At 35.5% G+C, this 288,358-nt stretch overlaps 1 protein-coding gene across 50 annotated transcripts; it reads left to right on the forward strand.

Moving 5' to 3' along the window:
• Window positions 1-30,986: 30,986 nt before the first annotated feature.
• Window positions 30,987-240,149, forward strand: MBNL1 (muscleblind like splicing regulator 1). Of its 50 annotated transcripts, none has more exons than XM_021669543.2 (12): window positions 30,988-31,285; window positions 118,470-118,589; window positions 120,963-121,840; window positions 193,508-193,678; window positions 207,317-207,517; window positions 219,752-220,009; window positions 221,180-221,233; window positions 222,097-222,250; window positions 230,033-230,068; window positions 230,755-230,849; window positions 233,782-233,856; window positions 236,752-240,149. In XM_021669543.2, the coding sequence occupies exons 4-11, from the start codon at window positions 193,610-193,612 to the stop codon at window positions 233,836-233,838; spliced, it is 924 nt and encodes a 307-aa protein (XP_021525218.1). In that variant the 5' UTR covers window positions 30,988-31,285; window positions 118,470-118,589; window positions 120,963-121,840; window positions 193,508-193,609; the 3' UTR covers window positions 233,839-233,856; window positions 236,752-240,149. The 50 variants fall into 50 exon arrangements, with proteins under 50 accessions (XP_064234903.1, XP_012292444.1, XP_021525218.1 ...); XM_021669544.2 differs by having other exon boundaries at window positions 121,285-121,840; XM_064378831.1 differs by lacking the exon at window positions 30,988-31,285 and adding an exon at window positions 53,597-53,801 and having other exon boundaries at window positions 121,285-121,840.
• The last annotated feature ends 48,209 nt before the right edge of the window (window positions 240,150-288,358 follow it).

Raw genomic sequence — 288,358 nt, forward strand, 5'->3', positions numbered from 1 at the left:
GGAAAGGAGAAGAGACCAAACTGCTGTTTGGCTGTGTGAAATGTGAGGGCAACTGGCTTCTGGGTAATTAGAACTGAACTCTCAACAATGGGGCTGATTAACAATTTCATCACTGTTCTCCCCTCCCCAGAGAGGACCCCACCAGGCATCTCTATTATTAGGGCTCTTCAGACTAGTATCCTCAGCCTTAAGGCAAGGTGATATTCACATGAGCTACTTTCAAAATGCCTCGAGGTTAATATGTTGCAACTTCTGTTATTTTACTACTTACAGTTTAGGAACTCAAACTCTATAGGATCACAATTAAGAAAGAAATGGGGGCAGTGAAAGTTAAGAAAGACATTAAACTTAGAAACTACCAAAGGAAAAATTTAGTTCAGTGGCCTAAGGATGTTTTGAATTGCTAAATACTGTGGGATGAGGCAACTGTTTTTTAGCCAGAGTCAAAGGGCTTGAAGTGCGCCTGAAAGCAGGGAGACTGCCAACCAGGAGGAGAAGGCAAAAACAGGACTGGCAGATAGAACTGAGGCTAGATGGTTGTATTAGTGAAGAGGCAGTAGTTCCCTCAAGGAAACTGGCATTGTTGGCGTTGATTTAAGCTAAGAAGCAAGCCAGAATCTGAGCTGGAAATCTGAAACTCTTATAGACTCGAGGAGCATTTTGATCAATACTTCTCCTCTATTCTGCTATTATAGGAAGTCTGTCTGTCGGTTTAATTATTTAGCTTTCATCACCACCCAAATAGCAATACCAGAATTCCTCACAAATCTATATTTAACATTTTCTGTGTATTTTTTCTCTTTATTCTTATTTGACTATATTCTTTTATCAGTAGGAACGCAATTTTTCGGTTCATATCTCCAAGTATATAACATTTCTATTTTTCAGTGCTTTCCTTTTTTGCTTTCTCCTATCCTGGTAGAACCCTTCTCAGCCAGGAAGAGTGAAATTGCTCAGTAACTGTGGAAAACAGATTTCTGCCCAAGGGGTTGTTTTATTTTGGGATACCCTCAAGCAAGAATTTTGTAACAGACATGAAGAAGTTTCAAGCCGATAGATCTATTGAAAGTAACATTCAAACCTTCTTCCATGAGGAATTCATACGTATGCTACTACTGTTTCCATTCTCAGTGACAGCGTGATAAACAGGAAAAAACAAAAACTCTTCTGCCACACAGGGCCAGGATTGAATCCTGACTTTCCTATGTTTACTTTCATAAACTTGAGCAAATGATTTCACCTCTGGAGTATCAATTTTTTATTCTGTGAAAGTGAGATGCTGTCCATTTTGGAGAGCCATTACTTGCCATACCGCAAGACTGTCCCTAAAGCAACAACAGCAACAAAAAGATAGTAGATACAGGATACAAGAATCTGTGGTAATTTTGGTGATAAAACTGTTGGCATGTTGTAGACCAACTCTTTTCAAATTCTTAATAGATCAACCTCCTTTCCAAATAAAATGTTATGTAGAACTCTAATGTAAAAGATTTCAAAGTTATAATTAGTTAGAATTCAGTTACTTTGTAAGTTCAAATTTAGCACATTACTCCTACAATGTTCTGGCCTAATAACATCTGGACATTTGAACCCCAAGTTAATAATAGACAGCAGTTACAGTCTCAGCATCACTGGGTCTGTAACAAAACTTTGTAAAGCTCCTAATGAACTATATAGGTTATTAGGTTTCCAGATAATTCACTTGAAAAATCACTATGGTGGAGAATCTGAAGTCCAAACTGACAGGTTTGCCCTTAACTCAGTTAAAAATTTGAAGGTTTCTTAGTGTGGGAATGATATAGGGTAACACTGCTCTGGAAACGCTAATTTTATAAAATGAACAGGATGAACTAGACAAAATAAAGATCAGAGACAAGGAGACCGCATTAATTGCAGGCTGTTAAAATAGTGCAAAAGGGGCTGAACCACAGTGGAGTAAGAATGAGGTATTCATTAGCATTCAAGTTTAAATTAGAGCTTGATTTTAATTTCACAGTCTTAATGATACTATAACTATTATTACTTCTACATTTAACACATATAATTTTGTTGGTTTTAATCAAATTTTAGTTTTCTGAAAATTAACTGTTACATAAGAAATGGGACTTCTTGTAATTATTCTGAGGGTTGACAGAATTGTGTTTGGTTGAAAATGCTAATCTGAAAGAGTTTTGTTTTTTTTTTCTTTAGAGTTTAGTTCTTTAGCTCTTGGCTTAGGTCAGTCTTTCCAGCATGACACACATTGGATGTAAATCACATGCCAATTTAAATGTATAAAAGTATTAATAACTTGGTTTAACTAAGTTCAGACCTTTTATTTTAAATTTCTATTTTCTGTTACATGACTTAATATAAGACAGGATTGTACTTTTTCTTAAAATCTTTTCTAAAAAGTAGGCTTTCATCTGATACTGAAACCAGAGTTTAGAGAGAAAAGTTTATAATAGCTCTGTTGCAAGTCTCTAAAAATCAAAGGCAAATATTTTGAAGACATAAATAGCTATGTCTAAAGGTTCTATGATACTTTATTTATCAACCACACCAAGCAAAGTGATATTCCATATAAGTAAAAATTCCAAAATAATGAACGTTTATTGCTTTAGATGCCTTATTTTTCCATTTCAATCACTTTGAAAGAAATCTTCTAAAATGCATTCCACACTGCCTCACTGTTGGAACAACAGTATCATTATGAAATTTTCTTAATACTCTTTTTCAAAATTCACATTCCTTTCTGGGTACTAAATAGTCATTTTTGTTTCCAAAGCACCTCATTTCTTCAGATTTCTCAGTTAGCCTTCACAGAATATCAAAACAATAAACAAACAGGAAAGGTTATTCCAATTGCATATAAAGTAAAACTCAAAATAAATGGTGATTTTAAAGACCACTTTGTGGCAGCCGGGCACAGTGGTTCACGCCTGTAATCCCAGCACTTTGGGATGCTGAGGCGGATGGATCACTTGAGGTTGGGAGTTGGAGACCTGCCTGGCCAACATGGCGAAACCCTATCTGTACTAAAAATACAAAAAAAATTAGCCGAGTGTGATGGCACACACCTGTGTTCCCAGCTACTCAGGAGGCTGAGGCAAAAGAATTGTTTGAACCTGGAAGGGAGAGGTTACAGTGAGCTGAGATTGTGCTGTTGCACTCTAGCCTGGGCAACACAGTGAAACTCTATCTCAAATTTAAAAAAAAAAAAAGTCCACTTTGGTATTTTACTGGTATCCTTCATATTGACTCCAAATGGTTAGAGGTATTGGATAACGATTTCTGATTAGATGGAATGTGATTAATTTTCTGTTACAATTGATTTTAGGCGATTTATATTTTAAAAAATGATATGAAGGACATCGGGAAAGTGTTCCACATGATTAAATAAATTAACCATTGTTTTGAGAGGCATAGCTGGTGGAAACACATCCACTCAATATTGGATATTATAATAGCTGTTATAAAGAAATTTTATTTTCTGACCAAACATCTCTGTGCTCCCATATCACAGTTCTTGGCTTGTTTTCTTATAAACGTTTTGCTTAAAATCTTTCTGCCCCTTTAGACTAAACAACAAAATCCTAAGAGGAAGGATATGCCTGATTTATAGACACAAAGTAGGTACCCAATATGAACTACTTTTTTGCTCGTAATTCGAATTTTAGGGTCAGTTTAAAACTAGACAGATGCAAGAAACTGAAAATGCAGAATAACTCGTAAGTCATTGTCTCTGGTTCTAATCCTTGAGGGAATCTGCTAGATTTTACACACACACACACACACACACACACACACGCACACACACAAAACCTCCACTCCTGCCAACCCCTACATACTATCTCTACATCTCTATCCTAACTTTCTAATCTCCTTTTGGACACTTTTGGATAATGGTCCTCTACTCTAGCTAAACCAATTCTTCATGGTCTCATTTCACCGTGGAAGCTATCGTCTGTATTTTCTTCCAAATTATCCAGAGTCAATCTCCAACTCTCAAGTCCTGGAGCAGAGAGAAAAGAACATTGAATATGTTTACATTTTGATTTTGAAACCAAAAGTTTATTAAAAGTGACAAAGAGGCTGAAGGAAATCCCTGTAATGCTTTCTTTCATCATTTCCCAATGTAGGATCAGTACAAAGCTAGGCCTTCTGTATATATCCTTTATTATTCTGATAAAAAGTTACTTTTATATCCATTTTTAAGAACAAAAAACAGAAGTTTAGAGACATTAGGTAGTAGAATTGTCTCTCAGTATTCGTAAGGGGACTGATTCCAGGACCCCCATGGATACCAAAATCCACAGAAGCTGAATTACCTTACATAAAATGATGCAGTATATGGATATAACGTATACACAACTTTTCACCTATGAACATCTTCCCATATATTTAAAACAACCTTTGATTACTTATAATACCTAATACAATACCTATATGTCACTTCATTCTCATGGGTTCAACACAGTTCAGTGCATGACAAATTTAAGTTTTGCGGTTTGATACTTTGTGGAATGATTTTTCCTATGTATTTTCCACCCACAGTTGGTTGAATCTATGGATATGAAACCCACAAATACAGAGGGCTAATTGTGTGTCCAGAGACACAAAGGAGAACATTATAGATACAGGATGAAAGCCAGTTTTGCTCAATCTCGTGGTGCTGTGTTTTAGATGCAAACAAGCATCCTCATGTTTCCTGGTCTCACCTTGCATTGCAAGAAAATCTCCCTTTTCAGACACAACCTGGCATTTTCATGAAAGCTACCCTCATGAGCTCTGTCCTCCCCAATTGCCAAAACCTTTTTTTCTCCAGGTTCTGTAAGCCTGGGAGCATTGACTTGTTAAATTACAAATAGCTACATAGGGAACCAGATTAATACACAGCAGCCAGATGGATACACAGCATCATTAATAATATCTCTACAGATACACAAATGAAAATCATTTATATAAAATGGCATGGGATGTTAATAAGTTAAAGTACAAATTTTAGCCTTTTAGTAATGAACTTGGGAAAAACTAAAAATTTTCAGGAACATGCTGGAATTTCAGGCACTGTGACCAGATTCTTGGAAGGTTTTTGGGGGCAAGCCGTCAAAGGCGGAGAAAGTTGCTTTTTGAAATTTGTATAATCTAATCTTTTTGAGTGACAGAACCACAATTTACATCCAATGTTCTTGATAGTAGAAGAAATGCTTTATATAGCAGGAAAGAGGGATACAGATGGGAATGGTTGATGTCTCTGTATTTAGCAAATAGATTGAACAGGAAGGGTGAACTATTAGAAGTAGAAGGCAGACAGAAGGACATGACAATTGAATGAAATGTCAGAAAATAAATGCACTAGATTTTCTTTTCACAGAGTAACCGTTTCCTTTCCATGACAAGAGACAGAGGGACATGCTAATAGATGACAAAGCAATTTTCTTCAATTTACAATATTTCTTTGGGGCAGGCTGTCCAATAGAATATCTGTAATAATGGAACATTTTTATATCTCAGCTGTCTAATAAAGTACCCACTAGCTACATATGGCTATTGAGAACTTGAAATGTAGCAAGTGCTATTAAGAAACTAATGCTTTTACATTTTTGATTAATTTAAATTTAAATAGCCTCATGTAGCTAGTGGCCAGTATATTGGACAGTGCAGCAGGCAAAATAGGCATTGAAGCCATCTCTCCACCTTTCCTGCCAAATTTAATAAGATGAGTTTTGGTTAAGTTTTATTTTTTTCTGAGTATTATCACGAATTTGAAGCTATATTGATGGTAGTATAAGCTAGCTTACTCAAGCGAGAAGTCTAAAGTAAGTGATATAGTTCAGGCTTTCAAGCCTTGACCCATAATGTATTCTATCACAAACAGTGTTATTGAAATACAAGTAGTTTCACAAATGTGTATTAATAATATCTGTCCAAATACAGAAATAAAAATCATTTATATAAAATAGCATGGGATGTTAATAGTTAAAATAAAAATTAGTTAAGATGATGGTTCCTTTTGATGCTATAGAAGAATGTGCTATCTGGAAAAAACATCAGCTAGTGACATGAACATCCTTCTTAGTGGTTATACATTGAGAGGAAAGGAGGAACAATAAACAGAATTTATAATTCAGGCTTTTCAAACCAAATATCTACAGGGCCTAGGCAAAGTGTTAATACGTGATTTGTGAATCCATGGTAAGTGTGCCCCTCCCTCCCCCAAGCCCCCACCCCCACCACTCCAATGGATTCTAGTCTTCTGGTTACACTAGGGGACCATCTGCTTAGTCAATCTGCCATCACCACCACCACCACTGCCCTAGCCCACCTGAGGTAGATACCTGGCCTCTTTCATGTATGTTTGAACACCATTGTACTAAACTATTTCTATAGTCTTCTTTAGTTCTGGCAACTTTTAATTCTAAGATTATATATTCAATATCCTTGATGGAGGAAAAATGAAGCCTGCTTGAATCAAAACGCTAAATCTTGAAGTTGTGATGTAGAAGAATAACTTTATAACTGCTATAAACATTTATGAATAGAGGCTTTAGAGATTATTATATGCAATTTTTTTCCCATGTAAAGTACTATTCACTGTTTATTTGCACACCAAGTTAGAATCTCTAAATTTGAGGAACTAACTAGTAGTATGTTTACCTTATTTATTTTGCATAATATCTTAAAATATCTACCTACCACCAGTTTAGGAGCATAATAGGTTCTTTATGAATACTTAATAAGTGAATGGTACAGAGATTCCTATAATAAGTACAATCAAACACATTTGACTGCACAGTAAGAGTTATTACTCAACATTTCAGGCTGAAAAACTTCTAAATCATTTAACTGTGACAGTGTCTGACAGCATAGCAGTCATTTCATTTTGTACTTTTTTTTCACTTTTATTGTCAGAACCCCCAAAACATGGCAATAATTAAAGTCAATGATTAGAATTTATACCTGCTGTTTACGAATTCTCAGAGAGTGGCCATGGAACACTTCAGTTATCTTGGGCTTTATCTAACCCACAAACCTAACTCTGTCTCCTTCCCTCAATTCCCAAAACTTGGCCATTTTCAGCCATTAGTTTATGTTATATGCTGGGATGGTTTCTTTCTGTTTATTTTGCTTAGGAACTATGAGCTTTATGGATCTGTAGGTTTACAGTTTTCAACAAATATGGGAGTTATGTCTGTTATTTCTGTCCTCTATTCTCCCTTTTTTCATTCTGGGTCTCCAGTTACCTGTATTTTTCCACAGAGTATTGAAGCTTTGTTTTTGTTTTTTAGTCATTATTTTCTCTATGCTTTATTTTAGATAGCTTCTGTTGCTATAGCTTTAAATCTACTGATCTCTCCTGAAATAATTTACTTACCACTGTTCATTTTATCCAGTGAATTCCTCATTTTAGGTATTTTATTTTCATCTCTAGAAATTTCATTTGTTTCTCTTTTACAATTTCTATTTGTACTCTCATAATTTTTATGTTTTCTTTTATATCCTTGAGGATAGGGAGCATATTCATAATAGATATTTTAAAGTTCTTGTCACCAATTTTATCATCTCATTCATTTCTAGAATTGTCTTTATTGAGTGACTTTTCCCAGTGCCAAACATTGTGAATTTTAATGTGCTGAGAGCCAGATTTTGTTGAATTCTTTTAAAGATTACTAAACTTTGGCCACATTTTAGAACTTTGGTCTTTTGAGGCTTCTTTCTAAGTTATTTTAGGAAAGGTCTAGAATAAAATTTACTCTGGGCTGCTTTAGCTCCATTGCTAAGATGTGGGCCTTTCTGTGAACTTGACTGAATGTTTTTTGTATTCAATAAGGCATCTCATTTCTGGCTAATCGGAATTCAAAAAACTACCAGTTCTGTACGAGTTCTGTGAAGTGTTCATCTTACGTAATTTTTCTCTTCCTGGAAGATATTTCTAGTTTTGACTCATGGGACTTCACAGTACTCACGCATATTTGGTGTTCAGCCGAAGAATTATAAGGATCTCTAGTCAGATTTTGGAGGTCTTTCTGCACGTAGTTTCCTTATCTCAGGTACTTTTGCCCCACAAATTCTAATTGCTGTAGCCTCCCCAAATTGTAATATTTGTCCCCCCAGTTCAATGAGATTCCCAGGCTTATTCTGGTTCCTCATTCCTTTGCCGCAGCTTGAAAATGACCTTCAAACAAAATGCTCCTCATTTGTTTCTTTTTTCAAAGACCATTATCTGCACTGCCTGGGGTCCAGGGTCTTTCATTTTTTTTTTTTTTCCCAAGTTTAATTTTAGGTTCAGGGGGGACATGTGCAGGTTTGTTACATGGGAAAATTGCGTGTTGCTGGGACTTGATATATAAATGATTTCATCACCGAAGTACTGAGCATAGTCTCCAAGATGTAGTTTTTTAGTCCTGACCCTCTGCCCATCTTCGACCTTCAAGTAAGTCCGGTGTCTGTTGTTCCCTTCTTTGTGTTCACGTGTACTCAATGTTTAGCTCCCACTTATAAGTGAGAACATGCAGTATTTTGTTCCCTTTCTCTGCATTAATTTACTTAGGTTGATGGCATCCAGCTGCGTCCATGTTGCTGCATAGGACATAATTTAGTTCTGTTTTATGGTGGCATAGTATTTCATGGCGTATTGTACCACATTTCCTTTATCCAGTCCACTATTGATGGGCATCTAGCTTGATTCCATGTTTTTGCTATTGTAAAAAGCACTGCAATGGGCAGGGCACAGTGGCTCACACCTGTAATCCCAGCACTTTGGGAGGCCAAGGCGGGTGGATCACCTGAGGTCAGGAGTTCGAGACTAGTCTGACCAACACAGTGAAACCCAGTCTCTACTAAAAATACAAATAATTAGCTGGGAGTGGTGGCAGGTGCCTGTAATCCCAGCTACTCAGGAGGCTGAGGCAGGAGAATCACTTGAACCCAGGAGGCGGAGGTTGAGGTGAGCCAAGATCATGCCAGTGCATTCCAGCCTGGGCAACAAGAGTGAGACTCCATCTCAAGAAAACAAAAAAAGTGCTGCATGAACATACATGTGCATATGTCTTTATGGTAAAATAATTTATATTCCTTTAGGTACATAACCACTAATGGGATTGCTGGGTCAAAAAGGTAGATCTGTTTTAAGTTCTTTGAGGACTCTCCAAACTGCTTTCCACTGTGGCTGAACTAATCCAGTTTCTAAAAATGAATATTTTCTATATTTACTCAATTTTCTTGTTGTTTATGGATGAAAGTTAATTCTACACTCTGTCACTCCCCCAGGGCCAGAAGCAGAAGTCTCCTGTTTTCAAGCATGGCTTCCTATCGTGCTTATGGTTTCACTTCAGTTGCTTTTAACACAGAAGATCCTGTCTTACCACAGTGCTTATACGTATACAAAATTAAAACATTCCCGAATAAGTGGTTATTTTTGCTTAGGTTGTTGCTTTACCTATTCTCAAGACAATCTAAAATATTTTTTTATCTAGATTTTTGACTGAAATATCAAACCACTTTTAAGACAAGAGGCTTTCGTATTTGAGATGGAGAATCAGGTGGACACAGAATTAGAACTGTTCACTCACGGTTCTGATTACTATTGGTAGTACCTGCAGATTCAGGCTGCCATAAGAATGAATTCAAACCTCAGTGAAAATGAAACTATGGTATTATATAGATTTTTTTATTATAATTAATTAATTATAAGATAAGAGAAAATTTTCTCTTGGTTGACTTTTACTTTCTCTTCTAGGTGTTATCTATTACTCTGTTTTCAGTGAAACTCAGGATTATGTGACAGAAAGTTTTTGTATTACACCATGGAATATTATGCAGCCATTAAAAACGAGGAGTTCGCGTCCTTTGTAGGGACATGGATGAACCTGGAAACCATCATTCTCAGCAAACTGACACAAGAACACAAAATCAAACACCACATGTTCTCACTCATAGGCAGGTGTTGAACAAGGAGAACACATGGACACAGGGAGGGGAGCACTATACATGGGGGTTTGTTGTGGGGAAGTGGGGGGGGACAGCGGGGGGGGTGGGGAATTGGGGAGGGATAGCATGGGGAGAAATGCCAGATATGGGTGAAGGGGAGGAAGGCAGCAAATCACACTGCCACGTATGCACCTATGCAACAACCTTGCATGTTTTTCACATGTACCCCAAAACCTAAAATGCAATAAAAAAAAAAAAAAAAAAAAAAAAGAAAACTCTTTGAAAACCAGTTTTAAATGTAGCTACAAAGGTAAGCAGTTCCTACTCATTCCAAATCAGGAAGGAGATGTAGCTGCAGATCTAGTTAGGGAGAAATTATCGTATTTTTTCACCTTTGAAGATGAGAAATATAGAACTGTTACCAAAATTGATCTTAATAATCATCATGAAGCATTAGTGAACATATAACCTCATAACTGTTCCATTTGAATTCGAAAATTCACAGATTTTATGGAGTGCCAATGGTGCCAAGATTATATCATTGTTTTAAAATTATTATTCATATCTCTATAATACAATTCAACCTGAAAAAATGATTTTTTTTTTTAGTCAGGGTCTCGTTCTGTCACCTAAGTTGGAGTGCAGTGGCACAATCAAAGCTCACTGCAGCCTCAAGCTCCTGGCTTCAAGTGATCCTCCCACCTTAGCCTCCCAATTAGCTGAAATTACAGGTGCACATCACCAAGTCCAGATATTTTTTTTTCTTTTTGTAGAATTGGGGCTTTACTATGTTGCCCAGGCTGGAAAAAAAAATTATTTTTATGTGCAGAATTAAGATATGCTGTGTGTACTTAAACCATATTTTAAAAATACTCATCTATTCCTACAAATCGTCCTAAATAAAGTTACTGACTGAATCAGGTAAACAGCAAAGACCTTTTTGTAACCCATTTCAGACTGAAATACCCCATGATTTTTAACTTTAAACATTTAGCAGCATAAACAGTGGTAAGTTGCCTTAGACCATTCGGAAAATTGCCTGGAAAGTGTTCGGGTGCTACAAAGTATTTTGCTTCAACATGAGATCTATGAATTGGAGAGCTGTATAGCACTGTGCAGAGAGGCACCAGGACATTCCCACCCTGTTTATAGTTAGTTGTAGGACTTCCTTGTGACAATATCCCTTTTGAAAACACTATTACAATGGATGATAGTACATTGATTCAGTCACATTTCTAGTCTTTTGTAGTACAGTTAAAGATTGTATTGTTTTCTTGATCAAGCTAAAATAAAACAGATGCAAGTAAATTAGACAAAGATGTGAATTTGGCATATGAGTGGACACGGCAGAATTAATATTTATTCCTTATTGTTTAGTTAAGCAATGTTAAATGTATTCTGTTAATGTGAACAAAGGGGTAATGCTTCGGTAGTAAACTGCTGAATTTTGCAAATTTTGAAATTTAATAAACTAAACATTTGAAAAAGAGAGTAATGGGCAGAAACATGATACTAAAATCTGGAACATCTGCTAAAGAGTAGAATAGTTCATTCACTGAACCACTCATTCAACAAACACCTGTGAATAGTGTGTGTGTGCGTATGTGTGTGTGTGTATTGTAAATAAGGCTGTGCTAACTGATGTGGGAAATGCAAACTATATTAGGTCAAAGTATAGCCATTACCAGTCTAATATTCACTGTGAGGTGAAAAGAGGACACTATCAGTATACAACAAGTGGAATTTATTTATTTATTTATTTATTTATTTATTATAGATTCAGGAGGTACCTGTGCAGATTTGTTACGTGGATATATTTCGTACTTGTGGGCTTTGGGTGCAGTCTCCTGCCTTTTGGACTTGAAAGCATTCAAATACTAAACTTTTCTGGAAACACCCTCACAGATACAACCTGAAATAATGTTTTACCAGCTATCTGAGCATCCCTTAGCCCACTCAAGTTGACACATAAAATTAACCATTACAAATGTTTTTAAGGGAGAAAAACCTAAGTTTTAGCTGAAAAAAGACAAAAAGACAAAACTGGTGCTTCAGTCTATGAATTGTGATGATCTCACTTTACAAAAACATCTGGATATGTTATGAGATCATACTGGAAGATGCTCAGATTAGTTCTCAAGAATCTATGAGAGTTTAAATAGGAAGCAAATACCATTTTCATTTTAAGGAGGTATTTCTTTTTCTTTTTAAAAAATATATTCTGAATAAATTTTTAAATATTAATGCCATAGCCAAAATCTTACCAAGGTATATAATATCCTATTGTGTCAACTGTGCTTCTATTTTTAACTAGACACTAAAATGAGAGTAAACAAAATCTGAAGTTGATTTTCTTCAGTTTTTTCTATTTCAAAACAATTTTAAACAGAAAATTATGATAAATTTAGAGATATGATAATGTTAATAAAATTACTTAATACTATGCCAGGTGCAGTGGCTCACACCTGTAATCCCAGCACTTTGGGAGGCCAAAGCAGGTGGATCACTTGAGATCAGGAGTTCGAGACCAGCCTGGCCAACAAGGTGAAACTCTGTCCCTACTAAAAATACAAAAATTAGCTGGGCGTGGTGGCGCGCACCTGTAATCCCAGCTACTCAGGAGGCTGAAGCAGGAGAATTGCGTTAACCCAGGAGGCAGAGGTTGCAGTCCGATGAGCCGAGATTGTGCCATTACACTCCAGCCTGTGCGACAGAGTGAGACTGTCCAAAACACACACACACACACACACACACACACACACACATATACACATTTATATATATACACACATATATATACATATATATATATAGATGTAAACCAATAAAGGAATACAGGTTGTCAAATTATTTATTCATAAAATAATTGATTAATATTGATAATAAAGGCAGAAAATCATTTAAGAAATATATATTGATTTAAGTTTACTTTCTAACTGACAGGGAATGTTCTTTCTTATTATCTTTTCCAAACAATACTTTAAGTCAGCATGGAGAAAGAACGTGATTCACCAACAATTCAGTAAGCAGTAAGTTTTTTTCAGGTTCTCTGTGTAACAGTTTTGGAATTTTCAATTAAAACAGTTGAAATTCTTGCATGTAGTGTCTGCTTTAAAACACTTCTATTTCTCAATCTTGCTACCTAATAGCAAATGTAATTTTATAATGTTTATTTTTTAATCAGTGCTCACCAATCGGGAATTGTTGACTTTTCCAATTTGCTATATATGCTGAAGAACCAGGGAATTTAATCTTTTGAATGAAAAAGTTGCTTCCTTAAGAAGTTAGAGAAGATAAATTCTGTTTACTACTTGAATAATATATATACAAATATGATAACATAAAATAACTATGGTGACATAAATAATATGAAAATTGTGATAAAATAATATATCAAATACACAATATAAGTGTGTTAAATGACATGTACAAATTGTCTATAGTTTTGAAACGTGTTTATTATATTTGACTTTTATAAATTTATATTTTTCTCAATGCTGTGCTGTGAATTTGAAATTAATAATCTTCTTCATATATGTCAATCATGTATTTAACTATTATTTCTAAAGCGGAAATAATTTGGGTTTCTGGTTATATTTAAGGAGTTTTTACAAAATTTTGAAAGAATCCCCAACTGTTTTACTGTACTTCACTAAGAAACAGTAAACCAAAGTTAATTATGTAGAAGGCAAAGAACTATGTGCTATTTACAGAATTGCTTGTTTGTTTGAGACAGGGTCTTACTCTGATACTGGGCTAGAGGGTAGTGGTGCAATCATTCGAGCTCACTGCAACCTCAAACTCCTAAGACTATGGGCATGAGCTGCCACATCCAGCTAATTTTTAAATTTTTTATAGGGATGGAGTCTCACTATATTGCCCAGGCTGGTCTCAAATTCCTGGCCTCAAGACATCTTCCTGCCACAAACTCCCAAACTGCTGGGATTACAGGGATGAGTCACTATGCCTGGCCAAAATTGTTTTAAATTAACTGCCCATGTCATTAGCATCACATTTGTTATCCTTCTAGTCTATCTTATTAAATTCTTAACTAATTCAGCTGTTGCATTCTCTTTTGCTCCAGCTTACATGCAATCAAATAATCAATAACTTAGAGGTGATTTATTTTAAATACCCTCATTTTACAAATGTAAAGCTAACGTCAAGAAAGGTTTGGTGACTTTTTTTATATTTAAAAGTTTAAACCTATAGAAGAGTTGAAATACTAGTATAATGAAGAACCGTGTAATCTTCACCGATTGTTAACATTTTGACAAATTTCTTTGTTCTCTTTTCCTCACACACACACACATATGTATTTATGTTGAATTTTTTGTTTAATTACTTGCTGTTAAACATCATGATACTTCACCTCTAAATGTTTTAGAACACATCTCCTAAATACAACATTCTCCTACAAAAGCACATTACTGTTATTACCTCCGAAATTACTTAGTGTAATTCAGTTATAACATCTAATGTATCATTCATGTTCAGATTTTTGTCTCCAACAAGTCTTTTATAATGTTTTTTTTCTTTATGCTAAGATCCAGTCGAAGTTCATTCATTACATTTGGTTAAAATCACTGGAATCTTTTAATTTAAAACAACCCTGACTGGGTGGGGTGGCTCACACCTGTAATCCCAGCACTTAGAGAGGCCGAGGCGAGTGGATAACAAGGTCAAGAGATAGAGACGATCCTGGCCAACATGGTGAAACCCCTTCTCTACTAAAAATACAAAACAAATTAGCCAGGTGTGATGGCATGTGCCTGTAGTCCCAGCTATTTGGTAGGCTGAGGCAGGAGAATCACTTGAACCTGAGGTGGAGTTTGCAGTGAGCCGAGATTGTGCCACTGCACTCCAGCCTGGCAACAGAACGAGACTCCATCTCAAAAATAAAATAAAATAAAATAATAAAATAATCCCTATGCCTTTTAGTTTTTGTTTTTATTTATACTGAATTTTGTGAGAGTCCAAGCCAGTTGTCTTATAAAATGCCTCCATTTGCATTTGCTTGCTTCTTTATGATCAGATTAAAGTTAAACATTTTTGACACAAATATTAGGCAGTTAGGTGATACTAGATAGTTCTTATTCTATCAATGAGGAATCACATGAAGTTATATTTTCTTACTATTGGTGACCCTAAATTATGTCACTCAATTAATGGAGTGATTTCAAGATCTCTTCATTATAAAGGTCTACTTTTTAAAAATTGTCTGTGATATGATACATTTAAATTGCATGAATATTCTGTTCTCTAACAAACTTTCACCAATTGGTTTGCAAATCTCTGATATTCTTGTCTAAGTTACATACTTGGGGTTGTATAAAGATGGTTTTTAACTATATTTATTGTTGACATTCCCCTCTATGAAAAATAGCTCCTCTTTTTCAGGCATCTTTATTTCCTTGACCCTCCGATCACTGTCAAGGATCACTTCAGCACAACTGTCTCCTTGCCCAGAGAGCTTTGCCTCACCCCTCACCTTTAACACGGCAAATGTTCTAGTCTTCACCCATGCACCAACATCTACCATCCTGGCCATTTCAGACATGCCTTGAAAGCCACTCAGTCCCAATGGCTCTAAAGGGCTCTCATGGCTTCATGGCTCCCAGATCCTCAAGGCTCTGAAGGGCTGAGGAATGACTGGACACAAGAGGTTCAGAAGAAAGGATTTAGACTCAACAACAACACAGTTTAATGAAAGCAAAGTTTGGGTCATAGGATTAAGGCTGAAGGACAGATTATTTATTTATACTTTTAGTGGACAATTTCAAAAATAAGAAAAGCAGTAAAATAGTAAAATAAACCCTCAAATACTCATCATTCAATTTCAACAACTTTTAATATTTGCCAATTTTATTGGCTCTATTTTCACTCTATTTTTGTTGTCCAATGGGAATCCTATGCATGATGTCATTCTATTCTTATATATGTCAGTATTTATTAAACTGATAGGGTTTGTGGTATGCAGAAGTCCAAGATGGTCCTCTTAGATTCCTGGACCCTAGAGTACACACATCTTATCCCATTTATTGAGTCAAACACTAATCTAGGCACTGTTCTAAAGAATTTTGCAAAAGTAATTAAGAACCTCAATCAATTGACCTTAATGTAGGAAGATAATCTGGGTGGGCCTGGCTTAATCATATGAACCCTTTAAATCTCAGTCTAGAGGTCAGAGACGGAGGAAGTCAGAGATTTAATACATGAGGGAGATTCAACATGCAAGGCATTCTCAATTACTATTAGTAGCTTGAAGATAGAAGGGGCCAAGTGGCAAAGAATGAGTCTTCTAGTTGCTTACAGGTGCTCTGGTCAACAGCAAGTAAGAAAATGAGAACTTTAGTCCTAAAAGCATAGAGAACTGAATTTTGTCCACAGCCTATATGAAACTGGACCCTAATCCTCAGATGGGAGTAGCAACCCGTAATGATGCCTTGTTTTCAGCAGTTTTTAAGACCCTGTAAGAGAACTCAGCCAAGACTCCCGATCCATGCAAAGTAGAGATAATAAATCTGAATTTTTTCAAGTTGCTAAATTTATAGTAATTTGAAAACTATAGAAAACTAACAGAATTATAATAAAACTATATATTTGTGTATATAATAAAATAAACTGAAGCAAAGTAATTTTTTTTTTAGAAATCTCACCACCATACCATTATCACACCTAACAAAATCAACAATTATTACTGGGGAAAAGACAGACTTTTCAATAAATGGTACTGGGAAAACTGGATATCCACATGCAGAGAATGAAACTAGACCCCTATCTCTTGCCATATACAAAAATCAAATCAAGGTGGATTACAGACTTAAATCTAGGAACTTAAACTATGAAACTACAGGAAAATATTGGGGAAACACTACAGGACATTGGCCTGGGCAAAGATTTCTTGAGCAATGCTCCACAAGCACAGGCCACCAAGCAAAAATGGACAAATGAGATCACATCAAATGAAAAACCTTCTCCACAGCAAAGGATACAATCAACAAAGTGAAGAGACAACCCACAGAATGGGAGCAAATATTTGCAAACTACCCATCTGACTCAAACAACTCTATAGGAAAAAATCTAATTACCTGATCAATAAATAGTCAAAGATTTGAATAGACATTTCTCAAAATAAGACATACATTATTGGGCATTCGGGTTAGTTCCAAGTCTATGTAGCACATATACACCATGAAATACTATGCAGCCATAAAAAGGATGAGTCATGTCCTTTGCAGGGACATGGATGAAGCTGGAAACCATCATTCTCAGCAAACTAACACAGGAACAGAAAACCAAACACTGCATGTTCTCACTCATAAGTGGGAGTTGAACAATGAGAACACGTGGACACAGGGAGGGGAACATCACACGCCATGGCCTATCAGGGGGTGAGGAAATAGGGGAGGGATAGCATTAGGAGAAATACCTAATGTAGATGACAGGTTGATGGGTGCAGCAAACCACCATGGCATGTGTATACCTATGTAACAAACCTGGATGTTCTGCACATGTAATCCAGACTTAAAGCATATATAAACACACACACACACACACACACACACACATACATATATATATGTAAAGCTGAGATCCAACCATGGGGAAAAAAATACCTACAAATGGCAAACAGTCATATGAAAAGGTGTTCAACATCATTGATCAACAGGGAAATGCAAATCAAAACTACAATAAAATATCATCTCAGTCCAGTTAAAAATGGCTTAGATTCAAAATTCAGGCAATAACAAATACTAGAGAGGATGCAAAGAAAAGGGAACTCTCACGTACTGTTGTTGGAAATGCAAATGAACACAATCACTATGGGGAACAGTGTGGAAGTTGTGCAAAAATCTAAAAATTGAGCTACAATATGATCCAGCAAACCCACTGCTGGGCATATACCCCAAAGAAAGGAAATTAGTATATCAAAGAGATCTCTGCACTCCTATGCTTGTTGCAGCACTGTTTACAATACCTAAAACTTGGAAGCAATCTAAGTGTCTATCAACAGATGAATGGATAAAGAAAATGTGGTACATATTCACAATGGAGTACTATTCAGCCATAAAAAAGAATGAGATCACTCAATTAATGGAATGATCTCTTCATTATAAAGGTCTGTTTTCCCTTTGTAATTTAAAAAAGTTCTCTCTGATATTATATTTAAAACTCTAGAATATTCTATTCTCTAATAAACTTTCACCAATTGGTTTGCAAACCTCAGATATTCTTGTCTAAGTTACATATTACTTTGGGGGGTTGTATAATGATGATGTTTTAACTCTGTAATTCTGTATTTATTGTTAACATTCCTCTCTATGAAAGACAGCTCTTCTTTTTCAGGTATCTTTATTTCCTTGTCCCTTCTCATCATTATGTCCCTTCCCATCATAACATTATGTTAACATTATGTTAAGTGAAATAAGCCCGGCATGGAAAGGCAAGCATCGCATGTTCTCACTTATCTGTGGATCTAAAAACCAAAACAATTTAACTTACAGAAATAAAGAACAGGATTGTTCCAGAGGGAGGGAATGGTAGTAAGGGGCTGGAGGGGAGGTAGGAATGTTTAATGGGTACAAAAAAAAAAAAATAGAAAGAATGAATCAGATCTGCTATTTGATACCACAATAGGGTTACTATAGTCAATAATAACTTAATTGTACATTTCAAAATAACTTAAAGAGTGTAATTGGATTGTAATTCAAAGGATAAATGCTTTAGAAGATAGATACCTCATTCTCCATGATGTGCTTATTTTACATTGTATGTTTGTATCAAAACATCTCATATAACCTATACATATATACCTACTGTGTACCCACAAAATTTTTTAAATAATTTAACAAAAAAGAGAAAATAATCATTGTGTACTATGTCTAATCTTTGAGAAATTTTAAAAGACATAATAATCTTGGCTGCTGTGTTATTTGTTAAGTAGGCTTTCATGAACCCATCAGGAAAGTTAACAACATCATATAACCATATAATTATGAGAGAGAATTATATAATTCAAACAACTAACATACAAATACACTTTTGGATCACATCCCAAACAACTTGGAGTCTGTCTGTAGTTCTCAGATTAATTAGTTGAAGAGTTCTAATCAAATGATTGTGGAGGCCAAATTACTTAGAACATGTTAAATCATGTCACAGTTAACTTCTCCTCTTTGATGAGTCTCTGCTGTTTTAAATAATTCCAATGAGTCACTTATTCTGAAAGTTGAGTGTGTATCATTTGCATTGCATATTACTTATTCTCATAAAGGGGCTTTTCCCTTTCCAGTTTCTTTTATAATATTCCCAATGCAACCAACCTCTCTCCTTGTACTTCAAGGTTTGGTTTTGTAAATAAACTATATAAGAAATAAAATACAGAATGATGATGTACACAAAGGTTAATAACTTTTCATTCTTAACTGCTAGTCATATTATTTTCTGAACTTTGTTTAGAATTTTATTTCCAAATTAAAAACAAACTGGTCATTTTCTAAATATTAATTCTGCAGCTTCTGACATAAATTCCTTACTGAGTTTTGATTTCTTGATGATTCTCAATATAATGTTCACTAGATATTTGCCTGAGATTTTGATTATATATCTCCCTGAAATCTTCATTTTCCCAACTAACTTCCTTAAGTACTATAGCTCCTTCCTTAATGACCTCCTCCAGTTCTTATCTCTGTTTAGACACTTTCCCAGGTGAAATTACTGATGCATTTCGCTCACTTTTAGTATAAGAACCACTAATACATATCTCCTGAAGTCACATAATTACTGATTTCCAAGCTTGTTTCTTTTAAGTTGTGGCCTATTCTGATTTGGAACAAATATTTTGCGTGTTTTTGTTGATAATTACAAAAGCTACAGAAGTTGATATTGCTTTGAACATAGAGCAATCAGCATAGCCACAAAAGTTTGGCTTGTTGCTAAAAGATTTAAATCAGTAGTTTAGTTTACATTTGCAGGTCACAGGTTTTACAAAAGGTCTTCAAATCATACATCCAAATCATTCAGTAGCCTATGTCCTGAAAGGATATGTGTAACTATTGTTCAAACATATGCAAGTGATGCTGTGAATAAGAATTTTATATGTTACTAAAGTATAGTAGCTTTGTCATTAGCAAATTTCCTGTCTGTAAGTAATAGAAATAGAAAGGCAGTTATACAGGATTTTGTTATATTTTTATATAATCCTGTTTTTGAAAAATAATCTATATATAGAGAAAGATATCTGTATCTACAGATAGATAGATGATAGATACAGTCATGCATCTTTTAATGGTGGAGATATCATCTGAGAAATGTATTGTTAGATGTTTTGTCTTGTGCAAACATCAGAGAATGTACTTACACAAACCTAGATGGTATAGCCTTCTACACACTTAGGCTATATGGTATAACCTATTATTCCTAGGCTACAAACTTGTGCAGCATGTTACTGTACTGAATACTGTAGGCAATTGTAACATAAGTTAAGCATTTGTGTATCAAAACATATCTAAACATGGAAAAGGTACAGTGAGAATACAGTATTTTTTAATCTTACAGGACCACCATTGTAGATGTGGTCCATTATTGACTGAAATATTGTTATGCAATGCATTTACATACATGTATACATGAATCTGGAAGGATGTACATCAAAATTGAGTAGCAATAATCCCCAGCTGATTGTAATAAATAATGATCTTTATTTTCCTTCTTATATTTTTTCATTTTCCAAACTTTTATGATGATTATATATTGCTTCTACAACTCCCACTCACCAAAAAACTATATATGTAGTGTACATATATACATATATAATACTTATGTATTTTTGTGTATGTATATCTCCAGAAAAAGTATTTCCAGAAAGCAAAATTTTGTCATGTCTTGACCCTCAAGAAACCTTTAACACTGCTGATTTAGTTAAGGACACAAAATAAGGACTTAGTTTCCTTAGTGTGTGCCAAGTATTTGCACTTTGATATTTTTGTGAGTTTTTAGTCACTGTGAAACATGTGACCCATTTGAAGCTTCCTAAAAACTGTGTAACTTCGGGTAGTTGGCTTTTGGGAAGAAAAGATACATTAAGGCCCAATTTCTAAATGTTTTATTATAAAATCATACATTGAAAAGCTGTTCAATATGATAATAAAGGGCTCAGACTGTAGTGACCAAATGGATATCTACACTTGCCATCAACTGTCGTAACTAGTTTTCAATGTCAAAGAGTTCTTTCTATTGATACAGACCATTACCTCCAAAAACCAGAGATTAAATTCTTCCTAAGAAATACCACTTCTCTTATTGATGCTTAACAGTTCCACAAACAGTGGATTCCACATTTCCAAATATGTATCTCATCATAACTACAAACAAAAAGCAAATATATGAAACCAATGTATCATTTTATGAGAACTCCCAAAACGAATTGCATCATTGTTCCCTGGCCCCCTTGTTATAAAAGTGGCTGCAGCTAACTCAAGGGCTATCATTTGCTGAGGCTACCACCAATGGCTGTTGCATTACCTTCTCTAAGGCTCGATACAGCAAGTACCCAGCAACTTCCCTCTAGGGACTTTTTTCTGACCTGACCCCCATGTGGAAGCATGTTCTTCTCTTGTACTGGTTTTATGCTGTTGAAAGAAAACATAATCTTGTTTTGTCTTACTATAGAAATAATAAACGTAGCCCTCATCCAGTTGGCAGAAACAACAACAACAAAATGTTTACCTAACTATATAAAATGTCTCTGCTCAGGAATTTGAAATGCTCTTACAGAAAAGGGTGTTTCTCACACAAAAAAATTTCTGTTAATGTAATCAATTTGCTAGGATATAAAGACTCTTAGAACTTGTAACATTATTTCATTAAAATTGTAATTAATGTTCCAGGTAAAAAGTATTATATCTTTAAATAATTTCACATTTATAAAAAATAGAAAATGGAGTGTTGATCAGAAAAATTTAATAGAAAAGTTATTCAAAGATGTTAAATAGATTAAAATGGAAGACTATTTTTAAAGAATTCTGTTTTATTTTATATTATTTATCCAAAAAGATTAAAAAGACTATTATTTGTATTAATTCACTAGTTTCATTAAACAAATTTTTTTTCAGAACTTAATATGCCAAAGAACTGGGATGGGGTAAGAACAAAGTAAAGCATACTTTCCCCCTTTGGGGAGACAGTAGATAGTATATTTGCTTGACTCTAAGACTCTGTTTTCCTGTTTGAACAGATCTCAAACCAGGATTAATCTTTTAGTTAATGAATACATTTGAAAAAGTATCATTAATCATTCATGCATCTTACATTTGATTCCAGCCTTCCACTGTCCCTGCTGGTCTAGAAGCAGAAATTAGAAAGCCAATGCCACTTAATGCCATGGGGATGCTCCAAGTCCTATCAGGGACAAAGAATGGGTGGGCTAGGTCTTGAGAGAATCCTGCTCCACATGAATTATTTCTATGACTGCTGTATTCTAAATGAGTAAGCATTTCTGTCCGTGAAGAACCTGGCATGTGTCCTTATGACTCCACGTGAGAGGATTTTAGAGAAAGGCATTAATTTGACTGGGATATCAGGAAAGCATTAAAGATGGTGGAGCCGTCAGATTATTTTTATAGAAGCATTGTTTTGCTTCCATTATTTCTTTGTTCAAAAATAACATGTGCAGCCTGAGCAACATAGTGAGACCCCCATCTCTATAAATAAATAAATAAAAATAAATTAGCATGATGATGCACACTTGTAGTCCCAGCTACTTGGGAGACTGAGGTGGGAGGACTGCTTGAGCTGAGAGGTTGAGGCTAGAGTGAGCTATGAGCATGCCACTGCACTCCAGCTTGAGTGACAGAGTGAGACCCTGTCTTAAAAAGAATACTTCCTCATTCTAAGGCCCTGAAATTTGACCACAGGCTTAATTTCAACTAGGCTACTGTCTACTCAGCTTGTACTCTGGGCTCTACAGTCTAGAACTGTGTTGTTCAATGTTGCTGAGCACTTAACAACTGCATATTGGAAAGGTAACATTTTTTATATGTTGGGTTAAATAAAATATTTTATTAAAATTCATTTCAACTCTTTCTCTTTAAGGTAGAGACTATAATTTTTAATGATATATATAGTTTGCATTATGTTTTACTTAGACAATGCTAATCTAAGGACAATTTTTAAAAAGCCTGCTTTTCTTGATATTCTACAATTCAAATAAAGCATGCGCTTTCCTCCAGATTTTCTCCGTTATCAAAGACTTCTGGCTGCAAGTGACACAAGTTTAATTCAAACTGGGTTTAGGGGAAAAAAAAAAGGAATTTATTGGCTTTGTTAACGAAAACAAGAGGAACAGGGATTCCGGCATAGTTGGAGTCACAGACTCTGATGATGTCATCAGAACTTTCTTCCTCTTCTCACTTTCCCTCAGGTCTGCTTTTTTCTCTGTTGGCATCATTATTTTGCTGGTTTTCTCCTCACAGTAGTTCCTAGCAGTTTTAGGTTTACGTAATTCTTGTAGCTAGCCAATCCCAGCAAAAACAGAGCTTAATATTTCCATAAGTAAGTCTTACTGGCTGGCTTGAATCACACACTCCTCTTTGAACCAATCACTGTGACAAAGGAAAAAAACTTATTTCCCAGACATTGATGCCACTCACCTCACATGCAGTGATACCAAAGAAGCGCCTGTTCCTCAGAGAAAATCGACACTTGTCATCAAAAGAAAGAGAATCATTAGCGGGTAGGGAAAAGCACAGATACCCAAAAACCCTGATTGCTCACAATAGAAGTTATTTCTCCTCCCCTCCTCCTCATCCTCCTCCCCCTTCTCCTCCTCCTTCTCCTCCTCCTTCTCCTCCTCCTCCTCCTTCTCCTCCTCCTCCTCTTTCTCCTCCTCCTCCTCCTTCTCCTCCTCCTCCTCCTTCTCCTCCTCCTCCTTCTCCTCCCCTCCTCCTCATCCTCCTTCCCCTTCTCCTCCTCCTTCTCCTCCTCCTCCTCCTTCTCCTCCTCCTCCTCCTCCTCCTTCTCCTCCTCCTCCTCCTTCTCCTCCTCCTCCTTCTCCTCCTCCTCCTTCCTCTTCTTCTTTCTCTTCTTCTTCCCATTCTTCTCTTCCTTCTCTTCCTCTTCCTCCTCCTTCTCTTCTTCTTCTTCTTCTTCCTCTTCTTCTTCCTTTTCCTCTGAATACATACAAGATGCCAGGTCAACGTGGCGAAAACCCATCTCTACTAAAAATACAACAATTATTGGTGATGGGCACCTGTAATCCCAGCTACTAGGGAGGCTGAGGCAGGAGAATCGCTTGAACTCGGGAGGTGGAGGTTGCAGTGAGCTCCATTGCACTCCAGCCTGGGCAACAAGAGCAAAATGCCATCTCAAAAAAAAAAAAAAAAAAAAAGACACTGTTTCTTACAACACCCTTAATTTTCTGATGCCCCTTTCTCTCCGGCTTCATCTGTTGTGCTCCTTCACCACCTCTTCCCAATCCTTCTAGTTTATGCCTCCCAAATAGGTTACTACATGTAGCTCTATGAATACGATTCTGTTTCTCTGACTTCCAGGCCTCTTCCAATTTGTCCCCTCCCCTTTCAAACACCCATGAAGTCCTACTCATCCTCAAGTCTCAATTCAGTCATTACACTTTCTGAGCCAATTCTTAATTTGACTGTCCTAGGACATGTTCTGTAGTTCTCCTTTATGCTTCCTCTGAAACTGTACACCTTCTAACAGATCAGCTTCAAATTAAAGTCTATAATTTAATTTTATGGCAGGACTAATGCAGAGGTTTTTTTTTTTTTTTTTTTTTGAGACGGAGTCTTGCTCTGTCGCCCAGGCTGAAGTGCAGTGGCATAATCTCAGCTCACTGCAACCTCTGCCTCCCAGGCTTAAGTGATTCTTCTGCCTCAGCCTCCCTAGTACTTGGGATTACAGGTGCCTACTACCAAGCCCATCTAATTCTTGTAGTTTTTGTAGAGACAGGGTTTCACTGTGTTGGCCAGGCTGGTCTCAAACACCTGACCTCGTGATCCCTCCGCCTCGGCTTCCCCAAGTGCTGGGATAAAAATCACGAGCCTGGCCAGATTTTTTTTTCCCCCCTTAGAACCTTGTTTTCTTGCTCGGGCTGGACTTGAACTCCTGGGCTCAAGTGATCCTCCTGCTTCAGCTTCCTGAGTAGCTAGGACTACAGGTGCACACCACTGTGCCCTACTAGGACTAATGGAAATCTTGAGTAAGTTCTGCTTATAGTGGTATATTTTAAATGATTGATTTCATGTAGTTTAATGAAGGGAGTATTTAGAAGTGTTGCCATGATTAGGAATAAATGAGGTATAGTAGATCATCCAGAGATTAGCAATGGTGGGAACTGCTAATTGGGTTACCACCTCTAGACCTGAAAGGCAGGGAAGAAACATGATATTGGAACCTAGTCATAGCTAATAGCTGGGACTGAGAAAGATGGAGAGTAGCTGTGGCTATAGGTGGAGGGCTTCCAAAATCATGCCTTGACAGCATAAAGGAGATACAAATAAGTATTCTAAATTCTCTCTTCTCTGTATCATGCTGATCCATCTATTAGCTGAAGTTAGTCAGAATTCATTTGTATTCCCAGCCCCTATCATAACTCCTTACATACAGCAGATAAAAAATACTGACTGAATGACTCTCCATAAATCTCCTATATTCCTAGTTTTTTAAAGTTCATTTTTCTTAATGAACACAATTGATGTAATATAAATGTACAACTAGATCTGATTTAATTTCTTAACCTTTGCAATGTTTTCAAATAAATATATTCAAAAATTAGAAGTATATTTTTGTCCAACTATTTGTTCACAAATTAGATTTGAAAATGCTCATCGTAGTTTTCAGGAAACATGATCTTGTTGGCCCTGTACCTATGATATTCAATTAATCCTCACAGTACCCCAGTGGAGTTAGTATTATCATCCCCTTTTATATATAAGGCAACTAAGGGTCACAGATACTTGAAAATGATCAGACTATGCTTTCCCCTTCAATTCTTTAACTGCACATACACAAAAAAAGAATGTTAAAATATTTTAGCCATTCTCTTAATAAGTAAAAAACAAAATCAATAAACCAGAAATATTTCTGTCACCACTGAGCTATGAAAAGAGCAGTTGAAATATTGCTACTTCAGTAGTTTTAAAGTGGCCATGAAAACATACCTTGGGAAAGAAATAAAACCATAAATATATTTATTTTGTTTTACTTGAAATCTGTTTCCAGGGACATATGCATAGATGCTTATTTTCTTCTATGTGATAGGTGCATAATAGCAAAATTTTAAAAACTAGAAGGAGAAAAAGAAGAAAGATGATTGAGGATTAAAATGGTAAATGTTAATTAAAATAATGGGAAATATGAGAACTTTAATATTTTTCTAATCTGCATGATTCTTGAAATATCTTTGAAAGGGTATTTTGAAAGTTCTGATGCAAAATATGATAATTACTATATTGTTGCATTTTTCAATATATCCTTTTGTAAGAAAATAGTGCCCAATATGTATTTAAAAAGAAGGCATTTTGTGTACTAGATATATTAATCGTAAATTATTTTTAATGCAATATATGATGCAACATGTCCATATCCTTGATAAATGTTTAAATAATTTTTCTTGCAAGTATATACTGCTTGGCACATAGAAGTAACTAACAATATACTGACTGAGTTTATTCCAAATGATAATAATAACCTAATAGCAATAAGCACTACTAAGGTTTAGATTGTGATCTCAAAAATCCCTGTCTACCAAAAGTAACCAAGGTTCTTTAGAGAAATGGCTGATTTCAGTTCTGGGGCAAGAAATACACAAAATGAACCTGGCTATCTTGTGCCAGAAATCAAAGACATTATCAGAATATTAGGGTCATCTCAAGAGGTTACCATAGCCAGTATGACAAGCTCTAAAAGGGAGGATGGGGAGAATAGACCATCACCAAAAAAGAAAAAAATATTGCGATGCATTGAAACAGAACATGCTTACAATCCTACATATCAATAAAAAGCTGACACTTATGCAATAAAGAAATGTTTGGTCCTGGTAGTAGGTGATCAGGTAAAAATAATAATAATAAAATAAAAAGAAATGTTTGGAATGAATTAAGAGGCAGTTTACAAAACTAGAATTGTAAAGGATGATGCAACATTAAAATTTGTTCAATCTCCACAATAATCGGGGAAAAGCAAAATAAAAATATTAAGACTCAATTTTCTTGCCCATCAGATTGGCAAATCTTTAAAAGTTTAATTAAAGCAAATACTGGCAATAGCATAGAAAAACAGGAAATGTTGGAGATTTAAAGTGGTTAAACCTTTTTTGACTGGGCAATGTGGCAGTGACATAAGTGTACATGCCTTCTGGCCTAACAATTCTACTTTCCTGTATCTACCCTAGACAAAGATTTGTACATACTTTTAAAGAGACACTTACAATGCTCAACTGATCACATTGTTTTTAACTGAGAAGAGTAACACAAATTCAACCAGTGAAGGAATTAGATATATATGAATTCATTCAAAAGAATGCCTTGGGATAGCTTCGAGCTATATTAAATTTTATAAAAGTCACAGTGAAGAACATGCAGTGTGATGTTATTTACATTAAAACCCCACAAAATTATTTAATTCTGTATGTGTCTTAAAGGCAATTATATAGGAAATAGTTAAGCAAAGATATACATCAAACTGATAGGATTACTTATTTCTGGGGAGAAAAAACATGTTAGAAGGAATTAGAATGGACTATTGCTTTAACTGCATTTTTAATACTGTAAACACTAGAAAGTGCTAAGTATTCTTTGTTTTATATTTCCAGTAACCTTCTTAGGTGGTCATTTGAAGCCCCATTTACAGGTGAGGAAATAGGGCTCAAAAATAATGCCTGACCTCCTGAAGTTTAAAAAATAGTAGAGTTGAAAAATTAATTCAGTCTTATCTTGGTGCCTCTATACAGACTCTTTTCTGTACATTGCAAGTAAAAATGATCTTATATTTTGCATTGGTGAAATGTTTTTAGGGAGATACCTGGGTTGGAAACAGAGATTTGGGAGCAATCAGTATTTACCAATTAAAACCATTTAAGGATAGTGAGATTGTGGGGTAAGGAGAGCAAGCCCAGGACAGAATTCTGAGAAGTGGCAGCATTTACTAAAGGAGCAGAGTTAAAGACTCATAAAGAAATCAGAGAAGTTGCTACATAATCAGAAGGTGAGAGTGAAGTCAAGAACCGAAAGACAGAACATTTCCTGGAGGAGGAAGTGGTGAACAGTGGCATGTGCTAAAAGCAGGTCAAGTAAGAGGGCTTTTGGCCTTTGGATTTGGAAACAAGGAGATCGCTGGTGATTTTGGCAAGAGTCTTGGTAAATAGGAGGAAGTGGAAACCTATGCAGAAGGAAGAAATATGAGAAAGATAGGTGGACTTAGTATGGTAGTTTCTAAAAAATAAATATAAAATTACTGTATGATCCAATTCCACTTCTGGGTGTATATATAAAAAAAATGAAAGCAAAGATTCAAACAAACAGATATTTTCACTCCCATGGTCATAGCAGCATTATCTCAATGGCCAAAGATAGAAGTGTCCATCGTCTGATAAATAGGAAACAAATGTGGTATATGCCCACAATGGAACATTATTCAGCTTTAAAAAGGAAGGAAATTCTGACACATGCTACAACTTGGATGAACCTAAGTGAAATAAGCCAGACACAAATGGACAAATGTCATGTGATTCCATTCATATAAAATACCTAGTGTAATCAAATTCATAGAGATAGAAAGTAGATGGTGGTTGCCAGGGTTGAGGGCAGGAAGGAACATTCAGTTATTGTTTAATAGGTACAGAGTTTCAGTATAGAAGAATGAAAAAGAAAGTTCTAGAGATGAATGGTGGTGATGGTTGCATAACAACGTGAATGTACTTAATGCCTCTGAATTGTATATTTAAAAATGGTTCAAATAGTAAATTTTGTTATGTGTGTATTCTACCATACACACATATAAAAAAAGATGTAACAGCTCAGGTTAATGTTGGCAACTTTCTCAAAAAGTTCTGATGAAGGAAAAGAAAGTAATAGTGCAAGTCAGTCAGAGGAGGAATTTTTAATATGGAAGAAACTTGAGCGTATTTATCAGCCTGGAAGGAATCATTAGAGAAGCAGAAAAGTAGAGATATATATCCACTATTCAGGTAAAAGGTATATAGATACTGAAGAAATACATTAAAATTACAGCAGTATCAAGGACTGTGCTTCCAGAAGTGTGACTGGGTCTTTGGGGACTGATAAGACTTGTGTTTTATATAATGATACCCAAATACAATAATATTTAAAATTTGTCTAAACACATAAAAGCTAAGCAATTTTAATCACATCGACAACTTTTCTCCAAAGATTTCTATGTAAGTGGTTCACAAAAGAATTCAAATAAAATATGATATTGATGAAAAACTGGAGTTTTGTTTATTTGTGTTATTTTGTTGTTTGTTTTTTGTGATTTTTTGGAGGGGACAGTCCTTTTCATTTGGTTTATTTGTTTTACTTCCTGCAAACACATTAAGTATGAGTTTAGGTGAAATGGAAAATACTTCAGTTTCTAAATACTCTTTTTCTTTCTCTTTCTTTTTTTTTTTTGAGACGTACTCTTATCCTGTTGCCTAACTCCACTTCCCAGGTTCAAGCGATTCTCCTGCCTCAGCCTCCCGAGTAGCTGGGATTACAGGGGCTCGCCAACACACTCGGCTAATTTTTATCTTTTTTAGTAGAGATGAGTTTCGCCATGTTGGCCAGGCTGATCTCGAACTCCTGACCTCAAGTGATCCACCTGCCTGGGCCTCCCAATGTGCTGGGATTATAGGCGTGAGCCACCATGCCCAGTCTAATTACTCTTTAATGCCTCTCTGGATATAAGGTTAAATAAAAAGCAAAGAGTGTGATACAGTGACAGCATGATAACTTCTAAAGTCCAGAAAGTGGTTCTTGCAACATGTGGAGGTTTGCATAATTACTGCATTGATCTTGCAATCCATCTCCATCTCCTTCCCCAATGAGCAAGGGGGTTGGTAGCAACTGCCACACATAAATATGAAGCTACCCATTGGCTTCTATTATCTGGCAACCTGAAGCCATGAGAAATATATTTGTATATATCGTTTTGTTTGAAGTTGGCAGTTTTTGCTTTGATCAACTGTTTTATGTCTTTTTAAAACCATTATCCCTACTGTCCTTTTAGTATTCTCATTTACTACTCCAACCTGTAAAAAACAGCCAGCTAAATGTTCGGTTTTGAAGGTTCTGCACCTCTGCACCTGTTTTTAACTCTTGTGGCTGAAGTAGCGAAAGACGGTAGTTCATGTGTAAGTAACAGTTTCAGTTTTGCAGTGCTTTATCTATATGTAACAGGCAACTATTCATGAGAAAGGAAGTTTGAGACTTGTACATAAAAAACCACTACCCAAATTCCAGGAAAATGCCTGTTTACTGGAGGTTTTTTTTTCTTCTTCTCTTAACAAGTTGCCTGTAGTCAGATTAGCATTTGGGTCATACTCCAAAGACTTTAAATCAATTAGACTTATAAAAGCAAGTTTATTCCCATATATCAGTTGGACAGTTTTCTTCTGCATAGAGCAGTATTTTCTGTTTTTCTGTGATCATCGAGCCACACAGGAGATGTTTTCTTATATAAACGGCACTACTTCATCAAGTTTAGGGGTTTTCTTTGTGTTTTGTTTTGTTTGAGACAGTCTCACTGTGTCTCCTAGCCTGTAATGCAGTGGCCGTGATCTCAGCTCACTGCAAACTGCATCTCTTAGGTTCAAGCGATTCTTCTGCCTCAGTCTCCTGAGTAGGTGGGATTCAGGAACCAGCCACTATGCTCGGCTAATTTTTGTATTTTTAGTAGACACGGAGTTTGACCATGTTGGCCATACTGGTCTCGAACTCCTGACCTCAGGTGGTCTGCCTGCCTCGACCTCCCAAAGTGCTGGGATTACAGGCATGAGCTGCCAGGCCAGGCCAGGCCAAGTATAGGTTTCAATATCTTAACTTTTCTAAAATTTGCTTACACATATAAACGTGTGTGAATTTTAATTATACATGTGTACAGGCAACAATTATAGCCTGTTGCTGTGATTTCAAGTGTAAGCTTTATGAATAATTTTCCATGCCCCATAAAATGGATAAAGCATAATGACTGTTATTTCATAACTTCCTCTTTTGGTGGACTATCCTTTTGCAGAGGAAAAAAAATAATGTAACTAGAGAAGAGAGTTGAGCAGAGAACAGAGCTCTTTGAAGTGCTGGTAGTTTGTCTCAACCAGTGAAGCAGCTTAATAAGCAACTATAACCAATGCATAGAGGTAAGAACAATTATTTGCTATTTTTTCATTTTATTATTTGGATTGCTATTTATATAGCAACAATTTAAATGCTGGCCAGATTACCGTGTAGATTAGATAAACCTATACTTCTTTCAAGTGAGTAACCGGCATTTTAAATAAGAGGTCTAATAAATTTACAAAGTTTCAACTTCACATACAAGCTTTTAAAAACCTGGAAAAATTTAAAGTTTTCATTGAGCTCAAAATTATTTTACCTGCAAAATAAAACATTATCTTTCTCGTGTATGTGTGATTTTGCACACAATTTAGTGCTGAAGAAGCTTTTGGATTATTAACAAATTTGACAACTTGTCTTCTTCCCCAGCTCTAGATTATTTCTAATATTCTCTCATGGATATCCTTTTGTTCAATTACATAGTTAGCTGAGTACTTTCCAGAAAAAAACCATCTTACATTTGTTTTTACCCACTGTGAAAATATACCATTTGAAATATGACATTTGAGTATTATTGTTATATCATCACTTTATGATATTTGTTTAGAAAAATTAATTTGTAATGTAGACAGCATGACTTAAAAATTTAAATGAACTATGCAAATCTAATTTTTAAAATTTATTGTTTTCTAAAGATTAATTTGTATTTATAATGCTTAAAATATAGTAAGAATGAAAACAAAATAAGACATTTGGATTGATAATTGGAAATCAAACTACACTGAAACTGATCTTATTAGTGAAATTCTAAAATAATGTAGATTCTAGAAATTTTTATTCTCATTTGCACTAGTCTAGAATACTACCTACACATATTAACTGTATTTGATACAATTTTGTTCATAATATAGCAATTTTAAAATCTTCCTTTTAAAAGCTATTGGTTTCTTTATACTTTGGTAAAAACATTAAGGAGTGTTTAATACGGCTTTGAAAAGAAAAATCATTTTAAGTGAACTATTCTGGTTATACATATGGAAGTTTGAAGAGTTTGCCTCTGAGCATTTCCATAACTGAACCATTTTGAGAAACTTTCATACATCACACATTTACCGTGTGAGATTTGGTAAGTATAAATATTCCAAGATGTATTTGAATGCTTTCTTAATTTGGTTTGAAAAAAATTAGACCAATCTCATGACTTCCAAAAAAGAAAGTCCACATTATCCTATCAATTAATAGATTTAATTTTCAATAAATTTTGGTAAATGGTAGTGTTATACTGGCTCTAGCACATTACCTAGTACCTAGTTGGGTTTTTTAAAAACTTATTTTCATGCACTATGCCAATAGTTGCTGTCTTCTGATTACAGAGAGAAGGAAAGCAGATTGTTAGTGTTAGAAACTCAGGTGTGAACTGTTAACTCAAGTTTGACAAACTTAACTTGATGAAAATTTTAAAATTAAGTTGACAGTTGTGAGCAATTCATTACAAGTGTGCGTCTTCATCTTTACCACACACTAATGAAACACAACTGCTTGCCAGGTCTGGTGGCTCAAGCCTGTAGTCTCAGCTACTTTGGAGGCCGAGGCAGAAGGATGGCTTAAGTCCGAAGATCAAGGCTATAGTGAGCTGTGATTGCACCACTGCACTCCAGCCTAAGTGACAGAGCCAGACTGTGTCTCTAAAAATAAAGAAAATTTAAAAATAAACACAACTACTTCCATCAGAAGTCCAAATGACCAAAATTTTAACTATGAGACATTTTGATATCCTGAGCTATTAAGTGCTATATGTAGTATGGTAATATACTCAATAATGGCTAACAATCACAAGGAAACATAGCCCAAGGAAATTGCAATATAAGTTGGTCATAACTGTAATTCAGAACAGCAAATGAAGACTAAAGCAGCAGAGAAGATACTATCTTTCTGGCAAGACAGATTTGTTGTTGTTGTTATTATTTTTTTGTCAAGAATTAATAAAGTCTGAATGACCATCCTGGTTCTAGATTACGAAAAATAAGTTTATAAGTTGTTCTCTCTTTGAGAAAATTATTTTTACAGAAGAAAAAAATGAGTGCTTATCTGAGTTTCCATGATAATATTTATTAATAGTAAATAAATATTAACAAATAATTATGTAATATTAATTATTTAATAATACTGTTTATTCATCATAAATAAATATGATATATAACTTATTACTGGAAAACACAATTTTGACTTCTGAACTGTACATATATATTCTATTATGTTTTAATAGATTATGTTTATGTGACATAACTATATAAGAAGTTTTCATTGAATTTAATAAAAGCTGAGACTGGCTGACTGCTGTATATAGTATGGTGAAATTTGGCCTCTGTCTTAATAAGGCATAGTTTGATTTTGGGAAGTGGGTGATCTTCTTGGGGATCTGTTAGCCTATTGGTTCCAGAGTTGATCCTGCTAACCTCATAGTTAAATGGATGTTCTCCTCTTCCTTCACAAGATGACCTTCCCGAAGTTGCTCATCTATAGAAATAGAAAAGAATGATCTGCTTATAGAGGGCTCTATCCCACTCCAACGAATAAGAATAATTTCATTTAGGAATACCAGTGCTATTTGTTTTTGACATAAATTACTAAACTTCCGAAAGAACATTGAAACATTTAGTTTTTGTTTAGTTGTTTTGTTTCCTCTTCTTTTGGTCATTTTCTCATTTGCAAGAATAAAAGAAAGATTACAGTTTGGGTGCAGACTAGGAGAGATGACATGTTTTGAACTGAAAAACAAAAGTCTTCGTACTCTAGATGTTGTGGGTCTTTCAACCATTTAAAAGCAAAGTTGTGCCCTCTTGTACTTGTTGACTTTCTATTTATTTTTAATAACTGTAAATTCCAAATGAGTGCTACATTTGCACATTCACATTTATTATGATAATTAAAATATGCTAAATAAATGAGAAAATTATTATGATTGTAAAAATGTAAGCTATGGCAGCATATGAACTCTGTATGATAGAATATGTAACATTTTCATACAGGAAATAATTTGTGCAGCTATAAAGGATATGTAATTTGTGCAAATACAAAGAATATAAGCCATTTTATATTTCTGAATATTTACATTTAAATAATAAGTGAAATGGAATCTAATTTACACATCTGCATTGTAGAAAATAAAAATACTGTTCGTTAATTTTTAATCTTTAAAATGTAACTTGTTATTTGAGAATAGTATAGTTCTATTATTTACCTGATTATCATTGATTTTTTTTATTATTTCATACTAACTAAAAATAGGCACTTAGATTTAATGTTTGTAAAATTCCTTCCGCTTTTACTTTTTATCTTTATATACAAGTTCTAAAAATAGGTTTTAACATTTTATTTAATTTTTTTACTTTTAATATCATTGAGGAAAATACCAGATTGCATTTTTGAATCCAAATTTAAATAAAAATGTCACTAGAATCATTAATTAATTTTGGAACCCTGGAAAGCAGATGAAGAATGAAGTTAGTCTATTGGTGTTGCTCCATGAGTATAAAATTTCATACCTCATCATGTCTACTTTACAGATATTTCATTGTAAGCCCTTTTTTAAAAAAATACGTAGCGGTTATCACATTCTCAAACTTTTTCTCACCTTGGGAAAAAAATAAATTGCAATATGATTTTGAGAAAAATCATCACGGTTATGATTTTGAAAAAAAAGTAGAATTTTTAAAAGTATACCATAATTCAACTTATTTTCTCTTTGCACAAGAGAAAAATTTTAAGTATGTTGTTTTTATTTTCATTCTATATGGTTGAGTAGATCTGAATTAGAGGAGCAGCAAAAACATTTTCTATGCAATTAGATGGACTTCTGAATAAAATACAATAATATATTGATGGCAGTGAGTTTTCTTTAATGCTCACCAGAAACTCTTGTTACACTTCGCCTACTTTAAAACATTTTATTTAGAAATAATTGGAAGCTCAAAAAAGTTGTAAAAATAAAAATAGTATAATGAACATCCTTATATCCTTATCTAGATTTGCTTGAATATTTTATCCCATTTACCTTATAACTTGCTCTTGTTTCTTTATATTTTTCTATGTTCATATTTTTTTTCTGAACAATTTAAGAGTAAGTCACATATAACAAGGCCCTTCAGTGTGTAATCTTCCAGAATAGAGATAATCTCTTACATAACAGTTACATCCAATTATCTGCTTCATAAATTTACATAGCTACACTACTTTTATCTAATATTTGTCCATGTTCCAATTTTGCTGTTTATCAAATAATAACTTTTAAAATATTTTCCCTCCAGTAAATGACCCAGTCTGGAGTCAATTATTACACATAGTTGTCTTTTGCCTTTTTAAAATGTATTGTTTTTAAGTGATATGTTAAAATTGTATATTTCTCTTGTGTAAAGCATGTTTTAAAATATTTATACATGGTGGCTAAATATACAATGGATAAATTGAGCTAATTAACATATGCACTACTCAAATATTTTTTTTGTTGGGAAAACATTTCAAATCTAATCTCTTAGCAATATTTAAGAATATAATACATTGCTATTAATTATAGTCACTATGCTGTACAATAGATCTCTTGAATGCCATGTCTCCCTAGTGTCCTTTTGTTTGGAACATTTCCATATCATTTCTTTGTCTTTTATGAAAATGAAGATTTCAATGAATATATTGTATTCAACAACTCTTTTTTTTCATATTAATAAAGTACTCCTCATTGTTTATTTTTCTGATATTTCCCCATGATTAGATTATGGTTATGCACTTTCTACTGGAATTCCTCATAGGTGATTTTTTCCTCTCACACTATCATATCTAGGGGCATATAAGTCTCTTCTGTCCCACATTATTAAAGCTCATTTTTGTTGCCTAGTCAAGGTGTTGTCTGATTTCTCTATTGCATAATGATAGCTCCTCATCAAAAATTTCCCCTCAGATTTATCATTCACTGATGTTCTTGTCAAATGCAATCTTTACTATAATGGTTGCAGAATGATGGCTTTACAACTTCAGCATTCACTCCACATTTACATTAGTCTTTCCCATTTTACTGTAAGCAAACAAACTCTCACCTTCAAAATCTATTTAATTATTAATTTATGTATCTATTTGTTACTGGTATGGATACATGAATTTCTTTTTTCTATGACTTAACTATTTTGATGCTTAAATTGTTCACATTTGACCAATGGAGCCCTTCCCTTCTAGAACCAAACTTCCTTCCTTCCTTCCTTCCTTCCTTCCTTCCTTCCCTCCTTCCCTCCCTTCCTCCCTCCCTTTCTTCCTTCCTCCCCTCCCTTCCTTCCTCCCTTCTCTCTGTTTGTTCCTCCCTCTCTCTTTCTGGCTTTCCATTCAGGGTGATCACAGTATTCCCTTTACATACAATTAAATTCATTGTTCCCAATTTTAGGTTTTATCCTTTTACATTTTTATTGATTTAATTTTATTTTCTGAGTCAATTAATTTGCTTTAAATCTTTTTTTAAACTGTAGAGATGAAGTGCTGATTGCTTTAGACATTTCTGCTAAACAAACCTGATACATCCTAACTCAAATGTTATTGATACAGTTCAAAAATACCCGCTTGAGTTTTGGGTTGAACTTTTATCTTTGTATTTCAAATGTCTTCAATCTACATTTAGTCTGAAGTCAAATTATCCTCCTTTGCATTTCAAAACGTGACAATTTCAGAAAAGAAAGTAGATATCTATAGTCACACTGGTAATTCACTTACCTTATGGGTTTATTATTCCAGAGTTTTTTAAAGTTAAATGTGCATGTTATCATTACACTTAAGGAAAAAAAATTATGTAAAGAAAATAAAGAGCAATCATAAAAGTGTGGAGTTTGTAAGCACTAAAAAATATTTCACTCTTTCATATGTGACCCTAGAATATATCTGCTCCCAATACTTCCCCATATTCTACTCCAGCATTCGTAACTGAAAATAAGCCCTAAAATTCGTAATAGGAAGAGAAATTTGTGGTCAGTGTCAAACGATTGATTTTCAAGTTCCATTTGATCACTTACCAACTGCGGATCTTGCATAAGTTATATCTCCTGTCTTTCCAGACATCTACCCTTATAACCCTAAATAAAAAGCAAATTCAACTTTCTACCAATGTGTGGGCTAATACCCCAAATTGATTATTACAGCTAAACACTCAGATGTTAAGAGGCATCTCAAATTCAACATGCCCCAAATAAAACCCTTCATTTCCTACTCCTCTCTCTGCTCCATAACCAATCTCCTTTATTTACTACATAGCACCATCTTATCGCCATTATCCAGGCCAAAAGTATCCTTAATTTCATTCTTCCTTTTCCTCACCTACACTCCATCTATCAGCATGCCTGTCTGTTCTGTTCCCAAAAGATATTCCAATGCTGACCAGAATCACCTGCTTCTCATTGTGAGCAAAGTGTAAGACACTGTCATCTCTGTTCTGGATGTCTCTGTTTTTTGTAGTAGCCTATTAAGAAATGCTCTTTTTCTATTCTGGCATCCCTACCAAGATGACCATTTGAAATATACATCAAATCATGTGACTTCCTCCTCAAAATTTCTTCAATTGCTTCTTATTTTAGTTAGGATAAAAATCCAGATTCCTAACTATGGTTTTTATGTCTTTGTATTTTTTCTCATATCCTATCTCTCATCTCTTCATTCATGATATTCTGGCTCTACTCTTCATTTTCTCCCCAGAGTATTCTGAGCTCATTCTTGACTCAGGGACTTTCCACATGCCCTTCTCTTTTCCTGGCATGGCCACATACCTAATTGTGATACAATCTCTTCTTTATTCAGGTCTCTTCTCAAACATTTCTCCTAATAGATGTTTCCCATGATCCACTACATATTAAATTGCAGTATTCCCAACCCAGTCACTCTGTCAGTTCATCCCATTTTAATTTTACTGTTAGCACATAAAATGTTACATAACATGTTAATTTTTTATTTCTTTATCCAATTATTTATTATCTGTTCCTCTCACTAGAATATAAGTTCCATGAGGGCAGAGACTTGGCCTTTGTTGTTGATGCTACCTTTACATTTTCTAGTAAAATATTTGGAGCATAGTAGGTGCTCAATAAATAAACAATGATTAAGTGAAAGGCCTCAACATTTCTGAGCCTTATATTAAAAATAAGCATAATAGAAATAACTATCTCCCAACACTGTCTTGAAGGGGCCATGTTTACAGTAGTACTCTAAACTGCCATGCAAATGTCAGGTGTAGTTTCTTTCGTCTGTATTGAGTCAAACAAACTGAAACCAAAAAGTCGTCCTTGGAGACAACAAATAGACGGAGAAGTTCTCTTTTTTTTCTGTGCTGGCTATTTTCCACTGAACTAAAAAAAAAAAGACAAGTTCACAGTGACTGCCACTAACTTTTTAGAATCCTGAGGTGCAAGACCTCTGCATTTCTTGCCCCATTGCCTCTGCCTTTATTCTGCCTTGCTCTCACCCCCAAGAAAAGCATGTACCCACTCTTCCTTGACAGTTACGGTTCATTGCTTTCCTCAACCAGATGGAAGAGAAATCTCCTTCCAGAATCATTTCCTGATTAGCCATCTGCCTATGCTGGCCTCACATCTATGGGTATTTTCAATATTGTTTTGTAATTACTTCCTTGTTCTATTTTTTATCTTGAAGTGGATTATAAAACTATTCTAGAAAAATTCTTTTTCTTATATATCCAAAATATCAAGCTTAGTTATATGTATTAGCATATAACTAAGTTTTTGAGATTATAAGGCCCTAAACGATAATAAAGCTAATGATAATGATAATTGTAATGTTAGTAATAATATCAGCTCTGCTATTTCATGTTAACATTTTTTTGTATCATCATATGTCAGATGCTTCACATGATTAACGAATTTAATGCCCTCATCAGTCCTATGCAATAAGTACTATTACTTCCACTTAACAGATTTAAGGAAAAATATGGAAGTTCAGAGAGGTAGGTAGCTTAATAAAGATCACAAAATTGATCCTGGTATGTCTCTCTCTAAACTGGATTTGCGTCATGTTTGTATATGGCCTCTACCACTTATTTTTTGAAAAGTCAAGTAGATAAATCTGTGGTTTAGATACAGTTAAGAATTTATGGATTATTATGATGCAGTCCTGAGCCAGAAATCTTACAATTTAGTGGAGTAAATATTAAAAGAAATAGATATTAAGCCACAGCATAAAAAAACAGAAGATGTCACGTGAATGATCAAAATAGTTTAGAACTGTACCTCCAGGTGCAGTGATGGTTACAAGGCTCCCTGGAGGTGGTGGGTTTAAAGTTGAACTATTGGGGCAAAACTGGAAGCATTCCCTTTGAAATCTGGCACTAGATAAAAAAAAAAAAAAAAAAAAAAAAAAAAAAAGTTGAACTATTGAAATTATTTCATTAGGTGGAGAAGAGTTGGGATAATAAATTTTCAGAAGAGTCCAGAAAGTTTCAAAGAAATAAAAATATTCTAATATTACAATTAATTTAATATTGAGCCTTTTTAAATACTGAGCCTTTTTAATATTGAGCACTATCTCCTTTAGTGCTACCATAGAAGATTTTTGGTGGCTCTGACTTTATGGTTCTTCTCAGGAAGTGGGTTATGTGATGAGAGGATTTTAACTCTTATGAGAAGCTCTGTTTTCGTTTTAAAGTGAGTTTATTCATGAAATCATATGTCAAGCACTATACTTTGGGCACTATTTCAGGTGCTGGAGAAATAATGATGGACAAGATCAAGTTTCTACCCTCAAGGAGCCTTTAGACTAGTGGGGAAAGAATTGAATAAACTAGTAAATAAACCAAATTTTAAAGGGACTTTTGGATAGTGATAGTGACCAGAAGAAAATCCAGCAGGCCATGAGGATAGAAAGAAGAAGGGGGGAAATCATCTTTACATAAATAGTCTCCTGAGATGGCCTGTTTGAAAAGGTGATATTTAAGCTAAGACCTGAACAATGAGAGGATTGAGAGCACTATGCAGAGGACTCTGGGAAGAGTAGTTCAGGAAGATGCAAAGGAAATATAAGTAGAAAAGAGCTTGGCCTATTTGAGAAGTGGAAAAGAGCCTGGGTCTCAAAGGATGATGGGAGATGAAGCTCAAGAGCTGGAGTTGTGAAAGAGCCAAGTCAAATAGACTGTAGACCAAGAAATGGAGTTGTACATATAAACAAACATTCACAAGGACATGCACATGTGTGAATTGGAGAAGGGAATGCAATGAATGAACCATTATCTCTGCTAGCACAGGCCCCATGGAAAAACTGTTGTTAGAAGAGAAAAAGGAATTACTATATAGGTAAAAGTTTCATAGGAGATAAATTATTACATTTAGGTGAATTTCAGATAAGCCAAGTTTACCTTGATAAAAGTGAAAGAGGCTCAAATATTATTTAAATTTGTAAACTTAATGTTTTCAGCAAAATTGCCACGGAATAATTGACTCTAATCATGGCCATTTGAAAATGTGTACACTGATTTCTGATAATGGTGTCATCATGAAACTTAGTTTCTGCAGGGACATGAAGCAGAAAAGACTACAGAAAGTTGTATTTTAGCCTCCAGAGACCACAGATGTTCCCTTGTTTATTCTCCCCAAATCCCAGTAACAATAGCTATTGGGCCCCCAGCAACATCAACCTGATCCTCTTAAAAATAGACATATATTACTCTGCTATTTTCCATAGTAATTATAAATTCCCTGTGATTTATTTTTATTATCCTAAGAAATCTAAATGAACCATATTATTATGTTTTAAATCTCTGTTAGTTGGACACTACCTCCTTTAAGGGGTTGGAGGTTAAGAGCTGAGATTTGGAGAAAGAATATAGAATAGCTTATTGAAAAGACTGTTTAAAAATTAAGTAAACAGACTCAATATTTATTAATTAGGGATGATGAGAAAAAGTGGTCTTCCCTCATACTTAAGAAGTTAATAACAACAAGTATAGATTTTTCTATTTCTGGCTTGAGTTAAAAGCCACCCATAAAAACAAACAAACAAAAAAACATTAGTACCTGGCCTTGGACTGAGTGTGTATTAGAAGGATGACAGTCATGTCACCAAGGCAGTCAGATGCGTTGTTGTAGGATCCAGAAGCTTACTTCTGAGTGCTCCTGACAACCTCCAAATAGAAAAACATTGTGCTACTGGTATTACAGGGTGTGGAGAAATATAGATGACTTATGTGCTATTTAAGCAATGCATTCTATCTATGTATGTAGGTATGATGACCACCATATTATCGGATTATTGCAGAGTATGAGGTAGTGTGTGGTTTTTAAGTGTGTGTGTGTTTGAAAGAACAAAGGTATGAATATTCGTAATGAGTGTTAGAGAGCAATCCTGAAATATAAGCCACTTCCTGACCTGGGCAGATTAACCAAGAAGCAAATCTGTTAAAAGTATGAAAGCGTTAGATTTTCTACAATACTACTACATATTTGTTGACATGAACTAGATTCAGGAAGGGAATACAGAAAGAGCAGATGGATGTTGGGCCTGATTATTTAATTAACTTGGGGCTGATGATCACCCTTCAGAAAAGGATGCTAGGCATGCCTTCTCCAGAGCCAGGAGGCTTCTCCTTGTGCCTTTATTTGGCTTTGCTGCTCTCATTGGTCACCCATAATGTTTGGAAAAAAATATCTTTCAAAAGTGTAAATGTTATTCTTTTTGTGGTTGATGTCATCATTTTAGTGGTCCAAGCATTTGTTACTAAAATAGTACTTAGCAACACATAATCATTATTTTCTCCTCTTAAAATTCTGAGTGCATTTGTTCTGATGAAGTCAGGAGATACATTTTTCAGGGAAGTAGGAGTAAGAGCTTAAAAAAATGAAGTAATGCCTGGAATAATCTCTTGACTTGTGTTACTTAAGAAAGAAGACAACTAAATTTTTCTTCCTGCGGCGACAGCTCTGACTGGGAAAAAAATAATAATAATTTTGAAATCTAGTGCTAAAGGAAGTGGTTTTCATGCAACTGTGCATTATATACACTCCGTTAATGTGGTACATACCATTTGCTTGGCTTCATTTGACTTGTCTTTCTCATGTTTTTGCTTGTAAAGTGGGTGAGAAAAGTTCGACCAGAGAAACCTGTGCACTGACCAATCAATAGTGATATTTCTAAGAGTTGCTGTTAATCATTTCAGGAAACATCTTGGGTTCCCTTTTGATTGCATCCTCCCTGATATAAAAACTGTAAAGGTATCTCTGTATAGCTATACCATCTTTTAGAAAATAACTGTAACTTCTTAAAATTTATATTTTGATTTGAATCCTCATGTTTTGAAGAGACTTGAAGCTTAACAAGAGCTTATTATTTTAAAAATATCCTGTATTTTAAAAATTTGTAATTACTATCTATTTTAAATTTTGAAAAACAGCTCTAATTTATCAAAGGCCTGATCAATGTTAGGATAATTCTCATGAAGTCATTCATTATCATAATTTCACAAGGTAGACATTTTAAGTTTGCAGGAACCTGAGACTTGGAAAAACTTGTCCAAAATCTTATGCCTAATAACAGATTCTAAATCCCGTCTTTATGTCTAATAGCCAAGGCCATGGGCAGAAAGGCAGCCTGCGAAATGACACTTACTCTTTTCCTGCTCTGATTCTTCAAAAATGTGCATGGGTCATACACAGGCCATTGCACCAAGCTGGTTGGTGGGGGGAGGTGGGTATACCCGGTTGCCAAGAGCAGCCAACAACAAAGGCAGCAGGGCAAGGTTGCAGCAGAAGACCAAGGTTGCAGCAGAAGACCAAGGTTGCAAAACAGCAGTAACGATTGCCAGTGGAAACTACCCCTTGTGTCACAATTGGTGACAATTAACCCCAATTGCCAATAACCCCAAAGTAGATAGTATTTTCCTTTTAGTCACCCAGTAATCTAGTCATAAACAAAATAGATTTACTTCACTGGCTTTATAAGGAAAATGCCCAAAGTTATGCTACATATCATCTAAGCATACCTTCTTCCTAACAATTAATTTTGGCTGCCTTTTATGAATCTGATATTAGTGCCAAACATTCCCTTTCCCACAAATTCAAGAGTAATCAAGCAAAGTTGACACCTTCTAGTGCCCACGTGGACTTCTTGGTATTTAGGGACATTGGCAAATTAGTTACAGCTTCTTTCAGATGAGCCTTCCAGAGCTTTGTAAGAGTAAACAAACTTCAAAGGTCTTCCAAGGGGAAAAACTGTCCTGGCTAAGCCTATAATTTAGTCTATTTTTAGAGAAGTGCAACTCCATATAAAAGAGAGGCTCAAGGTAACCAGCTCCTTTTATACAATTAACTTTTCTTTACTTAATTTTAAAGACTAAATGACAAGTAGGAAAGTGCTTTTTCAGGAGCGTGGGAGTCTTGAAGCTGTAGAAGGAAGACACACTGTGCATGGGTGTAAGTATGTGGGTGGGAGTTACAGATTACTGCTCTTTTGCTAGTCTAGAATAACTGTGCATAAACATCTTTATAGTAGTAACTTGAACAGAATCAATAAATAAACCTTTATTAAAGACACTTGATACATCACTTAAAATAAGCATAGATTACCTTACATCCAGAAACAGAAAAAATCATTTTACATCCACCAAAAAAGATTTTAACAGAGCCTTTGATTTTTGACAAAGCAAAAGATTATACAATTGTTTTTATTTTATTTTCAAATATTAATTTAAAAGCTGGCTTGCTATACTTCTTGAAAGTATCAAAGATAAGCTGGTTAGCTTTGTTTGTAGATATCATACCCTTAAAAGATTAAGCCCAGGAAGTGAATGACAGTAACACCAAAGAACACATCAAGGGCTTAGTATTAGTGATCGGTCACAGATTTCCTCCGACCTTGCCCTTAGGGGCTATGTGATGGACACTTTGCCAGTTAACAGAAATAGTCACTATTTCATGCAACTAGTAATAGGATTCTGTCCTTACAAATGAAGAGGAACCCAGATAATGTACACATGTAGTACAAGTACTTTGAAGACCTTCAACCATAATGTGAAATGTTTGAATTCCATAAAAAAGGGAGAAAGCATTAAAATAATTATAATTGTTTATCTGTTGAGTTTAGATTCACCAGGTACACATTCGCATTTTTCTCATTCACTAAATTTTGCACATTTACATTACTTACTTAATTGATCATAATTACTTACCATTTCATATTCATTGTCCTTGCTAGACTATATATTTCAAGAGGCTTCAGGTCTAGTTTTGCTTACGAAGTAACCGCAGACTCTAGGAAAGACTGGAATTATGCCAGGTGCTCAGTGACTGTTTGGAGACTGGATAGGAAAGTTGATAGCAATAAGGTTTAGAATGAAAAATGCAGCAGTAACTGGTGAGCTGGTGACCTATGGCCAGAAAAGTCTGAAAATGGAAAAGAATGCTCCACATTGTCTAAAAACACATTCATTACTTGGAAGGATAGATGGAATCAGGCCCTGTCAGCAGTTACTCATTGCTAAGCCCATTGCAGAAACATGGGCATTCAGATCCATCCAGGTGGGGCCAGGAAGGTCATTTGGACTGACGGCACATTCACAAAGGCCATAAACTAAGATGTCTAACATTGTCTTCAAATGAGTTTCAAGTGAGATATGTCCTGGTAATTTGTTTGTTTTTATAATTTAACTATGTGAATTTATTGAACCAATTTATAAAATATATTTATTGAACCAATTTATAAAATGTAGAGAATAGTTTTTTGTTGAATATACATGATTATATGTATGAGTATGTAATGGGTGAAGATATATATATATCTTCAAAAGGAAGTGGTCAAGGACATACTTTATCTCTCAGAGGCTCTGATGTCACTCTCAAGGGGGGTGCTTATGATCACAATTTTTTTTTTTTTTTTGAGACGGAGTCTTGCTCTGTCACCAGGCTGGAGTGCAGTGGCTCAATCTTGGCTCACTGCAACCTCCGCCTCCTAGGTTCAAGCGATTCTCCTGCCTTGGCCTCCTGAGTAACTGGGACTATAGGCATGTGCTGCCACGCCCAGCTAATGTTTGTATTTTTTAGTAGAGATGGGGTTGCACCATGTTGGCCAGGCTGGTCTCCAACTACTGACCTTGTGATATGATCAAATTTCTTAGCAAGAGACAGGGCATAACATTTTAAACAAACCTCAACCTAAGCATTTTAGAATATGTAGGGTTCTCCTTTGAGTGATCTTAACTGTTTGTCGTGTCTGTTTTTAACCCTGTGGACCACTGATGCTTACCTGGTATAAAGTGAAACATATTTTGATTGCCTAAGAAGCACCACTTCCAACCATGTGCATGACAAAATGCACCACCAGTCTAGCTACCCACAACTAGTCCTAACTCCCTCATTTCTAGATGCATATGGGCACCAGCCTACCCAAATCTAATTCTATTTGGTATAGAGTTTCCTGCAGATAATTCCATTTCTGTTGAGCCAAAAAAAACTTTATTTGTCAAAGGAAAAAAATGGAACAGGTCAATGGATTGCTACCTATTCCGAGTAATTTCCATTTCCTCAACTCTAGCTTCTTGCAGAGTTTAGGCAAGAAACTGGCAACCTTGGCTGTGCTTTGGAATCACCTAAGGGGCTTTAAAAAAAAGCTACAGATGCTTGGATGCTGCTCCCAGAAATTCTGATTTAATTTGTCTGGGTTGCAGCCCACCTATCCAAAATGTAGGTGGAGTTAAGAACCACAGCCACAGTTTCAGTCTCCTCATTATGAGCATGGGGTCATAATTACCTTACATACCTCTTGTGATAGTTCAAGGAGATAATGTGTGACCTTGCAGTCCCTAACACTCCCATTCCTCCTTTGCTTCAAGGAAGACAAATGAAAAGGAGAGACGGTGGGGTTGGCAAATCTGGGAAGGTGCGGAGGACGGATCCTTCTGCAGAGTTCTTCCAATGAGTAGTTGATTAGGGTTAACAAGCTATCCTTTGTTAAAGCAAAAGCTCTTGAAGGATTAAGCCTCATTCTCGCCTTAGTGTGAATGACTTTAATCAGATAATCTCCTATCACCTAGTTGAAGATTTGTTACTGAAAGTCTAGGAGAGGCAAGAAGAGAGAGTTGCAAGACCAGTTTGGAATTCACTGGGGCAAGCCAAAGAAGCCTCAAACTCTAGGAAATAAACCTGATACTAGTAAGCTTTCCATAATAACAGCAAGAAAAATCTGAAAAACAAACTTTCTCCTCATGTTACTCAGACGATACTTGTTAAAAGTGTTTTTTCTGATCAAGTCTTTTATCTGTCTGATAGCCTTTCATGACTTTTTTTCTGACTTTCTTTCTGCCACGAAGCCCTTAACAAGTGTCGGGTAATTTTACCATTTGCCAGCTGCTTGGGAGTCCGTGAGGAGCAAGGCCTTGCCCAGTCCTATCCTCCTTGCCATCTGCTTGGCACATGGTAAGCATGCAGGGTTTGTTGAATTAACTGAATGGTTTCATTTGCTACACTCTTTTCCAACTGTGTTTTTTCCCCTACGTCTGTCCCCAACCGCTAGACTATGAACACCTTGCAAAAGACTTAATAATTTCTTTATCCCCAGTGCCAAGCACAGCCCTTGGCACATAGTCAGTAGTCAATGAATATGTGTTAAACGTATTAAGAAGCAATAGTCAGGGCACTGATGCCTAAGTTATTAAAATTAATTTATGACTGTACTGCTCTGTTCCCACTCTGTTGGACAAAGCACAGAGGAAAGAAGAGAAAAACAGATATATGAAACTCTTACCATTTATTAATGGGACAAATGTTGTTCTTATTAAAATACCTCTTTAGAACATCTTTTGAGACATGATTGAAGGTAATTTCAGGAAACTCAGGCAAGAAGGAATAAGAGGAGCTAACAAAAGATCCACAGAGAGAACTCACACAATGGAATGGAAAGAGAGGGATGTGGAATATCATAGAAACCAAAAAAAGAAACGTCAAAAATACAATGAGTAGGTAGATAGACACAGCAGACATTTAGGAACATCGGCCCTGTTATCGGCATTGTCAAAGATTGGAATTTTATCTTTAGGAGTAAATAAGACAAAAGGCCATATTTTTTTCATATTTGTTTTCGATATGAAACAGGGTTACTATGCAGAAATGTTTGGGTTACAGTACATAAAACAGTTTCACTACAACATTTATATTAAAAGGCCTATTAGATACTATTTTTAAAAGACTGCAAGGGAATTCTGGGCTAAATGACAACATAAAATTTTATGAAATGGTAAAAAGTGTTTTACAATATTGCATGTAATCATATATTATAAGCATAAATAGGTAACGTCAATTTTGACTTTCTGGCTATATTTTATATTTATTTTTATATCTGTTTAATTTATTGAAAGACCATGATTGCATATTTCCTTTAATGACAGACCATAGTAGAAGGTGTGTGTACATCCCAGGTAGAGCATTTATAAATATATTATATGTTAGACAGATGAATTCAGGAGCTTGGCGTACTGGCTGTGAAACACTGTGGGGCAGGAGGCTTGACCTCTTGTTGGCTGCAAGGCTTTGGTCAAGGGCCAACTCTCCAGCTTCCATTACCTCATGAAAAATGAAGATTATATATAAATGATATGGGGATGTCCTTTGTTTTATAAGACTGTCTTAAAAGATTACATTTAGAAAAGAAATTGCATATATAGTACAGGATTAACTATGCTTTAAAAAATGCATTGGAAAAGCCTAGAAGGAAATAAACCGTAATACAAACAGTGACTATCTCTGGGAACTGGAAACACGGGTGATTGTTATAAAAATATTCTACCTTCACTAATTTTGAATTTTCTATATTGTGTTGACTCCAAATAAGAAATAAGTCACACACACACCACATCTCACTTCCCTGAAGGTATGTATCTTGAGGATCACGAGTCTTATGGCCTGTCTTCAACTCTGAGATGCAAAATTCTAACATTTGTTGTACCCCATTGCTGAGAGTCTTCAACCAAATCACTTTCTGCTGCCGGGCCCCCAGCGGTTTGCTGCCCATTGCTCTCCTTGACAGAGCCTACTCTTGCTCTCATTCTCAGCAGTGGTGCACTTCACGCGTTCTGTTCTGAGATTAGACTATCAGCCTCCACACAGCAGTCAAGAGTTACTTTACAAACATTTAGTTATCTTTGTGAAAACCAAATTTAGATAATGTTCCATCACCCCACTCCCACCCCTGCCTCTAATATAATCAAACACTTCAATGGTTCCCAGAGATGAAAAGTATCATGGTTGTAGTTTTGCATTTTGAGTGTGATTAATTTCATGAAGATACATTTTATTTCCTCTTTCTTGACTGTAAGCTCCTTGAGGTTAAGTAGTTTTTATTCGCCATTGGCTCTCTAGCCCTACCGTGAAGTCAGGCCTGAGGGCTCTTGCCATGCAATCCTCATTGCTTTGAAAGCTCTTTCCCCAGCTATTCCTCACCTCACCAAGAACCTTGCTGGCATATGACCATCTCAGTCCTCCGGTGCGTTTTACATATCCTCCCCTCCCAATTCCCCAACCTGCTTTATTTTATTTCATGGCACTTACCTCCATCTGAAATTACCTCCTATGTTTATCTTTTTTTTTTCTCCACTCATTTTTTGTTGCTTGTTTCCCCTTAGTAAAATGCAACCCCTTTGAGGGAAGTGATTTATCTGTGCTGTTCATTTCTGTAACCACAGTACCTAGAATAGGAGTTAGCCATGGCTGATGCTCAATAAATGTTCATGAAATGAATACAGTCATTGTATGAAAAGTGTTTTTTGCATGGAAAGAAGAAAGGAAGGATTAAACAATGGAAAGAATAAAAGAAAGAAAAAAAGGAAAGAAAGAAGAAACTGAGGAAGGAAGAACTATACTCTTGGAGATCTAATGTAGCACCTCCTCACATTAAACTTGGCGAACCGTTAGGGTTATTTTAGAGCTTCTTCTTGTCCGCATTGTCTTTAAGAAAAAAAAAAGACAATGAAAATGAATGGCCTGAGAGAGTGAGAAGACACTAATGTCAGTTCTGCTCTGCCATGGTGCCAAGTTCCTTATATAATGCACTCCTCTGGTTTAACAAGGGAACAAGGCCAGATGCTCTCTAACGTTCCATTCAATGCTAAAATTCTATTATTCTGAACTTGTAATTTCAAAATGTATTTGCTTACTGTCTCTCTATTGCCAGATTTTGAAATAATAATATTGAACACATAAACTCAACTTTTAGGTAAAATAGCTTAATTGAGAAATGCATAATAAAGTTAATATTTAACTGTTTTGAATTTTATAAACATTTAGTAGCAAATATTGACATTATATATTTTCACATTCATGTGCTATACACGTTATACGTACAATATATTGTATTATGTATCAAATATATACTTAATATCTATTAGAATACATATTTTTATTTTTAAATCATGAGCATAAAGAACTTATGTTGTGTGTGAAATATATAAAGGTCTTTGAAATTAAACTAAATTCGCATAATCCTATCAAGTATATTTATCCAAATATAGAAACAAGTTTGAATTCTACAAAATAAGGTCTCAGCTCTCTCCTCAACTCTGTTGTGAAGTTTAATGTGTTACATTTAATGCATCTACTTAAACTTGATTCTCCATACAAGAATGTTTGCAATTGTTGATTGCCTTTTAAGAGTCATCTTCTCTTGATCATCTCTATTTAAACATTGATTAGGAAGCAGAGTACATGAGACTAGGTTCTGGATTTGACACTATCTTTCAATCAATTATTTTTATACTGGTATAATAAAAATAGTATTTTTAAAGAGTATACCTCTTGAGATATTTTTACTCAGGTGATGTGTGTGTATGTGTGTGTGTGTGTGTGTGTGTGTGTCAGGAAAGACAAGTTATACTGGAGGGGCAGTGAGAGCTTATTGAGCTATGAATGTGGTATGCAGAAGAAGTAAGTCACAATTCACACATGCACTCACATACTTATATAGGTGCCTTAAATGTTCCCTTTGGAATGAAAAAGATAAATGCTGCCATTATCTTTATCTTTATTATTTGTAAACAGGGAGCTGATATTATCTATATCCCTTAACTGTATTTCTATTGAGATTCATTGGTATAATTAAAACTTAAATGGACTAAAGTATTTCAGGAACCTGAAATCAACACTCTTTTCTTTTTCTGAAATGTAGTTTTATTTTCCCTGAAATTGTTTTCTATAATTTCCCTCTCCACCCACAAATGACCTTCTTTTTATATTCATGGATATACTCACTTATGAACCTGTGGACTATAACGACACTTCACAGAAGTAGGAGAAACCATAATGTTCTCCTGGCACTGAGGGAATAGCAATGGTATTCTAAATGAGGAACTATTAACTTTTATTACTATAATGATTTTTTTAGTAATTTTCATAGTTTGAAATGTGGTTAGGATGCTGCTGGCAGTTGAAAGCTGACAACATGATTTAATAGTTTCAACATATGATCTGGTGTTTGTTACAGTGCTTTAAAATTTTAAATGCCATTATTAATGTTCTAATGTTATCAATGGTAAATTAGGCCAAATCAGTGGTAATGTAGTTTTATATCACAATTTATTTGGACTCATTTTGAATTATAGATTGACCATTGTTTTATGAGTTTTCTTAGCCATCCTTTTTCTCTGCATCTAATGTAAACTAATATCTTTTTTCCTCTTCTTTGTCATTTACCAGGATGGTTATTCCACTGTTTCTAACATTAAAGGATCACCCTTGTATTTCTTTGTATTCTGTCATGGAGCAAAAAACATGTCTCAGTTTCAATTTCTTTTTTGCTCCCAGAAGTTACCCCCTCCTCCAGTGTTGAAGTAGAAACATAGTTTTCATTCTTGCACCATAAACAGGTTCAAAAGTCCTGTTTCACCATGTTGCCCCAAACAGCAAATTTTCTAACGCACATGAGAAAAAAGAACACATTTCTAACTTGGAATTCTACACGGTTTTGTGTTGAAAACAAATTTCTACCACCAGGATTAGTCCTTAGTGGTTTGCAGGCATTCTGAGCAGAGGGGCATGGAAGCCAGCTAGGGCACCAACCTGGTAGCAGGTGCAAAGGTTGCTCTGCTAAGAAGTTAGGCCTTTAATATCATAGAGAACGGGAGGCAAAATGAAGAAATTAAAAGGCAAGTAGCAAGCAATTCAGTAGGCTAAGCCAGGGATTTGGGAGTCTCCCAAGGCTCCTCCCTTCCTCATTCCCTGCATGAGTCATTTTTCCAGTCTGTCCACACCCATTCACCCCTCCAGCCCACACTCTCATTCACCCTCCAAGCTGCCACCACAGGAACTTTCTGCAATACAAGTCCAGACTCCATCTCTGGCCCTTGCTGCCTAAACTTTTCCAGTTCATTAGCTTTGACAGTAAAGTTGAAACTCAGATTAACACAGACATACTTTTAGCGTCATCTTCTGCCACTCTCCTCTACTACCCTCCCCTCACTTCTCACAGAAAGGCTGAGAAGGCTGTATATGCCTTGTATATGCTCTGCTCTTTTCGTTTCTTTTGAGACAGGCCCTTTCAATGTTACCCAGGCTGGTCTCAAACTCCTGACCTCAAGTGATCCTTCCTCCTCAGCCTCCTAAAGTGCTGGGATTACAGGTGTGAGCCACGCCACCCAGCCTGCCCTGGTCTTTTCTCTTCTCCACCTGGACTCTACTCCCTTTTGATCTTTTGATCTTGCTAACTTGTACACATCTTTCAAAGCACCAGTTAAACGTAAATCCTCCAGGAACTCTTTGTTTGCCATCCTCAGAGCCCTCACGGGATTGCCTCCAACATCACAGTACTTATCCCTTAGGCAAAATTAATTGGTTTGTCTCTCACCTAGTAGAGGTGTTATCCTTGAATATAGAGACTGTCTTACCCATTCTTGCATCACTGGCATGGTAGGCACTAAATGTAGTTGCTGAATGCTTAGTAAGAGGAACAGAAGTCTTCATAGCTTGGGGTAGTTACTAATGGGCAGATAGGAAGTTCCCATCCCTGTTCTCTGAGAAAGTGTCAGTGTCCTTTTAGTTTGCCTACACTGTGTGGGTACTTGAGTTCTTTTAAACGATTAACGCTGGGAAGAGGCACCATTTAATTAATTAATTTGTTCTGGAAGTAATCAGTGTACAATTTTAACTCAGTGCTTTCTAGATCTAGCTAAAGGTCAAGAACTCAAGTCAGCTATTAGTGCCTCTGGGAGGTATTTCTGCACTTCAGCACGTTTCTGATGGTTTTCCTTCACCTCGAGCTGGCCTCACTCTCTTCAACACAACCTAACCTGCAAGAAGAACGTTGTAGCATATCCAGCATTTTTGTCCCAAATAGTGTCCCAAACGTGGGACAAACGTTTTTCATCAAAATCATCCTTGAACAAGTTATCAGAATTTCTTACAAAGGAAATCCTGCCCCCAATCTCCAAAACTTTATCACACCACAGACGTTCAGGATTCTTTCCATTCAAAGTGAAGCCAAGTTACACCTTATAACACCCAGTGAATTATGATATGACGCTGTGGTTTATTTGCTCTGGCGACAATATGGCTTACTTGCCGTGAAATATCCCAGTATTTAATATGTTATAAATATAAATATATATATTATATAAAATATAAATATATTTATAATATATTAAAAATAATGTATTATTTTCAAAGAGGGAGCTTTGCTTTCTATAAATCACAAAGTGCAAAGTTGAGAATACATTGTAAAGTTCAAATTATTTACAAACTAGAAGGAAAGCTGGCATGTGAGTGTTTGTGCTTGTGTGACAGTTTCACTAAGGAATTCCAAAACTGTGGGCAGCCTGTTACTTGAGAAAAATACACAGTGGCAGTCTTGCAGATGTTTTTCCCGCCTGTTCTTCCTCCAGGTTCAGAAACTGTTTGGTGCATTTTAAGGCGGCAGTCCCAACAGATCCCAGGATTCTAGTCTAATAGGTTTCTAACCTTCAGTCTAACCTTCTCGGCTTCCTTGCAAAGCCCGGTGCAAGGGCCTCTTTCAAAACGAACCCACTGATGTGCCCGGCTAGTCGGTAGAGCAGAAGTAGCGGGAGGGCGTCCCGTCTGCACGCCCGCCGCGAGGTTACAATGTTGAACGCAAAAGATGGAAGATACCAACGGGAGGCCGAGGGGATCCACGGCGCCCACGCGGGCTCCCGCTTCCTCCTGCTCTCGGCGCCGCGGGGCGAGCGCCCATGACCCGTCCTTGCGGACTCTGTCCGGTTGAGACGAGACCCTGGGGCTCGGGGAAGCGCGGGAGGGCGCCGGCGGAAAGTTGAAGAGCGTTTTCCTCGCCGCCGCGTGCGTTCAGAAGCTCCACGAGTCCGCCCTGGGCTTCCTGGTGGGGCTGGGCGGGCGGGGGAGGGGCCGCGCAGCAGCAGCGGAAGCCAGACCTCGGCGATAAGAGGCTGCACAGCGACATGCAACAGTCTTTTCACTGCAGCTGAATGAGTTGTGGCGCCCACAATGCTCCCGTGACAAGGAGCTGACAAGTTCTATTTTCCGTCGCGGGCATCTTGGAATCATGACTCCCACAATGCCTTGGGCACTCGGTCGACAGTCGGGCCGCCTCTGAAAAAAAATGTGAGAGGTAAGTTTCCATTTTCACAGTTTCCCCGCGCCGCTCCGCCGCGCTGCATTGTTCGGACTCCGGCGGGGCTGCCCGTGGCTGAAGGAGGAAGTGCGAGGAGGTGCTTGCCGGCCGCGGCTCTCCCGAGCCGGGGCGGGCCGCGCGCGGTGGTTGGTTTCGCGTCGCTCAGCACCTCCTGCCCGGGGGAAGGCGGGAGGCTGAGCTGCAGCCGCTCCTGCGCCCTTCCCCGCTGCGGGCTCTGCGGACGCTGTCACGGCGCAGCCGGCGCACGGCTTGGCAGCCCAGCGGGACCGAGGGAGAAACAGGGGGGCGAGAAGAGAAACAGGTGCGTGCAAGTGTACTCACAACTTAATGACCTTTGTCGGGGGAAGGTGCGAATCCCTCCGAGGCGAGCGGCCCGCGGGTTCTCCAGGCGGCTCCCGCATCCCTGGCCCCGGGGCTGCCATCCCGCCCGGTTTTCATCTGGGCCAAATATGTGCACGCAAAGGTTAATTCTCTGCCTGCTACCCATAAATTACGCATGACATGTTTAGCTGGGCTGCCTTATATGGAGAGTGCTGTATTTCAGGCCAGTTTGCCTTTTGCCAAGTTTACAGGGCGGAAGACGCCCTGTAGGAGAGGGCTGCCTCCTCTTCTTCTTCTTTTTTTTTTCCTCATCGTTTTGTAGTGCGTCACTCAAAAACTGTAAGAAAAGTAAGTATAGAAGCTTTTTGGGTGGAGCCGCAGTTGATTGATTGAATTGCTTTCATGAAAGGTTGAAAAGAATGATAAGTAGTTAGTACTTGGGTTCTGGTTTTTAGACAAAAGCAGGACAAATATGTAGCCCCCCCTACTTTTTTTTTTTTTTTTTAAACGGAGCCGGAATCTGTTATTGGTAGTAATGTGTCATGTGAGAATACTTTGATTCCAGAGCCTGTAACACGAGCAGGTATATGGTGACGCTTATGCCTTCCCCTCGCACAGCACTTTACAACTACAAGGGTGCTGCTGCCAGACGGATACTGTGTTCTTAAGGCTCTCTGGGGCCGGGAGGGAGAGTATGCGGCTGTTGGGATTCTGGGCTGTGTTTCTGTGGAGTATGCCTCCCCAGGATGAAAATTGAGTAAGAAGCTGCCAGAAAGGTTGTTGCCGCTGACTTTACCTTGTGTGCCCACCAGCACAGGCACAAGCCGTAGCAGATGGATGGCAAACTCTACCATATACTCTGAGGAATTTCTTAACTTAATACAATAGGAGAGAAGTCATAATTAATGCTTTTAGACTTTCGGGCCCTCTGCAACGTGCTTTGAAATACTACACCAGTGGACAATGTGTCCCTCCCTCCTGGGTTTGAACATTGTTTATATACAGAGGATGTTTAGTACGTAACTATTCTATATCAGCATAAGAGAGCCACTCCATAGTTATCTCTGTGTGGGTTCCTAAGTGTGTTGGTGTTTCTCCTTGCTGTTGAGATAAAACATTATCACCCAGACAGAAAATGAAAGTTCAACGGCTGTAAAATTCATCTCTAGAATGTGCAGTTCAATACTTAGAATGTCTTACATGTAGTTATAGATAGAGGCACTGAATAAGTTATTTTGCAGTCTGAGAAGCAGACCACTGTCACTTATATCTTTCTTTCTTAAAGTTGGTGACAACTACGGCTCAAAACTTTTTTAAGTTTCCTAATGTTCCAATTTTCATCTGTTTTGTGTATTTGCATGGGAGTTACTTTATTACTATTACTATATTGTTAGGTCTTTAAAAATGTAGGCATTTTTTTAGTTTTCTTTGTTTAGTGGAGGGTTTCCTTGCTGAAGACTACAAAAGGTGCCTTTTGTGTTTTAAAGAACAGGTTGGGTCAGCAACAGAAAACCTTTTCATCTATAATTATAGTGTCACTTAAGACATAATAATCAGATTTCATTATTAGTAAGGCTCAGAAAAACCTCACATATGCCTAGTTTAATTTTTTTCCTCATGTAACGATGAACAAATTTGTGTGTAGATACACATCAAGTGTGGTACTCTGTGTAGTCATGCCAAAGAGAAACTGAAGTGTTATATGGTTTGAGATATTATTGCTTGTGTTTACAGTTCCACATTTGAGGCAAAGTTAGACTCCAAGTTGAATTCATTAAATTTTGATTCCAACATTCTGTTCTTCCTTTAGGCACAGAATTCCTATGAAATGAAACACTGGGTTTTGTTCCAGAACAAGAACAGACTATCCCAAAATTTCTCCTGGGGGAAAGAAAGAGTAAAATTATATTTCTCATTGAGGAAGAGTGTGTTACTTTATTATATAAAATGCCCTATCTTCATTATAAGCAAAAAAAAAAAAAAAAAAAAAAGCCCTTACATTTGTCACTGTTGCCATACATTAGGCTTTTGATAGATCTATTTATGGAAACAGAGAATAAATAGTTTTGCTGCACCTTCTGGTTTTCTGCATGGTGATAGATGTGCAGATTAGAGAACATCTCAGGTCTTGCTTAGAAGAAGCTGAAAAGAATAGGTGATTGGGTTTTTAAAATTCTGTAACCAAAGGCATTAGGGTGGGTGGTAGATACGAGAGTCAAGGGAGTGGAAGAAAGAAGTGAAATAGGTTCACGAAGTGATTGGCTCAAAATAAAATCCCAACAATATGGATCATAGAGAATGTGACATAGGAAGATTCTTAAAGTGTATGGTCTTTTAGACCAAAAAGCTTCATATTTTTAGAAATCTAGAATGTACTGTCCAGTACAGTAGCCACATGCGACTATTGAGCACTTGAAATGTGTCTAGTCCAGATCGAGAAGTGTAAAATACTACAGGGTTTTCAAAACTTCGTATGAGGGAAAGAATGTAAAACATCTGATTAATTTTTTTATATTGATATGTTTTAATGATAATTTTTTGATACATTGGTTCTAATAAAAGATCTTACTAGATTAATTTCACCTGTTTCATTTCTTTTCTTTTTTTTTTTTTTTTTCCCCACTGTGGAGTCTAGAAAACTTAATATAACAAATGTGGCTAACATCGTATTTATTTTGGACAGTGTTGTTCTAGGATAAAGTGGGAAAACAATATTCTGGGAGAAAGCTTAAAGAGTTTGCTGGTCAAAAAAACAATAAAATTGACTTATTATACATAGAAATACCTTGTCTTTCTTATCCATTGTAATCAAAATTTGAGAAAACACACCACCTAACATCTATTTTTACTTCCTCAAAGCTGCTATTTAGTTTAGAGATTTCATGGTGAGATAGTAATAATAGAGAAAAACTTATAATTAGATAATGAATCCTAACACCTCTCAAAGGCCAAAATAGAGTATGATTGTTACTTAGGAACGTTTTAGAGACACTGTACTTATCATTGTCCTGAAGTTACCAAACATAAACAGTCACTAAAATTATTTTAAAATAGAGTTTTTAGTAAATAGCAATTATCTTCAAATGCTTAATATGTGTTTTCTTTTGCTAGGACTTTCTTTAGAAAATTAAAAAAAAAAAAACCCACGAATCCAGGGTCCTGAGCAAAGGCTGAATTCATAAGAATGAAAGATTTTTACCTGCAGATAAGAGAGCATTGTTTTGAATATTAGGAAAAGTAAAAATGTGTTTCTACCATAACATTATGGGCTTTGAAGAATTTCTATACATGGAGACACTGTCTTTATAATTTGAACACATTCTTGAGAAAGCATCTGACTGGTAAACAAAGCACAATGGCATAGGTCCTGGAAACATTCCTTTCAGATGTTTTCATAACTGAAGTACATTTTGCCATTCACAGTGAGTGTTAAGTTGAAAAAATGTGGTTCTTTTCTAGCCATATAAAGTATGCTTACTATTATTTTCTTGAAGGATGCCAAAAAATGTAAGATGGATGTTGTGGATTCTTTGTGGGGAGAGAGCTAGATTGTATATAGAGCCTGAAGAAGAGTTGCCTCTCGGCTTGGTGCCATCTTGAATCTGTCTTCCACTATATAAGGCATAGCTTCCATTAGTGTCAGTGCGTGTGTGGAGGGTGAGGGGAAGAATGATCCCCATTAATTTTGTATATTGTTTCTGATGAGTCATAGCGTATATTCACTAATGGTTGGAGAATTATTGATTGCAAAGCAGAGGATTCAAGAAGAGCTATTGTCATATGGCATTAACCATCTCTAGACCTATTTTATATTTTTAAATTGAGGTAGGGAAATTGGTTTTTATGTAGTGTTTTTCATATTATAAAATATATACATTATGTAAGCATTACAGATACATTCTTGAGGAAAAAATAGCAAATACGTACGTGGTTATAGTTTTCTACATATTACTAGTTTTTTTTTTTTAAATAACAGATCCAGAACATCTCTTTCAGATAATCGTTCATGTTTTTAGAAAGGTATCTCATCATATGTGCTTATGACATCTGTAAAAATATATATAACACACATCTTGAAATATTCGTGTTAGGAGTATTAGGTCTTACACATTTGGTTCTTTTTCTATCATTTTTGATGATGATTAAAATTTTACTTACTATGAGTATCCTTTGTTAAAACTATGTTTGTTACTATGATTATCCTTCGTTAAAACAGTTCAGGAAATATTAATCTCAAAATGAAATGTAGCCATATTGGACAGAGTAGAGAATTGCTTTTCCACAGAGATCAATTATTCCAAAAAGGTGAAGAAGTTTTGAAATATTATCATGCTTATATGCTCCAAAAGAAAAACGATTATTGCTTTTGACATTCTTTTAAGAAACTGAGAGATGTATACCTAAAGAGATGAATAATAGTTGATAAAGGTATGTAAAATACATACTCCTGTGAGGTGTGAACACACAATTTGTATGTAAGGCATGCATGAGCATATAACTTTCCCCCAGACAATGCCAATTTATTCAAATCACCTGAATGTTAAATAATATCATACTATTAAAAAGAATTGTGGTAAATATGAAATCCAAATACCACTGCTGATGTCCACTCTGATATTAATTCCATTCCAGTCCCTCTTTAGCTGAATTCACAAAATGAAGAGATATCTTTCTCCAAAGTAGTTTTCCAAAAATTTATATTTGACACTGGATTTTTCATACATTTTCACTTTTAAAAGTTTAGAAGCTATTAACTAAAAATAAACTTGTTTTAGAGAGCTAAGAAGATTCTAGACTTATGGGGACATAATTTAGTTCTATAAAATAAGCATTACATTGCTGACTTGAAATATTATTTTATCATAAAAGTTGATTTATAAGTGAATACATATTGTAGAAAAATACCACACTAGGCTTAGTGAAATCTACCAAACTTAAATCAAGATAGATATACCTCGTCCTTAAAAAAATAAGAATCTGGTAGGCAAAATAAAAGCTTCGAAAATAACTGTAAAGTAGAAAGTGATATTTCGTTAACAATGGCTGGGTAGCATATTATGAAAGTTCAGATAAGGGAAAGTCTTAAGGTAGCTCTGAGACTGACCCACATAGAGGTGATAAAGGGAACAGTCCTAAAATGCATAAATAATGGGAATAAAAAGTATTCAGTATGTTTCAGCCTTACAAAAATATTGTTCTCTTAAAGCAGTATTAATTACATCTATTCAGCAGTGGTTCTGTATTTTCCATATGTTTATAGATAACATTCAGATACTGAATATTCATACATGTTTTAGTTAATTTATTTTATCCAGGAGAAACATAATAGTTTCCAAATGTCCTATACTAGGTTATTGATAGATTCTGTCATTAGTTTTACTGTTGAGTACCATGAAATATCAGCTGTTGGAGCCACTAAATAGTTACAAACTGTAGATACTACAGTTTAATAGTCAATGCATGTCATATGCTTTAATATGCTAAATAGGAACGATGCAAGATGAGGCCTTAAGCAGTTCCTATTCATATTTAGAATATTATCAGACACTTTCTTAACATGGCTCAGTATTAGAATTTATAGACCACTTCAGCTTTTGTATCCAAAAATTTCACTCTTATATTCAATAATTTATTTATCAGCATTTGTTGATGACAGTAAAAGTGGTATGTTAGCATTTTATTTGTTTCTATGTTGTGTGATTACAACAGTTACATTTTAGCCATGATGGGTAACTCTTATCCTAGCAGAAAGAAAGCAGCGGGGTGGTCAAGCTAAGTGACAGATTCAAAGAATTGGAGGATATAGGGCTTGCTGTGGGGAAGAAATAGATGAGAAAAGCTTTATGCCACTGACTAGGCTTGCAATTCAGTATTCCCCTACCAAAGGCCCTCTTACTGATAATACTATTTACCAAATTTTGGTTTCAAGATGCCAGGTTCTGAAGAGATATACCACCAGTTCCTATAAACATTATATCTAAATTTGGTTTGAAAGTCTAATATTTATTCCAGTGCAGGCAGAACAACAACAGACCTCACTGTTTCTAAAAGTGGAACTCCTTTGTAAATATAAGAAGTGATATCAATGTTATTATTACTTAAATACACTTATTTTGAAGTAATTAAGTTTTTTTATTTGTCTTGAAAGAAACAGTAAATTTGGGAAAAAATCATTTACTCTTTTCATGCCCTAGTTTCTAAATCTGTGACATTATAAAGGTGTAAATAATTGTGAAAATAGTAGAAGTTGCCACTTGCTGTATACTTTTAAATAAGGTACCTCATTTAATCTTTTCTACAGCTGTAAAGTAGGCCTTATGACTTTTGTCTTAAAGCTCATGACTAGAACAATTTTTTCATTTGCAGAGATATGAGGCTTGTTATTTTGTTTATTCCAGTGTTCATGTTTTTAACCAATTTTTCTTGTCTTGCCTCCACTGATTATATATAAAGGATAGTGATGAGAATATAGCTGTAATAATGACTACTAACATTTTTAAATACTTTCTGTGTGCCAAGCTGAGGTTTATAAATTAATTCATGTATTCCTCAGAACAACCCTACAAGATAGGTACTATTAATATCCTGATTTTGCAGGTGGGGGAACTGAGGCACAGACAAGTCCAGTTAATTGTGCAAAGGTGCTTAATTAGTAAGTAGCACAATAAGGAGTTGAACCAAGGTAGTCCAGTTTTAGAATCCATGCTCCTATGTAAAAGAACAAAAACAGATTTTAAAAATACTTATTTTGGTTACTGATAGGAGCTTGACAACGTAAACGTTTGGAATACTTTAAAAGACTTGTACTTTCTATAGCATTTGAAGAGACTCCAGGATAATGGGCAGAAAATAAGAAGATAGAGAGAAAAGACCTGTGGTAGGGGGAGGGGGGAGGCATTAATAGGATAGGAAGAAATGAGGAATCAGGTGTGCAAGGGAGATTGGTGCTACACTTTCCAGGTGGTTGATGAGCAGGTAGTAAGTTTAATAATACATAGTGTGGAACATAGACAGATATTTGGTGTTTAGGGCAGTAACCTTATAGGAGTTGTGTTTTGGTGACATTTTATAGGGGAAGAATAGGACACATATAGGATGAAGTAGAGATTGCGGTTGTACAGAACAGAGATGCAGGACTAAATGAGGGGAATGGCCCTAGAATGAAAAGGACATGCATGCTGGGAGAAATGTGATAAGTTTAGGCTGCATAGGATGTAGCAGCTGACTGGATATGGATATTAAAGGCAGTGGAGGTATTAACAGTTATTTTCAAAATACAGTAAGAATTTTAATTTTTATTGATAAAAAATATTTAAGAATTATGTATTAAAATATCAGTAAGTGAAAAACCTTTGAAATTATATTTTATCAGGGATTATACCTTGATTAAATAGAAGATACGTGTTAATTTCTTAAAACATTTCATTTCTATGCCAAGCTCTTTTAAAGCACTAAATGGTGACCTATAGGTCACCAAATTCTTTGTCCGAAATTGGTAATTTTAAAGTAAACATAATTTCAACTTTAGGCACATTTTGTTATTTGCTGAGAAATGTCTCAATGTCAACCAGGCAGTTCTCCTCTCTTATTAAATTCCATGCTCAGAATGCCTGTGTAACCTATCCTTAGTGATAAACAAGGTGGCAGATAGATACATGATAAAACAAGTTTGCAATGTGCTCAATGTGGCTGACATTTATACTTCTCAGACCTTGCTATTTTAGGCAAGGTATCAGTATAACCAGGGCATTCTTTTTCTTGGAACTAAAAATCCTTAATAATCAGTCACTATTATAAACAGAATTATTTACATACAGGAATCAATAAACAGTTGCATTTGGTTAATGGTTATCTAGAATTAGAAGGACAGTTATATTTCAAATAAAATAGAAAGCTTTATTGGAATACTTACAGGTCTTTTTAGTTTGAGGACCTTACAAGCTTTTTACAAATAAATGGTTTGAAATAGTTTAAACAGAAAATGTCCGAACAATGATAGATTGTTTTATTTCATATATAGCAAAAAATTTCCATAAAATCAAGACAGTTTTCAAGAAAAAGATTCTATTTATAAATAACAACTTATGAGTTATTTAGATTGCCTGTGTCCACAAATGTACAGAAATTGCGCCATTTATGTCTTTAAATACAGTATGTTTCTATCAAGCTAGAGAATAATGTTAACAGTATTTTATTTTGCCTTCGTTAGTATTATGTGAAAGTCACACTTATTACCTGCCTTTTTCTATTATTAGACTTTTTTTTCCTATCTAGTTTTTGCCTTGTGCTATAAAGATACAGTATGGTGAAAATCTGTTTAGCTATATCATTAAAATAATGCTTAGAAAATACTAATTTTTAAGTAACTAAGATTAAGCAGTATCTGACATTCTTTGCCTTCTCTATTATTCTGTCATTGGGCTAATTTTAATGAGACAAATTTATTCTAAATTATTTTGAGCCATTATTTAAACTTCACTGCTATAACATTCAGGGAAAAACTGCATTGTCTACCTAGTGGCATTCAGATGAGGTATTGGGTCTTAGGTACCGCATCCAAAAGACTTTTAAGAGATTTGATAAACAGCAAAAGTGAGAAACAGAGGATAGAAGAAAATCTTTGATTCAGTAGGAGACGCTCTCTGAGGCATTGCATGAACTTTCCAAAAAATAATTTGAGAAGTGCCTAACAATAGAAAAATACATACTTCAATAGGAAAGACCATAGAAAACTATACTCAAGTAGAATTATGCTTTCTGGGGGACCATATTTGCTGAAAATTGCCTGTGGCAAATGACTATCTCAGAGTGATATAGTTTTGAGGACTGAGATTTTAAAAGCAAATATTTTATTGGGAGCAATTAATTTAGGAAGAATAGTATTATGCCTATTCCTCGTAATTGGTTAAAGTTTACTAAGTGCTGAGGTCTTTTTCTTATTACTTTACCATGTTAGATCATAGAGGAATCAGTTCATCCTTTGTGTTTTGCTCAATAATCAATTAACATATTTTGAGCACACTTAAAGTCAAAGGATTGTAGTAGGTCACAAGAGGGGGATCGAAAGTATAATTACATAGTGTCTTTCCTTCTTTGACTTATAATTGAGTTGGGGAGAAATACTTGAAAAGTTAACAATGCAAGGCACTATACAAGTTAGTACCAAAGGAGGAAAGTCAAAGAGGGAAGGAAATTCAAAGAAGGAAGTTTTTATGGAACTGAATGGCCAGGGAATGCTGTGTGGAAGAGGGGGCATCTGTGATAGGCCCAGAGATAAAGCACTCTTTTCAGAATATGCAGTGGCATAGTAAGAACAAGGTGGAAGTAATGATGAAACCTACCATATTTGAGTGTCTTTTCTATGTGAGGTCTTGCCAATTTATATTCATTTCGGAAAAACACTGAGTGAAGACAAACAACTTGGTAATAATAGTAGACAATGAATGAATTGGGCCTGTGAGGCAGGAATCATCATCCTTTTAGAGGACACAGATTTAGAGAAGTTAGCTTATTTGCCTAAATCCACGTAGCTGGTGATCGGCCAAACTGAACCGAAGGCAGATGTTTTCATACTTCAAAACCAGCATTCCCCACCCCCCCAGTCCCATCCCATGATTCTCTTGGGAATGAGTGTGGCATGTTTATGATAGTTTTAAAACTTCCCCCATACAACAACTGACATAAGTCAAGAAGATAGAAATTTTGTTTAAAAGGCTGTCAAACCTATTTTCATCTTTTTGCTTTGATGTTGGATTACAAATGGCATATAGTTCAACAAATGCTTATACTCTGTTTCTTGGACTTGTAAAAACAAAAATAAAACAAAATAGGCCCCCCATCTTCAGCAGATATGATATGGGGTTGCAGTATCATGCTGTGTTGTAACAATGCATTTGGCAGTAGGTACCCATTTGGGATTCCGTCAGGGGAAGCTCTGTGAAGTTCGAAGACAATGTACTTTCTCACCAATAATATAATGCTATAAAATTTACACCAAGAAATGATAGGGGCAAAAGTTTATAGATCATGGTTGTTTGATTATTTTATGCTCTCATGCTATATCATCTTTATACATCAGTCTGTGCTGTCTGTAACTTTACTTGTGACATAGCCTGTGACTTTAAAAGATAAGCTATTAATTGTGGACTTGCGCTGTTGGAGAAATGTCACTTTGCTAACAAATTCCTCTCTTCACAGAGCTATTTAGAACATACAGCAAATAAAAGTATGTGTTTTTAGAGAAAAGTTTATATAAAATGAAAGAGTCTTTGCTTTGCTTTTGGCTGCAAAAGAAAGCATCCTTATTTAGTAAATATTGAGTGCAGTGCCAATGTTCTACCTGTCATGCTATACCCTTTGGAGAATAAAGAGGTAAGATGTGCCTGTTCTCAAAGTAATTTCCAGTATAGTGATAGAAATATTCACAAATAATAGATGGGCAAAACAGAGTGGGCACAAAGAAGTCAAGAATAGGCTGTTTGTGGGCAGTGTGTGGAATTTGCCTAAAACCATTTGGTAGACATATTAACTCTTTAGATACTTTGTGTATCTTGGAGAAAAGACAAAATCAACTCATAATTATTAAAATGATTTGACTCAATATGTAAACCATTTAGTTTTTCTATTCAAGTATTTGATAAATAAGCATGATGCCACCATAGTATCATCCTGGACTAGACAGAATAAATTATTTCTGATGTTGGCACTTTTGGAGAAAGGTGGAGACTTACAGTTCATCTGAATCTTCCTCATGCTAAATTCCTGATTGGGAGCAGGTTAAAACACTCAGGGTTGGTAACCAAGTTTCAGTGCCTACAACTTTTATGTTATCAGAAAAAAAAAAAATCAATAGGAGAGAGGTGAGTTGTATTTAACTTTAATGACAAAGGGTTTTAAATATGCACACGATGCTCTTTTTCCTGCAGCTTTTCTTTGTGCACAGGAAATAAAGCTGTATTTTGTAGGCTAGCTTCCAAACTTTCAAATGTGAAAGTGCAACTGTGCATATTCTTCTATAAGACCCCATTCAGCTGTGAAGTATTGGTTCCTTGTTTCCAGGATTTAGTCTGCATTCTAGGTTAGAAAATTCAGAATTGTATTGCTTATTACTGTTCATTTTTAAATCATAAATATTTGTTTAAACCCCATTTCATATTAAGTTTTACTATAAGATTTTGATTGAAATTTTTAAGATAAATTAAGAATATGGTTTCTGATTTTCTGAAGTGTATGGATTGTAGAAAAAGGCCTATTCATAAGTGAAATAATGAAATGAAAACAACAAAAGACCCAAGCATTAGCCATTGTCATAATTATTAAAATAGCTACCTACTGTGTAGGAGCTTACTATTTTATGTGTGTGATCATACATAGCTCTTACACAATTTTGTGGGATTTATGCATTGGTAGCTCTCTGGCTTACAAGTGAGAAGATTGAGGCTTGGGAAGATTAAGGTTAGGGGATTTGCTCAAGGGTCATACTCTAAGGTACTGTGAGAACTGAGATCTCACCCCAGGAGTTTTGCTGTTTTTCTGCTTGTTTATTTCCATCAGTATGGTATGAATTAGGTACACAAATACTCATTGCATGTAGATTTGAGACCTACTCCAAGTTAATTCTAGAAATATTTAATGAAGGAGATAAGATGTGGAAGAGTTTTTTTTTTTTTTTTTTTTTTTTTTTTTTTTTGTTAAGTGTTGTGGTCATAAAAAAGCAGACTATGGAATGGACTTTGAAGTTTCCCTGGCTTTGAAAGGAGGGATATATCAAATGGCCTAATCTGCCTATGTGGTTTGCTCAGTATTTGTTCTACTCATCTAATACCTCTGCCCTAGCACTTGCCAAGATCAGCAAAATCTACTTTTAGACTCAAAATCATTACCACCTGTGAAGTTTCTGATGTCGCTTCTGAGTGACATAGCACTCTGTCAATTGGTTTGTTGGATGGCTTGCTGAATGGCACATTTTAAGATGTGTCTTGAGCCAAAAAAGAGAGTTTCAAATGCTCTTGTAATTTATTCAGCTGCATTATATAATTCAATTCATTTTTTCATAATTAAAACATAGAAATCTGTTGCCAATATCAAAATATACAAACATATCACTGAAAATTTAATAGCTCTACATTCACTCGGAAATCTCTGATAAACTTTTCTCACTTCCCCCCAAATCCCTAGTGATTAGAGCATGTCCATGTGTGTATGTGTGCATGTTTTTTTGTTATATCCATATGTGTCTATATATTCCATAAATGATTGTGAAGTAATGCATAAGTTGTAGCTAAAAATGAAATAGAATAAATGTATGAAGCTAAGGGATCCATTCTCCAACTAATGAATTAGTTGATAAATTTGCTCTGAAAATATCATTTTTTGGTTCTCTGTATTGAATACAAGTATGGGCTTGTGAAAATACAGTATCCACAGACCCTAAGTGGAAACAAAATAAAGTAATATACCTATGCAAATTTAAATTTAAAGTTTTAACCCATTCATATGATAAAAGTTTTGTCAGTGACCTGATATCAATGGATTTGAAAATGATTTTACCTTTATGTACCAAGAATTCTCAGGAATGTGTGTGTGTGTGTGTGTGTGTGTGTGTGTGTATTCAGATTAAAGATTCCATGCTAATATACTAATTTTTTGGCAAGAAAATTAAGCATCTATATTTCAGTTTAATAGTACTATGGTAAATGAAATATATTGAACATGCAGATTCTGTTACATTCACCTAATATTAATTTGAATTTTTAATATTCTAGGCACTGTGCTAGATATTGAATACATAATGTTAAACATAAACTGATAGTAAATACAGTTATAAAATTTAGACATCTCTCAATTTTCATATTGACTATTGCAGAAATAATGACATTTTATTATATATTGTTACCACAACATTTTTAATAATTAAAACAATTATTTATAGAGGCCAGTAAATATTTATTTTACAGCATCTACCAATGTTAGATTTACTATGCATAAAGGAAGTATTTTATTTTCGTGTAAAGAAAAATACCATTTTATGCTTAGAATCAATGCTTTACAATTGAGCAAGAGAAATAGCATCACAAAATAATATGGAAAGAGAAAACTCATTTTGAGCAGCAGCAAAATATTGTGAGTTTAAAAGGTCAGGCTAGTACAGGAGGCTCCAGTTTTGCCACTCACTATGCAGAATGCTGTGACAGCCAGGGCTGATACAGCTGAAAATATCTGCAGCTTTGGAAGCCTTGTAAGTTTCAGAAGGTCATTTTGGCATCACGATAGGAGCACAGATTCACATGGAAGGTCAAACTGGACAGCCAGGCAAGAAGATAGGTTGCTGAACCCAGTGCTTGCAGATTTTAAAGCAATCACCATCTGCAGTAACTATTTTAATTCAATGTGGCCGTCTTTCATTGAAATATTTATAGAAAAATGAGCTTTACTTGGTGGGGAAATTCTAAATTATTTTTTCTCTTCTGAAACTTTTAAGTGTTGCATCTACAATGTTCCATTTCCCTGGTATCAAGACACATGTTACTTTAATTTTATTTATGTATGATGTATTCTCCATCAAGCTTACAAAAGTAAAGTGCACATCAAATAATTGCAGATAAATCAATTTACAAGGCAGAGAAATGAAACAAATACTTAAGACAAAATTGAGCACTAAATTTATCTCTCAGCTTCCTGGCAACTGAAGCAGGAGCTTTAGGAAGTAAAATAAATCCCGAGTTTATTTAATAAGATTTCTTCAGATCCCATATACTGTCTTATTCTTAGCCCTTCAGATGCTTAAATATTCTGACTCTGTCCTTGGGTGAAGTCTTGAATGGGTGAATTCCAATTACTTAAGAAGTGAAGCCTGAATTCTTTAGCCTGCCTTTAAGGCCCTTACTGATTTTGGCTTCAGCCCAAAGTTCCAGGTTCATCTCCTGCCAGCCCCATTACATACGGGTGTTCCATACAGACCAGTTCTCCCAGTGTACATATGCAGTTCTTTCCCACATCCTTGCCATTACTGTCTGTGTTTCTACAGTCTGGATTGCTACTCCTTTTTGTCTCTGTCTAACCAAATGAAACTTGTCCTTCCAGACCAACCTTACATTTCTTATCCCTCTTGATGAAACTACCCCAGACCTCTCTCTTTAACTTACTAAACTTTATTGTTACCTCTACTGTGTACTTCTCACTTACTTTTTTTATATATAGTTATTTGTATGTTGGTTTTATACCTTTAATTAAGCATCAGATTCTTCAAAGGCTGGATCCAAGTAGTCTCGCTATGTCTAGGCTACATATACAAGGTGGTCAATACACAGTTAATATAATCAATACACATATTTTATGTGTATAATTTATTGTTAATGAATATATTTATTCATTTAATAAAGTTACCATTGAATGTATTTGAATTTCTTTAAGTAAAACATTTCTAGGATGGTAGGGAACAAAGAAAGAAAACCTTAAAAAGAAGCACAATTAGAGAAACACACTCCTGCAATTTTTCTAAAAGAAAATATTTTGAGGCAGCAGAACCACGATTATAATTTTTTTATTGGTTTTGACTTTGGGTTTTCTTTTGACTTTGGGTCAACTTAATATTTGTGATTTCTCTGGGCTAAAAAGTAACCAATATTAGTAGAGAACAGGTTTGGTACATGTGAAAGAAAAAAATCATATATGCCGTTTCAAACCCTCAGTGCTTTCTTTCTGACAGATTTATAATGGTTTTATCAGCTGTTAATTAGGTTGGTGCAAAAGTAATTGTGGTTTTAAAAACTATGGCAAAAACTGAAATTACTTCTGCACCAACCTAATAAAAAATTGGTCTGACTCTACATGGCTTTGAAGTGTTTCAGACAGTATTCCGTCTTCTTCATTGCTTTTTAAATACTGTTTTAGTAGTTTTCCTAGATCAGCCTTACTGTATGCAAATTCAGCATATATCAGTTTTATACTTTTAAAGCAGCATTGCCTTTTACCTATGTGGAGTTTTTCTGCTGACATATTTTAAACTTCTATAAGGAAAGCTCTGAAGAAAATGTAGGCTCCTGTTGTTCGCTGATAAAAAAAATCATGCTCAAAGACCACTTCCTCAACAATTAATCTTTCAAAATCAGCTACTGAGTATTTAGAACTTCATAATCTATTCGAAACTGATTAACGATCTTGAGAAGAAATTTGTTGCTGAAGTGTAGAATTTTTATGTCTCCGGGTATACATTATTAATGTTTAGGGTCTACCCTATGGACATAAAAGAGCAATAGCATCCATTCTCAGCTCTGTAAGAGGGACCATCTTATCTTCTCTAGAATCAATATCAATATTCAAGGGTTTCACCTTCACTTACACACACCTCACTCTGAGCTAACCACAAGCAATGCAGTAGTGGTACCTCCAATATCTCCCACTCACCCACTATCTCCCCCCCTTTTTTTTTTTTGACTTCTGTTGTATATATTAGTAGCCATTGTCACTTCTACCAGGCTCTATTAAGTTGCTAGCATGTATCGTGAATGAAATTTTACATTTGAAGCCAGAAGAACTGCTTTTGGGTCTTGTTCTTCCATTTATTTAGCTTAGAGGATTTTGATGGGTCAGCCCTTTAACCATGCAAGCCTCAATTTATTTGTTCACAAATGAACAAAGTAATATAACCAACCATCTCTTAGAGTTGTAAGGAACAAAGAAGTTAGGATGAAAATAAATTGTATGTCAATATATAAAATATTACTTGCTATTTTTGAATAATAGAATGTATAAGTTGTGAGGGGGTAGTAAATTTCTCTATTTGGCTTCTTCAGTGGAAACTTTTAAAAAAATTTATTCTTTTTGAGACAGGGTCTCCCTCTGTTGTCCAAGCTGGAGTGCAGTGGCATGATCTTCTCTTACTGCAGCCTCCCAGGCTCAAACAGTCCTCCTGCCTCAGCCTCCCAAGTAGCTGGTACTGCAGGCATGCACCACCATGCCTGGCTAATTTTTGTATTTTCTGTAGAGACAGAGTTCTCAATGTGTTGTTCAGGCTAGTCTTGAACTCTTGGCCTCAAGCAGTACTCCGACCTTGGTCTCTCAAAGTGCTGGGATTACAGGCATGAGCCACTGTGCCCAGCTTGAAACATTTTTTTAAAATTAAATAACCAAATGAACACTTTGAAGATTTTATGCATAAGCCAGAAAGGAAGCTCAGTACATGTATAGAATGTAGCACAAGCCAACTTTTCAAAATTTCATCTTTTTAAGGGGCATTACTTATTGAAAGAGCATACATTTTTAGTTTTATCCAAGATAAAAGTGTTTCTTTTTCCTCCCTGTTAACTTTCATACAGAGGTTTTACTTTAAATAAAGGACTAGGTTTTTGTTATATATGAAGAAAATAATTCGACTAAATCTAATGTAAATGTTTTTCCTTATTATTTGAGTATATACACACACACTTATACACATACACATATTAATCCTTATTTTATATTTTATTCATAATGTAAATATTTAATCATATTTTATAGGTTCAATAGGTTATTTGTTTATCTTTTTTTGCAAAATAATTTTATTGCTATAAATTGTTCCTATAAACAACAAATAAGGAACCTAAATATTACAATCTGTAAAGCATTTTATTTGTTTGTATATATCGTATATATATGATAGTGCATTAGACAATTGATAGAAAAATGTGGAAAGTTTTGAAAGTGCTACATGATTGCTGTTTGAATTTGTCCAATGTATTCCTCTAAATATTGTCAGGGAATTTTTTTACCAATGAAGTAGATTTTGCATGCTAAGTTGTAGTGAACTGCTGGTCAGAACTAAAACATAAATGGTTTGAGGCATGATTAGTAGTTGTATATGATGTAGTATCTTAGAGTGATATGGAGTGGCATGCATGATTTAAAATATTAGTAATAATCATAACAGAGCTTTTTGCAATATTTTATAAGCATACTAGTTTTCTGAAGTAGTTGATAGAATATAATTGAAAAGCCTGACACCAAATCTTTAAACAAGCCATCTTATCAGAGAAGATATTCTGGTTTCCTAGGAAATTATAGGGTAGAAAGGCAGTAAACAATCTCTGGTAAGAGTAATATTTTAGCCTTGATTGATCATGGTTGCCAAAAGTTAATGGAATTAAAAATAACCTGGGAAAACATCGATTCCTGGTTCCTATCCTCAGTAGGTCTAGGAGAGGTCCCAGGAACAGTATATATTTTTAATAGTCACCCCCAAGTGACTGACTCAAATAATCCAAGAATCTTTCTGGACCATCAGTATCCCAGAGAAACAAATGTTGCTGTTAATAAATGATTTGCAGTTATTTCAGTTTATTAGCTAGCTACGATTGCGTTCTGATTTGTTGTGGAAAGCTGGTCATTACTTTTTAAGAGCATATGATGCGGATGGAAACATATAGAGGTTTAATCCCTGTCTCATTAAAAAGATGTAGTTTATTCTTTGTGTTTCCTTATTTGTTACAGCTTTTCCAGAATGCACAGAACCTTATGTGCAATTAAAATAATTAAGAAAAGAATGTTGTTTTCTATTTAGCAAAGGAACCAAATCTCATGCTTCTTTATAGTTTTTGTTCAATATGTATACTCTTTTGAAAGTACAAATTTGTAATAACAAAATCTTTAATCTCATCTCCTGAGAAGCCTGACTTTATTTATGCTCTGACAACATGGTGAAATCACATTGTCAAAGTGAGAATAAAAGCATTGGAAATGCTCACATTCTGCCATCCAGCCATTTTTAAAGTCTTAAAATTCGCTTTCAGGTACTTTATTTTGTGGACCGTTATTTAATAACTAAGAAAAAGAGTTTGAAGAGGACAAAGTGAGAGCAGAATGTTGTTATTTCCAATAGGACATACATGCAAAGGCGTAATCATACAAGAGTATATAGCTATGTTGGTTATTTTAATTAGAAATGCATGCTGCTTCAGGAAGACTTCCTACTCCAGACTCATGAATGACTTCAAGTGGAACCCTAGCCACAGGGAAAATTACTACATGGGAAATATGCTTGGGCCTACATGAGTTTTCCAGAGTTCTGTTGTGCCTCAGCTAGTTTGATAATGCTTTGCGTTATGTATAGCAATTGTCAGAAACCATTTCCTTTAGTCAATTAGCATCTAAAAAAGGGAGGAGATAGCAGATATTTTCTGACATTTGTAGAAATAATGTATATAAAAAAGCATTCCCTTAATCTTATGACATAGTGTTGTGAGAGATTCCCCAAATATAACATGCCCTGCAGATGCTTAAAACTACACATTTTCTTTTTGTTAATAAGAAAATAACAGTAAGCTATTTATTGTCCATTTTGATACTCTGTCAAACCCTAACATTTATTCCAACTCCCAACCTCTGTTTCTTGGTAAATAATTACAAAATGCAAATACTATGATTGTTTTAGGAATGAAATCTGTGTTTTGATACAACAGGAGTTGAAAAACTGATTTCACAAATGTTTCTATTGATTAGCTGCTATATAAGGGCTAACAGTTGAAAATATTTTGCAAAAATACAAAAACAAGCTTTCAGTTCTATTTATAGAAAAAAAAGATGCACTTTTTTTGTATGTTCGCACAAGAGAAATTTACAGTGTAGATTTAGGGTTAGTATATTTTCAAAGTATAGCATAGGCTTAAGAAATGTAAAAAAACATGTTATTCACTCTTAGTGGAAAGTACACATCAGTCAAGGTTTTCTTGAAAGGAGTTTTTTATTCTAGTTCAAAGTCAATACATATATAAATACACTTCATGTTCTAAGGATTTATATTACTAAAATTGCTCAAATCTAATCATAGCTTTTTATATGCAATTGCAGTATTGATTAAAAGAGTGAAAAAGTCTCATTAACCTAGTTGACTACTGATAGCAAAATGGACCTATAGTGGAGTAATATGTAATTGTTCAATAGTAATTATATTGATCTGTTTCTGTTGACATAGATCATTAACATACTTTTTTATTGTAGAATATTAACATAATTTGTTGTTTAATCTCTGGACCTAGTTAGGTATGTGAATTATGTGAAACCTTACTCAAAGGATATGTCAGTTACATTGAAGTGAAAATGTGAGTTGTCAATGCATGTCTTTGCTTTGTGGCATATTTTAGTCTTTTAAACCAGGAAAAAACAACTGAGTCTTAAGTCACTGTTAGTGAAAAAATTAATCTTACTTGTTTGTGAGCATATGTGAATTTGCTTTTTTTTGAAAAAAAGTCAAGTTAAACTGATGATCTAATATTGTTATGAGGAATACATTCAATTAACATTGATATATTTTTAAAAGTACATTTGAGATTATTTGCTAAAAAGTAATCCTTAAGATCAATTGTATAAATCAATAGAAATATCCATAGGATTGTAATGTTAAACTGTGTAGCTCCTATGTGGCTTGAGTATTTGTAAGTTTGGAATAAGAAATATATTAGTGAAATAATAGGGACTTTTACTGATGATGTGGAAGGGAGGAAATATTTGTGTATTATGTTGTGTCATGAGAGGTTCACTAACTTATTTTTTAGGATACAGTCAAGCAATTACATATTATATTCATTTGTAATTGCTTTTGGTCATTGTATTCTGAAGAATAATTATTTTAGATCTTTTAATTTAATTATAGGTATAGATTTTTTTCTATACTTTTTTTCTATACTTTTTTTCCATGATTAATTATTAAATCACATATTTTAGGCCATATTCAATATAAATAAGCTAGTAAAATTTTCCTGATTGACATTATCATGCAAGGTTTAAAATCAGATATTTGGAAATTCAACATCTATTTATTAAGATTAAGCTAGTGTGGTCAGATATAGTGGATAGTATTGAGGGCAATTGTCACATTTAATTTTTAGAAATTTTGAACGATGTGACAACTATTAAGTTTGATTGTAATGAGATATGCTTTATATTTTGGGCAGGTTTTTTTAAAATTATATCTGTTTTTTTTTCACATAATTTATCCTACTTGAATCTGCTAAAATAGAAAACAAGTATAGGTTAATTATGGAGACGATCTTATAGGACCATTGATTGTGAGAATGATTTCTGTGTGAGAGGGAAAGTTGGAATAGAGGGGCAAAGAGGTACAAATGCAGCAAATTTCACCAATGTATGAGGTGCTGTGGAAATAGCATTTTCTTAGTTCTCTTATCGATTAACTTCATATTTTGTGTTGTGCAATAATATCATTAAGGATGCATAGATGAATTTGCTACCGTTCTTTAAGCAGTGAGCAACATATTTTAAATTGTTTTAGGCAGAGGTGCCACCAACCTCAACAAGAAGCTCAGTGATCCTGTTCAGAAGGTACAGAGGTTGAATATTAAAACTATGATTTTGGCCCTTAGTTATGGTGTCAAATAAAATAATACTCATTTAAGTAAGATTTAGAATTAAAGTCTATAATCAGGCATTGTAATGGGAATAACAATACTACTGTGTATTGCATTCTATTTAGCATTCACAGTTTCGTTGTGCTAGTTTTATATTGGCAGATTCGGGTTGGGTCACTGTACTTTCTGAAAATTGCCAAGATGGTGAGATTTAATTTTTTGCCATTTAGCTCTTGAGCACATAACAGCATTTTAAATTTTGCTGTAGTCGCTTCTGATTTCCTGTTTACTATTTTGAAATATTAATAATGATATGGACAGATCAGAAATGTCTGTCTGAGGCTAACAAGATAATGTCTTTGTGTAATATATAGGTAAATATAACCCTAATTAGCAGTAGTGCTTTTTCTTGTAGAACAATTAAGTAGCATTCACAGTTTTATCTCATTATACCTTCTTATAGAAGGTAATGTTTAAATACTCCCTCTCTGAATAGAATCAGAAAAAGTGCAGTGTTCCTTTCTTTTGCTGGAATTGAAGACTGGTTCTGTCAGAAATTCACAGATAATTATTTAAATATTTTAAATTTGCAAAGCCACATAAATCTGTTTCAGATATTCTGTGGCTCAAAATATCTTTCTTCAACTTCATAATCAAGGAAGTATTTAAATATGTTGCTATTTTAACTTCATTGCCTCATGTTCTCTTTCCAATGAGTGATGTTTGATGCTGGTTATAAAGGTAATATCTCCAGTATACTAAATTGTGTAGCTTAAGCATTGTATCTTGTCAAAAATATAAACTAGTCTGATATACTAAGAAAAATATTCAGTCATGCCACAAATATTAATTATTTGCTTCCTCTGGGCCAGGGACTGTTTTGGTGCTGACTTAATGAAGAACTAGTGTAACAACTGCCTTCTCTCATGGAGCTTATATTTTTGTGGCAAAGGCAAATAAATGATCAGCAGATAACAAGATAAGTGTGTAATATTACTCTGCTTTCTTCACAGTACTACATAGTATTAGGTGGGTTTTTTTTTCCTTCCCTTTAGGTGGGAAGGCCACTATCCACAGTGTCATATTGTTTTTTGAGACAGGGTCTCACTCTGTCACCTAGGCTGGAGTGCATTGACTCAGTCATAGCTTACCACAGTCTTGAACTCTTGGGCTCAAGCTGTACTCCCACTTCAGCCTCCCAAGTAGCTGGGACCACAAGTTTATGCCACCATGTGTGGCTAGTTTTTAAAAATTTATTTTCTGTAGAGATGGAGGTCTCACTATGTTGCTTAGGCTGGAAGTGTAATGTTACATATGTCTCTTAAAACGAGTCTGCACTGCTGTTGGGAGGAACAGAAGGTTGGGTGCTGTGGATGGTGGGCTGAAAATCTTCCTAAGAAGATAACTTTGCAGTAGGGACTTGGACGAAGGCCTATTGGGGTATAAAGCTAGTATGCAGAGTGCAATGATTCATTGTGGTAATTATCTTCTAGTGAGCTTAAATGTTTTTCATTTTTTTAAATTTTGCCTGATACAGAAATCAATTGAAAATTCACCTTTAAATCGTTGTCTCTACAGAAGCTTTATGTTCTGTTTTGTCCCAAATATAAATACTTAAGGAACAACAATCATTTTCTCATTTCAATGCAGTTTAGTTGCTTCTGGAATTCTAATCTTTGGGAGTAGTGTATCACCTAACCAATGCTCCTTCATTATCCTTCCTGCAATAGACCTCTAGGTGATTTAGGGAACCAAACTGTTGAATGGATCAGAATTCTAAAAGACTGCTTCGACAGACCCTAGATTACTTATTTGAGTTAGTAAACACAATCTTCCTTCCTTGGCAGCAGCTAGTCTGAAATGTGTCAGACCAGCAGGCCACATTGGCAGTCTCTGTGCTATTCCAGAGGGTGTGTGATTGAAAGTTATCTTTTTCTTTGCAGTGTTGCTAAAATTTCAGTCATTTACATATCTCTGTCATGATTTTTACTTATATATAGTCTGTTATGTGTATGTGTGTATATGTATATATTCTTTAAAAATTTATTTAGTTATTATTATTATGAGACAGTGTCTCACTCTGTTGCCCAGGTTGGAATGTAGTGGTGTGATCATGGCTTACTTCAGCCTTGACCTCCTGTGCTCAAGCACTCAGTCTCCCAAGTGGCTGGAACTACAGGCATTTGTTACCACGCCTGGCTAATTTTTGTATTTTTTTTGTAGAGATAGGATCTTCTATGTTGTTCAGGCTGGTCTTGAACATGTGGCCTCAAGTAATCCTCCCACCTCAGCCTCCCAAAGTGCTAGATTACAGGCGTGAGCCACGGTGCCTGACCCTTATAATTTGTAAATTAAACTTTATTTCTTCCGAAATTACAATAATGATGTAACCACAGACTGGACACACTAGTTCTAGCATTCTCATCCATCTGTTAAAATTATGTTGCTTGTGCATTACCTAAAATTGCTGTGAGTACTGCAGGTATTGTGCTTACCCCTCATTGAGAAATACTGGTCTCTGCCTTTTGCTATATGTAGTTGAATACTGCTGAAGGCTGCATTAACTCATTCAGATGACAGTTCTTCCCATAGAGTATATAACATCTTTGTTACTCTACTTAGCACCTTAGTGAATACAGTGATGGCTGTATGCACTACAGAAATGCCAAGTTGGTTGTTCGTATATGGAGATCTCTGTTAATGTTTGGGACAAGCCCTGGGAATAATTGTGTGAGCAAACTTAGTTTACTAAAGAACGACATTACTAATTATGGATTTGTTGACACCAGTGAGCCAGGGGAAGAAGTTGTGGTTTTGGGCAAGGGGTTCCTTCTTATCTCCTCCAACCTTACAGGGTGAATTTGGCCATCTCTTTCAGTTAGACTGAAACTATCTTAATAAACAAAATCATAATAAAGGACCTCAAATAATTGATTTCCTTAATATATAACTTATATCAACATTAAAAGCATATTTTAAAAAGTCTTTAAAATTACCAGCTAACTACTCTGGTTTGGAAGAACTGAAATGATGAGTAAACTTATGTGAGCAAGAAATTTAACCTTGGTCATAGAGGGCATCCAGTACTCCAAAAGAGAATTTCATTTCATACCTTATAAGCATCTCTTTATCTTCTATAGCAGTAGATATGTGACTCTTAAATAGGCATTCATATGAAGCCATATATATATATATATATAAAATCTTTAAGAATAATTGTTGAAAGAGTAAGAATAATTTCATTCTGCTTTATCCTTTTCTTGGTTTTTATTATCTGTCATTTCACATTTTCATTTCTTTCCTTTTTATTTTCCCCCTTATATCTATCTTAAAGTAGAATATATACGTGATTCCTGATATCATTCAAGAAGAAATTGGTTCTTATGGCAGAATGTTCCTGTTGTAGAAGATGTCATATAAAGCAAGAAACTCTGTAGCGTTTGGAATTTGATCAGTAGGTTAAAGAGGGCCTACTATTAGCTGTTACTCAGATTTTTAAAAGTTTGATTCTTACAATATTTTTGTTGTTCAGAGAAGTTTATTATAATGTATTGAAATATAGGTCAGAGATTTACCTCAGAAGCAATTTACCCGTTCGTACTTATCTTTGAAATAGAAATCTTTCCTTTAGTAATTATTTACAAACAAAATTTATTTTAGGCCAAATATATTTGCAAGGATTCTCACTATCTGTACATTACCCACACACTTTAAATACTGTATCTATCTATAGAACAAAAACCCACTACTAGTTAATGTTTTGTGAATTCAATATTGATCCAAATTCTATAAAATCTTAATTTACCAAGAGATTTCTGTTTTTTGAAATAGTTTTTTTTAATAAAGAGAAGAAATATAAGATGATCTGATATCAGAAGTTTAGTGAAATTGATCTGTAGGAAATAATTTGAGTTTGTTGCCCACAGTGCCCTATATCAAGGGCAGGCACATATATTATCAGGTCCAGCTAAACTAATGCATAAAAGCCAGTATCTATTTTAATTGCTCAGAGTCTATGCCTGAACTAATTATTAATATTTTGATTATCGTCCTTGCCTATGTCCTTTACAATTAAATAGCACAAATATGTTTATAATTTTTTCAATAGCACTTTTGAAGTAAATAGAATTTCTCTGCTACAGAAAATAATGCTAATTTGCAAGCATTTTAGTAATCAAAGTATATTTTGTACTTGAGTGGGACTATCTGTAACCTGGAAAAAAGGAAAAATAATCAAATCTAGAAATTAATTTGTGGTTGTATTTAGACATGACCACCAAGCAATGCAGATATTTCTTATAGTACCAATCTTTTTACATATATTGTCTGGATGCCATAGATCATGATTAAATATTTATTTTGTCCAGGGGATCACATCCTCATATACATGTTTATTTCTGTAAGTATGAATGAAGTTCATTTATAAAACATTTTTAAAAAATGGTCTGTTATGTTCCAAGAACCTTGTGATGGGGGACACTTGACCTACACCCTGTTGTCAGGGCGTTTATAACATTGAGGGGGAAAGGTACAAAGATTTACAAAATACCAAAAACATTCTGAGAGGGAATAATGTTTAGCATAGCTGGCCCAGCCCTATAGAGAAGGTGATTTTTGAAGAGTGATTTAAACAAGGAGAAGGAATTTGCCAAATTCCAGGGGTGAGGAAATGTGTGTTAAACCAAACAGGGAGTTAGCATGTAACAAGTTCCAGGAGCTCACAGATGTCTTGGCACCTGCCAAGAACCCTCAGCAACTCCCCTCCAGGGGAATACAAGAGGTACAGCACTGGAAGAAGCAACAGGATAAAATGTGTCAGTTTGGTCAAAGGGAAAGGTTCAAGAAAGAAGGAGTAGTAAATCATGTTACAGATCAAGTAAAGGCAAGGACAAAACATGGTCTTTAGACTTGGCTTTCCTGACAGTATTGATCACCTTTTCTGAGAGGTAAAATAGTGGGTGTGGAAGTCAGACTGATAAGGATTCAGAAGTGAATGGGAAAGGAAGAAGCAGAAAAAATGCACGGTAGATGACTTTTTGGGTATTGGCCTGGGAAGGATGGATTAAGTGCATTAGGGAGAGGAGGATACATAGCCAGGGCTGGGTCCTTTTCCTCCTGCCATGTCACCCTCTGCATTTTGGAGTTACTTCAGCATATTTGGAAGCTAAGAGAAGGAACTGCTGAAAGACAGGGTGTGCATGCATAGAGGAGGCAGAAAAAGAAAGAGGTCTTGAGAATGAATGAGTCAAGGTGGAGGTTTGTGGAAGCTTAACTGTGGGCAGGAGGAGTGAGAACTGGTAGGCCAAGCAAGATACAGAACGATAGGTAAAAGACAGATGAGTAGGAAGGTAAGAAAAAGTTCATGCTTAAGGGCTACTGTTAATGGCTATGAAATATTTTTGGCATATAATATTACCCACTCTTGCTAGTGAACGTGGAGAAAGAGTAATGAAGTTTTAGAAAAGCTGCTGTGTGGAATGAGGTAGGGAGCTGTCCAAGAACAGGACTAGGTTGTGAGGCAGTAGAAGGACCTATGTGACCCTGGAACATATAGAGGCAATGATGTGTGTGTGTGTGTGTGTGTGTGTGTGTGTGTGTGTGTGTGTGTTTCAGTATGTTCATGTGTTGTATTCATATATGTGTTCATGTGCATGTTTGTATATTTTGTGCTCTAGAGGTAATCCAAATCCTGATGCAGTAATTGATTATTTACCAATATTTATGGAACTCCATCTGTTTTGCATCACTTCACTTATATTTTTTCTGTGCTTAAAAACATATGGTCTAGAGGGTCAGATATGTAAGGAAATAAAACACTGTATAGGGCATAGGTGCAGAGATAATTCAGAGAAGGCAGTGTTAATATACGGTTGGATGGAGATGGGGGTAATGAGATCTTGGTAGCTTTTTGGAGGAAGTGACATCTTAGCTGGCTTTAGAGGAAGAAAATAGTTGCAGGTGAGGCACTTGAAGATTCTGAAGAGAAGGACTAAAGAGATTGTTGACCATGCAGGTGGTCCATTCTCAAGGCATGAAGTCATTGAGTAATTCTTAATGCAGAGCAAAGATTCAGAAAGATGGACACAGCTTACAGTTTATGACTGACTGGACCTTTGTTTTTTAATAGAAACTAGCATTAGGACCTGGAAACTTTTTTGAAAACAAAAATATTTCTTGAACACTGGGATGAGTTGGTTCTTTTTTTTTTTTTTTGAGATGGACTCACACTGTAGCCTGGGCTGGAGTGCAGCGATGCAATCTCGGCTCACTGTAACGTCCACTTTCTGGGTCCAGGAGATTCTCCTGCCTCAGCATCCCAAGGAGCTGGGGTTACTGGTGCCTGCCACCATGCCTGGCTAATTTTTTGTATTTTTAGTAGAGACAGGGTTTCGCCATGTTGACCAGGCTGGGCTTGAACTCCTGACCTCATTATGTGCCCAACTTGGGCTCCCAAAGTATTGGGATTACAGGCGTGAGCCATGTTTTTTTTTTTTTTTTTTTTTTTTTTTTTGAGACAGGGTTTTGCTCTGTTGCCCAGGCTGGAGTGCAGTGGCATGATCTTGGCTTACTGCAGCTTCTGGCTCCCGAATTCAAGCTATTCTTCTGCCTCATCCTCCTAAGTAGCTGGAATTATAGGCTCCATCACCACGCCTGGCTAATTTTTGTATTTTTAGTAGAGATGGTGTTTTACCATGTTGGCCAGGCTGGTTTTGAACTCCTGACCTCGTGATCCACCCACCTCAGCCTCCCAAAGTGCTGGGATTACAGGCGTGAGCCACTGCACCCGGCCGATTCTTTTAATCTCTATCAAAAGTTGTAGTCTTACTGTTGTATTTTACAAATAGTTTTGGAAAGTAGTTTTTAAAAGAAAATCAGTGTTAAAATAGCTATTAATCTTAAACAATTTAAGTTCTAGATATTTGTGTTTTTTAACATACATGTATTTATATTCTATACTCTAATTTCCAAAAATTATGAATATACCATATGCCAATAGAGCAATTTTGGCTCATGAAGTATAATCAAACATTATTTATCGTACTGTGACATTGCCTCTTTAAAATGTGAAAATTTTACTTTTTAAAGCCTTTTTTTCCTCATTGGGGACATTCAATGGAAAAAAGAAAAAAAAATCCTGACAGAGAAAGTAAGTTGTTAAAAGTAAAAATGCCATGCTCTAAGGAGTAGTCTTGTAGTGCCGAGTTAACTGATCATCAGGCAGTAGGGGATCCCTCATCCCCGACCCTCCAGCTTCGTTTGGAATTGTACTTCTGAAGTGCATCACTCTGCCCAAATCAAATTGCTCACTTAATATTTAATGTTTCTGCGATGGAATCACATTCTCCCTTGAGGTTGAGTTCAGATTTACCAGATACACTGACAACACTGCACTCCTTATTTTCCCCACATGACCTCAGCTTCTGCTTTAAAAATGTACGAATAAAGGATGCTTTTGTTCATATCTTGCCTGCCTGTGATATATTGACAAAGTGTCTGCGGGCTCAATGGAATAGTTTTACAGTATGAGTGCTGCTTTCAGTGGAGGGGCAGGACTTGGGCTTTAGAAGGAAGTGAATTGGATAGGTCAGGAGAATGTACCATTTGTAAACACCCCTTTCCTTTTTTATTCACGTGTCAGGACAGCAGGAGCAGGCTGTTCAGTGCCCGTCCCTGCGCAGAGCCGGAGGGAAAGCAGCTTGGAAGTCAGCTGCAATTTTTAAACCTTGCTTTTTATTCTCTGGTAATGATCTTCAAGTGCTTAGACTTGTCTGAGAAGCTGTTTTAAAACTAACATGGTTTAGTCCACTAACTGCATGTTGGGTAAATTCAAAACCCACATGCTCGTCCTCTTGCAGTGGAATAAGTCACATCTGATGGACATTTTCTGTGCTTATAGCATAGTAATGAACGTCTGACAGGCGCGACCTTTCATAAGACAACCCACACTATTGGCTTTCTGCCCAGAATATTGCTGCAACACTATCTGTGATTGGTTATCTCTCTATCATGCATTGCTTCACAAGGGGAAACGGCCCCTTTTTTTAATAAATCTACGATGGCTGGCTGCAATATGCCTCACTGTAAGTATTTTGTGTGTGTATGTGTGGGAGAGAGAGGGAGAGAGAGAGGCTGACTTGAATATTACTTAGTCTGGTATCACATGGCAAGGTTGTGATACTGTAGGACATCAGTGAAGTGCTACTTAGTAAATCTTAACCTATCTCTTTTTTCTACAGGTTGGTACTAAGAAGTGCCTTTCCTGACGTCTCTGCTGCTTGGAACCGCTTCTAGAGCAGTCTCTGCTTTTGCCTTGCTTGCTGCCAGCTAGACTGTGACGACAGCACATCCACCCTCCACCTCTAGCCCAGACACCCCCATTTCTACTTATAATCAAGAGAAAAGCTCTAAGTATCTGGCATTGCCCTAGGCTGCTTTAGTGTTAAAAGAAAAGTTTGCTGAAAAAGTAAGATATCTTCTGCCAGGAAATCAAGGAGGAAAAAAAAATCATTTTCTCGATTTTGCTCTAAACTGCTGCATCTGTCTATGCCAAACTAATCAATACCGATTGCACCACCAAACTCCATTGCAAATTCAGCTGTGAGGAGATTCCCTTTCAGACAACTTTGCTGAAAGCAGCTTGGAAATTCGGTGTCAAAGGGTCTGCCACGTTTTCATGCTTGCATTTTGGGCTCCAAATTGGCACTGGGAAGGGGTTACTGAGAGCACAAGGCTGATACCAGGCCCTACTTTTAAACGTTCATCTACTTACAATCCTAGTATTTCTCTAAAAACCAAAACCTCTTTGAATTAACAGTTTCATGCTGTGAATTTCTAGTGGGAGATCTTTTCCTTGATATTGACGACACAATTTTCCATGTACTTTTAAAGCAGGGAGTGGGGAAAAGTATTTTGAGGGGACATTTTCATCATCAGTTCAGCTTTTTTTTTTTTTGGTTGTTGCTCTTTTTTTGGGGGGTTGGGTTTGTTGGTTTCACTGAAAAATTTAACTACCTGTAAAATCTAAACATGGCTGTTAGTGTCACACCAATTCGGGACACAAAATGGCTAACACTGGAAGTATGTAGAGAGTTCCAGAGGGGGACTTGCTCACGGCCAGACACGGAATGTAAATTTGCACATCCTTCGAAAAGCTGCCAAGTTGAAAATGGACGCGTAATCGCCTGCTTTGATTCATTGAAAGTGAGTAACTATTATATTCTTTTAAGGATATTCAGTGGTTGAATAAAGGGTATATGGACATACAGTCCTCTGCGTTTGGAATTATGGATTGCTTTGTTCATAGTTTAGTTATACAGTGTGTTGATGATGTTGGGCTGGGGAACATTACGAGAAGCAATAGAACCAAGTCTGGCCAAACTTTGTTATGAATAACTTTATCAGTCCTTTCACTCCATGATTGTTTTGCTAGGGCAGAAAGTGTTGATATATTTTTCACTTAGTAATAGCAAAGCGAGTGTCTGTCCCTGGAAATGGCAAATGTAGCTACATGTGAGTGTTTAGCATATGCATATATTATGTATAAGGCCATGGCGATAACTGAATGGAGATGATTTTTATTTGTTGGTAAAGGCATTGTATAGTTGCAAAAGAGAAGCAGATTTAAAATCAGCTAAACTTGGATGGACTTTTTGCTCTTTTAATATATTGACATTTTGGATTTTCTTTTTATTTTATGGGTATTTTATTGTAAGGCCAGAGTCTTGCATTTTGTGGAAAATATAACTAGAAGTAAGGTGCTGAACTGCTGCTATAGCACCTTACCTGAGGCACAAACTTTGTTGAATGTGAGTTTTATAAATAAGTAGAAACTCATAAGTTCTATTGTTTATTGGATTTCTCCAGCTTAACTTAGCAGTTTATTTTCTGTTAGATTGTGATTATTTTTTATTTGTAATAGTCTTAGCCAGAAATGTTAAAAGTTAGCTTTTGTGGGCACTATAATACTAAAATATTTACTTTAGTATTTCTTGACATTGAAAAATGTCATTGGATTTGTAATTCAGGTATCATATTTGAAAATGAGTCTTTTAAAAGATAACATACATGTCTTTATTTTGTCACACAAGGTCAAGACTAGAAATGTGTTCCTAGGTACTTTCACCCTACTTGGTTTAATTAAATTGCTTTTGAATATTAACGTCCCAGTTTAATTCTTTGGACCTTTGAGGAGAGGACACTATCACTTCTACATATGTAGAAAAGTAAAAGTCTCATAGGTCCATCTTGTCTTTAAAAATATATAGTGCTATAATAGTTTTCTTTAATAACATCAGGTTGAGTTATGAGTTAACTGTTTCAGTTCATTGTTTCCTGGTCCAGTGTAGGCTGTTCATTTTGCTAAAGTTTTTACTGAAGATTCCAAGAATATGATCTTTAGAGTTGAACAGATAAGGAAGTATTAACAACAGCAAAAATATTTTAAAATGTTAGATTTTTCTTAATGTCATAGTCCTAAAGATCAATAAACAAAAGTTATGAACTACTGTTGAGACTTTCTTCACCCTTTCCTTTGAGAGGCATCAGTGAAGGGCACAGTGGTTGTACCTCTGTGAATGTGTGTCCCTAAATTCACGTTGGTTGAATTTAGGTGTAATTAGAGACTAAGACCCATAAAATGAGGGGCAAAGAGCTAATTACGCTTGTCGGTAACCAGCTGTGGCCATAAGTAACCCTGTTTTGACCCAATTAGTAGTAAATCCAATTTTTAATCCTACAGACAGTTGATGGTGCACTCGTAGCTGCAAAATGAAGGACATTAAATTTGGCTGTGACATTGCGTGGTTTCACAGAAGACCTGCCTCTACAATATTTGGAAACATTGTGAAACATTAATATTCAGTTGCTATTTTTCCATCTCAAAAAAATTTTTTTTTTTTTGGTTGCTGCTCACTTGTGGCCACAGAACAGTACCTTTTTGAGTAAAGCAGCAAGGTTGCTTAATGACATGCTGTGTGGTTAACAAGATTCAACTGTCACATCAAAGACTTTATATAATTTCAAGATTTTAAATTTATTTATGACATGAACTCATTACAGCAGCTAATCAATGCAAACTTTGTCCTTATTCTTTGTCTTTCTAAGAGAAACTGAATTTAATTTAAATTTAAATTACAGTGTCTAAAACTTGATAAAATATTTTAGATGTGAATAAGAGGAAAAAAATAAACACAAGTTTATTTATGATGGAGCTTTATACCCAGGAGAACAGCTTCTTAACTGTTAGCAAAATAACTGTGTTAAGAATTAAAACAATTTTGAATATGCAATTAAGTATTTATGTTAAAAAACATGTTTCTTACGTATGTGTGTATACATATTTTTATAACTGACACATGTGATTCTTTGTACAGTATTTAGAATCCTTCCTTTTAGATAGCAGTCCTCTTGTATTCAGTCTTGTGGCTAAAATAGATCAAAAACGTATTTTAAAACTGTTAAAGTAACTGTATGACTCATGCTTGAAGTTCTGAAATTTGGGAGCGTTATGAGGTTTCCATGCCAGTAACCGCTAGATCATTTGCATTTTCTCACAGAGTAAATGGAAAAAAAATTTAGAAAACTTGTAATATCCTGACTTCTTTAATAAAATGTGTCCTGTGTATTGCTTAAATCCATAGTCCAGCCTTTTCTGAGTTCTTGAGCTATGAGATGGAGGTAGCCTGTGTAATCTACTATTTTTAGAAAGTTAGGAAAGCAAACCAAATACTCTGAGAGGACCCTATGAAATGGCTGTACCCTTCAGCTGTGCTGTTTCAGACTTTGGCCAGGCTCCCAGGTGACTTACGTTAATAGCTGACTTCTAGTTAGAAGAGGAGAATTTATTTCATTAAAAAAAACAGAAGTCAAACAGTTCAAGAAAGTATTCATTTATGTAAAAGAAGTCAATTGGTATGTTACTGAAGATGTTAGGAAGAAAATTAGCTGACAGTATTTTAGTTGCATACTGATGATTTTGAGGTTTAAATAATTAGATTAAATATGCCATATGAAAATGTAGACTTCTGTATCGTAATAAATCTATTGCTAAGTGAAATGGGAATATATGATAATGAGGAATATAGATATATATTAAGAATATAGAATTATAATGAAAACAATAAAAGAGCAAAAGCTGTAATGTGTGCTAGTGTATAAACAATATTGTAAATACTTAATTTCTCTAATTTTCCTTTTACAATTGCAGTTTTAATTTATAATAGTCTAAGAGTATGTTCAATCTGAGACCTAAATTGCTTAGAAGCTATAGATTTAGGTGTATTAGCCATTTCAGAAATCCAGAACATTTGCAAGAGTGCATTATTTTATGCCAAAGAGGATTATGTTCCCCTAAGGCTTGTAAAAGAGATAGCAAAAAAGAAAAATATTAACACTGCAGGCCACCATTAGAATGATATATTTCAAAAATGATGTTTCAAATCTCAAGTAAAATTTAGGGAGTCAATGTAAAGAAAGCCTACAGAATGTATTTTAATGTTTGCCAAGTTATACTCTCAAAAAAGCTTTTACAATATGATCAACAGAAATAGACTTTTTTTTTTTTACTGAATTCTATTTCAAATACTCATTAATTTTTCAAGTACTAGGGATGGGAGGAAGGGAATATAACCTCTATATTTATTATCTGTTATCAAAACATCTAGCAAAATTCTTTTGTCTTTGAAAACTTTGGTCACTTGTTCCTTTATCAAATTGAGCAATTTTATTTAAGATAATTAAACTTTCTTTTTGCCATATACAGTGATATATATAAATAGCACCCTTGATCAGATTTATCATAGACACATTTGAGATCAGATTCCACTGCAAAGTGGCATAGAATCAAGGGCACTGAGAACAGTTTTAAAGAGCCTCTGCAGACATAGCAGAATATATGAAGTATGGAAATTAGGTATTAAAAGGCACACAAATATATGTACATACAGGTAAATGAACAACGAAAGCATTCAAAATCAGTAAGGCAAATCAAGTATCTAGATGGTCACATATGGATTGGATGGCATAACTACATATGATGAAGTAGTCCCAAAGGTGTTTACAGTTAAATTTTAAAAGATCCTTCGTTGCTAGCATGATTTATCCTCAATCGAGAAAGTGCCTATGTTGCTGCTGTTCTTTCTAAGCCCCAAGCACAGACTTTTCATTATATTTTAAAAACCAGTTTAACTGATGATCCTGATAAAATATCTGCAAGTTTTAGACTAAATATGCAATTTTCAATTAAAGTTTTGATCTAGTAGGGTCCTAACTGGAATAACTGTTACCAAGAATTTATTATTATTATGATAATTTGGTTTTACCACTGGTATCTCCCATGTATTAAAACTTTGACAGATTATTGCGTATACTGTGCTGGCACAAATATTCAGTGTGTCTTTCAGTGACAGATTGACATATCATTTCCTTGTTTTCTCCTAATGATTTAGGAGATGAAGTAACTGTAAGGTATAAGCCATGTAGTAGTAGTGTGTTCCATGTTAAAGGTCCCTAAGCAGACTTCGCAACTTTGTAAAGAAAGTCCTGTGAATATGCTGCAGTGCCATCAACTCTGACATAAACCTTTCTTTAATGAAATTTTCAGTAGCTGCAGTTACTTTGGTAAAACTACTAATTGTATTCATTTGCCTGTTTATATTCTTATAGTTAGGACTTTTTTTAGAAACCTTTTTTTTTCTAATTAGTAAAGGTTTTTTTAGACTATCATATGAATTTTAAACCATGTTTTGAATCAAGCTACCTGCTGCATTAATTCTAGAACTAGTTATTTTGCTTCATGTAAGATTTTGGTACACCGCTTCTACTTTTTTTCTCATGAAATCTTGCTTCAGTGTGTGAGCGTGACAAACTAAAAACAATTTAGACCTCAAGCAGTGTGGCACTTACAGTTGAATAAAGTTTAGTTGTAATCCACATGTCTGAAACTACTCAAAATTCCACTGAGTAGCCTTGAATCAGTTTTATGTATAAGGCTGTTTCTGACTTAAAAGAAACAATGCAGTGTGGGGTGAATTTTCTTTTGAAGAACTGTATGACATATCTCCAGTTCATGCAAAAGGTGAGAAATGGAATGTTTCCTCAAACCTAGCATAGACACCTAGGGACCTAGTTTGGGAAGCTTATCTTGTCATTTTTCTTGCCAAGGGTAAGTAGAGGATTTCAGCTATCAACATTGCTAATCCGTTACCTTTCATGCTGAGCAATGTCTCTGCCTTCTCATAGACTTAGACAAAGCTTCTTATTTTCTTACAAAGAGATCCTGTTTAGGAAATATGATTTTTCTTTAACTTTAACAGAAATACACGCTATGCTTTTAGAAAGGTGAGCCATTTTCCATGTTAACAGCTAGGCCAGAAACCATGTCTGCCAGTAAAAGTGGGTAACTAGATAGATGGCCTTTGATTTAGCACTAATGGTAGTTATTTGCATGTGGAAACTTAAGTGAAAGCAATTGGAAAGGCTTGATAGAAATTCTTAGTTGTTTGAAGTATAATTGATTATTAGAATAGTAATTTCTTTGTGAATTTTACTGTAAACAAGTTTGATTCCAGTGAGGACATCTTATGCTAATGCTTATTTATAATTTATTAACAACAACTACAGAGTTTTAATTTAACACTGCTTCTCATATAAATATCATCACATGCACATGTACCTACAGCATAATTCCTGCATTTTTGGCGCATTTGAAATATTTTCACTTTGAGATAAAGTTTGATTTTTTTGCTAGCAATAAAACTTTCTATGCTATGAGCTTGTGTTTTGAAAATTGCTGATAATTACCAAATAGTATAACCCCTTACATATTCTAATTTGGTTGACAGGCTGTTGGTCCTCTGGATTCCTGTGGGCGTTGTGCATCTCTAACCATTATTTTTCTTCTTTTATTATCTCTGAGTTCCTTCCAGCTTTCTAATTGTCCATTTTCAGAACGATTGGTTCAGATCTTGTATATGTCTCTCCTTAGTCATACAGAAGTGATTTAGACATTTAGTCTGTGAAGAATTAGATTCAGCATTGCATAACAGAGACACTTCCCCATCTCCCCAGCATTTGGCGTAAACAAATTAGGGGTTTATATTTCAGTCAGTTGTCTAGGCCTATTTGGTGACTCTACAGTCATTGGAATTCAGGTTCCTTCTCTCTTAGTTCCTGAGGACCACATGGCTTCCAACTTTAGGATTATTTCAAAATTGCAATGTGGCCACTGCAGTGCCAGCCATCATATCCTTAGTCTAGGACACGGGATGCAGAAAAGGCAAAAGACCATAACTTGGCCCAGTCAGGCTCCTTTTAGCAAAGGTTCTCTGAGCTTCACCCGGTAATTTTTCAGTCTCTTATTGGCTGATTTTGGCAGCAGGGTTTTCTAGGAAGTGTTTCTTTAAAAAACAAAACAAAACAAAATAACAAACCTGTTGCCTTGATTAAAATTGGGCTTCTGGTAGGTAAGACAGAAGGGGAGAATGGAAATGGGTATTCAGGAGGGCCATTTCCATTCTCCCCTTCTGTCTTACCTGCCAGAAGCCTGATTTTACTTACTGTTTTAGGCCTTGTACTGTTAATTTTCTTGGATATTCAAGGCAAATTAACAGTACAGGGCCTAAAACAGTAAAATTTTAAATGCATTAGGTAAGTAGTCACTGTGTATGCCTCCCCAGTGCATAAAAAGCTGTACTCAAAAGATCATTTTTCCCCTCATAAAACTTTCAGGATTAAGTAAATCTCTCTGAAAAGCATCTGGGTAAGGGAGGTGGTTGAGGATAGACCACTTTAGAAGGGAAATTAAAGTCTTCTCATCTTGACAAACTTGTCATCACTTCTCCTGTCTTGATTATTTAGTAAATAAAACCTGGCATATCACAAATGGATTTATTTTTCCTTATAGAGAAAACTAAAACATTTTATTTTTTTATCTTCCTATAACTGTACTTATTTATTTATTTATTTAGAGACAGAATATCGTTCTTCACCCAGGCTTGAGTGCAGTGACGTGATCTCGGCTCACTGCAACCTTCAGTTCAAGCAGTTCTCCTGCCTTAGTCTCCAGAGTAGCTGGAACCACAGGTGTGTGCCACCATGCCTAGCTAATTTTTGTATTTTTAGTAGAGACTAGGTTTCACCATGTTGGCCAGGCTAGGCTCAAACTCTTGACCTCAGGTGATCTGCCTGCCACGGCCTCCCAAAGTGCTAGGATTACAGGTGTGAACCACTGTGCCCAGCCTACTCTTCATATTTATATACACAGTCATGTATTTATAACCGGAATATAGCAGAAATGCGTGTCATAAAAACAAGTCCCAAATGATTTTAAATGACAAGAGTCTGTACTCTGGTTTGTATATCTGCTTCTTCCACAAATAATACTTATTTTTTCTGTATGGAGTAAAATAACAAAATGAATTAATATTTATTGAAACAATATATGTCAATCAGTGTTTTCAGTGCTTTTCATTTTTTCATAATATTTTGTCCTTATAAAATCTCACTGAGATAGTTACTGGTGTTACTTACATTTCACAGCTGGGCACACTGAAATACAGAGAAGTTAGGTAATACATGCAAGGTCAGTCAGCCAGTAAAATGTGGAGTTGAAGCCTTGTAATCTGATTTCACAGCCTGCACTCTTACCCGTTTTGCTATGTATGCTGGAAAACATTGCTTCTTAATTTACGTATGCATATTCTAAGGATTGGACAAAGAAAACATAACTAACAGCAGTACTTAAGAATAAAAATGAATATCCAAGGCAAATTAACAATACAGGGCCTAAAACAGTAAGTACTCAGAAGTAATTACTATATTTTAAGTCAACAAATGAGTCAAGGAGTGAAACCAAAATAGCAGCAAGAATGCTGCCACCAACTTTCAAAGATGTTGTATCTGTTGTAAAATATATGGCCATATAGGAAAAATGTTAAATGAATTAGATAAGTAGTCACTGTGTAAACTATATAGCTGCCTCCCCAGTGCATAAAAAGCTGTATTCTAAAGTTTTAGTTGTTTAGAAAGTGTTTTTCCACAGAAGCAAGGTTATTTAAGTCATTAGATTAACCCCAAGAAGCCAAAGTAACCCATACGATGCTTAAAGTATAGTTCAGTAGAAATAGTACCTTGGAAACCTGGTTATTAATTAAACCCAAGACGTGCAGTAGAAATATTATCTTATCATAAATCTTTAAAACTACTAGAGTCACAGACCCCAACTGCTTTTGTCAAATTATTTCTATTGCAAAGATGTGTTTTAAATTTCAATTTAGGGTTCCAGAAATTCACTTTGCCTAGTGCAGGGGAGGTGGCCTTTCCCAGACTCATTCTGTGAGCCAGTGCAGGTTTCCCAGCTTTCACTTTGGGCTCCTTCTGTTTCCTGAAGCTAGTCTTCAATAGGGCATTTGCTTAGAATCTGTAGGGTCCAAAGACCGGGTATAGAGTGAGGGGCTGGAGACCAAAGCTTCTCATGTGTGTAACCCTTAGGGTGGGAAGGTGTCCTAAATATGTCTCCCAAGTGACCCCCTTTCTTTTTTCTAAGGATTCAACCTGCCTTTTTTTTTTAATGTAGTGCCCTGTCTACTGCAGAGCTTAATGAACAGCTTCTCCCCATTCTTCCTTCTCTCTGAAATTTTCAAATGTCTGATTGTTGCTATTGTTTCCTAAATACTAGTAGCCATGGGGAAATAGGTAGATTGTAGTATTGAACTCAGTTTTTTTTGTTGTTTTGTTTTTCGGCATTTTATCATAGGATATGGTCAAGAGATCAGTAGTAAGAACTCAGAGGTGAGGAAGAAAAACAGGAGGTGATAGAGGATGAGGATTCCACAATTTAAGTAATATAACTTATGTACTTCCTATGTCAAACTTCAGGGAGTAGATGATAACAACTCAGTCATCAAGGAGCTGATTGCCAACAGGGAGACTAGTATATTAGGCGGTGGTGGCAATGATTAGGAGGGGAAATTTCTCAAGAGCAGTTGCAGGGTCAGTTAAAGAGATACTTAAGGAAGAGAGAAAGAAATATCTTTCCTTTATCTACTTCCCTCTCTCTCACACTATTAATTATGACACCACAAGTGAGAAAAGAAGAACTAAAGGGAATCCCCAGTAAGAGACTTCACATAGCCACAGGCCACCAGACTATGGCAGCTGTCCCTGGATCATCATGGGTCAGTTGGTAACTACCTGTATTTTAACCCTAGATCACAATTTTAGGCCCAGCAAAATTCTGCTGAAGCGATCTGGGTTTATTAAGCAATATTTGTATTTTAGTTTATGTTAATGTCAGGTTGAGATCCAAGACCTTGTTTTCTCCAGACCCCATATGAGTCCAGTATCTTAAGTTAGAATCTATCTCTCTGCATAAAATTCAGAGCTAGCATGTAGGCTTCTGGATTTCAGAATCACTTATACTTACGTCCAGGCTGTTCTCAAATAAGGCAAGAAGCATCTGCTGTTAATAGTTGACAGTAAATCACACAAAGTAAAACATGGAAAATGAAAGTCAGAAAAGCAGGGAAGCTTTTCTATCATTTTCAATTTTCTGCAAAACTATGGACACAATCAGTGTTTAGGATCTGCTTGTGATGGATAAATTACATCTGTAATTCCTTCTTTTCCATATTACTGCATTCAGACGATAATTTGCTTTCACATATCTTTGCTCATCTAATCGTTCATAGACTGGGAATAAGGAGTAACATTTCCCAATCCTTGGAAGCATTTATAACTAAGTAGTGTTAGCTCACCAAATGGGCCAAATTAAAAATAAAAGGTTTCAGAGAAAAACAGAGCCAAATTTGTCATGTTTGAATTAAGATTCCTCTTGGGTAGATGACATTGCCTTTTATAAAACAATTCTCCTTAAAGGGAGGCAACGGAGAAATGAACCATGAAGAAAGAAATAACTGAAGAATTCATTGTTTATATAAAGAGTCCTGTTAAGAAAGATCTGTACTCTGAATGAACTGTCCTTCTTCACATTATCTTGTATTTCTTCCTGGCTAAGTTGAGACTAATGAAATCTAAATCTAGCCATGAGAAAAGATTATCATCATGATTTTGTTTATTGATTTTTTTTTACCATTATGAACTTTTACTGCCAGATATTACCATCCGTGAATCATAGCAGAGTAATAAGAAGAAAACAAATGTCTATGTAAGAAAACCCAATATGTTAAAAAACAACCCCCCTCCAACTCTGATGAACTAAAGTCATTATCCACATTAAGGAAGAGTCATCTACACTGCATGTGTTTTTATGGTAGAGTCTGTTTAATAGCTCCTCCAAATCCTTTAAACTATGATTAACATATAGTAGCTTAATATGTACCATACAGTAAAGTGGGTTAAGTATGCAAAGTGAGATACAAGATGCAAAATGGGGTTTTGGCTTCTGTATTTCCTGCTGAGGATGAATAATGTTAGAGGAGAGATTCTCACCAGAAATACACATTTTTCTGCTGAAGATTTAATTAAGAATTTTTTAAAAATGCAGATCAATATATATGCCACTTCTTCATCTCAATTATAGAAAAATCATCCATTCTTTCTCACCTTTTCACCATTCATTACCTGCTACTAGACATTGTGATAGGCAATTCTGATTTAAGGGTGAATGACACACAGAGTCTTTGCCTTTTTGGATGTCAATAGACTAGTGGTGATTATAAGCTTTCAAGCTTCTGAGAAGCACAACTAAGATTAAAATAATCATGGGATAATAAAATACTTTTAAACCCTTCTAGTCTTTAATTGTAAAATGTTCTGGTAGAACACAGATTTGCTCAGGTATCACACAAGTAGGCATTAAATGCCCTCCTGTACGTCTGAGAAATTTGTTATGATCTGTATTGGAAACCATTGCATAGTCAGTGTAGGAAGAACAGATGAATTTCAGCTATGGTCATGTGTGCTGTAAAAGACTATACATGCTTGTATTAGTCAAAGTGAGTATACCACTGATTTTTGTGGTAAGAGATTTATATCAAGCGCATCATCAATTTCTATAATTCAGTGAGATAAAACTGAGTCAGATTGATTTTTAGGTAACACATGTAGAAATGGCTAATATTATTCCCCTGATTTAATCCTCATCTATTGATTATAGAAACTAATGAAGCTAAGAACAATTAACCCTTACAGGGTTACACAGTCAGGGAGTTGCTGAACTGAGATTCAGTGTGGCAGTCTGTCTTCATAGCATGTGCTTTCAATCTTTGTGTTAAGTTTAACTTGTTTAAATTAGCAAGATTATGAAGCACTATGCAGTGATCTTGTATATACAAAAATATAGTATATTGATTGTTAGAGAATCTACATATTAGACTATTGTACATATGTGAGCAAGTACTTGTTGACTCATTACAGTTGCCTAAATTTAAGCAACTGTACTTTTAAAAACATGCTCAGTCACATTTTTTCTTAATCTAGAAAGTCACTTCTGAATAATTGCTTGTTTAGATTTTCTCATTTAAGGTGGGAAATTTATATTAAAATTTTAACTAGTAGTCTGACAACATAGAGTCTGAACCTAAAGTCAAGAATAATGCTGCTGACAGGGGATGAACAATATAGCAATCAGAATAGACTGTTCTTGGGGGGGAAAAACATGAAAATTTCTGGATTCCAAGATAAAGCTTGGAATTGAGGTAAAGGGCATCAGATAAGGAAGTTTTTTTATTTCATAACTTTTTTTTTGCTTAAAATATAATTTAAATCATAGAATTAGTATAACTGATATTTTTCTCATACATAGAAACATAAGACGTTATTTTGTAAGAGGCTGAGATTTTATTCACCTCACTGGGCAAGTCTTACTAGTAAGACTGAGAAATATGCTTAAAAACCTTTGTAAGTCTTTGGAAGTTAAAATCTAGATGAAACCATTCACCACCTCTTTGACAATGATTCATATATATTCTTACTGTACGTCATACTTATTTATGATTTTTAGTATTACATTTCAGAAATTTCCTAGGAATAAAATTTCAGTAATTTCAATTTTCTGTTTATCTGTAATACTGTATCAATAATACTGAAATATTTAGATCCAGTAGGTAGAATTGTTTTTCATGTGAATACATTAATTTTAATGATGTATTTAAAAACAGCTGACACTGTTCTTTTTAAGGCTTTTGTTATATGTAATCGGTATTTTGTTCATGGTATGGCATAAAGAGCATGTTTGCTCTCAGAAAACATGCGTTTGAGAAGATGAAATTTCTGGGTATACTGCCTATTGAGTAGCTATCAAGTTGTAATCCTGAACTCTTAAGAGATTTATCTCAAATATTAGAATTGATTATGTTATTTAAAATACTCCATGAGAAATACAATTATTTTTATGGAAAAATTCTTGAGATGAATGGTAGTTTAGACAGAAACTTTATACCAGTAGCTAGTGTTATAAGTATCCTTTCCTGAAACTCTTGCCACACATTACATTTTGGCCATTTTCATGATTGTATGAATTTAGTCAGACAGCCAATTAGAAATACATTTTTAGAAAATTAAAAATGAATTTGTGAGGATTCAATAAGATCAGTTATGTAAATCACTTAATTCAGCATCATGCTCCATGTAAATACTCCTTAGATGGTAGCCATTAGTATTGTTCTTATCTGAATTCCAGACTTCAGTCTAAGTTATCTTTCTTCTTATGGGAGGAACTTTGCCTTAGGTCTGAATATAAGATTGTTATATAGATTCAAACTTGGCATACAAGTCAAACTTATTTTATGTCCGGGACTAAATTGATCATAGGGAAAAGTAAGCGGTGTTCCTTGTCCATTTCATTTCTCTGGAGCTTTCTTCATTGGTTTGCTTTAGCTTTAGTGTAACTTTTTATTGTGTTTTGGGTGTTTTCTGAGTGTCTAGATCGGCCTGTATGCTCTTTCCTTTGGGATGAAATTTGTAATAAAAATTACTTTGTAGCAAAAAATACTGTTGTCAGGAATAATAAGAATGTGACTACCAGTGGTTTGCACTTCATTCCCAGTGTCACCTTTACGATTTTCATCAAACTAGGATCTCCAGAATAATTTGCAAAAAGTCACATGAAAAAATATGCAAGTAAAATCATTTTTTTAATGGCAAAGAATCAAGACTTTGTTAAGAGCCCAAACCATGGATTTAGCTGGATCTGAGTTTGATTCCATCATTGTGCCAGTCATTTTATTGTCCCAAGCTGGTTTCTTCATCTGTAAAACAAGTCCAGTATCATCTGCTTTCAAGGTTTGTGAGAATTCAATTAGATCAATTAGATAGAAATCATTTAATGCAGTATCTTATTCCATGTAAATGCTCCATAAATGGTAGCTGTTAGTTTTGTTCTTATCTAATGCCAGAGTTCAGTCCAAGTTACCTTTCTTCTTATGGGAGAAACTCTGCCTTAGGTCAAAGTGAATGTTGTTAGTTATTATGCATATTGCACTACAGGTCTCTGTGTTGTAGGAAAAAATTAAAAAGGACTTACCTTGAATGTGTATAAGTGTGCACATACTAGCTTATTTACTTACCTGTTATCAAGAGAAAATAACACCTTAACCTCTTTAACATATGTATCGCTTGACTACTAGCTAAACAAGGAGGTATTAATAAAATACTTCAGTATTTATCTTGTCCGTGCTTGAAAGTTTCTTTGTAAATGCAGTTATCTGTGAATGGAAAAATGGTTGTAACCATCTGTTCACAAATCTAATTTCATTTAAAACTAATCCTCTTTAGCTTTATGCTGGTCTACAATAAATAATTCATATTTGATATTTCAAATGCTGTATTATGTAAATTTCCTCCTAAAAGACACACCTTTTTAGAAATAAATTGTTTATTCAATAAAGTACCTGCACAGATTAGAAGGTGAAACATTAAAGTTCATTTTTTCGTGATTTGCACTATTCTTTTGTGTATTTTTTATACCTATATAAACTTAATTGGTCAAATATCCACCACTCACTTTCTCAAATGTGTAAAGAAGCATCTAAATCCATAACACTCTATCACAGCTTTATTTTTTTCCCCTTTCACTGTCGCTCAGTATTGATAGAGATCCAATTCTAGCCCATTGAAATGGTCCTTTTTGCTCCAAGATTTTTTAAAGCATTTGCCTCATTTACAAGTTTGAGACTTTTGTAACATGATTAGAAATAGGAAACTTTTCCAGTAAGTGAAAGGGGGGAAACAAACACCAAAAGCCCATCTCCCTGATTTTTTTTTTCCAGAAATAATGCAGCCTAATTGTTTCCTATGGCCAGTTCTGGGTTTTCCTTCACAGCATTCATAAATGTTCTTGTTTATCCAGTCTAATTCTGGATATGAGTTGTGCATTTACAGTTTGATTTACTGAGCCATTCCACTGCCTTCTTGTTAAGGCTATTGATTATTGCCCATTCTTTTCTGCTGTGCATTGATTTAGTGTGAGACAGTTAATTGTATCACTTGATGTTGAAGAAGGATTAAATATGTGTTCAAAGGGGATGCTTGTAGCCTGTTTAATTGAGTTGGCTGTTTCAGGCTTTTAACATGTTGTGAAACAATTAGGAGAAAGTACAGGAGGACCTCTGAGGGCAGGGAACATAAAATTTGTTTTCAGCTTTTTGGCAGTTGCCAAAAATGGTGCGGTAAGGCTTTCCTGGAATTGAGTAGTCAGTTGGTATTTGGTTAGCAGATGCTTTGTAAAACAAAACATATTCTCTCTACATTTCCTTTAAAAATTGGGGTATTTAACACCTTTAGATAGTCATGTTTTATTGAGAAAAATACATTCTCTTTAAGAAGAGTTTTATATGGAAACTCCCTATTACTGTATATAAGAAAAAATAAGCAAGGTGTTTTGTGTATGTTGGTAGGAAATTACAGAGAGAAAATTAAGCTAAATTATTAAGAATCTGATAAGTTCTTTTTGTTTACTACAGTTTTGTTTTATGTTTCATAGTTTTATAAAAGAAATTTCCATGTAATAACATTTAAGATAAGGCCAGTATTATTTTCTTTCACGTTATTATGTAGTTTGGATTTTCTAAGCTTTAGACAATTCACACTTAATGTAGAAGAAAATTAACCTTCAGAATGAGATCATGGTGTCATGTTTCTCTAATGAATGTTACCTTTTGTTTTAGCAGCTCAGTTGGCTCTAATCCATGGAAAAGTTATTTCCCATCAGCTCCAAAGCAGGAGCCAAACCAAAGTTAAAGAAACATTTTCCAGCAGACAAGTTTCTACAGATAATATCAATAGGCAAAGCGTGTGTGCACGCGTGTGCAGACACACACACACGTCTTATGGAAATATTAAATCAGGAAAAATTACTGAAATTCTCATAACAAAAATAACTGTAATATTAATGAAGTACTCCTTATCAATTCTTCCTGGTCACCTTGTGGCCCCAAGGGTTTGCTTGACTTTTCAAGATGTATTTGCTTCGGGATAAATTGAAGAAGTACCACTCTCTCCCTGTATTAATACCTTTCAGGGCTTTTTGATCTGTAACCTCTTGCTACCTCTGATTTATCTGGCTTAGCATATGAATTTTGAAGAATGAGGGAGCATAAACAATTATGGCTGCCTTTTAAAAAATGCACGTTTAAACCTGTGGCCTCAGACTTGTCAGTTCTGAACTTTAACAGTAGAGATGTGAAAACTCAGCATTGAAAGTAGAGAGTATAAGAGATTTTGCCAGTGGAACCACTTTGCTGCAAATACCTACTAGACCTAAATCTTTCTTTTGCCTAGTGATCAGCTGTACTAATAGCAGGATCCACTTAATTCCATGTGAGTCAGCAGCTTGCATGGCATGCCCACTGTGTGCAAACAGCTTCTCAGGTACTTTTCCAGGCTTCTTGCCTGCACAAAGCAGAAGAGGCTTAGAATATATTTATTTATATTTATTTATCCTCTCACCCCACCGCTTGCTCCATCACCTGGTTGGAATTTCTAAAGCAACAGACATGGGCAGATATATATTTTAAAAGCTGTGTGCCTCTGATCAACAACCATTACTGTAATACTGCTGAAAGGTTCAGGGAACATAGTATTTTTGCCATGACTTCTCGATCTATAGAGAAGATGTATTTATCTTCTAAGGATAAAACCATCTGGAAATTTTCACATGCTCCAGACTTTCAGATAGAGCTGGCTTTGCCTTCTCCTCCTCCTCTTCTTCCTTTTTGTTTTTTTTTGTTGTTGTTGTTGTTGTTTTTGGCTTTGCTTTCTTATTTAACACTGTGGATGAATTTTTAAAAGATTAAGGCCGGGCGTGGTGGCTCACGCCTGTAATCCCAGCACTTTGGGAGGCTGAGGCAGGTGGATCATGAGGTCAAGAGATCGAGACCATCCTGGTCAACATGGTGAAACCCCGTCTCTACTAAAAATACAAAAAATTAGCTGGGCATGGTGGCGCATGCCTGTAATCCCAGCTACTCAGGAGGCTGAGGCAGGAGAATTGCCTGAACCCAGGAGGCGGAGGTTGCGGTGAGCCAAGATCGCGCCATTGCACTCCATCCTGGGTAACAAGAGCAAAACTCCGTCTCAAAAAAAAAAGATTAAGAGGATGAAATAACCTTCTCACCTACTTAGTAATTTCTTATTCATATTTAGAAGGTAGAGTAACTCTGTTTCATAAATTTCCCCATTAAGTTTCTGATTAAAAAAATAAAAATTTTTCTTTATAAATACCATTTCCTATGATTTCTGGTCCCTAAAAAACAAACAAACAAAAGCTACTTGATGGCACATTGGTTGTAATTAGCAAGTCTCCATTCACTACAAATCTTCCATTTTGCTTTATTAATTTCCTTTATTAATGATAACAAATCAGCCAGTTGATAAAATAATGGTTAACTTTTAAAGATTTTTATAAATTTATGTAGAGTTCTGTGACTTCCTGGTATGACTTCATGACTATTTTAGTTGTATAAAGAATTTTGTAATTTTTATTCCTTTAAAAAACTTTTTTTAGAGACAATCTCACTGTTACTCAGGCTGGAATACAGTGGTGCAATCTTGGCTCACTGCAGCTTCCACTTCCCGGGTTTAAGTGATTCTCCTACCTCAGCCTCCAAAGTATCTGGAATTATAGGCATACACCACCATGCTGGACTGATTTTTATATTTTTTTGTATAGATGGGGTTTCTCTATGTTACCCAGGCTGGTCTTGAACTACTGAACTCAAGCGATCCACCCAGCTTGGCCTCCCAAAGTGTTGGGATTACAGGCATGAGCCATCATGCCTGGCTTATTTTATTTTATTTTATTTTTATCTCAAAATAACTCCATAGAGTTTTCTCCAAATAAGTCTGATGTCTTCTCTTTGTGTTTCTAATTGATCCTTACTTGTAACCTGTAGAATCTGTAAACCCACAAACAAATGATTCTTCATTGATCAAGTTCCGTTTTCAAATAGATGTTCAAAAAGATGATAAAGGATGTATTATAACCTAAGGGCTTTATTTCTTTCATTTAATTTTTTTACCCTGTAATTGTAGTGGAATTAAATGTATACAGCTTTCTTGTACAACAAATGGTATTCTTTAGATACAACAAATGAACAGATTAGCCTGTGTGAATATAGTTTTACAAAATATTAACGTATGAAAGTAGTCCTAAGACGCCAAGTGCTGTTACTTTAGAACTTCATGCATAAATTGGGTGTGTTGTTATAGGGTACAGAGAAAATTGATGGTCAGTCTTAGCCTGTAGTATATTTTGACAGTGTGAATGAGTCAAGCAAGCAATTTTCCAGACTGTTTAATGGTACAAAGGAAAGGGCTGCTAAGGAAGTCATTCTTATGACTAGCTGAAAAATATTTTTCTTAGAAACTGTTCTAGAGAAAAACAGTTCAACATTGGAAGAAAAAAAGCAGTCTCAAGTTACAAACATTCAGAAAGTGGTTTGATCATTAAAATGTATTTATCTTATGACAAAACTTTTTAAAAAGGATACTGCTTACTCTATTTGCAATGTTGTCTTGAAACTCAACAAGAAACTATGCCTCACCATTACAAGTTTCAATTCATGGTAGAATTTTGGAGATTATATTTATTGAGCTGTGTTTTTTATTTCATCAGCACAAGTAAAACTGCATTATCATAAAATAAAGATAAAATGTTTTAAGTTTATAAAATTTCTGCAAATTTATTCCACTGTGTGGTTCTAAACTGCATTTGAATTAAAATAGGACTTGATCGATGGAGAATCATTTGTTCGTGGTTTACAGATTCTATTCTAGGTAGTTTGAAAAGATTCATTGTCCAGCAGCAACTATTCACCCAGAGACATAGTGCTTAGCATGAGCTTGATGGATTCAGACCACTGGGTTTATCATTACTGCATAGATCTTTGAAAGGACAGGCTGCAAATCTTGTTTCTAAGCTGTGACTAGCTATTATTGTGTCAATTTGAAGAACAGAAGTAAAATCAATCCAGATTCAAAAAAAGACACTCTACGGTCATTCACAGACTGCAGCCAGTTCAAATGATAATATTCTGCCTATTTAAACTCCCCTGATGATTGAGATTATTCAATATCATGTTAATATTTAAAACTTGGAATACAACCTACTAATCTTATTTTTATTTGTACTACTGGATGTGCCTCTAGCATTTTTGAAGTAGCTTGAAAAAAATTGAGATTCAGCTGTGGTTCTGCTTTTTACTAGAGTAACTTGGAGAGACAATTCAATGAGTAGTCAAGTCTTCATATAATCAAAGCTTTTAAAATATGTTAAGAATGAAAACTTCAGGTGCTAGATTTAGTTTCATGGAAAACCTTTTTTGTGGGCCTAAGTTTAAAATTAGTTTTTTCTTTGCATTTTAAAAGGTTGCTCGTGCAATGTTTAATGGTTTTGTTTAGTATTTAGAGATGATTTTTTTCATTTGTCACTTTCAGCATTGAACTCTAGTGATTTAGTGTGTTGGAATTGCTGTCAGAAGAGTCCTTAGAAATGATGTCATGCAGTTCATTAGTTTTACAGATAGGGAACCAAGGAGTGGTGAGGTTAGGGTTTAATCATATCATAAAGATCTTGAGGTCATTAAGACCCTTTAAATGTGACTAGTGATAAATTACAGCAAAAACTAGAATATGCTGTCTTCATTTCATGAAAATGGCATCACTGACAAACCTGACAGATGAAAACTGCTATTAAGGTCAAGTCCAAGTGACAAAACTTTCTTCACTGTTCTGAGGCCTTGGTTACTGGTGGCATTAAATTTTTATATTGTTTTTTGTTTGTTTATTTGTTTTGCTGTTTTCATACATCCAAAAAAAATACATGAATATACATTTTGCTTTATTATAAAATTTACTGATATAAAGGATATGGAAGACAATTTAAAATTATAATAAAATATGCAATGCTCAACATTTAAATTCTGTATGGCCAATTGATTCTTACAGATGCCTTTTTGATTTTTGTCCAACTCTTCAATCTGTAGCCAACCTGTGGTTGCAGTTGACAGAAGAGTTTAATTCTGTGTTTGTGCTCTCACTCCTGAGACCCTTGTTGTACAGTGATCATCAAATGAAACATCCTTCATGGAAATGAATAGCTTCACTTTTTGGCATTTCCTTACCTTTTATGTGTCACAAAATAAAATACATTATTCCTGATTTTGCAGTTAATTTGTAACTTGTTTCTAACCCCCACAAGTTTATAAGCTTCTTAAGAACAGGAAGCTTGCATTAATCACTTCTATGTATATGGTGTTTTGAATATCCTTGGCATTCATTAAGTGTTTAGTGAATTGAATGCAACGTTTCTTCCAGACTATGACCAATAATTGTGAGCAGATTTTATGTGCTTTTAAATTCAAGTTTAGAGAATTTCTTTTTATGTAATAGGACATTTGCTGGACAGTAACATATAACTACTCATAAAATGTTTCTCTGAGGAGTCAGCATCCTTCATTTATTGGTGGGACTCATCCAGTTAAATTGCTCTGGCACTATAATGGACTATTTATATTCTGTTTATGTAAATTTCTAGAACAGGCCTTTCTTTGGACTCATGCCATGTTTTGTATGTTATCTTGTGCAAGCAGCACATAGGGACCTAGTCAGTCTTCCTGATATGATAGCTGTATATACAGTCCATGTCTCAGAGGGGAATGATAAATTGGCCTGTGCAGTGGCACAATACAGTTGTTTTGGTGACAGTATGAACTCTGTTTTCATTAGGGTGCTTTGTTGGAAAACTATTCAGATTAACACAGAATAATATTTAGCTTTCAAAGGTTGCATTGGGAGAAATGATACTGCCAGGATAGAAACATTATCAGTGTTGATTTTTTTTAAATCTTTTCTGACTCTACTGAGAATATTGAGAAGAGTTTTGGTTAGTATTGGTACTTATTATGAGAGGAACATTCTGGAAACCAGACTACTAGTATAATTATTATTGTTTTTATTATCAAACTAATAGCACTAATAAAGACATGGTATTTGTTGAGAGATTCCTGTATCTCTGTTACACTTAAATTTCTCCATACTCTAATTTTAGAAAAAAATTTGTTTGTCTTCCAACTGTGAATACTTTATAGTGTTGCAACTTCTACTTTTATCCAGTCTTTAATCTGGAGTAGAAAAGAGAATCCAAGCCTCCAAAAAGTTTAAGTCTCTAGACTCTGACACTTACTAACTTGCTCCTTATTTTTTCTCTCCAATAATTATTTTAAGAACTGTATGATATAAGCTATTTTTAAAAGAGCTGAAAAGTTCTAGAGTAAAAAGTGTTCTAGATTGTGTGTTGGTGCCAGTAGTACTGACAATTAAGTATTTGAGGAGAAACCTACATTTATCCACTTTGAAGAGGATCATCAGGGAGAATTAAAAATTTAGTGCTTCAGGCTCATTAAGACTTGGAATAGAGTAATTATGTAGCTGGTAACAAATGCTACAATCACCACTTGAGCATTATAATATGTTACTCATTGAGACTTACTGGCCTTCTTCAGTGAACTTCAGATTTTATAAAAGTCATTTACTTTACTTAGAGAGTAAAGTTCTGCTAATCCATTATTTTAGTTCTATCCTTTTCTGCAAATAGGGTGAGTTTTCAGAGGAGATGAGTTCCTGGTAATAATCTTGAAATGATACAACTTTATAGAATATCTTGGCATCAAGCAATACTTAATGTCTTGAACAGTAAGCCTCTTGTTCATGCAGTATTTAAAAGAGATGAGTGTAGAGGTCTTCCTTCTGCATTTATTTTATTTGTTAGTGATTGAGAAGCTGGTCTAATTCTAATCTTGCAAGTTGGGAAATAATTAAAATGCTCAAGAGACATTAGATCAAGCCTGGCGTGCCTCTCTCTATCAAATTTTAAGGGATTTTTTCTCTCAGTAATTCTTAATTCTGCCTTTGTGTATTTCCAGTCTTGTTTTCTATTTGTATTGCACACAGTGACATGTCAATTTCAAAAGAAAATGTATTCAGATCTACTTTCAAACTAACTGAAAGAGATAGTGGTATTTATTTTATCCTGAGGTTTTGTTGTTGTTGTTGTTGTTATGGTGGTTCTTTGTTTTTTAAATCTGGACATATCAGTAATCTCCTAAGAGAATCTCTTTATCCCGAACCCAGAGTCTGTTTATTCTTGTATTAGATACTGTTTTAAAAGCCAGGTAATATTACTATAGTATAGAAATTTTTAAAATAATGAAAACAGACTTTTTTTAAACTGTATTTTTCTACTGCATAAAAATGCCATGACAAGAGAAAAACATTAGTACTCTGTCATACTGTTAATATAGACCATTGTTGTTGGGTTTTTAACTCCATGTCCCTGTCTGGAAGCTTTATAGGGCTGTGTCTTAGTCATCTTAAGCCTAACACATTGCAGGCTTCCAATAAATATTGCTTTATTTGTATTAAATTTAAAATGAAATGGAATGTAGTACATCACCAGAGTTCAAGCTCCTGACTCGTGCCATAACTTTACTTGCCCCATCCCCAAGATTTAAAAAAACATAAACTATTAGACTAATTATAGTCATTAACAGTTGTAAGTTAGGTCATGCATTTCATTAAAAATTGATGCAGTTCCCTTTTTGAAAGGCTATGTCACAGAAATGCAAACTAGCCTTTTATATAGAACACTAAAATCATTTAACTTGAATTCTTCTAATTATGATATCACAAAGATTAAAAAAATACATCTATATTGTCATCTCAGTTTGATAACTGGCTGGGGAAAAAAATGTCAATTTTGATATGTAGTGACTTATCAGTTATTTTATGTAACAGTTGTATTGATTGATTTTTTTTCCATTTATAATCACTGATTCTGTGAGGTTTTTCTCCCCTGCAGCAGTAGACTGAAAAAGTTACATTTTTCTGCCATTTATAAGCATTAGGAGTAGAAATCAATAGTTAAATTGACCTAATAAAAGATTTCTGCATCCTACCACTGTGACAAGAACATCAGAAAGCAACATATATAGACTCTAACGCGGCTCACAAGCACCTTTTGCATTTGTTTTGCATATGAATTTGATAAGCATGAGACAGTGTTAGTGAATTGCATTTGTTTTATCGAGTCTCTTTAAGCCAGGGTACTGTTAAGTAATAGGCTGTTGGTTCCTGGGAGCCAGATTCAGCTAACAGGTCAGCAGCAGACTTGCCACATGCCAAAAATGGGGATATTCTGGTTTCAGTTTGCTAGATGCTTAAGTAAACTTATGGAGAATTTTTCTTTTTTCTTTTTTTTTTTGAATTTTTCTTTTTTGCTTTGCAATTACTGGTTACTTCTCTTTAACATTGCATTTGCATTCTATGTAAAAAATTGATTTTATATTTAATCTGAAATTTATCCAGGTATACTTATTCATTGGATATTATTTTTAAATGATAAAGGAACTTAAACAAGTGATAGGATCAATATAGTAATCATTCAAACTCCCTTTTATACTCATATAAAATTCACTTAACTAGACTTATTCATTCAACAATATTGTTAAATAATAAAGGAATTTTTTAAAGAAATAGTATAAACATACAAATATGAATAATTTGAACTCCGTTTTATAAAAATATATATTTACTAACTATAAATAATTTCAAAAAATATATGTACACACACACATCATGTCTTAACAATGGTGATACATTCTGAGTGTCATTAGGGTATTTCATTGTTTTGTGTACATCAGTGAGTATACTTACACAAACCTAAATGGCATAGCCTACCACACATCTAGGCTATATGGTACAGCCTGTTGCTCTTAGGTTACGAATCTATATAGCCTATTACATATCGAATACTGTAGGCAGTTATAATATAATGTTATGTATTTGTGTATCAAAACATACTCAGACATAGAAAAGATAATTGTGTTGTGCCATGAGTTTATGATGGCTATAAATGTCACTAGGTGGTGAGAATTTTTTAGCTCCATTGTAATCTTATGGGACCACCATCATATATCTGGTCCTTTGTTGACTGAAGTGTTGTTATACAGCTAATGACTATAGTTAGTCAAAAAAATCTAGTTCTGTGATTGGTTTTGTTCCCTCTTTTCTTCTGATCACTGTTAATTCAATACTTTTTATATGACATGTACTTTGAGAGCACAAGGTATGCAAAAATTATACCCCTGTTTTCAGTGGCAGTATCTGTTGCTGACCCAGATAACTTCATTTCTTTCAGCTGTGCTTTCATTTTCAACTTCTCTAGTTAGAAATAAATCCTCTTGTGTTGCCCCTTGAGGGAGGAATCTTTTAGCAGGAAATCACTTACTAATAACAGTTCATTAATCACATATGAAGAATACTTTTTAAATGTCAACTGTCGTTCATAGAAAATATATGTTACTTTGAGGAATCTCTATGAATTATTCATTTTCATTGCCTTTCACACATCATATTGCTTAGGAGTTTATTTCAAATATAAATTGACTTATATACAGTCTTGCAAAAAAGAGAGATAGCAGTCGCACCTTTTGTTTGATTTACTTGTTACCTTACTGGTCATGTAATTAGTTTTTTAAAGTCACTCTGCCTGTATAGCTTGTTGAAGGTTGCAGGCAGTGGAGTGCTGGAACTGGCTCACGTTGAGACCTCTTCCCAATTCCATGTTCAGTGATGTCTTTGTTGGTAGGTTAAAATTGGCTATGGTGAGAGTGTTTATACTTTGTAAATTGGCAGATGCTACAAACACGGTTCTGCCCTCTCCTAGACAGTCACTTATTAACCCTTTAGTAGGACTTACTGTTTACAGTATTATCTTTCCTTTTGTTTGTTTTTTAAACACTTTTATTATGAGGAATAGCCATGTAGAATTTTATTTCCAGATATATTGTTGTTTGAAACACTAAGGACATCACTCACTATACCAATTCAACTGAGTAACTAAGCAAATTACTTAGCCTTTATGTGCCCAAGTGTCCTTATCTGTAAGACAGGGATAATAATTGCAGGTACCTTGGGATTGATGCGAGGTTGAATAAGAAATGCTTATTTTAATGCATATATAATGACCTGGACTGAGCACTCAAGTAATGCTACCTCTGATCTCTCGGTACTTTAATTAATATATATTTATTGATCCCACTACCTAGTATTTTGATGTGTACAATGGGTCATCTGTTGAGACTCAATGCCTCTCACATTGAGTATTAGCCACATTGACCTGCGGCAGATGACTTCTTTTGATGTTCCCATGTAATGCGCTTTTTTTTTTTCATTGGTTTGTTTTTGTTTTTTGATCTTTCTGCCTGGGACTCTTTTTCTTCCTACGTGAGTTTTGCAGACCTTGTTCATATTTATATTTGATTCATACAGTGTCTCCTCTAGAAAGCTTCTCCTCACTCTAGACCTAGCGACATAATGGTTTTGTCTCTTTGCTTATGTAGTTTGGAGTACAAATCATAATTGTACTATGTATAATTAATTGTACTATGTACTAAGTAATATGCATCTTACTCCATCTCTACATTTGATTTCACAGCCTATGACTTACTGCCTTTGTGTTCTTACCCTCTTAGTAAGAAATGCTTGACACATAGTAGAACTACTGGAAGTGTACATTGAATGGTTGTTGGTTAAAGGAATAAAACATGGACTTCGCTCATAGAGACCTTACTATTTGGTTGAAAAGATAATACATACACTTGTGACATGAAGGTAAACACAAAATATATTGAAGATATCTTTATTTTAATTTTTTTAGTTTATAATTAATTTTTACATACCTATATTTTTTGTTGTAAGTCAGTCAGTTATTTTCATGCTACACATATGGACATTTATGTACATACGTACAAATACATTGATTTAGGTCACCTAGGCAAGGTTGTAAGTAGCAAAGCCAAGTTTGTAAACCAGGTTTTGGGACTTCAGGTCAGAAATATAAAAAAAAAATCCTTGTTTACTCTTCTACACACGAACTCTTTTTTTTTTTTTTTTTTTTTTTGCTGTGATTTCTGTCTTTTTTTGTAAGTTTAAAAAATTCTTATGGCAATTTTTAAATGTACATAATATTAGAGAAAACAATCTAGCAACCTCCTCTGTATATCTGTCAGTCAGCATTTTGTATGCATGTATTCATGTGTGTATCAACCAACATTTTGGCCTTCTTGTTTTATTAACTTTCACACTCCTTTTATCCCTGTTGTATGTTAAAACAAGTCTCAGACATCCTATCGTGTTACCTATACTTCTTCAGTAGCATCTCTAACAGTTAAGAACTTACTTAAATATAATGTCATTTCCAAATCTATGAAAATTGACAATAATTTTTTTTTTTTTTTTGAGACAGAGTCTTGCTCTTTTGCCAGGATGGAGTGCAGTGATGCCATCTTGGCTCACTGTAACCTCTGCCTCCCAGTTCAAGAGAGTCCCCTGCATCAGCCTCCTGAGTAGCTGGGACTATAGGTGCTGACCACCATGCCTGGTTAATTTTTTGTATTTTTTAATAACGACAGGATTTCACCGTGTTGGTTAGGATGGTCTGGATCTCCTGACCTTGTGATCCTCCCTCTCAGCCTCCCAAAGTGCTGTGATTACAGGTGTGAGCCACTATGCCTGCCAATTGACAATAATTTTATTGTATCATTTGATAGCCGTTTTATGTTTAACTTTTTCTGATTGCCACAGCAATGTCTTTTTTTTTTTAATAGGTACATTTTTCCAGTCAGCATCTACAGTTCATTTGGGTTTTCTGTCTTTTAAGATTCTTTTGATCTGTAACAATTGTTCTTCCCTTTTCCCCTCATGCCTTTAAAAAAAAGAAAAATTCAAGTCATTGTCCTGGAGAATGTCTGAAATTCTGAATTATCTGATTTCTTCACTATGGTGTCATTTAGCTTGTTACTCCATCATCCTTATATTCTGTAAACTAAAAGTTAGAGTCGAGTTTAACTTTAATGTTATTTATCATTATTTGGGAAGAACATTTCCTAGAAGGTTCTATATACTTTCTATTTCATCATATTGAGAGAACATAATTTTAGTTATCCCTACTTTTAATGACGTTGCAGTCTATCAGTGATCAGGTTGGCCTGGGCCAATCCTTATAAAGTTCTTCATCAGACTTGGATCCAGTGATTTTACCTCATTGTTGATTATTTTGTAGCCATGATATTTTTTAGGGATTGCAAAATGGTGACTTTTAATTATGTAATTACTGGTACATTTATTATCAAGAATTTTTTTCATAAAGAACTTTTCTTAGTAACTAATGGCAACTTCAAATTAGTTTATATCAGGAAAAGGGAGAAAATGCATGATTTTTATTTATCAATTTTCAGAATCAGATATTCACTTCAAATGTAAGATTTAAATAAAGTTACACATGTATTCAAGGATGCTAATAAATTTTTCTAAAAAAAACTTTTCCCTTGGAGAAATTCTTTTTTGAGATAGAATTTTGCTCTTGTCGCCCAGGCTGGAGTGCAGTGGTGCAATCTTGGCTCACTGCAACCTCTGCCTCCTGGGTTCAAGTGATTCTCCTGCCTCAGCCTCTCAAGTAGCTGGGATTACAGGCATGCACCATTATGCCCAACTATTTTTTTAATTTTTTTTATTTTTAGTAGAGACAGGGTTTTACCATGTTGACCAAGCTGGTCTTGAACTCCTGACCTCAAGTGATCCTCTCGCCTTGGCCTCCCAAAGTGCTGGGATTGCAGGCATGAACCACCGCTCCTGGCTGAGAAATTCTTTGATTTGCTTTTCCTGATTTTCTTTTATTAATATGTTTTAATCACGTTGCTTCCTATGGAGGTATTCTCAGAAAAGTGTTCTTCCTTTTTGTTTATCATTAATGTGTCTCTGCACGATTGAATTTATTTACTCAGAAGATATATATTGGGCATCTGTCTTTTTATCAAGCTCTGTGCTGATCCCTGAGGATATAGATATGAGCTCTGCTTTTTTCTTTTCTTCTTTTCTTTTTTTTTTAAATTTGAGAGAAGAGTCTTACTCTGTCATCCAGGCTGGACTGCAGTGGCACGATCTTGGCTCACTGCAACCTCCACCTCCTGGGTTCAAGCGATTCTCTTGCCTCAGCCTCCTAAGTAAGTGGGATAACAGGCGTGTGCCTCCATGCCCAGCTAATTTTTGTATTTTTAGTAGAGATGGGGTTTCACCATGTTGGCCAGGCTGGTCTCAAACTCCTGACCTCAAGTGATCTGTGTGTCTTGGCCTCCCAAAGCGCTGGGATTACAGGCTTGAGCCACCTTGCCCAGCTGCTTTTTTCCTAGAATATATAGTTTGGCTTTCTTTTCTACTCATGATGTGATTTGAAAAATTGAACCTGATGTATATTAATGTGATTTGGTGAACTATAATATTTGGTGTCATATACTACACATTTTAACTAGCAATTTTTTTTAGCTCTCTTTGGAATTTTTGGCCTTAGTGTCTAAAATAGTGGCAGTAAAGGGATTTGAAAGTCAAATTGTTCTTGCTGACCAAAGGAAAACTCAGATATTTCTGTTTAGGACACAATATGTGACAAACAAGGAAGGTTTTATTAATTTTTTTGAAGAAGTGAGAATTGAAGAGAGAATAATGAGAATTCCTCCAAGATTAAAAGTAAATAAGATACTGTGCTGTTTTAATGTAAGCAAACATTTGAACTTAATTTGACTTCTATATTCAGTAAATTAGAGTGAAATTTCAGGGATGTCTTTATCTCCTATAGGGTGTGTTTTGCCAAGATTTATTAAGGGTTATGTTGGATTTTAGAAAATGTACAGTTTCTAAAGGCTTGTGAACTTTTTATATTGATAGAAAATGTAAGTAAGACTAAGTAACACACTATTGTCTTCAAGGGATCCTGTGACTGTGACACAAAAAATATAATATAATGCTGAATTCACCAAAAGATGCACTGTTAATCTGGGGTTATGCCATGCTGTTATTTTATTAGGCATGTGATACTGTGCTGTGAATTTTATAATAATTATTTAATTATTGTAATTCTAAAAATCTTGTGAGGCATTTTCTCTAAAGCTTTTTACTCAGCTTTTACTCATGTTCAGATAATGTGATATAGCTGTTATAGTTATTTAAGATTAGTGTGGGGGCAAATTATTGACATATAATTAAAATGTATTTTATAATTAAAAATTAGAATGGAGAAAGTTTACATTGTATGTATAAGGTTTTGCTAACATGCTTTATGATATTACAGAGAAGTACTAGAAAAAGGAGATCTTTAAAAGGAGTGAAATTTTGTTTGCTTTGCTGGAGCACCTTATCAGGAAATTTGAAAGCTAAGGCCTTTAATTGTGGTATCTGATGATTCTAAAACTTATATTGAATTTAACTTTGAAGATCAACACATGGATTTTTTAAAAATAATATTTACTCTATCAAAAGAGTAGTTATATTTTTATTTGAGGAAATAGCTTAATCTAAACAGCACAAAAGTTGACAAAAAAGTTTGTTAATACATAAATATTGGCTATTTTAATCTGTTGAAAACGGAAGGCTAGTACCAAGGGAGACAGTAGTAAAATTATTAAAGGAGCTATTGAAAAGTAAACATTATGCAACATAAAAAGAAGGGAAAAACTGACAGAGTAGAATAACAGGAAGATTAGTCATTTCTGGAAGGAAAAAGTAGGTGGGGGGCAGGGGACGAAGTTTTTTAAACAGGAATGTGGAACTGGAAGTGCTAGTGCTAAAAGACAGATATGAGCTCATTTGGGAGCTAAACTGGGCTTTGAAAAAGGGAAAAGGTAGCATTTAATATCAAAATTTAAAGATTATATTAACAATAAGCAAAAACAAAAATGGAGAAAATGTTCTGTTAGGGATTAAAAAATGCCTGTTAAAATAAAAATTATGTTTACTCCTTTGTGGAACTGACTTGGCTTCTCTCAGACAGCAATGTCAAATGCGAATCAAGAAAAAATATTTCTGAGGCCAAGACAGGGTAGTTACTTAATCCCAGGAGTTTGAGATCACTCTGAGCAACATAATAAGGCTCTGTCTCTACCAAAAAGAAAAGAAAAAAAAGTTAGCCAGGCAGGGTGATGAGCACCTGAAGTCACAGCTACTTAGGAGGCTGAGGTAGGAAGACTGCTTGAGCTTGGGAAGTCGAGGTTGCAGTGAGCCATGATCAGCTACTGCACTCCAGCCTGTGCAATGAAGCAAGACCCTATCTCAAAAAATATAAATATACATATATTTTTGTGAAATACACATATTATATATATGTATATTTCAAAACAAGCCAAAGTTCTTTTACTTTCAAGTAATGGATAAAATAAAAGCATTGTGGATATCGTGGGATATATGTGCTATTTGGTTTGAAATAATTTTCACTTTTACATTTATCTGACAACTAAAGGAGAACCAATCCCTGAATATTTTAAGGATTATTTCTATGAATTTTCTAAAAAGTATAAATTATAACTGTTTATGTCATACAAAAATATTTAGCAATCCTTATAACAAAACAAGAAAGTAAATATTGTGTGTGTGTTTGTGTGTGAGTGCATGTGTGTTTATTGGTAGTCTCATTAATCCCTAGTCTCTACTGACAGTATTAGGGACATTAGTGAAACAGATTTTGCTGAACCCATTTTTAACCACTCTGACTGTTCTAATATATTTTATTTATATAGAGACTGTGTCTGTGTTGGCCAGGCTAGTCTCAAACTTCTGGGTTCAAGCAATCCTACTTTAGTCTCCCAAGGATCTGAGGCTATAGGTCCACACCACTATGTCCAGTTAAAATGTACTTTAAACAAAGTAGATAATTCTGGGGTTATCTCAAACTCCTGGCTTTAAGTGATCCTCCTGCCTCAGCCTCCCAAAGTGCTGGGGTTATAGGCTTGAGTCAACATGCTTGCCAGCTCTGAAGTTATATTAGCATGACACCAGGACAAAATCTGCCCATTTTTATATCAGGAAAAAAAATGCTACTTTCATTTAGATGCAGAAAATAGCATATGCCTATTGAAATTTTAAAAAATCTAATTTAGACACCTAAGATTAGTATTTGATATAACAACATGGAATACATCATTTTGTATCACTGAATTCATGGAAATGCAGTACAGAATGCAGTACAGTAATCCCCCCTTACCTGCAGTTTCACTTTATGTGGGTTCAGTTACCCATGCTACAACACGATAAGATATTTTGGGACAGAGAAAGTAATAGACCATAGTCACATAACTTTTATTACAGTATAATTATTGTTTTATTATAGTTATTGTTGTTAATCACTTACTGAGCCTAATTTATAAATTAAACTTTGTCATAGGTATGCATGTATAGGAAAAAACAGTATATTTAGGGGTTGTTACTGTCCATGGTTTCAGGCATCCTCTGGGGGTCCTGGAATGTATTCCCCATAGATAAGGAGTAACTACTGCATGCAGTCAGGTAAGCTGTTTGCACTGATTTTATTACAAATTGCAATCCTTCTATGGCTCACTTACACATAATTTGCTGAGGTAACTTCTAACTCTTGCAGAAAATAAACAGTTTACATAAACACCAAATACTGCTAAAAATCTTTTTTCCTTTTCTCTCTCTTTCCATTCCTTCTCTCTCTCTCCTTCCCTGTCTTATTCCCTCATTCCCTCTCTTCTCTTCTCACCCTCACAAAGACACTCCTTTCCCTACACACACACACACACACACACACATACCCACCCACCCCTGGGCATAACTGAATAGGAAATGTTTATTTTCCAAACTATAGAAACAAACCTTATCTCAAACACTGAAAGTCCTTCCTTTTCCTGATTTGGAAATACTAAGTCATACTGAGTCACTTGTAGATTTTCTTTAGCCAGTTTTATTTAAAGCATAAAGTTGTGAGGACAAAATGACTCAGGAATTTGTGGTGCACCATTAGAGCTTTTCACTTTTAGGATGCTAGTTCATATTCCAGTGACTTAGTATTAGTTAAAGATTGATGGGTTGTTTGCTTTCTAGAAGAACCTGAGGAGCTCACTATAACTTCACCTATTTTAACCTACATATGGCCTAGAGTTTATGCTTTTTAATTTATTTGTTTCTAGGTAAGAGCATATTCAAGGAATTCAATAAAAGGAAATAGACCCAGTAAGAGTTTTTGAATAAGAAACTGTTACCTTACTCATTTACATCTATTACTTCTACTGTTAATTGATTGACTGAGGGAGAGTTTTTACTCTATTGTCCAGGCTGGAGTGCAGTGGCACGATCTCAGCTAACTGCAACCTTCACCTTTTGAGTTCAAGTGATTCTCCTATCTCAGTCTCCCAAGAAGCTGGGCTTACAGGTGCCCACTACCATACCCAGATAATTTTTGCATTTTTAGTAGAGACAGGGTTTCATCGTATTGGCCAGGCTGGTCTTGAACTCCTGACCTCAAGTAATCCACCCGTTTCAGCCTCCCAAAGTGCTGGGATTCCTGGCCTTGATAGATCTTTAAAAGCGAAGTTTGTTAAAATGATCAGAAACTTAAACTGATATGCGGTTGATTACATTGCCATTGATATCAACGAGAAATGAGAACTGTAGCTATAGTGGTTAAGTTGAGCAGTCAGAATCTATATGTCTATATCTATCTGTATTGATTTAGATGACTGGATAAATGAGTCATGATTCCTCCTATCATGTGGTAATACCAAGGTCAGAAAAATCATTTGTTATGAACTATCTTATGTAAAAGCCTGTGGAGTTACTTTGTTTCTCTCTCATAAGATGTCAAAATGTGCTTTCTAGAATTTTTGAATAATTTTTGCTTAAATTCAGTGTTAAAGTTGGAGACTGAAACAAATTTAAATCTTTTGTTAGCCAAAGAGTAAATCAAGCTTATGTGGGTGCAATATATAACATGACTACCCAAGAAATCTGCAGAAAAGATAGTTGTCTAGAAATTAGGTACAGAGATCTCCTTCTCTGATAACTTTTTATTATAAAAATAATTGAAGGTAAATAAACTGTAAAGGACACATCACCTCAAGCTATGCCACATGAGCACCTAAATAAGTCGTTTTTCAATAAATGCCACCAAATGGATGTATTTCTGTAGCTTATGTCTAAATTCTGACAGGGGGAGGTACCTTCACTGAGTATTTTCTCTCTGAAGTTTTCATGGTTTTTCTGTGTGTGTGTGTGTATGTGTGCGCGTGCGTGCGTGCGTGTGTGCGTGTGCATGTGCGTGCATGTGTGTGCACGCTATTTTATATTAGGTTAGAGTTTTTAAAAAGCCAAAGATAGCCAAAATTAGTCCAGAGAGTTAGACTTGCTGCCAAACTAAAGAAATAGGTTGGTTTCAGTATTCATTGGCTTCTCAGTCTTAAAATTTGGAGATCTAAGTATTTGATTTGAGCTGCCTGAAATTACCCAGATGGCTTTGGGTCCTCAAGAGCTGATTCAAGGAAGTCATTTCAGCTGCTGAATAATTAAGGCAGTACCTTCCTCCAATGTTGGTTTCAGCCCACATCTTACAATCATTGGATTTCTGAATCTTTCTCTGAACTCACAATTATTGTCTGGACCCTGCATGCAATTAAATTAATTTTGCAAGGATGGGAATCAAATATAGGTATTATTGGCAGCAGTGGTAATCCCCCAAAACAGAATGACAGATGCTGTGATGGTAATAATGTTACTGCCCTGTTAATACCTCTGAAGATAAGATACACTTGAAAAATAATGTGAAAACTGAATTTGTCCTTGACTTGAAAATCTGAGAATCACAGAAAATGTTTATTTCTTAAGCTAGTAAATATCATTAAGAGAAATGGACACATATAATAAGATAAGCTTGTGTACGTATTTATACATAATTAAGTTTTTGAAAAAAGACAGGGATATCAGATGCTCCTGTCACCAGGGTTCTGGCCAGACATGACATTTCTTACTCTCTTTGAAGAGTTCTCACACTTCATCAGTTTTCAAGAGGCAGTAGAGGGTGGGTATAAAACCACAATTTCAGGAACTGCATTCTCTGAGTCTAGATTTTATCTTTGCTCCTCATTAGTTGTATAACTTCTGGCAACTTAATATTAGATGCCTCAGATTTATCAGATGTGCCCTATTATATGGGAGCATATCTACCTCGTTAAGTTATTGTGACTCTTACATAAGTTAATACATGTAAAGAACTTGGGGAATTTCAGGGCACACAAGTTTACATTATTGTTAATGTTATTAGCTGTTATTAAATTCTAATTTTATATAAACATTAAAAAATGTCTTGTTAATAGTAAATGTGCAATACACAAATAAATGAAAATCAAAATCAGTGATGTAGTTTTAATGAAATAATTTAGAGCTCCATCTCTGGAACTATATGATATTGATTTAAATCACTGTGACCTTGAAGAAGTTATGTAACCTAACTAAGCCTCAGTTTCCTTGTTTCTAAAATGGAAGCAGTACTAATATCTAATCGTTGGAGGAGTTATGAAAGTTAAATGGGATAACACATACAAAGCACAGAGAACAGTGCTTGGCACTTAATGAGTCTACAGTATTTTTTAGCTATTGTTTTAATTCTGTAATGTTGAAGTGAACACTATGAAGTGATACTTACATATGAGAAACATTATACTTAGACTCTACCTATACAGAGTTTTCCAGTTTTGCTAATGTTTTTTGCTAGTGTTATGCTCTGCTGTGTAGAGAACACATGCTTTGGTATTTATAATTCTTCTGTAATAGGTAAATGATTAGGAAAAGAATAACCTTTTTTTAAATTTATCCTTTGTTGAGATATTTAAATTATACAAAAAAACTGTAAATGCTTTTTATATCTATAGGATTTTAGCTCTGGATAAATCAGTTAGGTAAATGCATTGTTAATGTTGGAACCTGCTTAACTCTGTTGTCCAGCCACATTGTAGCCAACTAGTTAAACCAAACAACACTGGCAAAAAAAGCAAATAATAAAAAACATCAAAATGGAAATGAAATATGAAGCAAGGAAGTCATTGCTTTTTCTGTAAAATAAAGGTCTGAGACCTAATATTTCCCTGTTGGTTTAGAGTATTGTAGATTATGAAAATATTAGGATTTTCAGTAAAGCTGTTTCTATGCCAAGATGGCAGAGAGAGAATGTTATGAAAGAAATGGCCAAAATTGAATATGACATTTATTTTATATGGTAACATTCTTTCATTAACAGGAAGTTTTACATAATTATTTGCTTATTGGGAATGAGGAGGATGAATGAAAATTTAAAAAGGATTCATCAAGATTTACTTATAATAAAGAAAACTTTTAAGAGCATCTTTTGCCATAGGAGTAGAAACTTAGAATTTCATAGTAACAGTGTATTCATCGCCTTGTTTGGGGAGCAGATTTTCAGTATGATCACAGGAAAACACCTGTTTTGACACTCTGAAAAAGGTGCAGACATACAGGCAAACTCTGTGTTAGGTGTAAACAAGAATGCTTTGGCTAGCATCCTGCAAGGAGGTGGGTCTAAATGGTCTGCTCCAGCTTCTGCTGCTGCTGCTGCTGCTAATATTGCTGGGAAGGAAAAATGGCTGACCTGGCCTATCCATTACTCTTGGTGCTGCAGCAGTCACTCAGGAAATGTTGTTTAAGGGAAACCTTCTGGATCCTTTTCATGGCACCATGGCAAGAAGAAGCCGTATCTTATCTATGGAAGATAAAGCATGGAGTTGGCTAATGGATGCTGGTGAGTGAATAAGGCAATTGGGGAGCCAGTTTACTAAGATACCATTTGGGTAGGCCTGCTCTCTCAAGGCCTGAGATGACATCCATGGGAAATGGCCTCTGGTATTTTGTACATTAGAAACTGTTTTGGAGAGGAACTGTGGTTTTCACATTAGTGATCTGATTTGTGATCCTATACATGTTCCATAAATAAAGTTCTCACTTATTCTCTGCTTCACTACTTGAAATACTAATCCTGAAGTTTGTTTGCTACTTCAGTAGATGGAGCATAGTTTTCCATGTAACTTCTTAGTCACTAGTCTCTACTCTTGTTTTTGATTTGCACCACAGTGATTTTTAAAAAATAACTTTGTAGTATATGAAAGCAGTTATTCCTGCTTTCAATTCTCAATGAGGACCTTTTTTTCACAACAGTAGATTATAGAATTTTATACTAAATTGTCTTTCCTTTTATGAATTATATGAGACACAAACATGTCAATAGTTTATTTTTGTCTTTTATTAAAAAATTAGAAGAAATAAGAATTTTAAATTAATCATAGAGATGGAGATTAAATTTTCTTGAAATTATTATTCTGTGGTTAATAGGTATTCCAGAAAAACTGTAACAGTTATGTTTGGGAACTTACAGTGGCATAGTAAAGATTCTGAAAAGTCATGGGGGAACAGACTTATTTAACTTCAACTTTTAACAGATTTACTTGTCCAACTCCCTCTCCCCCATTCTTCTTTTTGAAGAGTGCCTTTCCACATGTGGCATTACCAGCCAATAAGTATTTATCGAGTACCTACCAGGTTGCTAGGCAAATTGGGTGCTGGAAATACAATTGTGAGCACGTTTGTCAAAAATTTCTCCCCTTGTGATGCTTAACAACAGTTACGAAAACCTTTGTTTAGATGATCTGATCTTATGTAAGACACTTTAGTAACAACATAATTATTACAAATTATTACATTTTAAAAAGTCAAATTATTACATTTTTAAAAAGGTCAGCCTCCATTTGGATTCTTCCATAGAGGCTTATACAGTCTTTCTGTATTCAGACCTGTCACATTGACATGATTATATTTAAAATAATAATAAGTTTAGGTTCAAGCCAAAATCTAAACTTAGGCACTGCCTATATGATGAAGAAGTATTTTTAAAGGAAAATTTAGATTCCTTGTTCTCTTATAAAATCCCAGTTCCCTCAAATTGAAAATACTAAGTGCTTAGGCAGTACTTACCATGTTGTAAGGTAGGGTTTATTTCATTTTATAGCAATGTCTAACCCTTAGTGACGTATCAGACATAAGTAAGCTTTGCAGCGTAGCTTTTATTTCCTGTGTCACTTAGAATATATATTTTGCAGGTGAGGGGAGAAATATTTTTCCCAACACAGGATAGTTTGAGCCATTTGTCACCAATATACTGCTGTTACTATTTTAGTTATCTTAGAACTAAATACCTTGGAATAGAAGAAATTATAAGTAGATATAACCTAAAGTCAAGAATTACACGCATATAACTGGTTTAGGCAGTAGCTTTTCTTCTTAATTATTTACAGGTATAAAGTTCATGGTTAATTTGCTTCGCGTCTTGAAAAACTCAGAGCTCCTAAATGATCTTGATCATCTTTATTTTCATTTCATACATACTAGGAATTATTGAAGTCCTGTCAGAGTTTATACTGTGTCTCTGACTTGATTTTATCCAGCTCATCAAAGCAAAATTGTCTTAGTAGCACTTGTTTGTAGCTGTTTAATATATAATATTCAGTGGGCTCTGCAAGGTGAGTTCTTGAAGGCTTGTGAGTAGTTAAAGAGCTGTAGATAGTGGTTAACAAGCTACCAGCATCTCCTTGGAAAACAACATTATGAAGCAGAGATTCAGGAGAATCTAAGACAGTGAGTTTATCTGGCAATGCGTCAAAACTAAATTAGTTGGCCAAGCAAGGTGGCTCACGCCTGTAATCCCAGCATTTTGAGAGGCCGAGGCAAGTGGGTCACTTGAGGTCAGGAGTTCAAGAGCAGCCTGGTCAACATGTTGAAACCGCATCTCTACTAAAAATACAAATATTAGCTGGGCATGGTGGCACATGCCTATAGTTCCAGCTACTCGGAAGGCTGGAGGCAGGAGAATTGCTCGAACCCAGGAGGTGGAGGTTGCAGTGAGCTGAGATTGAACCACTGTACTCCAGTTTGGGCAACAGAGTGAGACTCTGTCTCAAACAAACAAAACAAACAAAAAAACAAACTAACTAACTTAGTCATATTGTCTGTTCTTCCTCTTCCTTATCGTTTTTCTTTCTTCCATCTTTTGTTTTTCTCATGTGTCTGCACTCATCTACTTGCCTCTCTTTCTTTGTCTTCTTCTCTTACTGTATTCCTTCAGTCTGCCTCATCTGATCATAATAGAAAGTGAAGAGTTTGATAAAATATATATCATACTTATTTAAAACAATTTTAATTATTTCTCAATTTAAAAATCAGTTGTTTAACCTTCTCTTTGTCTTTCCATTTTCTCCTCTAATTCCCAATAATGTTGCCTTTTAATTTCTGCTGCCTTGTGGATCAGCACCCAGGGATTTTTTTTTTTGTATTCGTAAATTAACGATTGTGATGACAAGATACAGTATTTTTATGTCACTTATTAGATTTTGAATCTTAAATGCAATAGGTATGCTATAATATATATTCCTTACTTTTCTTTCTAGAACTAAATCTCCATACCCACCTCATCCATGTTTTTGGCTTACGTATGGGGTGCTAGAATGGCCTATCTCCATGTATTTTGCTGCATTTCTCCATTGCTTCTTGTGTTCTGGCGGGAATCTTGGTGATTCTTTTTAAGCACTACCTGAGCTCTGTGCCAGTTGTTCCTCTTCTCCCAGGGTCTTGCGCTGTGTGGTCATGTCTCCACTTCCTCAGCCCTGTCCATTGGCAGAACCTTGGGTTCTGTGATGGCTGCCTCTAAACCCTTGTGAGAGTGGGGAACATTCCTTCCCCTGCTGCTACAGTTGAGCGCCATGCTGGGTACCATGTTGCCCTCTACACTTGCTTTCAGTTGTTAAGGCTTCCCAAGCTTTGGCTATGGCTCAGTGATCCTGCTGTCAAAACCCTGAAACTTTCCTAGCCTGGACACTCAGTGGTAGCAGCAGGTGTTGGGATTTCTCCAAGCCCCTAAGACTCTGAGTGGAAGATAATGGCTGTTTGACATAGACCTCAGGAGTTTTCAAAGCACCGAGAAACCTCTCCAGAAGATATGTAAAGGTAAGATTCTGATTTCTCTAGGAAGTTGTTCTAGAAGCTAAAAACAAAACAAAACAAAACCTGTAGCTATGGATTTAATGTAAGCTAGTAGTTAGATAATGTCCTTGGGGAACTCTGTGTTTCATAGATAGAACCAAAATATGAATCTTAGATTAGGAAACTACTTATTAAAAACACTTACAGGAATTTTGTGTGAGATTCACATTAGTTTTATTTATATTAAATCTGGCATGGAGTAGATTTTTAAATATTGTATCTCATTTTTTGATTCAGGATTGGTGAAGCACGTTTTCACAATCTGCATTGTATATTTAGTAAGAGAAATCTTGTTGAGAATTAAAATGGTTAAGGATAAAATAGAAGTTATCTTTTCAAATGTCGATGTTTTATTTACCTCTGTATTAATATTTAAAACCAAAAACATTAATATATCTTCAAATTCTTCAAGCTGAAACTCCTGAATCCATTATTAATTCAAAGGAATTAGAAGAGCAGTTCAGATCTTAGTAGTGCTAAGGATGCATTATTGTCCTTTGTCAAAAGTTACTGCTTAGTATTCTAAATATAGTGATTTCTTTTAATGCTTTATTTTTAGTTTTTAAAAGGGGATTATTCCACCTGCCTCTACTCTTTGGGAAAAAAATTAACTACATATAGATACAAATAATCTGGATGAAGGATATATGTGGAGAGGTGATGGGGGTGTGTGTGTATATGAGAGAGATCAGCAGAATCTTAAGTGAACAACACAAAACACCTCTTCAGTGTTACGACTTTTGTGGCAGCTGTTATTTAGCATTCCCCTCCTCTTTTTCTTTAACCTTGCCTCTATTTTCAGGTATTTATCTGTGAAGTGATATTAAGACACCTCTTCTAATATGATATCATTGTTGGCCTTACTGTCAGTTCAGGTCTTCTTTTTTTTAACCTGTTTGTTTTCTTTTCATTATGAACATTATTCCTTAATTGACTTCCCCTCATTGAAATTAAGGCTATTAGCTTACTACAACATTGAAACCCTTTAATTTCAGTGGCCAAAAATGCAACTTAATTTTTAAAAATAAAACACAAAAATGTTTACTAATAGCTGAACAAAATGAAAAATAATCTTTGATAGTATTTTTGAAGATGCTTTTTATTTATAGTAAGCTTTATTTTTATTGACATTTCATTTAACATTATTTCAGAGTAGTTCTGTGCTGTAAGATGAGCAAAAGAACAGATATCCTAAATCTCAAAGAGCTTTTTCTTTCATGTTCTTCTGAGTAGAGCATAAGGTTTCAGGTTCCCCAGTGCTGACATCTAACATTGTATCCCTTGAGATTTTACATATAGATTCAGAAAAAGGAGATAAGTCCAGGCATGGTTGCTTATCCCTGTAATCTCAGCAATTTGGGACATCAAGATGGGAGGATTACTTGAGTCCAGAAGTTTGAGATCAGCCTGGGCAATATAGCAAGATACTGTCTCTTCAACAATAAAGAAATAAACAACAACAACAAACTGGGCATGGTGGCAGGCACCTATAGTCCCAGTTATTCAGGAGACTGAGGCAGGAGTGTTGCTTGAGCCCAGGAGGTTGAGGCTGCAGGCATCACTGCACTCCAGCCTGGGCAATAGAGTAAGACTTTGGCTCAAAAAGAAAAAGAGGAGAAAATATTAACACGCAAAAATTGAACAATAGTAAATGTGTTGTATATTTGACACCTCTGTAAGATCGTAATGGTGATGACTGAGTTTTTTCCTTCCAAGTTCAGTTTCGGTTTTTGTTTTTTATTTAAGTAAAATGTGAAAATATAGCCTTATTTTTCAGAATATATTAAAAATAGTGGAAGTTTGGAGATTTTCAATTTTTTGTAAGTCCAAGCTGAGATGTAGCTACAAGTGACAGGATCTGTTCACCATACATACTTCTAAGTTTGGAAAATGTCAGCAGTTACCTGCAACTAAGCTCACAAGCATAAATTTTCCAGAAGGATAGAATCTTATTCCCATAATGCCTAGCAAGATCCCAGATGTAAATAGGAAAACTCAAATGTTCCTTTGGATCCTGTGATAGCTGATAAGCACCCAGGCTGCTAACTCACTGAAGAAGAACCCAGCAGAGGGGGACTGGACAGTACCTGCTTTTACATAGCCACTGATGCCACCTAAAGTAGCCAGTGCTGCATAGACAAAGCCAAGCCAGTATAAAGCCACCAGTGGGCCAGGATCCTCCTGCATTGTTCTCTTCTAATTCTCACCAGGCAGGAGATTGCAGCAGGCCTGCACCTATACCACTTTCCTGAAGGTCTGGGTGAATTGATGAGGGGACACAAACTGTAGGACGCTTATTTTTTAAAACAAAAAGATTGTTAAAGCATTTTATTCACACATGAAAATATTCAAGTTTATTCCCTCTAGACCTCAAAGTATAACTAAATGAAGTGTTTTAAAGTCTTTATAGTGCATTAAAATGGGTCATTCTTTCATATGTAGAAACAGAAAAGTAAAATTTTCATGCTTTTATTCTTAACATTTATAGTGAGTTTACAATTTTTAAAAATGTGTGACACAGCCTCAAGCTAGTAGTTAGCATTATTTACAAGTTGGCCTATAGAGTGCATTTTTTCTTTTCTATTTCTAGAGCTCTTAAATTCCCTTGGGACAAGAAATAAGAACGTAAATTATGAATTCTCTTTCTTGGAAGTTCAATGTGAAGAAATAGTTTTAAGTACTTTGGGAGTCGGAATTTATAACACTTATTTCACAAAGAGTATGAGGTAATCACTGAAAGTCTTAGAAGTGAGTGTTAATTCCCAAAATAAGGATTCAATCCCAATCATAATTTCTATGAGAATTTCTGCCATCACTCAGTTCATAAGACTGTATTTCTCACTTCCCATTGTTTACTCCCTCCCTTCCTTTCTGTTTTGTTCTTGGAGAGCATGGGAGCTGTTCATACCAGTAGACGATGAGCAGAATATTTATAACTGAGATTGAGAAACGTTAAATATAAGCCTTTTATGATGATAGAATTATTTCCTTTGTTGTAATAAATAAAATTTCTTGCCTCATTAGGCATATCCATGTAGAAAATAAAAATAAGATGTGTGCAGAGCAACTAAAAGAGATGACAAACATAGCAACGAGCCCAGATAGTGACATTTTTGATACTTTAGAGAAGTTTTTCACTTCAAAAACAAAATATTCCTGTTCATTAGTGGAAATAAAAGCTCACTGAATCAGAATTATTCAAAATTAAAAGGATCTCTTTAGTGGATTGTAATAATATATTGATTACCTACTACCTTCGGTCCTGTTACAGTGATTATCTTATTTATTCTCCACAAAAATACCTTGAGGCAGTATTATTTCACCTTTACAAATGAAGAAACTGATAGCAAGAGAAACCAGATAACCAACCCAAGGCCTCACAGCTGGACACAAGGATTCAAACTCAGGACTTGTGGCTCCAGAGTCCGTTCATTTTTAGAGGTCCTTGTAAGTTGTAAATCTGGCAATCAGTGCCAGTTCCCAAATCAGTCCTAACCCTTTTCATAGCATGGTACCAGCAAGGGGGTTCTGTCTGAACCTCCTTCCAACTCAATTTTGGATTGCCATTCACTTACTGGCTATTTGACCTATCCTCTCTTAGCAATAATCTTACCCTGTCTAAAATATGAATAATATTATCTCCTTCTCAGGGTTTTAATGAAGATTCAATTTTATGAGACTGCCTATGCCAAGCACTTAGTACAATGGCTAGCATATGGAAAATAGCCAGGAAATTGTTGATGTTATTATGTAATGTTCCCAAGGTCACACAACTAGAAATAGACTGAGTCAGAACTCAGGCCCAACTCTGTCTTACTGGAAAACTAAACAAAACTAGAGAACACACACACACACACACACACACACACACACTTCCCACAAACAACAGGACCAACAAAGCAAAACTCATGCTCTTTCTGGATTATAACACTACCTCTCAACTCTAAATGTACCTTTTATGATAAGTAAATAAGGATGGGCATGTATGCTGAAGGGTCAAGTAGCATAGTTTAGTGGTTTAGGGCAAACTTTCAAATTGAGGTATCCAGTGTGTGACAGTAAGCAAGTTACTTAACCCCTCTAAGGTTCACTGACTACATATTAAACCAAAAATAGTATCAGTTGTATTGCATTATCATGGACAATAAATGATATTAATACATTTAAAGAGCTCCAATAAATATTGGCTTTTAGTAATTGATAGAAGTATCAATGTTTCTTTAAAAATATATTTATCTCGGAAGTAACACCACACAGCTACAACCATCTGATCTTTGACAAACCTGTCAAAAACAAGCAATGGGGAAAGGATTCCCCATTTAATAATTGGTGTTGGGAAAACTGGCTAGCCAGGTGCAGAAAGGTGAAATTGGACCCCTTCCTTACACCTTACACTAAAATTAACTCCAGTTGAATTAAATATTTAAACATAAGACCTAACACCATATAAACCCTAGAAGAAAACTTGGGCCTTACCATTCGGGACATAGGTATAGGCAAGGGCTTCATGACTAAAACACGAAAAGCAATGGCAACAAAAGCCAAAATAGACAAATGGGATCTAATTAAACTTAAGAGTTTCTGCACAGCAAAAGAAACAATCATTAGAGTGAATCAGCAACCAACAGAATAGGAACAAGTTTTTGCAAGCCTACCCATCTGACAAAGGGCTAACATCCAGAATTTAAAAGAGCTGAAGCAGATTTACAAGAATAAAACAACCCCATCCAAAAGTAGGTGAAGGATATGAATAGGCAATTCAAAAGAAGACATTTATGCGGCCAATAAACATATGAAAAAATGCTCATCATCACAGGTCATTAGAGAAATGCAGATCAAAACTACATTGAGATACCATTTTACACCAGTTAGAATGATGACCATTAAAAGATCTGGAGACCACAGATGCTGGAGAGGATGTGAAGAAATAGGAACACTTTTACACTGTTGGTGGGAGTGTAAATTAGTTCAACCATTGTGGAAGACAATATGGCCATTCCTCAAGGATCTAGAAATAGAAATACCATTTGACCCAGTGATCCCATTACTTTGGGTATATACCCAAAGGATTATAAATCATTCTGTTATAAAGACAGATGCACATGTATGTTCACTGCAGCACTGTTTACAATAGCAAAGACCTGGAACCAACCCAAATGCCCAACAATGATAGACTGGACAAAGAAAATGTGGCACATATACACCATGGAATACTATGCAACCATAAAAAAGGATGAGTTCATGTCCCTTGTAGGGACATGGATGAATCTGAAACCATCATTCTCAGCAAACTGATACAAGAACCAAAAACCAAACACTGCATGTTCTCACTCAGGCGGGAGTAGAACAATGAGAACACATGGACACAGGGAGGGGAACATCACACACTGGGGTCTGTCAGGGGGTGGGGAGGTTAGGAAGTGACAACATTGGGAGAAATGCCTGATGTAGATGACGGGGGGATGGAGGCAGCAAACCACCATGGCATGTGTGTACCTATGCCCCAATCCTGCAATATCTGCACATGTACAGGGTTTAACCTTGAATCCTAGTCACAGCAGGGACTTCTTGAATTCGTGGAGCTTAGGTATTTGGCCTCCCTTACTAGATTCTGAACTCCTTGAGGTTGAGGATGTATATCATACTTATTTGGAACTCTAGAACAGTGTCTGGGAAACAGTGGGCACTCAATGCATGTTTGACAAATAAGAGCATAAGATCCAAAAATGGCACAGAAGAACTTGTTTAAGGATCTCATGCCATCAAAGGGATTAGAAAGCAAGACTGCAGTGCGGAAAGCATAGAATGTCCTGGGGATGGTGGGGGGTGCTATGGAGCTGAGGGTGCGTAGCCTTCGTAATGACTGTTTTAGGAACTGGGCAGAGTTGAAACTGTCAGTGTAGCCTATTCAGTAAATGTAGGAATAAAGTATTACAAATTGTTTAAAAAATGTTGTAAGCAGATGACATATTTAAAGAATTGAAAGCCATTGGAATCCATTTATATTTTTCATACAGTGAAAAATAGTATTTCTGGCACTAGAAACTCAATTTGGTACCAGAGACTTGAGGAAAAGTGTATTTATAAGTGTGCCATTGATATATGCCCTTATAAATAGGTTATTAAAATAGGATTTTATGTTTGTAATATTATAAAATTGAAATTTGTATGTATAAACATTAAGAACTTACATGGATGATGTGGGAAGTCAGAGTGGAAGTGTAAAAGGTGACATTTTTGGGGGTGATTGGTATAACTTTGAGGTTTGTTTTTAAACTATATTTTACTCCTTGTTTGATATATTTTTTCCAGAAACATGGTGAAAACATCTTTCGGTCACAATCTCAGTTTAAAAACGTGAAACAATAAAAAGAACAAAGAGAATTAACTATGCTTAGTGTTAAACCACTTTATGTTGAGACAACAAAAGAAACCACAAAGCAGAAACTCATACTTTTTTTGGACCATGACACTACTTCTGAGCCCTAACCATGCCTTCTCTGATAAATAAATCAGGATGCCATGTGTACTAATGGGAGATGTAGTAGAGTTTAGTGGTTGCCACAAGGTGATTTTAGGTAGTTCTAACAGGCGTTGCAATGATTTGGCCCAGTGTATTTAAGCCAGACACATTAGAACCTTGTATTAAAACGCTGGATATTGTGTGCTGACACCCGAAGGAAGGTTGTTTAAAAAAGTTAAACTGAGAGTAAAACTCAAACCAAATGTTTCCATGAACATTTGTGTCTTCTTAATTTGAAAAAGGCCATGTATTACACCAGTGCTCCTATCAGTGTGGAACTTTCTGGTTTCTCAAGAACTATCTCTTAAATCAAGCACTAAGTTATTATTACACATTTAAAGATTTTTGCTTTAAAAAATGTACATTGTTGTGAAAGCAGAATATTAAGTCTGAAGAGAAATGGTCACTTACACATGTACCTTATTTTGTAGAATGTAGAGTCCATTTGTGCTATTATTATTTTCAGATGTGCCTGTAAAATGGCTTCTTTTGCTGTTCTTCCCTTCCTGTTCTCTCTATATACACAAATGTGCACAAAAAACACACAAGACGCCCATGCTTTTGCTCTTACTATAGAAGAGTCATACTAGAGTGAAATTATACGACATTAATTCTCTGTATTATCTAATTCTTCACTTTCATGGCTGTGTGTGCCTGAATTGTATCTAGGTCTAGCGTACCATTTGGGCATAAAAACATTGTTTTGCTTCACTTACCCTGGGAGTGTTTTTTTTTTTTTTTTCTTAATTTTCTAATGCCTGTTTTTAGTTTATTTTGGAAATTCACCATGGGAGTTTTAATTAGGTAATACGTTTGGGATATTATTGAAGCAGTATGTATTAACTAGCAAAAGTTAAACTCACCGTAAAACCCTTTACATATAAAGTAACTTACATACCTTGAGTACCAGCTTTTCTTTTCCCAGCCCTTATCCCGGATATGTTCTTGGTAGTTTAATCTGCTTTATTTTACCCCCTTAAAAGCGTAAGATGGAATGGCTTGAATTAAATCAGTCGAATCTCTCCCTGAGGAGAATTTTGTCATTAGAAATAAAAGTGTCAACACCAAGAGGGAAAATGTTATAAATAAAGTGAGCGGTGTTTGGTAATCATCATCATTCTTGATTTCCTATGTGGCAATAGGCCTTTGATAGATGCATGTTTAAACCATCTTTCAATTTAAAAAATTACACATGGAACAAGCCAAATATTCTTCAAGTACTGTTTTTATTTAGAAAGGCAGCTGTATAAACTGCTCTGTGTGTGTATGTGTAAAACATTGATGATGCATTAGACATAATTTGCAGAAACTACTAATTTTCACATCATTCCCAAGTAGAACTGCAAAGGTGCAGTACTAGCTTAGCTTTATGGTTAAAAGCATTGGCCCTAGAGCCAGATAACATGGGCTCAATCCCTAGTTCTGCCATTTACTGGTTCTGCTACCTTGGGCAAATTACTAGAGCTTTCTAAGCTTCAGATTTCTAATCTTTATATAATGAGTTTTAATAAAAGAATAATAGGATTGCTTTGAGGATCAAATAAATTAATAAACGTAAACCACTTAGAACAGTGTTCAATAGGCTGGATTTTTGTTTGTTTTTTGCTATTCTTTTTGTTTTATGTTTTGTCTCCAGCAGAAGTTGTTATTTAGCTTCCTGTTTTATGAGGTAGGACTGATGGGAATTGACAATCTTAGGAAAAGGTACAACTGTAAGTCAGTGGAAGTTTTTCCTGGTCAAGATGTCAAGTGCCAGAGGTCAAATTCGTGTGGTAGGATGGGGTCCACAATGTACAAAAGTTTGCAAATGAATGAGGCGAGACAGCTAAGCTGAAGGCAAAAAATAACGTGAAGTGATATCCTTGGGCAATGTTTGCAGTAATATAGTGTCCCTTTGGAAAACATAGAAAATGATCCTCAACTGTATCCACCCAAAATAGATTCCGCATCTCAATGTCATAGAGTCAGAAATTTCTACCAATATCTGTTTAAATCATTTATTTGTATTCTTTAAATATTCGTAACTCTCACATAAATGAGGATCATAAGTTTTAAAATGCGGTTTTCTTTCTTCTTGATTTTTGCCATATTGTCCCATTATTCTCAGAAGAGCTTATTTTATGAGAATTATTATTTTACTGAATAAATCTACTGACTAGATACAGGATAACCACATATTTTTCCTTGAATAAGTTAAATCCAATTTCACTTATTTAGACCTTATATTACTATTTTCAGGTTAGAAAATGTGGTCCTGCAGTTTTGTTTTGAAGTTTGCCTGGGCCATTTGAAGCCACCATGATCATTTACATCAAAAATGAAGATTATTTCTTTCCCAAGAGAAAAATACGTCATTCTCAATTTAAAATACTAAAATAGTGAGGGTTTCATAAGCTGTTTCATTTATTGCTGACCTTGGGTTGGAAAGCTGTCATGTCTCTGTTACCTCAATAGGTATAGTGACATTATACCAGTCTCCATTACCAAATTGTTTCAAATCACTTTTAAAAAAACAAAAGAATTTAAGCATGGTGGCTCACGCTTGTTATCCCAGCACTTTGGGAGGCTGCAGTGGGAATCCTCCCACTTGAGTGAATCCTCCACAAAATTACTTGAGTCCAGGACGTTGAGACAAGCCTGGGCAACATAGTAAGACCCTGTCTCTACAATTTAATAAATAAATAAATAAATAAATAAGTTATCTATATTGTATTTATAAAGTTTAGGATTGAGAGATTGAGCTCATACTTTTTAATGTAATTATAATTTTGGAGCTATGCTGACATATTTGTAAACAAACAGTAAAAACTCATATGACAATAAAATACCCAACTATACTATATTAAAATTGCTACTTGGGAGGAGATCCCTTTAAAAAGGAAGTTTCAACTCAGAGGAAAGTTTGATTTATGTTCATTATAGAACCAAAATTATTTTAAAATATTTTCCATCAGTTGAAAAGTAACATGAAAAAATGAATTTTTTAAAAGCATTGACACTTTTTTTAAAAAAAATATTTTTATAGAACCTCAAATTGAGTTAAAATTATACTTTTAGTCACCTTTAGGTTATAGTTTTTCTGTCAAATGTATTTTAAATTTAGGTTTCATGTCTCTTATGCCTTCAAATAGGCCATTTTCTGCCTGTTGCTCAAATATGTCAACCCTTGCAGAGTCAGGTTAGTTTACGTTGAAGGCTCTCAATGTGTTTGGCAGGAAGTCAGGAGCTTTACAGCAAAGACTGAAAATCATAAGAAAACAGTGGACAAAGCACTGGACTTGGAGTAAGTTACTTGGCTTCCTGTGACAGGTCCCCATCTGATCACCATGTTACTTTGTGTGTGTCATGTTTTCTCTGAGGCATACCCACCACCATCTTGCCTTCTTGGTTACACAAATCTAATAAAGATAAGGCACAGCACAGTACTTTTTGTAAACTGATATTCGTCTCTGTGAAGTAACTCATTTATCTGGGAAGCAATATAAATACAAGTTTAAAAATTGTGAAAAGGCAATCTTTTTATGAATTCTGCTCGAGTCCCACAACTGTATGTTGCTCTCATAAACATTAAAATTGAAAGTATAATTATTGTTTTTATAAGTATAATTGGTAGTATAAATTTTAATCTATTTAGAATAACAATGAGGTAGGTGAAGAGAATACAGACTTTTCTTTTCCTCCAAGATGAGTCATAGATTTTAAAAATTAAGATGATATTTACTATTTAGTCTACAATTTTGAGAATAATTTCTGTTGTCCAAAGAGTTACATACCTTCCAAAAGAGAAAAGGAATGTAATGGGAGGAAAGATAGGGAACAGAAAACAAAGAAGCATCTGTCCCTTACGGAGAAAAATGTATTTTTAACAGATACTGGAGAATATAGAAGTTACTCTATCAACAAAAAATTTTATTTGCTCAAACAGGGATAAGCCAATGTGTATTTACTGAATAAATGAGTATGTGCTAGTGGAAATCAATGAGTGAGTGAATTAAGTAAACAAGTAAATGGATAAACTCAGTAGGTAACACATTTTTCTTCCTGTTTATCATTTTTAGGAAACAATACTTATTTTAAAGTACTACAAATAATTCACTGAAATAACCCTGGTGAAATTTCTCATTTTCTCATGTGGTAATAGGCAGTTGTTACAGTACAATCATAATCTTTTGGATGTAATTTATTGTTATGTAGGTTGAATTACCCTACATTCATAGAGCTTTTGAAAATCAGGAGATGAGAAAACACAAATCATAAGCAAGAGGTCAGTTAGTGCTATTCTAAAAATAAACATTGGCCCATGTAGTCACATCCGAAATAAAATAAACAGAAGTGGGTTAAGAAAATTATAGTGGTTTAGAAGAATTTAGTGTGTTTACTAGCCCCATTTTCATTTGATTTTGATAGTAATGATTATTATAGGAAGGCAGAGCGCTTTGTACTTCTAACATTTAGCTGGCAGCAGCAATTGCAGCAAGACCCAAAGTGTATTGGGTGTCTTTGGTGTAGAAAAATGCACTGGACTTGACACAATCATAGAAGGTTTTTAAGTGCTTGAGAAAAAGGTTGGGGAAGCAGGTGAAATATGAGATTGGGGCTTGTTGGAAGTCTTAGGACATTACAGAGAGTATAATAAGTCTTGCTACCTCTTGGGAACAGGATGCATGCTTACAGAAATAAACTGAGGTGGGAATTAGAAGAGAAGGGATGAACTGTGGCTGTCTGGGAAGCAAGATCACGTTAGCCTAAGTTCTGGCACCTCTCCTGGGGCCCATTTTCTAAGAATGTATCCCTTGTGCTAAATAGAGTATATATGTACAGGCACACTGCACATGTTTGAAATACTTGAATAACAGTTCTTCAGGAGTTACTGTGTAATTGTACCTACTGCCTTTATTTATCTTAGTGCTGATTCATGGGGCTAAATTTTGACTTAACATTACCTACAGTGTCTTGTTTCATAGTTTGAGAAAGTACATAAAAAATATTGAAGGAGGCTGAGGCAGGAGAATTGCCTGAACCCAGGAGGCGGAGGTTGCGGTGAGCCGAGATCGTGCCATTGCACTCCAGCCTGGGTAACAAGAGCGAAACTCTGTCTCAAAAAAAAAAAAAAAAAATTGAAAAAAATTGAAAAAAATTGCAAACATCAGTGGCGTTATTTAGTGACTAGAACAACTGAAAACTTCTTACTTGTTAAACGAATAGCTGAGTGTAACATATCCATGGCATGTTAAAAAATGAAAAAACAGGCCGGGCGCGGTGGCTCAAGCCTGTAATCCCAGCACTTTGGGAGGCCGAGGCGGGTGGATCACGAGGTCAAGAGATCGAGACCATCCTGGTCAACATGGTGAAACCCCGTCTCTACTAATACAAAAAATTAGCTGGGCACGGTGGCGCGTGCCTGTAATCCCAGCTACTCAGGAGGCTGAGGCAGGAGAATTGCCTGAACCCAGGAGGCGGAGATTGCAGTGAGCCGAGATCGCGCCATTGCGCTCCAGCCTGGGTAACAAGAGCCAAACTCCGTCTCAAAAAAAAAAAAAAAAAAAAAAAAAAATGAAAAAACAAATGGACACCAAACAGATTACTGAAATGCTAGTGTCTGACTTTTCTGAGCTGCACTACAAAAAATTTTTACTCTTGCTACTAGAGGAAATCACTCAACTAGAAGTGCTGGATATAATTTCTGACTAATCTATTAGTCATCCTAATAAGAAGAAAGTATTTAGTTCCTTTTTTTTAAATAGCACTCCATCTTAAACAATAAAATTGCATAACCTACTCAAAGATATTTCAGGAAAATTGAGGTGTTGCTTTCAAAGAAGTAAAAAAGCATTACAAAGTGGGCACAGTAAATGTATGTGTGTGTATGTGTTTTTAATGCTACTGTTTTATCACTCATTTCTCAACATGTAGGTAGGAAGGTTAGCAGAAAATAACCTCAAGATTTATAGTTTGGATGACTAAGCCTGGAGCATTGCCCTTTGCTAAGATAAGAGATATAGGTGTTAAAATTGATATTTTATCTTTCTTTTTAGGGAGAACATGTAGGTTTGGGAGGGTTAAATTTACAGAAAAACATCTGAAACTTGTTTACGTAGAACTGATAGTTGCTGTTACAGAAAGAAAATACCCAGAGAGAGTGTACAGTAAGAAGAAGGGATCTAAAGACAAACCTTGGTGCATCTCTCTATAACCAGCAGTGAGAAAGGAGGAGAATCAAAAGAAAGTGTCAGAGAATGAGTAGGTTAATACATAGCAGGTAAATGAGGATGGCACTTTGCCAGGTCAAAAGAGAAAAACCAGGAAGTAACTAGTTATGCTACAGAGAAGACAAGAAATGAGAAAAAATCACTCTGGCAGTGAAAAGGAAAGTAATCTTTGAAAGCAGGTGAGTAGAATTGGGAGAGGGAAGGTAGAATTCAGATTGTAAACCAGATTCCAAGAAGATGAGTCACTAGTAAATCGGGAGATAGGGCATGAGGCCTCAACACATTCAGACAACTCTATAAAGAAATTCAATAATAATAAGAAAAGTGAGAGTCGGCTGAAGTACTCAGCACAGAAGAGATTGTTGTAGAACAGTGGGAGTTATTCCACTGCAGAATAGTGGAAATGTGTCTTTTTCACTAAGGGAAGGGGCAACAGTCAGTCAAGAGTGAAAGAATGAATGACAAATTGCTAAAATAGGGAAATGTCAGAGAAGTTGAGAAGAGATTTTTAAAAAGTGAGTTAGAGGGGTTGGCCTTCAATGGAAGATGAACCAAAAACTTTCTGAGAGACATAAATGAAAGGTACTTAGCCAGATTCCATTGCCTAATACTACCTTCATTTCAGTCATCCTTGTCATTTGAGTGGTTCTCTGCCTTGGGTCCACACTCCTTTCTTTATTCTTTTAAAAAATATTTTATTTTAACTTTGCCATGTAGGCCCACCTCGACTGAATTTTGTGAGGGCAGAGGACATGTGTTATCCATGTATGTGTTCTAATGTATTTCAGTAACCCCCAAAGTCAGTGTTCTCAGGGGAAGAAGTTTTGTAGCCTTGCTTGTTGATCATAGTGCAAAGCTGATGACTAATTAGCTACCTAGGTGAACCTCAAAGCTGTTTCCAAAACAAATCCTCAATTTCTAATGAATGGGACAGATTATTATGTATCAGAGTTTTTTTTTTCTGGTTAATAAAGTTACTGCATAACCAAACATAACTTAAGAGTTCAGAAGTACATACATCCAAAGCCAGATAAGTTGTAACTATATTTCATTGTAATAAATAGAAACATTTAACTGAAAAAAAAATTATGAAAAGACAAAAATTTTCAAGGCAAATAGTTGTTAAATGCTATGATTTATATCAAAGAAATGAAATTTGATTATGTAATTATCTTTCATCTGATTCATAGAAATCCCTTGATTAGAATAGTTGGATTGTATCTTCTGATTCTTACATAGCAAAAATAACTCTAAGCAAAAGTTAACTAAATATAAATGTTGTCTATGCCTCTCATTTAGAAAACATGTAGTATGTTAGCGTTTGTTTTATGGTTGCTGTTTTTCCTATAAGTTACAGGTTTTCAAGTTTTATTAAAGGTGAAATTTCACAGTTTGAGTATATTTGTCAAATCGTGACCTTTTTTGCTTGTACATACAGGGTATAACAATTTTAAAAACATCTTTTTATATGTAAACACTTATAGGAGGTATTTTAAGGCAGTGGGCTTGAAGTCAGACTACTGGTATTGAATTCTGGCCTGAGGAATCACTGGCTATGCAATCAGATACAAGTTACTATAAGCTGTAGTTGTGTCATCTGTAACACTGGGTTACTTAAAATTCTTCGCTGAAATGAATTTTAAGAAATTTGATGGGCCGGGCACGGTGGCTCCTTCCTGTAATCCCAACATTTTGGGAGCTGGAGGTGGGTGGATCACCTGAGGTCGGCAGTTCAAGACCAACCTGACCAACGTGGAGAAACCCTATCTCTACTAAAAATACAAAAATTGGCCGGGTGTGGTGGTGCATGCCTGTAATTCCAGCTACTTGGGGGGCTGAGGCAGAAGAATTGCTTGAACCCAGGAGGCGGAGGTTGCAGTGAGCTGAGATGGGGCCACTGTACTCCAGCCTGGGCAACAAGAGTGAGACCCTGTCTCAAAAAACAAAAACAACAAAACAAAAAGAAATTTGATGAAGTGAAACACAAAAAGCATGCAAACAGGGTCTAACACACGATAAAGCCTTATTAAATGTTAGCTACTATTATGATATTTTCAGATTATATTTTGGAGATTCAAAAGTACTTAGTAAATGTCCAGCATTGCTTTAAGCACGTACTTGGTCTCTACTGTCCACTTTTTTTTCCCATAAATGATCAATAATATATTTTGCAAAGTAGAGTTGAATAGGTATAGAAATATTATGAACCGTCTGCCATTTTATGGCTTTAGACTCAATATTAAATTTGAAGTGAAAAATTGTAGCTATTTTAATTCCTAACATATATAAAGCTATAAAATTTTTTGTCAGCCACTTGATTTTACTCCTCCTGAAAATACTTGGTTGGAATACTCTTTCATCTAACTACTCAGGAATCCAAGCTTACTCTGTCTTCCTCTGACATATGACTTCCAAAGTGACTGAAGCTGTGACAGAGAGAGATGGGAAAAGAACTTTGGTTTTCAATAATCTCTTCTGGGAAATCAAACCACCATTTATGCTTAGTGTCCCTTGGCTAGAATAATTTGCCACCAACTTAGTGCAACTTAATCCCCCAATTTAAGTGGAAGAGGTAATTTGGTTGCTACCTGATAGAGATTCATTGAGGGAGAAAGAAATACACAGTAGACTAAATTGTTGTTGAAAGTATAATCAAGAGTGAGGCATCTAATTGAGGACTGAACAATAGTTTTTATTTATGGTCTCTTACCAGTCTGTCCTATATGAAGCTTTAATGATATATGGATTGAATTCATTTTTTAAAATGGCTGCATTGCAGAGAAGTGCTTTGCTATTAAAATATTATGTACCTTAGGAGACTGAGGTGGAAGGATCACCTGAGCCCAGGAGTTTAAGACAAGCCTTGGCAACATAGCAAGACCTCATCTCTAAAAATAATAATTACAACTGAGCATGGTGGCTCCTGCCTGTGGTCCCTGCTACTTGGGAGGCTGAGGCAGAAGGATCACTTGAACCTGTGAGGTGGAGGCTGCAGTGAGGTGTGGTGGTGTCATGGCCCTCCAGCCTGGGTGACAGAGCAAAACTTGTCTCTTAAAAAAAAAAAATTGCATACTTGAGTTTGTGGATCATACAGATTAATGAAAGAACTATAAAAGATTTCTATTGCTTAATTCTATATTTGGGGTCTCTTCAGTTTTAAAAATAATAAAGCAAATATTTTACATTGGAGTTTTACATTCCCAATTATTTCACTCTAATTTTATAATTTTTACCACATTAAAAAAAGCTGCACTGAAGCCTTTGATTTATATAGAATAAAACAGAGCACATATTGTTATTTAAGAAAAGTTAATACCCTCTTAGCATGTTTAATCATGTTATAGAATTATATATTTTCAGAGATAAATACTTGTTACTTAGTGCCAGTTTTACAGATGATGAAATTGAAATTCATTGTTTAAATGATTCCCCTTTAATATTTGCTTCTATAGAAATGTTTACCTATTTTCAGCAGTTTTCTCAGTGAATTATAATTATTTCATCAAAAGTTGAATCTACTTACCAAACTTGGGACTACTGAAAGGCAGAAATTTCTGTTATTCATCATTATTCCTCCAGAGCTTGGTACTTTTATGCTTAATGCATTGAGTGAAGGAATGAGCAAACAATTAAAAGAAAGTATGAAAAAAAAAAGTGAGATCTGCCCAAATGCCTGAGAGGCAAAATAGCAATGTGATTAGTGCTGGGACTATAGAGCCAGGCTTCTTACCAGCTTGACTTCATACTGTCTCAGTCAACTTGGCAATTGATATTATCTATCTTACAGTGTTGTTATGAGAATTAAATGACTTAGTATATACACAAATGCCTAGAACAGTGCCTGTGTCCAGTTTAATTTGGCTTTACAAATTTAAACCTACAAGGATTACATAATTAGGACATACATAAATTTTAGACTAAAATAAAAATCAAAGTGATTATACTTCGATATCAGTTGAATAAAATGAAGCAAAATATTTTAATCTTTGGTTTGTTACATGTATTTGGTAATCCTGGAAATTGACACAATTTCTATTTTAGTTTAAGTGCATGTTATTTAAGTTTAAAACACATTTTATAAGATCATGGAATTAACCATTTTTTTCATGTTTTTCCATTGTCCAATGAGCATTCAATTAGAAAAATGCAGTTTTTTATTAATGTGCAACAGTTATGACACAGTTAGGCAAGACCATATTATTATAGTCCAAAATTTGGATGATTATACTGAATGGTAGTGTTCACTTACTGTACTACTGAAGAGTCAACACTTCAAAAATAATTATGAAAATTATCTACTAAATGTGTGTGACTTTTTTCCCAAGTATGATTTCATCTGCTTTCACCAATTTCAGTATTCTAGGTGATATAACCAAAATCATAGCATGGAGAGCAGCACAAGGTCGTATGTGCAACATGTGTTGTGCCAAGTCAGTCAATAAACAGCCATCACGGGGCGGCCAGCATGGCCTTATACCTTTCTACAACACAGAGAAAAAAGAGCCAGTTTTTTTAAAAAGAAAGATATACAAAATTGCTTCTGCCCTCCATTTCACAACACTTTGTTTCTCATGGGAAGAAGCAAGAATTCCAGAATGGTGTGAAGTTTTCATGGCTTTATGAAATCATTCTCTGACTCATTAAAATGTATGCTAAGAAGAAAAAAAAACTCCCTAACTTATGCTTTATGCTGAGGTGCAATTTTAATACTCTTAAACTAAGATAAACAGATATCCCAGCATACCCTTTAAATTAAAAAAAAAAAAGCTGCCTGAAAAAATTATTACTCTGTTCTTTAATGAGATCAATTAGAATTAATACTTTCCACAGTTTTTATGTGCTACCAATAGCACTAAACTTTTATAAGACTATTGTTGCTTTATAAAAATATTGACCAGAGTCTGCTTTTTGAAAGAAACAGCTGAATACTAGAATGTGTTATGGAGGTGAGAAAGCTTCCTAGTCTAGGTTTGCCTGACAAAGTCCACTCTTTAAAATGTCCTGATTTATTTATTTGAGACAGAGTCTCACTCGGTCATCAGGCTAGAGTGCAGTGGTGTAATCTCGGCTCACTACAACCTCTACTTCCTGGATTGCAGTGATTCTCATCTCAGCCACCCTGATAGCTGGGATTAAAGGTGTCCAACTCCGTGCCCAGCTAATTTGTTGTATTTTTACTAGAGACAGGGGTTTTGCCCTGTTGGCCAGGCTGGTCTTGAACTGCTGACCTCAAGTGATCCACCTGCCTCAGCCTCCCAAAATGCTGGGATTACAGGCATGAGCCATCATGCCCGACCTAAATTGTCCTGATTTAGATAATATATCTTGTTTTTCACTCTACCCGCCTTTTCCTATTTTTTTAAGGGTAAAATGTTCAACTGTTTGTGATAACTTATTTAGGAGAAGTGGAGCCCTCTGACGGGGCATATGTGTAGAAGTATATTATACCTGGCAAACTGAAATTAATTGTATGGTATAAAATAATGTAACTATACCTTCAGATCTTTACATTGTAGAAATTATTTCCTTTTTCTTTTCTTTCTTTTTTTTTGGAGATTGAGTCTTGCTCTGTCACTCAGGCTGCAGTGCAGTGGTCTGATCTTGGCTCACTGCAACCTCACTTGAACCTCCCAGGTTCAAGCAATTCTCCTGCCTTAGTCTCCTGAGTAGCTGGGATTACAGCCATGCCCAGTGAATTTTTGTATGTTTAGTAGAAACAGGATTTCACCATGTTGGTCAGGCGGGTCTTGAACTCCTGATCTCATAATCCACCTGCCTTGGCCTCCCAAAGTGTTGGGATTACAAGTGTGAGCCACTGCACCTGGCCCTCCTTTTTCATTTTTAAATGATAAAAATACAATTACTTCTATTCTGTATTCCAGAGAGGATCTGGGCATATGTGTGTATTGTATATGTGTGTATGTGTATGTTCTTACTGTTCCCCAGGCGTATCTTAATGCAAAGTAATGCATTTCCCTTGTGATGTTACCATGCTTTTAATATCAAATGCAGTGGGTCCTGTGGTAGAGACAGTCTAGGAATTAGCAGACTTGATTTTAAACCTCAAATTTACCATGCTATTGACGTAAATGTTGATCTTCACTTTCCTCATTTTCTCAACAGAGATCATGCCATCCTGAATTACAAAACATGTCTTACCCATCTCTCTAGGCTGGTGGGAGAATATGAATAGAGAGCCCATTATAGTACAAGCCCATAGAGAACTTCAAGAATGGTAGCTGTGGATTGTGATATTATTAGCTACTATTCTTAATAGTGACACAAGGAAGGAGGCAGAATTCAGTTTTCAGAAGCCCACGATTATAGTCAAGACCATTGCTACTCCTTAGTTATATGATCTTTGAACAGACATTTTACATCTCTGAGCCAATTTCCTTATTGCTAAAACAAGGTAGCATCTGCCGTGATTACTTCAAATGGCTGTTGTGAGTTGTTTATACAATAATACTGTTATGTAAATATAAATCATGGTAGCAGTTTTCTCATGCTTCCTTATTCTTAGTACTACGTTCCTAACTTTGAGATGGAGTCTTGTAGAAGCAGGGAAGTCAGCCATGGGTTGATGTGGGCAGGAATGGTTAAACACTACTGTTATTTCAGTAATACGATAATTGGGGTTTTAAGGGTATATGTGTGTGTGTTTTGGGAAAGTAGAGTGGAGCAGGAGAAAGGGCATGTAGACAACTGTGTTAGAGAAATTGAAACTCAGATGGCAAGTGTTGCATTTTCCCACCTTATTCTTGCCTCCTTAAGTTACTACTCCCACAGGACATTGGCTATAGACTGATATGAGTGAGTAAAGTTACTCATTAGGGGAATCTAAGCTTCAGTGAGATGATGTAAAGTGATTGAAGCAGAGAGCTGTGAAGAGTTAGAAATAAGGTTGGCTCATGGCATGTGTCATCAGCTTATCAGGACATGGATGGTGGCAGAGGAAGGAGGACAACTCATTGAAATAGATATGGAGATTCGAGGGATGCATGGAGCAGAACACACTTGAAAAGGTCAAAATGAAGTTAGAAGGATGTGTGTGTGTGCATGTGTCTGTGTCTGTGTGTATAAATTAAGGAATGAGTATGCTTGTAAAATGCATTTAAGAAAAAGGGGGTTTGTTAATTTTAGACTTCTAAATTTCACACACTACGTCAGTGAGGATAGTTCCAGGCATCCCATGAAGAGTTAAATGTGTATAAAGAGAGAATTATTAAGCTTAAAAGACAGATTATGATTTCTGAAGCTTTGAAGTCATACAAAACTTTATTCACTTCTTGTAAATATGTCATTATCTTTGATTACGGATATGAAAGGTACTTTTCATTTTTATTCATATTTAAACATAAATGTGTTGATGAAGATAGTGATGGTAATATTAAATCAGTGGCTTCTTGAGAATTATATAGTACTGATTTGTGAAAGAAAAAAGATGGAATAAATGACTAAAGAGAAAACAAGTAGAGTAGAAAATTACCTTTGGGCATATAAATGACTCATTAGGATGAAGGATAGAAGAGAGAGCAAGAAATATTTGAAAAAAATATGTTTCATTTACTGTTAAATATCCAGTTCAATTAGTTTTCCTTGTAAATAGATCTATTTCCTTTGCTCTTAAGGAGAATGAATTGAGATATCCAAGTGATGACATTGTGTTTTTCATTTTTCCTTTTATTCATGTTGCTAAAGCATACTTTGCTTCTTCGCTGATGATGGATTACATAAGAAAGCACTAGTTTAACTATCTTTTCCAACAAAGTAAGCTATCCACACCAGTTATCTCTGAATTACAAAAGACATGATGTGGGCTTTATTTTATTATTTTAGTAGAGATGGAGTCTCATTGTGTTGCCCAGGCTGGTCTCAAACTCCTGGGCTTAAGTGATCCTCCCACTTTGGCCTCCCAAAGTGCTGGAATTGCAGGCATGACCCACCATACCCAGCCTCATCTGATTTTTAAAGTAATAAATACACATGCTTTAGGAAGATACCAGTTGCTTAAAAGTACATTAACAAATATATTTGATTAATTTCCCTTGAAAGGGAAACAATTTGACTCATTCAAAAGCTAGATTTATTACTTATGAACAATGACTAATTATTTCCCTGGATATTAAAATCTTATATCCCTGAAATAGCACAATTGGCATTTGTATGCCTATTATATTATTTGATTTTAACTACATGTATAAGCAAGAAATTGTTTTTGCATCCTTCTTTGCTGCCACTAGCAAAAGAAACTATTTGACCTAGTTACTTGGGCAGGACAAATTACATTGTAAATTTCAAGTCATTTAAAAGAAGAATCCAAATGGATTTGCTTATCAACAGATTGCCAAACTAAAATTTAAAAAATAGTACTTCCATTTCTCACATAATTTTTATTTAAATATTATTCAGGTCTAAAATTCCATCTATTTATCACAAAATGCTTAGCTGGCTCCTCCTATCTAGGTGAGATGGATCCAGTGGTATACTGGTAAATATTTATCAACCTGCTCTTAAAGGGGTGGGGAAGGAGACCTATAAGATTTGGAGACCTGATTTGTCAGGTTTGCTGATTTCTGTGGTGCAGACCTGAACATCACAGACTTTAAGCTACCTAAGTGAAGTCACTAAATGTGGAGTTCAGAAGAGATGTTCCCAATCAGCTATTACCAGCCAGTGTAAGCTGGCTCCTGCACATTCCTGGAGAGGCAGAGATTCAAGAATCCCAAGATTTTCATTCTGGAATTTGAGAGAAGAGCCTAGTGAAAGATAAGAGATGATTCTAGATATCTCTGATGGTGTTAATGAATGTGATTGTTACATGTGAGCGCCAGGCTTCTTCTTCTATTCAAATAGAAAAAATTCCTCAGTGAATCATACTGGTTTAAAAAGCTAGGAGAGAGTTCAGACATTAGGTAAATCATCCCTGTTTTACACTGCCTATCTTTTCATCTGCAGTTAGACCAACCTCACTATAAAACATAAAGCACAATAATACACAGAAACTATTTCAAGGGAGATTTAAAAATTATACCTACTGCCTTTTGAAAACCTTGGGCTTTTCCCTCTCTGTTCAGCTTTGCCCGGGATACCTGTTAGTCAAGTCCTCAGTATATTCTTTTGGCTTTGTCATGGCAACCACATACCTTGGCCAGGTCCCTGATGATTTCCAAATGTTTAATCATCCCTAATTTATGATATCCTTGTTCTGTCACTTTTTTAGCATCTTCAGCCTAACGTATCTTGAATAGGTCTTTGATCTGTGCTTATAATCAGGTTAGTAATCCTGTAGTTTCTCCCTCCTCTAATAAATCTTTCATATTTTGAAGCAAAAGCAGCTTCCTTGTTAAACAAACCATAACAAAAGCCTCACGCTTATATCCCAAACCTTCATGTTTAAGATCAGTGACAGCTAAAAACTCTATACCCATTTAATGATTATCTTGGTAATGTTAATAAAAATTTTAATTTTTTTCATTGAAAAAAATCCAGTATGAACAGTCTTTTCCTGCCCATGCCATGTAGCTCACTTACTCATCCTGGAATCCCCTTCTCTTCTTCCTGTCCCCATCTCTATCTGTTCTTTAAGGCTCATCTCAGGAATCATCCTTCCTATGATGTCCTCTCTAATTAACTCCCTTTGCTCCCAGGCCTAACTGGAGGTTCTTCTCCTAAGCTGCTTCTTAGGGCTCACATAGAGCTCTGTTGACCCTTCATTAAGTAGATCTACATTTATTATATCTGCTGTCATTTTCTCCCCAGCTTTTATATTGAAAAAAAAAAAAACAACAAAAATTGTAATACTAGTATAATAAATACCATTCAAGTAGATTTGCCAGTTAACATTTTGCTGATACTCTCTCATATACATTTTTTTCTGAATCTTTAAAGGAAATAAGCTGTGCATATCCATTCCTTTTGTTAGTTAACTTTATCTGGATTTTGCTATTCTTAGATTAATTATACTTAATAATTTTTGAATATATATTTTTTATTTATTCATTCATTAAATATATATTAAATAGCTATTATGTGACAGATGCTGAGGCTTGAAGGTTTCAATGTGTAAATAGCCTGATTACAGGGTATTTTATATGTATGTGATATAATAATGACTAGATCAGATGAGGAATAAAATATTACCATTGTAAATGTAGGGAAAAAACCCATGTACCCATCTATGAAAGTGTCATCATTGATTCATCATTGATTCAGTCAGTCACCAGCATTTGTTGGCTATTCTATTCTGTTCTGTGTTAGGTGCTTCCAGAGACTGTGGGTATACATTTGAGGCTTCTTACCTTTAAAGAATCTAATCTCACATGAGAAACAGAAGATTATCCAAGAAAGCAGAGGAGTATGAACATGAATGGAGTTCTCATGGTTCTATGTAAACAGAAGACAGAGAGGCAGGCAACTCTTCTGTGTAGTTCTAGTGATGCTTGAAGAGTAATTTGAAGGATAAGTCGAAGGAATAAACTAGGCAGATAAAGAGAAGGAAGACATGTGAGACTGAGGCACCATTGTATTTTAAGTCAAGGAAGCATGAAAAAAATACAAGATGTTCCAGAAACTGGTAGCAGTTTAATACAATGGGAGTGGCAAATGCTAAGGGGCAGCTATGAAAAAAGGAAAGACACAGGGCTAGAGGCTTAGGCCCGGGTTGCGAAGGACTTTGTGAGTTGAGCTGAAGAGTTTAAAAGCTATGGAAAACCCCTGAATGACTCAGGTGGATAGCGATAGATACCAGATTTGTGCTTTTAATCAGCTTACCCTGAAAAAGATTGTGGAAAAAAATTGATCTTGATGTCTTGATTTGTTTTATTTAGGGAGATTAAATCTTGTTTAACAGGCGCTAACTCAAATATTAAAAGTGATTCAAAGGCATATTTAGGTGATTACTCTGCATTTAATAAATTATCCAAATTTTTAATGCCTCAGCCAGTTTATCTTACCTAAGAATTTTATTTTCTTCCACATTGTTTTCTTCTAAGGAAACCAGCATCTAAAATTTTAAAAATGTGTTGCTCTCAGTAAGGAGTTAGTTGTCTCTGAAGCTAATATTGCTGCCTGAAAGAGAGAAAGAGGAAAGGAGTTGCTATAATTAGACACCTGGCTTTTTAGAAGGACTAGATGTCATTTAAAGCAGTTTATTTCTTGCTGCAAAACTCTTTCTATTGAGTAAATGAGTAGGAATTAATCAATGACAACATGACAGTGATTCTGGAGGTTTTATAATTGATGTAATGTTTTTGTTTATTGGATCAATTAAGCCTGATTGACTTGCAGATTGCAGCAACTCTGACAAAGCACCCATTGCTTGTAACATTTCAATTCTCTGTGCTCACTGCAGTGCAGATCCCCTGGCAGGATCAGCAGGCTGCAGGGATCTTGTCAGAGATAGCACGAGTAGGGGTGGTTTGTGCAGATGTTAAAAGTCATATGATGTAGACTCAAAAAAGCTACCTAGCTGTATTACTTTAACACTTTGTTTTTGTTTTACATTCCTACAGTCAGATAGCATAGTTCACACTCTAAGATTAATAAAACCCCAAAAGAGCTTATTAGTTTGATTTCTGAAGGATGTCAAATTATTAAATTTCCACGTAGCCCAGGGTTTCTTAGCCTCAGCACTATTGTCATTTTGGACCTGATAAATATTTGTTGTAGAGGACTGTCTTGTACATTGTAGGATACTTAGCAGCATCTCTGGCCTCTACCTGCTAGTAACAGTTTTCCCCCAACCTCCAGATGTGACAGATAAACATATCTCTGGGTATTGTCAAATGTCCCTTGGTAGGCAAAAGTGCCCCTGATTGAGAACCACAGTTGCAGACATTTCACAGTTGAAGTAAAACAAAAAAGTAGTTCACTTAACTTCCCATGAGCTAATTGTATTTATTTATTTAAAAATCTATATTGATACATCTGTATTTATAGAGATATAGATAAATGTTTGGCACTTTGCTAAGTACTCAAAGTTGGGGGACATTTTATAGAATGCACAAATCTGAAAGATCCATGCAGCTGGCTAAATAAATGTGTATGTGAAATTTCCATGTTTCTAAAATTAAGACAGGCAGGAAACTAGATCACAGAAATGGGTATCAAATAAAATACATGTTCTAATAAAAAATACGATGTTTTGACATAATAGGAGAACTATAATTGAATCTGTGAGAACATGATCAAAAGATAATCTTTTTCTTTCATGGTTTGCAATATTGGTATTATACATTTGTTTTATAATTTTATATACATGTTTATGTATTTTTTCACTTTTCAAATGGTGTTACTAGCATGTGAAAATAGTATTGAGGGATATTAATTGAAGCTGTTACGGGATTTTATGTGGACCTTGCACACCAAGAGTCTGATCTTTGTTTTAAAATGTTGTTTACTCAGTGTTAAATCGAAGTATAAGATAACAGGGAAAAGAATGTTGCAGTAAGGCCTTAGCAGGGACTATGTGCTATGATCATTAAGGTGAAAGGAGGTGTATGATCCTCCAGCTGTTCGTGGTGGAAGACCAAGTTTCTGAGAAGAGGAGGATAAAGATGGTAGATAAATGAATATGCCAAGATAAAGCTAATTTTTGTCTTTGTCTAGTATCAGACTATCTCTAGCCATCTTTTTATTTTTTGGAAAGAACTTACCAAATGCTGAGTGTATGGCAGGCATTGAGGCGCTAAGCTAGAAACTTCCATTTGCATGGTTTCATTCACTCTATAAAACAGCCATCTGAGGCAGGTATTGATAGTTCCATTTTAGAAAAAGTGAAACTAAGAATTAAATCCCTAAATACAGGTCATACAGTCTGTTCATATTGGAACCAGAGATTGAGCCTCATTTCTGCATCATTACCTTATTTGATACATTCAACAAGCACCTTCAGATATACCAGCTGTTTTTCTTAAATGAAAAAATATCAATTCCTGCCCATTTGTACATAATATTCTTTATCAGATCCTCTTCACATTCCACTCTTTTTTATACTCTTTCTGAAACAAATTAAGAATGAGATTGATCCTTCATACAGCTGATAACGTGTGTTGATACAGTAGCTATATTTCAACAAAACCTTTTTCATAATAAGACTATTGGTCAGGCACATATTTTTTCCTATAATACATTATAAATTCAGGATGCCTTTTATTTTTCATGGACAACTCCTGGAAGCTAGTTAGTTCCTTTTGCCTCTAATTTGATCACTTAAGCTATAAAATAGAGACCAAAATAATAATCTGTTTCATAGTTCAAGAGATAGCATTTTTATTTAACAGTGACTACATCTTTTATGTTTAAAATTCCTTAAGACAAGAGACATCTGTACACAATGTAGCTATAGTGTGACTTACAATAACTTTGTGTTTTTGTTATCTCAGCAAGAGATCACTAACAAAGAGACAATACAGCCTTTGTAGTTGCTAGTAAAACACTGCATAGTTTTACATGTCAAGCATATGTAAGGCATGGTGGAGGTCAGGAAGGATAAATTCATTACTTGCCTGTCGTCACATCAGAAATCCACCTCAGTCAGAGGCGGTGTGGGAGTTGAAACCTATCTGCCACCCAGATGATACATTAATCAGATTTGCCCTTTGAATTGTATAATAAGAGCTGTAATGGCACTACATATTTATGGCCAAAATTGACTCATTAATGGTAGCTTTGATTTGGAGCTAAAAAAAAATCTAAATATATTTTATTTTCCAAACCCAGTCTTACTAACATGATGTACCTTCTCATAAAATATTTTGAACTAGTAACATCAAGTTTTGACAAAAGTCTTTGTAACCTGAGGGGAAGAAATTGGTCAGATACTGTGAAAGAGACTGCAAAAGAATAGGGAGTAAATTTGTTATTACAACAGTGAAAAGGAATCCAATTTGTTATTTTGTGACTTGTCCTGCTTTTTTTGTTTGTGTTTTTGTTTGTTTGTTGTTTTAGCATAACCACTTTGAGAGTTTTTAGTAAAGAAGATCTGGGGGGCTTTGGTTTGATGTGCTAGCAGCTCCATGAAAATGGACTGCTTCATGTGAGTGCTCATTTGTATTCCATCTCACTGAGTTGTCTGTTACAATTGACCTCTCCTTTGGGGACTCTTCAGATAATTCCAGACACTGTATAATGCCAAAATTAGGGTAGTTTCAGGTGGCATATTTAGTAAGCATTTTAATTATGCTACAAATTTGAAATAAATGCAAGTCATTTCTTTCTTGAATTTAACATCTTTAACATATATATTGAGATGAATTTCCTAAGGTGTAGTCCAAAAGCTCTTGTCACTTTATTCATTTTGAAAGTAAAATGGACATGGGGCCTAAACAATATTCTATTTTTTGTAATCCCTCTTATCACCTGATTAACTGTGTGAATAGTTATCACATGACTTGACTATTCAGGTTTCAGGAAAGAGACAGAATGGTTGAATGTTTCCTACTTCCACATTGCTTCATTCAAGACAAAATAACTCACCTATTAATATTGTCATGATTTCTGTCTAAAGTCTTAAAGACTTTCCATTTTCAAATTTTGATACCTCAAATTGGATGAATATAATTGAGCCTTTAAGCTCAGTCTATCTAACTAAATTCAGAGGTTGCTAAAAGGATGTAGTAGAGGTTAAGTTAGTAATGTTAAGCAGTTAATTTTTCTCCTCAAAATTATGGCTTCTAAAAATGGAATTGAGAAACCCTTGCTTGATTTTACTTTGTGTTGTAAGAACAGTGTGTATACAACTGATACAGCCATGAGGTTGACATAAACGGAACTACATTATTTTAATTATGCAATTCTATTAAACATCTGTTAAAAGGCTGAAAGTTTATGAAATATTTTTTTCAGAAATTCCAAGATAGCTTAAGGGACCTTTTCCTTGTCTAAGATATTTTATTAGCATAAAAGACAAGATACACACAAACATACATATATTAATGATAGGAAGACATTTTTTGGACTCAAACATAAAGAAGCCTTTCAGAATCATAAACAGTAGAGCCCTTGTCAGGACAAACATGTAAAAAGGTGCTAAATTTGCTGCAACCTAGGAGGAAGACAATACTGACATTCCATAAGCCTTCATTTCTTCATCTATAGAATGAAATAGTTGGCTTACATTATGTCTAAATTCTAACTCTAGCAGTCTACAAATTGCTAACTGCAAAATTAAAATCAGAAAAAAAGAGTAGTTTTGTTGATCACAGTGTAGCTAAAACGTTGTTAACTAGGCTGGTAATCATAGCCAGTAGGTTTGTTGCTATTTGAATATTGAGTTAACAGGTTTCTAACCTTGAATTTAATTACCATCAGAAGTGTCTTATTCGAGTGTTAAAGACCAACTATCTGTGATTTCAGGACATAATTCTTTGAGAAAGTACACACCTTTCATCACATGTCATTTTTACCAGCTGATTTTTATAGCACTTAATGTTATTCCATTTCAATCCATTTTTCTTCTTCTTTTGCTGTGTGAGTCATCTTGCTGAACTCTGCAAAGTATAATGTAATATCCTCAGCACCTAATAAGCTGGCAGATATATTTCCATTTAAATGTAGATGCTATGGAAAATTTAACCGAATTAAGCTATAATGCTTCACTTATTTTTAAGTGGTCCATGTTAGATTAATAAAGGAATCTTTTCAGTTCATTTCTATATTTTGGAAATATAATACTTTGATAGGATACTTTGGTAGGATAAATTATAACAGGTGTAAGACTGCAATTTAAATATGTAGAGTTAATGAAGAGACAGTATCACAGCCAATTAGGAAGATGAGCAAGATTTTGAATGTCATTATTATGCTTTGTTGTTTTTGTTGTGAAAATGAGGGACATTAAATTAATTGCTCATTAATGTCGGTTACTTTGGTTGGTGAATAAAGACAAATTTTCTTTAGATATCATCTCATTTATTTTCCCTTAATTAACAGTGACGAAATAGTTTGCCGAATATTAGACATTAATAATTTGGTGTATTAAAAAGAAAAAAATACCGTGTTCGTAATTCTGGAATTGAGGATGTGTTATATATTTACATAAAATAAAGCTGTAAATTCTAAAGGAGCAATACATTAGACAGTTTATATTTGGCTTTTTAAAAATTATACTTTAAGTTCTGGGATACATATGCAGAACGTGCAGGTTTGTTAAATAGGTATACATGTGCCATGGTGGTTTGCCACAGCCATCAACATGATGTTTGCATTAGGTATTTCTCCTAATTCTATCCCTTTCCCACCCCCTAACTCCTGAACAGACCCCAGTGTATGGTGTTCTCCTCCCTGTGACCATATGTTCTCATTGTTCAACTCCCACTTATAAGTGAGAACATGTGGTGATGGTTTTCTCTTCCTGTGTTAGTTTACTGAGAATGATGCTTTCCAGCTTCATCCATGTCCCTGCAAAGGACATGAACTCATTCTTTTTCATGGCTGCATATTATTCCATGGTGTATATGTGCTACATTTTCTTTATTCAGTCTATCATTGATGGGCATTTGGGTTGGTTCCAAGTCTTTGCTATTGTGAACAGTGCTGTAGTAAACATATGCGTGCATGTGTCCTTATAGTAGAATGACTTATAATCCTTTGGGTATATACCCAATAATGGGATTGCTGGGTCAAATGGTATTTCTGGTTCTAGACAGTGTGGAATCACCACACTGTCTTCCACAATGGTTGAACTAATTTACACTCCCACCACAGTGTAAAAGCTTATTTTTCTACATCCTCTCCAGCATCTGTTTCTTGGCTTTTTAATCATTGCCATTCCAAGTAGCATGAGATGGTTTCTCATTGCAGTTTTAATTTTCATTTCTCTAATGACCAGTGATGATGAACTTTTTTTCATATGTTTGTTGGCCGCATAAATGTCTTCTTTTGAAAAGTGTCTGTACATATCCTTCACCCACTTTTTGATGGGGTTGTTTGATTTTTTTTCTCATAAATTTCTTTAGGTTTCTTGTAGATTCTGAATATTAGCCCCTTGTCAGATGGATAGGTTGCAAACATTTTCTCCCGTTCTGTAGGTTGCCTGTTCATGCTGTTGATAATTTCTTTTGCTGTGCAGAAGCTCTTTAGTTTAATTAGGTCCCATTTGTCAACTTGACTTCTGTTGTCATTGCTTTTGGTATTTTAGTCATGAAGTCTTTTCCCCTGCCTATGTCCTGAATGGTATTGCCTAGGTTTTCTTCTAGGGTTTTTATGGTTTAGGTCTTATGTTTAAGTCTTTAATTCATCTTGAGTTAGTTTTTGTATACAGTGTAAGGAAGTGTTCCAGTTTTAGTTTTCTGCATATCACTAGCCAGTTTACCCAACACCATTTATTAAATAGGGAATCCTTTCCCCATTGCTTGTTCTTGTCAGGGTTGTCAAAGATGAGATAGTTGTCAATGTGTGATGTTATTTTGGAGGCCTATGTTTTGTTCCATTGGTCTATATATCTATTTTGATACCAGTACCATGCTGTTTTGGGTACTGTAGCCTTGTAGTTTAGTTTGAAGTCAGGTAGCATGATGGCTGCAGCTTTGTCCTTTTTGCTTAGGATTGTCTTGGCTATACGGGCTCTTGTTTGATTTCATATAAATTTAAAGTAGTCTTTTTCTAATTCTGTGAAGAAAGTCAATGGTAGCTTGATGGAGATAATATTGAATGTATAAATTACTTTGGGCATTATGGCCATTTTCACGATATTGATTCTTCCTGTCCATTAGCATGGAATTTTTTTTCATTTGTTTGTGTCCTCTCTAATTTCCTTGAGCAGTGGTTTGTAGTTCACCTTTAAGAGGTCCTTCACATCCCTTGTAAGTTGTACTCCTAGGTATTTTATTCTTTTTGTAGCAATTGTGAATGGAAGTTCACTCATGATTTGGCTGTCTATTATTGGTGTATAGGAATTCTTGTGATTTTTGCACATTGATTTAGTATCCTGAGACTTTGCTGAAGTTGCTTATCAGCTTGAGGGGTTTTGGGGCTGAGATGATGGGGTTTTCTAAATATACACTCATGTCATCTGGAAACACAGTCAATTTGACTTCTTCTCTTCTTACTTGAATACCCTTTATTTCTTTCTCTTGCCTGATTGCCTGGGCCAGAACTCCCAATACTATGTTGAATAGGAGTGGTGAGAGAGGAAGGTTATCCTTGTCTTGTGCTGGTTTTCAAAGAGAATGCTTCCAGCTTTTGCCCATTCAAGATGATATTGGCTGTGGGTTTGTCATGAATAGTTCTTACTATTTTGAGATATCTTTCACCAATACCTAGTTTATTGAGAGTTTTTAGCATAAATGGCTGTTGAATTTTATTGAAGATTTTTTTCTGCATCTATTGAGATAATCATGTGGTTTTTGTCATTGGTTCTAATTGATGAATTATGTTCATTGATTTTTGTATCCAGCCTCGCATCTGAGGGATGAAGCCAACTTGATCATGGTGGATAAGATTTTTGATGTGTTGCTGGATTCGGTCTGCCAGTATTTTATTGAGGATTTTTGCATCAATGTTCATCAGGGATATTGACCTGAAATTATCTTTTTTCTGTGTGTGTGTCTATGCCAGGTTTTCGTATCAGGATGATGCTGGCCTCATGAAATGAGTTAGGGAAGAGTCCCTCTTTTTCTGTTGTTTGGGTTAGTTTTAGAAGGAAAGGTGCTAGCTCCTCTTTGTATGTCTGGTAGAATTCAGCTGTGAATCTGAGATTTGCTCTTTTCTTTAGAGCTGGCAGGCAGGAACTTTACATCTGCTGAAACTGTGCCCACAGCTGCTCCTTCCCCCAGGTGCTCTATGTCTGGGAGATGGGAGTTTTACCTATAAACCCCTGACTGGGGCTGCTGCCTTTCTTTCAGAGATGCCCTGCCCAGAGAGGAGGAGTCTAGAGAGGCAGTCTGGCTATGGTGGCTTTGCAGAACTTTGGTAGGCTCTGCATGGTTTGAACTTCCTGGAGGCTTTGTTTACACTGTGAGGGGGAAACTGCCTACTCAAGCCTCAGTAATGGCAGATGCCTCTCCCCTCACCAAGCTGGAATGTCCCAGGTTGAGTTCAGACTGCTGTACTAGCAGTGAGAATTTCAAGCCAGTGGGATCTTAGCTTGCTGGGCTCCATGGGGGTGGGATCTGCTGAACTAGACCACTTTGCTCCCTGACTTCAGCCCTTTTTCGAGGGAAGTGAACCATCTGTCTCGCAGGCATTCCAGATACCACTGGGGTGTGGGGAAAAAAAAAGAACAACTCCTGCAGCTAGCTCGGTGTCTGCCCAAACGGCTGCCAGTTTTGTGCCTGAAACCCAGGGCCATGGTAGTCTAGGCACCCGAGGGAATCTCTTGGTCTGTGGGTTGTGAAGACCATGGGAAAAGTGTAGTATATGGGCCAGAATGCACTCTTCCTCGTGTCACAGTCCCTCATGGCTTCCCTTGGCTAGGGAAGGGAGTTCCCTGACCCCTTATAATTCCTGGGTGAGGCAACACCCCACCCTGCTTCAGCTCATTCTCCGTGGGCTGCATCCACTGTCTAACCAGTCCCAACGAGATGAGCTGGGTACCTAGTTTGGAAATGCAGAAATCACCAACCTTCTGTGTTGATTTCACTGGGACCTGTAGACCAGAGTTTTTCCTATTCAGCCATCTTGCCAGCCATGCATACTTGACTTTTAAGTGATTAGGATGACTGAGAGAAATGGTGATTTAATGCACAAGTTATCCATGTTCACGTATTTTTAATTAGATTTATAAATGGAAATTTTCAAATATGTACATAAATAGGGAGAATAGTGTAATATACCATAATCCAGTGTTGACAGTTTTCAATATTTGTTGATCTTGTTGCTTCTGTCTTCTCACTTTTTTAGCAAGGAGGGAATAGGCTAGAACATTTTAAAGGATATCTCAAATGGCATATCATTTCTTGTGTATATGCATCTTTTACACATAAAAATGAGTCTCAGCTTTATAGTTTCTTCTTTAGAAACATAAAAGATGAAAGATTTAAAAAAAATTAGAAGAGGGAAATAGCCTAGCTATAGAAACAGCACTTTTAAATTTAATATATACAGTGATTTATTATTTGTAAAACATCTAATTTTTAAAAGTGTGGTACTTTATTACTTGCAAATTATTTAATTTTTAAAAACTATTTTTGTGGGAAGACAGAATTGGATGGAGAAAGGCTATTTTTATTTTTGAATTGTGGTTACCTGTAATAACGTGATGAAAACAAAAATGCTCTGAGGGCATCTTCAGCTGGAAAATATGTATTACTACTTTCTGTAATCAGTGTCAGCCACCAGTGTCTTCCAGCAGCACAGCAAGTAGTCATTTCCCAGTGCTATTATAAATCAGTAACCCCACTGCAGTGGCTTAAACCCATAGAATTGACAGATATGCCCTGGCATTTCTCTTATATGCCATGACCATTCAAACTAGGGTGTCAACTTGGACTCAAAGTAAGCTGACTGAAAAATGGGCAGGATGTAATTACCAGAAAAGTGAAATTGATGTCTCACTCATTAAATAATCTAGATAAAATTTACCAAGCAAAGTGTTCACTGTGGATCTGAACATGTAAAAATAATTGGAAAAGTAAAGGAAGGCTTCAGGGATGCTTGAACTGTTTCTAACAAGGCATATGCAAATCACCATGCCCACCGTCTTCTGCCCACTGGCCACAGATCCTTTGTGTTCTCATCAGTCAAAAGAGGACTCAGGAAATGAAAGTAATTATTTTTTCCATGAGCAAAGAAGAGTTGACTTCATTGTATTATTTCTTGGATGTTGTCTGTTATTCTCATATTTTATTTATGTGGCAAAGAAGATACCTTCTAAGACATGCACGTTACAAGGAGTTGAGGTTATTTTTTGTTTGCCTATTGGCTTTTTTGTGTGTGTGTGATGGACTCTTGCTATGTTGCCTAGTCTGGTTTCAAACTCCTTGCCTCAAGCAGCCTTTCCTCTTCAGCCTCCTGAATAGCTGGGATTATAGGCATGTGCCACCACACTCACCCACCACACCCAGCTGAGTTGAGTTTGTTAAGCTACTTTTGAGAATAGTTTTATTCTGCAGTGAATAAAGATGAGTTTGCCCAAAAGAAATTTTTTTCCCTCAAGTAAAGCATTGACACTAAAAGGCTCCTCTTGACAACCTGTTTATAGCTATTCTCATGATGAAGTGTGGAAAATTAGATTAATTCCATTGAAATTATAAATGCACTGCAATCTGTAGATTATCAGTTTAGATAAACACCACTGATTACTGTTGAATTATGCATACAAATATTTATAGCATCCTTTATAATGTACTCATAAAAATAAATAATGATTATAACAAAGATTTAGAGCTGAGTGTGGTGGCTTATGCCTATAATCCTAGCACTTTGGGAGGCCAAGGTGGGAGGATCATTTGAGGCCAGAGGTCAAAAGCAGCCTGAGCAACATAGTGAGGCCCTATCTTTACTAACAAAACAAAACAAAACAAAACACTAAAAAGTTATCCAGGTGTGTGATGTGTGCCTGTAGTTTCAGCTGCTTGGGAGGCTGAGGAGGGAGGATTGCTTAAGCCCTGGAGGTTGAGGCTGCAGTGAGTCGTGATTGCTCTACTACACTCCAGCCTGAGTGATGGAGCTGAGACCTTATCTTAAAAAAAAAAAAAGAATACTTACATTTCTATAATTTTCTCCATTTTGAAGGGAATATTTTCCAACTGGTTAATAAGATATATCCTTAAATTAAACAGTATTAACCAGATTTTGAGATGCAATGTTAGCCACATTTATTTCCCTTTAGGCTTCAGAAAAAGGCCAAGTTTAGATACAAATTCTTTGTTTCCTGGATAAGTTTCTCCATGTTTTTTTAGATATTTCTGTTCAAAACTCATACTGTCAGGCTGGTATCCATGGTATTATTACAACTATAAGATGCATCAATATATTAATAAATTTTTAGTTTCAAGTGTAGTATGACCCATTTTACAAAAGTTTTTAAGTTCAGAAATAGTTTCTAAATAAATGATTGAAATATTTAAAATATTTGATTTTTTCTTGAAAAACTATTTTGTTAACTTTTTTAGATTTATACAGGTATTTTTAGATTTATACAAGTCTCACAAAATAGTCTTACATAATATCTTGAGGAAACATACATTGAATTGTGCTTTGTGTTGTCTGTATTGTTTTAATCTTTTGTCTAATACAGTGATACAGTTTTCTCTTCATAGTTAGACACTCTTAAATAAGAAACTTTTTGAGAGTGTAGTTATGTGTGGTTCATACCTAAAATATGAAGCTGTTTTAGAAGTAGAATGTGATGTTTATGGTGCACAAGACTTGCTGACTAATGGTTGTTGGAAACTTTCCATTTGTCAGATTGTTATGTAGATGATCATATATTAAATCTAGCTCAGAGGAGAGCAAAAGCCCAAGGAATCTAAAGAACATTTTTTTGGCTAATAGTGTGTTTTTAGGATCAAGAGCTGCTGTAAAGAATGCAGAAGCCTCATGTCATTAGCTGCACATCCATCTCTTAGCAGATGAGCTGAGGGGTGCAGTACTCTGTGTGTGTGTGTGTGTGTGTGTGTCTGTGTGTCTGTGTCTTCTTGGGGGAGTAGGGTCTTACTGCTTCACCTGAAGTCTGCATGCTTTTTGTTCCCTATTTTCTGCTAAAGTTTCTCTTCATTTCCTCACTTCCTCTCTTCCCTTTTGTTCCCTTTTCCTCTTGCTTCCCCTAGACTCAAAATGTTACTCGAAATTGGGTTTGTGGTTAGTGATTTATGTGCGAACTTCTTGTTATTTTAATACAAAGCCCCAAAACTGTGACAGTGAGGATAATATAGCAAAAACAGTGCGGCCATTCCTAGTAGTTGAAAGATTTTCATTGTGGGTGAGAAGTTGTTAATGATGGTTGTGGTTGTTCCTTTTTTCAAAGGTGTTCTCATCATTTTGATAAGATGATATTTTACTACATTTAATAGAATTATGCTTAGATAAGATGATTTTTTCATTAGATTGGCCTGGTCCCTGTTTTTATGTGGGCCTTTGAATCTGGGTTGATTTGAAACTACCTACTGCTGTCCTCTATACTGTCTGCAGAGACCTGAACCTGTAGATAGTACAGAAGTCGTGGCCGGGCGCAGTGGCTCGCGCCTGTAATCCCAGCACTTCGGGAGGCCAAGGCGGGCAGATCACAAGGTCAAGAGATCGAGACCATCCTGGCCAACATGGTGAAACCCCGTCTTTATTAAAAATACAAAAAAAAAAAAAAAAAAAATTAGCCGGGCGCGGTGGCACTAGCCTGTGGTCCCAGCTACTCGGGAGGCTGAGGCGGAAGAATTGCTTCAACCCAGGAGGCAGAGGTTGCAGTAAGCCGAGATTGCGCCACTGCACTCCAGCCTGGCGACAGAGCAAGACTCCGTCTCAAAAAAAAAAAAAAGAAGAAGTCGTGTAGTAGCTAGAACCCATAAAGTGGTTGTACAACCAAAGTTAAATTCAAGCCCCGACACCTCCACTCACCAGCCATAGACCATTGGTAAATTGACCTGTTTGTTAATTTATATTTTATCATCTATTGTTTGGAATAGAATTTTAGGGTCTAATATATGTGAAGCTCTTAGAACAGTGTATAGTACACATTATATAGCAAGAAATGTTAGTTGTCATTATATGTTCAAAGACAAATTGTTGATGGAATTGAAACCTATATTGCAACACGTTAATATATTTGGAGACTACTTTCATGTTTCAGAATCTTTGGTATTGTTTACAGTTGTTTAACATTGAGTAAATAACTAACTTCTACAATGACCTAAATTTCATCTGTGATCAGATCTATCATGTTAATCTGTTGTTTCTTAATAGGTTGAGCTATCAAATGGTGGGCACAAGGACAAGATACAGTAAATCTTCACTTACTGTCTTCCATAGGTTCTTGGAAGCTATGACTTGACATGAAATGGCATATAACAAAACCAATTGTTTTTCTCATCGTGTTATAAATAACCTTGAAGGAAACAGTGTGATTTGGGGACCTGCTGTATATTGTTTTACGTAAAGTAACAGTTTCTAAGAACCTGTTGGTGATGTTAAGTGAGGACAAACTATATTGAGAATGTTTCAGGCCATGTGGCTCATTCCTGTAATCCCAGTGCTTTGGGAGGCCGAGGCAGGAAGATTGCTTGAGGCCAGGAGATTGAGATCAGCCTGGGTACAATAGCAAGACCTCATCTCTACAAAAACAAAACAAAACAAAAAACCAATTAGCTAGGTGTGTTTCTAGCTACTTGGGAGGCTGAATTAGGAGGATCACTTGAGCCTAAAAATTGGAAGCTGAAATGAGGCATAATTGCACCACTATACTCCAACCTGAGTGATAAAGCAAGACCCTATCTCTATTTTAAAAAAATTAATATATGTTCTAGCTACTCAAGAGAGATATAGTAATGTACTTTATAAAATATTTCTGTTTTGCATGATTGCTAAATTCACATTTTTCTACCAAGAAACAGGTACAAGATAATGCAAAAATGTGTTTTTAATACTCTCTCTGTGTATTTATTTAAATAGGTAATGGTATATTTCTACTTGATATTTATGTAATAGCTAGACAGATTTTTGCACAAATATTTTTAAATGTGCTTATGCCATTACTTTTTCCTTTGAAAGTTTCTCTTTGAAATCTTCCAAGGCTTTTTACAATTCCAATAATATCAAGAAATCATACCCAAGATACTACATTGCATCATTATTAAAACAGGAGTTTTAATTTGTATTCTTATTTTATTTTTCTATCCCTGCTGCCCAGGTTGGAGTACAGTGGTGCAACCATGGCTGTGCAGCCTCAACCCATCAGGCTTGAGCCAACCTCCTATGGCACACTCTCAAGTAGCTGGGACTACAGGCACACACCACCATGCCTGGTTGATTTTTGTATATTTTTAAAGATCAAGTCTCACTATGTTGCTCAGGGTGGCCTCAAACTCCTGGGCTTAAGTGATTCTCCCTCCTCGACCTCTGTGAGATTACAGGTATGAGCTACCATGCCTGGCCTGAAGTTCAAAATGTATGTTTGTAGTAGGCTGAATACTCTATCAGCTACATTTTGATTTATAAAAGGATCATCCTGCCTGTTTAACATTACTAAATAATCTAAACCTAGATTAGAAGCAGTGGAAATTAAATTAAAAATTTGTTGTATAAAGTCACCACTGACATTTCTGATAATTAACCTTGGGTTTCTGTTGGCAAGTTGATAGACTGCACTGAAGCAGGAACTTCCCTATAAATTTTAACTCTCTGCTCTTAATGTGGTTATTTCTGAAAAACATTATCAAAGTTTTCTGCCAACCAATGATAATTAATATTGGGTAATTATAGCATTTTCCCTTGCAGTAGAAACCACCTGTGGATGTGTAGCAGCTTTTCTTGCAGGTTGAAATATTAAAACTATTTAAGCCTTTCTTTGAAACTGTTTTGACTATGAATTATATTTTTGGCAAGATGTATTTTCCTTTCCTAGGGACGTTTCCAAATTGTTCAGAATTGTCTTTATTAAATTAAAGCACTTTTGCTTATGCATTTCAAATGTGCATGCCACTCACATTCTTCTAAGCACTGACTTAATACTTTTTTTTTCTGAATGTTGATATGTTTTCATTTGGCATTACATAGGCAGACTCTCAAAAATTTTCTAAATGACAGTTACATTTAATAATTGCTGCAAATATTGTTGGAGAACCATGAGGCTGCAGTCGGGTTTTGTTTTGTTTTTGAGAAGTTTTCAAATTTGTTTTATTTTGGATTTTTCCCCCCTTTGGTTAAAGATTAAGATGAAGACTGGGTCAGAAGATAGGTTAAACTTTCCTGCCTCTGCTCCATTGGAATGGGATGTACTAATTTCCTTGGGATAGACGGAGGCTACTTATGTAGGATGCTTTTACTATAAGGCAATTAAATACCTTCTAAGTAGATATAATTTCTAAAAGTAAAACAGAACCTAGAACCACAAGACTGCTATTCATAGCCCAGATAAATTAATGTTAATTCTAAACCACAAAGATCTTCATAAAGGTTGCTAGAATGAAGATTTTTATACCATTGCTCAGTAGTACATTGCAGATTGTATAACCTTGTGATGAAGACATTTTCCTTCTCTATTCGTCACTTACTGTTATGTTCTCTGTATTTGGAAAGTCTCCTTTTGTTACAGAGTTGAAGTTTAAAGATGCATCATAAAGTATAAAAATAGGAAATGCCCACAAAATTTAACATTAACAGTTGTAGAACATATTGAATGCCTAAAATACAGTGTCTGAGTGATTAGGGGAAGAAAGTGGGATATTTTGAGAATTTGACACTCTCCTTATCTTCCAAATTGCTCATCCCTATCTGACTGTTTCCCTGTATCTAAACTCAGAGTTTATGGTCATGTCTAAACGGGCATTAAGCCAGAGAGAATGGAGGGAACGAGAAAAGGGGAATCAAGAGAGAAACAGCATGAATGGAAAAACTTTCAAATTAATTGGTTACTAGATGTAACCCTCTAAAGAGGTATTGAAAGAAGTTTTACAACTTTTGTTTCATTATCCTTACCTTCAAAACCTTGACTAAATGTGTCCAGAGTATTTTGAGCTCAGAGTATGGGCTCAGAAGAGCAGTATTTCAGATACCTTAATACGTTCTGTTTCGCCTTTCATATGGAAGTTACTGCCTTTTCCCATTATGTACTTTAATACAACTTTCACACATTTCCTATATTGGATTTTTTTTAAAGCACTTCTGTTTATGTATTTCAAATGTGTGTAGATCTGCTACACACATTTCTAAGCATTGAGTTAACATTTTTCCTTCTAAATACTCACGTTTTTGTAGCACTACACAAGCAGACTCTTTGAATAATCAAACTATTCGCAAGCCAATTCTAAGAATATCATGTTTTGTTATGTTTTGTTTTTGTTAATAGCAAGTTCTTATACCTTAGTATTGGAGAAGCACACAGTTAACAAAACAGGAGGAGGGGCAGCAATAAACTGGCTTTGCTTCATCTTGTTTTTAGACAAATCCAAGTGACAACCACCCTGCATCTTTTCTCAAACTAAGATTTTATAATAGATGTTTTCATTATAACAAGCTGTATGTCTACATTTCATTTATATAAAAGGCAGCTCTAAACTCTGACCACATTCAAAGTTACTTGTAACAAAGACTGGATTGTAAGATGTACACATCTGGATTTGGGGAAATGTGTACAAATATGGCTGTATGTAAAGGTAGCAGAAATTTATAGCCTTCTTTACTAGAACTGTGTCTAAGTATTTCAAGCAGGAGTAGAAAAAGCTCACAGCATATTGAGCTAGTATGTGTTCTTACTTGCTAAAAAAATAAAAGTAAAAATAAACTCTGTCCATCGGTGCACACTATTCTGTACAGAAAAATTCCTATTTACAGGTAAAATATTTTAAATTTTAGGACAACATAAAAATGTGAATACATTTTGATTGGTTACTTTTTGGAATATTATAACAGAATAGATAAATGTGTCTGTGTTGTTTCCTGGAAAATCACTTATTAGAAAACTCATTTTGGTAACTAGTAATTCCATAGCAAAATTTTATTTTATATTTCTATATTCATATTTCTACAAAAATTGTTCTTAATTTAACATGCAAATAATTCTTTTCATTCACATGTTAATTTCCACATCTGTGTCTATGAAATGTTTTTTAATTGTTCTGATTAAAAAATGTTATCCAGTTTAGCTTTGTAACGTAGAGTGAGAAAAGGCTACGTACAATTTGTTCTCTAAAATGCTTAACTTACTTTCAAACCGATTAAATCGGCCAAGAATTTGAAGGGTTTAGCTATTAGATGTCAGAAAATTGCTTGATTAACTTATACTTCAGTTTTTCAACTGTTCTTTTGACATATTAACCTGCTTCAGTGCAGGGAACAAATTTTTGAGGCTGGGGACATAGTAGGTGCTTGGCGTATTTGTCAATTAATTTATAAACAAACTTAGTGTAACTAAGTAGGCATAACATACTCCTTAGTTACCCCAAGAAAGGTATATTTAGACTTGTTTAGTAAGCAGAGGTGGTAATGTTCATCCAAGTAAGCAAATATAAGTATAAAATAGTTTGCCTCTAAACCCACTTGGCAGTGGAAAGAGCCAAATGGAAAACTAGCTGACCACTTTGATCCTGTCAGACAATGATTTATTTATTAAGGCAAAGAAAATATTTTTCTTTCCTAAAATCATAATGTAAAATAATAAATATAACAGTACATTTTGAATCTGTGATAGAATCGTCGTTCCTTGTCATAATATTGTTAGGTCACATAACATTTTTTTTTTAAAGGGACAAGAGCTGGAGAATTCATACATTGTATTAGCAAGGAAAAATAGATAATGGAAGTAGGACTTTACTGCCCCTTCCTTAAAGCTTCAGGTAATTTGAAGCATGAAGGAGAAAATGAAACTTAAAAAATCCCAAATTATTGAGAACAATGTGCTTTCTTAGAGGCTCTTTTATTATAATAGCACTTATTTCCAAAAATCCTTCTGAATATGTATCCAATGCAATTATGCAGCATACATTTATCTTTAATACTTCTCCAGTTTGAAGATATTTGTCATCAGTGGTAGAATATAAACGGGAGTTGAATATGTTTCTTTCTGTTCCATTATCTTTTCTTTTTACACTGGTTGCCCTAGCAGGGGCTATCTTTTCCTTGTTTTTCCTCACCTTTTAAATACAGTTTTTGTTATCTTTAGCATTTTATTCAACTTCATTTTATATTTTGCTTTAGCATTCTAGTTACATAATGCTACTTTATCTTGTATATCACTCTGTACTTATTAGAGTTTTATCCATGTCTCCCAGTCACATCTCTTGAGGAATGATTATTAATTGAGAGGTAGTGAGACTTTTCTTCCAGCTCATAACCAGTAGAAAGGAAGAGCTGCTTGATCCCATCTTCGGACTCAAGGAGCCCATGAGATAAAGGCTGTCTTGTAAGGTAGCATCAGGCTTTTGTTTTGACACAAGTGTATTGTGCGTTTTCTATAATCTCCTTTCGTTACCTATTACAGAGAATGGTTCTGTGCAAACTGCCTTGCTCTTGGCTGCTCAGACGAGCCTTATTTTCTGTAGTGTGTAACAGCTACTGCAATGGGTAGAACTTAGAATTCCACTTTAAAGTTGGAATTCTTACAAAGTCCACCAAACCCATGAGGAGTCCATATATGAGTTTTGAGGATTTTCAAAAGCCCTGAAATTTTATGTAAGTCCATGTGTACAGTTTTCTGGAGAGTGAGTCTGTAGCATACAGAGGTGTTTGTGTCATGCCTCACCACAGCTTAAGAGCTGTTTATAGGCATTGTACAGAGCCCAAGGGTATTCTGGAAATAGCAAAGATCTGAAAACCTTGGTTATAGAGAATTAGAGAATTGCTGTTCTGTGAGTATGGAATACATTGTATTCGACTGGATGAGCTGTTGTAAAGGAGTCATTGTAACAAAATCACCTAAGGTTTGTTATGCCCGTGGAATAGCTGCCATGAAGCTAACTCCCGAGTGATCCCTCCTGAGTTGTTTTTGTAGAATCATCTGGGCAGTTCTGCATTGTATTCATGCTGAGGTGAGAGATGAATGTTTTTCAGAATGTGGACATGTTATGATACATTTCAGAATCCTTTTACCTTGAAAACTATGTTGCTGCCATGTTAGAAAAATAACACCTAGCAAAAATGATGAATGTGGAAGAGTGCATCTTTAATCTGTGATGAAGAGAAACTGATTTCACTTTCACTCACCTCAAATTCCTATTCTGTGTAATGGACATTAGCAAATTTGTATTGTACTCATAGCACCTAAATAAATTCATACCATTAAAGGGAGTTTTAGATATATTGCCTATTAGATTTGTTGTTCAGATTAAATGAGAAATTGGCTTTGCAACGTGTGTTTGTTATTTGGGTTATGAAGTAACAAACATTTTAATGTTACTTTTCAAAATGTAAAATTTAAATGATTTATATTTGAATTATTACAGACTCCATACGCTTAGTATACAACAGAAGTTTGTAATGTTTTATTTTTAAGAAAAGTTACACTTTGGGAAGGGTGGTAAATGGAGGTAGAATGTAGTAAACTGCCTAGAGGAAATGCTTTTCTTTTTCCTAGAGGAAAAGTATAATGATTGCAGTAGCCACCAATAGTTAGGCTTTTTATCCGCATATTAGGGCATTAGTGTTTTTTGGCATATAAAATAACCCTTTATCATCAGAAGTTGTTGCTTCTGGGTTTTTGCCTGACTAGAGTTACAGAAAGATAATTGAAAATAAAATGTGTGCAGTTTGAAAAATATCCAAACTAAATTCATATTGGTTTTTAGGAGTTACATTTGTTAAAAAAAAAAAAAAATCACACCTGATTGTCCATTTAAAAACCATCAAACTTCAGGTGTGGGTTTAATGACAATACTATAGAACAACATATCTTAGAAAAAGAAACTACATGACAAATAGATTGTAGTAGGAATGTTTAACACCCTTTTAGGCAGCTTGTCATAGTGCTGGTTGGTGACCAAGTGAGGCAGGCACTTGAGCAGGTCTTTTCCAACATTCACTGGCAGGTGCAGATTTTATATGATGTTTGTTTTCCAACCTTGGATTTTAAAACTTTGAAATCTTAATTTGCAGAGAACATTCTTGCCTGATAAAATAGACATTCTTTTGTATTGCTTTGAAATGTCCACTTTTATAAACCTATGCTGTCCAGAGTTTATATTTCCAAACTTTGTATCATTAGATAGGCTGTGGTTCTGAGTGGGCCAGTTGTTTGAATATTGCTTGCAGATTTGATCCCTCAATGGAAATGTTCCTATAAAACTTATTCAGATAATTATTATTTATTTATTCTTTAAGCATGAAAGAAAGATCAAATAACTGTGATGTAATTTTCAGAATCATTTACACTTTTTGTGTAACACAAGACAGATTATACATCCCTAGTAGAAATCTCAGGAAAATAACCCTTTCCGTTTGATAGCAATACTTAGTTTTGAGATGCGATTTGCATCTTTGCTGTAATTTGAAAGACATGGCTTAAGGTGCGTGTTTTTAAGTGAACTTTGAGATATTTTTTTAAATATGCCTTAAAAAAATGTATTTCTTCTTGTATTTAGGCCTCTCTTAGATTAAATCTTTGAGAGCCATTGCTCCCTGAAGTAAATAAGGTGCTTCTTTAATCCTCTTTGAGAGTGGGGAAAATGCCCACAAAGTATAGGGAAAGGAAGAGAACTGGTACTCTCATATACTTTGTAATATTTTAGTTCTTTGATTTAAAAAAATCACAACTACTTATTTTTCCTAACAGCTACTTTCTTTCATCTAAAGTAAACTTTAGATGTTAAAATCTTCATGGATTTTAATTATATCAAATCATGCTATTTCTGGATAATTAATGATGGATAAAACTAATATATTAACTGAAGTATTCTATGCAGTACCTTTTTACATGTTGGGCAACTCTACCCCCAACTAATAAAGGAATAAATAATTTTAAATTTCATAAATCATAAGATCTTTTCATTTTATGTATAATCAAGTCACATACTAATAGATTGATCCTTTCAAAAATCAAATTTTAAATGTGGCACTTGCCTTTTAGAGTGATACTGAAGTGGTATAATCTGGAAAATGCATGATAGAATTTCTACCAAATGTTAATATTTATCTTCTGGGTCACCACCTGAAGACTAGTAGAACTATGTCTAGAATTCTTGTCATGGGCTGTGTTAGTAAAACAGTAATAAAAGTGATAGAGTAGTTCACTATTTTATGTCCTGTGGCTGGTTATGGTCATCTGACTAAAGTCTATCCCATATTAATCCCTTGAGTCAACAGTCGGGAACATTCAATGATGTACTTGAAATACTTTTAACATGTGGTATTTAGAATGTTTAGAATGTCAAAGGATCCTTTGTAATGATCTTCTCCTTGGGTAGTTCAAAAGATATTTTTAAAGTTATTTTTCAAAGAGCACAGTGTTTGAAGATTTTAGCAATATATAAATCTAGTAGAGTACTTTGTGGAAAAAAAAGTTCAGTTCTAAGAAAATAAAAATCATACCGTACAGTGAGTGATATATTAGTCAAATAAACTATGAAAAATCCAAGAAAATAGAGCATGTGTTCATTTTTGGTTAAAAAAGGAACTTTTTTTTATGAACAAGAGAATGCATTCGATACTCCCTTGGGAAACTATTACAACCTTCTCTAATTGTGTTTTTCACATTTTATGTTCAAGTATAAATGACTAAAGAGATAGCATAACCTGTTCATATTTTTCATAGAACATATTAAAGCCTGTCTCTATGGCAACAACTTTTAATTGGCAAATCCCATTCTGTCAGCACTCTCAAGTGGATTTTCCTTGGGTACATTGAATTGTTAGAAATGCTTCACAAAGTAAAAGTTAGATTTGGCATTATTCTTTGGCATGAAAGATGTTCATGGTCAAGGATTTATTTTATTAAATAATTTAACTGTAGTATCTGTAGTAAGTTGCTGTACAGATGATACATGTATCTCAGCATCCTGTTGGTGTGTCAGGATATCTGTTTGAGAATTGGTATAGACACTCAGGGCTTGGAAACTGAAAATAGCAACTTGGGTTATTTCACACAAGCAAAGTAGGCAAGTGCCTTACCTGGCAGGGAAAAAATAACAACAAAGTTTGAAAAAAAAGTAAAATCCTTTTAGGCAACATTTTAGACTTTTTAAAGCACCGTATTTATAGTTTTTTATTTCCTTATGGCGCTGACTTTAATAGTATAGATTGATTTGTTGCGAACATAGTTTGCAGCTTTCTTTCTCATAAATTTTATTTCTTGAATCAATGTGGTGCAGAATGTTGAAGCAGGTATTTGGTAAGTTGGATCTGGCTACTGCAGTGTTACAAAAATAGATTAAGTAAACAGACACAGCAGGCCAATGCAGCTTGAATTTTGAACCCTTCTGAGACCCAGTATAACTTTAATAGTCTATAGTTCTAAGAAGGAAAAAATATGAATCCCTTAGGTAATTTTAATATTATATAATGAAGGAAGATCTACCTTGCAGCCAAGAATCAGTTCTTGTATCTTTTGTAATTACTTTAGAGTGCTTTATCTGAAAGCTTCAATTTTAAAGCTATTCCAGTCTGCTGTGTATTTTTTTTTTTTTTTTGGCCTTTTCTATTTTTATATCACTGCGGTAGCATAACCCTGCACCAAGTACAAGACAGTATTGCAGTTCATGTTGAATGTAAAACTGTTATTAAAGGAAAGCTAACAAAGCAAATTCTTGGAAAGAAGGAAATTGTCTACAGTCAAGACTTAAAATATTAAAATCAAATTTGTCTTCCAAAAATTAAAATATGAAAGGACTAAATGAAACTGTATATTTCTGCCTCTTCAAAAGTCATGACTTCATGTAGTCAAGGAGCAAAATCTGATTAGTCATTCATTTTAATTATCCTTCACTGTTGCAGATATTCTGTAAAAGTGTTCCTTTTTCATATATCATCTTTGTCTATTAAAACTATCCTTACTGTGTTTTTGGATTTTTATCCTTTTCATCAGAAGTCACAGAAAACTTTTATGGCTGAATAGTTGGAAGAAATGTCCAACCTTACCCCAAGATAAGGTGCTATTGTATCTTTCTAATCCATGTATTTCCTGAGTAGTTATGGCTCTTACATTTAAAAGAAATAAATTGTGTATATATATTTATAAATATAAGTGTGTGTACATACACATGCATATATGCTCTGTAGGTATATTTGTATTAATTTATTTCTAGTAGCCTAATAAAAGGATGAGATGGTATTATTAATAACTTAGATAAAGAGTGGTAAGCCAGTTAACCAAGGCTATTCTGTGAATTAATGAGGAAAGGTAAAAGTAAAAATAAAGATTAGATGGCCTACAGCTCTCTCTAAAATAATCCATTCTCAGAACCACAGGTCTTATGCATTGTTTTATGGGCTAACAGGATTTCACTAGACTCTTGACATTCTTGCAGTTCAGATTTCTGGTTTTTAATATTCAGGAACTATCCCAAAGATTCATTACATGTAATCAATTCTTTTTGGTCCTTGGAAGGAAATTTAAATCAGGTGCTCATCTAGTTGGCCACCCTCTTCAAGATATCTTTGTTGACTCTTCACATAAACCATAACTATGGTGAAGAGGATGGAGTATTTGTCCATTTGGGAATTTACAAAGATCCGTGGAATGGAATATAACATTAAAATATCTGGCTGTTTTCATACCAGTGCTTTACAAACAGGACTTGAGGAATAAATGAGAATAGTGTAATAAATGTTAGTAGTTACAGATTTTAGCTTTTCAGCTTTTATTAACCCTAACCCAGCCCCATAGTTGAGTGGAACAATATATGTCTGTCTCCGTTTTGCTCTCAATTTCTATGCCAAGTGCAGTTCTCTTGATTGTGAGTGCTTCAGACTCCCAGCTCTTACATTTACCCACCTAGGTCCAATCTAAAGTTTCTGACTTTGAGGAGATATGACTAGGTACTCTATGGGAAAAGGGTACGATGGAAAGGGGCATAGAATTCCTGGGAAGTGACCACCGATTCTGGTTCAGAGGCCTAGCAGTTGAAAGCTAGAGCTGGAAATCTGAAAGCTTTATTAATGGTGTTCAGTAGGTTTCTGGCAGCACATCTGGTAGCCTGCATGTACATTATTTACACAGGTATTCAGGTAGATGAAGTGACTAAATGAAGAAGTATCTTTGTCACACAGTGAATCATCTTCTAGCGTAAGGGCAAAGAAGGAAGATGAAGTGATGGAGGAATAGTTTCTGAGTTAGTGGAAAATATGAATGTAGACATTATTGATAAAGATTAATAATAAACGTTTTCTGGTTTAGAACCTAATTCACTTTCTTTTAAACAGTGTCCAAGTTGACATGAAATATTTCATAGACCTTGAATGGGAATCACTCTATACATATCCTTTTATACAGTCATATATCTCTTAACGATTAGGGTATGTTCTGAGGAATGCATTGTTAGGTGATTTTGTCATCATATAAACATCATAGAGTATACTTGTACACACGTAGATGGTATGGCCTCCTACATACCCAGGCTATATGATTATATAGCCTACTGCTTCTAGGCTACAAACCTGTACTGCATGTAACTGTACTGAATACCGAGGGCAACTGTATCTCAGTGATATTTGTATATCAAGACATAGAAAAGGGACAGGAAAAATATGACATGAAAGATTAAAAATTTCTACACATGTATAGTATACTTAAGATGACTGGAATTTGCAGGACTGGAAGTTGTGGATGAGGCATTGAGTGAGTAGTGAGTGAATGTGAAGGCCTCAGACATTACTATACATGACTGTAGACTTCACAAACACTTTAGGCTATACTAAATTTATGTATTTTTTCTTCAACAAGTTAACCTTAATGTAACTTTTTAAAATTTATACACTTTAAAAAAAAAACTTATTGACTCTTTTGTAATAACACTTAGCTTAAAATGCAAACAGATTGTATAGTTGTACAAAAACTTCTTATATCTTTACTATAAAGCTTTTCTCTCTTTTTTTTATTTGTAAACTTTTAAAAACTAAGACATATACGTTTATATTGGGCATACACATGGTCAGGATCGTTAATATCAGTGTTTTCTTCACTTCACATCTTGTCCCACTAGAAGGCCTTCAAGAATGGTAACACACACGGAGCTGTCATCTCCTATAACATTGCCTGCTTTTGGAATACCTCCTGAAGGTCCTGTTTTATAGTTAACTCTTTTCTTTAATAATCAGAAAGAGTACATGCTAATGGTTTATGTATTTACTATACTACATATAGTAATACAGTAGTATTTATGTATTTACTATATGTAGTATTGTAAGTACATAAACCAGTAGCCCATTTATTATCACATATTTTGTACTGTACATAATAGTATTGCTACACTTTTATATGACTGGTGGTGCAGATTTGTTTACATCAGCATCACTACAAACACATGAGTAATATATTGTTCCATAATGTCACTCAGTCATAAGAATTTTCAGCTCCATTATAATGTTATGGAACCATTGTGAAATATGCACTCTGTCATTGACTGAACTGTCATTACATAGTACATAACGGTATATGTGTGGATGCTGATCTCTCTGTGTGCGTGTGTGTGTGTGTGTGCGCGCACGCACACACACTGGTATAAGTGGGTTGTAGTCCTCTGGTGACTTAGGCTGAGGTAGTTTTTGAAAATGAAATGCCATACCTTCTTTATTGTCACAGCAAATCAAAGTTAAGTAGAAGTAAAACTGTTACTGGATTGGGACACTTGATGCAGGGAGAAGGTCACAGGGCACAGGCAAGAATGCCCTTTCCCTAAAGACTGCAGAGTAGCAGAGCAGGAGCAGCACTTTGTGAAAAGACCCAGCTTAACCAGAGCAATATACAAAAGCCTTTGAAATTCACTGATGTGAAGAGCAAGACTAGAAAACTCATTTAACAAATCCAGATAAACTTATAATAAGAACAACAGCTATACTCTACCTGTGTTCTCTAGGTGTTCAGTATTGACTACACAGTTTTCATTTAAATCCTTTTATATAACCTTATCAGGAAGACAGTATAGTTATTCCCATTTTATTAATGAGGAAGCAGAGGTTTAGAGGATTAAAAGGGTACAAGGCCACAAGGCTGGTAAATGCAAAATTGAGATTGAGCCTAAATAAATCTTTCTGTTTTTTTGCTGTTCCTACTATTAAGCACTCTCTCCTTTTTTAGAAGGTTGCAGCATAATATTATATATAAAGTTGCCCTTTCTTGGATAAATTAAAACCTTACCTAAAATGAATAATGATTCTAAGTTTGAACCATGAAATCTTCATAGCAGGAAAGTATGTTATGTAACTGCTTAAACTTCTGTTCACAGATTTTTGACACTACCCTTCAAATTTCTGACCTCCTTTCTACATTATCATTTTTTCTTACGGCTCCTCATACCTATAAACCTTCTTCCTTTTGACCTTGTTATTTGCATTTGAAAACTTGGTTCATAAAACTTTCCTGAAACTCACATGGGAACAGTATTTCATATAGCTCCAGAAAACTTTTGGGACAAAGGCTGACTGACAGTGTTTGGGAGCTTAATTCTACATGCTTCCTTATTCTCTGCATTTAGTTCCTGCCTGACTTGTGCAGCATATTGCTAAACACATGCCAGACATTATTGTTGTGATATTTCCTATAGAAAACACCTTGGTATAATTCAAGATGAATACATGAGAAGTGAAAAAGCAAATTTGATTAGTAAAGTGCTGACATGCCAGTTGGAAGCACTGAGAAGTACATTCAATTGCCTCTGGCTTGCTGAATCTGTTTGTCTAGCCCCTACCCACCCCCATCTCACAGGGCTAACAGGGAAGCACATTTTGAAAATTCTGATGAATGCATTCCAATTCTATTTTGGTGGGAAAGGCTGAGTTTGCAGGGAATTGGTAGTAAAGTATTGGCACTCTCTTTGTTTTTATAATATCAATAAATTGCAAATGGTTATTATTTCTTTTACTGAACATGGGTTACAAATACAGGGCTCATCATTAAATCCTGTCATTTTGTGCAAAAAAAAAAAAGTATGCTTACATTGTGGAGAAGCAGTTGAAATTTATAAATAGTAAATAGTGGCGTAAAGACTTATCTTCCCTTTACATAGTAAAACATGAGCAGAAATTTCAGCAAGAAGTACCTGAAGATGGGTCTTATCATTTTTTAAATATAATCTCCTGCTTAGGTAATATTAAACATATATTAATATGAATTTCACTTATTTTATTAATACTTTCATTATCAATTTCAGACCTCATTGCTGAGACAAAAATTCAGAACTAAAATTGATATTAAAATCATTGGAGTGGTGTTAATGGGAGACTGAGTTCAACAAATTGAGCCTTTTGTACATATTTATATTTCATGTGCTTTTTAAAAACTCAAAAAATGAATGGAATGCTTTTGAAAATCAGCATACTTATCCTACTTCTGCTTCTTTGAATAAACTATCTCAGAATTTCTACTTTTTAAGCAGCAACAAGAAGTAAAACAAAACATTCAAAGCTTTAGTGTTGAGATTTTGAATAATATATGTCTGTTTTAACATTTATTCTTAACCCCTTTCTATTTTTGTCCTCCTTGGCAAAATTATGTAATAGCCTTAACTGGGTGAGCCATAATCTCCGGATGAGTAAGATATACACAAAGAAGGAAGATATATTACAAAAGCAACCTTTCAGAATATTCCTTGTTCTGGCAATACAAATATGTTCTTCTGAAAGGTAGCTACACCCACTTTTTTGCAGTAATGTCAAGGAAACTTTATATGAGATGTAAACATATTTCTGAGAAGTATTCTGAGTAGAAAATCCCAAAGGTCTTCTTTTTTTGTTGTTTTTAACAGGAAAACATGCTTGTACAGATGGCTTGTTGAATTTTCTAGCTGTTAAAATGGTGTACAGTTTGTTGCCTTGGATCCTGAGTGTTTAGAGTGCTGCTATCTTATTTGCTTCAAGGTACCCCTTAAAGGAGCCCAGAATCTCTTGCCCAGATATCTCCCGTAGGAAGGTACCAGAACTCCTTTATATAAACATCTCTGTCCTCTTACCCAACCCTCCCTGATCTGTCTCCTTGACTTCTGTCATGCCTCCCTGAAATCCCCTTTCCACGTGTATTTGTTTTCTATTTAGTACTGAACTGCTGGAAAATAGATACTGTATTCCCAATAAACTGGTAGTAGAAGGGGCTTGTGGCCATTGAATGGCTTTTGAATCTGGAATGTAGGTTAGAAATACAAATTAGCTTACAGCTACAATTTATATTAGAGAATCTCTTGATATCCAAGACTAATCTCAGGTATCAGATAACTTTTAATGGGCATGATAATTTTAGGCCTTTCACTTTCAGAGATTTGAATCTACCCCAAAGTAGCAGCAAAGAGCTAAAAGTCTCTGGAACTGTACTGAACCACTGCGTGAGAAAGCCATTGACTTCCCTTCTTTTTTTTTTTCTTTTTCTTTTTTTTTCTTTTACAAATTAAAGATTTGTAATTTACAAATTTTTTATTTCTTTATACTTTCCAATGTAACTTATGAGACATAGTAAAAGACTCTGAGGTATCTATATTTTAAAGAAATAAATAATATTCATAGAAAATACTAATTTGGATGGTTTGTATATCATTTGGGGGTGGTTTCCATCAGCACATAGTATAATGAACACATGGTATAAAACTGCCTTTTTCTTTTGATGATGAGGCAGCAAGTCAGAGTCCTACTTAGCTGAGTCTATTAGGTTTGAACACGAGGAATCATCAGTAGAAACATCCCTACAGTTCAAAACTTCATAGACAGTCCTACTGTCCAACAGTTTTAAGTATTTCAGAAGTTAAGTCTACTATTGACTTACCTTCTTAAGGGAGTGAATGTTAGGGTGAAATATGATTCAGGTCTGAGAGAATATCGTTTGACCATTTATCCCAGCTTTATTTGTACCTCTTCTTGAGAGTGTTTCTCATGAAGTTACCTTCCATCGATGTCTTCTGTAGTTAACTTTTTTTACCAATTGGAATTGCTTTTTGTATTTCTTTTTCTGTACTGCATCATCCAGCGTAATGATAAGCAAGTAGACACCTAATATATTTATTAATGGATAAATATAAGTAGAGTATTAACAACACTTTGTGGATGTAAGTTCCCCTTTCCGATGTGTGAGCAATAGTTGGCACGGTGAATTTGAGTGTTATGTAGCTCACCAATTCTTTGTAGAAATTGTTTTTTCAAAAGTAATTTATCACTTTTAGTAGGAGATAGGAAATTATTTTAAGTATTTTTTTCTGAGAACTCTACTGAAAAAAATAGTGTCTAATTTATAAAGCTATTCCAGCAGTTATTGAGTAACCAATTTAGTTATAAATCTCTTTTTATCACTGACATTCAGTTCATCCTACATCATTTTCCAAAACAAACCTACCACTTTAAAAACCAAGATTGTTGGATAGATTTTATTCACAGTTTCATCCGAAGTGAAATTGAGCAATACAGCAGTAATATTTTGGGGGCAAAACTAAATTTTTCCAATGGGTAACAGATAACATTGTTTACAATTTGCAAAATAGCCATAGTCAATTAGCGTGAAATACATATTTTAACTAAATGTGTACTGTGAGGAAAGCTATAAGAAGTCTGTCTGACTATATTTATATACAGTGAGAAGAGTCTTCTACAGACTGTTTGCTTAATTGCTGCATTTTTAAACACCACTACCTATTTGAATTTCAGCTTGACACTGTTTTAGTTCTGAATATAGCCTGCCAAATTTGTTTATACGGTACATATGCATCATGCAGATGTCTCCAACACCTTAATTGTTCTGTGACCTTGTACAAATTATTTAATTTCACAGGATGTCTGAATCCTTGTCAGCAAAGTGGGGAGTAACAGTACTGGTGCTGTAGAATCCTTGACAGAGTTATGTGAGATTTAGTCTTTCCTTTATTCTGTGGCACCCTCCAGTCTAGGTGAAACAGGATCCCTGCCCTCACAGATCTTATTCCATAGTGCAGGAATTAGTTGATAAATAAACACATAAATAAGCAACATAATTACAGGCATGACAAGTACCATACAGAAGATAAACAGGGGCAAGTGTCAGATGGAGCCTAACTCTAGGAGACCTTTAAATGGGTATTATGTCCACTACTCTTTTGGAAAGCATAAACAATAAATGGTAATTTTCTCCCTTCATCATCTGTAGTTAATTTTCTCACCTTTTATTTAATTATTATATTCACAGTCTATAAAACAAAAATATGGGTAAGTAGTTTTTATCCTGTGAGAAACATTTTTAAATTTTAAGATTTCATAGCAGAGACGTTATTGCTTCAATGTTAATGGAGTGACTAGTACATTTTCATTTTTTTATAGGGTAATAAAAATCATTTTAAACTTTTTGTTCAGATGCAGGCCAACTATTGTACTGTTTATCAAATTGTTTTCCTAATTATTGTTTGTCTGTTGTTTTCTTCTCAATATTTTGGTGCTGTGTTTCACAGAAGACATTTGTGTGCTAGCCTACCTTGCTACCCCACTTGAACAACATCGGCAGCTGTTTTGTCTTAGATTGTTAGATCCTATATAACCAGACAGTCATTGCTCTTGAATTCTCTTAATGAGTGCAATCTTTCTGTATCCTTAGGTTATCCTCACTAGAGAGTATCTTCCTGAAATTCAAGTAGGTCTTAGCAAGGGTATTTGGTGGATGTATTATCTTTGCTTATATTGTAGATTTCTTAACCTGGCATTGACATTACTTTCACTTAACTCTTGCCATAACTCTCTGAACTTAACCTCTCCTGAACAAAACCTTTACCCCAACCAGATTGCTCAGCCACTGTCTGTTGCCTAGCCAAAATGTTCCCACTTGTGTGGTTTTAGTTACTGCCATTTTACTTATCAGGCCCTTCTGGCTTTTTTAATTCCTGGGAAGTTAGCTGTTATAGAGCAGGGGTCCCCAACCCTGAGCTGCACAACAGGAGGTGAGTGACTGGTGAGTGGGTAAAGCTTCATCTGTATTTATAGCTGCTCCCCATTGCTGGCATTACCACCTGAGTACTGCCTCCTGTCACATCAGTGGCAGCAGCCTTAGATTCTCATAGGGAGTGTGAACCCTATTGTGAACTGTGCATGCAAAGGATCTAGGTTGGACAGTCTTTATGAGAATCTAATGCCTGATGATCTGTCACTGTCTCCTGTCACCCCCAGATAGGGCCATCTAGTTGTAGGTTCTTACCCTCATTGATTCTGGTCTAGAGAAGGAAGACAGGCTCAGGGCTCCCACTGATTCTACATGATGGTGAGTGGTATAATTATTTTGTTATGTATTACAATGTGATAATAGTAGCAATAAAGTACGCAGTAAATGTAATGCACTTGAATCATCCCGAAACCATCCCTCACTTTGCCACTACCAGTCCATGGAAGAATTGTCTTCCACAAAGCTGATCCCTTGTGCCAAAGAGGTTGGGGACCACTGTTACAGAAGACATAATCCTCAGACTTGATATCAGACCTGATTTGCTACTGTGTGACCTTAGGCAAGTCATTTCACCTCTCTGAGCTTTAATTTCCTCATTGGCCTAATGTAGTTAGTACCACTTACTCATATCGTCATTTCAGGTTAATTGAATCTGCTTTTGAAATTGCTCCACTTCCAGTCTCTGTTTCCTGTACATTTTTTCCGCCTTGGTTTCACAGCACACTTCATATTAACAATCATCTGTTTTCTGTAATATATCCTATGTTAAGCTTTCTTGCTATCCTACCTTGACCCTATTCCACCTTTTCTTCTTTGTTTGTGTGTTTTGGTTTTGGTTTTTGGTAGGGTGTCAGATAACAGAGAGAGATAAATTAAGATTCTCAAAAAACTTAGGGGATTACCTGTTTATTTTAATGAAAATAATATATTTTCAGTTGCTTGAACAGTATTTTATTTATGATAAATGATGTTCAATAAATGGTCTGTATGAATTAATAATTTTTTCCATGGTGGACCCATGGGGGTGGGGTGGGAGGAAGGGAGAGGGAGGGAGGGAGAGAAAGAGAGAAAGAATGAATGAATGCATTAGAAAAGGGGTAAGGTGAGAGATTATGAAAGACGGGTCTGGGATTATTATCTGGAGAATGGTAAAGTCTATGTTACCTCTTGCCTGGACTGTTAACATAATTACTTAATTGGTCTCTCCTTTCCAGGCTCTTAACCACTTCAAGCCCTCTTACATTCTTGTCTGAGGAATTCATGAAGTACAGCTTTGCTAATGTCCTTTCACCCCATTCAGTGGCTCTTTCTGGCTTACAAAAGGAAGTAGGCCATCTTTAATACCGTATTTGAAGCCTTCCCCAAGCTAGACTTTTCTGGGTACTTTTTCAAGCTTGTTTCCCACTGCTCTTACTACAGATTTATTACTTGTCATTGATGCTTCGATGTATGATATTTCCTCTACCTAGATAACTTTTCCAACTCTTCATATATAAATTTCCCTTCTTTTTTGAAGCTATTATCTGATACTTCTAAATGGAGATATTCCCACTGTCTTTAAAATTACAAGAACTCTATCTGAATGTCTCTGATGACACTCTTTGCCCTATAATCTTATATTCCATTAATAGCTATTTATATGCATGTCCTGTTTCCCTTCTTAGGGTATGTTTCTAGTTCATTTTGTGTTTTCACTGTCCCATAGCACAGAGCACATAAGAGGTATCACCATACAGTAGGTGAGTAAATATACAAATGAGCTATTCTGAAATTTGGTATAAAATATATTCTGAAATTTGATATAAAAAATATTTATTGGTATAAAATATATTCTGAAATTTGGTATAAAATATTTCTGAAATTTGGTATAAAATATTTCCTTCCTTCCTTCCTTCCTTCCTTCCTTCCTTCCTTCCTTCTTCCTTCTTTCTTGTTTCTTCCCTCTTCCTCCTCCTTTTGTCTCATTCATTATTACCTTTTTTCTCCTAGCTTAGAGGACAATGAATTAACTATTCTGCTTTCTCTTTTGATCGTGTGTCTACACATACTGTATTTCTGACCTAGCTCTTCTACAACAATTTCAGAAAGTAGGTATACTCTGGTATTATTCTGAAAAACGCAAGAGAGACTTTTATTTTATTTTATTTATTTATTTATTTATTTATTTTTTTTTTTTTTTTTTTTTTTTTGAGACGGAATTTCGCTCTTGATACCCAGGCTGGAGCGCAATGGCGCGATCTCGGCTCACCGCAATCTCCGCCTCCTGGGTTCAGGCAATTCTCCTGCCTCAGCCTCCTGAGTAGCTGGGATTACAGACACGCGCCACCGTGCCCAGCTAATTTTTTGTATTAGTAGAGACGGGGTTTCACCATGTTGACCAGGATGGTCTCGATCTCTTGACCTCGTGATCCACCCGCCTCGGCCTCCCAAAGTGCTGGGATTACAGGCTTGAGCCACCGCGCCCGGCCTATTTATTTATTTTAATTTATTTTTTGAGACAGGCTCTTGCTTTGTCACCCAGGCTGGAATGCAGTGGTGCAATCATGGCTCATTGCAGCCTCAACTTCTTGAGCTCAAGCAATTCTCCCAAGTAGCTGGGACTACAGATATATGCCACCATACCCACCTAATCTTTTCTACTTTCTGTAGAGACAGGGTCTCACTATGTAGCCAAGGCTAGCCTTAAACTTCTGAGCTGAAGTAATCTTCCCATCTCAGCCTCCCAAAGTGCTGGGATTACATGCATGAGCCACTGTGCCCAGCTATTCTTATTTAATTTTTGATGACTTCTAATGGGAGAAGCACATTATCAATTTTCATTTTCCATCTCTAATGTAGTGAAATCATTTATCTGAAAACAAGTGGGAATGACAAATTAAAGTTTTCCTTCAATCCCTAGATTATTTAGGCCACTTTCATTCTGGCTACCAAATGGTGGAATGCATGCTGACCCTGACATTATTCGTACTTCCTAACTTCATAACTTAACATTGTTGGGACCTTACATGAGATACTTAACCTCTGGGAACTGCAGTTTCCTGGTTTGTAATATGAGGCTATTAAGAATACCTCATGGGACTGCCATGAGGATAAATGCTACATATTATTATGAGTGTTAATGGTAGACATTGTAATTAACTTTGAACAGGAGACTGAGGAGAGGATTCTACTGATAGTACTAATTGTCTTCCTAAACAAACAGCAGCAGTCCTGTTGAGACATCTTATCTCCTTACTTGAATATCTGTAATATGCCACTTTACTTTTATAAACATTTACTGTAGCTATGAAATTTTTAACTTGAGCTTAGACAACTTAAAATTGAGTTGTAAAATTGTCAGGTTAACATAGGAACCTGACAATTTTACAACTGTTGGTTGTAAAATTGTTAACATTAACAAATGTTAACCAATATTGTCAGGTTAACATAGGAACTGCCTAAGACCTCTAGCCCTCAATGGGTGATAATAAAACTAAGTAATAGAGAATCTATTATACTTATCTAATTTGCTATACATATCACTGATGATACATTCTTTTTTAAGTGTACTATATATGTTGAGTATATTTTTTAAAAGAATAAAGGCTTTCACGGGTACGTTGATGTTGTGGATCCTGTATCCCCCACTTTACCCTTGAAATCTTTCTTTTCTTGTGAACAAGGTGTTTAGAAATAACCCTGTGATCATGAAGGTGTTGCTGGTCTTGAGCCCTGCCCAGGATGATATGCCCAAGAGAACAAAGGACAGTAGCTTTTTATGCCACCCCTTGTGCTTGAGTGCCCTTTCTCCCACTGCATATGAAAGGAGCTGTTTGGAAAATGGACAATTCCAACAGAAGTATCAGTTAACTTACAGATAATATTAGCAGTTATCTTGAAGCCACTGGCAAAAACTAAGTTTAAAAAACCCTGGAAAAGGTTGTGATTGATTGGTAAATGAGAACGTGTGTTAGTATATATACACCAACCCATGGTCTTCAGAGTAGCCATCATTAAAATCATCTGGGGAGCCTTTAAAATACATTTATGCCTGGGACTCAGCCAAAACTATCTAAATAAGAATTTCCGGGAGTGGAGGCAGGATGTAGGAATTTTTAACTTATAATGTACAGTCATGGTCAAGGACCAGTGACTTAAGCCTTACAGTATTGTCAAGTGATGTGATAGCTGGGACTCCCAGAAATGCCCTTCTGTCTTTTATTCATTCTACAAACATTTATTTAAAATGCTTAGGTTGCCAAAATATGTAATTCCTAATCAAGAACAGTAGACAGACTTGTAGAAATTACGTATAATATAGCTTGGCAGGTTCTGAATTTACTACTGTGTTTATTCTACTTGGCAAGAAAGGAAGGAAAGGAAGAAGGGAGGGAAAGTGAAAGAAAATTTCCTCAGTAAAGTGACATTTGAAAAGGGTCACTTCTCATAATCAAATTTAACCTATTAAAATGATTTACTTTTAATATCAATTCCTTTTAAAAACAAATGCCCAGTTTCTTAATGGTAAGTGAAATGAACATGAGTTGATTCTTACTTTGGCCTGAGGAAAGCTTTGTCACAGCTACTCTGGAAGCTACTGTTCCTTGGACACAATTTCACAAGTGAAGGTATTGTTTGGGCAGGGAGTTTTGAGTACCTGCATGAGGTCATGTAGCTAGTGGGTAAGAGAATTACAATTAACACAGGTCTCCTTGGTTCCTGGATATGTGTTCTTTCATTGGACTGTACTATACGATAGTCCTGTGAAAGAGGCTTCATTTGGGTTAGTTCATTAAAAGAAATTCACTAGAGGCTTCGTTTGGGTTAATTCATTAAAGGAGATTTACTAGAGGCTTTGTTGGGTTAGTTCATTAAAGGAGGTTTTAACTTGATGGTGAGCTGGCAAACTCTGACAAAGGGAAGGCTGAAGGAACAGGAGAAAAGGATGCTTTCAAGCATCTCTGGAGAAATGGACCTGGGTGATGGGAACCAGGGGTTGCAAGGTAGAAAACATGCTAGGAGAGTGAGAGCAGCCCAGTCTTTTTCATTTTCTGAGTACCAGACTATAATTGAGGCCCCTGTATATATTCCCTCAATTAATATTCACGTCATCCCTAGGCTGACATCTTACCTTCATTTTCATAGAAGAGGAAGTTGCAATTCAGTGGGGTCGAGTAATTAATCCAAAGTCTCACTGCTAATAAATATCAAAGTTAGGATTTGAACAAGCAACTCTGTAATTTCAGTTCATGGGAGTTTTAACCATTGAGCTGGTACTGTATTGCTCTTTCTATGTCAACTCCTGGGACTGTTTCTCTATGCTTATCTATAAGGCTTGTGTATATGAGACGCTTACAAGTTTGGAATACAGATACATCCAACAAGTAGCCATATTTCTTACTTAGGTGGGTGCAGAGCCACAAATTCGTGTTTGGATAACAGTAGTAAGCAGTTACCTGAGAAAAGGAGCAAATGGTGGAAGACGAGTGGAGAGAAAAATATATTTGAATGAAGAAAAAAATGGGGCTATAACATGTCAGTTTATGGACACTGAAGAAGATGCAAAAGAAATGTTTGAGAACTGCTTCATTGGACAGAATATCCTATATTCTGAAATATGGTCAGGACTCATTCACTTGATAAACACTTACGGGGCTTTCTTGGCCTGATGTAGGCTGTGGGCATGAGCCTACTTATGGAGTCCGTCACCAGGGAAGGAAGATGTGTAAACAGTACCTGGTATTAGGAGAGGAACGTGTACAAAATATAAAGGAAGATACAACAACTATCTCTAATAAAAGCCACCTTCTTTCAGCAGACGTAGAGTGTAAAAATCACAGATACATTCCTTTACGCGCTTGATGCACCCAAGCAGAGTGTTTAGCAGATCCGGGCTTTCAGCCTAAATGTTGGTATGATAGCAAGAAAAAAACATCATGTGACAGCTGTCTGTGCTTTTCCCTCTCACGTTCACATTCTGGCTTGTTAAAAAAACAGTGTTGCCATGGCTGACACTCCTGTGAGGCCCAACATCTCCATACTTTTCATCTTAACTAAGCACTTAAGAATATGCGCTGCAGCTTCTAATTGCCATTTAGAACAGAGCACCTTGTGATGACTAAGCTCTTTCAAGTATCTATGCTTAATGTGATGACTTCAGTACCCTTTTGCCATAAAGACTCATCTGTAGTACTTGGTACAAGTTCCATAGCTTATAGTTATCATCTGTTTTTTATTTGTATGTTTATTGTTAATATGGATCTTTTTCGGAAAAACTATTCAAGGATACTAGACACGTACTGTATATGAAATGTTTCTAAAAATTCTGAGACTTTCCTATTTTATTCTCAGTGGTAATTTTTAGATAGTTTGTTGAGTGTGACTTTAGATATTTGTGGAACTGCCCTAGAAAACCAGTGGAATTCTCTAGGTGTGGGGGTGGAGTGCAGAGGAGGAAACAGGCTCAGATAACCTGTGTTGTGATACTGCTTTTTTGCTTCAAGAGATTTTCTTCACCGTTACTGCTTATGCTGCTGCAGTCAGCATCCAATAGAAACATGTCCTGGGCTCATGAGCCAATTGTCTTTCCGCTTGCTGCTGCCTCAAGTCTGAGACAGCTGATGGCAGCGCACAATTTTAGCAAATTGTCATAGACGGTGGGGCGGGGCAGGGAGAGGAGTGTTTTCCCCATGGGGACAGAGCCAGTGTCATTGAGCACATTTTGTTCAAGTACAAAGTTGATCTGTCTGAAGGAGACTGTGGTCAGCAGTGGTGAGGACCTTTATTGCCTCACTTTTTCTTCGTGCTCTGTCATTGTTTATGTGAAGCAGTAGCATTTAATGGCTGGACTTGAGGCAGAATTGGTGAGGTCAGAAAGTGACAGTATTTGTTTTTCAGTTAGGGAATCCCACAGGTTTATAAAGGAGTGCTAGTGAAAAACTGAGAAAAAGAAAGGATCTTTGTGTTTGGCAAAGACAGTGCAGAGCAGTGCAATATGTGATAATTTCTGCATGTAAATAGCAGCCAAAATTTTAGACATCTGTTATAGTTTGGAAAATTATTTAAACACTAATTATATGTATAATATATGCTGTCCTATCTAGGAGGCTGAGTAGACTTTAAGGGAAGAGTAACAGTGGAAATATTGACATAGGTTGTTGGAAACATACGACATAATATTATACTTTGAAGTTTATCATGACTAAACAAGTGTTGTCACTTTAGAGATGTAAAAACACGCTTTACTTTCCTTATTTGTAGGGATATGTGGGATCTAGCAGGTACAAATATAACAAATGCTTCATGTAAATACAAAGGAATGATGTTATTCTTCTCAAGCTGACTTTACCAAAATGTTTTACCTCTCTGATTTCCTTTAGTTACTTTTATATTTCTCAATAAAGACTTGCTCCTTAAAACATACCATCCTATATTACTGTCTAACATTCAAATGTTTAACTTTATGTGTGTGTACATATACATGTATGTATATATACACAGATATATAACTTCTTCATGATATATAATAGCTCTTTAATTGTTTTACATCCAAATATATATAACTATATAAATAATTTTTTCATGATTTGTGTTATATCCAAATTGAAGAGGAATTCATGTCAGTGAAATATATAGATAATCCAAGAACCTCTTGCTTCACTAGGTTTATTATTGAAGTGGATAATATGAAGCAATATTTTAACTTCTTTGGTGTTCTATTTTAAAAAAAAATACTGTTGATCCTGTAAGACAGGTTCCTCTGAGGAAAGAAAAAGAATGACAATTAAATTACAATTTACAAAAGCATCTAAATTTTTTCCGTTACCCTTTGGAAATGCTACGTGGATTAGTCTTCTCCAAAATTAGTTGCTTACATTATGAAATATCATTTCCTTTGCAGAACTCAAAAGAGTTGAAGACTTCTATTTGGTTCTGAACTAGAGTCATCTGTTTCTAGTGTTAGCAGTCAATGATTAAACAAAAACAAAATATACTTACAGATGATCAGATGGGATACACTTGGTACAAATGCATATCCCTACGGTAATGATTAGGAGCAACAACTTTGTAGTTAAACTGCCTGGGTTCAGTCATTTATTGTCTGTACTCCAAGTGTTATAAAAAAACTGAAATGTTACAGATAAGTCTTCCCAGTAATATTGAGGAGGATGAAGGGAATTAACATTGGTATAGTGTTGAAAACAGTACCTGGAACATAAGAAGCACTATGTAGGTTTTATTATTCCTGTGTTACAATAAAAATATACCTTTTGGTTTTTAATCAGTATTTCATGGAGAGATTTAAAGATGGAGAAGTTTTGCTTTGTAAATGAACTAGGAACTAGTCTTAAATTAGACTGTTGAAGCAGTCTATAAAGATCTGCTTAAACAAGTCTTTCCAAATATTGTTAGAAGAAAAAATGGATGTATTTGACTTAAGAAGTTTACCTCCCTTTGATCCTCAGGAAAGCTATAGAAATTTAATAGAGACAGTCATACTGTAAATCTGCCTAATAATAGTACAATGATAAATTGGATACTATTTGTAACACATTTTGTGTTTCTGCAGTGAAAGGTATGCTGTACAAATAGAGCACTAAAATTTATCATGAAAATGTTAGGGCTTTTAATTATTAGGCAAGATTGAAGAATGTCTGATTTTTATGTCATAAAACTTCAGAAGTGTTTTAGCTACAAACAGTTTAGAAATCTGATAGTTGCTGTACCAAAAAAATAATGAAGCAATTTAAAAAATAATAGAAACATAGTGATCTGGCATTTCCAGCTTCATGATGCTATAAAAAAAGCAGCCAACAAATGTTGGACTGTTTAATGATGTTGGCACCTACCAAATGTCACTAGGCTTTCACAAGGTCATAGAGACTCTGGTTTGGCTCAGTGATGGTCATCAAATCTGTCTTTGGAGCCTATGAAGACTATGGAATAGTGGCAGACAATAGGTGCAGTTAAACCCTGCATAGCATTAACCTCGGCAGTAGTGATAAACTTTTCTTAGATTCTCTGGTTTAGAGGAGGCCATAGGTATGAGAAGAAAGGTGAGACTCTCTTCTTAGAGCATCCCATCACAAGTGACTCTAAATAGGAGAGCTTCTCATGTATGTATGAAGAGATTAAGTTTTCTCCAGATGACTGCTAGCTAAAATTGTGTGCTGATATAACTGTTACTGCAACAGTTGTATGTGTATCTGATCTCTCAGAGGCAAAAGCTGCTGGAGAAAAATGTGGTATTTTTGTCAGAAGACTGTGTGTGTGATTCGTTGCCTTTTCCACTTTCTCTACCCCCTCAGTGGCAGCTACTTTGACTCTCATGCATTACATAACATTTTCTAGAGGTGTAGAGTTTCAGTTGTGCCATTTTCAAGATGAGTAATGGGAATTGTGCAATTAAAGCTCTTAAGTTCTCTGGGAAAAAAAGTCATAGTATCCCAATGTTTGAGTGAGAATGTGCTGATATTACGTCAACAGTGAGGATATTTTGGGATATCATAAATGTCGCTATTGGTTTCGGTATCTGAGAATCTTCATCATTAAACTTAGGAATGTTCTACAAAATAGTACCTAGAACACTTATTGAATACTGGAGAGAGTTGTTCAAATAGCTAGAAAAGTCTAACCTAAAATTCCATTTGAGATTAGATTATGCATTGAGGGAAAAATGTTTAATGCCTATTAAATAGAATTTATTACATTATTTTATATTCTTTCAGGCCATGGTAAAGTTACAAATTTAAACTCAATAGGCTGTATGTGTGTGTTTTTTTTCTTTTATTGGCAGTCTCAATAATGTTAAGCCACTGTGTGTGTGTATGTGTGTGTGTGTACTTTTTACAGGATCAGGAAAGGGGAAAAATCTAAATTTGTTTCATATTGTGTTTCATTTGAAAACATGTTTTATATCTGTGGTAAATTTAAAGAAACTGAGATTATTTCAATGGAAATATGTTTATTATTGTTTGTTTGTCTCACTGGTGAAAAAAAATCTCCTAGCTCTTGTGGTTGAATTGAGCTCCATGCTTTTGCTGTTATGCTGATTGGATGAATAAATTGCAATTTACATCTAGAAAGTTAAGTGTTAAATATTGATTAGGATTGCTATAGCTACTTTATGATAAATTTAAAAGACTAGATATTACTTGCCTAGCAACATAAGAGAATTGCCTCATTTTCTCACCTTCTGTGGGGATGCTAGGCATTTGTTACTGGTGTTACCTGAAAGAGTGATGAGGAAATCAAAACAGTAGAAGTTGTGTTTTGTTTGAAGAATAGCTTCTTGTCTTTAAGATGATAAAACTATAAAATAAGTGTAAGAGTGCTATGATATCAAACATAGAAAATTATGTAACAAAAAATCCTATTTATTTAGGTTAAAGAGTTGTGAATATTTGAGAATTAAAAAACAAATAGAAAAATTAGTGTTGCTATAATAGCAAGACATGGAATCAACCCAAATGCTCATCAGTGATAGACTGGATAAAGAAAATGTGGTATATATACACCATGGAATACTGTGCAACCATAAAGAGAAACACAGTTATGTCCTTTGCAGGGACGTGGACGGAGTTCGAAGCCATTTTCCTCAGCAAACTAATGCAGGAACAGAAAGCAAACACCACATGTTCCCACTTATAAGTGGGAGCTGAACAGTGAGAACACATAGACACAAGGAGGGGAACAGCATACACTGGAGCTTGTTGGGGAGTGAGAGGCAAGAGATTGAGGGAGGTTAGGAGAGCACTAGGAAAAATAGCTAATGCATGCTAGGGTTAATTCCTAGGTGATGGATTAATAGGTGCAGCAAACCATCATAGCACATGTTTACCTGTGTAACAAACCTGCACATCCTGCACACGTACCCAAGAACTCCAGAACTTAAAATAAAACAATAAAAAAGTGTTAATATGAAAATATATTTCCTCCATAGTTTACCATATGATTTAAATATAGTAGATATATAGTATTTACTTATTAACAGGATATATGCTATGTATATTTACTCTATGGTATAGTATACTACTTGGAAAACAAATAAATTATAGCATCAAAACAGTGAAATCTCCCTAGAGACTTTTCTCAGAAAAAAAACTAACATAATGTATATGTTCTAACTACTTTAAAATTTTTAGGTTTTATTTTATAGTGCTATAAAACTTCTTAAGAGTTTATTCAAATAAACATGAAATATAAATTATGTCATATATCCTAAGTTTTTGAATTTGTAACACAACCAAAATCTGTTTGTAATACATATACTGCTGTTACAAATAGGTGCATAATTGAAGTGAGTATATAAGTATGTATTTATGCATAATTTTACACTGGTATATTTGGTATTTTATTTTGATAAATTCTGGTATAACTAGTTATAATAAAATTGGTATACCAGATACTGGTATAAATGGTATTTTGTTATGATATTCCAGGCAGACGAATACAGCCCCCCATTAAATTCCATTATGTGTAAAGTGGTGGTTTACACCACCACTCGCAACAAAAGAGGATGCTGTCCTCCTTCCCCACCAAGACATTTATCAATATCTGGAGACATTTTGGTTTATCAGAACTGAGGGTAGGGGTAACATAGGCGTTTAGCGGTTGTAAGTTAAGGATGCTACTAAACATCGTGCAATGCACAGGACAGCTCCCACAACAAAAATATATCTAGCCCAAAATGTCAGTAGTGCTGAGGTTGAGAAATTGTGAGCATCTTTTTAGGATGTGTGTGCTCTTGTAAGCTAACTCAAGTCCTTTATGGAAACAAGTGAGTTATCAGGAAATATACATTTAAGAGCAACAATATACTTTGTGTTAGATGCAGTTATTTTCAATACTTACAAAAGCCAGTAAACTCTGATTCTTAGAGTGAATCAAAGTCACATCTGTCAAAGTGAAAACAAAACCCTGAAGTATATATGTGTGTTTGCATATTTCTATGTTTGTGAAATATAATTTTCTCTTAAAATAATTCACCTTATAGGCTACCATAACTTTTCTAATACTAGATACTTGTACTTTTTAAATAAATGTTTATATGTGTGTGTGTGTGTATGTGTGTGTGTTTATTCACCCAAGCTTTAGAAATGATAACTAAAAAGCATGGCAGAGCCATAAAAAACATTTTTGCAAGTGTAAAATGATACGGTTTCTGGCCAATATCTGAGCAATGAATATCCTGAAAGTGCTTCAAAAACATTTGAATATATCAGCTATCCAAAAAAGAAATCTTGGTTTTAACAGTTGAAATAAATGATTATAGTTTGAAGAGTCTCACCAGAAAACCATAATGAAAATTGGAAGAGACTTAACGAATATAAGCTGGTAGCCCTGTACTCTTTCCATTGCTCCTTTATTTCCAGAGTCTACCTAAATAGAACTTGGTAATTGTAATCCTGCCACATAGTTACCATTTGGCAGCTTAATAACATGTGTCTTTAGAGTCTGACTTCATAAATCACAATATTCCTTTTATCTTAAGTAGAAGACATATAATTAAAAATGGAAAATTAGTTTCATTTAAGATGTTGACTTTTTTTTTAAATTAAGTCCAACCAACTTCTAATCATTTTGTTCTCAGTTAGCTAGTTCATAAATGCATAGCTAGGAAATAGCTTTCTCATCTTTCTAACTTACCGTATCTAGTTTCATTCACTTTTACTCTTACTTGACTAGCTGTTAATTACCTAGCTTCCATCATATTTTTAAATTTATATCTTACTATATATATCACATATGCAGTTTATATACTATATTTGCACATATATAATGTAAAAGTATACTCTATTAAACTTTAATGTTTATAAATGAACCATACATTTATTTTGAGGATTAAACACTTAATCTAAATGTGTATTTTCCTTTATTATAGCCAAAAAAGATTATGGCAGTTTGAAAGACTAATGAGACAATCCTCAAATTCACAATTGAACAACTTACAACTTCAGAAATTACTTGATGAATTTATTTATTGAATGACTGTTACTGGTCACATACAGGTTTTTAAGACTACAGGGGGTAAATTTTGCCTCTGTTTGGACAGATTACTTTTAATTGAAAAGTATAGAAAAATTATTACAAAAAGAAAAAAAAAGAACTTGGTGTAGACCAATATTTTATCAACTTTCCTCCTTTCCCTTAAAATATATACTATATGTATTGCAATGATGTCTTTGGAATCTTTGTTGAATTAATTCTATTTTAAAAGCCTCCTTGAGTGGAGCCTAAGGGATCTATTAGGCTGGGGCAAAAATTTTGCTTTTAATGGCAAAAACCACAATTACTTTTCCCCAACCTAATACTATGTAGGCTCTATGGAATGGCCTGCTAGGCAGCTGGACAACTTTCCAAAAGTAAGATTTCAGTATAATCAACAGAAGCAAGGCACAGAAACATAACATTATAAGAAATGTGTTACAATGGCACTTTTTCTTGGTGGATGTGACAAATATACAATGACGATTAAGAGCTAAGCTTGTATTACTTTATTGATGATTGATATGCATTGCCACTTGGTTTTGCTACCTGTATTATATTTAGAGCTTTTAGCAGATATGCTGCTAAATTGAGCAACTGCTGCTTGTTATTAGCTTGAGAACTTAAGAGAGGAAAATAGCTAATATTTATTGACTGCCTATTATGCCAGGTGCCATTTGTGAGGATGGCCTGTAGTCTTACTAATCTTCATACATCACCAATGAGAATAGATGTCATTGATACTATTATATAGAAAAGATGTGACCACTCAGAGAATTGCACTAACTTCCACAAGGTCACACAGCAAATAAGTATCATAGCTACAATTTGAACAAAGCTATATTTGATAAAATTACACAGTTATTGCAATAGTTGGAGCTACAGAGCTACCCATCAAAACCGAAGACAAAGATCTTTTATATTTTGCATTAACCTAGCAGCCCAATTTACTGTATCTTTAGGTGAAATCTCTAAATGATTTAGAGTAGTAGCTCCAATATAAAAGTCTGTATATGTGAACTCCAGATACTGATGAATTTCTGTATTTAGACTTTTAAAATTTATTGTCATTGTATAGATTTTAGGATGCCAAAAACATTGAATGTCTATACAAACCTCCTTTTGTCCCTGGTGAAACTTAAAAACCTCCTTCTGTTTTCTTTTCTTCCTTTAACTGTGGCTAGCTTTATCACATGTTTAAATGACTGGCCTCTTAATAAAAGCATCATTAGGTCAGTACAACTTAGAACCAAGATTTGGTCTTATATTTAGTTTTTTTCTGTTATCTCTATTGTCTCTAGAATAGAGTTAGAATACAATTCATCTTGAGGCATTTAGTAAGAAAGAAACATTCATTCATTCTGTGAATGTTTATTGAGGTGTGATGCTACTAAGGACTCAGAGATGGATGAAGCTGGCAACATACCAGTGTAATATTTACCTTAACTCCCAAAGGAAGGTATGTTCCTGGTGGTTTTAGGCAATTCTAATGGAGGATGTTTATTCTAACTTATTTTTGACCTTTTTATTTGTCAAACCGTAATCATTCAGCAGCAATAAGCATTAAACATGTTTTGAACTTCCTAAGAAGCAAAGTTTAATATCATTTGAAAACCTGTATCACTGCCACAATGTAAATTTATCTAATAAATTTATCCACAGTTTATCTAATATATTATTCTGTTGTCTTTTCCACGCATGTTAAAAATTTATATGGCTTTGCGCAATTGTATTTTGTAGTGTTTTCTGCTGTAGCAGAATCATCTGGAATGCTTGTTAAAATGTCAATTTCTGGATCCTCAAACCTGTGGTCACAGCTCTCTGCGAGAGAGGCTTGGTAGTCTGTATACTTTTTCCACCAAATATCAGTTGATTCTTAGGAACACAGATTTTTGAAAGTGAGGGCTCAACACAATCAAATCAAGCTGGGCATAGAAAGGGACCATAGGTAAGAAAAGTAGAGCAGTAAAAGTAAAACTTTCCCTGAGTAGATGTCGGAAATTCAAAATGAAAATCAAAGGTCTGAGCTTGTTGCAAAAGTTTTGAGATGCACTGATGCAGAATGTATAGCAAACACATGTAATTTCTCTCTATTATTTCAGTCCAGGCTATGTTCACTGGCAGGATGGTCTGGGCGGTGTATATTTAAGGAAGGTACTGGAATGAAGTGCTTAGGAAGACCAGAGTTAGTGTTGGAAGGTCTGGTTGATGGCCCAGGACTATCATCTGTATACTATTTATGCAACTATAGAAACTGACGTGAATGAATTGACAGGAAGTGAATTCTCGGCGTGACTATAACCCCGCTTATCTGCATTTAAAGAAATGTAGTTTTAGTAAGAAATATGATGTGGAGATAATTGAGAACAAGAATTTGTCTTACAGCGAAATTATTCTTGTATTGAAAAAGCAGGCTTTTTCTAGGAGACTGAATATCTGAAATTAGACCATGTGCCATCCAGGAGTTTATTTATTTTTGCCAGTCCTAGTCTGTAGTCTATCCTGTGATTCTAAGGTTGTTTTTGGTTGTTTTGCATCAGGATGCTTTTAAGCTAATAACCTGCTCATGATCCCAACATAGATCAAGCATGGTGATTTTATATGGAATAAGTTTAATATGTTTGTTACTTTGTGAGCCTACCAATAGCCATAACTAATAGATGCTTAAACAATGGTCTTCACACCAATGTTTTGTTTTTCTTTTGTTTGATACACAATTTACATTGTGGTGGCAGTGATACAGGTTTTCTAATAATTCTGTACTAGATAGAGAGCCTGAGGCTTACAGAAGTTTCTTACGCAGTTCATGCAGCTGATGAGTGAGAGAGCAAGGCCTCTGTCCCAGCTCATGAGACCTGTAGGTCCTTGCTATCCACTGTCCTCCACTGCCTACTGATTTCAAGTATTACATAAAGCTTGTAAAAATAACAAGCAGTATCCTATGATTCTAGCCCAGTGTAGAGACATTCCTAAAAACTTCATACAAAAGGAACCAAAACTGATCATTTAAATTAGAATTATGACAGATTTTATCATAAGCATAAACATCAGAGTCAGTTTATAGTATAAAGTTAAATTATACCAAATTGTCTTTTTTAGAATGTGAATGATGGCTTCAATTAATCTTTTCTTCTACTGTTTGTAAACAGTCTTAGTTAGATTTATTGGTGAAGGAAGTTGTCAAGATAGTTGATGAGATCTGCTACTATCGATATGATTTGAAAATATATTGAAATAATATGGGTAGAGTGCCTCACACCATATTGCACATTACAGACTTTAATGAATATTTTTATTAAAAAGAATTCTCCAAAAGGAAGGTATATTTATACTTATAATTTTACAGTAACTTTTTTTTGAGATGAGATCTCTTTTACCCAGGCTGGTCTCAAACTCCTGGGCTCAAGGGATCTCTTGCCTCAGCCCCCGAAAGTGCTAAGATTACTAAACACATGTGATTTCTCTTCATTATTTCAGTCCAGGCTATGTTCATTGGTAGGATGGTCTGGGCGGTGTATATTCAAGGAAGGTACTAGAATGAATTGCTTAGGACAGAGTACAGAGGTAGTGTACCACCTTTCCTGGCTTATAGGAACTTATTTTGTTTCTCTATTTTATAAAATTTTTGGAGGGTAAGTATATCCATTTCTTCTTGTTTCATCGTTTTTGTGAAATGGGGAAGACGATTTAATCTGTGAAAGGTTAAAGGTTACATTTTTCACCAATATTTCATTATACATATTAATCTCTATGTAAACAGTGGGAACTCATGGGCGTTTTCTTTTTCTCAATTGCAAATTCTTAATGCATGGGCTGGTAAAACCTAGTAGTAATTTTAATTTGATTTGTTATTAGATATTTGTAAAGGTGTTTTATTGAAGATGCAGTGTGCCTTGGGTCCTCTAAGTTCATTTCCTAAGATTTTAGTACAAGTAAAAATAAATTATAAAATTTTGATTCGTAAATCATTAAATTTAACCAGGAAGATATTATGGCAGGAGCCTGATATTCTTTATTTGATATTCTATTACCCTAGCAGTTTGTAGATTTTTAAACTTAAATCTGGAGATATTAATGCTAATATCATGAAAATAATTGGAACTCTTTAAGCTTTTAAGCTTTTTCAAATGTCTCAATCTCTCATATTGATAATGCATTTTGGTGAATTCATTACTTGTTCTAAATGTATGATAAAATGATATGGACAATGCATTGTGTGAAAAACCCATGATACATTCAAGTGGGTGGTTTGCATTATAATTTTTTTCATAATTTGCTGATTTTATTCTTTTTTAAGATAATATTTGCTGCTTTTGTTTTCCTAGGGCCGTTGCTCCAGGGAGAACTGCAAATATCTTCATCCACCCCCACATTTAAAAACGCAGTTGGAGATAAATGGACGCAATAACTTGATTCAGCAGAAGAACATGGCCATGTTGGCCCAGCAAATGCAACTAGCCAATGCCATGATGCCTGGTGCCCCATTACAACCCGTGGTAAGCATGTTTTCAGTCTTCGTTCATTAAGTTTGTAATTCAAAGTGCTCAGTTTTAGTACTAAAGCTATTATTGAACTAGATCAAATGAACACAGGCAACAATTTCAGTTGCCTTAGCATTTTCTAGCAAAATTAAATGTCAGTCAAATGCTGGAACAATTTATACTTTGTGTAGGTACTCATCTTCTGGCGAAATCATGTGGACATTTACATTATAGCATTTTTTTCCATCTAAATTTTTCTTCAAAATAAATCCTAAGACTGGCAGGTGTTACAATGGTCTGTGTTATAGTGATAGTCTAACTTACCAGTATAATCAGTACACATTTTCAGCTACCTTTAGAGGTAATAATGATATTTAAAATTAGTATATATAGTCTTTAATTTTGAGGATTTTTTCCCTTTCCTTTCTTCTTGAAAAATATCTGTATAGTTCTTTTTCTTGAAAAGGCACCTTTCTTATTCTTCTGTAATTTAAGTTGAAATTATTTCATAGCTACAAGTGCTAGGAAAATTCTGAAAATAACAAATCAATGTCATGGACTTGGAAGTCTCATCAAAGGAGAATTAATCAGGAGAGGCTGAAACTCTGAGGGCTTAAAAAAGGAGCTAAAGTTGATAAGCTGGGTGGTTATAGATATTTAATGTTTGCTGAGAGGAATATATGAGTGACTTTTGCTTTGAAACACACATTTTTATTTAACTGTTTGGATTTCTGGAGTGTGTGTGTAATACATGACTTTAGTAAAATCTCTATTCATATTTATTCATCAAAATGTAAGAGGTTAATGTAACAATTAGTGTTAAGTTGAAAAAGGTGCTTTGATATTAATTGTGATATAGTAATTCTGCATTTAAATTTAAATGCATGTTGAAATTTGCAATGATCAGAATATATCTGTCAATAATTTATGTCACTAGGTTATATGCAGTATTATGGGGTCATGGGAATATGAAGACCCATGTTTTTCTGGTATGCTAACTGTAGCATGTGCTAATTTTTTTCCAAAAATATTTTAAAACCTGAATTTAATATAATTATTATTCTCTTCTAGAACTTAATGCAACAGTCATTCCAAAAAAGAGTAGGGGATTGCATTTCAAGGTGGGAGGGATCTCCATATTACATGGGCAGTGATACCAATGATCAGTTTTATATAGTTGAAATTTGAGGCTCAGTTAAAAATGTGATAGTTAAAGTTGTTTTTGTGACAACTACTAATTTCATATGGCTGTATTGGGATAGCATGAAGATTTTCATTTAGTTAAAAAAATAGCTATAATCATTCTCTAACAGAACGTGTAGGACAAAAGTCTCATTTGCACTTGGCTGTCACTTACAGTTTCAAAATCTGATAAGTGTTTGGTGTACCTCTCTGCGATCAGGAGCACCTTTGAGATCAGCAAGTGCAGGTCCCAGATTGAAGAGGAGAACACTGGCCACCCCATTACCTGACCTAGTCCTTGAGTCTGACTCTCAAGTCTATTCTAGGGTTACATATGTGCAATCCTGGGACAAACGAACAAATATGTTGTTTATGTAATCACTAAATCACAGATTTCTGAAACCATCAGAACAGTCAACACATTTTCTGATGTTTTGTTAGAAAATTATCTGCTTAGACAAAGATTATTTTTATTAGTTGTGACCACATTCAGACTTTATGTTAATTTTTCTTCACATGACTAGATTTGAATGTGGAATTACCTTTCTGCTAAAGGCATCCTGAGATCATTGTCTAAAAATACACTTTATTCAGAGTGATGACTTTGTAATAAGCATAGAAATCATTTTAATTATTCAATTTTAAGGCATTTGGGACTTTACTGACTGTAGAGAAAGCTTTAATACAGGAAATTTGCTTTCAAAACCTTACCTGTGACTTTTTTATCCTTTTTGTAGTCAACCCTGTTTTGTTGAGGATAATGACATGGAGATTCAGAAATGAATGAAAAGGTCATGATCAGCTGCTTACTGGGAGTTTAATTTGGGCCTTAAAATAGGGACTGTAACAGGAATAGATGAAGCCAGGTGACTAATAGGAAAAGGGTTGCCACTCAAAGAGAATGGCTACTACTACAGATGAGTGTCTGAAGATATGGCATTAACTTGGATCCAATCCAGGTAGTGGTCATATCAAAGAAGATAATACTATGAGTAGATCCATAGCATCAGGAGTATTAAGAGCATCTGAGCAGTGACAAACCTTTTAGTCAAATAGGTGACAGCATCTAACTTCTCTAGGGCCAATCAGTTTGGCTCCCAAATCTTGGAGGAAGAGGAAGGGGAGAGACAGCAAGGTCTAAGCAAACTTGGAAGCATCTAGTATTGTGCCTGGGCATATGGCAGAGATCAATAATTACTTGATATGCGTAAGAACCAATGAAGGAAGGAGTTTCCCAAACACCAGAAAGACACGGAAGTTTGAACTGAGTGCAGAATATTCAAATTCAGGAAATACAGAGGACACCACAAAGATACTCCTTGAGAAGAGCAACCCCAAGACACGTAATGGTGAGATTCACCAAGGTTGAAATGAAAGAAAAAAATGTTAAGGGCAGCCAGAGAGAAAGGTCAGGTTACCCACAAAGGGAAGCCCATCAGACTAATAGAAAATCTCTCGGCAGAAACCATGCAAGCCAGAAGAAAGTGGGGGATGATATTCAGCATTCTTAAAGAAAAGAATTTTCAACCCAGAATTTCATAGCCAGTCAAACTAAGTTTCATAAGTGTAGGAGAACTAAAATCCTTTACAGACTGGCCAATGCTGAGGGATTTTGTAACTAGCAGACCTGTCTTACAAGAGCTCCTGAAGAAAGCACTGAACATGGAAAGGAAAAACCAGTACCAGCCACTGAAAAAACATACCAAAATGTAAAGACCATCGACACATAAAGAAACTGCATCAACTAATGGACAAAATGACCAGCTAGCATCATAATGATAGGATCAAATACATACATAACAATATTAACCTTTAAAGTATGGGCTAAATACCTTAATTAAAAGACACAGACTGACAAATTGGATAGATTCAAGACCCATTGGTGTGCTGTATTCAGGAGAGCCATCTCATGTGCAAAGACACACATAGGCTCAAAATAAATGGATGGAGAAATATTTACCAAGTAAATGAAAAGCAAAAATAGCAGGGGTTGCAATCCTAGTCTCAGATAAAACAGACTTTAAACCAACAAAGATCAAAAAAGACAAAGAAGAACATTACATAATGGTAAAGGGATCAATGCAACAAGAAGAGCTAAGTATCCTAAATATATACACACTCAATACAGGAGCACCCAGATTCATAAAGCAAACTCTTGGAGACCTACAAAGAGATTTAGACTCCCACACAATAATAGTTGGACACTTTAACACCCCACTGTCAATATTAGACAGATCAATGAGACAGAAATTAACAAAGACATTCAGGACTTGAACTCACCTCTGGACCAAGTGGACCTAATAGACATCTACAGAACTCTCCACCTTAAATCAACAGATATGCATTCTTCTCAGCACCACACAGCATGAATTCTAAAATTGACCCCATAATTGCAAGTAAAACACTCAGCAAATGCAAAAGAATGGAAATCATAACAAACAGTCTCTCAGACCACAGTGCAATCAAATTAGAACTGAGGATTAAGAAACTCACTCAAAACCATACAACTACATGGAAACTGAACAACCTGCTCCTGAATGACTACTGGGTAAATAATGAAATTAAGGCAGAAATAAATCAATTCTTTGAAACAAACGAGAACAAAGACACAACATGCCAGAATCTCTGGGACACAACTAAAGCAGTGTTGAGAGGGAAATTTATAGCACTAAATGTCTGTGTGAGAAAGCAGGAAAGATCTAAAATTGACACCCTAACATCACAATTAAAAGAACGAGAGAAGCAAGAACAAACAAATTCAAAAGCTAGCAGAAGACAAGAAATAACTAAGATGAGAACAGAACTGAAGGAGACAAAGACACGAAAAACCCTTCAAAAATCAATGAATTCAGCAGCTGATTTTTTGAAAAGATTAACAAAATAGACTGCTAGCCAGACTAAGGAAGAAGAAGAGAGAAGAATCAAATAGACACAATGTAAATGGGTTATCACCACTGATCCCACAGAAATACAAACTACCATCAGAGAATACTCAACACCTCTATACAAATAAACTAGAAAATGTAGAAGAAATGGATAATTTCCTGGATATATACACCCTCCCAAGACTAAACCAGGAAGAAGTCAAATCCCTGAATAGATCAATAAGACGTTCTGAAATTGAGACAGTAATTAATAGCCTACCAACCAAAAAAAGCCCAGGACCAGAGAGATTCACAGCCAAATTCTACCAGAAATACTAAGAGGAGCTGGTTACCATTCCTTCTGAAACTATTCCAAACAATAGAAAAGAGGGATTCCTCCCTAAGTCATTTCATGAGGCCAGCATCATCCTGATACCAAAACCTGGCAGAGACACAGCAAAAAGAAAATTTCAGGCCAGTATCCCTGATGAACATTGATGCAAAAATCCTCAATAAAATACTGGCAAACTGAATTCACAGCACATTAAAAAGCTTATCCACCATGATCAAGATGTCAGCTTCATCTCTGGGATGCAAGGCTGCCTCAATATATGCAAATCAATAAACGTAACCCATCACATAAACAGAACCAATGACAAAAGACACATGATTAACTCAATAGATACAGAAAAGGCCATTGATAAAATTCAACACCACTTGATGCTAAAAACTCAATAAACTAGGTATTGATGGAATATATCTCAAAATAAGAGCTATTTATGACAAACCAACAGCCAATATAATACTGAATGGGCAAAAGCTGGAAGCATTCCCTTTGAAAATTAGCACGAGACGAGGATGCCCTCTCTCACCAGTCCTATTCAACATAGGAAGTTCTATTCAGAGCAATCGGGCAAGAGAAAGAAATAAAGGGTATTCAGATAGTAAGAGAGGAAGTCAAATTGTCTCTATTTGCAGATGACATGATTGTATATTTAGAAAACCCCATTGTCTCAGCCCCAAAACTTCTTAAGCTTATAAGCAACTTCAGCAAAGTCTCAGGATACAAAATCAATGTGCAAAAATCGTAAGCATTCCTATACAGCAATAATAGACAAATGGAGAGCCAAATCATGAGTGAACTCCCATTCACAACTGCTACAAAGAGAATAAAATACCTGGGAATATAATTAACAAGGGATTTGAAGGACCTCTTCTAAGAGAACTGCAAACCACTGCTCAAGGAAATAAGAGAGGACACAAACAAATGGGAAAAACATTCCATGCTCATGGATAGGAAGAATCAATGTTGTGAAAATGGCCATACTGCCCAAAGTAATTTATACATTCAGTGCTATCCTCATCAAGCTACCATTGACTTTCTTCACAGAATTAGAAAAAACTACTTTAAATTTCATATGGAACCAAAAAAGAGCCCATATAGCCAAGACAATCCTAAGCAAAAAGAACTAGCTTTAAATTTCATATGTAACCAAAAAAGAGCCCATATAGCCAAGACAATCCTAAGCAAAAAGAACTAGCTTTAAATTTCATATGGAACCAAAAAAGAGCCCATATAGCCAAGACAATCCTAAGCAAAAAGCTGGAGGCATCGTGCTACCTGACTTCAAACTATACTACAAGGCTACAGTAACCAAAACAGCATAGTACTAGTTCTAAATCAGATATATAGATGAATGGAACAGAAGAGGCCTCAGAAATAACACCATACCTCTACAACCATCTGATCTTTGACAAACCTGACAAAAACCAGCAAAGGGGAAAGGATTCCCTATTTAATAAGTGGTGTTGGGAAAACTGGCTAGCCATGTGCAGAAAGCTGAAACTGGACCCCTTCCTTACACCTTATACAAAAATTAACTCAAGAGAGATTAAAGACTTAAATGAAGACCTAAAACCTAAAAACCCTCAAAGAAAACTTAGCCTCAACTGTTGAGGACATAGACATGGGCAAAACTTGGTTTTTGCCCATGGTTTTTCATGACTAAAACACCAAAAGCAATGGCAACAAAAGCCAAAATTGACAAATGTGATCTAATTAAACTAAAAGCTTCTGCACATCAAAAAAAAAAATTAGCATGAGATTCAACAGGCAACCTACCGAATGGGAGAAAAATTTTACCATCTATGTATCTGACAAAGGGCTAATATCCAGAATCTACAAGAAACTTAAACAAATTTACAAGGAAAAAAAATCAAACAGCCCTGTCAAAATGTGGGTGAAGGAGATTAACAGACACTTTCAAAAGAAGACATTTATGCAGCCAACAAACATGAAAAACACGCTCATCATCACTGGTCATTAGAGAAATGCAAATCAAAACCGCAATGTGATACCATCTCACACCAGTTAGAATGGCGATCATTAAAAAGTGAGGAGACAACAGGTGCTGGAGAGGGTGTGGAGAAACAGGAACACTGTTACACTGTTGGTGGGAGTGTAAATTAGTTCAACCATTGTGGAAGACAGTGTGGCGATTCCTCAAGGATCTAGAACTAGAAATACCATTTGACCCAGCAATCCCATTACTGGGTATATACCCAAAAGATTATATATCATTCTACTGTAAAGATACATGCACACATATGTTTATTGTGGCACTGTTCACAATAGCAAATACTTGGACCCAACCCAAATGCCCATCAATGATAGACTGGATAAGGAAAATGTGGCACATATACACTGTGGAATACTATGCAGCAATAAGAAAGGATGAGTTCATGTCCTTTGCAGAGACATGGATGAAGCTGGAAACCGTCATCTGCAGCAAACTAACACAGGAACAGAAAACCAAACACCGCACGTTCTTATTTATAAGTGGAAGTTGAACGATGAGAACATATGGGCACAGGGAGGGGGACATCACACACTGGGGCCTGTCAGGGGTTGGAGGGCAAGGGGAGGGATAGCATTAGGAGAAATACCTAATGTAGATGACGGGCTGATGGGTGCCACAAACCACCATAGCACATGTATAACCATATAAGAAACCTGCACGTTCTATACTGTATCCCAGAATTTAAGTAATAATAAAAACATACTACTCAAATAATAAAACTTCTGGATTCTTTTTTAAAATTATTATTTTTACTTTGCCACATACTATCTGGTACAAATGTACAATGAAAAATTACTACATAATTTAACCAAAAATAGGCAGTATATCATGGCTTAAAACCTGGAGGCCTTTGGTTTCTTTAGTTCATCCCAACAAAGTGTTTTTCAGAAATTCTGTTGTTTCCAGGCTCTCTTCATTGCCGTCAAAGAGCTCTGCATAAGCAATGGTTATAAAGAGCTTTGCATGATGTCTGGAGTTTCTCTAGTAATGGCCTCATTTACCTTTACCTGTGAACCCAAAGGTTAGCCTTAGCTATCCATAATTTCTCATGGCAGCGGTTCTTCAGGTACACAACCTAGCTGTCTCAAGGTACATAATTTGTGTTGAAATCCTGTGCATTTATTGAATTTTAAAATAGCCTAGGAATAGAGAAATTCCATTTCTGGTTTTACCTAAGGTCTCAAGAGTTTCTTTGCTGCTTCTGTCACCTAGCTAGACTTTGCTGTGACGTCATGTTGTAAGCATTTGTTGCCATTCAGATGCAGAATGCTTTGAAGTCATCATTTGTCACACTTCCAGGAACACTCAGAATTCTTAAATTGTTTTTTGGTTCTTTACTTTCCATTTTATCCAGGTAATGGTTGAGAGAAGATCACTTTATCCCAGAGTGTTTCTGGTAAAATGCTTCCCTGTCAGTTTCTCTGAGTAGTCTTTCATCTATCCTGCTGTTCAGTGGTGAGATCTCCTCTCACTGCAACCTCCACCTCCTGGGTTCAAGCAATTCTGCTACCTCAGCCTCCCAAGTAACTGGGATTACAGGTGCATGCCACCACGCCCAGCTAATTTTTGTATTTTTAGTAGAGATGGGCTTTCACCATGTTGGCCAGGATGGTCTCGATCTGTTGACCTTGTGATCCGCCCGCCTTGGTCTTCCAAAGTGCTGGGATTACAGACGTGAGCCCCACGGCCGGCCCCTGCTGTTCTTACTGCTTGTTTGCATCAAGGGGCCTATGAGTCCTCAAGCAGCCTGAGAGAATGGGCCCTGGATTTTAGGAACTAGGCCCTTTCTATTAAAAGGGCTGGAGTGAGTGTTCTTTATTTAAATGTTTGTTATTTCAGTAAAACTGGATTAAGGATAAAGCAAAACTAAGAGTAAAGGAGGTACTCATTTGATTTATCCAGTCACAAGTCAGTCTAGGAGCAGAGTTATAACAGTATCTCTTACTTTATTCCAGTCATTTGCTACTTAATTTTTTTTTTTTTTGAGAGAAGGTCTCACTTTATCACCCAGACTAGAGAGTGCAGTGGTACAGTCATAGCATACTATAAACTCATACTCCTGGGCTCAAGTGATTCTCCTGCCTCAGCCTCACAAAGTGCTGGGATCACAGGCCAGACTCACTGTGCCACTGTGCCTGGCCCTGCTTTCTTAGAAAAAAGAACTTTATAATATGACTTTGTTGATAACTCCTGTTAGCTTTTGGCACTGTTTATATTCAAAATAGTTCACTGACAATAATTACAGGGTTATGCCTATCTGGAAACATGCTTTCATATACCTTGATTGTGTGTGGTTTTTTAAAAAAGCACTTTATATTTTATTGCTTTATATACATACATAAAATCTAGAAAATTATGACTTAAAATTTGTGCTCTGTGAATTTCAGCTGATATTGATTACATATTATTTATTACATATACTCCCCCCATTTTAAAAAAGAGTCTCAAACATTGCAGAACAAGCAGTGTTCACATGGTGTTTTAAAATAAATATCAGCCCCTATGATATTTGCACCGTTATAGCATGGTAACTACATTACTGAAACTTAGAAAGCTTATTACAAAAAATTGCAAAACAAAAAGAAAAAATAAACTTTGGACAGGTGTATTAGAGATAGCAATTATTAAATTTTGAGGTAAAGAAAGAAAATAACATCACTTTTATTTAACATTCAAGTATCTATTCTAAAGAATATTTAATGTGTTTGCTTGTTTCTATCGCAGAGAAAAGCAGTTAGCAAATCCATTAGTATATATGTTAAGTAAATGTTTATAGAGGATCTATATAGATGCTAAACACAGGAATTATATAACGTGAACAAGACATAAGGCAAAAGTCTGCCATCTAGGAGCCTCCAGTCTTAAGACTAGAGGAGATATTCAAGTAAACACAGGCAGTGGTAAATGCTGCATTCGGGTAATTAGGAGTTCGCGGGAACAGAGGGTAAGAAAAACCCCTTCATAGTTAGAGATGTGGATGTATCAGGATAAACTTACTTAAAGAGTCCTAATTCTTGAAGCACAATTAGGAATTAAACAGATCGGCTTGGCACGAGTAGCAGTCAGTGTGGAGGATAAACCATGTTTAAAGGAAAAGAACCATAAGGGAACATGTATCCTTAGAGACCTTACTTACATTCAGAAAATTATACCTGTATCTATAGAAAACCACATAGTGTGTGGAACTGGAATCACCTTGGAGCTTTCAAAAAATACTGCCGTCTGCGCACCTTTCCCCCAAAGATTCTGAAGAGTGAGGAGTGGTCAGGGCATTCACAGTTTAAAAGTCTTCCGGGTGATTTTAACGGACACCTGGTTCATTGTGTGAAAACCACTTGTTTCAGAACCACTTGGAATCGGACACACCTGTGGTCACATCCTAGGCCTCCATTCACTCATTTGTGACTATCGAAACATAATCTTTGTGAGCCTTTTTCTTTATCTGCAAAAATGGGGCTAATACCCACTTGAGAAGGCTGCACTTCACTCATTCATTCATTCACTCACTCACTCACTCACTCACTCACTCAAGTACTAATCTAGCAAGTATTTATTGCTTGCCTGTTTGTGCCAGGCATTGTTCCAGGCTCTGGAGATTTAGGGAACTAAACAGATCTCTTCTGATCTCTATCCCTCAAAAACTAAAGAAAAAACACTTACTAAGGGAATTCATACTCTACTGTTGTAAGGATTAAATACACTAGCACAGATAAAGCACTCAGCAAGATGCTGGCACACAATAAATATGGAATTACTGGTAATAATCATGTTTGCATAGCTAATTAGGGTCATAATATGAAATTAAGTAACACTTTCATTTATAATGAATTCTGATTACCTTAATGGAATCAGAACGTCTGATTTAAAACAAGTAATTAACCCATAAACAGCACCAGAATTAGTAAATTTGTACCTTGTTTTTCTCTGGTGAGAGTGTTCACTGGCAAAAGGCAATCATAAACCAAACTGTCTTACGTTTTTCAGGAACAGAGCTACCTACAAATCATTATCACAAGAATATAATCAGTATCAAATATACCAATTACCTAGTTAAATGTTATCATTCGGATAAAACAGGATGCCACTTGATAATACCATTGCATGAATATCCGTCTTTGAGATTCTGCTGCACCCCTGCATGATAGCTTTTGGAAGAGAAAACTGGCGGTGGCGCAGGTCAAGTACTTTCCTAATCTGATCAGGGCACCCTCTCATGGGGCTAGCAGTGACCTACCTTCAACAAGGCACTTTTGAAAATACAATATAACTAAAGTGATGTAACAAATTTACAAAAATTTAAAACAAATGAGGGAATGTAGTGTGTGTGTGTGTGCATGCGTGCGTGTGTGTGTGTGTGTGTCTGTCTGTCTGTCTGTCTTTTGGAATCAAGTTTCAAAGTATAAAGCTATTGTTATTGATTGTCTGCCTGTTCAGCAAATAGCTGTATTTATCGAAAGAGGGAACAATTTGAGATAATGCTTGCTGAATAGTTGATGTTTCACATTTTTAAAAGCTCCTACAGACTTTACTTGGGGACAGTGCCCTAAAATTGTTCAGATTTGAATGTGCTCTGCTGAATTAAAGTGAAAGATGAATTCTCTTGATGACTCTATAGAAACAACTCAGGAAAGATTATTTCCAGTTATTAAAAGCAGTATTTTTATATAATAAAGGTATTATTTTGTCTGTAATGTACAACAGTTGCATCATATGCATTTTTAGATTTCCAGTGTATTTTATTTGATGAGATTTAAGAGAGCTGAGTTTTATTAGACTCTGGTCTCATTTTATTAAAGTGAAAATGCTTTTTCTTCCAAAAAAAAGTTTTTAAATTTGACCTTTGCTTTTTAAGTAATTATAGTAGATTATGTACAGTAACGTAAACTTCTCAACAACTTTCTGAAATATACATTAAAAATGCACTATCTGGAAATACATGATAATTAATAGTAAAAGAATACAAAGAAGAATGATAATGAATGGCTTCCATTATCCGTTTGCTAGTCTCCTAGTCCCCTGACATAGACTTCTAGTCTTTTATGCTAAATATCTTCTAATTCTTAAATGACTAATATAGAAATTAGGGTGCTGTTCTGGCTGGATTTTCATATAGAGTCTGACAGTGTGTAACTAAGTACAAGTTTAGCCTGAATATCCTTGAATAGAAATCCAAGTTCAACATATTTTCACTATACAGTCAATCCTTGTCCTGCTGCCACCTTGGCAAAGAGTGGACAGTGGTGCAGCATTAAGTCAGCTGCTGCTCAGGGAAGTGCTGGTAGACGGAGACTGCCCTGGGCTCTAGTGTCTGACAGCTTGTTGATTGTTAAGATTTGGAATGCACAGGTAGTTCTTGTTGCTGCTTTGTGTTGGGAGGGTTTGGGGATCAGAGTCATTACTTGAGGCCACTTCGTCAGGCAAGAGCCATCGACCTGGCAGAGCAGTTAACCATGGCATTCAGACCAACATGTTCAGAGGCATAATTATTTTAAGTTGAAATGGTATAATCTATGCAGTATTGTTTCTTCTCCTCAGTGAATCACAGTATGTATTACATATTCTGTTTTTTCATATTTTTGTTAGTAAAAATGTATAGCTAAATGCAAAGAGTTTGTTCCCAAGCAATTGTTGAGGTCAACAAAAGAGTGCATTTCTTAAGCAGGACTTCTCAACATTGACAGCATTGACTTTTGGAGCTGAATAATTCCTTGTTGTGAGGGGCTGTCTTGTATGTTGTAGGACACTTAACAGCATCCCTGGCTTCCATCCATTAAATGCAATAGTTCCCCTCCAGCTGTGACAACCAAAAATGTCTTCAGACTTTGCCAGGTGTCTCCTGAGAGGTAGAAAAACTCAGTTGAAAACCACTGCCCTAAGAAAAAGGGAATACTTGAAATTCATTTTATTTTTCTAAATATAGAATGAATCAGGACCAGAGTAAATAAAGGATATATTTTATTTTTTAACGTATTTCTTGTGTACTATAAGAATTACTTTTGTAATGTATACCTTATATTGCAAAAAGTTTTACTACAAAGCTCTCTTAAATACTACATATATTCAGGGATCATCTAATTTCTTATTCCTATCAGATGATAGAATTAGCTATTAATACACTGTAATGTCTCTTTTATCCTAAAAAATGTTTTCTAATTCCATTCATTACTGCTGAGTAAAGAAAATAAATTGTTAAATATTACCTTAAAGAACAGCATCCATTTTGCCTACAAACTTTTGTGTTTTGGAAACAAACATTATTACACAAAGCATTAAACTTCAAGAATTGAAACCCTATTAGGAAGTTAAAAATGAACTATCAATAAGGTATGAAGTTGTTGTGTTCTGTTGTGCTTTAAACACTAGAAAAACAAATTGTTAGATTTCAGGTAAATTAATGTTATTTAAAAGCAGATATATTTTATGATATGCTAGTTTGCATATCAACACATAGAAACAATCCTTATATATTCATGAAAGCATTTCTGGAAGAAAGTCTGTCTTGAAGCAGTTTATTCAGTTCTGCCACATGTATTTCCTTGAGCAATCATGTAGCATTTCTTTAGTAGCAGTTCTACTTCAGACTTCACATTTTAGACTTGTTTCCCCCTAGTAAGGTATGATAGGCTGGTGGAACATTATAATTTCCCTCATAAAAATCTGCATCACGTAAGTATACCAAACACTTTATCTTATGTGCTCAAAAGGCAAGGTGTCATCATCACCTTTCACATAACCCCTGAGATTTATTTGCAGTTTACATTGACTGTAAAGCTCTTTTATCCCCTGGGAGTTCTACTTTATTTATTCCAAATAATAGGACACTTGCAACCTATTAACAGTTGTAAACAGATCTTTCAAGTACATCTGACATAGCAGTTACAAAATGTATTTCTTAGACAGGTATCTAGAATTAAATCAGGACAAAGATGGAGATTAGGTGACCACAAGAAGTTTCTGCATAATTTATCTGTTTAAAAAAATTACAAGTATTATAGACCCCCAGTTTCAAAATTCCAGTGAATAATTTAATGGATATTTTACCTATTATATTTTAGAAAAACATTGATTTGATGAATGCTTATTTAATAAAACAGCCTTATCCTAAATGATAGTAAATGAACACAGGATTAAAGGAAAGGAGGGAAGGAAGGAAATGGATAAATGGATGGAGGACAAATGTATGATTAAGAATATCAACTTTGAGTTGAGACCTGCATGTTAAATTTTGCTTTTATTTTATTTTTCAGCCAATGTTTTCAGTTGCACCAAGCTTAGCCACCAATGCATCAGCAGCCTTTAATCCCTATCTGGGACCTGTTTCTCCAAGCCTGGTCCCAGCAGAGATCTTGCCGACTGCACCAATGTTGGTAACAGGGAATCCGGGTGTCCCTGTACCTGCAGCTGCTGCAGCTGCTGCACAGAAACTAATGCGAACAGACAGACTTGAGGTAGGAATGACTAGTTGGTGTTTTTATGTACTACATTGTAATTCTCAAAGTGTGTTTTTTTGTTTGTTTGTGTGTTTCCGTGGCCAGAAAGTTGTAAAAATTTTAAAACAGAGTTTTTGGTGTAGTGTGTGGAGTATTTTACTAGAGTATAGATATGCTGTATTTGATTAATGTAATGCTTATAAAGGCTACAACATCCATGTTTAGAACAGTCAATAGGAGCTTGAACCCTAAAGTCAGATTGCCTTGTTACATCACTGTGTCTCAGTTTCCTCATCTTTAAAGTGACACTTACACAGTCAGGGACTATCTGGCACGTAGCAAATGCCTTCTGAATGTTTGCTGTTGTTGTTGCAGCTATCAAGAATACCAAATATTATCAATCCCCTAAAAGTTGCTCTCATAAAGATGTAACAAATATTAGTGTCTATAAAACATTTGACAATTTATTAATGCAAGTTTCCTCATAAGCTGTACAATATTTTGGTTGAAGTAGAAAGGCAACTTTGTTTATGAAGTGTGCTCTCATAAAAGTTTTTTGCATAATCCTCTAAATTCTAGAGTAAAGAATGCATGGGCTCTGCTGTTGGCACATGAAAAAGAAATTAAAGTTATAAATCTTATTTCGCAGTGGTTGTTCAGAATTTCAGCATGACTGTGAATTAATGAATTTGGTAAACTGTAGATGTAGAGAAAAAGTGATAACATCAAATATACATTGAGGGTACAGACCTGCCATTGAACCCACCTAAGGAACAAAATGACCTTTTCCTCTTTTCCCTGGTGAGGATGAGGTGATTTTTTTTTAACTTTTATTTTAGGTTCAGAGGTACATGTGCAGGTTTTTATATAGGTAAACTTTGTATCATGGGAGTTTGGTGTAGAGATTATTTCATCACCCAGGTAACAAGCACAATACCCAATAGGTACTTTTTCAGATCCTCTCCCGTCTCCCACTGTCTACCCTCAAGTAGGCCCTAACATCTGTTGTTTCCCTCTTCGTGTCAATGAGTTCTCATCATTTATCTCCCACTTACAAGTGAGAACATGTGGTATTTGGTTTCCTGTTCCTGCATTAGTTTGCTTAGGGTAATGGCCTCCAGCTCAATCTATGTTGCTGCAAAGGACATGATCTCATTCTTTTGTATGGCTGCATAGTATTCCATGATGTATATGCACCAAATTTTCTTTATCCAGTCTGCCATTGATGGGCACTTAGGTTGATTCCATGTTTTTGCTACTGTGAATAGTGCTGCAGTGAATATACATATGTGTGTGTCTTTATGGTAGAATGATTTATATTTCTTTGGGTATATACCCAGTAATGAGATTGCTGGATTGAATGGTATTTCTGTTTTTAGGTCTTAGAGGAATCACCACACTGTCTTCCACAGTGGCTGAATTAATTTGTACTTCCACCAGCAGAGTATAATTTTTTCTTTTTCTTTGCAATCTGCCAGCACCTATTATTTTTTGACTTTTTAATAATAGACATTTTAACTGATGTGAGATGGTATCTCATTGTGGTTTTGATTTGCATTTCTCTAATGATTAGTGATAAAGGGCATTTTTCATATGCTTGTTGGCCACATATATATCTTTCTTTAAAAGGTGTCCATTTGTGTCCTTCACCCACTTTTTCATAGGGTTGTTTGTTTTTTGCTCATAAATTTAAGTTCCTTACAGATTCTAGATACCAAACCTTTCTGGGATGCGTAGTTTGTAAATATTTTCTCCCATTCTGTAGGTTGTTTGTTTACTCTGCTGACAGTTTCCTTTTGCCTGTGCAGAAGCTCTTTAGTTTAATTAGATACCATTTTTCCATTTTTTGTTTTTGTTGCAATTGCTTTTGGCATCTTTGTCATGAAATCTTTGCCAGGTCCTATATCTAGAATGGTATTTCCTAGGTGATCTTCCAGGGTTTTTGTAGTTTTTGGGTTTTACATTTAAGCCTTTAATCCATCTTGAGTTGATTTTTGTAAATGGTGTAAGGAAGGGGTCCAGTTTGAATCTTCTGCATATGGCTAGCCAGTTACCCCAGCACCATTTGTTGAACAGGGAGTGCTTTCCTTATTGCTTGTTACTGTCAACTTTGTTGAAAATCAAATAGTGGTAGATGTGCTGCATTATTTCTGGGTTCTCTATTCTGTTCCATTGGTCTATGTGTCTTTTTTTGTATCAGTACCATGCTGTTTGGGTTACTGTAGCCTTGTAGTATAGTTTGAAGTCCGGTAATGTGCCTTCAGCTTTGTTATTTTTGCTTAAGATTGCCTTGGCTATTGATGCTCTTTTTTTTTATTTCAAATAGTTTTTTTCTAATTCTGCAAATTATGTCATTGATAGTTTAACAGGAATAACATTGAGTGTATAGCTTGCTTTGAGCAGTATGGCCATTTCAATGTTACTGATTCTTCCTATCCGTGAGTATGGAATGTTTTTCAGTTTGTGTGTGTCATCATGATTTCTTTGAGGAGTGTTTTGTCATTCTTTTAGAGAGTTTCATCTCCCTTCTTGGCCATTATTCCTAAGTATTTTATTCTTTTTGTGGCAATTATGAATGGGAATGCACTCCTGATTTTGCTCTTGGCTTGGATGTTGTTGGTTTATAGGAATGCTACTGATTTTTATACATTGATTTTGTATCCTAAAACTTTGCTGAAGGTGTTTATCAGATCAGGGAGCTTTTGGGCAGAGACTATAGGGCTTTCTAAATAAAGAAACAAGTTGTCTGCAAACTTGTTCTTGCTGGGGAGATACACCTGATACACCTGGATTTTTGAGTGGTTTGTGGTTGCAGCTTATTAATTAACTAATGCTGTTTGCAGATGGAGTAAGAGGAAATTTAAAACATTTTAAATATCTTAAATTATTGGATGCTCAGCATGTGAAGCAGTTTTATTCCCCTGACCTTTCTAAGCAAACCCTGAGTTTTGTTTGTTTGTTTGAGACAGAGTCTCGCTCTGTTACTAGGCTGGAGTGCAGTGGCATGATCTTGGCTCACTGCACCCTCCACCTCCCAGGTTCAAGTGGTTCTCCTGCCTCAGCCTCTGGAGTAGCTGGACTACAGGCGTGTGCCACCATGCCCAGCTAATTTTTGTATTTTTAGTAGAGACGGTGTTTCACCATGTTGGCCAGGATGGTGTCAATCTCTTGACCTCGTGATCCACCCGCCTCGGCCTCCCAAAGTGCTGGGATTACAGGCATGTGCCACCGTACCTGGCCAACCCTGAGTTCTTAATGAATAATTGTTGATTGATTAATGGGAACCAAATAAGCAGTCTGATTTGAACTTTAATGAATTATTAATAGATGACATTCAAAACGCTGGTTATAACTCTTCTAAACCAGTCCTCCCACATTCATAATTTTAGGTAGTTTGTTACTGGTTATATTTTATAGTGCTTAGTTGAAATGAAGACTTTTTTGTCTTTGGGTTTTTTCTTTTTGTGAGGAGCTACTTAGCGTATTTTGTCTGTTTTCTTTTGCTGTAGTCAGAACAAATGGATACCACTACATCAACTGTCATTTCCCTTTTATCTGAATTCTGCTTATCTAAATGCTTGATTGTAGTGCAGCTTCCTGTCTGATTCTTGTTAACAAGATCTGATCCAGTGACACACCTGTTAGGACAGTGCAGCATGAAGCTCAGAAGCACATCTTCCTGCTCTGTGCTTGTGATTTTAGACAATCCTATCTGCAGATTATTTCCTCGAATGCTAATTGCATGACATATTGAAGCCTAAAAGACATGGCAATAAATGCACACATTAATTAATTGGCCAAATGCTCCATCATTTGGCATTTAAATATATACTTTTTCCTTGTGGAATTCTGAAGCATATTTTTGAATTTTGAGTTCTTTCTGAGGTGAAAAGTTTTCTGAATCAGTTAAAATATTGGCCAGTTCTTGCCACTTCTTTCTTTTACTGCAGCTTGTTAGACAATAAAGAAATTTAAAATACCATAGATTGTCAGCCTTCTGGTTCTTACATAATTGCTTAAAACTGACATCTTTACAGCACCCAGTGTGATACTACAAAAAAAAAAAGTTAAATTGGAAAACAGGAATTCAAGAATTACTGCATGTGATGTTGCTAATTAGGTGAGTCAGCTTGGATCAGGATTCTCTTATTCTCTTGGCTTCATATTCCTTACTTGTAAAATTTGGGGGTTGCACTAGATAATCTCTAAGGTCCCTTCCAATTATAACATTCTAGGGACATTTAGGTTATTTTCTTATTTTAACATTAACACTAGCCACAAGCTATTGAAATTTTTTTTTTTTTTTTGAGATGGAGACTCACTCTGTCGCCCAGGCTGGAGTGCAGTGGTGCAATCTCGGCTAACTGCATCCTCCACCTCCCAGGTTCAAGCGATTCTCCTGCCTCAGCCTCCCAAGTAGCTGAGATTACAGGTGGCCGCCATCACACCTAGCTAATTCTTTGTATTTTTTGTAGAGATGGCATTTCACTGTGTTTGCCAGGATGGTCTCGATCTTCTGACTCATGATCCACCCTCCTTGGCCTCCCAAAGTGCTGGAATTAAAGGCGTGAGCCACCATGCCCAGCTGAAACATTTATTTTTTAAAATTATATAAATATATCTAGAAGCATATATTATATATATCCCATATGCACCCAACATGAGATTTATATCAATATTTATATTATCCTTTCTTTACTGGCTATCTTTAAAAAGACTTGGTTGCCAAGTACTTTCTGTACTCCAAAATTCATACTTTTTTTTGAGATAGAGTCTCACTCTGTCACCTAGGCTGGAGTGCAGTGGCGCAATCTCGGTTCACTGCAACCTCCCCACCCAGGTTCAAGCAGTTCTGTCTCAGCCTCCTGAGTAGCTGAGATTAAAAATTTGTGCCACCATACCTGGCTAATTTTTATATTTTTAGTGAAGATAGTGTTTCATCATTTTCATCAGGCTGGTCTCGAACTCCTGGCCTCAAGTGGTCCACCTGCCTTGGCCTCCCAAAGTGCTGGGATTACAGGGGTGAGCCACCACGTTCAGCCTTAAAATTCAAACTTCTCTTAAATAGTAGTCTGAAATGTGTCTTTTAAAAGTCCATTTTGTGGCCAGGTGCAGTGGCTCATACCTGTAATCCTAGCACTTTGGGAGGCCAAGGTGGGCAGATCATGAAGTCAGGTGTTTGAGAGCAGCCTGGCCAATATGGTGAAACCCTGTCTCTACTAAAAATACAAAAATTAGCCGGGCATGATGGCACGCCTATAGTCCCAGCTACTTGGGAGGCTGAGGCAGAAGAATCACTTGAATCTGGAAGGCAGAGGTTGCAGTGAGCCAAGATCACACCACTGCACTCCAGCCTGGGCGACAGAGTGAGACTGTCTCAAAAAAAAGAAAAAAGAAATTCATTTTGTGACCTTGGATTGCCTTTTAATATAATTTCTAAGCAGCAATTTCTTTCCATGATTATGTTAAGAAATTATTCAAATCTATAGATTCTAGAAAAGACTGATTTTTTTAGCCACATCCTGCTTTATTACAAAGAGTTAGTAATTGGATAAATCATTGTTTGACTTACTTTCAAGATACACAGTAAATTTTTATGATGCAAAAAGAATTGATGAATACATTCATTCTGTCATTTACTCAGCAATATTCAGTGGAAAAACTATATTTAGGCTTCAACTTTTCATCATTTATTTAATGTATTTGTAAATAATGTAGTTTTTTGTCAACCTTAATTAAAAATCTGTCTTCTCCAATAAGTTGATAAGAACACTGTGCACAGTATAGTGAAATACTTTAGGTAAACAATCATGACTATTAAGGTAATTTATATTACATAGGAGTAATCAAATAAAAACCAGGGGCCACGTAGTTCAGACACTGATGAAAACATTAGAGTGACATTTGGTTAACTGCATCATTCTTACATCAGCAGTCTGTATGAGCAAAACATGAGTATCCAGGAGAGGTGGACAAATGATTTGGTTTCTGAGAGTTCCAGTTGGCATTTGCTTGTATTAAAATAAATTATTCTTGGCTGAAAGTGTTATTCTATGAGGTAATCGTTACATGAGTTTCTAATTTGGGCCACTAATTCTTATATGTTTCCATTACTTACAGAGAAGAGTCTAGTAACTCTTTTCATATAGGCAGAAAAACATAATACCACTTGACTACACAAAAAAGAACATTTAAAGCTAAATGAGGATTAGAATGACAGTGAAAAGCATGCCTAGGTTGGGATGTTTTTAGGTGTTTAGTGGATTTAACATGATGTCATAAAAAGACTTTCTATTCAGAAAAAATTAGAAAAAAGATGCTTTTAATAATATAAGAAAGGCTTATTGGTAGGATTATTTTAATTTTGCATTTTTGTAGAGGATGTTTGGCTACTGCTTGTGTGATTTTTTTTTTTTTACTATCTCCAGAAAATTGCCAAGAAACCTTACAAGTTTTGCACATAGAGGCTTATGTAGGTTGTTTTTAAAAATCTGTGATAAACTTTAGAGCGGCTCTTAAAAATGTAGTCACATCTTCATTTAAACAATTTAATATACTATGGCTCTGTCAATTATTAATCTCTGTGGTTAGAGTTTTTATGTAGTGATTGTAGAGTTGTAAATTGCTTAAAATAGAGTAATTGCTAGATTAAGCACAGTGGTTCACACCTGCAGTCCCAGCTGCTTGGGAGACTTAGGTGGGAGGATCACTTGAGCCAGGGAGGTTGAGGCTGCAGTGAACTGAGAATGCGCCACTGCACTCCAGCCTGGGTAACAGAGGGACACCCTATCTCAAATAATAATAATAATAATAATAATAATAATAATAATAAAAAGTAATTGCTACCTTGTTGTGCTGACGAGCTTCTTTCAAAGTTGTATCTATTTTCCTGTCCTGTTGGGTTTGCGCAGTCATTCATGGGAATGAATAAATGACAGTGTGGAAGTGGATTTAATGGTTCTGTTGTTGGTCATTCCTATTCAGATTTTATTTTATGTTTTCATATGAGATCAAGTGGCAGATTCTTAGTTCCGTTACCTATAGAAGTATGCTTATGTTTTCTGCCCTGAATAGTAATGATGGAGTCTGCCTTTTAGACTTAAAAGAACACTCCCATTTGATCCTAACAGAAATACTATGAGGTAGCCAAAGTAGTGTCCTTTTCTTCATTTTTTTTTTAAGAAGAAAAATGGATTGAATATGTGCAGTTATTGAATAACCAACTATATTAGTCCATTTTCATGCTGCTGACCAAAATATACCCAAGACTGGGCAATTTACAAAAAGAAAATGGTTTATTGGACTTAACAGTTCCATGTGGCTTGGGAGGCCTCACAATCATGGCAGAAGGTGAAAAGCACATTTCACATGTTGACAGACAAAAAAAAAAAAGGTTCTCAGGGACATTACCCTTTTTAAAACCATCAGGTCTCATGAGACTTACTCAGTATCATAAGAACAGCACAGGAAAGATCTGCCCCCTGATTCAGTTACCTCCCACAACATGTAGGAATTCAAGATTTGATTTGCGTGAGGACATAGCCAAACCATATCACCAACTGAAACTAGAAATCACATCATCCAATATTTATCCAAGGATTTTAATTGTACAATAAATTGACTATAGTTATTTATCTAATCACCAGAATTATAAGGATTACTAGAGATTTTAATCCTTTTAAAATGAAAATACAGATAATTCCTTTGCATTAAATTATAAATTCATGATTAACAATGCAGTAGACACTTTGATCAAAGTGATTGATCAAAGTGATTATCCAAAGTGATTATCCAGGATTACTCTGTAAAGTAATATATTTTAAAAAATTAGCTTGTTAGTTACCGCTTAAAGTCCATGCTGCATATTGGTGAATAACATGTAGCTATATGTCTTTGAATATGTTTCTTAATAGTGGTCATTGACTATTAAATTGACTTCTCAAGATATTAAAATGGACAGAGTCCCAGTTTCTTGTTATAATTAACTTTCTGTCCCTCCTTTTGACTATTATTTTACAAAGATGGCTGATTTAATTATACAAATATAGTGAACACAAAACATATTACTTCAAAGAGATATCTCCTTAAAGAACATGGAAATGACTCTCCAGTTTTGAATAAATTCAAATATTGACATTAATCTCCTTAGAATTCCAGTGCTTTAACTTGCAGAGCATTGTTGAATGTAGTATTATTTATAAAACATATTTTGACCTTTTTGAAATATGTTTTCATGTATTAAAAAATTAGAGATCAAATGACAGAATTATTTATATCATCCAGATTTGTATGGTGTTAAAGCTACGCATTATTTTATTTGGTATTTATGACCTTTTAAATAGATGTTCATGGTGTTTTCATTGTGAAGAATCCATAGCTAGTAAAGTGATAAGAACTGGAACTCACAATTTCTGACTCCAAACCCTCTTGTCTGTCCACTATATCACTGCTGTTTAGCTAACAAAAGAAGGTTTATTTAGAATTAATTTACATTTTCTTGGGAAATTTTTCTGATTATGTTTTCTTTTGATTGTTTAAAGTATATAATTATTCCATAGATGTTTTCTGGAAATAAAATTTAGAATTTAAATGTTTTCAGTGAATATCTTCATTTACAGACCTTGCCTTAGTACTTGTAAAGGGCTCATATTGAATTATGTTATATGTGTAGCTAAATAGATCTTATTATCTTACTTTAGATTTGAAAACCATATATCAAACATTTTTTTTCTTTTCCTTTCTTTTTTTCTTTTTTTTTTTTTGGAAACAGATTCTTGCTCTGTTGCCCAAGCTAGAGTGCAGTGGCGGGATCTTGGCTTACTGCAACCTCTGCCCCCCGGGTTCAAGCGATTCTCGTGCTCAGCCTCCTGAGTAGCTAGGATTACATGCTCCCGCCAGGGTGTCCAGCTAATTTTTGTATTTTTAGTACAGACAGGGTTTCACCATGTTCACCAGGCTGGTCTCGAACTCCTGACCTCAAGTGATTCACCCGCCTCAGCCTCCCAAAGTGCCAGTATTACAAGCATGAGCCACTGTGCCCGATTATAAAATATTTTTATAATTGACCCAGTAATTAGGTCAACATATAAATGCCATTTCTGCACATTTATCTGTCAAAAATGATCAAAAAAACCCCTATAATCATGAATATATTATTTGAATATTTGTAATATGGAAATATTAGAAATTATCTATATATCCTCCAAAAGAGTTACCTGTATTATGTACACTATTTGATTAAATTTGATGCAACCATCAAAAGATTATTTAGCAAAATAACTCTGAAGATTATTTAGCAAAATAAGAAAATGCTTATGCTGCATTGTTGAGCAAAAAAGGTCACCAAATAGTAGCTATCAACTATTTTTAAAAATGTGTGTATACAGAAGACTGGATGAGAAGAGAAAAATGAACCACAATGTTGTTAGAATTCTCAGATTTAATTTTACCTTCTGTGTTTCAAATTCTCTGTGTGATAAATGTTATAATTTCTTATCCTGATTTTAATGATGAGGTTACATTTGTTGAAATTTTGTTTGTCAGTTATAATTTGCTAATGTAACAATATGTCTAAGAGATTTCCTTTGGGGATCAACATAAAGTGTCCTTGAGTTTATCAGAGAAAGCAGACCAAACCCATACTGAGCAACCAAGGGATAGATCCCATTTTATTGATGGTGTCTATTAGGGAAAATGTGTTTTAAAAGCGTGGGCAAGTTCATGTTCCCATAGGTACCCCACATTTCAGATGCACATCTAATGCCTGGTAAAATTCCAGTCCCTCTGGCCTGTAACTCTCACCAGCACAAGTTTTCACAAGAGATTTTCCCTTTCTTCTTTATTTTTTCAAAGGCAAGAATAATGTGAGAGTAGCTATTACAGTATATTTATTTTGTCCCATTTCTTATGTCAGGATAAACCTTAAGCTGCAAAAAAATAAAAATATGAAAGAGTCAAACATGCATATTATGCAAAAGAGGTTAAGTTCTGTTACCCTCAGAAAAGGTTGGTTTTAGGACACATTCTAAGCTAATTCTTAGTAATTAACTCTGCCTAAGTATTTTTTTAGAATTCTTTCTAAATGCATCCCACAGGAGAGTAAAGAATGTAAAATTATAATAAACCAATTCTTAACCTGTAGAACTCCCCCCACACACACACACAAACACACACAGAACCTAAAAATAGACTAACTTCAGGTCTTTTTTCTTGTTAATGTGGCAAAGAGTACACTAAATTGGAAAAACAGAATGTTAGTTCCCTGCTGCCGATTCATTTTGAGCATATTCAAGGAAGCAGGAATTACTGAGGAGTGAACAGCAGTCCTAAGATATCACTTACAGACCTTCTGCACGTTTCCTGTTTGGTGATTCCTACATTGACGTAGATTTGCTTAAACAGAAAAGTAGCCCTGTTGTTTATGCAGTAATATATGTTTGGCGTGCACACACACACACACACACACACACACACACCCCTTTTTATCATTATTTAATGTAGGCACATCATTCTTCCTGAGTATAGTGATGAGCCCCACATACAGTAAGCTTCGATTAGGTACTGGGGTACTGTTTTAGCAAGCTCCATAGCTGATTCTAATGTTCAGCCGGAGAGGAGGATGATTATCCTGGGTAACAGCTTGATCATTTTTGCTTTAAAAGTTATAAATCTTGGTTATACTTTTATACTTTTTTTCTTCTGTTCAATAAGATAAATATACTAATAAATAACCAGAATCATGAATAAATTTTTAAGTCATTTTTGTATTTGTAATAACTCTGTGTGTGGTGATGAATGACATTGGCTCATTGTATGTATTTGGAACACAAAACTTTAGCTAGCTTGAGGTTTCCAAGTAGTGCAAGATATCATTTATAATGTTCTTTTTTAAAATGTAGTGTGGTACAAATTATAGTATCTCCTTTAAGAAGCACTTTCCTCAGTAATAGGGTTTGAATATAATGGGGGAAAAACACCCAGATTTAAATGCAATCATTTTATTTCTACAAATTCAAGAAAACCTTTGCTTCCTAAGTCATAGCAGAGTTACAGTTTCTCTTTCTTGCTTAACTTCAAAATAAAGTACTTAGTATCTGCTTTTACTATTTGTGAAAAGATACTTCAACGATTAAAACCTGTTTCCTTGAAGCTTGACCAGCATGAGAAGTATAAAAGGACATTCTGTGTTTTAGATGGCCCTCTTGTGGTAAAAGGGTCAAACTATCCTGAATGAAGACTGCTTTTAAATAGTGAGTCAAAATTGCGCAGATGGATGAGAAATAATCAATTTTTTCTTTTTCCTTAAGATCTCCATGGCAAAATCAACAGAATTAGCGAATACTAAACAAACAGACAATAACAAAGCCAGTATTTGTTTTACTGGTTTATATAGCTACCAAGTGAACCTCTAAAGATCAAAAAATAACTCCTGGAAACATTTTCATAAAAAGCTATCAAATTTGATTTTTTTGTATTTTTCACTTGGAAATAATTTTATATTTACACAAAAGTTGCAGAAATGGAGCCAAGAGTTTCTGTCTACCCTTCAGTGAGCTAAATATTAATATCATATATAACTGTGGAATCTCATAAGACCAAAAAAAATAGCATTGATATACTGCTGTTTAGCTAATCTACAGACTTTAATCAGATTTTACCAGTTGTCCTCCCAATATTCTTTCTTTGACTCCAAGCTCCTCCAGTTTGTGATAGTATCTCAATCTGTCTTGCATAACCTTGAGACTTTGGAAGAGTACTACTCAGTTATTATGTAAAGTATCTTTCCATTCACTTCGTCTGATGTTTCCTCTTGATTAAATTCAGGCAGTAATACAACTACTGTGATTGTGTGTCCTTCTCATTTTATCATATCAATAGATACACAATGTCATTATTTCTCATTGGTGATGTTAATTTTGATCACTTGGTTAAAGTGATGTCTGTCATGTTTCTTTGCTTTGAAGTTACTGTTTTTCCCTTTGCAATTAATAAGTATATCAACACCATTTCAGATTGCATTTTTACCATAATCAATGTTATAAATGCATTTTCTTTCTTATGGACATTTATACTGAAATGGAGTTATAATTTGTAACTAATCTAGGAAAGGCTAAAGTTACATTGTTGCGTTGTTTGAAAATCATTTTTCCCTTTTCATCTATAGCCTTCTATCGCTTGTCTTGCACTTAAAGTCTTCAGAAAGCATCTACTTTTTCATGTTGACTAAACCTCATGTACTTAATGACCTCATAGGTATGTCGAGAGTACCAGCGTGGCAATTGCAACAGAGGAGAAAATGATTGTCGGTTTGCACATCCTGCTGACAGCACAATGATTGACACCAATGACAACACAGTAACTGTGTGTATGGATTACATCAAAGGGAGATGCTCTCGGGAAAAGTGCAAATACTTTCATCCCCCTGCACATTTGCAAGCCAAGATCAAGGCTGCCCAATACCAGGTCAACCAGGCTGCAGCTGCACAGGCTGCAGCCACCGCAGCTGCCATGGTGAGTAGAAACATCAGCTCTCTCCTTGTTAGCAGTCAGAAAAGCAAAGTGAGCAACTGTATCTGACTACAAGCTATTCATTTATTAAGCTTTTGAAAAAAAAAATTGCTGAAGATATGTTTGTTCAGGTATCCCAGACAACATATAAAGAAGTTACTTTCACAGAAGTGAGGGTAACTCCTCAAACGGTTTAGATTGCTCCTACTCTTGGCCTAACTCTTACTCTGTCTTATTCTGGATGTAGGGTTTCTGAAATCTCTGCTTTGTAAAGAACCACCTGTCTCCTTTTCAATTTAACGATACTGCCATTTTCGGTCTTCTTATTTCTGTGTGCCATCTAATCAGCCATTGTTTTCCTTTGGTGTGTTCTTTTGCACATCAAGGCTCTTCTTTACATATATCTTGCTTTTAACAATAACATGATCTGGAACTATTTAGGAGAATTGTTTCAACAAAATTGTTCTTAAAATTAGCTACAGGATTTTGAACAGTACACTATCTAGATTGTCTGAAATAATATTGTGGCATAAACATAATAGTAAAATTAGAGAAGCTTGACTATGCCATTATATAGAAAGGAGAGAGACAGTACTACTCAAGGAGTTAAAAATTAGATCATTAAGAATAGCTACTAAACTAGATTCTCAAGGTAAATTTTAATGTGATCCAATAGCTGATTTTAATGAGCCCATTCTTTGTTCTTTGCTTAGCTGTTTTAATTAGTCATTTTTTTACCTAAATATATGACTTAAATCAATGAAATATTCATTTTAAAGGTCACTGTGTAGTATTTCATAACACAGTGAAATAGTCACGAGAGAGCTCTTTTCTGTGTTTGTTTATGGATACTTGAGCAAAAATACAGAAGGCAGACTCTCTCCTCCTCTCTTCCTTTCACTTTTTTTTTCTGTTAAGAGTATCTTGTTTGTAATTAACTACAAAGAGGAGTTTATCCTCCCAATAACAACTCAGTAGTGCCTTTATTGTGCATGCTTAGTCTTGTTATTCGTTGTATATGGCATTCCGATGATTTGTTTTTTTATTTGTTTTTTCTCACCTACCCAAAAATGCACTGCTGCCCCCATGATGCACCTCTGCTTGCTGTTTATGTTAATGCGCTTGAACCCCACTGGCCCATTGCCATCATGTGCTCGCTGCCTGCTAATTAAGACTCAGTCGGCTGTCAAATCACTGAAGCGACCCCTCGAGGCAACCTTTGACCTGGTACTATGACCTTTCACCTTTTAGCTTGGCATGTAGCTTTATTGTAGATACAAGTTTTTTTTTTTAAATCAACTTTAAAATATATATCCTTTTTTCTGTTATAGAGTTGTAAAGTACAATGAAAAAACTGAGTGTGGTTTCCTGACAAAATTAGTAGAAAGACTGTAATCTAAGTACATAGATGGATATCATACAGTGAAAGATTCTGAAAGCCCAGCAGCCCACATTCAGTTTAACCACATTGTAGAATGTTCTAAAGAAATAGTTGGAGGACGTAAAGAGTGTATTTTTGAATGTATATTTATGTACCTGTTTGGTTAGCATGGCTTTAGTGGTAGAGTTATTTACATTTTAGTATTTATAGTTCAGTATTTAAGGAAAAAAAATTGCATGCTCTGGGACATTTGCATGTCTAGGTAGATCTCGGGGGAGGAGCAGAGTGGGGTTAGTTTTTATTTTATCTGTTTCAGTCACTCTGTACAATTAACTATTAACATTGCTTATACTTGTCAATCCTCATGGAGCTCGCAGTGCGGCTTTTCTTCTTTTCCCAAATCAGTGGCTTCTCACAGAAAGCCTGAAGCATTATGGGACATAAAGCACTTTAACTCATTATAACATGTGCTCTCGTACTAGTGAGATTTTGGTTTGGACAAAAATAATGCTTCCTTTAAAGCTTTTATCTTGCTTTTTTTTTTCCTTAATTTTTTGTTCATTGATTTTTTTTTTTTCCCCTCGGGTAGTTAAGTGCTCTGCTGCTTGCTTGCTCATGCTTCCTAACAATTTTAGCCTTCGACTGATTTTTCTTTTTTCTTTTTCTCTTTTTACTGGTATTTTGTTTTTTATACTCATTCACTAAACAGGGAATTCCTCAAGCTGTACTTCCCCCATTACCAAAGAGGCCTGCTCTTGAAAAAACCAACGGTGCCACCGCAGTCTTTAACACTGGTATTTTCCAATACCAACAGGCTCTAGCCAACATGCAGTTACAACAGCATACAGCGTTTCTCCCACCAGGTAAGGGGTGGGGTTTCTTAATAAATGAATCTGACAATCCACAGAGAGTCCTACTGTTAGAGCAGATAAACCACACCCCAAGTTTGTTTGTATTTATAGATGAGGTGTCAGGTAAGGTGGTCAATGAAGGAAACTTATCTAAGGTATCTCATGTGGTTTTCCTTAAAAACTGAAGATTTTAGCTTAATGAAATATGGTTTAAGGATCAGTGGTATTTTATATATTTATTCGTGTTTGTGTAATTTGGAAATGAAATATGGTTCTCTTTTTTTCTCTTTCCTCAACATTGTTATATGTCTGTCAAGCTATTTTATACTTTCTTGCTGTAAGACCCCTTTGCCTTCATTATTCCACAGAATTAATGTAAATTATATGAAATGATACTTTCGGTTTTGATTTTTACTTTTCAGCCATTTTGTTTACAAGGTCAAGAATGAGAAAAAACTTTGTGTTCTAGAGCTCCTAAAAAGGGCTCTTATTGGCATCAATCAGTACATTGCTTAAAATTATTACTGTTCCTAAGCTAATATTGAAATAGCCCTAAGTGCTCAGCAGTGTTTACATTTATTATGGAGTTTTCCATTTGTGGTTTCAGCTCATTTTCAATTTGGTAATGTAGACATAATCTGGAATTATTCACACAGATTTCAAAGATTAAAACACAGACTAGCTACTCATTTAATTGTCTGGAAATTTACTCTTTTTATTCACTCTGAATTTATTTCAGAAAATACATATAAACTAATTATTATCTGGAATTTTACTAACCAGAAACTCTAATCTCACTTTCCTCTTTATCACTTCACCCTTATTTTCAGAATACGATGGTTTTAGAGATTTAATAAAATTATTTTCTTAATTAAATTAATGAGTAGATATATATGTCAAAAATCCAGCTCCCAATTTTATATACAACTATATTGGCAGTATTTACATAATGCTATAACAGAATGCGAATTTATTTTTGATACATGAACAAAATAATAAATTACATCTATATGAGTTTTTACTACTAACCATAACATTTTATACAGTGCATCTTTGAAAATCAGCCATCCATATGTAGAATAAATGTGAAGTAACATTTAATTAAGTAGGATATTCCACTAGCTGAAATAGCCAGTGCCCCAGACACATGTATAAAATGATATTTGTACTCGTGAAATAGTATCTATCAAGTTGCAGTTTGTCCATATTGGAACAAAAATTAAATCATTTTGACCTGTAGTGTATTTGCTGCATTCTGAGGGAAAACTCACACTTCTCTTACATTTTGTAATATAATATTTCTTCTCAACATCTATAGTTTTTCAGAAAGTTCCAGAAATTAATCTTCTTGCTCTTGTGCAAGTTGCTGTGTCCCTAGATTTTCGCTGCTCCCAACAAACAATCCATCAGTTTTTCTGTAGTCAGACGAACAGACAAGGTTTCAAGGGATTATATGTAACTATCATAGTCTCTTTGAAGAAATTAAAACTTATTTTTGTCAGTTTACTATATTGGCTAAAACATTACCATGAGAAATGACAGTTTTGGCTAGACCAATGGTAGTGAGTTATCTCAATTGATTGTTCACAGTCAGTTACAGATTGAACTCCTCTACTCACTCCCCTCTTCTTGCTACTGCACTTGGCTAGTCTTTAAAAAATATGATAGTTACTCTACTAAAGTCTAAAAAACAAATCAGTGCTATTTAAAGAAAGCTGAAATAATCTAATTTATCAAATAGGTTTCACATTAGTTTTTTCAACATTCAAATGACTGTAGTTTTTTTTCTAAATAAGAATAACCATCAGTTGTATGGTACGATGACCCTTATTTGTGATACTAGTATCTCCCTAGAATAGTTTTTTTGTCTATGGATAGAACCAAAGATGGTAGGTAAAAGTCAAATTAGGAAAATAACAAACTCATTCATAAATCAGAATCATACTTGTCTCTCTGTTCTAGGTTAAGCACTGCTAATTTAAACAAAATCTGCATTAATTGAAATATGCTGAAAATATTAAGATATATTTGCATTTATTGCAATGCATTTTGCATCAGAGATATTCCATTCTTGATCAATATTTCTCAAATATAAGCCAGGGACGGTGGCTCCCTTGTCTGTAATCCCAGCACTTTGGGAGGTGTCTCACTTGAGGTCAGAAGTTTGAGACCAGCCTGGCCACCAACATGGTGAAACCCTGTCTACTAAAAAGGCAAAAATAAGCCGGACATGGTGGCACATGCCTGTAATCCCAGCTACTCGGGCAGCTGAGGCAGGACAATCACTTGAACCCAGAAGGCAGAGGTTGCAGAAAACTGAGATCATGCCACTGCACTCCAGCCTGGGTGACAGAGCAAGACTCATCTCCAATAAATAAATAAATAAATAAATAAATAAAATTATTTATGTATATGTATACACACACGTGCACGCACACCCACATACACACATATATATTTCTCAAATATAATCAATATAATATTAGTGACATAAAATAACATTTATTTGCAACTTAGTTTTAACGGCCTGAAGCAGCAGGTTGACCTTTATTAATCACATAATCAGAAGTAGGTAGTGACTCCATGATTATTTACAAGTATTTTCATTATCTAATATGTACCTGTGTGCAAAAAAATTGACCCTATGGCACGAAAAGGTTAAAATGGATAAGTCCTCGTTATTTCTGCTCCACCACTTTGTCAGACAGTCAGAAAGGAAAAAAGTTTAATGCAGGGAATGTAAATGCAAAAGCCTCAGGGTTCAGGCAGGAAACACAAGTGAAGCAAGAAACAAATTGGGAGCTATGGGATCTGGGAGGCACAGGGGAGCACAGGCTCAGTCCAAAGAGTATTGTCAATGTTCAGACTTTGCCTTTCTCACCTCAAAGGATTGTCTGCCTGGGAAGGTTGTACCTGGTGTACTACAAACCCTTTGTAGCACCATTTACATCATAGTCTATGTAAACCACAGTTGATAATGTATATACCTCATAGGGTTGGTTATACAAACCTGCACAACCTAACACAGTAGCCCTGATATACAGTGTTGCTGTGTCTTATGATTTTTTTCCCCAGATATTCTGGACATCTGTGTGCTTATATGTGAAATTTCACAATATTTAAATTTCTGCAATTAATTCAGGTTTTTAAAAACACCCTTTGAGAACTAAAGGAAATCTTACTACAAATTCACATATGATCTCATGTCTAATACCTGGGAGAAAAGGAATTTCATTTTCCAAAGTTTGGTTGTTCTGCAGACAAATAATACAGAAGAATTATATGATCAAGGAATTAGATAGTATCACAATATAATAATTTGGAAGGTATACTCTGAAGATTTTATTGGGACTGGGAAGAAAATGGAATTCTTTTATTTTTTCGCAGCTCAAATTTTAGAGATCTATAGTCTGTTGCTTCAGTGATAATTCTGATATGTAGATCTATTGTATTCAAATTACAGTGAAGCATGGTTAGCTAAATTCTTAAAGCAGGTGACTGCGTATACAGAGTAGGTTGTTGGCAAAAGATCAGGGTGCAGCGACAAGCCAGCCAGCTAGCTAAGAAAAATTACTACATACTTTAAGAACATAATTGGATCTACTATGGACATTACCCATCTAACCATCATTCAGCCATCTATCCATTCATCCTCCTATCATTCTGTCCTCCCATCTTCTTTCCTCTCTTTATCCTTGTTTCCTTCCTCCCTTCCTCTATCCTTCTGTTTTCCATCCTTCTATTCATCTACCCATTTATCTATCCACCCATATTTCCATTTATTCAGTAATAAATATTGATCGTATGCCACATAGTATACCAGTATTTATGTGAAGGATTGCAAACTCATGGCCCAAGGGTAAAATCTAGTATCTAGAAATATTTTTGTTTGTTTAAGAGTGTTTAAATGAAAACCAAATGTAAATCCTTTAGATAGGACACATACTGTACCCCTCGGTTCCAAGCCCTACAGTTCCCTATTACCTTGGGCCAAGTTGTTTCACACATTTTGTCCAGAAGAGCTACTTTGTATTGAATGGTTGCTCTGGTTCCATGCTACACTGAGTGCTTTGTGCACATTATCTCATTTTTTTTACAACACCCAAAAGGTTGGCATTAATATTTTCATTTTACCAATGAGTAATTTGAAGCCTAATGAGGTACAGTAATTTGTCCCAAGTTAAATGACTTTTATAAGGTTTAGATTTCAGTATAACTTGTAGTCAAGTCAGGCTGACCTGGGTTAGTTTCCCAATGTCTATGAGCTTATTACACGAACACCTTGAAAATGATTTGAGAGAGTGGAAGTAGCCCTTACTGATCACCTAACTCCATGGTGTTTTACACCTTCCACCTCATTTAAAGATAAATAAGTATTAGGTTAAATTCATACTGAAGTTTTCTTTTTTCAAATTTAGATATATACTTGTTTTAACCTTCCCCTTTCAGGACCAGATTGATTATTTGTAGATATTATGCATAATTTAGGATCTGTTTATATAACAGATATGAATTTTCACTCATGAAATTAGGGTGTATAAGAAATACCACTTTCCCTTACATAATTTTTTCCCTTGAAATTAAATTAACTCTAGCTCTGATCTCTAATCTCCATCTCCTGGGTTGAGAGAAATAACAGGCATTACTGGGAATCCAGGACTCCATCCCCCAGCTCCTCTCTCTCCTGACCTTACTTTGAGTGAGGTCTTGTGCAGTCTGGTATTCTCAGACAGGCTATGCATTCTTCATTCCTCAGTCACCGCTGCTCTCTGCTGATAAGATCATTGCCTATGCTTACAAGAGCTCTCAAAGGCAGGTACTCCACGGGTTCTGTGCTTGCCTTGGGTATAGGCTTCCTTGTCCTATGTACTGCTGGCCCCTGTGCCCTTGAGGGCCTGCTGTCTGTAGGGCTGTTGTGAAAGAACAGGCTACCTACCCAGCTACCTGTGGAGCTGCACACTGCCTACCACTTCAATCTTGAGGCATTTTTTTCTCTGCCCTACATCACCAGTTTTGCCTACTTACCATCTTCAGAAGCACACCTCTCATCTCCCTCTCTAGCATATCTCCCTCCATCAAGGTTGGCTTATGAGTTGTAACAGTTCTAAAAATACGTTTGCTTTAAACAAATTCTACTTTGGCTTGTATTACAACCCCACCAAGAATAAGGCAACAAAAGGCCAGGAAACTTTCTTAGGTGGTGTGTGTAGGCGTAAGGGTGGGGATAGGTGGGGTTGTGTTTATAGAAAGAAGAGAAACAAAAAGATTTGTCACATTTAGTGTCATTAATAAATAGTCATTCATAATTATATAGTAATTATAATAAAAATAAAGAAAGTACTGTTTGTTTGGATACCAATTTTGAGATTAATCCAACTGATTGTTAACTTTTAGTCTTAAAATGATATACACTATTTTTAGTAGATCTTAATCAGCTTAACACTTATAATCAACCTAAATAGGCCTGAAGTATTACATCGAAATTCTAACTTCCAACTAAATCTTTATTACAATTCTTTTTCTCTCTTCTACTTATTTCCCTTCAAGTAATTTTAACTATGTATACATCTTATTTGTAAGTTTTTATCCTAGTTTTTCCTATATTTTCATACATATCAATTAAAATTTTTGATTTAAAAAGTTGTGCAGTTAAAATAACACATTTCTTAGAAATACACCATTCTGCTCTGCAGATATCTTTGTAGGGAAAATTGGAAATTGACAAATACATTCACTTAAATTTTGCTTTGTGCTGAAAATTGAGGAAAAATTTAAATTGGCCATTTGCACATTATTATTAGTAAATCAACCCATGTAAAGATGGAAATTATGGTCATTTCAAAAGTGATTTTCGTTTTTGGTAAGTGGGTCCTACAGCATTATGTCCTCATATTTGTGAGTTACTGCATCCTGGCTAGTATTATCATTGCTGCCTTATGTTTATTTGCTGCAAATCCCTCTCAAAACTGTGTGCATTGGTTATAATGGTAATGAGGAAGATAACTCAAACTAAAATTCAAATCATAAAAGCTTTAGGGTTTTAGAGAGATAGTATAAGGTTAACTCATTTTCAGCATGTGCAGGCTTAATTATGCATGGGATGAAATACGGTAGGCAAATCTCAGCATAATAATAAATAATTGAAACATATAACCTGTACAGTATTTAAACTGGCTTTAATATTCCTTAATTATCACATTATTCTTTTTCATTTGTCGTTTCTTTTCCAATTCTCTCACCCTACCATTAAGACAGTAATGATTTTATAAGATGTAGATCCAGTAGTAAGTTTTGCTTGCTCTACTGTCTCAAACTGTTATAACTTCTTTGTTATTACTGGCTTGTTTCTGTTTGTCTTTCACAAGTCTTTGACTCAGTAGTAGTAGCAAATGACAGGGATCTTCAAGTGTTATAATGCTTGTCAATATACTATTATTCTACCTGATACGATGTGCCCCCAGATTCATTACAGAGTTTAATCATTGATCACTGTGCCCACAGTCTAATTGTGATAACAAACTAATTGCAGCTGTTACAGGGAAGCCAGTTAAGTAATCCATGTTCCAGTTGAGTTTCTCAATGGCAGCTTTATATTGTAGGGCCATCTCTGACAAGATTCACTTGGCAGATACTTTTCTAACAAATGTTCATCCCAGATGCTGCTAGTATTTAAACAGGGTATGCCAAGATTTAGATAGAAATATAAAATCCTTTGATATTTTAAAACTTAGAATTCTAAAATAATCCCATAGAAAGAACAGTAGTTCTGCATACGGGAAAGTGCCCTGTACTTGGTAAAATAAGTTAAATTTTCAATATTTACACGTCAAAGAGAACAAGGACTATCTATAGATGCACCATTTATTTTTGCTTATCATGGTTGAACAATTGTCAACATCAGTGCTAACACCCCATATGTGATGTATGTATCTTCACTATCTCCCACTCAAGGTTTTTATTGAAGTCTAATTAGCAGTTTCTTATGTGTGAAATTTTGTTGAACATTTGCTACTCCCAGAAGTCTTGAAGGTCTAAACCAGCAATGAAAACCACTCTGATTTCCTAGATAATGTGAAGTAAACCAATTTGATCCTTACAAGACATCATATTCCCTCTTAATGCTTTTCCTACATTTTAATTTCAAACTAAGGAAATGCAGAAATTTCACTTTTTTATGTGTAATTTATTGCTTGGTATCCCTCCAAATACAAATTCTGTATGAATAATCACAACCCCTTCCATGTCTATATGGTTGCTGCTACAATGAACAGAAAAATAAAAGGAATAAAATGAATGTTTGGGTTTCATTATATTTTTAAGTCAGTTTTGTATATTGAGTTATTTAGTATTTCATAATAAATAATATATTTAATAAGTTAGTATGTGCTTGATATAAAGAAAATGTTAAGACATTCATAAGTTAAAGTCAGAAATAGCAAAGCAACCAGATGGTTAGTAATCAGATTAAAACAAAACAGATTACAATATTATTTTTAAAATAATGAAGTGGATTTAAATTACTTCCAAAATACTTTTGCTTATAGACAACAATTAAGAGAAACAAAGTGTACCAGCACACAGTTGAACTGGCTTTTATTCTTCACTTGAGACTAGTTCTAATTGATCACTGTGCTGTTGTATGATTTGATTGTGCTGACAGTTACATGCCACTGTTCCCATAATAACAATTTTTCTTCTTTGTTCAAATGAATTTTCTAATTACACGTGTGATGGGATGTTTTAATTCTTTTCCCTTTTCAAATCCACCTTCCTGTTGCAATGCATGATGGGCAGGCTCAATATTGTGCATGACACCCGCTACAAGTGTTGGTAGGTGCCAGCTTTGTTTCTTGATTATCTTAAACCTATGATGTACCTCACAGCCCCTCAAAATCCACTGCTCAGTTTAACTTATATCTATTGGGTAAGTCCATTTCCCTTTTACTAACACCTGTCAATTAAATGCCATTTTCTATTTAATTGACATGGACTCACATAAATGTTTTCTTTACACACAACAGTTTCCTTTAGTCACCTTTGGTGGATTTTGATTGGACTATGAGTTCTGGTGTGTAAAAAAAAAATCTGTTTCATAAAAGTAATGTACTGTATATTTTTATAATAGTAAATGAGAAAAAAATACTTTCAAACAGATAACTGTATATATTAAGTAAATACTTGTACTTTGACTTAGATTTTAAATGTCTGACTATGAACACTATATAAAATTCTTGTTTTTGACTTAGCAAATTAAGCCTGTTTGTGTCAATTTTCTTGATTTGATGGTAACAAGCTTTTTCCCCCTTTTTTTTCTCTTTCATCCCTCCTCCCCTTCTCTCCTTGGAATGTTGTCCTGCTTTGCGCTGTGATTGCATGTCACTCGCTGGTGATGATGTCCTGTCACATGGCTTATTGCTGTGATAAATACCATGCCCAATTATCTCTTCCATGTTGCCATGGTTTCCATATTGCTACACTCTTCTGTATGTTCGCTTATATGATTTTCCCTCCGAAAGTTCCCATGGTGCACGGTGCTACGCCAGCCACTGTGTCCGCAGCAACAACATCTGCCACAAGTGTTCCCTTCGCTGCAACAGCCACAGCCAACCAGGTTTGCTAATTTACAGCTTTGTTTCTTAAAAAACAACTCTAATAGGGCTCAATCCAACAGCCCTTACGCACGTGGATTTCCCATTGAGGTCAGTGGGAATCGTGTGTACGTGAGGGCTGTAGAGGGTGCTTTAATAAGCATGGGGTTTCAAAGATACCTCTTGTTGGCCTACACATTCTCTCTATGATGAGCAGCAGAATGCTTTTATGCCATTTATAAGTGCTCCAAAGTTGTCGCAGCTCCATTTCTGAAGCTACTAAAATGATATTTACACAAGCAATTCTCATTGGTTTCAACCAATTGTGCAGGTATTTTGACCAATCAAAAATAGAGACCATTTTAAGGTTTTTATTTAAAACATTTGATATATACAGTTTCTCAGTTCTTGCCCAAATGATTAATAGAAAGTAAAATATTTAAATGTATTACATATGCCACAAATGACCACTCTTGTAAATAGAGTTCGTTATAAATTCATTATAATCTGAATCATTTAATAAGCTGATTCAAAATAAATCGTTTGTATACAGCATTTCTAAGCTTTTATTCTGAATGCTTTCAGTGAAAGAAAAATTCTAAGTGTTCTTCTTTTTACAATTACCTGGCATAAATGTTGGAGATTTATGAAGAAAAAAAAAGAAATTAAGTATGACAAATTGGCAGTCATTCTGTATTCCATGCAAGTTTATAGAGTAACAATTATGTGAGATGCTTTTAAGTGAAAGGGATTTGTTTCATAAATTTAAATCTTATGATATATAGTAATAACTATTTAAAATTAAATGATGATTTAAAATATTTAAAATTTAAAAATTGACTTTCATTCACCCAGCATATTCTGACTCTACTTAAAAATATTTTCAGAAAATACTGGTTGATTTCAAGTTTTATTTATATGAAGTAGATTTGGGCTTCAGTAGAGTTGACAGCGTAAGAAAAAACTGAGAGCCAAGCCACATTTCAGATAATCCATTGATGAAGATTAAATGTAGCCAAATTAATCTCAAAAGAATCAGTATCAGATGAGAATCAACATGTTCCCCTTTGGGAAGGGAAGACCAGTTGAGACATCAATTTGTTGTTATTGCTGTGAGGAGTAGCCACCCTTGTTCCACAATACATCATGTACTGTTGATGAAGAATATCCAGCTATTAGTATAACCATTAAAAACTTTCAAAATCAGAATACAAAAAAAATGAATTTAAAGTTTCAGTCAAGCTTTAAACACTTCTTGGCAAAGAATCGTTAATTTCTCAGAAGCTTCTCAGAATAACCCTGGGTTTACGTGAACACATCAGACTCATTTACAAGAATGCTAGATTGTGCATATGTGGCATGTTAATAAGTAATTTTTGGTAGAACTGTCGTGATGGACTCAATACAATCCATCTACAGTTGCAAATCAATGATAAAGAACTCTCATGCGTATACCATATATGACTGTAGAATTGCTGGTGTAAGCAGAACTATAGCAGAGCAAATTTCAACATGCCCTTGGCCACCTGGGTTGTAGGGGACACTTTACTTTTTGCATTGTGCTGTGACCATTTCATGCATAATCTTGGGTCTTCATACTATTTGACAACCAAAAGAAGGAAAAGGGAATGGATATATATATACACACATATATTATATCTACATATACATACATATGTATATGCCTACAGTACATTAGCAATGCTGGAAATAGCTGATGCCACAAAATGCAGCCTGCATGCATGCAGAAGTTTATAGCTGGCCCTTCATCTGCATCGATTGGTGTTGAAGGTCCTTGGTATGTTTCGACAGCCCCATCCTTGATGCTTCTACACTGTTGGGTGCAACATCCTGTCCTGCAGCAGCAGGAAAAATGGTATGAGAAGCTTCATTATGCTTGGAGCACATTTTCGTGCCATTTGCCAATGCTGTAAAATTGTGTAAAAATGTCAGCTGAGAACTGAAAATAAAACAGGGACATATTAATATACACGCCAGACTGTGGATTGTAGTATGTTGAATTAGCCTAAGATGTCTAAATTGAAAAAAACAACAACAAAATGCCTTTGTGTATGTGATTTCATTATTCTCCCAACAACATTGCTGAAATGGGATTAGTGTCATTTTATAGAAGGTAGTTAAGCATAGAGTAATGAGTTGCTTTGCTCAGGGTCACACAGTCATTAAATAGATCTCTTGGGGTAGAACCCGTGCCTGCAGTCCTCTGACACTCTCAAGCTATTGTGCTGCCTCTCTCAGGTTAGCAGCCATTAATTTTGGGTTGAAGAATCAAGCTACAAATTTGAAGTTCTTAACTTTGGGACTATTGAAATAAGTCAACTCTATATTGGTTTCTTCTTGTATTTTCTCTCAAGTTATCTTGCCCATTTAAAATACAATAAAAGGTGCCATCAGGATTCAGAAATATGTTCTGAAGTAAACCTATGCTCTTACGTAGTTCTTTTGAATTACTGCTTTATAATGCTTACCTTGTATTTTTAATTTGGAAAAAAAAGTTAGACACTCTAATTTGAATGAAAATGTTAGAAATTTGGTTGCACAAAAATAGGCAAGACGTTTCCTTATCTGATTTCAGGATGATTACTAAGTAACTGAAACCACAGGGGTGTGTGTGTGTGTGTATGTGTGTGTAGGCCAACAAAAAGGGCTTCTTTCAATTACTGCTCTGCATGAATTTTTGATAGTTTTACTTATCTTATTTCCTAAAAACTGGTAACATTTATAGAATAGCATTTAACATGAAGATTTTAAAAAGTTAGTTGCTACTTTGGCATTTAAGTTTACATTAACTTACTGTTATGTTGACCAGATAAGGACTATCACCTCACAGCTGAATTTCACTTTTCTTTAAAAATTTAATATTAAAATGTTGTCATCTCTTGATTGTTGGCTTGCTTGCATGGATCATTCATTAAATAATTTTTTATTTGCTAGATACCCATAATATCTGCCGAACATCTGACTAGCCACAAGTATGTTACCCAGATGTAGAATTTTCATCACTAAACAGTAAGTTCATTATGAAATACATAGTTGCATATTTGTGGTGGTTTTTTTTTAAAGATAGCAATTGTATAGTGCACTTAAAATTTTGTAAAATCTCTGAGAAAATATTTATATATAGGTCACATTTTTATTTTAAATAGAGTGTGAGGAATTTTATCAGACATATCTATAACAAATATATTAATATCACTTAAATATACAAAGCACCAAGAAAAAAGTAATTTTTTAAAATTTCAGATTAGAAATAAACACAAGCCTAAAGAAAACATATGACCAAAAAGTAATTAGAGAGTATAGATCAAGGGTTGGCAAACTTTCTTGTAGGGTCAGACAGTAAGTATTTTTGCTGTCTGGGCCATATGGTTTCTGTTGCAGCTACTCTACTCTGCCATTGTATCATTAAAGCAGCCAGAGACCACATGTAAACAAATGGGTGTGGCTGTGTTCCAATAAAACTTTATTTACAAAAACAGGCAGTACATCACATTTGGCCCATAGGCGGTAGTTTGGCTGACTTCTGGTGTAGATCATCACTTACTGTTTTTTTTTATTCTTTGGCTAAACCTTAAATGAGACTATGTACTCATTTCATCCCATGCATCACCATACACAGGGGCATTAGAATATAATGAGTTTGGCTAAGCGTGGTGGCTCATGCTTGTAATACAAGCACTTTGGGAGGCTGAGGTGGGTGGATTGGTTGAGCCCAGGTGTTTCAGACTAGCCTGGGCAACATGGTGAAACCCTGTCCTACAGAAAATAGAAAAGAAAATCAGCTAGGTGTGGTGGCACACTCATATAGTTCCAGCTACTATGGAGGCTAAGGTGGAAGGATCACTTGAGCCCAGGAGGTGAGGCTGCAATGAGCCATGATTGCACCATGCTGCACTCCAGCCTGAGCAACAGAGCAAGACCTGTCTCAAAAACAAAAAAAAATGTAATGAGTCTGACTTGAAATAAATATATACACATCACATATATGTGTACACACAAATCTCCATATTCATATGAATCTTAGGTACTTTAGTTACCTCAGAGGATTATATAATTCTGAAAATGTTGCAATTGCAACATTTTTTAAATGGTTTAAAAGTCTTGTATTTTGTCTTTTAAAAAGTCTCGTATTTTGCCTTTAAAACACTGTCTTTATAAATACTTACAAAGGTGCCCATTTTTCATCCATAGGAATATGTTTTGTCCAGTATGCATGCATTCAAGTTATAACATGTGCTCAGATGCTTGTTAGGTACTTATTTTTATATTTAGAGAGGGACATTACATTTAAAACTGAAATTGATTAAGATGGGTGACCATTTTCTGTTGCTTCCTTTCATTTATTTATTTGTTTATTAACATATTTACAAATGAGTTTTTGGTGCTACTTTGTGTTAGTTATCATGGCAAGGAGATAAAGATGAATAGACAATAAGATAAAGATGTAAGGAATTTCAAGATAACACATTAAAATAAGAGAGGTTTGAAGAAATTTCTCTTGGAGCAAAGATGAAGGAGCAACTATTCCCGACAGGATCTGCAAACAATTGAATTTGGATAATGAAGGTGATGTTCTAAAAAGAATGGAGGTGTAAAGGCCTTGTAGAAGGACAGTGTGCCAAGTCAGGAGACAATGGTGGCTGAGAACCAACTTAGAAACTCTTGTGATGTTAAAAGCTGAACAAAGTCAGAGCCCATGCAAAAGGAGGATAGGCAGAATTCGAGAGCCACTTAAGAAAGAAATGATAGGCTCAGTCAGAGAAGTACTCCAAAGACATGCTGCAATCATAAATTAAATTGTTAAAATTTATTTTTGTCTATTTCATAAGCCTTCTCAAAGCAGTTCTGATAAAAAGGTTCATGATTCTGAACAATAGCCACATTTTTAGAAGAAGCAGTGTTACTTTGTAGTGTTGTAGGTTTAGAAGAAGAGTTTATTTGACATGCTAAAAAAATCTGTTTCAAGCTCTTATAGTCAGTTGGGTGTGTTTGGTATGTATATATTTAACTGTATTCTATTTGTTAGCAATAATCCAGGTTGAAAAAAGATTCCCACAGTAATTAGCAAACCAGTAGGTTTGTCTGTATTGAGGCTTAAGCTCGTAGTGTTCTGTTCATTTAACAAATGATTGTTCATCTTCATAAGGAGTTGCAACGTTTAAACTGGTTTTAAGTCACTAGATGGTGATTGCTTTCATTTTCAAGGTTGTACTTTGAAGCTTACTTTTAATATATGTAAAGATTCCCTGATGGGAACACATTTCATGTAAAAACTGGAACTGTTAATTCACAAGTACATTGTACTGTCTATTAAAACTTAATTCATGAGTGATAATTCCATAATTCATAAAGGATGATTTTTATTTTCTTAGCTTTAGGAGAAAAAAGCTTGACAAACTGAATTATCCAAAGCCATCACTTAAAGTATCACTCTTTTTTTTTCAAACATGTACTCTGCTAATCAAGCACCCAAATAAAATGAATCTTGTTTAATAGAATATATTACATGAATTTTCATTTTGTAGACCAGACCTTTGCTCTTGAAACCTTTTTAAACTTCAGAAAAGAAGTAAGTTTAAATTTTGCCTTACAACGGTGATGCTAAAAAAGAGCTAGATATATTATGCCCCTTGATTCTGCAAAAGTATTTTATACTTTGAGCTTAGGATTGATAAATTTTTGAGCACATTCTACAGTTTTATTAGATTGCGCATGTTTCATTCATATAGAGATAGACAAATTTTGATCTGCCTGCACTTGTGAAATGGTTTTTGTTTTTATATGAAGATATAATAACTTGTGAATATACTGGTTAATCAGAAAGAAAATTTTCATGTTAAATGTATATTAGAAACTGCTTTTAGTTATTATCTGTTTTAACAAATATCTCTTTTTCCCTTGTAGATCATGCTAAAGAGGAAAGGACAGTGTGCTTGGTTAGAGTAAAGGACGAGGTCATTAGCCATATTGTATATATCGTCAAGCAACACACACAAAAGTCCCTCAGCCACAAGACATCCACATATTGCATGTTAACCAGAAGAAAAGACAACATGGAAATCCACTGCACACTGTTGCCTATACACTTTGTACATTTAATTGATATTTGTGCTGAGGTGATATTCCTGTCTAAAAGAACAACATTGTCTTTCTTTTCTAGCACAGAGTTATGCATTAAAAGATGCATACCTAATTAGTTTCCTATATATTCATGCCATCTTGAAAAGACAGACTATGGTGTAACCATGATTCTATTATGTATTGGTACGTCTGTAGACCAAGATATAATTTTTTAAAAATAAGTTTATTTCTTTCAAGGTTTACAAATAACAAAGGTGCACCTTGTATTTAAAATTGCCATTATAGATGAGAGCGTGCATGCACAGTCATTTTTGTTTAAGAGTAATATTTTTAATGTAATAGATTGTAACACGTGGTGAGGGAGGGATCTGACAGAGATGAATGTGCCAAGCAAAACCACAACTGTGTATATTTTAAAGCACATCATGGCTTTAAGTACCATGTTGTTAAGGATTCTCATGAAGTGCCATAGACTGTACATCAAATTAGAGTATTATTTCTTCAGTGTTACTGTTTTCAGAGCCACATTTTGTTGCATATTTGCTAGTTCTAATCAGTCAAAGGGCACCATTCTTTTTGTTTGTTTGTTTGTTTTGAAACCAAAGCTGTCTCAGAAATGGCCAATTTAACTTTACAGTAACAATAGACAGCACAACACAAACTCTCTCAATACAGATAAACTCACACATACTGGATATATATATAATAGATATATGTAAAATTATTTTAAAGCATTGTAGTTAATATTTATGCATACTATACTGTATAACATGTTATTCAAAAGGGATTGCCATTTCTGAGACACAATAACAAAAAAAATGTTTGAGGAAATTATTTTGCTTCTATTTATAGCCTCTGTCAAAAGTCAAAAGACTATAAATGCTTTGCAAAAATGGTTTCACGTTTGCTAAATGCTTCATCATAGTCACATTCAAAATAGTGACTCTAAACAAAGAAGAAAGCAGCACTGTCATCAGATGCATGATAAACCAAAATATGAAAATGGGAAATGTTTAATTAACCTAGTAATTGGGTGGGTTAAGTACATGGGTGAATTTTATATGTGATTTTTTTTGTTTTGTTTTGTTCAGATTAACTGCTTATAGCCTTAGAAAGCCTTTACAAAATTTTAAAAAAATAGATGTGCATTCAGTTTTTAAGAATGGATTCATCCAAAGGAATTCCTTTTTTTGAGGTTTGGATGTTGCAGCTAGTAAAGGATATTTTTGCTCTGTTCAGCAGTTCTAAAAATTGCTGAAGTAGGGGCCAGGTCACTGGTAGTTATAGTATGGAATGGGAGAAGTGAAAGTTCAGTTCTAGAACTTTCCATACTTCCAAGTTTACTGCAAGTTTTTATGCTTGAGAGAGATGCTTTCTAATATAAGACTGATGTGTTGATTTTACTGATTGTACTGTACATCTATTAAAGCCTTAGATTATTACATTACGGGTTGGAACCCATACCAATGTAATTTCAATCGTGTTAAGAAAGTAATGGTGACTTCACATGTTATTGTAGTTAGTTACATTATAGAATATTACTTATTTTTCTTGTTAAAATGTAGTTTTTCATTTCCTACATTTATTAGATTTTCATTTTCTATTAACAATTGAATACCATTTCAGTTTATAGACTATTGTTTTATTAGATTTTACGGATAAATTTTTCAAAATACAAAAAAAGTAGTGTTTCCTTCATAACATACTCAGTTTTGAATTACATGTAGTGTCATATGAATATTCGTATTGTTAACTAAATGATTTATATTTTACTGATTTAATATTACAGTGTAAGAATGTCAGTCATTGTTAGTTCTTGTCTAGTTTTCATTAAAAGAACAAAGATCTTTTATATGGATATCTTATAAATATATAATCATTGCTAAGTAAGAAGTTAAGTTGTTGCTATCGCAACAATCCTGGCAGACAATTGAGTAATATTTTGATGATTTATTTTGTTTGTAATTAGTTATTATAAGAAGATCTAGATCCTAGATATTAGAATAAAATTTATTTTCTACTGTATCCATTTCAAATGTTAAAATATTGTTTAATATTTTTGAAATCCCTGAATATCAGGCCTTGTTATAAATAAGCTGCATAATCAATAAATAGAACAAGGGACTTTTTGTTGATAATCCAAATACTCAAAGTTTACGTAATGAAAATTATAGCGTGTGTGCAAACTCTTGAGGGTTGATTATGCTGCAATTTAGCATGTTGGGACGTCTAGAGAGAAGGTTGACTTTTTGCACTTCTGTATATAGTCAAAAGAGAGAAACCTGTATAATAGTAAGATCTTATTTTGAATAAAAACGTCTATAATTACAAGGAGTTTTGTTAAGGCTAATACAATGACAGACTGAGCAAAATTGCTTGCAAAAGTGGCACAGAGTTAGCACTCCATACCCCTTCAAACATGTTGCTTTGCTTTCTTGTGGACAGCTTGTAGTTTGCCAGGATTTTTTCAGCTGGAAAGATACGCCGTCCTTTCAAACCCTCATGACTGACAAAAACTCCATGGGGCCAAATCTGCCTGAAGATCATTACCAAAAATAGCAGGTACTTCTACCATTAAGGTGAAATCATGGATCAGATATTCCTTACATTTCTCAAAACTACTGCATGTTTAAAACTTCAACAAAAAAAGAGAGAAAGAACTATACTAAGAACATATATTATTCAGATCAGTTTCTGCCAATTTCAGTGGTTTATTGTTCACACACAAAAAAATCTTCAAAACAAGTATTGACTTTCACAAAATTTAAATCATAAACAGGCAAACCAAACAGCACACTGTAGCTATAGTTGTTATGTGATTGTTTTTTAATTGCTGTAGGATCCTGTTCTTTCAGCAGGTGAAAAATAAAACGCAGTTCAAATTTCACGGTTTTAATTTTCAACTCAGAAGCACTCAAAAATGCAAAATATGATAATGGGCACTTGTTACATGAATTAGTGTATCCAGCCTTCACTCCAGCTGGTTAATAATGTTGCACTTATCAGCAACCCTACCACTTTCATCTGCTGAAAGGACAAATGTGCTTGGTTTTACTATTATGTAATCACAACTTACTTTCTGCTTGTAGTTGCTTAAAATATGTATTTTGTCTTGGGCTGCAATTTGTTTTATGCTTATTTTATTATTACTGCAGTAGTTGACTTTGCTGTATGGAAAAATAAAGTGAAATTGCCCTAATAAAACTTCTCTTTCTTAAGTATATTTGTGTATCTGAGATTGAATACTAAATTATTTTTGCGTATTTCATGTATTCATGCATGTGTATCTTTACAAACATATTGATGTATAAATTTGTTACCTGGTTTTAACTGATTGCAACTGCAAGGAAGGCATTTGTTGTCTTTCTCACTAATTTTCCTTTGATACTGAGAGGGAGAATCTACATCAGGATATATTGCCATCCGGTACCCAATGTTTTCTGAAAATCTTGCCTTCCCCTGTCTGACACTTTAAGTGCTGATTGAAATCGTTTTAGGTGTCGGGGTGAAAAATGCTAAGAAAAAAAATTATCAATTATAGATCACAGACTCTCTATTAAAGAATTGTTATTTGAGTGACTGCTGCATCAGTTGACCAGCACTGGAAATCAGGCAATCCAAGAGAGATGATGCACTGTATTTAGAGACAAAAGAATTTATGCATATGACCTATGAGCCAGGCCATGATATTACTCCTGAGGTGTGTGTGTATGTGAACAGTGGATTAAAAATTTGAAGTGGGACCTGGCATCACATATAAGCTTTGGAGTTTCTACAGACAGCCAGTGAATGCCAAAGTTTCAACGTGAAGAACATGCACATTTTGTCATTTAGTACTACTTTATGCTGACTGCCATTTGGTATTTGGTCAAGGGTTGCAAATGCTCATTTGTAGGTTGATGCCTTTTTTCCTAAAATGTACTGTGATAAAAATAAGTGCATTATTCATAATCAATACAGTTCTGTTACTGGTTGAGTTCTAAAGGACAATTCTGTTATTTTCAGTAGGTCCAACTGTTCTGGGTGACACTTGTCAAAAAGAGAAGGTGATGTCTGGAGGTGATTATCTGAAGCAGGAGTTCACAGCCTTTTTTGAGTAATATCAAGGCATCTGGTTCTTTCCAGATAGTGATAATATTTTGGAAATATTTTTATTGGAAAAAAAATACAGTAACCAAAAGCCCTTGTAACTTTCACAGTACTTTAAATGAAACTGTATTTTGTTAATCACAACAGCATATACATGCATCTGAAAAATTATTTCAGGAGTTATTATTACAAAGCCCACTAGGGGTCCTTAGCTCACAGAATGAGACCCTGTGTTAGAAGTCATTGATTTTTCATTTAGAGAACAAAATCATTTGCTAGAGCTATTACTTCATCACAGACCCTTGGTACTCATGGAATTTAAACTTTGGAATGACACTAAAGGTCAGTGATGAAGCAATCTGTCATTTTACTGAGGCATACAGCTGCTTTCATACAAGAACTAGCCACTAAAGCACTGGGGAAACACTGCAGTGATTGAGGAAGGGCTCAAGAAAAGTATCAGTACTTCTAAATGATCCTCCACATAATTGGTTCCTATCTGCAGGAATTCTGATTTAATGACTGTGGAGGAAAGTACTGGGTTCATACATATAAAGAGCTTAGAAAGCTGCTTGGTTTATAGCATGTAATTGATACATGTTAACTATGTTTGCTATTTTATCCATTTTAAAAATCGCTTATTCTTCAGTTTTTTATCCTCGTTCTTGGATTACACATGCCTTTCAAAATAGCCAGGTGCACACTATCTCTATTCATTTGTATTATCTGTAATTCTATCTTTCCTGTTTAGCAATGAAACTATCTTGTAATTTACCACCACAATAGGTCCTGCTGTGGCTTCATTTGTAGTATTTCAAAAACAGAATCAAGTATGTTTTTATTAACTCTGAAAAAAATTTTTGTGTAGTTCTTATTCCAATTTGATATAGTCACAGACAACAGCCCATTTAGACCCAATTTGAAAGTAAGTATTTAGCATATCTAAGCTTAACTCTTTGAATCCCCCTTTAAATACTTTAACCGTGTTCAACATCAAATAATAGAATGAATGCCTCATCATGAAAATGGTACCATTAAATATTTTAAATGTTTTTATTATATTTATCAAAATAATACTAGTAACATTTGAGTGGCATTAGTATATTTCTATAAGTTTTTTTATTATCAGGTTTATTTTGAATGCTTAAATTAGTACTATCTCAATAAACATTAGAATCTAGTTGTATACTGTACAACTAGGCTCTGAGATGCAAGGATCAATGGCAAGAACCTCACAGCGTAATAACTAAAACAAAATATGTAGAATATGTAATTCCATCTGAATAGACACTGATCTAGTATTTCCCTCCTCCCTCACTAGTTCCAACCTCTTTATACTGCAAAATAATTTAGAATAAAATTAAATAAAAACTACATTCTTGGCCGGGCACCGTGGTTTACCCCTGTAATCCCAGCACTTTGAGAGGCCAAGGCGGGCGGATCATGAGGTCGAGAGATCGAGACCATCCTGGCCAACATAGTGAAACCCCGTCTCTACTAAAAAATACAAAAATTAGCTGGGCATGGTGGCATGAGCCTGTAGTCCCAGCTACTTGGGAGGCTGAGGCAGGAGAATTGCTTGAACCTGGGAGGCAGAGATTGCAGTGAGCCAAGATAGGGCCACTGCACTCCAGCCTGGTGCCTGGTGACAGAGAAAGACTCTGTCTCCAAAAAAAAAAAAAAAAAAAAAAAAAACTACACTCTCTTCTGGATATAATGATATGACTACCCTACTTACTGTGTAACTCACTTTTTCCTTAAAAAGTAACTTGCATATTGAAAAAATATTTTTGAATAAGTATGTTCATTGCAGCACTTTTCTAATGGCAAAATTCTGATCTCCGGAAGTGATTCAATACTTCAGAAATAGTTTAGTGAAGTATCATAGAGTTATATATTTTAAAAGCATTTTTTCAAAAATGATTTAATCACATAGGAAAGTAATTTTAGTGGTAAGATAATAGGAGATTTTAATTTTCTGACTTTTTGGAGATTTCTAGTTTAGTAAATATTCATTGCATTTTAAATTTCTGTATTTCTTTTAAAAACTGAATTATTTACATTTTTTCTTAGATCATTTCCTGCTTTAGGTGAGTCAGCTTGTCATCTTCAGAATATGAAGACATCCTACAAAGCTTCCATTATCCTATCCCTGTTAGTTGAGAAATTATAGAAAACATCTTGCCAAATCAGTAAATATGTATGTTGGTTTAGTAAAAAATAGCAAAAGGATATTAAAACTCCTTTTAACTTCTTTTTTCCTCGCTCTGTCGCTCAGGCTGGAGTGCAGTGGCACGATCTTGGCTCAATGCAACCTCCGCCTCTGGGGTTCAAGTGATTCTCCTGCCTCAGCCTCCTGAGTAGCTGGGATTACAGGCGTGTGCAACCACGCCTGGCTAATTTTGGTATTTTTAGTAGAGATGGGGTTTCACCATGTTGGTCAGGCTGGTCTCTAACTGCTGACCTCATGATCTGCCTGCCTCAGCCTCCGAAAGTGCTGGGATTACAGGCGTAAGCCACCGCACCCAGCTTTTTCTTTTTTTTTGAGACAGGACCTTGCTCTATTCTCCAAGCTGGAGTGCAGTGGCATAAACATGGCTAACTGCAGTCTCAACCATCTGGACTTAAGCAATCCTCCCACCTCAGCCTCCCAAGTAGCTGAGACTACAGGCCTGCGCCACCACACCTGGCTAATTTTTTTTTTAATTTTTTGCAGAGATGGGGGTCTTCCTATTTGCCCAAGTGGGTCTTGAACTCCTGGGCTCCAGCAGTCCACCTTGGCCTCTCAAAGTGCAGGGACTACAAGCATGAGCCACTGCACCTGGCTGCTCCTTTTTTAAAAATTTTGCTTTAAGTTCTGGGGTACATGTGCAGAACGTGCAGGTTTGTTACATAGGTACACATGTGCAGTGGTGGTTTGCTCCACCTATCAACCCGTCATCTATGTTTTAAGCCCCATGTGCATTAGGTATTTGTTGTAATACTCTCCCTCCTCTTGCCCCACAACCCCCGAGAGGCCCCTGTGTATGATGTCCGCCTACCCCGTGTCTATGTGTTCTCCTTGATATGACTACTGATTACTCAATTCCCACTTACGAATGAGAACATGCAGTATTTGGTTTTCTGTTCCTCTGTTAGTTTGCTGAGAATGATGGATTCCAGCTTCATCCATGTCCCCACAAATCTTAACCTTTGGTCTTAATTCTCTAAAATTGTAACTAGTTTCCCTGTGATTAAGTCAGTCTTCTGTCTGTATTAAGTTTCTATTTTAAATTTATTAAACTTTTTGTTTTTAGGATTATCTCATCACCTTCCTAACTCTCTAAAAGATACTAAGTCACCAGTTATTATCTATTATAATTTTATCAAAAAAAGATAACTGTGTGCAAAATGGGAAGATTTGCTAACAGGGTAACTATAGTGGCATGGGAGCTGAGAGTAACGTGCTCCAAGAAGGTGACATTTGAGCAGAGACCTTTTAAAGTAAAGGTGGCGTAAGTACTTCAGTGACGTACACTTTCCAGCCATCTTTGCTGTTGGATACTGACTCATCCTTCTTGCCAAATTAAATGCCACTGGATCCAGAAGTACTCTTTTCCCTTCTGACACTATGAAGCATTATTTCTTGCTTTATTTTTTCATGATGTATTGCTTTTAACTGTATTTCCGTACTCATTTTGTTCTGGTATTTCAAATTGTTGTTTACAATTTGGAATTGCTCCAAAGACAGGTACATTCTTGCTAAGAGGAACCAGTCATACTCATGTTTATGAAGCTCCTAGAGCCTAGCATCAAGTTTTTATTTAGTAGGAACTGGCTGATTGTTTGTATACTTGAATTTTAATTAAATCTGTCTTCTAGCCTTGATGGAAAATGCAGATGAGGAATATTCTCTCATACTCTACTTTTCAGATTGTGAAAAACAATGTGCACACCGTATCTGGAAAGGTTGACTGATTCAATGCCTTCCATTCTTTGTAAAATAGTCTGGAAAGAGTGAACTGGTATTTTCCAGCCCATACTCTCCACCAACCCCCAAAACCCCATACTATACCAGCAAATATAGTAATTTAGAATGTGTTTAATTAAAATTTCCCTCTCTTGAATACAAAGATGTGATTACCTAACTCGCTGTCTATGGAGAGAAGGATGTGGGAAGGAATATTCTGGTATGTGTGGTATACATTATGAACATTATCTTATAAAGCATCTGTGGTGAAAGAGAACATACCTTCATGTTCTCTTTGCATCCTTTAAAATATTTCTAATTCTGAACTTGTAAATCTCTTGACTTGCATTCAGATGCCTTTCCTTACCATCTGCTGAGCTGTTTTTATGTTTTGGTTTCTTTCCCTCGGTACGTCAAACCTGTACTAATTAGCATCAACAGCAGAGCATAGGAGGAGCATAAGCCATTCATTTGTGAACAAGATAGAAGAATTGCAATGGACATTGATTCGTACAGAATATATACTTACAGTTGAATGCTTTTTAACATATTTATCTTGTTTTAATTAGTTGTGTGTATTTTTCTTTCATCCTGTCACTTTATATTTTTTCATAGGACTCTAAGCTCTGATCTTTATTTAGGCTGTCTTAGCTCCCAGGAGAATCTTCATTATGAAAATGTGTATGGGACAATTACTTCTTTAGATAACGGGGTCTGAGAAGCCACTCTATTCTCCTACAATTTTCCCACTTGTTTGCAGCTAATTATCAATCCCTGAATTTTAAACATGAATTTTAGACATGAGTTTTAACATTCATAGTTGATGAGAATTTAGAACTTTGAGGAGCCACTCTATTCTACAATTTCCCACTTGTTTGCAGCTAATTATCAATCCCTGAATTTTAAACATGAACTTTAGACGTGAGTTTTAAAATTCATAATGAGAATTTAAAACTTTAAGGAGATTCTATTGGAAAAGTGACTTAAATACATATTAGTTTATTTCCTTCTTTTCTCCCTTCATCCTTCTTCCACCCGTCTCTTCACTCATATTTTTTTCTGTTCTTCCCATAAGAAGTTACAGAAAGCTAATCTGCCAAGCACTGTGGTAGAGAGATCAATCCAAGTAAGTCTGTCCTCAAATAATCCAATGAAGAGTAGGCAAGATACATGTGTCAACAACTAGTTAAAATACAAACTGGTAATTGATATGCTAAAAGACTATGCCTAGTGTTATGGGAAAAGAGCAAGGCCATTGATTCCTAAGGAGCAATGGAAGAGAAAGAGCCCAGAAGACACGTCTATGGCAGTTGGAACACAAATTTCCCCAAATTCACAGTTTTTCTGCTGATTTTCAGAGTCATGCAACTTTCTAAAAGAATTATCATGTTCATAAGGATAAGGAGAATATTACTATCTGCCTTCTATAATTGCACAGTAACCAGACCTTAAGTTGATTAAGACAAAATGTGATAATCACCTGCATTTTGGTCCCACAAATTTTAATGATACTTTAACTTGAACTGATTGGATGTGTTGGTATAACGTTGATATCTTTTGAAATTTGAAATTCTTTCATTTGCTGTTATCAAGTTCTTACCCACCACATGCATATGTATATGATGGAAATATATAAGAAAAATTATTGAAATACTTGCCTCATTGCATTTTTTCAAGACTCCAAAAGATAAAATCAGTGTATTATAGTTTATTTGTTAGTCTTGTTTCAAAGATGAATAGATAAGGATGGACAAATAAACTACTTCTCCACAAAATTCAGACCTCAATTTAGTATTTTTTTTAGACAGTCTTGCCCTGTTACCCAGGCTGGAGTGTAGTGGTGCCATCTTGGCTCATTGCAACCACCTCCTGCGTTATAGCAATTCTCCTACCTCATACTCCCAGATAGCTGGAACTACAGGCGTGTGCCACCACAACCAGCTAATTTTTTGTATGTTTAGTAGAGATGGGGTTTCACCATGTTAGCCAGACTGGTCTCAAACTCCTGACCTCAGGTGATCCGCCCACCTCGGCCTCCCAAAGTTCTGGGATTACAAGTGTGAGCCACTGCACTAGTTATTAGTATTACCATTTTAAAAGTTTTCCTCCAGAGTTACTATCAGTAAAAAACAGACTGATTCTAATTTATGTTGTTTTCCTTCTCTTGCTCGCCCTCTGGTGGAGCTTCCTGTAACCCTAAAATGACCAAAACAGCAATCACGGCTTTACTGGTGTCATCTCCCAAAATACAAATAACTTTCTCTCTAATGATTCAAAACACTTGAACAAACTAATCAATTAATTTTTATTTTAAGGGTTTCTAAAAATAGTAAATTAATAAATTACTAGAGCGTAACACTGGATTTTACAATAAAAATCTACTGATTACTTTGAGCTGAGTATGTGTTAGCACTAGACATATGGTGATGAAACGAATAAGGTAATGTTCCTGCTCTGGTGGAGGCTGTGGTTGGTTCCCTTGGGGAGAAAGGCACAAAGGCAGTAACATGTAAGACCTAGGAGTATTGAGGGGATAGGGTGTTTGGTGGGGTCTGGCACTAAATCTAGCTTGAGGTGATGTGAGAAGTTCTCCTGGAGGAGGTGCCAACCAGATGAGCAGCTGTATTTAGGAAAAGAGGAGGGAAGGTTATCACAGGCAGAGGACGCCACCTTACTAAGGCACAGTGGAAACAAATACATGAGTGGAAGGCATCAACAAATTTGGTATCATCACATAAAATGAGAGGCTGAGAGGGCCAAATAAAGGCACTGATGGCATAGACTGGTATGCGATCATGGAGACCTGATGGGCCTCAATAAAGAGTTTATACTTTCAGGAGGCAGCTATGGACAGATGGATTATTCTGGTTGTTGCTGACACAGGATTTGTGAAGGTAAATTTGCAGGCAAGGAAACCAACTATTGGTTAAGAGACAACATGGTGGCAAATTGGGATAATAAGTAGAGGGGCTGTATTACTTAGGGCCCTCTAAGAAGTAGATGCCAATCATCGAAGATCCAAGATGGCCAGTTAGGAGCAGCTCAGGATTGCAGCTCCCAGTGAAAGCGCAGAGCGTGAGTGGACGCCGCATTTTCAGATGGATTTTTATTGCCCACAGACCAGGAGATTCCCAGGTGGAGGAGCCCCACGGGTTGCCAGTGTGGCTGTTTTGCTGGCGCCCCGGCGCGGCAGTTCCCAGTGCAGAGTAAACGGTACTGGGTCCCCCCTTAGCCAGCAAGGGGAGCTCCGAGAAGCTCTGGGAAGGCAGAGTCACTCATTCATCTGATTAAAAAAAAAGTGGGGGGGACTGAAACAGGGAGCCAGGCCAGGATATTCCTGGGCAAAAAAGTGCCATGAATCTCAGAGCTGCTGTTTCAGCTGGCACAGTCGGTCGCCGCACGGGAAATCACACAGATCCCGGCACCTTTTCAACAGGCGACCAGAACACCTGGGAGAGAGCTGACCGTTCGACTAAAAAACAAAAGGCTCTGAGGCAGGAAGCCAGGTGATCAGGCCTGGCTGGTCCCACCCCCACAAAAAAACAAAAACAAAAACAAAAAATCAGCAATTGGAAACGCTCTGGGTTGAGAGTTTCACAGCAAGCACAGCTGAACCCAGGACGGTACAGCTCTGTGAGGGAGGGGCGTCCGCCATTACTGAGGCACTCTACCACTACGGAGGCAGTCCACCGCTGCTGAGGCAGCCTGCTGTTGCTGAGGCAACCCGCCATTACAGAGAGAGTCTGTCATTACAGAGGCGGGCCACCATTGCTGAGGCAGTTCTAACTACACCAATATAAACAGGACTGCAGGGAAGTTCACATGGCAGCTGGGTGGAGCCCACAGCAGCTCAGCGAAGCCTTTGCAAGCAGACAGTGACTAGGCTGCCTCCTTGCCGGGCAGGGCAGCCCTGAAAAAAAAAAAGGCCGCACAGCAGAAACTCATAAATAAAGTCCTAACTCCCCGGGACAGAACACGTGGGAAAAAAAAGAGGGTTTATGAGTTCTGCTGCAGCAGATTTAAACGTACCTGCCCAGCAGCTCCGAATGAACAATAGAGCTCACAGCTCAGCACTTGAGCTATTATAAAGGACAGACTGTCTCCTCAAGCAGCTCCCTGACCCCCGTATATCCAAAGAGTCACCTCATAAAGAGCTCAGACTGACATTTGGCAGGTATCCTTCTGGGACAAAGCAGAAGAAGAAACTGGTATTAACCTTTACTGTTCTGCATCTGCTGCAGGTGATCGCCAGGCAAGCAGGGCCTGGAGTGGACCTCAGCAGTCCTACAGCAGAGGGGCCAGATTGTTAGAAGGAAAACTAAGAAACAGAAATAACTTCGTCAACAAACAGGACGTCCACTCAGAGACCCAATCAGAAAGTCAGCAACTACAAAGACGACAGGTGGATAAATCCACAAAGATGGGAGGAAACCAGCGCAAAAAGGATGAAAACACATGAAACCAGAACACCTCTCCTCCTACAAGGGATCACAACTCCTCACCAGCAAGGGAACAAGACTGGATGGAGAATGAGTGTGATGAAATGACACAATCAGGCTTCAAAAGGTGGGTAATAAGAACTTCCGTGAGCTAAAAGAACATGTTCTAACCTAATGCAAAGAAACTAAGAACCTTGAAAAAAGATTTGATGAAATGCTAACGAGAATGGACAACTTAGAGAGGAAAATAAGTGAATTGATGGAGCTGAAAAACACAACACGAGAACTTTGCGAAGCATGCACAAGTTTCAACAGCCAAATTGACCAAGCAGAAGAAAGGATATCAGAGGTCGAAGATCAACTCAGTGAAATAAAAGAGAAGGCAAGATTAGAGAAAACAGGGTAAAAAGGAATGGACAAAGTCAACAAGAAATATGGGACTATGTGAAAAGACCTAATCTACATTTGATAGGTGTACCTGAATGTGACGAAGAGAATGAATCCAAGCTGGAAAATACTCTTCAGGATATTATCCAGGAAAACTTCCCCAACCTAGCAAGGCAGGCCAATATTCAAGTCCAGGAAATACAGAGAACACCATAAAGATATTCCTCAAGAAGAGCAACCCCAAGGCACATAATCATCAGATTCACCAGGGTTGAAATGAAGGAGAAAATGCTAAGAGCAGCCAGAGAGAAAGGTCGGGTTACCCACAAAGGGAAGCCCATAAGACTCACAGCAGATCTCTCAGCAGAAACCCTACAAGCCAGAAGAGAGTGGGGGCCAATATTCAACATCCTTAAAGAAAAGAACTTTCAACCCAGAATTTCATATCCATCCAAACTAAGCTTCGTAAGTGAAGGAAAAATAAAATCCTTTGAGAACAAGCAAGTACTCAGAGATTTCATCACCACCAGCCCTGCTTTACAAGAGCTCCTGAAAGAGGTACTACACATAGAAAAGAACAACCAGTACCAGCCACTCCAAAAACATACCAAATGGCAAAGAGCATAAACACAATGAAGAATCTGCATCAACAGGCAAAACAGCCAGCTAGCATCAAAATGGCAGATCAAATTCACACATAACAATATTAACCCTAAAGGTAAATGTACTAAATGCCCCAATCAAAAGACACAGACTAGCAAATTGAATAAAAAGCCAAAACCCATCGGTGTGCTGTATCCAGGAAACCCATCTCGCATGTAAGGATACACAAAGACTCAAAATAAAGGGATGGAGGAAGATTTACCAAGCAAATGGAGAGCAAAAAAAAAAAGCAGGAGTTGCAATTCTCATCTCTGATAAAATAGACTTTAAAGCAACAAAGATCAAAAGAGACAAAGAAGGACATTACATAATGGTAAAAGGATCAATGCAACAAGAAGAGCTAACGATCCTAAATATATATATGCACCTAATACAGGAGCACCCAGATACATAAGGCAAGTTCTTAATGACTTACAAAGAGACTTAGACTCCCACACAATAATAGTAGGAGACTTTAACACCCCATTGTCAATATCAGACAGATCAACGAGACAGAAAATTAACAAGGATATCCAGGACTTGAACTCAGACCTGGACCAAGCAACCTAATAGACATTTACAGAACTCTCCACCCCAAATCCATAGAATATACATTCTTCTCAGCACCACATCACACCTACTCTAAAATGGACCACATAATTGGAAGTAAATCACTCCTCAGCAAATGCAAAAGAACGGAAACCATAACAAACAGTCTCTCAGACCACAGTGCAATCAAGGTAGAACTCAGAATTCAGAAACCAACACAGAACTGCACAGCTTCATGGAAACTGAACAACTTTCTCTTGAATGTTGACTGGATGAACAATGAAATGAAGGCAGAAATAAAGATGTTCTTCGAAACCAACGAGAACGAAGACACCAAATACCAGAATCTCTGGGACACATTTAAAGCAGTCTCTAGAGGAAAATATATAGCAATAAGTGCCCACATGAGAAGCAAGGAGAGATCTAAAATTGACACCCTATCATCAAAATTGAAAGAGCTAGAGGAGCAAGATCAAAAAAACTCAAAACCTAGCAGAAGACAAGAAATAACTAAGATCAGAGCAGAACTGAAGGAGATAGAGACACAAAAAACCCTTCAAAAAATCAATAAATCCAGGAGCTGGTTTTTTGAAAAGATCAACAAAATAGACAGACCACTAGCCAGATTAATAAAAAAGAAAAGAGAGAATAACCAAATAGATGAAATAAAAAACGATAAAGGGGATATCACCACAGATTCCACAGAAATTCAAACCATCATCAGAAATTATTACAAACAACTCTATGCACATAAACTAGAAAACCTGGAAGAAATGGATAAATTCCTGGACAGTTGCCTCCTCCCAAGCCTAAACCAGGAAGAAGTCTAAACCCTGAATAGACCAATAACAAGGTCTGAAGTCGAGGCAGCAATTAAGAGCCTACTACCCAAAGAAAGCCCAGGTCCAGATGGGTTCACAGCCGAATTCTGCCAGACATACAAAGAGGAGCTGGTACCATTCCTTCTGAAACTATTCCAAATAATCCAAAAAGCGGGAATCCTTCCCAAATCATTTTATGAGACCAACATCCTCCTGATACCAAAACCCGGCAGAGACTCAACAAGAAAAGAAAACTACAGGCCAATATCCATGATGAACATAGATGCAAAAATCTTCAATAAAATATTGGCAAGCCAATTGCAACAGCACATCAAAAAGCTTATCCACCATGATCAAGTAGGATTCATCCCGGGGATGCAAGGCTGGTTCAACATACGCAAGTCTATAAACGTAATTCACCACATAAACAGAACCAAAGACAAGAACCACATGATTATTTCAATTGATGTAGAGAAGGCCTCGACAAAATTCAACAGCCCTTTATGCTAAAAACCCTCAATAAACTAGGTATTCATGGAATGTATCTCAAAATAATTAACGCTATTTACGACAAACCAACAGCCAATATCATACTGAATGGGCAAAAACTGGAAGCATTCCCTTTGAAATCTGGCACTAGACAAGGATGCCCTCTCTCACCACTCCTATTCAATATAGTACTGGAAGTTCTAGCCAGAGCAATCAGGCAAGAAAAAGAAATAAAGGGTATTCAATTAGGAAAGGAGGAAGTCAAATTGTCTCTATTTGCAGATTGCATGATGGTATATCTAGAAGACCCCATCATCTCAGCCCAAAATCACCTGAAACTGATAAGCAACTTCAGCAAAGTCTCAGGATACAAAATCAATGTGCAAAAATCACAAGCATTCCTATACACCAATAACAGACTTAAAGAGAGCCAAATCAAGAACGAACTGCCATTCACAATTGCTACAAAGAGAATAAAATACCTAGGAATACAACTAACAAGGAACGTAAAGGACCTCTTCAAGGAGAACTACAAACCACTGCTCAACGAAATGAGAGAGGACACAAACAGATGGAGAAACATTCCATGTTCATGGTTAGGAAGAATCAATATCATGAAAATGGCCATACTGCCCAAAGTAATTTACAGATTCAACGCTATCCCCATCAAGCTACCAATGACCTTCTTCACAGAACTGGAGAAAACCACCTTAAACTTCATATGGAACCAAAAGAGAGCCCGCATAGCCAAGTCAATTCTAAGCAAAAAGAACAAAGTGGGAGGCATCACACTACCGGACATCAAACTATACTACAAGGCTACAGTAATCAAAACAGCATGGTACTGGTACCAAAACAGAGATATAGACCAATGGAACAGAACAGAGGCCTCAGAGGCAACACAACATGTCTACAACCATCCGATCTTTGACAAACCTGACAAAAACAAGCAATGGGGAAAAGATTCCCTGTTTAATAAATGGTGTTGGGAAAACTGGCTAGCCCTGTGCAGAAAGCAGAAACTGGACCCCTTCCTGACACCTTACACTAAAATTAACTCCAGATGGATTAAAGACTTAAACATAAGACCTAACACCATAAAAACCCTAGAAGAAAATCTAGGCAAAATCATTCAGGACATAGGCATAGGCAAGGACTTCATGACCAAAACACCAAAAGCATTGGCAACAAAAGCCAAAATAGACAAATGGGACCTAATCAAACCCCACAGCTTCTGCACGGCAAAAGAAACAGTCACTAGAGTGAATTGGCAACCAACAGAATGGGAAAAAGTTTTTGCAGCTTACCCATCTGACAAAGGGCTGATATCCAGAATTTACAAAGAACTAAAACAGATTTACAAGAAAAAAACAAACAAGTCCATTCAAAAGTGGGTGAAGGATATGAACAGATACTTTACAAAAGAAGACATACATGAGGCCAACAAATATATGAAAAAATGCTCATCATCACTGGTCATTAGAGAAATGCAAATTAAAACTACATTGAGATACCATCTCATGCCAGTTAGAATGGCGATCATTAAAAAATCTGGAGACAACAGATGCTGGAGAGGATGTGGAGAAATAGGAACACTTTTACACTGTTGGTGGGAGTGTAAATTAGTTCAACCATTGTGGAAGACAGTGTGGCGATTCCTCAAGGACCTAGAAATAGAAATTCCATTTGACCCAGCAATCCCATTACTGGGTATATATCCAAAGGATTATAAATCATTCTACTATACGAACACATGCACATGAATGTTCATTGCAGCACAGTTTACAATAGCAAAGACCTGGAACCAACCCAAATGCCCATCGATGATAGACTGGACAGGAAAAATGTGGCACATATACACCATGGAATATTATGCAGCCATCAAAAACGATGAGTTCACGTCCTTTGTAGGGACATGGATGAACCTGGAAACCATCATTCTCAGCAAACTGACACAAGAACACAAAATCAAACACCACATGTTCTCACTCATAGGCGGGTGTTGAACAATGAGAACACATGGACACAGGGAGGGGAGCACTATACACTGGGGTCTGTTGGGGGGAAATAGGGGAGGGACAGTGGGGGGTGGGGAGTTGGGGAGAGATAGCATGGGGAGAAATGCCAGATATAGGTGAAGGTGAGGAAGGCAGCAAATCACACTGCCACATATGCACCTATGCAACAATCTTGCATGTTCTTCACATGTACCCCAAAACCTAAAATGCAATAAAAAAAAAAGAAGTAGATGCCAAGATGGATAAAAAATGCAAGAGACTTAGTGTGGAGGGAGCCAGATAAATTAAACGGGGATGTCAAACTGTCCTATAGACCTGACACCTGTGAAGGAAAGGGCACTAGGGGAGAAAAATTTTCAAACTGCAGCACAATTCCAGGAAAGTTTCAGCCAGGTCAACAGTCTCCAAGCCAAAATAGCTCATTAAAGGAATCCTGCTTATGGGTCTGCATAATTTTCCTGTTATGGGTCTGCATTTATAGGAGTCGGTATTTGCAACACAACAACAAATGGCAAATAAATTGAATTTATGAAGACTTTCTGGAAATATGTTTTTAAAAAGACTGACACCCCATTAGGAAAAGGGGCAAGGGGCTTATGCAGGTACTTTATAAAAGAGTATATTCAATACAAGTTAAAAACCAAATGAAATGCCTCTACTCACTCCACCTCAATTGCCAAGATGAGTAACCATATCAGGTATTAGCAAAGATGTGAAGTAAATGAAATGCTATATATTGCTGAGTAGAGTTCAAATTGGTAAAACCACACTATAAAAGTTTTTGGTGTTGTTGAAGTTGAAGACCTGTGACTTATGAGCTGGGAAATCCATTCTTAGATTTATATCCAACAGAAATGCCTGCATCTGCACCAAAAGACTTAAAGAAAAATGCTTATTAAAGCATTAGACTTATCACAAACAACCCAAAAATTCATCAGTAATACTTTTGTTCAAAAAATGGTTTTACGTGCATACAAATCAGAGCAAAATGCAAAACTATAGTATTTAAAAATGTGTACTCAGGGGTTAAACTGTAAAAAGGAGTAACGATGTGGAGTGTAATACTGAAGGGGCAATGAGGGTTTTTTGAAGCATGTTGGCAATGTTCTATTTCTTTATCTGAGTGATGGTTACATGAGTGCCGACCTTTCCATAATACATTAAGCTGCACATTTCTATATGGTATACTTTTTCTATTTACTTGCTATATTTTACAATATACATTTTTAAAAGATAAAATAAATATTTTCCCCAAAATGATAACTTGTAAAATAAATTCAGAAGAAAATATTAATATTTCCTAACATGTAGGACTTACGCTAGGAAACTAGGAGGTAAATTTTACAGATACCCATTGAAAATATACAATTTTTTTCTGAAAAAAATGAAACAAAATAATTATCTAAGTTGCAGAACTTTACTGAAAAGTTTCAGTAAATGAAAGATTAGTGTAGAAAGGAATGAATTTGACATTAGATTACACTTAAAATTTATATGTAACCAAGTGTAGGAAAGTGTATTTTTCTTCAATTTGACTATTCCTCAAATACCTAATTTGTGAGACAGCAGAAAGTAAACTTAGAAGAATGGACAGAATAATACAAATCACAGCAACAAATCATTTGTCAAAACTGTGTTCTCCATATCCATGAAAAGTGAGGCCTCCAAATAACTTAATTTTTTCTGTAATCCAGAGAACAATAACCATGCTGTTCATGAAACATGGGGTGAAATTAAATTCTTCTTATTCAGAGATATGTATAATGTTTTCCTTTAAAAATATCAAATACACTTATTTGGACCACATGCTAAGGCTTCTATATATAACAATTAGTAATTTATAGTAAAAAACCTGTGGCCTTGTTTATCTCTAAAAATTGGTTTGCCAAGATTATAGCCTCAATAAAAGAAATGTTTCTTCTTGTTCCTTTGCACTTTTTTTCTACTTAACCAACTGCAGAAACTTGGGCAATATGCATTTCCAGCAGATGTCAGTGTTGGCGTTTGATGTAATCCAGAAACTCCTCCAAACCTGAGGCCTTACCATGAAGATGACCAGAGTACAGTGCAGATTCTTGTGAAATGTGAAAAGGCATTCTGGAGAATTCCATTCTTTTGGGGGATATTTTCCTAAGAAATATATTGTTATAGGTTAGGAAATAGACATGGATGTCTTCTGCAGTATTCTCCCATTTCTTTGAGATTTATTTGTTCTGGTTATACATTAATTACCTGCATTTATTCTTCCTCTTGCTCCAAAAAATATATTCACTACCTATTCCTGTCTCTGAATTTCTTCCCAGAATAAAGTGTTTTTTTGGCTTGAAGAATTTCAATGTGTTTATACAAGAAATTTTATTTAGTATATTTTGCTCCAAAAATATACTTTTTGGAGCAAGAGGAAGAATAAATGCATGTAATTAATGTATAACCAGAACAAATAAAATCTCAAAGAAATGGGAGAATACTGCAGAAGACATCCATGTCTATTTCCTAACCTATAACAATATATTTCTTAAGAAAATATCCCCCAAAAGAATGGAATTCTCCAGAATGCCTTTTCACATTTCACAAGAATCTGCACTGTACTCTGGTCATCTTCATGGTAAGGGTATCAAAGAAATAGAACTGGGTATCAAAGAAATAGAACAGTATATGCAGAAAGCAGAAACTGGACCCCTGCCTGACACCTTACACTAAAATTAACTCCAGATGGATTAAAGACTTAAACATAAGACCTAACACCATAAAAACCCTAGAAGAAAACCTAGGCAAAACCATTCAGGACATAGGCGTAGGCAAGGACTTCATGACCAAAACACCAAAAGCATTGGCAACAAAAGCCAAAATAGACAAATGGGACCTAATCAAACTCCACAGCTTCTGCACGGTGAAAGAAACAGTCAATAGAGTGAATCGGCAGCCAACAGAATGGGAAAAAATTTTTGCAGCCTACCCGTCTGACAAAGGGCTAATATCCAGAATTTACAGTGAACTAAAACAGATTTACAAGAAAAAAACAAACAAGTCCATTCAAAAGTGGGCGAAAGATATGAACAGATACTTTACAAAAGAAGACATACATGAGGCCAACAAGCATATGAAAAAATGCTCATCATCACTGGTCATTAGAGAAATGCAAATCAAAACTACATTGAGATACCATCTCACGCCAGTTAGAACGGCGATCATTAAAAAATCTGGAGACAACAGATGCTGGAGAGGATGTGGAGAAATAGGAACACTTTTACACTGTTGGTGGGAGTGTAAATTAGTTCAACCATTGTGGAAGACAGTGTGGCGATTCCTCAAGGATCTAGAAATAGAAATTCCATTTGACCCAGCAATCCCATTACTGGGCATATATCCAAAGGATTATAAATCATTCTACTATAAGGACACATGCACATGAATGTTCATTGCAGCACAGTTTACAATAGCAAAGACCTGGAACCAACCCAAATGCCCATCGATGATAGACTGGACAGGAAAAATGTGGCACATATACACCATGGAATATTATGTAGCCATCAAAAACGATGAGTTTGCATCCTTTGTAGGGACATGGATAAACCTGGAAACCATCATTCTCAGCAAACTGACACAAGAACACAAAATAAAACATCGCATGTTCTCACTCATAGACGGGTGTTGAACAATGGGAACACATGGACACAGGGAGGGGAGCACTATACACTGGGGTCTGTTGGGGGGTGTGGGGGGGACAGCGGGGGGTGGGGAGTTGGGGAGAGATAGCATGGGGAGAAATGCCAGATATAGGTGAAGAGAAGGAAGGCAGCAAATCACACTGCCACGTATGCACCTATGCAACAATCTTGCATGTTTTTCACATGTACCCCAAAACCTAAAATGCAATAAAAAAAAAGAAATTCTTATAATGATAGAGTTGAGTTCTGTCACAAGGCAGTAAGAATACAAAGAAGAAATAAATGTAAGGTACTTAGTGTGGTGTGTGGCACATAGTAAATCCTCAAAATGTTAGCTATTATTAATAGCTACTTTAGCTCATTAGGGATAATAAAGAAACATATTTAAAAAGTTGGCATTGAGTAAGAGGTACTCAGATTTTACTTGGGAAATAAGTGAATTGATAAATTTTTTTCTACCAGTAACTCACTAAGGTTTTATGTTTGTATGAAAACTGCTCTATCGCTTAGGAAAGAACACATGTCAAAACAGCCCTTTCAAACAGTTGTCCCTTCTGCGTGTCATGCTGGTTAGTTTATATTATGTTCACATATTATTAATGAAGGACCAACTCAGGTTCAAGAGTATATAAGAGAGAGACAGGCTTAAAGAGCAAAATTTGAGAAAAACCTTCAATCCAGTAACGATTGGGCTAGTTTCCTATCATCTTGTTCCTGTGCACTTTTTAAAAAATTTTATTTATTTATTTTAGATGGAGTCTCACTCTGTCCCCCAGGCTGGAGTGTAATCTTGGCTCACTGCAATCTCTGCCTCTCAGGTTCTAGCGATTCTCCTGCCTCAGCCTCCCAAGTAGCTGGGATTACAGGTGCATGCCACTATGTTTGGCTAATTTTTGTATTTTTAGCAGAGATGGAATTTCACCATATTGGTCAGGCCGGTCTCGAACTTCTGACCTCAGGTGATCCACCCACCTCAACCTCCCAAAGTGCTGGGATTACAGGCATGAGCCACCGTGCCTGGCTTTTTTTTTTCTTTTTAACCAATTGCAAGAACTGTGGGCAATATACATTTACAACACTGGGCATGTTCCCAACAATAGAGCTCAAGCAAAGAAAACAAGGGAAGACTTTGTCAACACAAGCCTAGAAGCCAAAATCCCACTTGGAAAGACAGATCACTCAGTAGTCCTGTTTCCCCTCTTATGAAGAATAGTGACTTCTTTCCTAAGTCAGAACAGCTGACAATAAAATGCTTTGGTCGAGGGGGAGAATGGGAATAATATCCTTAGCTTTCAAGTTTACTGACAATGAGCTCTCCCTCATTGTTAAGCAGGTCAATTATGGGGCTTATTAACATTGGGTTGACTGTATAGTAGTATTTATATTTATTTCACTGAAGTGATGTTATTCAGAAAATATAATGGCATATAAGAGGAAAAACAAGGCTTAGAGAAGAAAATCAATTTATAGCAACTGAGTAGATGTGTCTTATTTTGATTTTCCAGACTACCAAAGTACAAAGATTGACTGAGTTTAATTACTCACATGAAAAGAGAAATATATCACTCTCTCAAAGCCAAATTTTTATAAGAAGGAAATTTTGTTAAATGAGGTATTATATAGGGGCCAGTGAGTTATGTAATTAAGAATATTCTGAACAATTTTGCAGTAGTGTTTCTATGTCAGTCTTATGTATATTTGGATAAATAAGGTGACTCTACACAAGTTTTAAACACAACTTTAAATACTTAGATTAGAATTCTTGTTTTTCATAATGAGAGTAGTGTATCCTCTTTACTTCTCTTTTTGACTATATACCATCTCCTAGCAATATGAACTTGAATGAGTTACTACCCATGTGTCTTGTACATTCACTTATGTGCAAAATGGAGAATAATATCAGGGACTTTATGGTTGGAATTGTTTGTATTAATATCTTTAGTGTTATCTTATGTTATTTATGTTATTTAGTGTTATTTATGGAAAAATAGAGATGAGGTCCTTTTGGAAAATTTCTAAATTGTTTTTGTTTATTTAGCACTTACCTGGACAATCTGGTGACTATATGCCTTGGTATTGATTATTTTGTATGACACCTCACAGATGTTCCCTAGATTTCTTCTATCTAAATACCTACCTCTCTAGCAAGATTAAAGAAGTTTTCTTGAATTATTCCCTCAAATATTTTCCAGGTTGTTTACTTTTTCTCCTGTCTTGGAAATGCCAATAACTCACAAATTTGGTTGCTTTATGTAATTTCATATTTCTTGAAGACTTTGCTTATTTCTTAAAAATTCTTTTTCTTTATTTTTATATGACTTAGTTTAAAAAACTGACCTAACTCTGAAATTTTTCCTCTGCTTGGTGTAGTCTATTGATAAAGATTTCAGTGGCACTTTGAAATTCCTTAAGTGAGTTTCTTAATTCCAGATGCTCTGACTGATTTCTTTTTAAGATGTTTATTCCTTCCTTCATTTTCTGGATTGCTTTAGAAGTTTCTTTGTGTTAATTTTCAACCTGATCAAGGATGTCATTGAGCTTTTTTGCAATCCATGCTTTGAATTCTTCATCTGTCATTTCTGAGTTTCCCTTTTGGTTAGGAACCATTGCTAAAGAGCAGAGCAATTCACGTTTTTATTCTTCATGGTGCCAGAATACTTATGCTCTTTCCTTCTCATCTGGAGATGCTGGCACTTCTAATTTTTGTAATTGTTTTTGTGTGGGTAGGATTTTTTCTTTTTCATTCTTCCTGTATAATGTTATTATCATTATTATGTTATTATTTTTATCTTCTCTTTCCCTCCCTCCCCCCCTTTGGGGTTGTGATTGTAGAGAAAGCTGGGTAGGGTCTTACAGCATTGCTTCCACAGACTTACACACTTCTTTTAGCAGGTTTTGTATTGGACTGTGGAGTACAATCTACAAGCCTGCAGATTGCTCTTATGGGTAGGAGCTGGCTATGGCCAATGTGGCTGTGTATATACTTGATCCTTCTTTAGTGGCAGAAACTCTCTGTTGCTTCAGGTAATGAGCTGATTTGTGAAATTTATAGTTGTCTGATCTCCCTGCTCAGTCCTGGGTGGGGCGTAAAAGGGGCAGAGCTGGAATGGGAAGGTCCATCTACAGATCCTCCGATGTCAGGCATAGACACCAGTGCCGAGGGAGAATCCAGTGAGAAGCCACCAGGTCCCTAGAGGCGTGCCTAGATGCAAAGCTGGGAAACCACCTTGGCTCTAAGAGAGATCAGGTATGGCCTAAATTACTAATCCAGGAGAGTGAGTGCTCCAGATGCCTGCAGATCTGCCTGAGAATGGAGCAGAGAGGAGACCCCTGCACCAAGATCTCTGCACAGGAGGGGTGAGGTAACTCAGGCTGCTGAACTAGGCAAGCAGGTGCTCTGAATACCTGGAAATCTCCCTGAGCATGTAACAGAGAGGTCCCCACTGCACTAGGATCTCTGCACAGTAAAGACGGAGTGGCTCAGGCTGCTGATCTAGGTGAGCTGGTGCTCAGAATGCCCGGAGATCTGCCTGGACGTGGAGTAGAGAGAACCCCATTACAACATGGAAATCATTTTATTTAAATTCTCACAACTGACTTATTAAGACAGGTATTTTCATCTCTACAAGGGAAATGAAAAAACTCAGGAACAGAGAGAACATGTACCTTGCCAAATACACCATTAATAATTAAGCAATAATTCAAAATAGGTATTTCTGACTCTAGAGTTCTTAAGAATATCTTGAATTCTCAAGGCAAAACTCATGAATGGAAATAAGAGATCTGAGTAATATTTTTCTGAAGTCCATGTTTAAAATTCACATTGAGTGAACATAGCTAAAAAGTCATTTTGAAAATTAAGGAGCTTCTGAGAAAGAGATAATCACTTTAAAAACAGGGTCTAATATATAAGCTTTTCTCTTTCTTTTAAACATCAGTGAGGTTTAAAATCCCACCCATAGTTGCAGGGTACAAAATAGAGTCTCAGATGACTGTGACAGGCATAGATATAGATTAACATAAGTTCCTGCATTGACATGGCTCTAGTCAGAATCAAATCAAGGACAGAAATAGACAGATGAGATAAAACCAAATGTTGAAGGAGTCTATACATGAACTTAGCACTGTTAGAGATGGAAAGCCTGAGTATTACTTCTGTCAATTCTGGCACAAGGTATTAGGCTGGTAAGGGCAAAGTATTATGATCAGATGCACTGGACGGCATTTAATCACGATGATTAAGAAAAGAGGCATATGGTTTTCGTGAGGTGTTAGGTGAGAAAATTCAGGGAAGTTATATGTTTAATACATGCCATTCAATAAAGGAACATTCCAACCATTTTTATGTGGTTTCTTTAGAAAATATGAAGTTTCAGGCTAGGTATGGTGGCTCACACTTGTAATTCCAGCACTTTAGGGTGACCTCACCTGAGGTCAGGAGTTTGAGAACAGCCTGGCAAACATGGTGAAACCCTGTCTCTACTGAAAACAAAAAAAATTAGCCAGACGTGGTGGTGGACACCCATAATCCCAGCTACTTGGGAGGCTGAGGCAGGAGAATTGCTTGAACCTGGGAGGCAGAAGTTGCAGTGAGCCGAGATCACGCCACTGCACTCCAGCTTGGGTGACAAGACCAAAACTCCATGTCAAAAAAAGACTAAGAAAAAAAAGAAAGGAATAAAAGAAAATATGAAGTTTCAGAAGCAGCTTTGTTGGGTCATTCTATTTCTAGAGAAGGTTCTGAGGTTGAGGTCCTTGGATACACTATCCAAATTAAATCATGATCTCTTAGAGAAATAAGTGTTCCTTCTAAAATATAATAAAACTCAACCAGCTCCCTTAGAAGTGGTTAACATCTCATTGCTATATCAATGTTCAGCAGAAGCACAAGGAAGAATTACATTCAGGAAATTATTCTGACAGATTATAGTTTGAGGTCTCCTTAAAGGTTATTAAGAGTTATGTCCTCCAGATGATTTTTCCGTCACAGTAGGAACAGATACACCAAACAGCCTGAGTGAGAATGAGCACCGCCATTTTAATTAGCTGAGAATTGGATTATTAAAATCCAAACAAGGCCATATGCAGTGACTCATGCCTATAATCCTAGCACTTTAGGAGTCCAAAGCAGGAGAATCACTTGAGGCCAAGAGTCAGATTCCAGCCATGGCAACACAATAAGACCACATCTCTTAATTTTTTTTTTTAATTAGCCGGGCTTGGTGGTGCACACCTGTAGTCCCAGCTACTCAGGAGGCTTAGGCAGAGGGTCTCTCAAGCCCAGAAGGTGAAGGTTGCAGTGAAATATGATCACCCCACTGCACTCCAGCCTGGGCAACAGAGCAAATCTCTGCCTCTAAAAAACAAAAATTTTAATTTAATTTTAAAATGAAAAAACCCAAACAATATTATAATCAATATTCAATAGAGGCAGTGCAAAACATTTTTAAATGATAAAATCTTCATGTCATTAAAAAATAGGTTGCCTCAAATATTTCTAGTTAACACACTTTTTTTCTCCATTTACTCCAAATTTTCATTCCACCATCTCTAAGTGAATGAAGGCAAGGTAACTCTGTTGTGGCACATTTTAGAAATTACACTGTTATTGAAGGTAAGAAATGCATTAACTTTAGTTATACCAAGAGAAAAGTTATGATTACTTGAGAAAGACCAAATGGCTTATAATCCACTTGCAGAAGCCAAAAGAATGTCAAAATAGAAATGTGTTTCACTGAGAATCTCCTTAAACAAAATCATGAAATAAGGAACAATTCATACTACAATGGATTCTACAAAACAAATTAACTTTGAAAGAAATATTAATATCATATAATTGTGCCTATACTACTACTAGATTAAAGCATAAAAATCCACTAGCCGTAGCCACTTTGAAGTTAGAGCCTATAGATAATGAACAGAAACAAAAATCAAGACTATAGCTAATTGTTTTAAGAGACAGGAGCTGAAGAATAGAGAAGAGTACTTTGCAGGGGGATAATTAGACTTGTGGGAGTCAGAATCCAATCTTGTTAATGGTATGAGGCTTTTTATTCTTTTCCCCAATCAATTATTTAAGCCTATTTCAGGAATTTACACAATGAATGCAGTCAAGGTAGAGAGATTTTGGAGGACATGAAATCGTCCAGAGATGCACTAAGTGTAATTTAGTCCACACTGGAAAGTTTCCAATGTGTGAGTACTTGTAGAAGTTTTAAAATGGATTATTTTCTTCCAACTAAATATCTTCAGAAGACTTACATATTTTAGTGACATTCAAGACTGATAGAACCTAGCAAATCATCTGGAGACATTTGACACACTATATAGCCATCAAATCTTGGAAACCAAACACAAAAATACCAACTATATATTAAGCCCCAATTACATACCAAGCACTCTGTTAGATAATTGATAGCAATCTCATTATCCAACAAGAAAATTCTTTGCAATAGTCATGGTGCCATCTTTTCTTGGCATATTAGGTACTAATTAAAATTAAGGTTATGAGGATAATGTGGCATCATGGTAAGGATTAGGAAAAAAAGAGAAGAGTGTGATATAAATTGTATATAGATAGACTGGTTAAGGTTAAATGAAAAAGAGATGACCAGGAAAAAATGATTGCTAGAAAATACAATATGTTAATAATTGTGTTAGGATTATGAAATATGAGATCATTATTCATCTGAAAAATTATTTATAATTTCAATATTATTTATATATTTTAAAAACAAATTTAAGTAAAATAGTATGAGTGATTATGGTAGGAGGCAACTATCTTCAATTCTATATAATATTGGCAATTTTTAGAATAATTTAAAATTTCTGACTTTAGAACATAATTTATAAATTATGGTGGTTTTTATGTGAACAAGACCAAGAAAAAACAAGAACCAAGTACTAAATTCATCCTAACAGGCATTTATGCTTATCGTTTTTAGAAGTATTTTCAGTCAAATAAATACTTTCTCAATATGAGTCAAATATATGATACAGGACTAATTATATTGCATAATTCATTCAGTAGGTTAGAATTTACTCCAGTTAATATCTTTAATTTCATATGTCCATGGACACTGATAATTTATTTTTTCAAAGTTTTGGCATAATCTCTTCTCTTGGGGAAGTTCCTTTAGAAGGATTAGTCACAATATGAATATTGCTCTGTTCTTGCTAAAAAAAACTTTAAAAAGAGTGTAGGGAGAAGTACACAGTCAACCATTACAGCGAGTAGCCAGAGAAGACAGAGCTTCTTTATAGTAACAGAGGAAGCTTGAGACGACAACAGAGAAAACAATCTACCCAGTGAAATTTAACATTCACTAAGTGTTATACGCAAGTGCTAAATTTGGTGGACAGAAGAAAAGATGAGCAAGACACAGGTTTTGGCGTCAACCTAAATTACAAACGGACTCTAAAAAGAAATTAAGTTCGGCCAGATACAGTGACTCACGCCTGCGATCCCAGCACTTTGGGAGGCTGAGGTGGGCGGATCACATGAAGTCAAGAGTTCGAGACCAGTCTGGCCAACATGGTGAAATCCCATCTCTACTAAAAATACGAAAAATTGGCCAGGTGTGGCAGCACATACACCAGTAGTCCCAGCTACTTCGGAGGCTAGGGCAGGAGAATCACTTGAACCTGGGAGGTGGAAGTTGCAGTTAGCCGAGATAGTGCCACTGCACTCCAGCCTGGGCAACAGAGTGAGACTCTGTCTCTAAATAAATAAATAAATAAATATTATGTTTGTTTGGAAATAGAGTGTTGCAATGGGAATATACATGCTACAGCAAACTTTGTGCTTATTCAAGTAAGTAAAGGAAAACAAATCTTTCTAAAGAAGAAAATGAAGAGGAGTACATAATTGTTTTGAAATAATTACCCTTGGCTACAAAGATCAATAACAAGGGTGACACCAGTCCAAGGTTGGACAGGCAGTTGCTGAATAGATGTTCTTGCCAAAGTATATATATGTATATATATTTCTTTAAGTATATTTAAAGTATACTTCTTCTAAATACATATAAATATGTAAGACTGAAATGGTCTTTGTGTAAGGTCTTTGTGGAATCTTTTTATCAGGTATACAAGCGGGAATTTCTTAATATTAGTGACATCATTTCGATTCTGAAAATGTTCACCCTGGCAACAAGCATGTGCTTTAATAAGGAAGAGAATACATATGAAAACAACTGTAAATATATACAAGTCACTAAATTATTTCTTTCAGTTATGCTGAGCCAAAATTCTATAGAAGTGTTTTTTGTAAAGGCCATTTTTATCATTTTGTATTTATTCCTAAATACATAAATAATGTTTGTGCTCACACTAACAAATTTGGTAAAAGGGGAAGATGATGAACAAAATTACCCACAGATTCTGGCAGTGAACAAAATAGAATAAGAACATTATAGCTATCTTTTCCATTGGCTACAACCAAACACCCTCAACAAAATACCCAAAATAAACAAACAAGCAACTACTCTGAAAATTAAGAAATGAATTGGGAAAGACCAAACTTGATAGACAGTCTTTATTGGGTGAGTTTCCCAGTGAATTCTCTCCTCTTTTATCTTTGTGATTTGGTTCAAGGGCAGCTCCAGTTTCTGGGCAATTGGTTCAGGTAGCAAATTTCAGAAATAGTCTTTCTGGCTGGAAGAACAGGAAAGGGGCTACTCTTGCTTCAATGGCAGACTAAATTGTGCATAACTGTGCAGCAGCAAAAGTGGCTAAAATGCCAAAAAACAAAACAAAGAGCATCTTTCAAGACAGGGAACTAGGAAAAGGGAGCCCTGGGGGAGTCAGAAAATAGGAGAAAACTTGCAGAAAGGAGACAGGGAAAATAGGGATGCCTTAATTCTATATATGAACTGACAAAAGTCCTGGGCTTAGTCCTGAGCTGCTCATATGTGGGATAGACCAAGAGCAGCATAGCAATGGCTTTTAAAACTCAATTGACATTGGAACGCTCCCCATGGAAGCCAAGACAGAACTCCCAGTTTGAACCTAACTAGGTTAATTGCCTGCTGAAACAGCCACAACAAGAGCAGAAAAGCCAACATTCTCCAGTTTATTGTCATAGGACTTAGAGCCTTACAACATACTATCAAAATGTCCAGGACATAATCCCCAAATACTCAAAATACAAAGAACCAGGACACCCTGAGAAACTCTCAAGTGAAAAACCACCAACAGATCAACAGCTAGAATCCCTGAGATAAACCAGATGTCAGTCAGAGAATAACCATGTAATAATAGTTCAGTCATTTTGAGTTCATTGAGACTTGTTCACAGCCTAGCATATGATCTATGTTGGTGACTGTTCCAAGTGTACTGAAGAAAAATGTTCCTTGTATTTGTCAGTTTAGGGTTCTAAGTTCCCACTGACTGCCGTCTTTCTGGATTATAGATCCCACTTTCTTCTTTCTTTGCATGTCTAGCCAATATTTTGATACTGAACATTGTAAATAATATACTGTAGCAACTCTGGATTCTCTAGTGTTCCTCTGGGTATTTTTCTTTATAATAGTTGGCTAATTTTCCTGGATTCAAACTGTATCCTCACTCTTTCCTGTGGAGTGCAGCAGCTGATAACTGCTTATTGCTCAGAGCAACCAGCTGCTGTTTTTCTTAGCCTTGTCCACTAAGAATCTCCACTGTGACTGCATGGCAATCAGCTGAAGACTCAGGCAAAATGTATTTTTACATTGTTAAACTCACACATCATGGTTACTCTGCTGCTGGAGAGTTCCCCTTAAATTTACAGATGCTCTACTAGCTTCAGGCTCTTTTCTGTGCTACTTCAAACTAGTAAATGTTTAGGTTTTCCTTGCTAGGTTGAAGTATGAGTTGGGAAATACACCTAGCTAAAAAAGTAAATAAATACAAAATAAAGCAGCAAACTCACAATCTCCCCTGGTGAATACGTCTCTAAAGACTATATGACTCATTGGTCTATATTTGCCAGACGCACAGGGCTCTGCTTTGCAAATTTGTAATTTACTGGCCAGTTGGAGATTTCTGCAGAACTTAACATGCAGATTTTTGTTCTCACCCCTTCTGTATTTCTCTTGCTCACAGGATTTCCCTTTCAAATATTCAGCTACTCCCCTAGTACTGAGTTATTTCCCCTGCGTCTTTGACCTGGTTAGGTGGCTTTTTCTCTTTTTTATAGGTGTTCTTAACGAGAATATCCAGTCATTTCCTAACCTTTGTAAACACAGTTTTTTAAGCATAAAATTTCTTCTGGCTTTTGTTTGTACTTGATATACTTCCTGCTACTTCTAAATAGTTATTTTTTTAAATGGTATGTTTAAATGTTGTGTAACTTTTATTTGTGAGGTTTATGACTTCACTTTGCTACCACTATCAGAATTCCACCCAACACCATCCCAGGTCTTCGATCTGCACTCCCTTCATGGGCAAGTTTTCATAGCTGCCTTTGTTTTTGCCTACTGTAATGCTTTTGAAGCTTTAAGTCTAAATAATCATTTTTAAATGATTCAATGTCAAATAAGTCTTGGAAAGGCCATCTCTCTAGAAGTCAGTAGATCTGCATTTTAGTTTTATTTAACTTGAGCAAGTTGTTACTTGACTGCCTTGTATCATTGCTTTCTCTCCTAAAACTTAAGGAATTGGATGAGATATTCAATGACTTACCTGATAAAGTTTCTCTTTCCCATGGCTAAGTCAGTAAACAAGACCTCTACTAATTTATTGGCATAGTGATTGTCTAAGCTAAGTTTTCCTTCTGTTTCCAATTTCCCAGAGGAGAAACTACTGGTCAACCGAGATGTTCCCAGGCGTTGAATGGAGCATTTTACCCATCTGTTGCTCTCTACATCCTGTTGTCAGTTTCAGTGCCAAAATGATCAGCAGCACATTACTCTTGAGGTGATTTTGCAATGTGCTCTAGTTTCCCAACCAGTGTGCTCGTTTTTCTTGCCTCAATTTGCTGTCAGTTTTCACCATTTCCTAGTATCTGCTATCCCTCAACTCTGATTTCCAATTCTTTCTCAGGATTTTAATATCAGGTTGTATTGCTTCTAAATAAAAGAAAAACTATGATGGTCTATTTTGGCCCAGAGTATTTTTAATCTCTGCACAATTCAAAAGATGGATGCTGAGCTGTATTTTCTCTGCCGAATGACAAAGTCAACAAAATAAGAAACGTGTCAAGAAAGCGTCAGGTGTTAGCAAGAGATGGAAAATAACAAGTTGAACAAAGTGCAGGAAGAATTCTACCACAGATGAACACCTCACAAACTATGAATAATAGTTTTTATCTTTATTTTTATGTCAAATATGTGGAAAAAGTAATATTTATCTTGAGTCTAGCATGCTTACGCTATAGCTGTTATATTTTTCATTTAATTTTTTATTTATCAAAAATGTTTAAGTTACTACCATCTGCCATGGAGCAGTGAATAAAACGAAGTGTTTCTCACTCGTTGCTCCCACAAGTCATGGGAAGATGAAAAGGGCTACTTAGAGTTGACAGTGACCATGGGATTCAGAAGTTAGATAAGGCTTCTGGACAAGACAGCAGAAGTAAGTAATTCAGGGATAAACTTCTTAACATGACAATATGAGTGATGACATAGAAAAGGGAAGATGAGAGAATGTTAAATGATTTGTTTTGCTATTCTTCCACTAAATTAACAAAACTGTTTCTAATTAAATTTATTAAAATCCTGTTACATTTCAAAACAAATACCTGCTCATTTTGACAATTCAAACGAGTTAAGTTTGAAATTACCCTTCACAGTTATATTCAAAAAAACAATTGCTTTGATGTTGCGTTATTAGGGAATCAACATCATAATATATTTTCCTTTTATTTATTAAATGCACAGCCAGAATATATTAAAATATATTAATCTAGTTAATATAAAATTGATGTACTACATATTTTAAAACTTGTTCACTTGAGTTTATTTGTAGTAGACATTGAGATTAATATGTGTAAATTTTAGAAATATACAATTACATTTTGTGTGAATTTTATCAAATTATGAAAGAATTGAGAATATTTATTTAGGAATCTTCCTATATATCTTAAAGCAAGTGATGTCTTTCAAAGTAGTTTATTGAAAATTTTATTAAAAATTGATCTTCTGCTAGCATTTGTTCTGTAATACTTTGATTTTGGAGATGCTGAATTTCTGAAGCTGGAGTTTAAAATTAAAAAATTAAGTCTCTCATAGTTAGTTAGATTATATAGATATGCCTTGAATCATGGATTGTGTATGTGAATATGGAATTTGATTTAATATGAAATATGAGACCACTAGAATTTTTAAAGGATGGTTTGCTTATTTGCTGGTTTATGAGTATTAGGATAGAAATAAGTGGAATCTAAGTCTATCTTTAAAAATCCTTTATCATCCATTCCTTTTATTTTGGTGGTGGGGATGCAAAGGAGAGATGAGAATTTCTTGGTAGTAAGAAAAGGTAGAAAGTTGTGAAAAGAAGTATATTTTTGGTAAGAAAACTAGGCTTTTTTAAAATAAGAGATGATTTATGTGTAGGTGATATTTACATAAATGTTCATATTTTGGTCAAGTAAACTTTTATGTTTCTAAACTATCTTTACTATTATCAATAATATGTAATAAACTATCTTAATATTGGTTATATGGACATTAAACAGATATGATGACTATGTTACCACAATTTGAAGCTCTTGTGCACCTAGATTTATACATAACTGTAAATATTATCTATCTTAGTAAAATGCTTAACAGAAATTGCTTTTTAAAAAAATGCATGCTTTATCCATGGAATAATTTTGGCCTTTAAAAAAGCACATATATATGCTTTACTTGTCCTTCAATGTTTACATCCCAATGTTTTCTGAACAGAGATAAAAATTCTTGCTGTCAAAAATTCTTGCAGACCAGGAACATGCATTTGTCTCCTATGCCTGCTAAGACCTCGCTTAAAATAAAGGTAAGATGTGTGATTAAGAATAAACTCATAATAGAAAAAAAGAATTGTAAAGCTTAAGATATGGGAGGATGTCATCATGAAAGGGAAATTTCACTAAATCTCTGCAAAACAGGAAGAGGATGAAACATCACAGTTGGAAGAAACAAAGTAAACAAACAGAAACTCGAGGCAGCTTTTGTTCATAGTGAGCTGTTACCAAAATTTACTCCCATAAAATAAACTCTAGACAATCTCTAAGGAAACTGAGCAGAGCTTTAGAATAGAGCTAATCTCTATGTAGGTTTTATTTTGTCATTTGGCAATGCATTAACCAGGAAATTCAGTGTCACACCGATTCAGTTTGCTGACCTCCACACCCACTTGCCTTGCTCAAGTCAGAATTTCCACTCCAGGGAGGTCTGTGTAAAAAACCAGCTTTATATACATAAACACACACCATGTACCAAAATTTTTAAAAGGATAGCTCTTTGAAATATCTTCTATGTTTACTGGATTGGTTTATGGAAATGTAGAGGTCAATTTTAGTAACGTATATCTTCACAGAAAAGTATGTTTTAAAATATATTTAGATGTAGTTTAATCAAGTAGTCAATTTTGATTATTTAAATTTTCTTTGTATCTGTGGTTATTTCCCCATCTTTAAAAATTTTTTTAAATTTTTTATTTGTAATTTTTGTGGGTCCATAGTAGGTTGATACGGTTTGGATTTGTGTTCCCACCCAAATCTCATATCAAATTTTGATCCCCAGTGTTGGAGGAGGAGCCTGGTGGGAGGTGATTGGATCATGGGGACAGATTTTTCCCTTGCTGTTCTTGCAATAGTGAGTGAGGTCTCATGAGATCTGGTTGTTTAAAAGTGTGTAGCACCACCGCCCTCATTCTCTTTCTCCTGCTCTCCCACCATGTAAGACATGCCTGCTTTCTCTTCACCTTCCTCCATGATTGTAAGTTTCCTGAGGCCTCCCCACCCAGCCAGGCTTCCTGTATAGCCTGTGGAATTGTGAGTCATTTAAATCTCTTTTCTTTACAAATTATCCAGTCTCTGATAGTTCTTTTATTTATTAATTTTGGTTTTTTTTGAGATGAAGTCTCCCTCTGTCTCCCAGCCTGGAGTGCAGTGGCACAATCTCAGCTCACTGAAACCTCCACCTCCTGGGTTCAAGTGATTCTCCTGCCCTCAGCCTCCTGAGTAGCTGGATTACAAGTGCACACCAACATGTCTGGTTAAGTTTTATATTTTTAGTGAATATGAACTCTGATGAATATGTGTAAGGGAAAAAGCATAGGAACTGGAGTCAGTTAACTTATATTCTAGCCCCATCTCTGCTACAGTAAGACCTGGTTCAGGTCAATCAAGCTCTATGGCACTAGGTTGGAGTTGTACTAAATGAGTTCAAAACTCTACTAAGTAAGCAGCAATATTATGTTATCCTTGATTTGCTATCTCAGGAATAGGGATATATTTACACACTGCAAATTCTCCTCAGGGTCAGCTGCATCATCTGTGATATGTATATAGAGAGAGATGTGATCATATCTCTCTATACATAGAGAGAGAGATGATCTATAGATAGATAGATAGATAGATAGATAGATAGATAGATAGATAGATAGATAGATAGATATAGTCTGTGTAAAAAAACAGCTTTATAGATAGTCTTTATAGAGAGCTTTATAGATAGTCTTTTACTGAGGAAGGAAAGAGAAAAAATATATTTTTTCTTTAATGCTATACAGTGAAGTTTTTCATATTACCTCTCTCTCTCTATCTATCGATCTATATAGATCGATAGATAGATAGATAGATAGATAGATAGATAGATAGATAGATAGAGAGATAATATGGCAAAACCTGTCACTTAGCTGCAGCAGGGCTGGCTTTGATCTAGTCAGTTACAAGAGTGTATTATAGCCCCATTACGACTGGGGTTCTCTTATTGAGAAAGGAAAGGGTGAATACTCTCTTTACCATACTTAAAAATTACTCTTCTAATCTTCATAGTGCAGGATTAATTCAGGGTCGTTATAACAATCTGAGAGTTTTAAACAACTAAATTTTTAGCAATCAATGAAGTCATTATGTCTAAGATTTAAAGTCTTTTTCCCCCTTCTTGCCAGTCATTTGTATTTTTTTCTTAATTGGCTGCTATTTTCAATCAAGTACAATTGCTTTAAAGTGAAGTTAGAGTCACATTCCACTGATTAGAGTTGTCTTCTAATGATTAATGAGCCAGTCTGAAATTCACACTGAGCTTATTTGGAACATGATAGCATCATTCAGTAATGAACTTCTGAGAGATTATTTATTTCTCGTTGCCATATTTCTAATCAAGTGCTCATATGCATAATGAACGCTTCAAGAGAAATCAGTTTTTGTCTTGTTTACAAGAAGAGTCATTTTAATGGCAAACCATAAGTATGTTGAGATAAATTGTCTAGTCAAACCTGAAAATGAATTAAAATATTTTAAGAATTCATAAACCAGTAAAATATCTTTAAAATTCTAACAAAATCACATTAACCCAGATATGTAAGACCTTGGAATTCATTTAGTTCAACCTTCAATCTAACGTCATGAATATAACGACCAGCAGGTGGTTCTCTAACATCTTGTGGACACCTTTGGAAGTTGAAAACTTATTGCTTCTTGTCAGTCCCTTCCAGATGGCACCAATGTTAGAACATTCTTTTATTAAGCAAAGCCACAAAATTTACTTTCCCCATCATCATCTTTAATTTTTTGTTTTCTACCATGCCAGATGCTAGATGTGCTAGGTATTTATTTAGCAAAATAAGTTGCCATCAATACTGATAGCCATATTACAACAAAGTTTCATTTTGGGAAAGGATAGTAAACGGGGTGAAAAGATTACCAAAGAGCTAAATAAGTTAGGAAAACAGGATTAAGAGTGACAGATTTGGGAGGGGCAGGGAAGCCTACTTTGACAGGCAAAATTTGACAGAGACCTGAGGGAAGTGAGGGTCCTATGTATGCAGATATTTCGCTCTCTGCACACACTTTGGGCAGAGAAAACAGAAAGTGAAGAGGCCGTGGGGGAGATGTTGAGTTTGGTTGGGTGTGTTTGAGGAATACCAAGAAGACTAGAGTTAGCAGAGCAGAGTGAGTGAAGAGAATATGGTAGGTGATTAAGATAGAGAGACAGTGACGGGGGCTGTGAAGAGGACATGAAGTCTTTGGAAGGTTTTGAACAAAGGAGTGACATGATGTTTCTTAGATTTAAAATAATTCTGTCTGATGTGTGAAAAATAGATTATAAGGCAAGGGAGAAGTAGAGATACCATTTAGGCTGCTAAGTGGAGATAGTGGCTTATGTCAAGGTATAACAAGGTATAAAGGTCTGATTCTAGCTGTATTTTGAAAGAAGGGCCCATAAGACGCCTAAGGCATTGAATGTGCATAAAATAACAAAATATAGTGAATCAGATTATTTTAACTTAAGCACCTGGAAGAATGACTGTATGACTTACTGAAGTAGAGAATCTCGGGGAAGAGGCACAGTTATGCAGGAAAAAATCGATACTTGACTTGTATTTTATTATTCCATTTAGGCATTCAGATGAGGATGTTGAGTAGGCAAGTAGATATATAAATTAAAATTCATCTGAGCACCATTAGTTCAATGTCTTTTAAAGTTGATTTATAGGGTATCATCTATATTGCTTCCTCTTTTCTGCTTTGAGAGGGTTGACCTTGATGATGACAAAACATTTTTTCAGGTTTATGTTTCAATATTAATGACATCATAATCCCAAGAGTACACAGGAAGATTTTGAGTTTGTAAATTATAGTGGACATTACAGTGTACCCACCACCTTCAGAATAACAGCACTTAGCTACTGAGGGTGTTGAGTGATTAGAGCTCACAGGTGCATCTTATTTGGAGAATAGCTCTTCCTTCAATAGAGGCTGCCTTGCATATCTTTTCCTCTGGGTGTAATTTACATCCAATGACTAGTCAACGTGGGAAGGATAATAAGGCTTGGACCCTTTGCCTCAACTTAAGATCACTCTTTTACAAGTACATCATAGTTTTATTCTTCTGCTTAATTATTTTCCTTTATTCTTTAGAGGCATTCTGGAGAAAACTCCCTAATAGACCTCTGACACTCAAGTTTCCATCTCAGAACCTCTTGTTCAGGGAACTCAAGCCAAAATATTCTGCAAAAGTGAATATTCATAAATAAAATGTTATAAGTTAAAAATGTAATAAGAATACTAGTGATTAATTGAATTTGGTATTACTTGCATTATATATTGTAGCTACCCAAGAATACTGGTTAAACAAGAGTATTCAATGAGACTATATCCTGTTTAGAATTATTTTACCTAACATGCATTCATCCAGACAGAATCAGTCTTATGGCAAATAAAGATTTCATTTGCCTTGTATTCTGTTTAAAGCTTAATTTTTGATTCATCCATAGATTAACATGCTTAAAGGACATCTTATCAAAATTTATATTTAAACAAAACAGAAAAAAATTAACCAAATAACACTTCAATTGCAAAAATACCTCAAAACAACATGGTAGATTCATTATTTTTACAAGGTAAAAATTTCACAAAAGACACCAAGATGAAACTCTCAAAGCTTTTTTTCAGATTATCATCTGTCAATCAAATGCTTATGAACATGCTGCTTTTCATTTAAAAAAGTTGACATTTCTATGGTTAAGATTATCCTCTCATTTAAAAGTCTCTCCCCCAACTTCCTGCGTCTTTCAGTATTATTTTTAAAAATACAAATAAATGGTCTTTTGATAAATTCAGTTTGTTCACTTGACTATTTACAAACCAGAAAACTTTAAGAGAGAGAATGTTTCTCTTTAAAACATTTAAACCTGCTGATTGAATTTTCTTGACTTTTGTTATATATTTACTAATACTGATTTAAATTGTTTTAGAAACATGGGAAGAAAAACATGAACAATAAATAAGACATATGCCAGAAAACCCATTAATTGCTTTCAAAAAACAATACGTTTGACTACAGAAACATCTATTTATCAGCTATCTAGAAATTGCTGACCCTCGTTTATTTTGTTCCTTTAGAATTTCAACCGTCAGTTTCCTTCTTTTTGTTGATAATAAAACTATATCCTAAAAGAGAAAGTAGGCAATGTTATTATGTTTAGATTATTTTAAAGTGAAATACTCTTGATTTCAAATAATGTTTCATGAAAAGAAAATGGAGGAGAGAGATCCAAGATGGCTAATTACTAGCAGCTCAGGATTGTTCAGCTCCCAGTGAAAGCCCAGAGAATGAGAGGACGCCACACTTTCAGATGAATTTTTGTTACTCACGGACCAGGAGATTCCCAGCGGAGGAGCCCCACGGGTTGCCAGCGCAACTCTTGTGGCCAGCGTGGTGGTTCTCAGTGCAGAGTAAATGGGACTGGGTCCCCGTTTTGGTCGACATTTGGAGCTCCAGGAAGTCAGAGTCGCCCACTCAGCTGATTGAAAAAGGGACTCAAGAGGGAAGCCAGACTGGAGATTCCCGGGCAGAAAAGCACCGTGAATCTTAACACCACTGTTTTAGCCAGCGCAGTGGGTTGCTCAGATTCCGGTGCTGAGAATCAACAAGTTGGAAGTCCACTCAAAGACCTAATTTGAAAGTCAGTAATTACAAAGACAACAGGTGGATAAACTTACAATGATGGGAAGAAACTAGCATAAAAAGGCTGAGAATACCCAAAATCAGAATGCCTCTCCCTCTACAGGGGATCACAGTTCCTCATCAGCAACGGAACAAGGCCTGATGGAGAACGAGTGTGTTCCATTAACAGATTTAGGCTTCAGAATGTGGATAATAAGAAACTTCTGTGAGTTAAAAGAACATGTCCTAGCCCAATGTAAAGAAACTAAGAAACCTGAAAAAAGGTTTGATGAAATCCTAACGAGAATAGATAATTTAGAGAGGAATATAAGTGAATTAGTGGAACTGAAGAATACAATACGAGAACACCACGGAGTATTCACAGGTTTTAACAGTCAAATTGATCAAGCAGAAGAAAGGATATCAGAGGTCGAAGACCAACTTAATGAAATGAAATGAGAAGACAAGATTAGAGAAGAAAGAGTAAAAAGGAATGAGCAAAGTCTCCAAGAAATATGGGGCTATGTGAAAAGACCTAATTTACGTTTAATAGGTGTACCTGAATGTCATGAAGAGAATGAATCCAAGCTGGAAAATATTCTTCAGGATATTATTCAAGAAAACTTTCCTAACCTAGTAAGGCAGGACAATACTCAACTCCAGGTAATACAGAGAACACCACAAAGATATTCCTTAAGTAGAGCAACCCCAAGACACATAATCATTAGATTCACCAGGGCTGAAATAAAGGAGAAAATTCTAAGGGCAGCTAGAGAGAAAGGTCAGGTTACCCATAAAGGGAAGCCTATCAGACTCACAGCAGATCTCTCAGCAGAAACCCTACAAACCAGAAGAGAGTGGGGGTCAATATTCAATATCCTTAAAGAAAAGAATTTTCAACCCAGAATCTCATATTCTGCCAAACTAAGCTTCATAAATGAAGGAAAAATAAAATTTTTCATGAACAAGCAAGCACTCAGAGATTTCATCACCACCAGGCCTGAGTTACAAGAGCTTCTGAAAGAAGCACTACACACAGAAAGGAACAACCAGTATCAGTCATCCCAAAAACTTACCAAAAGGTAAAGAGTATCTCCGTAATGAAGAATCTATATCAACTAATGGGCAAAATAGCCAGCGAGCATTAAATGACAATATTAAACTCACAAATATCAATATTAATCCTAAATTTAAATGGATTAAATGTCCCAATCAAAGACACAGCCAGGCAAATTGAATAAAAAGTCAAAACCCATCGCTACGCTGTATCCAGATCCATCTCATAAGCAAGGACACACAAAGACTCAAAAACAAATAGTTGGAGGAAGACTCACCAATCAAATGGAGAGCAAAAAAAAAAAAAAAACAGGAGTTGTAACTTTCATCTTTGACAAAATAGACTTTAATAGTAACAAAGACTAAAAGAAACAAAGAAGGACATTACATAATGGTAAAAGGATTAATGCAACAACAGGAGTCAATGATCATAAATATATATGAACCCAATATAGGAGCACCCAGATACATAAGACAAGTTCTTAATGACTTATAAAGAGACTTGGATTCCCGCACAATAATAGCGGGAGACTTTGACAGCACATTGTTAATATTCGACGGATCAACAAGATAGAAAATTAACAGGGACATCTATGATTTGAACTCAGACCTGGAACAAGTAAACTCAGTGAATATTTATAGAATTCTTCACCCCAGATCCACAGAATATACATTTTTCTCAGTATCACATTACACCTATTTTGAAAGTGACCACATAATTGGAAGTAAATCACTCTTCAGCATTTGCATAGCATTTCACAGACTTAAATGAAATATTGGTTGGCTGTTTGTTTGTTATTTTCTTCCCTTATTCCTTCCTGTCTCCACTGTTAAGCACAATTATCGGCATAAAAGAGGTTTTTAATACCTATTTCTAGATTGTATTCCACCTGGGCAATAGACCAAGACTCCTGTTCTCTCTCTCCATTTCTCTGTCTCTTTCTTTTTTCTTTAAAAAAAAAAAAAATTCTCATTGCCCAATAAGAAGTGATAAAATATTTTGTTAAATATAATGTAAGAAAGCCACCGAAGAGGAAATAGATATGTGCTATCTTTCCTAATCTTATCTGATGAGGAGAAACATGTATACACACATAAATACACATGCCCAATTAAAAAAAAATGGAAGATTGTTTTTCTAATCTTAGTTTTAATTACTGAGGTGATCTTTAGTGTATTGGAGATAAATTTCAAGTTTAAACTATCTGTCTGAAAGTTCATTGTAGAGGGTTTTTATTTGAGTTTTTCTTTGCAAAAAATTAAAAAAAATGACATAAATTAAAAACAATTTAGTAGGCTGGGCATGGAGGCTCACACCTGTAATCCCAGCACTTTGGGAGACTGAGGTGGGCGGATCACGAGGTCAGGGGTTCAAGACCAGCCTGGCAAACATAGTGAAACCCTTTATCTACTAAAAATACAAAAAAATTACCCAGGCATGATGGCAGGTGCCTGTAATCCCAGCTACTTGGGAGACTGAGGCAGAAGAATCACTTGAGCCTGGGAGGCAGATGTTTCAGTAAGCCGAGATTGTGCCACTTTACTCCAGCCTGGGTGACAGTGCGAAATTCTGTCTCAAAAAAAACAAAAAATAATTTAGTGGATCTATGATGTTATGCATCGTTTAAATGGTCTTACAAATGATTATGTCAGCTAGGTTCTTTTTTGTTTTCTTGACTCAAACTGTAAAATAGGAAACGTTTATTAGTTTCTTTATTCTAATCTATTCAGTGGCCTAGAATGGTTCTATATGCCCCCTCAAAAACCGGTTAGCAAGTAGGTGCTGAATTTAGTTTTTCCTTTTTTTTTTTTGAGACTGAGTCTCGCTCTGTTGCCAGGCTGGAGTGCAGTGGCACAATCTCAGCTCACTGCAACAGCGGCCTCCCGGTTCAAGTGATTCTCCTGCCTCAGCCTCCCAAGTAACTGGGACTGCAGGCCCGTGCCACCATGCCCAGCTAATTTTTATATTTTTAGTAGAGATAGGTTTCACCATGTTGGCCAGGATGATCTCGATCTCTTAACCTCATGATCTGCCCTCCTTGGCCTCCCAAAGTGCTGGGATTACAGGGGTGAGCCACCGTGCCTGGCCTGAATTCACTTGTGTGGTTCCAAATGGGAGAACTGAGAGCCATACGTGAACACAACAGATGGGCATATTTCAGCATAATGGCAAGAAGAACCTTCAAACAATTATAATTGTACAAAATTCAAATGAGCAGTGAATTACCATTCCTTGCTATGCTTAGCTATCACTGGTGAGAAATTTTGTAGGAAGAACTAAAGCATTAGGCAGTAAAGTTAATGTCTCATTCTAATTGTATGATTCTCTAATTGAAATGGATGGTTGTGACCACTTGTTAGAATATCTCCCACCTTCAATTAAATTAGAAATGTTTAAAATTTAAATTGGAAAATTTTAACATTGAAGCAGTAAAACCAAGTTGCCCAATTTTATTCCTCTCAGCGTTATAAAATCTACTCACAGCTGGAATCTATTGATGGTTTGAATTGCCCTTCGAGTTATTGGTTGCCACAGGAGGATCTGTCTTAAGGTTGCTCTGAGAATTAAGCCCTGCTAGGCTTTCTCTACAGTGACTTTTCTGGTTGTCACATGGCCATGTGTAGTAGGCAAAATAATGACCTTTTAAAGATGTCCATGTCTTAATCTGTGGAATCTGTGAATACGTTACTTTTCATGGCAAAAAGGGACTTTTGCAGATGTGATTAATGTTAACTAACTTGAGATGGAGAGATCATCTGTGTGGGCCCAGTGTAACTATGCAAGTCCTTAAAAGCTGAGAATATTTTCCAACTGTTGTCAGAGATGTGAGAATGAGAGAAAGGTTAGAGAGATATGATAATGTCATCTGTGAAGCTGGTATGTGGTGGTGGGTGGGGATGGGCATGAGCCAAAGAATGTGGGCAGCTCTAGAAGTTAGAGAAAGCAAGGACAGGGATTCTCTCCTAGAGCCTCCAGCAAAGAAAGCAGCTCTGCTGACTCTTCATTTGAGCTCAGTGAGCTCAGTGAGTGGTGTCTAACTTCTGACCTACAGAAATGTTTGATTACAAATTTGTGCTTTTTTTTGTGGTTATTTGTGAAGGAGGCAATAGAAAACTAATAAAACATCCGTAAATCCACCTGGCTTTACTTCTTACAAAAGAGGCCATAAGAACAGCTGCCAGTGTGCACAATTCTCAGAGCATGCAGCAGCCCTCTCCTGCAGGAACCATGCAGTTGGATTGTGTCACTGGCCTTCTGTTGTGTAGACTTGAGTATCTCTACACAACTACAAGGCATATATAACCAGAGGATTTGTAATAGGTTTCCGAATGGTGACTCTGGGGAACATCTATATCCAAGAGGGCTTTTTGAATTATCAACTTAAATATATGATCTTCAAAATTGTTTTGATCTAGTATATGTAGTATTGTTATTACATTTTAATTTTTTAAAAACTTTTTATTGATCAAGGCTCAGAACAAATACTAGTGACATGTTGCTGAGAAGCCAGACGTGACAGTAGTGGCGTGTAGATCTGTTTCAGCCAAAAAGACCTTAGGCACATTTACAAAGTAAAATAATTTACTTTTGATGACTTCTCACTTTTTCTTCTGTGTCTTTTATTATCTCTGGGCTACCTTACAGCCCAATATGAATCTTGCCATTGCATAAAATTAACATTACTCTATTCCATTTCTCACTCTCTTTCTTCCTTTCTTTAAGATTGAAATTACTACCTCAAAGTGTTTCTCTTTAGCAGGTAGGAAATCATCCGATTAAAGTAATTCACGTTAGCAGATGAAGGTCTTTTTTTTTTTTTTTTTTTTTTTTTTTTTAATTGCATTTTAGGTTTTGGGGTACATGTGAAAAACATGCAAAGTTGTTGTATAGGTGCATTCATGGCAGTGTGATTTGCTGCCTCCCTCCCCCTCACCCATATCTGGCATTTCTCCCCATGCTATCCCTCCCCAACTCCCCCCCCCCGCTGTCCCCACCACTCCCCTGCAACAGACCCCTGTGTATAGTGCTCCCCTCCCTGTGTCCATGTGTTCTCATTGTTCAACACCCTCCTATGAGTGAGAACATATACACCATGGAATATTATGCAGCCATTAAAAATGAGGAGTTCGCGTCCTTTGTAGGGACATGGATGAACCTGGAAACCATCATTCTCAGCAAACTGACACAAGAAGGTCTTAACCAGTGTAATGAGAGGCTAGATGAACTAAGTAAAACTGTAATCAGTGGACTGAGCACGGACTTATTTTTAAAGGAGGGGACTTTAAAAGGGATGTGTTTATTACAGGCCTTTAGCTCCTCTATGCAATCAAGTATGCACTGAATGTCTACTAGTGTTCATGATGGGGTACGGAAGGTTGAGCTCAAAGACCTTGGGATTAAACAATGCTGAGTTCAGGCTCTAGCATTTAGGGCTATGACCATAGCTGTGATCAAGTTTCTACTTCCTCATCTGAGAAATAAAGATAACGACCATGATAAACTGTGAGGTTTACTGCGAAGTTGAAGTGAAGGTACACATGTCACACGCCTAGCACAGTGCCTGGTGTGGAGGAAGGACTCGACAAACATGACCAATTAATTATTCTCTGTCTCAGGCTCAGGATAAGACATTGTGTAAAGGCACAGAAAAACAAGATGACACAACTCTGAACCCCACAGAGATTTCTCCCACTCTATAGATGTGTCCTGCCTATGAACAGGCATGAGATAAGCAGCAGCTCTGTCTTTTACAAAGTAGTTAATTCATACAAACCTGGAATTTTCAAACAATTTTTTATCAACAGCAACAAAGCCCATTACTTAAATCCTTGTGTATACATGATTTTTTAATGTATTACTTTCGAATTCTCACAGTTCCAGCTGGGCGTAGCGACTCAAACCTGTGATCCCAACACTTTGGGAGGCCGAGGTGGGAGGATAGCTTGAGGCTGGGAGTTTGAGACCAGACTGCTCAATATAGTGAGACTCTGTCTCTCTCTCTCTCTCCATGCTGGGATATATATATATATATATATATATATATATATATATATATATATATATATATATAAATATATATATACATGGCGGCATGTACCTGTAGTCTCAGCTACTAGGGAGGCTGAGGTGGGAAGATCCCTTGAGCCCAGAAGGCCAAGGTTGCAATAATCCGTGATTGCACCACTGCACTCCAGCTTCTGTGACAGAGTGAGACCCTGTTTTCAGAAAACAAACAAATGAACAAACCAAGAATTCTCACAGTTCAAGGAAGAAATGCAAAGGAGAAAATCCATAATAAAACACAGAATTATTTTTCCCTTAATTGTACACAATGAATAACTAAATGAAGAAAAGATTGTCTTTAAAAACATGTCATGGTAGAGTGGGGAGAAAAGGAATATATATTTTAGAATATATTTCTACAGCTTCCTCTGGAATTCCAACTTTGCTCAGGATACTTTTGTTCCTGCTATAAAACAGAGAGGCAGTCCTGAGTGAAGGTGACGACATCAAGACTGATTTGGTGAATACAATAATTATTAATAACTCCATTTTGTGGACTAAAAAAACTAAACCAAACAAAAACTAAAAAAAAAACCCTCAATTTTAATTTTAGAATTCAAAAACGATGAACCATAGCATGAACTGTTAGACACAGTAAAATAATTCAAAAAGGGCCTTCTTGGTATTTCAGAAAAGAGGAATTGAGATTTTTTTTTTCAAAAGTTAAATTTAAGAAAAAGCCTCATTATAATAAAAGCTGGTTTTCTTCTTAAGAGATACCATTCAGAATTGATTACCTTCTTTTACATGATACACATTAGATATGATTGACAAGCATGCCAAAGGCTTCATTCTTCCAGCTGATTATCAACTATTCTTTCTGGGAGCCAATTTCAATGAGTTGTTATATTTTGAAGTGCTGTCACAGATTCACTGGAAGGAACTAGAAATGTTAGTTCCTTATTTCTGCAATTCCAGTAGGAATTCCATGTCTGAGTATTTCAAGAAGTTTAATAGTATAATTTTAAAGAAATTTTTAGAACTGTGTGGAGAAACGGAGCAGAGTTACCACAATTAAATATTTATAGGGAAGCTATAGAACACCAGAATAGTGCTTCCTATAGTCAATCATATTTAACTGCCTGTTATTGTGAAATGATATACGTTGTTGCAAACAGTGAACTGAATACTTGACTGGCACATAAAAGTCGAATATAATAGAGTTATTAATACTTTTCTGAGCAGAAATTGAGTAAGTATTCCTTGTAGCATGAAAGGATAAATCTAATTCTTAGAATACCTATTTTCTGCTGAAGGGAAGGTGTGAGCATTTATACATTTAAAGTTAATCAGGCTGGGTGCATTGGCTCATGCCTCTAATTCTAGCTCTTTGAGAGGCTGAGGTGCATGGATTGCTTGAGCCCAGGGGTTCAAGACCAGCCTGGGCAACATGGTGGATACCTTGTCTCTACAAAAAATACAAAAAGAAAATTAGCTGGGTGTGGTGGTGTGCACCTGCAGTCCCAGCTACTCCAGAGACTGGGGTGAGAGGATCACTTGAGCCTGGGAGGGTAAGGCTGAAGTGAGCTGTGACCGCCTCACTGTGCTCCAGGCTGGGCAAGAGATGCTATCTTAAAAAATAAAGAAAGAATAAAGTTAATCCTTCCTGGGACATACGGGTCTATAAAAATATCTCAAACTAAGGATGTCTAATGTGGATAGAATGTTGTTACCTTTCTAGGAGTAACACTTGAAAATTACTTGGGATAGTGTCTGGTGCATGGTAGATGGTCAATAAATGTTAACTATATCATCATTTAGAAATGGTATTTGGGACTGGGTGCATTGGCTCATGCCTGTAATCTCAGCACTTTAGGAGGCTGAGGCCCTTGAGTTCAAGAGTTTGAGACCAGTCTGGCCAACATGGTGAAACCTGTCTCTACCAAAAATACAAAAATTTAGTCGTGTGTGGTGGCAGGTGCCTGTAGTCCCAGCTACACAGGTGACTGAGGCACGGAATCACTTGAGCCCAAAGGTGGAGATTGCAGTGAGCCAAGATTGTGCCACTGCACTCCAGCCTGAATGACAGAGCAAGACTCCATCTCAAAAAATAATAATAAACAAAAGAAATACTTTTGATTGTGAGTTAGAAAGATCTAAAAATAAGTGGCTTAAAAATACATTAACATTTTGCTTTTGTATCACGGAGTTCAGAAGTAGGCTGTTCAAGGTTGGTAGTATATTGACTATATTATATTCTCAAACTCTCAGAACACTTCTGTTTCCTTCTTTGCCATTCTGCTTAGAAGTTTACATCCTCAGAACCACCTCATGTTCACAAGATGGCTGCCCGGAGTCTGTTTATCATATACAGATGCAAAAAAGGAAGAGAAAAGAAAAGTGGTTCTGCAAAGGGATGAATGCCATCTGGATACACACACACACACACACACACACACACACACACAGAGAAAGATTTCCAGAGCCCTACCCAACAACTTTTGCCCAAATATTATTAACCTAAACTCAGTCACATGCCTTCCCTATTCTTTAAGTAAGATGAAAATACTACATTTTAGCAGAATGCACTGCTAAACATAATGAAATCAAATTTCTGTTGTTAAGAAAGAAGGGAAAATTGTACATTGATGTTATGTGGGAAATTTACAGAAAAGAAAGAAGGAAGGGAAAATTGGATATGGGGAGGGAACTTGCAATCTTTCCCATTGTTATTATTGTGATTATGCTTATTTGGAAGTTCACAAATAAACTCATTCTTTTTCAGGGGTTTGCTTCTCTGTGTGACTAAAATATTTCCCTTTCAGCAATGCGCTGGAGAAGCCACTTATACCAACTTGAAGGAACCAATTGAGAAATTCCCAAGAATTTCGTAAGTCAATAATGAAACACAGCCATTATTTTTAAAATAAATACTATAAATGGAATTAAATAAATTATATTAGAAACAAAGGATAGTAAATACCTAGAACAGATGACTTCCTAAATTTTTTACTATTATTTACTGTGATCTGTGCTGTTGAGATGATGTACAACTATCGTATCTGTATGGTGAAAATACTGTGTGATAGAAACCTATATAATGGTGTCTACTGTACCTCTCTTCCCAAATCTGCATTCAGTGACATCACTTGGGTAGCTCACAACTGGCCATATAGGGAATAGTTACATCATAGAAGTTGACAAACGCTAAAATGAGGGCCCTTTTCTCTGAAGAATAGGTTGTAAAAATCTACCATCAGTCTTCTGCTTCATAATATTTACAAATGCATTTTTAATAGTTTGCTGTATTAATGGTGGCCAGTATAGAGATCAGAGTAGGGATAAATTAACGTTTCACTAGCAAAACCACATACAGAAGGTTAACCAGTGAATACATTAAGAGGGAAGGAACTGTTTTCTTCTATTCATGTCTTGCAACAACTCTCATGAGACCACCAATACCACCAGCCAGATATTTCAGCTCTGAGCTTGAGAAATGAATCTTTTGTGACTAACTCCTTGGGGAAATAGGAAAGGAGAGGAACTGCTACATGTTTTCCCCTAAGGACTGATAAATTTGTTTATGTCCCGTTGAGCTTGGAGCACTCATCAGAAAAGAAAAACGTACTTAAAAAAAAAACCCACCATTCTCCCTCATCGCCTCTTTCGTTGCCACTCTTTGAATCGTAAATAAATGAGGCATTTGGAGAAAATAAATGTAATGTTAAGCAAAAAATAAATGAGACAATGTAGTGAGAATCATTTAAAAGAGTGATTTATAACTCCTGTATCTAGTATTTAAATTGAGTATATTAAATTAAAATTAATTTTTTTTCACCTGGCGTACTTTTCTTTTTGTTATCTACAATTGTGTGTAAACCTTCTGCTCCACTCTCTGGAGTATGAGATGGTGCCAGAGAGATTTATAGGAGAAAGTAGTTTAACAAACATACTGTTTTGGTGAGGCTATGGGGAAGAAAGAGCTCTTCATTGCCGAGGGAAGCATGAATTAGTATGACTTCTATGAAGAAAAATTTGGCAACATTTATCAAAACTGTAAATGCATATAGCCTTTGGCCCAGTAACTCTACTTTTGGAAATATACTCTCCCGATGTACTTGTACATATACGAAATGATATAGGCTCAATTTTATTCTTTGTAATATTTTTCATAATAGCTAATGGTTAGAATAAATGCAAAATCCATAAATAGCAGTGACTAAATAACCTAAAATTTATTTTTACAGTGGAGCGTTATATGGCTGTAAAAAAAATAATCCTAGAAACTATATAGTGAAAAAAACCCCAAGAGTTAGAACAGTATGCATAATATGCCTTTTGTGAAAAATAAAAGAAAATAAAAATCTATATTTATATCCTCTTGAATATGCATTACTCTGAAAAGATCCATAAAATCTAAAAATAGAGATTTCTATGTAGAAAGGAAGGAGGTTCTGGCTAGATGAAGGACAAGGTTGGAAGGAAAAGAACATTTTTTACTTTTAACTTTTATAGCTATTCATTTTTTGAGCCATGCGAATGTATTATGTACTTAAAAATACCTTAAAGTTTAAATACATAGCTTGCAATACTTAAAGAGAAACCTCCCCTCCATCAACAGAGACGCTATTTAGTGTGATTTAATAAGGAGTTCTAGCTGTGAGATGGCTCACTCACTCAAAGACGTAAGAGAGGAGAATTTAATGATGTGCCGATTTAAGGAAACCAACATAAGAAAGTGAAGCACTGAGGGATTAGCAAGAGCAGGATGCCAGAGCCACCACTAGTCCAGAAGGGAAAAGGAATGGAGCGGTCATGGAGGTGCTGCAGGGACAAGAGCTTTGAACCGAATGCAGCTTCTGCCAGGACAGTGAGGCAGTAAGGAGCAGAACAAATCAATACCCCAGCCTTTCTGTCCTCCCACCCCGATCTCCAGCTAGTGACACACAGACGCCAGAGAGCAAGAAGCCTGGAGTGTACTGTAGATAGTGGTCATCTTCCTGGGGGACAAAGGAAGGCAGAGAATATGGAGAATGGATCTAGGCAACAAATGAAAAATAACCAGTGCAGGATATTAGGATGGCAATTTGCATCCTGGATGTGTGTGTATGTCCATACATATGGGTATGTGTTATACCAGTTGGTTAAAATGGCCCCTATATATTGACACCAATGTTTACTTCCTCACAGCAGACTAGGACATCCTACCACTGCCCAGCACCAAACTAAAATGTTTACACATCGATTGCTTTAAAGCGATTGCCCAAGTAAGTATATTTTTTAGCCATTTAAACAGCCTACTTTGAATACCCCATGAAACTACACCAAATATCTACCAGTCAAAGATGAGACAAACCCTAGAGTTATAAAAGATCCCAAACTGCTGTTCCTCCTTGCAACTCTCTGACCCAGAGATTCTCCTCCTTGCTGCTGAATGACATCACCCTGACATGTACGCCTCCTCTCTGATTCCCCTCTAGCTGAGGGTTTCCTTGTCCCCTTGACCTCTGCCTCTCTGGGTAGTGGCCCCATCCAGTTGTTTCTGGCAGGTCTGCTGTCACCAGAAACTTCCCCTCTCTTACAACCTGTCAAAGTATTACTACAACTCAATGAAGGTCTTTATGTACTACTGCCACCTCGTGGTCATGTTTTTTTCTTGATCAGTCCTCAAATCTTCCATTTTATAACTGATTCGATTGACACAAGTGAGTAGCTGGTATTCAGATAGATTTTCATAAATTATTTC

Source organism: Aotus nancymaae, unplaced genomic scaffold (genome assembly GCF_030222135.1).
Source record: "Aotus nancymaae isolate 86718 unplaced genomic scaffold, 86718_ANA_hifiasm-v0.15.2.pri h1tg000019l, whole genome shotgun sequence".
Classification (NCBI taxonomy): Eukaryota; Metazoa; Chordata; class Mammalia; order Primates; family Aotidae; genus Aotus; species Aotus nancymaae.

Coding starts and splice junctions, on each gene's coding strand:
- MBNL1 (XM_012437011.3), top strand. CDS start 83,513: ATGGCTGTTAGTGTCACACCAATTCGGGACACAAAATGGCTAACACTG. Junction 83,687..193,507: donor CCTGCTTTGATTCATTGAAA/GTGAGTAACTAT, acceptor TTGTTTTCCTAG/GGCCGTTGCTCCAGGGAGAA. Junction 220,010..221,179: donor CAGCCACCGCAGCTGCCATG/GTGAGTAGAAAC, acceptor CTGCTAATTAAG/ACTCAGTCGGCTGTCAAATC.